Genomic DNA, 288358 nt, shown 5'->3' on the forward strand with positions numbered 1-288358 from the left:
TATCTCAGTGTAGTTTTGATTTGCATTTCCCTGATGCTGAGTGATGTTGAACATTTTTGCATGTATCTGTTGGCCATTCATATGTCTTCCTTTGAGAAATGCCTATTCAGCTCCTTTGCCCATTTTTTAATTAGGTTATTTGAATTCAGCAGTAAAGCCATCTGCTCCTGTGCTTTTCTTTGTTGGGAGACTGCTGATTACTACTTCAGTCCTGTTGCTTGTTATTGGTCTGTTCGGATTTTCCATTTCTCCTTGGTTCAGTCTTGGTAGTTTGTATGTGTCCAGAAATTTATCCATTTCCTCTAGGTTTTCAAATTTGTTGGCATATAGTTTTTGTAATAGTCTCTGATCTTTGTTATTTGGGTCTTCTCTTTCCTCTTTGTAGTTAGCCTAGGTAATGGTTTGTCTACTTTGTTTATCTTCTCAAAAAATCAACCTTTTGTTTTGTTGATATTTTATATCATTTTTTTTTTGTTTCTATTTAATTTAATTCTGCTCTGATCTTAATTGTTTCTTTCTGTCTCCTAATTTTGAGATTGGATTGTTGTTTTTCTAGTTCTTTGAGGTTATTTATTTGAAGTCTTTCTATTCCTTTGATGTAAGCATTTATTGCAATAAACTTCCCTGTTAGGACTGCTTTCACAGCATTCCACAAATGTTGGTATGACGTCTTTATTTTGATTAGTTTTGAGAAATTTTTTGATTTCCTGTTTAATTTCTTGGACCCATAGGTCATTCGGGAGCATGTTGTTTAGTTTCCATGTGTTTGTATATAGTTCCAAGAGTTTTGCTTGTTATTGATTTCTAGTTTTAATCTGTTGTGGTCTGAGAAGATACTTGAAATGATTTCAACTTTTAAAAATTTGTTGAGGCTTGATTTGTGACCTAACGTGATCTATCCTGGAGAATGCTCCATGTGCTGATGAGAAGAATGTATAATCTGTGGTTGTTGGATGAAATGTTCTGTAGATGTCTGCCAGGTCCAGCTGGTCTGCAGTGTGGTTTAAATCCTGTGTTTCTCTGTTGATTTGTTGCCTAGGTGATCTGTCCAACGCTGACAGAGGAGTGTTCAGGCCACTAACTATTATTATACTGGGGTCTGTCTCTTTCCTGTGATCTGTTAGTGTTTGCTTTATATGTCTGTGTGCTCTAAAGTTGAGTGCAGATGTATTTATGATTATTATGTCTTCTTCCTGCATAGATCACTTTATCATTGTATAGTGGTCTTCTTTGTCTTGATAAAACAAGATAAAACTATATGATAAAAACTATAAAAGTTTTTGGCTTAAAATCTATTTTATCCGATACAAAAATAGCTACTCCTGCTTATTTTTGATGTCCATTTGTGTGGTATATCTTATTCCATCCCTTCACTCTTAGTCTGTATGTGTCTTTACAGGTGAGGTGAGTCTCTTGTAGACAGCATGTAGTTGTGGCCAGCTTTTTAATCTAATCAGCCACTCTTTTTTGAGTGGGGAATTTAATCCATTTACATTTAGGGTTGTTATTGAAAGGTATTATCTTACTTCTGGCATTTTATCAATTTTCATTTGAATGTTTTAAATATCTTTTGTTTCTTTCTTCCCTTTTATTGTTTATCTTTGGTGTTTGTTGGTGTTTGGAGGTGGTGGTAAGATACAGTTTCTCTTTCTTGTTTTCATTTTTGTTCTGCTTGTGGGTTTTGTTCTTTCTTGTGTATTCATGGCAGTGATTATTAGTTTTTGGATTCCAGAGGCAGGACTCTCTTGAGGATTTCTTGTAGGGCTGGTCGTGTACTGGTGAACTCTTGCAGTTTTTGTTTGTCTGGGAAATACACTATTTCCCCTTCATTTCTGTAGGATAGGCCTTGCCAGGTATACTATTCTTGGATGAAGTTTTTTTCTTCTAATATTTTGAATATTTCATCCCATTCTCTTCTGGCCTGTAGAGTTTCTATTGAGAAGTCTGCTGTTAGTCTGATGAGGACTCCCTTGTAGGTGACTTGATTCTTTTCTCTTGCTGATTTTAGGATTCTGTCTTTGGCGTTGAGCTTTGCTGGTTTGACTATAATGTGCCGCAAGGAGGACCTTTTGGATTGAATCTGCTTCGGTTATCTTTGAGCCTCCTGAATCTGAGGGTCTGTGTCTCTCCCTATACCTGGGAAGCTTTCTGCTATTACTTCATTGGATATGTTCTCAAGGCCTTTTCCCTTCTTCTCCCCTTCAGGAATAGCATTATTCAGATAATTGTGTGCTTAAGGTTTTCTGCTATCTGTCTTAGATTTTCTTTATTTTTTAACATAATTTTTTTGTTTCCTAGTTTTTTTTTATCTGCCTGAATTATTTCAAAGAGACTGTCTTCAGGATCAGAAATTCTTTTTTCTGCTTGCTCTAGCCTGCTGCTTAAGCTCTCAGTTGTGTTTTTATTTTGTTGAATGACTCCTTCAGTTTCATGAGTTCTGCCACATTCTTTTTTAAAGTATTAATCTTTGTAAATTTCCTTGTTCATGTCTTAGATAATTTTGCTCAGTTCATTGTGTTATCTAACTGGATCTTGTTGTATCTCATTGTGTTTCCTTAAGATTTTTACTCAGAATTCCTTTTCAATTATTCAAGGGTTTCCTGCTCTCTGGGAGAATTCCTTTGATGAACTCATATTTTTTTTTTTTTCTTTTTGTATTTCTAGTATCTCTATGTTGATTCTGGTCATCTGGTAGAGCAGCTGCTTCTTCTGTTACTCTCCTTCCCTGGACTCTGCTGGTGACCCTCCTTGTGTCGTCAATGCAGTCTGGTGGTCAGCATTCCATCTGCACAGCAGCAATAGCTGCTGCAGCTGCTGCTTTGGTATCAGGCCACATCCTATGGATTGATCAAATTGAATTGTGTCTCCCAAAGTTCATATATTAGAAGCTTAATTCCCACTGTAACTATTGAGGGTGGGAAATCCTATTATGGTAATTGAAAGGTGGGGCCTTGAAGAGGTGATTAAATTGTAGGACCATGCCATAGTGAATAGATTAATAATGGTGGTCAGTGGCATGGTTCTGAGGGCTTTAAAAGGAGAGCACATGAGAGTTTCTCTCTCTGCTCTGCCATTTTCTGCCATGTGAGACCCCTGCATTGCTGTAAAGCCACTGCCATAGAAGACCCTCAGCAGGTGTGTTCCTTGGACTTTGGACTTCCCAACCTCCAAAACTGTAAGAATAAATTTTGTTTTCTTATAAATTTCTTAGGCTGCAGCGTTCACAGTGTGCAGTCACGGCATCTGCAGCAGCAGTGGGTCACCTAGCATTGGTGACAGCAGCATTGGCATCTGCAACTGCCTCCCTGGCATCTGCAGTTTCTTTGGCAGCAGCGGGGTTACCTCATGGGGGTGGCTGCAACTGCCTGCCTCTTGTCTGCAGTGTCCACAGCAGAAGCAGAATTACCTTGTGGGGGGCAGTAGCAGCACCAGTGGCTGTAATTGCCTCCTTTGCATCTGCCTGTGTATAGACTTTAACAATGGTCTATGGGGCTGGTATGTATTTTCTGGATGGTATATACTTTCAGATCTGGGATGTAAGTATAGAAATAGGTCAGTAGGCCATAAGTACTCTGTTTATTAAGAACACAAGGTATACCTGAATTCTAACTCCAGTTTCATTACTTACAGGCCACGTAGCCTGGGGGTAAGTTTCCTCTCCCCTCTCAATTCCACTTTCCTCATTGTAAGATTTCCTACTCATAGATTGAGAGAAATATTATATAATCCATGTCAAGGGCTTAGCACACTGCTAGGTATGGAGCAGTCCCTCAAAAATGTTAGCCAGAAGTATGAATGCAATCTTTCTGATACCAGCTAAGAAGTGAAATCCATCACTCTTATAAAAGGCAAGAAAAGATTAAAATGATCCTAGCATGCACTGTGTATAGCTTCTAGAGCCTACCAAAACATGTCTGCCTTTGTCTGTCGGGGATGCTATAACAAAATATCTTAGACTGATTGTATTACAGACAGCAGGCATTAATTGGTGACAGTTCTGGAGGAAAATCTTTGTTTGCTTTGGATTTTGCCAAACCTGTCTAAGATAAAAAGTCTGCATCAGTGAGGATAGGCTAGGTTCTGCTGCAGTAACAAACAACCTCATATCTCACCCATGCTGTGCACCCATCCAGATCTGCCCCACACAGCCCTCAGTCAGGAAGCCAGGCTGATGTGGTTCCATCTGGGACAGGAAAGACAGTGGAGCCAACTGGACAGCAGAACTTAAAAGCTTCTCCTGGAAGTGCAACCCGTTTCCTACAGTCTCAGTCACACGGTGAGGCCTAACGTTCAGTGGGTGCTCTGTGCTTAGAGGAAGAGATGTGGAAATACTGATGAACATGAATGCTCACCACATGATCACAGATAAAAATGCTGGTTACTAGGGCACATGAATTCCACTTTGCCATAACATGACTCTGGTGTTCTATAAATGCCTGTACTGCATGAGAGGTGATTCCCAGAAGAAAATTCAAAACTAGACTCATCATTTTATCGTCTAATTTAAAGTAATTTTTACAAATAGCTTTTTCTAGGAACCAGTGGTCAGATAAAGATGGATTTGGGACCTGTAGACTTGGAGCCTTAAGCAATACCCTTCTATAATGAAAACCTTAGTATAATTGCTCCTAATAGCAATTAAGTGTTTCATGCATAACTTTTGCTGCTGAGATGCTGATAAGAAACCTTTAAAAAAAGGACAAGAGATTTATAGAGACCATATTCCCATAAAAGCATCAGCAGGAACTTCCTTTCTTTTGGTGACAACTTTCATGCCAACAGATCTGTTATTAAATAAGACCCCATGCATTCTATGTTACGTTGGGGAATTGGTCTTTCTTAAGATCTTTGTTTGAATATAGCTTCGGTCCCTGGTATGCACATTTTCAAAGAGGTGGTGACTTTAGAAGCACTCAGCAGTAGCAGCAGATGTCTACAATGCTTTAGCATAAACTGGGTCCACTGTTTGGAATATGTGTTAGTTAATACAGAGGAACAGGCATAGGCAGAAATATGAGGGGGCTTTGGGTAATGGGAATGACAAAGGTAAGTTCTATCACGGCAGGTAAACTCCAGGGGTTAGGGAGAGGATTAGAAATATGCATATAAAACAACATGAAATATAAATAAATAGCAGATTTATAATACTCTTCAGGCTTATGGTAATGCATTCATCTGCATATGTTTATTTGTTTGAAAAAACAAGTAAATAACACTGGGACAAGACGTACCTGGCTTAGAGGGGGCTTGCTCATAGCCCTCTGGATGAAGCTACCATTTGTGCTTTTGCTGTGCTCTAGGTCTGTCTTGGGAACCTGGGGAAGTCCCAGTCGTTCCAGTGGGGCCCTTTATAAAAGTCTCAGTTTCAGGTCCTCTGGCTAAGACATCCTTTCAGTCACCTCGTGGAGTTTCTAAATATGCGCCCCTGCCTCCAACAGAGCTTGTTTCACGGTGAGAGAGCTGTGAGGGCCTCAGAGCCTCGGAAGTGCTCAGCGGGTCCCGGGTCCAGCTCTTGGTCTATGCTCCAGAGCCTTGCTGCCCACGGTGTGACTGGGCCAGCAGCACTGTTCTCATCCAGAGCTTGCTGGAAATGTAGACTCTCAGGCCCCACCCCAGGACTACTGTGTCAGAATCTGCATATTCAGGTGATTCATCTGCACATTAAAGCTTGAGAAGCACTAGCCTAGAGAACAGTTCAGCATTCCTTTCAGAATTACAAACAATGCTTTCTGGAATTCTCACTTAAAGATGGGCTGTACCTACTGACCTGCCCTCCTGTGAATGAGCTACCAGTTTCAGGCTGTCCCTGGCAGCCTCCTGACCAATGACTCTGCCCTTCCTGTGATTTTAATGATCTACTCTGGATGTATATTTCCTGGACTTGCAACTTTTATTGTTTTTTCTTGTGTTTCTGGCCCTGCACTTGATAGCCAGCCCTTCTGCTCTTCCCAGGACGACCTTGCTTACTCCCTTCAGGTGACCACAGGTCCCCTCCCAGATCGACCCAGCCTTGGCTCTGTTGAGTTGTCTTCACAGCCTGCCTGGTCAGGGCCCTTCTGGATTTCACCTAGACCACAGAATGAGGGAAATTGGAAACATTCTTAAAATGGAGGCTTACTGTGTGGAGGGGATGTTTGCATTTGTCACAGCCTCTAGAATTACACGGTGTTGAGTATTAAATACAGACTCAGACTTCCGCTTCCTCTTCCTATGTAGAAAGCCACAAGAGAGTATCACTCCCATCCTAACAACAAGAAAAGGCCAGGTAACCAACAAAATATACAGCCTTTCCTAGGTCTTTCAGAGAGCTGAGGGTGTGAGACAACTAGTTCAGCTGAATTCCAGAGAGAGGAAAGCCCCTGAAGAGAGGTAGTGTGCATGCACTACCTTAAATTTGGCAGAGCAAGGGAGAGTGAGGTGGCTGACATACAAGGGGTAAGAACAAAGCAGTTCAAGTTTTAAAGAACGCTTAAAGGCCAAATATGGGCTAGCACGTCAGTTCCGAATGGTGGGGGCCTTAGACACCAGGAAGTCACACTTGCTGGCCCTCTTTTCTACAGGCCTCCCCTGGTGGTCACAAGAGAGTTTGGGGGCAGGGCAGGAGCCTAGAGATTAGGACCACCCTCAGAGGCACAGTCTTGCAGGTGGTGTTCAGTGGCTTCTGGGACACAGACATAAATGTTACCCTTGCCCCATTATCCTTTTCTGCCAGTCAGCAAGTCTTAAGCTCTTGAGAGAAGGGAAATTAAACCCTCATCCCCAGGATAAATGCAAAGGCCCGTTGCAGTGGGAGGGACAGGAAACTTTCTCCCACCCAAGACCAACCACAAAGACAAGGCAGAGTTTGGCTTCGTGGGAGGGAGAGGCAGGACTGCTTATAAAACCTACCTCCAGGGCCCAGATTCATAGGGTTTGCCTAAGATTCAAGACAACAAAAAATGCCTATTTCCACCACCATGAACTTGACACTGGATAACACAACAAGAAACAGCAGTCATTGCTGGGGCAGAAGCAGAAGCAAGGAGAGAACCCTCTTCCTGGCACAGCACGTAGAAGTGGATGAAAGTGGAAGATGGAGTGGGAATGCTGAGAAAAACCTTCCCATACTGCAGCCCCACTGTAAGCTAATGTAGCCTATCACTAAAGGTTTTGAAGCCTATGGTGCATAAAATTAATGATAAAGACAACAACACCAACAACAAACACCCAAATCTAGCTCAACTCCTGACTAATTTACAGCCACCTTTGCCCCTGCATCACACATAAAACTATTTTTTTAAGGGCATAAAAAATATTTATTTCAGTCTCTGTTATCCTTTTACACATGATTTCCAGCAGTCAATCAAAAAGATAGCATCTAAGAAAAGCAAAACAAAACAAAAATAAACCAATTCATTGTCAACACATAAAGAAATCAACAGAACCAGACTTAGAGATGACCCAGAAGTTGGAACTCTAAAAGGAACTTTAAAAAAAACCATGACAAAGATTTTGAATGCTCTAAAGAAAAAGGTATATAACATGCATAAACATATGGAAATTTCAGCAGAGAGAAACTATAAAAAATGGAAATACTACAAAAAATGATATAAGATATAAAAATTCTTTTGGCAGGCTTATTAGTATACTAGGCTCAGCTGAAGAAAGACCAATGAGTTTGAAGACAGGTCAATAGAAACCATATAAAGTAAAACACAAAATAAAAGAGTGGGGAAAAAACCCCATATAACAAGGCATCCAAGAGCTATGGAACGATATCAAATGATCTAATATACATACAACTGGAGTCCCAGAATGAAAGAAAAGGAACAGAAGAAATAGTTAAAGAGATAATGGATGGGAATTTTTCAAATATAATGGAGCTCAACCTCAGATCCAAGAAGCTCAGAGAATCCCACGAGTATAAATACAAAAACAAAACAACAAAACACAACCAAAAATCTTTATACCACAACCCACTTAGACACATCATAATCAATCTGCTAAAAACCAAAGATAAGGAGAACGTGTCCAATGCATGGGTGGGGGGTGTTGTATACCCGAGAAGAAAGACAGTTATAGTAGATTTCTTGTCACATATGCAAGCTGGAAGACAATAGAGTCTTTAAAGTATTGAAAGAAAAAAAATTATTAATCCAGAGTTCTGTACCCAGTGAAAATATTTTTCTAAATTGGAGGGAAAAATAAAACTCTTAGAGCAAAAAAAAAAAAAAAAAACTGAAGTAACTTATTGCCAACAGACCTGTGCTGTGAGAAATGTTACAGGTAGTTCTTTAGGCTGTAGGAAAACTATACCAGATGGAAATTTAGATTTACACAAAGAAATGAAGAGCACCAGAAACAGTAAAAATAAAGTAGATATTAAAAATATCTTATGATTAATTATTTAAAAGATTGTGGACTAAATTAAAAATAGTAAATAAGATTTATAACACGTAGAAGTAAACTACATGAAAACAAGTGCACAAAGGATGAGAGTGAGGAGTTGGAAGTATAATGTTATAAATGCAAACTACTAAGGTATTGTAGTATTTTGAAATTTGCAATGTTTTTTAGGCTTAGAGTACTAATTTCAGATCAGTTGCTAGTATCAATGAACTATCAATGTTTGAAATATTGTCAAACATTAAATAGTATAAGTAGTTTGATGTGTAATCTGCAACTTAAATTTTTGAAAAGAAGACATTTAATTCAGTGGTTCCCAAATTTAGCTAACATCAGAATCACTTGGGGGAGTTTGTTGAAAAAATTTTTGAACTTTCTGGGCGCCATCCCTGAGAAATCTGATGCTGCAGGGCTCCTTTAGGTAACGCCTCCCTGTTTAAAAAGCAGCCTCCGTGGTCAACGGTTTTTGCCTCTCTAGGGAAGAAACTGACCTCAACTGTAATGACCTTCCTGGAGAATGATACAGAGGGGTGGAGATCCTAACACACGGTCCTCACACGGTCCTACACTAGCATGTGACAACCTCCCTCTAGAATAGGAGATACTAGTTTCCTTGGTTAATGGCTGAGCTGAGTCAGGGTAGGCCGAATCAAGCAGAAATAAATTGAGTTTTTAGCTGTGGAGAGACTGCAGCCTTGGCTGAAGCAAAGCATACCCCTTCCTGTTAATAATGAGGTGTTTATTGGGATGGTCAGCATGAAGAAACATGAATTTCTCGGAACACTGAATGTTCTTGATAAAATTAAGAGCCTTTCACTCCAGGAACTTGAAGACCATGAGACTGTGGGACACAGGTGGCAGATACACCAGCCTCTTGGTGTGGTCCTCTGTGTGGTTTTGGAGCCTCTTTGGTCACTGGAAGACCCTGCTGACCCCTTTACTTCAGACAGAAGCCATGGTCACAGTGTCTTTTGAGGGACGCAGGTGGGCTTTGAGCCATGAGTGTGTCACACCCCATGGCACCAGGGTTGAGTAGACAAAGTTGCCACATGCTCCTGAGTCTACAACACCCTCAGTCTGGAGGTGAGTATGGCAGCAGAAGAAGCCATCAGTGTCGGGACAAATCACCAAGGCTAGGCGTCAGCCAATAGGGTGGGCAATTCTAACATGAGGGGCTGTGGTCTGGTGGATCCCTTGGGGTGTGGTGCATGGGCAGTACTGCTCTGCCTAGAGGACAGAGTGGGCAGTGCCTTCCTCTGAGGACATCAAATGGAAGCAAGAATCAGGTTTGTCTCCTTCCCTCCATGGGACAGCAGACAAAGGATCTTCCTTCTTCCCCAACCAGAATAATAGAAACTCTGGTGTCTCCCGAGTTAGCCTTTCATTTCCTCTGGGTGGCAGGAAGAGGAGATGCCACCTTGCCTCTGTGGCTATCTTCTTTTTTCCTTCTTTTCTTATTCTTTCATTTTGGGCTTCCTGTATGTAAAGCCCTGATGGACACAGTGATTGTGTCTACAAACCTTACACCTGAAGGAGAAACTTCTCTGCCAACTCTCCATAGAGGTGGTTCCCAAGAGGCAATATCGGCCCCAAATTAGCAATCGTAGCGCGGAACTGTAGTTTCGTTGTTTAGTGGAAACTTTCAGTGATCTTCTGACGTTGGATCAGTATGAAGTCAGATCTCTGCCATGACTGTGTTAACATGACCTAAGCGTGGCCTATCTGCTTGTCCTCCTGCTAGCTCTCCAATTTTTAACATTTGCTGTGTGTCAAATGCATACCTTTGAGGTAGCTGTGTCCCCACAGATCACACATGAGGAAACTGAGGCTCAGAGACATGAAGTAATTTACACAAATCACCCAGTTAATAAGTAGTAAAGATTCAAATGCTGATAAAGTTCCAAAGTCTATGCTCTTAACCAGTAAGTTACCTTCCATTTCAGTAAAGAGCCTGTGTTTGTGTCTCTATCCAGATGACACCCCACCCCCACTATATTCTCACATCCTCTTGTGTCTCATTTTTTATATACTTCCACTTCTTAGGTTTGAGCCCTTTAAAAATATAACCAAGAGAGGGAATTTCAACTTTAAAAGAAATTCAGAAGGAATCTGAGTACAGTCCAGGATGGGCTTCTGTTCATTTCCCTGAAATGTATTTGGCCAGTGGCCAGAAGCATCCTTGTGCATTTTATCAAACTAAGCAGTTTTATTTGACAAGATGTTTATAATGTCTCTGTGGTCTCTGGCAGGGTGGCAAACATGTTTAGAGGGACCCAAAGTAAGGAGAAGTTGGAAAGGAAGTTGCCTGGCCACTGATGAAGCTTCACGTAAGTGTTCCGCATAAAAGCCATCTACTGTTTTTCTCTTTCAAGTTAAAACCTCTTCCCCTTTTTAGATGACAAATCACAAAATTGGTTTGCCCCAGATTGCTGCTACCTCACCCTATCTACACATCAAGTGAAGGTTGACACAAGATTGGGTCTACAGATTGCTGCAAAAATGAGCTAAGCTTTTTAAAAAGCCCACACTCGTTAATTACTAATGTCGATCACTACTTCACATATGCATTCACTTGACAAATATTTCTTGAACAGCTGCTGTGTGCTAGGCCTTGCTCCTGACAATGGGGAGACAGCAGGGAGCAGACAGTCCAAGCTTCTCCTCAGCTGGCTCTTGCATACTAGTGACAGCAAACAGACAAATGTGCAAGGCAGGGACAAGTGCCAGAGAGAAAAGCAAAGCAGGGTAGGAGCCAGGAATAGGGTCGGAGCCAGGGGAAGTGGGGGCCAACCATGTGGCTGTCTGGAGGAAGGTGTTCTTGGTAGAGAAGCAGCAAGGACCGAGGCCCTGAGTCAGGATGGGCTGAGCAAAGCCAAGGAGTAGTGTGATTGCCAGGGCTACTGGTGTAAACAATGGAGCGGGGAAGGAGACAGAGCCAAGGAGTGGGGAGAGGACGGGAGAGGCAGGTCCCATGCTTGCCCCTAAGCCACGTTGAGGATGCAGGGTTTCATTCAGGGCCTCTGGGAGCTCCTGGAGGATTTAGACTAGAATACATGAATTGACATGAGTTGGTGATATTAGATGTCTCACTTTTTCTGTCCAGTGCAGAATTGACTATGAGGGGAAAGTGTCGGGGCAGGGAGACCACGAGTCAGACGAAAGCAGTGGCCAGGTGGCTGGTAAGGAGCGGAGGGAGAGGCGACGGGACATGGGATGCAGGAAGTTTTCTAAATCCTGAAGGGAGAGCTGAGAGGATTTGCTCATGTGTCACATATGGAGAAAGGGAGGATTCAAGGATGACTTCAAGGTCTGTGGCCTGAGCAGCCAGGAGGAGCCGTCTTTTGCTGAGATAAACCTGATTGTAGAGGATCAGGTTTGGGGGAGGGAAATTGACTTTGGTGTCAGAAACACGAGGTTCTTCTGAATGCTCAGTGTGGGCGTACTGATGTCTGGAGTTCCAGAGAAGGATGTGGACTGTGGATACAATTTGGGGGTGTAGTAGGTTGGATAATGTGTCCCCCAAATTCACGTACACCTGGGACCTCAGAGTATGACCTTATTTGGAAGTAGAGTCTTTGCAGATGTAATTAGTTACGGGTCTCCAGTAAAATCATCTCAGATTCAGGTGGGTCTTATAAGAAGAAGAAAGGACACAAAGAGGTAGAGAGAAGGTGGTGTGAAGACAGAGGCAGGGACTGGGGTGATGTGTCCACAAGCCAAGGGGCACCAAGGATTGTGACGACTGCCAGCAGCAGCTGGAGGGAGGCGGGGAACGGTTTCTGCCTCAGAGGAACCAGCCCTGCCGGCACCCTGATTTCATGCTCTTGGCCTCCTGAACTGTGAGAAAATAGGTTTCTGTTGTTTTAAACCACCCTGTTTGTGGTGCTTTTTGAAGGAAACTAACACAAGGTCAGTCTACAGACGGTGTTTAAAACGCGGGTCTGGATGAAGCCACACAGGCCTGAGCCCAGGGACCCTGATGTTTAGGGGGAAGGTGAGGAAGGCTCGGAGAGGAGCTTGACAGCCTCTTTTCTGTCCTCATTCCAGCGAAATTTAAAACGGTAGCCAGTGAGGAACAGCAAGGAAGAAGTGGAGGCTGAGCTTGTGAGCTGCTTTGACCGACGTCCCCTCTGCAGCCTTCTCGGTGAGAGCTGTGCGACAGGCTGGCCGTCGCGGAATCCCACTGCAGCCAGCAGCAGTTATCTGCCCGATGACACCTGTGCTGGGTTGGGAGGGTGTCACATATTCTTTAATATCGACTTTAGGGAGATACAATTCATACACAATCAAATGCATCCTTTTTCAGAGTTATTTTAATGAGTTTTGACAAATTTATACCAGAGTAACCACAATCACAATCAAAACACAGACGATCCTACCACCCCCCAAAAGTTCCCTGTGTCCCTGTGTGCTTTCTGTCAGTCCCTGCCCTCCCTCCCTGCTGCAAGCAACTACTGATCTAGCTTCTGCCACTTACATTAGATGCCTCTCTGAAAATTTCATGTGCGTGGAAACCTACAGAATGCACTTCTCTTTTGCTTGGCCTGCTGTTTCCAGAGTCTTCTACATGCGCCCTGTGTCCAGTTGTGCACTGCAGCCAGCTTCTCCAGCTCTCTGAAATTCCCAGAGTATCACAGTTTCCATGAATTCCTCGGGGTGTCAGGGATATCTTGCGTTTGTCAGGAAACAGAAACAATTCAGTGCGATGTTCTCACTCTCTACACAAAAACCCAGTATCTGGTGGTTTCGAATTCTAATTCTGCTTCTGTTAATGATTTGCTTTGTAGTATCCTAGGTAAAGTCAAACTATCTCTGTCTTCGTAAAGGAAGACCTATCAGCTGCACGAGAACAGTGAGGGTACTAGGAATTGAGGGCACACCGTGCGTCCCCCAGGCTGCGGTGGGACAGCCACAGGGCCATTGAAGATGGCTCCCACCAACCCCCACCGTCTGTTTCACTTCCACTCTTTCCAGTCGGCTCATGTGATCAGAAATCATATAACCACTGTGTACTTTTCACCCTTTAGAGCAGTAAAATGGTTTACTAAACACCTAGCAACTCGGGGTCGATTCTAAGATAGGCTGTTATATCTGATCAGATATTTCACGTTCTGTGTCTGAGAAAATGAAGCGTGGTGTGACACATCCCCACAAACAAAACGACCACTGCTGTGAGACCAGCTGCTGGTGTGGGAGCTGGGAGGACGTCGCTCTGTACCGGCGAGCAGGAAGGATCCCTTTCCAGCGCCTGTGCCTGAGCATTCTTGGTTCCAGAACGCACCTGCGGCAGGTGGATTATTGGATAGTAATGATCTGTTCATTTGTTAGAAAGTTCTCCTTAGGACGAACTGGTATCTACTGCAACTTCCCTTCCTCTACTTTTGTGTCTAGCATAGTTCCTGGTAGATACCAAACCCTCAGAAAGTGTTAGGGGAACTGAGAACAAGCCTGTTTTCTTCCACATAATAGCTCTTCATAATTTGAAGAGAGCTTTCATGTTATCCCCTAATTTTCTCATCTGGGGACTAAACACACTCAGTTCCTATAATTCTTCATGGAGGGGCCTGGCCCACGTGTTTGGCCATTTGGGTTGCGTTCCTGACCGAAGCTCATATTGCTTCTCAGATGCGGTGCCCGGGCTGCTGTATGTGGGCCTCTGTGGGACATGGCTCCCACGTCCTGATCCCACCTGGGGTGGACCCACAACACGGTTGGGCCCAGTGATAGGCTCTGTCACCTTGCAGCCCTGTTGTTTGGGATGTGATTTCCCAGCTCTTCCCATCAGAGGGTGGAGTCGCCTTCCCTACCACACGGATCCGCCTTGGCCTGGGAATTGCTCTGGTGAGTGGAATGTGGCCAAAGTGATGGGGTGTTAGTTCAAAGTCTACCCAAGAGGGGTCTGTTGGAAATGGGCCTCCATCATGAGAGAAGGCTTGGGCTGGCCGCATGAGGATGTGTTGGCCCCGCTGAGGCCTTCCTAGCCCAGCCTGCACCAGCCACCCTGGAGGCTGAACAGCAGTGCGTAGGTGGGCCAGTCACCATGAGTCTACTGAGTCTGTCCCCATCAGCATAACTGCCTAGCTCACCTGTCCTCTCGTGGGTCATTGTTGCATGCCACTGAGGTTTTAGAGTTGTTTCTCGTGTGGTGCTATTCTGGCAATAGATAATTGACACCTCATACTACTAGCACTGCCTAAGATTGGATTATCTATTACAGTGGCTTATGTCAAACAGGTGACCAATCACCTGCATCTGATAAATTTTACATGTACCAATTTCTTGACATGCATTGCCCACTATGGTAGTCACCAGCCATGTGAGACTGTGGAGCACTTTAAATGTGATTAGTCTGGACTGAGATGTGCTATAAATGTAAAATACACTCCTGATTTTTAAGACAATACTGAAAAAAGGTAAAATATCTCATTGGTAATTTTTATATTGATTAGTGATGAAATTATTATATGTGGAGTATACATAAAGCAAATGTATTTCACAGGGCCTGGTTTTCCAAAGCCTTGCAGTTTCAGGTTTGGCCTAGCTTCTTAAAAGTACATATAAAATGTTGACCTTGCAAAAGACAGGAAATTTTCCCCAGGCTATAGTCTCTTTTGTAAGGTAAAGAATTGTAACACAGCAAGGTTATTGGTTCAAAGACAGACAGGTTACTGATTGATATGTAAAGATACTGGGAAATTGCGGTAAGAAGAGAGAATGTTTGCTAAGATCAAGCTTTTGTTAGTGGATCTACTTAACTTCTTGCAAATTGCATTATGGAATGTCACCTTGCTTGTTTTACTGAATATTACCAGCTTCTATTGTTAAACTTGTTCAACTATACTTAGCAAAAACCCCACCTATGTTCTCTTCCTGTAACTTCCATGTCTGGAGAATAAATGTGGGAAGAGAACCCCAATTCGTGGTTAATTTCCCAAATGGAAGGAATGCCTCTCTCTTGAGGGTTCTGGGAGATTAACCCCTTTCAGGACTTCTCACTGCTCAGAAGAGATGGGCTTTGAGTAATCTTTGGCAGCTCCTCACCCAGGGGAAAAAGGGGCACAAATCCGTGGGAGGCAAAGCAGCAATTATATGTTGGATATATTGAGTTAAAATTTAAATATTTGAAATTAATTTCCCCAGTCTCTTTGTACTTTTTAAAATTCAGCTATTTGAAAATTTAAAATGACATACGTGGCTCATGTTATATCTCTAGAGGACATCACCATTTTAGACAAGCCCTACAGTCCACATGTTTGTAGTTCTCTTATCCCTGATCTTATTGCTTTCAGCTTAGAGTTCCAACCATGTGAAATAACATGGAATTTTAAGCCTTATCTGGAGCATCAGTGTCCATCACAGGTCTCATAATCCAACAAGTGTGATGATCATCTTTCCCTTTTTCATCCAAGTCACGGATTTATAATAACTGCAGCCAGCGCAGGATCCATACCATCAGCCAGAGCGTTCCCTTCATCAATTTCTTTCACACTGACAAAACCACTTACCATTCCTGGTTGTACAAAGCAATTCAATCAGCAGATCTTCCACCTACTGAGTAGTGTTATTTGGCCCACACTTTACCATTTTATCTAGAGGTATTTAAAAAGAATCCTTGTTGAAGTGCTTTGCTCAAATCAAGATGTGTTTGTGGAAATCGAGAGCTGCAGTCGGCGAGGTGCCCCAATGCTCTTAGCACGTCAGCAACAGAAACGTGGTTGCCTCAGGATGACACACTCACAGTGTTCACCGAGCCTTTTCTAAATGCCCTCAAAATATTTAGCAGACAATATGAGCACGTTCTAGAATATTTCCAGGCATCGAGTCATGACTAGTTGCAGGCTTTCACGGCTTTCTTTCTGGACTCAGAGCTGTTGTCGTCCCAGCTCTGTTGGCACCTTCTCCAGCCCTGCTCGCGATTGGAGCAGATGCTCTGAATGTCACCTTCCTCACGGAGATGTCGCAGTCCAGGGAGTTCCATGCAGCCACTCCAAGGCCAGGACCAGATATAAAAAGTCACGGTGGTAGAAGCAAGCTCCTTTTCTCACTTAAAAAGTGGGAAGATTTCATTTTGCAAGTGTGATGTAGTTGACTCCTTCCCTCATCCTTTCTCTTTTACTTTTCTCATGTCTACTGTGCTCCTCACATATGACACATTCCTCACAGATGAAGGACATGTACACACTTCTCCTCCAGGCCTCGTTGGGGCCCAGACCTCCCTGGCTCGCCCCAGCGGGCCGCACGCATGCATGGGACTTCTGCGGGTGCCCGGGTGGCAGGAGCCGGAAGCCCTGCTCCGGTGGGTCTGGCTCCCTCTGCCCCAGGGCTGTGCTCGTGCAGTTCCCTCAAGCCTGGAACGTTCTCTCCCAACTCACCTGTGTGGCAAATTCCTGCTTGTCCTTAAGGCTCTGTGCCTAGACCTCAGCTGTCTTAGCTCAAGGGCTGGTGAGGCTTGGGTGAAAGGTGAAGGGCAAGGGTGTCTGGGGCGCGTGACTTTAAGGATGTGAAGTAAGCTTCGTAACCTGGAAGTGTGCATCATCCCCCAGGTATGAAAAAAATCCTGCTTTCAACAGCTTGAGTCAAACCCTTTATTTGTGTCTTCTCCAGGCAGGGACCTTGCCAGTCCATCCCCACACATCCCCAGACCTCCTGCAGCTGTCCGTCCTGTTCCTCTGCTGACACCACTCACGCCCCCACGAAGGCCCTAGTTCCTGCTTCCTGTCACCCTGTGTCCCAGCATCCCTAAGGACAAGTGTATGGTCACTGCTATGTCTCCTGTACACCTGTCTTCAGTGGGCCATCCAGAGCTCTGGCCACGTCATCGATTCTGTTTAACCCACAGCTACTTACACCCTGTGAACTCCCTTGTGTCTGGTTTAAGCTATTTCTGATCTTTCATACTTGTATCATGTAACACTGAGCTGCTCTTCACATGATAGAAAACCTAAAGTAATGGAGACTTAAGCTGGAATTTGGTTTTTCTCTCATATAAGGCACTGTTATTGTGCTGTCCGGGACTGGCAGGGCAGCTTTGCTCTGTGGGTCCTCACGTGGTCCAGTTCTTTTCTGCTCAGCCGTCCTCAGTCCTTAGGATGTGGCCCCCAACCCTATGGTCAAGAAAGCGGCATCACCGTCCCAGCCAGCGGGATGGACAGTCAAAGGGAGCCAAGAGCACCTAGCAGATGACTCTTGCACTGCCCTCAAACACACGTGCCACATGCCTCCAGCCAGAGCTTTGTCACACGGCCGGATGCAAGGGGGGCTTCTGTGAAGATGAGGTGTCATGCTTCTAGGTGCCCACGTGCCAGGCGAAAGTTGTGTGACTGTGACGAACCTTTACTAAAGTACTCTCGTGCTGTCTTCACACAGTCATGCCTTCAGAGGGCAAGGACCTCTCACAGGTTTCAACTCCCCCATGGGTCAAACATGGGGCTGAAGAAGAGACAGACACTGCAGAAATTTCGGTGGTCACGCCATCAGTTTTTGCTGGTTCAAATGCCATGCCCGGAATCAACCACTTGACTCCAGGTAAGCGGATACTCTTCATTCTTCCTGCAAAACATGCAATCTCAGCTGGTTCAAAATCAGAAAATGAACGTGTCCGTGGTTGGCGTCTTTTGACACTGCAGAAAGGAAAAACTGTTGTCCTCTTAAAGTTGCCCGACAAATGAGACAGACACAATTCAGACCCAGAAGAGCTGGAAGGGAGGGCTCAGTGTCTGCTCCCGTGAATAAGTGGAATGGAGGGGAGTCTGGGCTTGGGGAGGAGCGATGGGTGCTGCCATCGAAAGCTGGTGATAACCAGCATGCTCGCCCTTGTGTAGTTAACACCAGGACTCCCCAGGTGAGTGGAGAGACTTAGAGAGAAAAATAGAGTCGAAAGCATTTGTGAACAGGAAAACCAAGCTTTGCTTCCAGGCCACTTAGAGAAAGTATGTAACTTATGACTTTCACTGGTAACAACTAGAATAACTGGTCATGGATTAAAACAACTTTCATCACTTTTATATGTCCAAGGAATTGTCCCAGAAACCAAAGGTCATGGTCCAAGGAGACATTTTGATTCCAGTAAATAAATGCAGAATGGAAATCTGGACTTGGGAAAATCCTAATAAATAGGTTCAGATTTGAGCACAAAACAGACACTTGGTAAGCAGTGACCAAGTAAGAAAAAGAAAAATATTGGAGGAAAATTTTATTTATTTATAAGTTTCACTGGGTGGTTGAAGGTGCATGAGTTTACTATCATAGACACCTTTAAGCAACTGTTAATGTGTTGGTACATATCTGAAGAAAGTTGTGAAGCCTGGAAAGGAAGCTACGGCCAGAGCTGGCAGGTGACAAATCTCCACACTGTGTGCTTTGAAGGTGCTCCCTGGAGCTGTGCAGGGCACATCCTGTGCAATTGTGAATGGCAGCTCTGCTTAACAGCCACTAATGTCTAAATTAATGTCCAAGTGCCCAGGGGAGCGGTGGCTGTGCACACTTGATGCAGGGCATCAGAACCCAAGTGGACTGGGGAGGGTGTCTGTGTGTGTGTGGGTGGTGGGGGGATGTAGATGGCAATCCAGAGTGGGTGTCAGAGCCAAGGCAAGGTGCGAGGGCAGCAGTGCTGGGGAAGACTGGTCACACAGAGGGAGGAGAGCTGATAAACAGAAAAATACCCTGAAGATTAGTGGAAGCCACGTTTCTTATAGTCCAAGAAGGAAATTACAGGTATGGAAAGAGAGATGACTGCATAGCTGAGTTAGAATTGGAGATATTGGTGGGGAGTCACGGTGTCAGTTTATATCGGTCAGTGTAGACACAAGTGTAGATGTAGACACGTGTGTGTGTGCTAGTGTGCATGTGAACATGACCATGTCCCTAGGTTGCTCACAGAAGGAGACACCGCAGTACAATGAGCACGCTAGAGTCCAGGCATTGGTCTCTACATACCCTTCTCTGCAGTGAGGAACAAGGCTTGGAGAAATGGCAGATTCCAGGGCTGGGAAGTAAGGAAATGCCCAGGTGGTAAAGGGGAAAGCAAAAGGGCATGGCCAGCCTGAAGGGCTCCTGTTAGTCAAATCTGGAATGACTCTTACACCAAAATAAATAACAATATCAATAATCTGTAAGCCACTGAACAAAATAGGAATCCATGAGCCCACTTTGACATGAACAAAGAGGGTGCAGAGAAAGCTTTTGACAGGGGGACACCTGCCTCTTGATGAGGACACAGTGGCAGAGTGGACACTCACACCGGGTGCCTCCTGGACATCAGTAACCCAGGGAACAGCCAAGCATGCTGCCAGCGGTGGCAAAAGTCTGATGAGGATGGGGATATTTACAGTTTCAAAGTTTCCCTTCTTGAAATACTTCTTAATTATGAAGGAAAAAGAATGACTTTACAGTGGTGACACCTGGCACACACTGTCACCTTAATCACATGGTCACAATTAACACAACCTAAGGGACAAGCAGAAACCGTGCACCACTGGACAGGACCAATGAGAAAACCACAGCATCACTGCTGTGACGTTTCTGCCAGAAATGCATCTGGTCACAAGGAAAGGAAAGACACACCCAAACTGAGGAACAGCCTACACACTACAGTGTCAAAATGTTGAGGCTCTGGGACCAGTGGAAGACTGGGAAACTGCTGGATTTTTAAAGAGACTAAGAACTAAACACCACATGAAATTCCAGATGGGATGCTTTTGCTGTGAAGGTTTTACTGGGATGATTGGTGATGCTTGAATGGCCTGTGAGGAGTGGCTGGACGTGTCAGAGCTGCTGTGCAGGGCTCACCTCTTCCCACCTTAGCAAACCCACTCACCCTCGCACGTCGTCGAGGACTGATCGTGCTGTTGGCCACAAATAGTTTCTTTTATGTTGTCTGCCTTATTAGAGTCGTAAAACATGATGATAAAGAAAATAGAAAAAAAGTCAGTATAGAGAAATAGAAAAGTAGTTTGCCAGGCACTATTTTGCACAGAATAAGAAATGAGAGAAATATGTCCAGTGGCTGCACGGTGCGGCCAGCGGGCTCAGATTCTATCTTCATCCTCACTGTCCTTTTAGCGTTGGAAATTTGGGAACTATATCTACCTCATTTATTTTTACTTATCACCTTTTTATTTAATTTGGCCACATGTTGTTTTTGGAGCACTAACGTACAGAAACAGCCAAAATCACTAAAAAATTTGCTCTCAGTGGCTTGTATCTGTGTGCCCTAATGTGACAGATGTTTAGAAATTTGGTCCTGAGAAATAGGATTATGCCGGGAATGGTAACCACTATGCTCACCTTCCTCAGAACTTAACCAAGACTTCACATCGGCATCTTTTCTTGGGAGGCGTGGAAAAGGAGTAGATGAAAGATTGAGCTTTTTCATTCCAATCATTAAAACAAGGCAGGCAGGCAGGCAGGAAGGCCGCAAGAATAGGTTGAACTTTCCGCAGAGAACAAATCTATGGTTATTAGAGGTGGGAGTTGGGGAGGGAGGGACGGGTAGAGAGAGATGGGGTAAGAGGCACAGAGAACAATTATGATTTGCAATAATGAATATGCTAATAATATTGATTGGATCAACACATGTAGGCAGGTGATGGTAGTCAACCCTGTACCCCCAAAATATGTATAATCAACTATGCTTCAGTAAGAAAAAAAACCAACTTTCCTTTTGGTTCATAAGTATGATCCAAAGCATAATAATTGACGGCAGCAGGCAATATTTCTAAACAATTAGATCTTAATGTGTATCAAAGGCAGTAATGACCACAAGATTACAGGAGGTCCCGATTATCTCTATTTACACCACATCCTGAGTCCCATGCGTGTGGTAGCGCGGTCTCGTCTTCACAACTCCAATGTTATTAGTGATGGATGGTTCTTATCTGAAAACGATAAAGCCCACAGCATTGTTCTGTTTGGCTCTGGGAGGTAAAAACTGGACCCATTTTATCCCTCCAGAAAAAGTGACCTTGGTGATGGGCACTGGTTCCCTCAGTGGACGAGGAGGAGCCCTGTGTGCAGAGGCTGTTTTGTTCGCTCTGCCACGTCCCATCGGCACCCTTATCGCTGCGTGTCTCAACAAACCAAAGCAAAAGTTTTAACAGATAAATTGTGTGTGCGTGTACTGAAAAAAGTGTAGGTATTAAAACAATAAAAGCAAATGTTTTTCCCAGGATGAGAAAGTGTTTACAAATTTTGTACATACTCTCAGTTGGGGGTTTGCTAAAAGCAGCCTCTGGGTTTCAGTGTGAGCATTGTACCTGGTCAGAGGCCACCAGGATCCTGGACAGTGCTGGGGGGAGCAAGGAAAGGAGGGTGGCAGGTGGAGGGGCACTGTCTGGCAAGGTCCCCATGGGGGTCACTGGGCCAGATCCCCAGGGAACTCTGGCCAAGCTGAAGTTACCCCACCCCAGGGAGAAGGAGCAGGGCGTGCACCCACCAGTGCCTGCCAGACCCCGAGGGGCCACTGCTCCACGGGGCGCTGGTCCCTCAGCACTCCTGCCCGAAGCCTGCTGTGACAGCCCTGGAAGGCAGGCGACGCCTGAGGATGGAGGCTGGGAAGCCCCCGACACCTGCTAGAAAAGTCAGTCTCACTCACATGGAAACAGGAAAAGTGACGCGAAACACCTGGACGGAGGGTGTAATGATGCATCACACGCCGCATCATGTGTCCGTCACCTGGCCAAATGGCGGTCATTGGTGAGGAAAATGTGACTCTTAAGCTTCTAATGGCACGATTGTTGCTGCTGTCTTTCCGGCTGTGTGTGTTTTGGCTCTTATGAATGTTTTCTTCGACAAGGAACGTTCTCGGCAGTATGAAGACAAGCAGCCAACTTATGCTGACAGTGGGGCAGGGGCGGAAGGGGCCAGATGACCAGACCTGCCGAGTTCGCTGCTCTCTCGTCGCTCAGTGAGGGCCGTGGTGCCCGCCTCGAGGGCCACGTGCGGGGCGTGCATGGGACGTCTCCACCACGGACAGACCTCCACGGGAGGGCACGAGGGCTGCTCCCAGCAGGTGGCCCGCCACAGAGGCAGTGGCCACACAGGGAGGAAGCGCCGTCCCAGGAGGGTAACGCTTCTCCTGCAGGGACGGGGGAGTTGGGAGAGGAGGGTCTGCAGCAGTCTGTGCAGGTGCGGGGGACAGTACGGTGGCCTTGGGGAAGGGGACTGGGTCGTGCTATAGGTTTTTTTTTTTTTTTTTTTTTTGGTCTTAATAAGTTGCTGAAAGTACCTTTCCTCCTCCTCAGTCACTCAGGCCATCCCTGAAGGGAAGGACCGAGTGCCCCTCCTCCGTTTGCTAGACAGGGGCTGTGCCCACACAGGCAGGTCGCCTGCCTCGGCCGGGAAGTGCAGGGCGTCTCTGAGGGTCTGTGGTTGACAGGAGTTTCTGTTCCCCCGTCCTCTGCCAGCCCCTCGGGAGGTCAGGCTCCTTCACCTGCTGGAGAGCTGAACTTTCTCAGGCCCTGTGAGTCCTGCCTGCTAAGCGCCACGTCTGAGTGTTTGTGTCCCCCCAAATGTACATGTTGAAAACTAACCCCCAAGGTGACAATATCAGGAGGAGGAGCCTTGGCAGGTGATTAGGTCACGAGGTGGAGCCCCATGAGTGGGATTAGCCTTGATGAGAAGAGGCTCCAGAGAGCCAGCTCGTCCCTTCTACCATGGGAGGACACAGCGAGAAGGCGCCCTCCCTGGACACCGAATCCACCGGCGCCTTGATCTTGAACTTCTAGCCTCCCGAACTGTGAGGAGTAGATGTCTGTTGTTCACAAGCCACCAGTCTGAGATATTTTGTCGTAGCAGCCTGAACGGAATAAGACACGTGCGTTAGTTTCTTGGGGCTGCCATAACAGAGTCCCACGGACTGGGCAGCTTACACAACAGAACTCTGTCGTCTCCCTGCTCTGGAGGCCGGAGCTCTGAGGTCAAGGTGCCAGCAGGGTTGGTTCCTACCAAGGGCCACGAGGGAAGACTCTGTCCAGGCCTCTCTCCTTGGCTTGTAGAGGGTCATCTTGCCCTGTGTCTTTACATCGGCTTCCCTCTGTGCATGTGTCTGTGTCCAAAGTTTCTCTTTTGGATTGGCCCGTTAACTCGGTTAAAGTGCAGTGTTATAACACCAAGGTCAAGGGTTAGAGTGCAGTATTATGACATCAAGGATCCCTGTACCAGCCAGCCACCAAAAAACCCCACAAAGAAGTGGAGACAAATTTCCTCTTCTTACAAGGACACCAGTCATATTGGATTAGGGCCTGCACCAATGACCTCACCTTACCTTGATCATCTGCAAAGACCCTATTTGCAAATAAGTCACATTCAGAGGTACTGGGGGTTAGGATTTCAACATCTTTTGGGGGCACACAGTTAGGTCAGTTCAGCCTGTAATCTTCCATTCACCTTTTCCATCGTACATGGCAGCACCTCAAGGACTCCCCAGGCTTCTGCCCACATTGCTCTGGCTTCACTTTATGGAGAAGCCTAGTAGCCAACAGACGTGTGCTCCACGCGACCTGTTCACCATGGCCTGGGGGCCTCAACTTCGAGCTCAGAGAAGTCACCGCTGTTCCTAGGTAGAAGGGCTCTGCCTCGGCACTAAATTTCTGGAGACCCCAGACACTCAGGAGGGGACAGTAATTTTGAGGATGTTTTAGCAGATATAATCGCGTGAAGAATTACCCTCTTTTGGTTCTTGCAGCTGTTAGTTCTAGCTGTGGGAACTAATTTAGAGCATTTTATGCATGACTAGAGACTGTGTTGTAGCCTTTCTAGGTGCCGTGATGCAGAGAATCCTGTAATAAATGAGTCTTCGGTGGTTTATTCCAACAATTTTTAAGGCCAAATGCTTTGATTTGAAGAGTACGTGACAAGACTGCTGAATCTCACTCAGTGGCTTTGCTTCTTTCCTGATGAGCTGCATTTCTTGGGAACTACATTAAAATGAACATCATCCCAGTAAACCATTCAGGGACTCCAGGTGATATGAGCAGAGGCATGACAGGCAGAAAAAGCAAACCTGTGTCTATTCTAGTGAAGACCAAGCCCATCCCCTCCATGGTGGGAGAACCCCGTGTAGTTGGCCTGCTCCTCTGGGCCACTGTCTGTGTCACAGCGCCACACTGGGGGTGCAGTCCTGGCAGGTGGGGTAAAGCTGTCAGTCAGCCTTGGTGAGGGGAGGGCGTGTTGTCGGGCCCAGTCACAGCCTCGTCCTCTGCCTTGCATGACCCTGCATGTGGCTGGTGACAGCAGCTGAGCGGCACTGCTCAGAGCCTCTCCTGCAGTGGGTGCTCTCACGGGGCATTACATACACGGGTGTTAGTGTTTTTTGTGGTCTGGAGTTGTTGGGGAGGAGCAGTTTATCCATATACACCCTTCTCCAACCTCCCTGTCATGCGTTTTACCATCGTGTCCTTTCCTGTTCTGAGCATCTCTCTGGCTAAGCCAATGACCACTGAACAGGAATGAACTGAGACCCTGATCTGAGGCCATTTCCCCTTCCCTGGCAGGTCAACCATAGTATGTTCAGTCATTTCCCCCTGAGGTGATTTCTCTTCTCTATTTACCTTAGAATATCCTGGACTGGGCTAGGGCAGCCACCTCCAGCCCCTCCAGGACGGTACATCATGAACTTATGAGGCCAAGCGTTTTCGTCGTCCTCATCCGCTGGCTGCAGGGAGCCATGAAGCCGTGGGTTTGGGTTGAGATGGGGATAAACATGCTGGAAATGCAAGCAAAATGCGCGTGCAGCTCGCTGCTCTTTGAGGCCCATCCAGGCCTGAGTGCGCTGCTGTTATTTCATGACTACGTGGCCCTGGGTGTGCCCAACTTTAAGACTACATGTGGATCGGGTAATAGCATGATCAGCAGCTCAGACACATGGACATTTGGTCTTCGGTGGACAGACTGTCCATATGAACCAGAGCTTCACCCCAAGTCTAAGGACCTGCTCTACAATTCCCCCACTGGGCCCTTTGACAGGCTGCACACAGGACCCTGATCTATGAAGATGGTGTTCAAGGCACCTCTGGTCATCAGAGCCCTAGGGCAGAGTCACCCGCATCCAGCCTGAGCCATTCAGGAAGTCTCGTCCTGTTCTCAGGCCCACAGGAAGCTGGCATCTTTTCAGGTCATCCAGAAAGTGGTCTATGATAAGCTGAATATGCAGCTTCAAAATTCAAAGAAGGCTAGACAGAGTTCAGCCTTCTTGGTGGTGAGGAATTTCAGCTCCGGATGCCCAGATCCGTGGGACCATTTCCAAGAACACAGACCCTTCGGGTGTTGGATGATTTATCTCCTGCCCACGACCCACGTGTGTCTTTCCAAAGCAGCCCAACCTCCTGCTCCTTAAGTCTTCTCAGCAATGGAAACGTCAGTGTGGTGACCCGGTGTGCTGTCTCATCATGACTGTCTCATTTTAAATCCGTGGTGGCCCGCCTGGTCCCCTGGCAGTTCTGTAACTCCTTAGCCTGTCATTCTCCTCTCCCCAGATGCTGCCTCATTCCTTTTCCTCTCTCCCCAGATGCTGACACCTCCTTTCCATCTCCCCCACTGATGACCTGGTTCTCTGTTTCACTGAGGACACAGGAAGCATCAGACAGAGCCTCCGTGAGCAGCGCCCCCACGTCCACTCTCTGCTGGCCACGTGCCTGTGGGCTCCGCTTCCCCTGCCTCTGCAAGGACTGCCCTGCTCCTGACGCAGCAGCGCATCCCACAACGGTGGCCCCACCTGCCTCCCTGCTGTCCTCAGATGCAGAGCAAGCACCTCCCCCTCTCCTTCTTGCACAGTCAACGTTTTCTCTTTACTGGGTCATCCCCACCAACGTGCACGGGCTTCTTATCCCTCCTGTCTTAACCAAAATAGTTTTTTACTCCAGAATCATCTTCAGCTGGAGCCCTTTCTCTGTTTCATCCCATGCAGACTCCCTGCAGTAACTGTGGGTGTCCACTTCTCTCTTTTTTCCCTCTTCCTGTCAGGTTTTTTTTTTCCCTGTACAAGTCCACAAAAACTGTCAAGTGTGCAGTGATCTCCAAGTTGCTAAATCCAGTGGTCAATGTTTGTTTTGTGCTGCTCGCTTGGTTGGCAGCACCGACCTGGCGGATTCCTTTCTTGAAGCACCATCTCTTCTTGCCTGTCCACGTCCACCCTCTTGGTGGCCTCATCCATCTGTGAACTGGTAACTCCCAGATCCACATCTCCAGCCCAGCTCTGCTCCAAACTCCATGTTCAAATAAGCAACTTCATGCTGGACGTCTGCACTCAGATATTCTAACAGGTGTCTTTCATTCCTCCAGTGCTGGCTCACTTCCCCATGTCCTCCCACTGCTGATTCTGAGCTATTTCCTGCTGTACCCAACGAGATCTGTCCTTTCACTGCTCAGGTTGAGCCCTTGGGGTCATGCTTTGTGCCTCTCCTCTCTCAAACCCTATGTCCAGCATGTCAGTAAGTCCTGTTGACTTTACCCCCAAAGACCCCCCTCATATCTTACCTGGATGGTTCCTAATCCCACCTGGGTTTCCTTGAATCCACTTTCAACACTGCCACCAGAGGAATCCCCTTAAAACATAAGACAGATAATGTCTTCAGAACCTTGTGATGGCTTCCGTCTCCCCTGTAAGGAGAAGGTAAGGTCATCACGATGGACTACAAGGGCCCCTGACCTGTCCCCATCACCTCCTAACTCCCCCCCCCGTACCCTCCCAGGCTCCCTCCAGCCTCACTCACCTCCTCTCTTGGTCTCGAGCATGCCAGGCAGACACCTGTGGCGGGGACATTGTCCTTGCTGATCCTTCATCCTGAAATGCTCTTCCCCCAGGTAAACACATGGCTCACTCCCTCCCTCTCTCAGGCTCTTTTTAAATGTTGCATTTGCTCTGAAACCGTCCCTGTTCACCCTAATTAAAATTGCAGCTGACCCACAATCCCTATCCCTTCCCTGCTTGATTTTTCTCCATGGCACTGTCACCATCTGCCATACTGTATATCTTTATTTTGTTTACTGTCTGTCTCCCATGACTAGAATGTACATCCCACAAAGTCAAAGATTTTGTCTGTTTTATTCACTGCTGCATGTCTCATGCCTAACAGTGCCCAGCACAATGTAGGCAGTCAGGAAGTGTTTGCTGAAGGAACAGATGAGTTGTGGCATAAAGGAAAGGGGACTCAGAAGACCTAGGTCTTATTTTCTGACTCCACAAGTCCTGCTTTGTATACTCTTGGACAATGGACAAATTACTTAACGTGCTAGTTTCTTTCCATGTGTATTGTTGTTTTTTTTCTATTGGTGGCTGGCTGATATGGGGACACAAACCCATGACCTTGGTGTTATAAGGTGCTTTAATCAACTGAGCTAACCAGACAGCATCCTCTTTCTGTAAAAGGAAGGTAATACCCATTTTATCAAAATTGTTTGCAGGATGGAATGAAATGATAAACATGAAGAGTACTTTCTAAATTGTATTACACAAGCATTCAGTAACATTAACAGTACTACTTACAATCATATAGAAGAGAGAGAGTTAAACAAACCAGGGATGTATACTCTCACTTCTTGCCTGGCAGGAGTTGGAGTTTTTTTTATCAAGGACAAATTTAGGTTTCCCTCGGGCATTTGTAGCTAGATCTGGATGGAGAACATAACCCCGATTATCCCTCAAATTACAGGGTTATTCCCAAACTGGATGCTGATGGTTGGTCTGGGGATTAGGGACACTTAGCTTTCTGCTGTTGCTAAATAGGTCAAATTATGACCTAGTGGCCATATGCCGTAGAATGCGGTTAACAAAGCAGCATGAACATGTTGAGAGTGACATTTCCCTTATACTTGGGTAATGCCTCCTTTTGTAGCTGAGCAGAAACTTACAAGGGGTATTCATGAGATGGTGATTCTCTCTCTATTCACATATCTTTGTCCATAAAGCATAAGTCGTATGATGTTTTCAGGTTTTTTGTCCTTTAAAGAATAGAAATGTGGGCCATTGATTATTAAGCTCATTTTGTGGAACTTTTCAGAGAACTTTGTAATCATTCTCATTAATTTGTAATTTCCAAGAAGAATCAAGAAATATTCACAGACTAATAATTCTGAAACACAAAAAAATTTGCATCTAAAGTTGAAATGATCAAGTGACCTAGTTACATAGGCTCGCCTCCCTTCCTCCACCTCGTTACCTTTATATGCTCTGAAGTGAGCTGGAGGAATAAAACTTTTGTGGTGAGGCAGCTCCCCACAGCAGCCCGCATGTGGGCAGAGTGAGTGACGGCCCTGGGCAGCTGAGCGCGAGCAGGGGCGCCCGCGTGCAGGAGCCAGCGCAGCCCGGCGACGTGCCTCCTCGTCAGGAGGAAAAAGGCCAGCACGTGCTGCTGCTGAAGAGAAATCCAAAGATTTAAGAAATCGGAAGCCGAAGGGAAAAAATCCGTGGCTGCTGGTTTGTGGAACGCAAAGCTACTTCTTTATTGGTAAGTTTATTTATTTTTGTTAAATCTTGGAATTTAGAAAATATGGTGCAAGGATGCCTTAAAAAGTTCATGGAAAAATGGAATTAGAAGATAATACTAATCTTTCCATGAACTTTTTGAAGACCCTTTGTATTTTTATTGTTTTAATAACTGTTTCATGCTTTGAAGGTAGAAGAATATTACAATATATGCTATTCTGGAGACTTCATATGCATTATTTTGTGTAATTCTGACGACAGTCCTGGAGGACAAGAGTGACACTATTTCAGAGAGTTAGAGAGAGTCTCATGTGGCAGTGGAGAGGTCTGAGTACAGGTTTTTCTGATTCCAGAGTCTGTGCTCTTTCCCTCCACAAAGATATTAAATACGATCTTGAAGTCACTTATGAGCCACATATGTTAATATGGTGGCCAGCGCTGGTGAAAGAAACACAGGTATATTTGCAAAGAAGCTATTAAGCTACCTTTGCAGGAGCAATCACCTGTACTTCATTGTAAAGGAGAAAAGCGACCTCTGCGAACCCAGAATGAAGGCCAGGCTCCTTAGCTCATCTCCTGAGCTCACCCCAGGGGCTGTGCCAGAACTAGGGGTGCAGATGGATCTGATGTGGAGGAGGCTCAGAAGAGGAGCTGGCTGTGCAGGGGGACATGGGAGTGGACACAGTAGTGTAGGGAAGTGTCGCAGGTGAGGGGAGGACGAGGTCAGGAGGGAGGGAAAAGCCGCATGATGCTGCCAAACGGGGTGACTAAGTGCGAGGAAGAAAGAGGGGTCTGGAGCTGGCACCATGGGATGTGCAAATCCGTCTGGGACATGTGTCCCAGGCTATGTCCACGGCCTGGTTCAGGAGCAATCGTGGTGCTGCAATTCATCAGAAGTTATTGTGATAACATCATCTTCCAAGTGAAAGTGACAGAGGGTGGTAATCAGTTTCACTGTGCTGTGGGTTAATGTATTTATGTCATTTAAAAATGCTGCTATTCCAGTTACACAACAGGACCAGAGGCGTTCGCCTCAATCTTGCATTACGTCTCCTCTTTAAACATCTTAAATGTATCCAGACACCTCTTATCTATTAATACCAACCTCTAAGATGAACTGAGAAAGAGGAAATGGAGACAAAAAGACTGCAGCCGAAATAGATACCACAGAGCCCATACCCTGAACCCCATGTATTTTTCTCCCAGGGGAGACCCTCAGGTGCACATTCAGATGACCTGATTCTTATTTTAGGTGCAGTTCTCATAAGTGGGGCTGTTTGGTTCCCCAGCCCAGAGCTTATTAGAAGCCAAAAGTTAGAAGTGGGTACATCACCTACTGGAGTCAGACACACGGGAAGTGGCAGGGCATGGTAGACGAGGGGCTGCCAGAAAAAGTTGGGATGGAAAAACCCCAAAATACAGATATGACACCTCAGTGTACTTAACATGGGGCCATATAATGCAGAAGCAAATGGTCCTGAGTGTCTGAAGGACCTCAGCCTTGTTGCAGACGAGAAGGGCATGTGTCCGCAGCCCTGGTGTGAAAGGAGGTGAGGCCAGGCTGGATGGGGGATTTCACTAGAAGACAGCCTGGAACCTCACCATGCGTTCCAGCAAGATTCTCGCCTGTCCAGTCTCAGATGTCAAAGTGTTTGTAATGTTGAGAATGATCAACTTCAGCTGAAAGCTAATTTGGAATAGGTGTCCCCAAGCACAAAAGGTCAGTTAGACACTGCTGTGATGCTGCACCAAATACCTAAGTGCTTCACGCAGCGTGCAGAGGAGACACGCGGGCGCGGGCTTTACATCTAAAGAGGATTCTGCATCAGAGAGGACCGAACGTCTCTGCAAACAGTATATTCTTTTTTACTTTAAAAAATGTTTCTATCTTAGGGGTGGAGTGAGACGTGGGATATATGAAGAGAGGGGAACAGACAAGAAAGGAAGGGAGCGGGGCCGAGGAAGAGGAGGAAGGAGTGGGGGCTGCAGCGCAGGACGGGCAGAGGCTGGCGGGAGGGGTGGGTTCCGGGCCCCTGGGAGTACCTCACCGGAGCCCAGATTCAGGGGTCTCCCCCGCTGTGGGTGCGGGTGACAGAGAGCTGGCGTGGGTGGGGCCTTCCCAGGGGCTTCTGCGCTTTCCTCTGGCAGCCTCCTCCTGTGACGGGTTTGATGTCACAGGGGCTTCATCCGCCCCCACGCTCTCCCCTCCTCACTGTACTCAACCACCTGATGTTCTAGGGCCTCCTGGAGACCGAGCACTCAGCTGAGGCTTTCTAGATCCTTCCTGCCCATGTGTGGTCTACAGAGCAGGAGCAGAGGCACCTGAAAGGGCTGAGAATGGTGGGTCTCAGGCCCCCCGAGGCCCGCTCAGTCCAGAGGTGATGCATGAGCACAGCGCAGTGGAAATCCATCCTCCAGGTGTGGAAAACCTCAGTCTGGAGGGATCAGTGGGGGTCGAGGCAGGGGTGCTGCCATCGTGTTGTTCAACTTTTAAACCCTGGCACTGAGATGAGTAAAGACCCCTTTTCAAGGCCCCAAACCAAGTTAGCAGCCTCCTGCTGTGACTATGGTGAAACCAGCCTGTGGCTCTGTCACCAGTGTGATCACACGTCACCCCTTCTCATTTCTGTAGCAGCTTTATAAGTCAGAGTGGCTGTTCCCGTCGGCAGAGTGGAAACAAAGGCCCCGAATCTGGGTCACTGAGCAGGGCGGTGATGGCCCCAGGCCCTTTGCTCTACCGTCTTTCCGATTAGACACTGAGGCAGTGATGTCCTCACAGACTCAAGGCACGAGGCTGGACACATTCTATTTGTGGGTTTATCCAACATCAAAAGCACTTGACTGGAAATCCCCAACTTAAAGAGAATGTGTGGCTATCAGATTTCTTTCTGGTAGATAAACAGACATTTTAGGACAACTAAAAATCACTGTCTCATATATATAATTAAATGAATATGTAGTAAAATAATTCTTCTTTGGTCTTTTTGTCAGTTTGAGTCTTTTCAGATTCTGTGAAATAGGCTAAAATTATTTGCATATCTCATCCCACATGCACTGCTAGAGCAAGGGCTGGCAAGCGGGTGCTTTGACAGTCTCTCTCAGACTTTGGTTGGGGTCCTCGGCCTCTGGCAAGTCAGGGGGTGCGCTGACCGGCTTCCTGCGTCTTTGTGCTCGTGACCTGGCAGAGCAGGCGAGGAGGAGGCCGTGTCGTACTCCCCACACCCGTCTACTCTGGCAAAATCAATCACGCCCTTGTGGAACCATTGTGTGCTATTTTTATGTCCGTCTGACTAAAACCAAGTCCATGGCAAGTTGGTAGTGGCGCTCCTGAGAGCGATCTTGCCAATCGTGATCATCTCAGCAGGTCAGAATTCCGTGTGCTCCACTTTTCCTGTGTCTGAGCAGGGCCTCTGGTCTGACAATTTACTGTCTTTTTTGCCATTTCCTGCATCTGAGTTAAGGCAAAATAGTATGTTCACTGTTCTGGAAACTGACAAAAAAAAAATTGTGATTATGGGAGCACTCAGACAATGAAGGTTTCAGAAAACATCTAGAAGGTGTTATTTTTCCAGAAGTGAACATCGGTGATATTTGCAATAGTTGCTACAATTAGTTGTTTTGCTGTTCTTAGAAATTCTGTTTCATTATGCAACCAACTTATCTCATTATTAAACATATGAAAAGACAAAGACATAGAAACAAATGACATTTCTTGTATTTCTACCCCCCCCCCCCCCGAGCACCCACCACTACCATTTTAACATATTTCTTTCCAGGCTATATTCTGGCATAGTTTTGTCACAGTTTGTCACTTTTGTTTATAAATTTTGGTAAGAATAAGGCTGCGTCTAGCATGTTGTAGTCAGAGTTAGGAGTTTAAATTAGAGACTTTAAAGAAAATTGTTCAAAGGGGCTGCTATTGTCCTGCGACCAAAATTTTGAAAAGCTCCCTATCCTCCTCCTCCTCTGAAGATCCCCAGGCATTTATTATAAAGAGGGTGACTATTGGTGACAGGAATTCATCTTGACTGGAACGGTAGCTGGCACGAGGACGGGATGTGCTATGGAATCCCAGCTGGAGTGGGCGGGTGACGTTTTCTCCTCTCTTGAAAAGCTCCAGAGTCCAGCTGCCAAAATACACCAAGAAGAGACGATGCCAGGCCCTCTCTGGAGCCCTTCACAGATCCCCAAAGTCCCTTCCACAGTCCACCCTCTGGCTTCTCTCCTTCCACCTGAGCTCTGCGTGTTTCAGATCAGGGTCACCCTCCCGGCCTGGCCCGGCCGTCCCCTCCTTCACCATGGAGACTTCCCAGAGGCTGCTGCCCCCCAGCCCTCTGTCCCCAGTGGGGCCACCGCCCCGCCATGTCTGCTGGCCTGTCTTCCCACTGGTGTGACTGAGAAGAGAGCCCTTCTTTTCCCCTGCTGGCATCCTGCACATATTTAAGGCAGCCACCTTCCCCTGGGGTCCCTCCCTGCCCTGAGGCTTATTTCCATCCCCACAGCCCCTCTTCCTTCCTCTGTCATGGTTCTCCCCGTGGCCTCCCTGATCACAGAGGCACTGGCGTGCCCTGACCCCTGCAGAGCAGCAGGGCCACCGCTGCCACTCCCAGACGCCATTGCATCTGTCAGACCCAGAGCGACCCGCCTGCCCGGTGTACTCAGGACCTCCTGGTTTTACACTGAAGTCCTCACATTCTGGGAAGTACCCGGCAAACTGGGAGGGTGGCCCGCCTGGCCCTGGCAGCCTGACATGGGGGAGAGCAGGAGGATGACCCTGAGAGACATGCCCACGCCCGTCCTGCAGGTCGAGCAGTGACTGGGGCTGTCACCAGGGCACTCACTCCCTGTACTTCTGCCCGGACCTGGGGGCCGAGCACAAAAAGCCTTGTCAGCAACCAGAGCTCTGGGCACTTGAGCCAGGGGCTGAGCAGGGCTGCTGCTGCTCTCTCCACCCCAGTCTCTGCGTCTCCATGCGCCCATCTCTCTGTCTTCGTTCACCCATCTCCATCCACCACAGTCTCTGCATCTCTGTCCACCTGTAGCTGTGTCCCCGTGTCTCTGTCCACTCACCCTCTCTGTGTTTCCACACCCCTGTATCTGTGTCTCCATGTCTCCATTCATCATCTCCATGCCTCTGTCTGCCCGTCTCTGTGTCTGTCCACCCATCTCTGTGCCTCTGTCCAACACAGTCTCTGTGTCTCCGTCCTCCTGTCTCTGGGCCTCTGTCTGCCCATCTCTGTGTCTCTGTCCACCTGTCTCTGTGCCTCTGTCTGCCCATCTCTGTGTCTCTGTCCACCTGTCTCTGTGCCTCTGCCTGCCCGTCTCTGTGTCTCTGTGTCTCTGTCCAACACAGTCTCTGTGTCTCCATCCACCTGTCTCTGTGCCTCTGTCTGCCCGTCTCTGTGTCTCCGTCCTCCTGTCTCTGTGCCTCTGTCCAACACAATCTCTGTGTCTCCGTCCACCTCTCTGGGCCTCTGTCTGCCCATCTCTGTGTCTCCGTCCACCTGTCTCTGTGCCTCTGTCCAACACAATCTCTGTGTCTCTGTCCACCTGTCTCTGGGCCTCTGTCTGCCTGTCTCTGTGTCTCTGTCCTCCTGTCTCTGGGCTTCTGTCCAACACAGTCTCTGTGTCTCCGTCCTCCTGTCTCTGGGCCTCTGTCCAACACAGTCTCTGTGTCTCCGTCCTCCTGTCTCTGGGCCTCTGTCTGCCTGTCCCTGTGTCTCTGTCCTCCTGTCTCTAGGCCTCTGTCCGCCCGTCTCTGTGTCTCCGTCCTCCTGTCTCTGGGCCTCTGTCCGCCCGTCTCTGCGTCTCCGTGTGTCACAGCCACAGCTGAAGTCAGAAGCGGGTCAAAGGGGGATGGTGTCGGGGACGGTGAGAGGTGTCGCTTGCTGACCCCTTGGGTTAAAGAGGTAAAGTCTGACCCGCGCCTGCTGCCCCACCGCCAATTTCTCAGCATCTACAGCTGTGGTCTCTCTCTCCTCAGGATTCTCTCTCTTCTTAATCCCTGCAGTAAAGCTGTCATCGAATTCATACTGGAAGCTTATCCGCAAGAGCACTGTGAACACCGGCGATTAAACGCACGGTCAGTTTTCGGTCCTCAGACTCTGCTCCGCAGCTTCCCTCTAACACTTTTTCTTCCTTGCCTTTCCTGATAATACTGTATTGATTTTTGAGTGACCTGTCCTTCTGGCTACTTATATCTGTCTCTTTTTCTAACTTCAACTTGTCCTCCTGCTCTCTAAGCACAGGCGCCGGTCCCGGGGCTCTGCGGCCTCTCTGAGCTGTTACAGCCTCTCTGTCTGTGCGTACCTATCCCTGCATCTCTTGCTGCAGCCCCTCTTTAGGACTCCATGACAACAACAGCAGCAACAATAATAATAATTACAAAGCTGTTACTGTGCACCAGACACCATGCAAGGCTCTCACTTTATGTGTCTCTGATCTTCATATTAATTCTTTACAAATCTCTAGTCTTCATTTTATGCATAAGGAGACAGACACCCAGAGGTTAACTTGAAGAATGACCGATGTGTGGCTGACATGAGTCTAAAGTCATGTCAAGAATCTCCAGGACCTTCAGTGACACTGGACCTCCCTGTCCTCACGTTGCATGGACCTGAAATGAACTCAGTTCCATCCTCCTTAGACCAGTTTCTGTAACTTTTCTTCCATGTAGAAATAAGTGAGAAATTTAGAAATTGTTTCCAGGCCTGATTTCCCTATTTCTGTCCACATGGAAAACTTGATGTCATCCTGATTCCCCCTTCCTCTTTTTCCTTATGGATTTTTTCAAAATATCTCCCAAGGTTCACCTCCTGCTCACGCTCATCCCAGCAATGCGTGAACTTTGGGCTCAGAAGACATGGCTCTGAGCCTTGGCCCTTCAAGTGATTGAGTGCGTGAACCTGAGGAAGTTGCTTTATTTCTCAGAGTCTCAGTTTCTCATCTGCAAACTGGGGGTGGCTATGACAACACCAGCACCGTACTGCTCTGTCCCTGTGTTCTGTACACCTGCTCCCTGTGACTGCACGGCTCGCAAATGTACACGTCTTCACCTTGTCACCAAAGTCCCAGCTGTTCAGCTGCTCTTCTTGGCCCCCCCACTGCGGTCGATCAGCTAGTCCATTTTCCTACCGCACACCTGTGCTCAGGCTGCATGTCCCTGAAGTTCCTCCCTGCCTCTTCCTACCTGGCCAGATCCCAGTCCTCCTACCCAGGAAGTTCCAGCCCTTTCTCCTCCTCCGACATCGCAGAGCTCTTCCTGCTGTGACTCCTGACCCTCTCACATCGTTCTCGCAGGCTTGGCCACACCCAGCCTTGCTACACAGCCTGGGCAGGTATCCTCTGTACTGATGCCTTGACTTTCCTGCTGCACGAGTTCCTTAAAGGCAGGAAACAAATGGTGCACTTTTAAGCATCTCTGTACGCTGTGTGCTGTATGCAGCAATGATCTGAAAAATAACTTGTATCAGGCAAAGGAGGCTGGAGTTCTGTGTATTGAGGAGGATAATTTTCAAGCCAGATAGTTCAGGGTATAGAGTAGCAAAGAGTGTCAAAACTCCCCAGGCCCAAATCCATAGCATATGCAGTGAACGTGAAGGATATGCAACTCAAAACCTTCATAAATTCCAAAATTTGAGATGTCAGCACAGCTTGGAATTCCCCCATACAATGCATTTGTGTCTCTTCTGGGGACTTTGCTGACGTCATCTGTTGAGCAGCCTTTACTAATTTCTATATGAAGGAAAAGATATAGATCCAAACCACATGGCACAGATCCAGACCACAGCTAGGCTCAATATCCTATTTTTTAGTTTATGTAAGCCTGCTGCTGCCTGTCCGACAGCATGAGTATTTTAGATTTTGGATTTCTTACTGCCCCAATCCCGCCCAGTAGCACCTATTCTCACTATAGCCTTCTTCTTTTTTATTTTTTTTATTTATTTTTTTATTGTAACATAGTTGATTGCACATATCTGTGGGCTACAGAGTTGAATATCAATATGTGTGCAATATGTGATGCTCAAATCAGGATAATTAGTATATTTTATATTATAAAATATAATCATTTTTTGTGGCCCTTTACCAATTTCTCCTTTACCCCTTCCCACCTTCCCACCTCTGGCAACCTCAGTTCTGTTCTCTCATTTCGAAAGGTCAACGTATCATTGTGATATATCTTTGCACATATTTGTTTTTCAATGCTCGATATAATGTGCAAATCAAAAGGACCCCCTACATTATCTGTGTTATTGGATACAATATGCTATGTCTTTATCTTTTGAAATTAACTCACTACAGCTTTCTTGGGGAGGGTTACTTGTTATTAGCTTTTTTAGACAAAGAAAGTAGGCTTTTACTTTGATTTATTTTGTTTGATTTTTAATATATCTTCGATACTTCAGAAGAAGTTTTGAGTGTGTGAGAATGGGTAGAGAACTGTTCCAGTTATCTGTTGTTGCATAACAAAGCACCTCAGATCGTGGGGGCTAACACAGCCGACTAGTCTGCTCTCTCGCCGCTCTGGGGCTGACCGGGCTCTGCCACGTGGCTCCCAGCTGGGGTCCCACCCACAGCTGCAGTTGGTCATCCGAAGGTTCTGCCTGCTGGCTGGCTTCCTCCTGTGGCTGGCTGCTATCTGGGACCTCAGCCCAGGGGGGTCCACATGGCTTCTCCATGTGGCATGAGCTCCTCCACCCAATATGGAGGCTCTATCCATCCCTGCATCCCAAACAGCCCAGGGAGAAGCTGCAAAGTTTCTCACTACCCAGCCGCAGAAATAGCTGCTTATTACTTCTGCCATATTCTATTGGTCCAGCAAGTCACAAAGACCAGTTCAGACTCAAGAAGAGGGAAATTAGATTTTACCTATTAACATGCAGGGCAGCATGCCTGCTTTGGGAGAAAAGGAGTTGAAGGTGGCTGTCTCTGGAGGCTGTCACAAGCAGCACAAATCTTAAGACACAGATGCACCATGACCCACTAGGCTCACCTCCACAATTCTGGCACAGCAGCCACCTGAAACAGATTCAAGTGTTTTCCTCAAAAATATTGGAAATTACTGCATTGGGGACCTGTGAACTGGCCAGCAAATACTTGGGACAGGTCTTGTCAGGTCAGTGCAAGAAGGGTACATGGAACTGTTGAAGGGACGTCAGCTTTTTCAGCCACATACTCATCAGCAGGTATTGACCATCTGGGGGTCAGCTATCTTTGGAAATTATCCACAAAGTTGAGAACATATTCAGTCCTTTGTCTTAAATCCTTAAAGAAATACTCAATATCAACTATGGGGAAGTCAATTTGACAGAAAAAGCTATTTCTTTGCAGAAGTGCTGCTTGAAAATTTAAAATCTGTTTATTCATGCAACCAACACACATTTCCTGAGGATTTCCTTTTTCTTTTCAATCTTTCTTCCCTCTTAGGGGAACTTATTTGTGTTCTCTGCTGTGTCTGCGTGGCCAAAGACCTCCTGTTCATTTAGGCAGATAGTGTCCTTCAGCTGGAGGAGCTGCCTTTTCAGCCCGGGGTGAAGTCCAGCAGATGAAAATAAATGGTCACTGGTGACTTCTGGGCCATGTGAGACGTCCACAGTAATGTTACCAGCAGCCCAGGCAGATGGCTCCCCAGACACGCCCTCACACATTTTAAAGCAGGCCCTTACGACTATGATATTAATTCACCAAACTGCCCCGGCTATTGTTCTGAATAAACTTTTCATTTGTACTGTCAAATTTTCAGAGCAGAAGAGTGTTTACATAAAATGCAGAGCTGTATACTGTGTTTTCTGCTACTTACGTGCTGCATGATATCTATGCAAATGAGCAGTGTAATTTTAAATTTGGGGAAGAGTGAAATCTAAGAGGATCTTTAATATGGGGAATTTTCTAGAGACATAGAAACAAAATGGGTCTGAGCCGCCAACGGGTGATGTATCATTTGAGTTTTATTGAAATATGGAAGAAATGTTGGGGCAAAAAATACAAGGAGCACGGCCAAGGCCAGGGAGCCAGCGGAGCGTGCAGCTCAGCTGTGCACACTGAGGACGCAGCCTGGGCGGCAGCTGCTAGCAGGCAGGGTCCAAGTACGCTCTCTCTCTCTCTCCCTCTCTCTCTCTCTGCCCCTCTCTCTCCCTCTCTCTCCCCCACCTCTTTTGGCAGGTCATTTCCAGGGCTCATCTCTTCTCTTCATGGTAAACAAGCCCATCACAGGGGAATGTTAGCGGGAACAGAAGGTAGAAAAATTGCAACTAGAGAAGGCTCCATGCACATGTTCCCAAACTCTCTGGGAGGTCTCCTGGTGGGCAGCTCTTTTACCCACAGTGAGAAGGGAGGCGAGGAGCAGAAGGGGACAGAGAGGAGGGGTGGCAGGTTAGAAGGACAGAAGAGGCGCTCACCTCACTCTCCATCCAGTGGTCAGCAGGGTTTGGGGTCAGGACGAGCGAGAGAGTGACACGGAAGGGTTCCTCTCCAACAGAAGAGGGAAATCGTAAGCTCTGCTGAAGAAAAACTAAGTGGGACTTAGAAGGACTTTTACTCAAAGAATTACTGTAAGGGAAGGAAGGGACGATTGCAGTAGGCGGACCCTGTGGCCATCGGCCTATGAACATCTCAAAACCTAACACCGAAAGGCTTTTCTTCTCTAGGGTAACGGGGAGGCAAACAGACATGCAGAGTCTTTGGAAGGAAGCTGGACAAGCGTGGGAAATGACCCATGGCGTCTGCTGGACAAAGTTCCCGCTGGGACCAGCCAACCCCAGGAGAAGCTGACAAGGGGGCATGTTCCAGTTGTGTCAGTGCTCGAGTTTGGGGGCTTGTTGGGAGGAGACAGGCCTGAGCAAAGTGGGTCCAGCAAAGCATGGGTGGGCAGTGGCCACTGTGACCTGTGGCAGCTCTGCCGGCGGCAGGGACAGGGCACTGGGCAGGGGCATGAGGCAGGCCGGCTCGCTTTGTATTGAGCCGAGTCTCTTCTTTGTAAAACTTCCCATATTTCCTGAGATGTGGGTCACAGCAGCCCAGGTGTGAACGACTTTATAATTCTGGAATTATTTTTTCTCTATTTTTTTTTAACCACTTGCACTTAAAACTGAGTTCCGTGAGTCCTCATCGTCGCTTTCCTGGCTATGTCTAACGTCGGGGTAGTCATCAGAGCTGTCACCTACCATCTCAAATAGCTAATATGTGCTGAGAACCTACTCTCCTCCTGGCACTGTTCTACCTGCCTCACATAGGCTAGCCTCAGAGTTTCTCACAACACTCTGTGGCAAGCGCTGGCGTGGTCTTTGTGTCACAGAGGAAATGACTGTGGCATGCAGAGTCCCTAACCTGTCTGTGGCTGCACAGCTGTTGGGGTGGAGCCAGGACTGAATCTGGCACCAGAGCTCCAGAGCCCGCCCATGAACTTAAGGGGCCTTTTCCAAACACTGCCAAATCTTCCCATCAGCTTGGAAGGTGTCCTTGGAAGGTAATTATGTAAGGAAGCGTGAGAGACTGCGCACAGGCTCAGTGCCACATGTGACAGATTGAACACAGGCTCATCCCCACACACTGAAAACAACTCAAAGACACCCTTCTTCAGGGGAGCCCGTCCCTGCTTTCACACCCACTTCACCATTGGTTGAGTTTGGGTCCAACCAAGTCTTGTCATTATTTTATACCCTACAGGATGTACATGGTTAACCATCTGCATTGGGGTGAACAGGCGTGACTTTCTAATAGGAAGTGGTAATTCAGCATCTTGCTTTCGGCCAATTCAAGTATCTTACTGTCTTTTTCTTAATGACCATTAGAAATTGCATCTTGTTGACAGAATGATCATCACCTTGGCGATGTGGGGGCCTAGAGGACCGCTCCGGGGAGTGTGAGCGAACGATTCACGAGGGACCCCAGCATTTCCTGAGGTGAGCACGCCCAAGTCCCCTTCAGCTTTTCATTCAGAGGCTTCTGAACTTCTTTGATACCCTAGTCTGAGATAGGAATGTTAGACGTGGAACTGATTTTTACTGGTAAATATTCCAGAATGCAGGCATATTGCCTGCGTTTACGCTTAATAAAATATTCTTACTTTCCTAAATGCATTGCCCTTATGGTTTTAGTAAGAAGACTGTATTTTCAAGACGGCCACTTTCCCTCTAAGTGTACAGTAATGATTTTATTCTAATCGCCTAGCGCTAGAGCCCAGGTGATGGCTTGGGCACTTCTTTATGCAAGAAATATCTGCAGGGCACAACCTGGAGAGAAATGTGATTCTTCATTTCACCAACTACACAAAAGATTTTGAAAAATGAAAAAAAAAAAAAAAAACTAAAAAGTAAGCTAAGAAATGTTTTGGAGGCAGTGAGTGATTGACGCAATGTGAGATAGTGGATGGGAGTCTCGGGGAGCCTGCGATTGAGGGGAAGGAGCTTGGGAGGGGAGTTACTGAGGAGAAATTCATGAAACTCAGTATAATACAGGCAGAGTTCTGCTGATGGCTACAAATGCATGAGAAGTACAAAGTCAGTATCTTATAACCACAAAAGAATACATAATGACATTAAAAAGAGTCTGCTGGACATTACCTTCACAGTCCAAGTAGCAGCAGAAAGTAGATACTGGAGAGACCAGCACTGTAAAGAAAGAGGAAAGTGCAAGGCCTGAATTTAAGCTATTCTTAAAATGGTTAAAGATATAATTTCTGGAAAAAAAAAAAAAGAAAGAAAACATAAAATTAAGCTTCCAAAGAAGCAAAAGGAACCAAAAAACCAAACCAATAAACAAATCACTGGAAAAAACCTTCAGGCTTCCTTCTTAACCACCCTTATTCAAAAGCAGAAGAAAGCCAGCCAAGAGTTTCAGCTCCTCTGATGCTTATCTAAAGTATAAAAAGCAGTGTCCCTATGATTCAAATGAATTTAGAGAACACACATTTATTGAATACCACTGTAGTATGTGAAATTCTGATGTCAACACTAAGTTTTAAGATAAATATATTATTTAAGATCTAGTGGGAATTTTACAGCACTTCAGTAAGACCTGCTGGAGACAGAGTGAGTTAGAACAGTGAGTAACAGACATGAGTGGAAGCGTCGGCATGATGCACAGTCTTAGACGAGCTGCCGTCTCCCTTCTATACCATGGGTATGGTCTCAGTGAGGCTGAGAGCTGCAGATGCAAAGCAGTGATCCTAATGCCAGCATGAGACTAGAACTTAATTTACAGGATAAGTGCACACACACACACACATGCACATGCACATATGCAGCTATGCACACGTGCACATATGTGTGCATACATATACACCTATATACACATGTACACACACATGCACGCACACACATACATACACATCTACACACACGCACACTCATATGCTCACGTGCAATATACACACATGTGTGCACGAATATACACACACTCTTATTTAGTTCTTGCTGCTTGTCTTGCAGGGCCATCCCTATTTATGGAAGTAAGCATAAATTTAAAATTATCTGACTTAATTTAAACAAACTGTTAAACTAGTTATTAAATGTTTTTGAATGAAGATTATAACAGTCTTCCCGAATGATAATAGTTTGGTTACTAGTCTTGCGTGGAGTCTCCCCTTGGGCACGTGGGTGAGCACTTGAAGTTGGTCTGTTGCTCAGTCCCTCCAGCCTCTTTGTGACTTCCTCTCCTCTCCTGCAGTCCTGACCTGTTTGCTGCCCCCTTGTCTGCTACCACCTGCTCCTGGTCCCAACACAGAGCCAACCAGCAATTGGTCTCCTGAGAGTTTATCCTCCGTTAGCTGATACCAGCTATGGTGCTGAGGACTTAAGTTGTTACCCACTTGTCCCAGGATCATTTGCTTGTGGCTAGAATATTCCTGACGTCCTCAAAGTCCAAAGAAATGGTTTTCCCTGAAGAGGAGGCAGTGTGGGAGGCCTGTGGTGGAGATGCGTGTGGCTGCGCTGGGGGAGCCACCGGTGGGCATTTTAAAAATCCCGCACCGTGGCTGCCCCTCCCCCTTTCTCCTGGCTCCTGGGGCTGGTTCTGCTTTTTAGCAGAAACTATTAGTTGTTCTTTTTACTTTTGAATGAACTAATCAATTAGCTACTACTTTCTGAGATACTTTCTTTTGGGTATTGTACCTAATAAAAATGACACTAGAAAGCCACATTATTGTTATGAAAATTTAAGTTAACATTTTAAATACTATGTTTAAAATGTTACTCTAGAATCAAGTTTTTCTTAAGTAACACTTTCTTTTCATGTCTGGTAATAAAATCTTTGAAATGTTAAAATTGAAAGGTAGATGCTAAGTTATCACTTACCATGTGAAAGAGTTTAATCTTGGTGGGGTCTTAGCACTCCACATGTCACTGAAGAGGGTGGTATATTTATACGATTTCCAACCTTAAATGCAAAAGTTGATGAAGGCTTAGCTTATCATTATGTGCCTCTAAAACAGGAAGAAGAGCCATTCAAAGACATGTCTTTTAGTAAAAGCTGCTTCTAGGTCTGAAGTGTGTCCACAGTGAAGGAGAAGCAGCCGGGCCAGTGTGGGGCCTGCACTGTCTGTTTCATGCGGTTTCCCACTGACTGCACACACTGCAGGCTGGAGGCTGGTGTGGGGCTGGCAGGCCACCTGAAGGTCAATCATCTGTCTGCCGTGGTGACACCCTTCCCTCACTCGTTGGCTCAGCACTGGAGGGGACGCCTCTGAGAAGGCTCATAGGAGCCGCTCACACCTGTCAGTGGGTGAACGGATGAGTGAGCATGTCCCCTGTGAGCATTTTCCAAGTATTGTCCAAAGAACACTGACTCCAAACGTTCTGTGGGGGAGTAGCTTTGGGAAATAATGGGTTTTCCCCACAAGGCTCTGGAGAACCATTGACAAATAAGCTCTGATATAAATATCCAAGAGAAGCATGTCATTTGTAGCACTTCCCAGACTTAGGTAACCACAGAGCGATCCCCCCCCCACCCACTTCTTCCTACCCAGGGCACCTCTGGGAACTCACTTGTAGATGCGGGTCTGTTCTAACCATCTAGTCAGCTGATGACTGGAAGCAGCAGTCCAAACACAGAGGCATTAGGATAATACAGAGGTCGTCTTCACACGAAGGGTGTGCAGGGGCCAAGGGAAGACATCCCTTCAGCCCCCAAAGTTTCTCTGAAAAATCACCTGCTAAAACACAGGTCACTGTGGAGAAAAGGCACAATGAGTTTTATCACATCATAGTTTCACATGACCTGGGAGCCTTCAGAATGAAGACCCAAAGATATAGGGAAAACTGTCCATTTTGAGGCTTGGGTTCTATGAGGCAGGCACAGCCGTGCAGAAATGTGATGGGACAAGAAAGGCGTGATCTGATGTGCACAGACTGAGGGGGACCCAGCAGGGCTGTCTGCTCAGACTCTTCTGGCCTCTCTGTGCAGCATTCCTTCCTCCAGGGTGTGGGGCAGGACCCTTTCTGCAAGGGGGGTGTTACGACCTACAATCAGACAAGGTAGGTCAGAGAATGTCTTTACAGAGAGGCAGGGGGGAGATGAGAGCATATCTGTGACCCGCCTTGGGGAAGGGATTCTAGTTTCTATGGCTTGTCTCAGGGGAGAATGAGGCTGAGGGACGGGGGGAAGGAGCAGACCAGAGGAAATCTCTGATTTTGAGGCTGCTTCTGAGGCCTTCACTTTGGGTATTGCTTTCTGGGCCCCACTAGGTTGGGGATCTATATCTCTTACCTAACATCCACAGGATCTATATCTCTTACCTAACATCAGACTTCACTAATGATTCAAAAGACACAGGCAAACACTAGGCACAGAGATACATCCCTTTCTCGGAGGGGCCCCATACCTTCAGATGCAGCTTATTAAAATGCGTTTTGGTTGCCAATTAATATAAAGCATTGTGGACAGAGTATGTGAAAACATTGTTCTCCAGGTCTCCCCACTTCCTACCCCCTCATCACATAGGTGGGGGTGCCTGTGTGCCCACCTCGCATCCTCCCACGGGCCATGCACCAGTGAACCACAGAATCCATGTTAGAGACAAGGAGCTGTTTAGGCACTCGGGTATATTCTGCCTAAAAGCATGTTTTAGACAGAGAATCCTAGGTTTCTTTCCACCAGTAAATACTATTAGCATGTTTACAAGGAGGTCTGGGCTGGTCAACCATTCTTGGTGTCCTCAGCCCAGAAGGGGAGAATTGTAGCCTACTGTTAACCCTCTCCTTGCCAAAGAGCCCCATCTCCAGCAATTCTGATTCGGGAGCCCTGATCCACCTCATATCCACCTCATATTCAACAAGGATTCACCCCCCCATGCTGGGCAGAGAGCTAACCATGAGGTAGCCCACGCCACCATTGTTAAGCTGTTCAAATATTCCTCCTTGTGTTAGGCTGAATTCTGTTTATATAATCCCCACTCGTTGGGCATACTCTCACCCTTTGGGGGTTGGGGCTGAGCCTAGACTCTCTTCACCATAACAATCTTGCAGGTAGCGGATGACCTCGTTTCCACCTGAGCCTTCGTTTTTTCCAGGCTCCGTCTCTGGTGCTGCTTCTCATCATCACGGCCACTTTGCTTCACAGACTCCAGTGGTCATTTCTTCCATAACTCAACTCAAAATTACTATTAAATCTGAACAGCACAGAGTTGCTGGAACTATCACTAACCTCATTTGGAACCTTGTAGCTTTAATAACGTAGCCTAAAAGTAAACATAAATTAATTTCAACAGGCTACATTTACTGAGCACTGTGTGAGTTTCCTATTGCTGCCATAATAAGCTACCACAAATTAGCAGCTTAAACAACACAAATGTGTCATCTTACAGTTCTGTAGGTCAGGAGTCTGATGCAGGTCTCGCCAGCTAAAGATCAAGGTGTTAGCAGATTTGCATTCCTTTCTGGGGTTTCTAAAGGAGGATCCGTTTCCTTGCACAAGGCTTGTGGGCAGAACTCGGCTGTTTGTGGCTGTGGGACTGAGATTCCTATTTTCATGATGCTGTCGGCTGAGGGCCTCTTAGATTCTCGAGGCAACCCCTGCTGCTTGGCCTGTCGCACCCTCTTCTGTCTCCAACTCCAGCAACAACAGATTGAGTCCTTCTCATGCTTTGAACTTCTTCTGTCTCAAGTGGGAAAGATTCTCCACTTCTGAGGACACTTGTGGTGACATTGGGTCACCTGGATGAGCAGGATAATCTCACCATCTCAACATCCTTAGCTTAATGACATCTGCACAGTCCCCTTTGCCCTGTGAGGTGACATATTCACAGGCTCTGGCAATTAGGGCATGGGCATCTTTGGGGCCATGATTCTCCCAACTACAAGCACTGTCCCTATGCCAAGGGCATCCGTGTTGCGTATCTGTTATTAAGTCCGAAAGTCATAACTGATCAAGGCAGGCAAATAGCTAGATGAAACCAGAGTTAAATGGCTTTCTAGTTGGATGGATGATGGCCAGCACAGTACCAATTCACCAGTCTCTTAGTGAAACTTACTGTCAAATGAAACTCTTAAAATGTCTGCAACTGCTGGACTTCCATTTTGTACCTGTGCACTGTTTACATCCAAGTGCAGCATCATCTATTTTTCCTATTGAATTTTACCATATTAGATTTGACCCATTGTTTGATTCTGTCCAGGGTTTTCATACATTGATTGTCATCCAATATATTAATTATCGTTTTAGTCTTCTGGACATCTTCAGTCCTGATGAACTCTTTTTGGACCTATCATTGATAGAAACAAGGGCTGCTGAAGACTGAGATCATTGTGATGTCAGTAAGGGTGTTCCAGTGAAGTGGTACCATGTGGGCATCCTCCAAACAACTAGCAAATCATCTAACTGAACTTGCACCTAGAACATAGCTCCTCTTCTTGATTATTTACGAGTTTCAGATTTAATCATAGATTTGCCATGTGTACAGCACCTTCCTGATTGGCAGCCTAGTGACCATGGTAACCACGGCTTGGAGATGAGTCTGCCAAGACTGCTTGTCAGCAAGCCCGCTGACTCTGGAGGCCAGCACTTCCATCCCAGGCTGTCCGGTATTCGTTCCTAAGACACCCCAGCACCCTGCCTGGAATTGACACCAACCGTTCTGCCTCAGTTGGAAGCATTTGCCTTCTCTCTCTCTGCAAATGAGTTTTGAAATTTCTTATACCAGCTCTGTTCTCCCAGACTCCACAGGCACCATTCATTGGAATTGGGCAACCTGACTTCAACAATCTCTGAATATTTTTGAAATGATTGTTTAAAAGGTGTACAGAGAAGCAAGATAGGAGTTGAGAAATTCTAGTTTCTCTAAAATTTCTCTAGTTTTTAGAATGTGTAAGAAAAAAACCTTAGTCAATGAGACGTACCTTCGTGGTAAATGAGACACTCAGGGACATTTAGGTTACGAGGGTCTCATTTAGTGCAATACTATATTGTGCCCTACGTGATACCCTAGCAGCCTGGAAGGGGTAGGAAGTCCTGTGAGAGGCTGGCGTCCAGGCGGGTGGTGACAGTGAGCTACTGAGACAGCACCATCAACACTCTACTCAAGGCAGCCGCGTCCTGGAAAAGGAGGCTCTTAATTGCACAACCAAATTGAACACAACAATACTTCTAAAACATATCATCATATGATTCCTCCCTAGAGCCCCTGAGGCTCTTTCTCCAAAGGACAGTTTGGAACAGAGTGTTCTACAGAATTTCCTAAAACAGATTAGTTTTGAAGAAGTATTTCTATACCCATTTGTGTGAGAAACACTGACTTAGGACACATTTAAAATCCAAAGATAAACAAAATCACATTTTAAGAATCAGCTCAGTGAAATGTGTTGTACATGTGATTTCATGACATCCAAATAAGATCTGGCAAGAACGAAGGTGATGAAGGTCCAAGCAAGAAGCGAAGCGGGGGCTTCAGGACGGGACAGGTGGCTTTTCTGTTATTGATTTTTCGGTTCACCAAGAAATGGACAAAAGAGTTAACTCATTTCCCTACGTCTCTCATCTACGTGGTGGACAGCAGTGTATTTTGCTCTCAGTTTGCTAAAGAAGGTACAAAAATATCTGTTTTAAAACTTCTTAATGTCTTTGCCATTGAAATTTTCATAACAGAAAACACAGCTTGTTTCTCCAGGAAGCTGATAATTGCTGTTCAAGATTTGAGTAACGGAGCGAACTGTACAGGATTTTTTACATACTGTGGGGACACAGATCCCAATCTGTCACCACTGCAATTTCCTTAAAACAATTCACATGTTTCCTTGTGGTCAAAGCGGTGGTTTGGGCAGGTTGAATCATTTGCAGTCACTCTGAGTGACGGGCACACAAGTAAACTGACAGTAATCTTTTTATTGAGAACCCTGATTCTTAACCACAGTAGCATTAACCTCATCATTATCCAGAATTATGCTTTGTTTATATCCAACAGGTACATAACACTAAGATATGAAATTTACAAATTTTGGTTTATTGTGACTTATTCTGTTATTCGAATAGAAATAAAAGTAAATTAAAGGATAGTAAAATACTGTCTCATGAGTAGGACATACTTTAGGCCAAACTTACATCTCTGCTCAGAATTCCCTCCCAACGTGGCCAGAATCTCCAGTTCACTCCCAGCCACCTCTTCCTGCTGACCTGGATCCAGCACAAAGCTTTTCCTGACTGCGACCTGCCCTTCACCGAGACCTACTCACTGCTTTGAGTGCATATCACTATCACTGCTAGTGTTACACAGTTTTATAACTGCCTGTTTACCCACAGCTTCTTGAAGCGAGAGCTTACATTTGACTCATTTCTGTACCTCAGTGCCTATCCTTGGTAGACATTCTGTAAACAACTGTTGAACTGAATTAAATTTGAATTCAGAAAATATTATAGATCATAGTGCAGTTAAAAAATGCTTTCCTTACACGGGGTCCAGCTGGGCGCTGACCACACTAGGCATTGCCGGCCGTCCCGTCCTCATCAGTGCAACCTCCATGTGTTACGAACATCACTCTGTCCCATCCCACCCCACCCTCTGACTCCCCGGCATTGGTCTGAACTCTCAGCAAACACGCAGACCCCCTTCTGCTCTGTTCTCTGCAGGAGCCCCGCACCCTGCTTTCGTGCCCTCCCGTCCACCTGCACTCCCACTCCTTCCCACGGCCTGCATGTTTTCCATCCTGCAGGGCCATCTCAAATCCTACTTGCCCCATTTCAAGTTCTACTTGTGCCGTGAACTTTCTATAAGCCCTCAGCACTCAGTGGGGCTCCTTTCTAGCACCGATTGTCTGTACCAGCACATTTGCAAGGAAGGGTATGCAGTAATTTTAATTTTAGCTTTATCGAGGTATCATTTACATACAATAAGTGTCACCAACTTGAAGCATACAATTCAATAGGTTTTGACAAATGTCTGCACTCATAGGCCCCATCATAGTGTGGAACAGAGCATTTCTGTCCCCATAGAAAGGCCCCTGGTGTCCCCTTCCAGTCAATCATCCCCAACCCATGACAATCACTGATCTGATTTCTGCCACTATTGTTTTGCCTTTTCTAGAAATTTCATGAGTGGAATAATGCAGACATAATCTTTTGTGTCTGAATTTTTTACCTAGCAGAATGTCTTTGAGGCTCACTGGTGCTGGAGCACGTGTTGTCAATTTGCTGCTCTTTGTCATTGAGTGGTGCTCTATTATACAAATACACTGCAACTCACTTATCTGCTCACCAGCTGATGGGCGTTTGGGTTCTTTCCAGTTTGGGGCTGTTATGAATAAGCCTGCTGTGAACATTCAAGTATAAATGTTTTTATTTTTCTTGAGTGAAAACTCAGAGGCCAGTTGCTGGTCCATATGTCAAGCACATATTTAACACTACAAGAAACCACCGTGCTGTCTTCTGAGTGGCTGTACGATAGTGCGTCCCCCACCAAAGCCTGGGAGCGCCAGTTGCTCCAGTCTTCACCCACATTTCTTGTCTACCTTCCAAATTTTAGCCAGTCTAGTGGATGTGACATGGCACCTCACTGCAGTTTTAATTTGCATTTCCCTAATGATTAATGATGTTGAGCATATTTTTTGTGTGTGTATTTGTCATCCATGTATTTTCTTTGGTGAATTGTCTGTTCAATGTTTTTGCCTGTTTTTAGTGAGTTGTTGGTTTTTTGGACGTTGACTTGCAAAAATTATTTGTGTATTCTGGATAAAGCCTATTTTCAGATATAACTTTACAGATATTGTTTTCTCATTCAGTGGTTGTTTTTTTTTTTCATTTTCTTAAGTATCTTTCAAAGAAAAGTTTTTAATTCTAACCAAGTATATGCTTTTTGCAATTTAAATAAGAAATTTCTTTCATTCCCAATGTCACAAAGATTTTCTCCTGTTTTCTTCTAGATGTCTTATGTTTTAGCTCTCACACTTAGATCTGTAATCCATTTGAGTTAATTTTTGCATATGGTGTGAGGTCAGGAGTAAGGATCAAATTTTTGTACATGAATATCCAGTTGTTCTTTTATTTAAAAGACTGTTCTTTACCCCAAAGTTACTTTGGCACCTTAGTGAAAAATCAGTTGACCGTTTATATGTGGGTCTATTTCTGGACTCTATGCTCTGTTCCATTGATTCATGTATCTGTCCTTTCACCAGTAACACGTCATGATTATTGTAGCTTCATTGGAAGTCTTGAAATCAAGTAGTGTGAGTCCTCCAATTTTTCTCTCTTTTTCAAAATTGTTTTGCCTAGTCCAAGTCCCTTGAATTTGTATATAGATTTTAGAATCAGCTTGTCAGTTTCTACAAAAACTCTGCCATAATTTTAATTTAGATCATATTGTATCTGTAGATCAATTTGGGGAGAACTGACATCTTAATATTGAATCTTTTAATCCTGAACATGATGTATCTCTTCATTAATTTACGTCTTAATTTAGCTTCTCTCAACAATGTTTTGTAGATTTCAGCATATAAATCTTGTATAAATTTTGTTAGATGTATCCATAAAGTATTTCACTTCATGTTTTTGATGCTACGGTATATATGTATATATGTGTGTGTGCATATGTATAGTTTCAACCTTCAGATTTTGCTGCTAGGGTACAGAATTACAATTGGTTCAGGTATATGGACAGTGCTAACCCACTGTTAGTCCCAGTCATGGCCTTTCACGTCACATACTGTATAATTCATCTACAGAAGCTTTATTTGGGTCTTTTTACAGCTTTCCTTACTGTCTTCATTGTGCTCACCCTTTCCTCCACCTTTTTAGATATACGGAGTGTATTTACAGAAGCTGTTCAGACATCTTTCTCTGCTAATTCTACCATCCCTATCATTTTTTTGTTTCCTCATGTAGATGATAGGTCACGTTTTTTGTTTCTTTAAATGTTTGGAAATTTTTGTTTGGTTGCCTGGTACCATGAATTTTACTTTATTGAGGGCTGGGTTTTGTTGCATTTCTTTAAACAATTTTGGGCTTTGTTCTGGAATGTAGTCATATTCTTGGAATCAGATGAATCCTTTGAGACTTCCTTACAAGCTTTTGTTATGCCCAGAGCACGTCTAATGCAGGCTGTGGATTTTATTGGGGGGCAGTAGGGGGAGCAAATAAAGCAGGATGATAAGTGATGCCAAAAAAAAAAAAAAAGAAGAAAAGAAGAAGAGGGAGTCTGAGAACAGCAAAGAATTCTTCTTTCTTCCTGTCTGAGTTTGTTTCAAATGGTGGATTTCTAAGTCCCTTGTCAAAGGCTCCAGCTCCGCCCTGCACATCCTCCTGGGCCGTCTCCTGAGCCCAGCCCCTGCCTTGGCCCTGCTGATGCTGCAGCGTGTCCCGTGCTCTGTGAACGGTGCTTGGTAATGGATCCAGTTGATTTAGCTGGACGGGTCACAAGCTCATGGCTCTAGCTTCCTTCCCAGCCTGAGCAGTGCCGGTCACCGGTGGGAGGTTGCCCCTCTCTGTCATGCATTTGCTCATAGCTTACCGTTGTCCAGGGACACAAGTCAGGTTTCCTCAACTAAGCCTATGCTAATCATGCCAGCCTTACCCTTTCTTTCCTGCACTTGGATTTCTGACAATCGTGATGCACCTGTCCCAGCAGATTAGTGCTTGTGAACTGGAGTGTCCACTGGGAAGGTCTGTGGCTGTTAGACATATGCATACCTGCCTCCTGCCTTTCCAAGCAGGGAGTCTTATTCAGTATAGCTTGCAAATGGCCCTCACATTCAAACCTTAAGAAATTCTACCTGAGAGTCTCACATGCCCACATAGGTGAAAATCACTGAACTGTATTGTAAACTATTTGAAGTCCAGGACTATAAATTTTGCTCAGTAGAATTTTGTCAAATGTAATTAAATTTTGCATGAATATTTTTGTTCAGATCAAAACCTGCGGTTTTGCTGATATCAACATCTTTAAACTATAGATCAGGGACAGGAAAATTACAGACTTTGGCCAACCAAGTCTGGTCAGGCCGATTTATTTACATAATTGTCTATGGCTGCTTTCAAGCTACAAAGGCAGATTTATGTAGTTGTGACAGAGACCATATGGCCTGCAGAGAGTAAAACATCTACTATATGGCCCTTAACAGAAAGGCGTTACTGATGCCCGCTTTAGATGAATATATTTATATAAAATAGCCCGAGGTGTGCTTTGCGCTCATGTGGGATGCCATGCTACGGGTTCAGCTCTCCAGCTTTCCAGGAACCTGTGTCAACCGTCATGTATTTTGCTTCCTTTTCTCCTTAGACTCACTCCCACTCTCCTGTCATCTCTGCTGTGGAGCCAGAGGTGTTGAACCACCCATTTCTGTTTCTACACCAGGCCTGTGTTTTCTGCACAGATCAGATACCACGATGAGTGAGGTGAGAACCAATTTTATTTTCAGCAGAGACTGTAAGTTTGGTTAATTGTGGCTACTTGAATATCACACTACAGCTAACTTTATCTTCCTTTGTCTTCCAGGAACCAGTGAATTCTAGTGACATTTTCTATTCAAGTGGAGATTATTTTGGGTCAACTAGCACTTCGTTTTACTCCGATGGTGACACCGCACCATGCTCCTTGCAGGAGGTGAGGAGCTTCTCCAGGCTGTTTGTGCCGATTGCTTACTCCTTGATATGTGTCTTCGGCCTCCTGGGCAACAGTCTGGTGGTGATCACCTTTGCTTTCTATAAGAAAGCCAAGTCCATGACAGACATCTATCTCTTGAACATGGCCATTGCAGACATACTCTTTGTGCTCACTCTCCCATTCTGGGCAGTGAACCACGCCACCGGGGTGTGGATTTTCAGCAACGCCACGTGCAAGCTGATTAAAGGCATCTACGCTGTGAACTTCAACTGCGGGATGCTGCTCCTGAGCTGTATCAGCATGGACCGGTACATCGCCATCGTGCAGGCCACCAAGTCCTTCCGGCTGCGATCCAGAACACTGCCCCACAGTAAAACAATCTGTTTCGTTGTGTGGGTAGTGTCAATCATAATCTCCACCTCGACTTTGACCTTCAATCAGAAATACAAAATAGAGGAGACTGCTGTCTGTGAGCCCAAGTATGACATCGTCTCAGAGCCCATCAAGTGGAAGCTGCTGATGTTGGTGTTTGAGCTGCTCTTTGGTTTCTTTATCCCACTGGTGTTTATGATTTTTTGCTACATGTTCATTGTCAAAACCTTAGTGCAAGCTCAGAATTCTAAAAGACACAAAGCCATCCGTGTGATTATAGCGGTGGTTCTCGTTTTTTTGGCTTGTCAGATTCCTCATAACATGGTCCTTCTTGTGACCGCTGCCACCATGGGAAGTATAGACCGATCCTGCGACAGCATGAAGCTGATCAGCTACACCAGGAACATCACAGAGGTCCTGGCTTTTCTCCACTGCTGCCTCAACCCCGTGCTGTATGCATTCGTCGGTCAGAAGTTCAGAAGCTACTTTCTGAGGATCATGAAGGACCTGTGGTGTGTGAGGAGAAAGCACAAGTCCCAGGGCTTATCCTGCTCCAAGATGTACTCAGAAGCCTTCATTTCCAGGCAGACCAGTGAGACCGTGGATAATGACAACGCGTCATCCTTTACTATGTGACCTGCGGGTGTGAAGTCAGATACCCCTAAAGCACTCGCGAGACATGCTGATAGGTGTTAGGCAAAAAAACAAACAAAACAAAACAAAACAAAAAAAGTCTTTGGCCAGGTAGGCGTGGGAAATTAAACAAATGTAAGCAGGTGTCTTTCCTGCAGGGTCAGGAGCTCGCTGTTGCTCACAGCTGTATAAATCTCTGCTCGGGGGTGCTGGGGGACACTTCCCGCATGTACTTGACAAAGAAAGGTTTGTGGCTCTGGAGTACCTTACATAACTGGTGTTCCCAAAATGGATTTTGGGAAATGCCGAATTAAAGTGAATTGTTTACAAATGTAAAAATTTTCAGAAATATTCATGAAAGAGACCACAGTTTTTTTTCTGGTGATAGCACAAAATAATAACACATAGAAACCAAAACAGAAAAAACACAGACAAGCCTTCATGTAACTCCTTATAGGCAAACATTTTAACATTTTATCTATGGAAATGTTTACTGTTGATAATTCTAAGTAGCAAAATTGACTGGCCTGTGTTATATCTCATTTCCCTTTGACACACTTAACACACGTGAGACTGTGAGAGGTGGTAGGAAGACAAGCTTAGGGTACACGAGCTGGAAAGCTGTGTGGGAAGGTGGGAAAGTGGCTGAATATGCATTGGTGACAATTGTCACTATGGATAAGGCGGTTCAGGTTGCAACAGGCCACCAGGAAATTGTGTTTGCTTTTATTTCCTGAGAACCTGCTCTCTGTAATGAGGAACCCTCCTCAAGAGGCCGTAAGGCTGGGAGTTCAGTGGAGACAGGGTCTGCCATGATGCGGGGTCTGCCACGATGCGGGGTCTGCCATGATGCGGGGTCTGCCATGATGTGGGGTCTGCCATGATGTGGCTTGTAGCTGTGCTCCTGGTGCCTGGTGGTTTTCAGCACACAAAAGTGGTTTAATAGACATTTCTTGAATGAATCATAATGAAATTGGAGTTTACTGTGCAGTTGAAGATGTTAGATGTTTTTATTTTATTTTTTTAATAAATAGAATTCTTTTTTAAAAAAAGAAGAAGAAAACTATACTGAGACCATAAAGGAAGAACTTTTGTTCCGATTCCATCGCGTTGCTGAAGAACAGCGTGTGGCTGAGGACGCTGCTTATGACAAGCTTCAAATCAGCTGCTGTGCCGCTAGGGTGATCTGGCTTCTGATACTGATTTTAAAGTGGTGTCACCCAAAGTCGGGTTAGTTATGGAATCAGATTTTGACAATCTTCGACTTCCTAGAAATGTATAGAACTCAAGTTTTTAAAGGGCTACGTAAACGGAAGAACGTAAGTGGAAAAATATCAACTCAGATACAAACGTGTATTAAAAGAGTACTGACACGAATGGCAAAAATACTGACATGTTTAATCCTCACAAATGTATTTGACACTTTATATTATTCCCATAAGCTTTCATTACGTCTCTCTATAAAACGCAAAATGATGTCTTAAGATTCAAAGTCTGTATTTTAAAGTGTTTTTGTAGCTTTGCAAAATAAAACTGTGTTCTGCATGTGGAGTCGGAACTGTCTCCAGCTTTGAGGTTCAGACTGCGGAGCCACCCCCCAGAGAGCGGGGTACTTAGGGTGCTTCCTTACCTTCAACTCTTTTAGCGTTTGACCCCAGAAATCAAAGCCAAAGAGACGTTACTCAGATGCTTCTTTCAGTCCGATCAATGCGCTGATATGATCTATGGAGATAAGGCTTGTGTGGAAGCTGACACAGGCACATCTTGCTGACTTGGCACAGCTGGTAAATGGGCTGTTCTACGTCATTTACATTTTCAGATAAGTGAAGCTGACTTCTTAAAGTGATAACCCTTTAACCATTTCAGCTATAATGTATAAAAATGCTTCTAAAATATACTACGTACTTTACTTCTCCTTAAATATAGCATGTTAAATGGCATCATTTTTCTTGCTGTCTTGGGCACCAGAACAGGCAGGTACTGACAGGTGTTTGGTGCTGTGATGTGTTGACACCCTCAGGAGACACTGAGGTAGGTGGGGTTGTTTCCTCCTACACTAAACAGCTCTGGTTGTTCTCCCACAATCCCATGTCTTCTTTTCACTGATTTCCCCCCATCTTCTCTGCCGTCAGGCTCTGGCTGTCTCCTCCTGGACCTTACCTTTATCCACCTTTAGTCCCTCCTTGGCACTCATTGCAAACATTATTCTACTATGTCTGGTTGAGAAATCAGCTATTTGCAATAGTCAGAGTTGTGTAGTAGTAGGGTCAATGAGTTAGGACCTACCAGTATTTTATTAATAAAACAAATAATCATATACACATGCATGTATTTATTACATATGTGTAATGTACATGTGTGTGCATTTATATAGGAGGGTACTTCAAAAAGTTCATAGATTCATATTATCTTTGAATTCTTTTTTATACAAACTTGTTGAAGAACTCTCATTTAATCATCTCTGTTTGTGCTGGCCAGAAAACAATTTTTCTTGGTTCCCGTTACAAAGCAGTTAAGATGGTCTCAATCAATTATTTCTGGATAAGTGAGATTTTACTATATGTAAATCCTGGCAGAGGTAAAAATTTAGGCAGTTAAGTATTATCTTGAAAATTGCATACCTTGATAATAGGCACTTCAGTGTTGCCTTGTAAACTGCATACCAATTTGCTTTTGAGGACAGATAGACCAGTTTTTAAATGAGGCCAGAAAAAAAATTTTTTTGAAATCCTTTAAAGATTTCTGATAATGTGTGCAAATTACAGGCATTCTGGAGATATAGGTACAGAAAATCTGGCCTAAATAAACACAATATATGAGGGCACTTCAAAAAGCTCATGGAAAAATAGAATTAAAAGAATACAAATATTTCCATGAACTTCTCGAAGTACCCTGGTATATACTTATGGTGTGCTAGTGTATTAGTCTGCTAGGGCTGCCACAATAGAATACCACAGACTGAGCAGCTTAAACAACAGAAATTTATTCCTCCCAGTTCTGGAGGCTGGAAGTCCAAGATGAAGGTGTGGGCAGGGCTGGTTTCTCCTGAGGCCTCTATCCTTGGCTTACAAACAGCCACCTTCTTGCTGAGTCCTCAAAAGCCACTTCCTCTGAGAACACAAATTTCCTGGAAGGACACCAGTCAAATTGTATTAGGGCTCACCCTAAAGGCCACATGGACTTTGTCACCTCTTTAAAGAGCCTATCTCCAAATATATTCACTTTCTGAGGTACTGGGGGTTAGGACTTCAACATGAATTGTTTGCGGGGAGGGACAGACAGTTCAGCCCACATGACTAGTTTTCTAAGGTAGAGTATATTTCATATTAAAGTTAATTTCAAATACTTGACAATTCATTTCTACGTAGTTTCCTTCTTTCTAATACATTATGTTTCAAATATTCACTCCCATTTCAGGCTTTTCAAATGTATATCCCTACAGAAAGATGACACAGGGTGAGACCACACTGATCTATTTAGCCTGTGCAGTATCTGGGCTCCAATGCCCACCCACCGTGGGAAGCGCTCTCGGAGCAAGTCCTTAATGCCCTGGTTCTCGTGGTCAACTTCCTGTCTGTGATCCCCACCCCGAGCTGGGGGCTTCTCCTGCCTTCTCATCCCACCTCGTTCTTGCATCGCCTCCCCCTCCAGTTCTCCTGCAGTAGGAACTTCCCCAACCCTGGGCTGCTCCCATACTCAATGCAGACGTCCCTCTCTTCTCAGGGACCTCAGGATGGTGACCACAGCTGTGGCAGTTGAGATGGTGCCCGTGGAGGCTGGGACCCCTTGCCCACCCCTTCATATGAGCAGGGTTCTCATGGCTCACGAGTGCAGGGGGCCCCTGTTGTCTCATCCAGGTCCCGGAGCACCTTGCTTCCTCCTCAGGACAAGGTGAAGAACGTTGGTGTTTTACATTCACCACCAGACTGTTCGAATCATCACAGCCCCAGGAGGAGAGCGACTGATGCTTTCTACATCCTGCTGGTTGCTCTGTGGAGAATGTGACGTGCTCCCATCTTTGTGCTCAGGGATCTCACAAAACAAAGAGGCTGCAGGATGCAGATAAAGGCCAGCCTCACCTGGGCACGCTTGCAGAGGTAGAGTGATCTGCCGTGATTTAATTTCACATTTCATGATCTAGTATGTATGTCTGCAAACTGCTTTCTTGAATTGTGCTTGCTAATATAATAATTTTCCTGATGCTTTATTAGGTAAAGCCATATGTATTGGTCAGGGTTCTCCAGAGAGACAGAATCAATAGGATATGTTATAATTATATGAGAGGGATTTATTAGGGGAATGAGCTCATGTGGCTATGAAGAAAAGTCCCACGATCGGCCGTCTATAAACTGGATGCTGGTTGAGTGGCTCAGTCCAAGTCCTAAGGCCTCAGAACCAGGGAAGCTGATGGTGTCCTTGGTGTAAGTCCTGGAACCCAAAAGCTGAAGAGTCTCGAGCTTTGATGTCCACAGACAGGAGAGAAGAGTGTGTCCCAGCTCCAGGCGATCAAGAGAGGGAGCTTCACCTCTTTCCTCTGTCTTTTGTTCTCTCTAGACCCCCAGCAGGTTGGATGGTTCCCACCCACACTGAGGGTGGGTCTTTCCCACCCAGGCCACTCAGACTCTCATACTAATCCCTGCTGGAAACACCCTCATGGACACACCTGAAAAGACAGTTTTACCAGGCTTCTCAGCATTCCTTCATCTAACCAAGCTGACATCTAGAATTAACACCATATAAGAGCTAAAGGCAAGAATTGTATCTTTTCTATTCCTTGTTTATTTATTTTTCAAATTTGGAGTCCCTGCAGACGATGCAGTCTGTCCTCATGGTCCGAGGGGGCTGCTGTGGCTCCATCCATCCCGTTTCCATTCAACCAACAGAAAGCAGGAAAGGGGGAAGCAGGCTGCGTCTTCTGTTTAAGGGCACGACCTGAAAGTTGTAGCATCTCTTCTGCTCCGGCTCTATTGGCCTTAACTTAGTCATGTGGTTACAGTGAGGTGAGAGACTGTCTGGGACGTGTCCTCAGCTGGGGGCATGTGTCCACATACATGCAGTAATAACAGACACACAGAAATTCCATTTCTGTGTAAGGAGGGGAGAAGACACTGAGGAAACAACCTCCAGTGGGCGGAAGAACAGCTGTACCCCTCACTTCAGATGCAGGGCAAGGTTAAGCGTTTCAGAAGAGCGGGCACGAGAAGAGGCCACGGCTTCACCCTGGGCATCCAAAGACTCCAGAGGCCACTCAGGCAGAGGCATGGGTGACCATGCTGTGAGACTGGGGTCCCCAGGACGCTCCCCTGCAGGGCGCCCCAACGTGCTCCTGCAGCCATGGCCGCTCCTCCCCTAGTCCACTATCCGTGGCACCACGGTGTCCAGAACCAGCTGGCCTAAATGTCCAGAGCAGTACATTTAGAATTAGTGTTCACATTTTAATAAGAGGGCTTTGTTTTCTGCCTTATTTTGAAAGATGAATTGGTTTCTTGGATTTAATGTGACATTTGGGGGTCATACTTCTGAATCTAGACTGTAAAAAGATGAGTGAACGTGCCTTTTCATGCTAGGGGTGACAAATGCATGGACGAGCATCGTAAGGTGTTTCCAGAACTCCCAGCTTGGCGGGTTGTGGCGTGTGCACCCGGTGTCTGCTTACACAGGGCGCTGCTGCCCTCCCGTGGCAGGAGCCGCCTGCCCGGGGTCCCAGGACACACTGTCCCCTGTGCCTGCACAATTCTCCAGAATGTCAAAGGGCAAAGTGCATGTGTATGTCTTAGTGGGGAAATTTTAAAGTTTAGTTCAAACAACAAATTCATAAAATTAATAGAATCTTATACTATATTTTCTAAAAAAAGTTACAAAATCTTTAGAATAATTATCAATTTAAAAAGTCTGACTGCAGTCTTACTGCAGTTCATTTTTTCCTTATTGCCTTTAACATTCATATGATAGTAGATTGGCTCTTTAAATGTTTTTGTTTACTTTGAGACTGCCTATATTTTGGTTTTAAGGTACCATATTTGCTTATCTGTTCATTTGTTTTAGTCATAGCATGTGTATATGTGTGTATGAATACATACCTATGAGAGTAAATATATATATTTGCATATGATTTAGGAGTTTAGGAAGCTGGAAAAGTGAAGGTGCTTACATCACATTTCCTTACCAGTTTATCATAGTTTTAAAATTTTTAAATTAATTTCTGGTGAGTACAGAATACATATTTAAAAAAATCTTCTCTTTTAGGAAAAAGGGTAAGGAAATGTGATGTAAGCACCTTCACTTTTCCAGCTCTCTAAACGCTGGTGTGTCAGGATCCGCGTTTTCTATTCTCAGGACCGCAGGGCTCGCGGGGTGGGCGGGCCGGGCTTCGCTGAGCGTCTGCACTGCTCTGGCCCACGGATCTGCTCTGCAGACGCCTCTCCTTTCCGGAAAGCCTTCTCAGTGGAACTGTCTGTCACGAGTCATCTGCAGACCTGACGGTGGTGATATCCGCTCCCCATGGAGAGGCTCATCAGCTGTTTGGCCCTGGGCCGTCCCACCATCGCTGGATTGCAGGACCCCCTGCATGCCTAGGACCCCAGCATGTACGCCCGGAGTCGGGGCTATGCCCAGGGCTCCTGCCAGACTCGACACCGCGTGACCCCTGCTGTGCCCCCCCCACACACCCCCGCCGCCCCACGGCTCTGCCTCCCCCATTCCCGGACGGCTCCTCTTTCACGCTGGGGCACGGACCACGTGTGCTCATCCACAAAGTGTCACTTGGGGGCCATCCGTCAGTGGGGCCCTCGCCGGCCACTCTGCCCAAGTGGGTCTCTGACGATTGTCCTCTAACACCGCACCCTCTTCTTGGCCTCCCAGCAGCTCACATGTTTATCTGTCTGTCCACCCATTCTTTCTAGGTATTTCACCTTTTCGTCTGTGTCCCCACCTGGAAGTGAAGCATCGTCAGGGCAGGGCTGTGTCTGTCTCACCACCCGTGGCCAGTGCCCCCACGGGGTTACACACCCAACTGTATTTGTGCAGTTAGTGCAGGGACACAGAAGTGGGTGCTAACTCTGCCTCCAGTACCTTTTCTGTGAGCCGCCCTGGCTGCTTGGCCTGGGCTGTGCTTCTGACCCCCTTACACTTTGTCAACACCCACCTGTGGCAATTACAGAAAACTTCGTGCTCTTTTTGTCTGCGTGACGGCAGGCCCCTACTGTGTGAGTTCTTTGCTCAGGGACCATCTTTTTAACTCTGTATCCTCGTTCCCAGAAATGCTTATCTAGCTCATAATCCTCGCTTAGTTCTCGCCTCTCTCTGCGAACAGTCCCACCTAGAACACCTGCACCACGTTTGCCTTGGCGAGATGAGTCTCGGGCACAGGTGAACTGCTCCAAGGCATGCATCCTGAGATGAGTGGTGGAGTTCTGAAGCTATGGTTAATAATAAAAAACGGCATGTGGAAGTGAGATGAAGGGACATTGCTATCGTCTGCATCTGGTTTGAACGCAACATTTCTCAGAGAAGCAAACCCAGAACGCTCTTTGTAGGTGTCATGTAGATCCTGTCTTTTAAAGCACAGGTTTGGCTCCCTGCACCCTCAACTGGGGGTTTTCAGGTCCTGTCAATACTTTGCAAATGAAGAAGGGACACTGGGCCAGCCGCCTGCCAGGCCACTTCTGTACCTGAGGCTCCTCCAGGCTGTCTGCAAGGCAGCCTGGGCCACCAAGGCCAGTGCTGGAGGATCTCAGTGAAGGTGTCAGGCTGAGCAGAGAGCACCCCCACCCATGCTCCCTCAGCCCCTGGAAGCAGCTTCTCACCCGGAAGCTGCAGCTGCACCCGCCTGACTCCAGGTGCAGACCTGCGGAGAGAGGATGTGGCAGGTGCTGACTCCAGGTGCAGGCCCGTGGGGAGAGGATGTGGCAGGTGACTCCAGGAGCAGGCCTGCGGGGAGAGGATATGGCAGGTGCTGACTCCATGACGAGAGCGCACTGTGGCCACGTAATAAGTTCATTGTCGGTGGCCCCATGCCCAGGGCCCAGGTGCAGACATTTCTTCCTCTCAGTCCCTGGAGATATTAGGCATTTTCTAATTCTCAAAGAGTCATTTCTCTACTTTGCACCCAGTAGGATGGCTACTATAAAACAAATAAACCAGAAAATAATGAGTGTTGGCGAGAATGTGGAGAGATTGGAACTCGTGCCCTGCTGGTGGGATATAAAATGGTGTAGCCGCCGTGGAAGACAGCGGTTCCTCAGAGAATTACACACGGGACTCCCACACACCCAGCAATTTCACCCCTGGCTGCACCCCTAGAACTGAGAGCAGGGTCTCCAAGAGGTATTTATACAGCCGCATTCACAGCGGCACATTCACAGTGGCCGAAAGGTGGACATAACCCAAGTGTCCACTAATGAATGAATGGATAGGCGGAGTGTGCTGCACACATTCAATAAAACACTATTTAGCCTTAGAAAGGGAGGAAATCGTGTCACGTGCTGCAGCCCAGGTGAGGCTTGAGGATACTGTTCCAGGTGAAATAGTCCGGTCATGAAAGGACGAATACTCTAGCTCTTCCCTCACACGAAGCCCTCACAGTGGGTGGTGGCCGGCAGGGTCTGCGGGGAGGGGCGATTGGAGTTACGTTTCATGGGGACAGATTGCAGTTTTACCAGGTGGAAACAGTCCCGGAGATGGATGTTGGTGATGATTGTTCAACAGTGTGAATGCACTCAGTGTCACTGAATTGCACACTTAAAGAGGGTTGAAATGGTGAATTTCATGTTATGCATATTTTCCCACGCACATAAAAAAGAGGCATTTCAAAGACGACTATTGTTTGAGGACCCCACGACCACTCGGGAGTCCTAGAGCCTGTGAGAGCCATGCAAGCATCTCACAGCCCCCACCAAACCCGCAGGCAAGCACGAAGTCTGTTCAGTGTCCCCACATGTAAAAGCATCAGAAGTGTTGATTACTGGCAGAAATGATTATGAAAATATAGAAGAAAAGCTTTCCCAATAACAGCCTTATCCTATTTTCGCTTGCATTAGCATCTTCCTGGAAGATTCTTTCAGGTATAATTTTGTTTGCTTCTGGCTCCAGACTTTCCAAGTATATTTTTAAAATAGCAAGCCTTGAATAATTAATAAAGAGTATTTGTTAACTTTAAATCAGGTTAATTTGTTCACTAATTTATTATTTGGTCCCACACATTTATTAAGCACCTACTGTGTGCCAGGCTCAAGATGACTCAGCACAGTCCAAGCTTCAGGGGCTGACGGGGAGGGGAAGCAGTGGGGGCACACAGGAGGGGAGCATGGGGACAACGGGCAAGGTGGCCTGCGGGGCAGGGGATGGCGGTCAGCTGGGACGCTTCTCACAGAAGGAGGGCCTTCAACGATTCCCAAGGCACAGACTGGAACATTCCATGCAGGATCCCTGCGCCTGGAAGACTTGTGCATGGCTGAGGAGGAATCATCTGCTCGGGAGATTTTGGAAAGAAGAACAAGATTAACAGAATTTTAAAACAATGGTCGCGTTATCTCAATAAGGAAAGAAACTCATCACCCAAGTTAACCTCGGGGCTGGCCGGCTCCCTCTGTTGGTTAGAGTGCAACCTTACAGCGCCAAGGTCACAGGTCTGGATGCCTATACCGACCAGCCACCCCCCAAAATAAGTAAAGTCAAGTCTGGTCCCTTGGCGGTCCTTCCCAATGTCAGAATTCAGGCAGGGCTGCGATCTGTGAGGTGGCAGCAGGATGTGTGCTGGCTTTGTGACAGCAAGGAGCGAGTCACTGGACAGAAGCGAAAACATGCTGGGGTGGCAACACAGTCGTGGTCCTGAGGACACGCTCTCCTTTTGAGTCACTTCCTCAGAGGAGACCACTTGGAGAATAATAAGAGCTTGTCATCTTGTCATCCCTGTCTTTACAGGAGAAAGGCCGTCCGGGTGCCGCGCCACACGGGCTTCTTTGGCAGGACGGGGCTGGTCGCTGAGAAACGCCATCAGATGTGACCCGCAGCCTTCCAATGCACAAAACATGTCCTGCCTCACAGAGGTGAGAAACGACACAAGCCAGACAGAATCGTCATGAGGATGCCAGACAGAGAGATGATGACAAATCCAGACTGAACAGAACTTTCCAGCATCCTGTTCATTGAGCAGCCGTTGTGGTTTGCACTGAGCCAGGCTCTGTGTTCAGGACATGTGAGCAAAAACCGATGTCCCCACAGGGTCTGCGGTCTGCTTGGGAGAGTAAACAAAGACAACAGAATTAAGCAATCGTTGAAGAACAGCAAGTGAATATTTGCTGAGTGCTGACGACGGGCCAGGCTCTGTGCCCAATGCTTTATGTGCTACTCCATTTAATCCCCGTAGTGATACCACGAGGCAGGTTTTACTACCTCCATTTGCAGAGGAGGAAAGTTGAGATCAGTCAGGTGATTTGTCACCAGCCACAGACCAGGATGTTGCCCCCACAGCCCCTCCTTTAGCCACAAACCCAGCGGGTCTTAGCACTGGCTGCACGTGAATAGAATTAATGAGGGGACTTCACAGATACCTTTGTCCGGGTCCTTCCCCTGAGCCACTGAGTCAGCACACCCAGGGCTGGCTGGCGAGGCACTGGGTTTTCTAAAAGCTCCCAGGTCCCCTGAGCCTGCTGTGCTGCATTAGGCATTGGGAGGGCAGAGAGGGGGTCTCGGCAGCAACGCTGTGCTGAGACTTCCCCAAACCCTGCGGATTCTGCCAGGCTGGAATGTGAGTGGGGGAGGGGTAGGGAGTGCAACAGGCACAGCATTCCTGCGGTAAAGACACACACGCCAAGGCAAAAAGCCACCAAGGGCCTTGAGCTTGTGCACAGTGCTGGCCTGCAAATCCTTTCAGATGAGTGAGTCGCTGTGGGCTGGTCTTACCACACCCGAGGCCTACATGGCTATGCCACGTGTCAGGTGACCACGATGCTTCATGTGGTTTTCACCTGTACGAGACACGTGAGTCTAAATGCCCAATGGCAGGAAAATGATTAAGAGACATCTTCTGGAGGGACTATTGTGTAAACAAGTAATGAATGCTTATGGGGGATATATCATAATGTGGGAAATGCTTCTGTTAAACATTAGAATTTGCAAAGCAGCATTTGAAACTGTGCATGCATTAAGATCAGGGGAAGAAAACTGGAGCCATTTCAGTTGGAGGGGAAGAAAGCAGGCACAGCACAGAATCTGCTCACGTCGGAGAATCTTACTCAGACATTTCACAACTTCAGCTGGTCATGGTTTCCTCCTAAGCCCTTTGAAATCCCATTCACTTAAGAGAAAATAAAACCTGAGAAAATATTAAAGTACTGCTGATAGAATTCATGTTCCCCAGGAACTATCACCTGAACGATCTCACCTTTCCTCCTCTGCACAATGGTATCACTATGGGGATTAAGTGAAATAGCACATAAAGCGTTTGGCACAAGCTCGACCCATTGTAAGCGTTCAGCAAATACTAATTTGCTGTTCTTCAATGATCTCTTAATTCTATTTTCTTTGTTTATTCCCCCAATGTTCATTGTACTCCTTTTGTGAAGCAGATATTATCTATTTCCTTAGCAAAATAGGGGGAACATACTCCTAAATTTCAGATTTGGTTCTGATAAAAAATCTACCTGGCAGGCAAACAGCTCTGGAGGTGGGAGATGATTTTACCATTTTCCATCGCCTGATGTGATCAGTTTTGACCTCAGATGTGACAGAGAGCATGTGATATTGCTCAGGGAGAGAGTGGTGTCTGCACGTGGACAGTACAGGTGCAGCTGCAGGTAGGTTGACAGGTGTGGCTGCAGGTAGCCGACAGGCACAGCTACATGTCCCAGTGTAGTCACCGGGCAGACTCTGCCTCCTCTCAGCATTCTGGTGCTTCCTGTAAGGCCCTCACCTTACTTCTGGGTTTGAACCAACAATGACAGTAAGGAAAGTGACTGTCAAAATCCTTTGTCATCATCATGAGCAACAAGTTTGGGACATAATTTATGAGGAATGAGATGAGAAGGCATAGCATCCAGAGAAGAATGCCCTGCTCTCCCTCCCTGGGGGGATCTACAGAGCCCCTATGCCTGCCTTTCATGGGCAGGGGATCTGCTGATCCCCCATGCCCACCTCCCACAGGGGGGTCTGCTGAGCTCCCTGTGCCCACCTTCCACACGGGGGTCTGCTGAGACCCCTGTGCCCACCTTCCATGGGGAGGCCTGCTGAGCCCCCATGCCCACCTTCCACAGGGGGGTCTGCTGAGCCCCCATGCCCACCTTCCACAGGGGGGTCTGCTGAGCTCCCTGTGCCCACCTTCCACAGGGGGGTCTGCTGAGAACCCTGTGCCCACCTTCCACAGGGGGGTCTGCTGAGACCGCTGTGCCCACCTTCCACAGGGGGGTCTGCTGAGCTCCCTTTGCCCACCTTCCACGGGGGGGGATATGCTGAGCTTCAGCCTTGTGTATGTTCTCTTCTCTACATTTTTGCCACAGCATCAATATGAAAATTCTCATTTCAAATGCAATTTGATTTCCTACATGTGTATTCCTTCCAGGAGCGATAAAGTCCTGTGACCATTTTTTTTTCAAGGAGAGGAAGCAAAGTAAGTTTCCAAAGCATTAGACATTCAAAGTTAAAAAAAAAAAAAGGTTCTAAAGGCAATTTTGAGAAATTTAGTAATTAAGTGTTTCTTATAATGAACTAGAGAGCTAACTGCACTCTTTTACATAATGTATAATCTATAGAAATGAAGCAAAATTTTATAAAAGCAGAAATGTAATGTGCACAGAAAACAAAAATGACTTGTAGAGACCAGACAGTCAGAACAATACCAGCTTTCCGCCTCCTTCTGCTCCTTTCCTGACCCTCCAGATCACTCTGCTTCAGGTGTGGCTTTGCAGTCGCTGCTGGTGCTTTCGGTCTGGTGACTACCCTGCATCCCAGCTGTGTGTAGAGGAGGCTCTGGCTTGCTGGCTCTGCCACTGTGCACAGAGAAGTGGCAGAAGGCAAGCCTGGTCAACACACACAGGACACCTGCTGCCACAGCACTGCTGAAGTTTGTGTCCTGGTACTTGTCATGCATCTCAAGAGTACCTTTTCTTCTGGAATCCTAAAATTGTGGTAATTATTATTTAGATCCCAGCTAGTTCTTCTCAGAATGGGAGTTGGGGGAGTTTGCTGTGTCAGGAATAGGAGTCCTTGAGGTGGGAACACGGAGGCCCCGCTACCCTCCTCCTGCCTTGGAGGGCACTGAAGACCCTATGGTAGGAGTGTCTGAAGGCCGGGCTGGAGAAGCTGTGGACAGTGAGGTCAAGTGTGCTGTGCTGGTAGCTGAGGCTGTCCACAGCATTGGAGGTGGGCACCATGGTGCAGGACCGCACAGACCCTGTGCCCTCGGAAGACGGCCCTCGGGACCCCAGCCAGGTCACCGGGCAGAAAACACAGCACAAACAGCGCCTACACCGTGGTGACCAGCACCTGGGCCCGCTGAAGCTGGGGCTGTTTTCTGGGGTCTCATAGTCTTTCCTGGAGAGTCATGAGGGGGCTGGTTGCAGAACAGGATGAGGCCACAGAGGAGGACAAAGCAAATGAAGAACAGGACTCCTGTCAGACAGCACTGGGGTGAGCCCTCCCTGGTGCGAGTGCCCTGGCATTCGGTGATGTTTCTGGCAGCCTCGGAGATGAGTCAACTTTGGGAGTGAGGGGACCATCCGAAGCCAGACAAGGCTGAGACCCCCCAGGCTGCCCAAGCTGACCACACGTTGACCCTGAGCTGAGGGTGGACCACGCAGAAGTGACAATCGAAGGCCACCACGCCCAGGAAGGCCGTCCCCACCACGTGGCTAAGGCCAGCAGGAAGAGTGGGGCTCAGCAGGACGCGTGGCCCATGGCCCAGGTCCCGCGTGGCAGGCAGAGGCCACCAGGGGTGGTAGGCAGCCACGGCAGGAGGCCGGTCCCCAGCAAGCGGGGCAGGTGCAGGTGGCACAGCAAATGGATGTGCTATATATCACCAATTTTTAAACAATTGAGCTTAAAAAAATACAGCTAACATTCAAATGAATCAGAATTTTAGAATACACCAAAACTTTTCAGCTTGTTTTTAAAGAGAACATTTCACAGTTGTTTGATTATCCACAGAGATGAGGAATGAGCCTCTTCCGCTCCCGTTGTCCTTTCTCAAACACGAGCAAAGTGTCGCTGGGTGATGGGTGGTGCGTCTCCACCTCTCCCAGCCCCGCCTGGTGAGCTCCGGGCCGGTCCCCTGTCCCCACCAGTCCTCTTGCTCACCGCTCCTCCTGACACCGCCTCAGCCAGCCTCAACCCAGTATCACGGAACACAAAGGACATACAACCCTCTCCTCATTTTCCTAAACACAGCTTTTCATTCATGCCCCTTTAAATATTCTGACAGAATTATCTTGAATTTTCTCTATTGCAAATCCAATACATTCTCAATGCATAAAAAATGAAAAACAAAAAGCACAACAAAAAAAGGAAAAGAAAGGAGCTGGAACACCACCAACCAGAGCTAAACACATCATTTTAAAACACAAATGGTGTCACACCATAGCTATTGTTTGGTGGCTGGCGTTTGCACTTGGCAGTAAGGCCTGGCGCTCTCCCGCTCAGTGGACGTGGTTCTGCAGGAGGCGTGGTCCCCGCCCCGCCTCAGTCTCCCATCTCTGTACAGCACCGTCTGTCCTTCCTCCTGTCGCATCTTGGCTCTTTCCCCGATGTTCACGTGGGGGCCTGTATTAATCATGTGTACAGCTGTCAGAGCTGTTGGAAAGGGATTTGGTGGCCTGTAAATTCTCGTTTTTATGAGATCAGTCACAAAAATTTAATCGCACGTGGATTCGCCCTCTCCTCCCTCTGCAGGGAACGTTATGATCTGGTTTCTCAAACTGTCCTTATTCAGGGGATTCAAGGCACAGTTACTAGCGGTAATTTCACAGTGTTTTCTCAATGGTCATCAAAAGCACAAATGATCTTTCTAGTAAATCATAGAATCAGACCTTTTTAGAGCTAAATGAGGTCTCAGATACTAGCCCAGGTCTCTTATGCTACAAATGAAGAAACTGAGCCCCTAAAGAGTCACGGCTTTGGGTTTGACCAGGTTCCAGTGTGTTTTCCTCCCTGAGTCCTCCTGGAATTCTCAGCCCCAGCCAGTGCTGCTGATGGCGCGCTTCCTGCAATGTTTGGGGTCTGGGAACCTGCATGGCTCTGATTCTTTCCTCTCTCCCCTCGTACCTGGTCCAAGGTCCCCTGGGGGCAGATCCCCCACCCCCTGGCCATCTCTGCTTGTGCCTCCAGTGACCTGGCCTAGTTTCCCTTCCACTGTCCATCTTAAGCAGCTGGCTCTTGCTCTGTACCTACAGGACCTCTCTTGAAGCTCAGCTTTGGGCCCTCGGCTTTGGGTGTCAGCACCTCCTGCACTTGGGCATCTGGCGACGACACCGTGGAGCCAGTGTGCCTGACAGGAGACGCTCTGCCTCCTACCGACGTCTCCGCCTCCAGCTGCCGGGCTTCTCAGAAGACACAATTCCTCTTCCTAGCTGGCTGGGAACATGAGAAGCTCCGGGACTCAGTGCTCGCTCCTGTACCAGCGTCGCTTCTATGTCCACAGCCTGTGTTTTTGTCCTTTGTGGAGTTAGCTGTGATGGTGCTTCCTTCATGATTTCTGTCGCTTACCACTTAAAGTGCTGTTATTGGCTCCTAATCGGAATAACATGGGCATTTGTTAAAAATTCACATTCTTAGCCCAGAATGACTGAATTAGAATTTATGTAAGGCCTACAAATACACATTTAAGAAAAGTTTCTGCTGTAACAAATTACTACAGATTTAGTGGCTAGAAACAAAACACTTTTATTCTCTTATAGTTCTGTAGGTCACAAATGAGACATGAGTCTCAGGGGCTCATGCGAGATTCACCTGGAATCTAGGAGTCAGCAGGGCCCATTCGTTCTGCAGGCGCTAGGAAGAACCTGTTCGCGGCCTCTTCCAGCTTCTAGAGGCCTCCTGTGTTCCTTGGCTCACGCCCTCTTCCTCCGTTTGGGGCAGGACTGCAGGGTCTTCAGACCTCTCTCTGCTGAGCACTGACCGACCCTCACCCTGCTCCTGCCACTGCATCTCATCTCCGGCCTGACCCTCCTGCCCCCCTCATGTAAGGACCCCAGTGCCTACACCGAGTCCACTGGCATAGTCTAGGATAATCTCATCTCCAGAGCCTTGACTTAATCACATCTAAAGTCCCTTTTGTAAGATGACATATTGCTAGTACCAGGGATTAGGATGTGGACATTGTGGGGACCGTTCTTCTGTCTACTGCAGATTTTATGCACATGTGAACCAGTGGCTCAGACCTTCCTTCTGCAGGACTGGGTTCCTGAATGGCTGCTCACGGGGCTGGGCGTCTTCCTCTCCCGCTTCCAATTTATTTATAAGCCTCTGCTGGGATCACCTTCGCAGTCCACCAATTTCCTCACGGTAAAGTTAAAATAACTCCTGCTGTTTCTCATGTCAAGTCCGAGGTCGAGTATCTGAATTTCAAGGGGACCTCGTCTGAACCCACCCTATGCATTCGGTCTGTTTCCCTGCCTTCAGCAGCCCACCCCCTCTCCCGCCGGCCGGTCTTCACGCTGCTCCCCTCAGGCGGAGGACAGAGGGTCCCCTCCCGGCTTTGCCTGCCTGGTCCTCCTCTTGGAAATGTCCTTTCTCTTGCCCCAGTCCCACCGAAACCCACCTCAGTTTAAGGCCTAGACAAGTGCCTCCTCTGGCATGAAATGCTGTGGCCAGCACAGTGCTGTCTAGATGCTCACGTCCAAGTACAGTCTCCCCACAGCTGAGATGCTTCTCTCCCTGGCTGCTCCCTACGTTCTCAGAGGCCAGGACAGTGTCTTACACCTGTCCTCATTCCCTTGTAGTCACCTGCACAGTGCTGGGCTCTTGAGGGTGTTGGTTAGTTTGTTTTTAAGGAACTACAAAATAGTAAACAACAAAATGGAAACATTCTGCATTGTTTTCTCCTTCTCTGATCACTCAGAAGATCTGTGATTTTGTAGTATTTCAAGATCAGCACTATGAATATTAGTTTCCCTGGGTACTTCCTACCCAGAGGCATCAGACGCAGAGTTCTTCTGAAATTTAGCAAGTCATGACGCCTTCTCTTAAATAAGCTTTAACCAACATTTGTGCATGTCTTTGATGTTTTCCATCAAGGAAATAGACCAAGTTTGTAAGGCATGCAAGGGTTCCTACTAACCTTTATAGAAGGGTTCCCTGAGCTGCTTCCAGGTCAGCTTTAGCCCGCCCGTGATCACAAGCAGACCCAGGCAGCCACTGCAAATAAGCATAATGTCTAAGAAAAACAATATGTAAAATCTTGCTTGGCAAATGCAGCTCCACCCCTGGCCCCTGGTCCCTCCTCTGTCCTGGTGACGACTCTGTTCCTGTGCAGACATTTCTGCTCCAATGGGCCCTCTGACCCTATCACTGTCCTGATGGCTACGGACTTTGAGGAAACACACTCCTGGTGACTTTGCTCTTTTTCAGTCTTGAACAACTAAGTTGTTTATTAAAAGGCAGTGCTTTTCAAAAACAAACATATACAGGAAGAGGAAAATGTGTATCAGTAACTGTCTTAGTCCATTTCTGATGCTTATAACATAATACCTAAAACCAGTTATTTTATAAAGGAATAAAATTTATTCTTACAATTTTGGGGGCTGGGAAGTCCAAAGTCCAGGGAACACATCTGGTGAGGATCTTGTTCTTGCTAGTGACTCTCCACAGCAATGCAGAGTGTCATGTGCTAACCTGCTCACTCGCTCTCCTTTTAAAGCCATCAGAGTCATGCCCAGTACTCCATGAATGGATCAATCCACTCACCAGGGCACAGTCCTCACAATCTAATTGCCTCTCAAAGGCCCACCTTTTGAATACCATACTAGGATTCCCCACCCTCTTAACAATGTCACAGGGGGGGTTAAGTTTCCAATGCATGAAATTTTGGGAGATACATTTATCCCATAGCAGTAACTATGGTGTAGAAATGGTAGGAATCCACACAGAGATATGTCTACAAAAAGATTTAAAAGAGATGAAACTCCCAGTCTCAGTGTGGTACCATCTGCTTTCAGTGGTTCCTGCATCAATCTGGGCCTTCCGCACTCTATCAAGAAACGTTCCGTTTTTCTTAATTCAAGAACTTTCAGATTTTACAAACCTCCGGGTTCTCTCTCGGCTGCAGCCGTTTCAGCATTGATATTGGAAGTCAAGGGTTGATTTTATCCAGCTGATGGGCTTTTCGAGAAAAGAAATGTCTCATGACCCCAGGTCTATTTAGGTCTAAGTCGTCCTGCTCGCGTTTCTGTTTTCAGTCTCAGCTGGTCACGGCCTGCATCGTTTTCTCTCTAATCTAACTTGGATCCTACCACAAAAACAAGAGAACACGAGATAGAATAAATTATTCTGATGGCCAACAATCACTGGGTATTTTTCTCTGTTGAAAGAAAACAAAAGTACCACGAAAAGCATGACGTACTCCCAGTTCCTCTTCAGCACACACCGGTACCCGGTGGACCCCTCCGTGGCGCGGATCTGACGGTTGTTATCTGTGGCGTCACCATTTGCTTAAAGTGGCAATATCTTGCCCTATTTTCCACCGTGACAAAGTACTGTAAGGACAACATGTTTGAAGAGCGGGTCACTCATAATACTCAAGTTCAGCCCATAAAATCCAAAGAAATGTGGAGTTTTGAGTTATCAAAATGCACCGAATCAGTCTAAAGTCACCTGTCCAGACAACGGGAACGACTGCAAAGCTGGTAAAAATGTTTATCTTTTTGTTTTATCATCGTGTAATACGAGCTAGTGGTAATAATATAAGGAAATATTTTAAAATCAGATTCGGGTTATATCTTAGGGTTCATATTCTCTCTTATCTCCATAAATCACAGTTTTACCACAATCATTCTGTGGTAGCTTTAGGAACTCAAAACAGAGGCAAGGACCCACTGGAATCTACTATTCTCTGTGTCAACAGAGGTGTAAGAGTGGCCAGAAATTCAACGTAGGCCATGTCGTTCCTGGGCTGCCACACCCCACACAGTTAGCTTAGTGTCTGACATTTGTCATCCATTAGTGTACTCGAGTTAGATGGACTACAGTCCTGACGTTATTTCAGTAATTCCCAAATCACATTGCCTACTTGCAGTGATGACATTAGAAAGTTATCCCTTTTGTTAAGGTAGATACCACTTTTTTCGTACTCCTTTACGATGGAAATTTATTTATTTATTATTTTTAAGTGGAAATTTGAAAACATAAACTATTTTTAAAAATATTTCTGCTGCCACATTAAGCCACTGCCTCTGGAATTGGCTTCTGATTTCAAATGACGAGTAAAGGTGGGCCCTGTTTCCTTGACAGGATGTTCAAACTGAAACAGCCCCTGGAAGATCACCCCTGAAATGTAGCAAAGGCACCACAAAGCTGGACAGAAAACGGGGACTTCTTAGAGAGAGTGGAAGGGACCTCGTGGTGCAAATGTCCACGAGGGTCAGTCTAGACCCGCAGCCGGACCTGTGTTTGCTGCAGGACAAGGATCCAGGGGAAGGATTCAGTGGAGAAAGTGGCCTGGCCGGGCCTGGAGGAGCTGCGCCAGCAGAGGAGGTAGTGGGGGACCATGACGGAGCGCCCCTCCTGTCAGAGACCTCGCCCCACCAAGGAAGCTGCAGAGGCTCCAGGAGGAAAATACCTCCATTACCATGGGCCGATCTTAAAACTCCACCTGCCTTTTGCAACTTTTCTTTCTCACTGGTAAAAGCAATGTTTATAACACAGATGGAAAGAACTGCACATCACAAAGTGGTGTAGGAATATTAAATTATGTTTATTTGTGCTTGGCACTACTTGAGAGGCGTTTTCCACCGTATTCCTATTTTTGAAACTGATGATACATGCACATATGTGTATGTACGTGTAACTCATACACTCATGAAACTCTGCAAAACAGAATTTTGAATTTACAGCCTCCACCACTTCCCGGCCTGCAGGAGAGAGAATGTGGTGTCAAATTGGTTCTGCTCAGGAGCACCCGTCCCCCCGCTGAAGCCACCTGCGTGGCGGGCCCCCTCCCCGGCCAGCCCTGCCTCCCCTCTCCTCCAGAGCACAGCCCTGCCTCTGCCAGCTGGGCCCCCTTGTCCTTCTGTGTGCAGCGTGGTTCTCTGACAAGGCTCCTTCGAGAAAAAGACAAAGGGACTCATTTTAATCAAAGGGAGCTCTGAGTTGGGAAAGAGCCCACAGAGCACTTGAGCCCCAGGCGAGGCCGCATGTCGGACTCACCGCTGTAAAAACACCTGGGTCTGTCACAGAAACGTGAGAGCGTGCAGCAGGCCTCCTCCCGAGACCCACCTTGGAAGAGAAGGCGGTGTTTGGTCCTGACAGGTGTCATTTGCGGTCTGTGTCCAAGTGTTTACGCCTGTCCACAGCGACATAGTTCTAAGCCGGTGGTCCCAGCTCAGGGCCACCCTCCTCTGTGGTTTTTTGTATTTCTTCAAGAATGTGCACCAGGAGAGACGAGCTCTGACTAGCTGCTGCATGTTGAAACTTGATATGATGCACTTTGGTTTTGTCAGCCTAGAGGAGAGATTTTGCTGTCTGCAGTTCCCTACGTGGATGGATATCTCCCACCGATGACGAGCACACTGTAAGTATTTAATCATCACTTAAACTTCTAAACTCATCAGGCTGCGTGGGAAGCGTGTGTGCCTTTAAGACAGAGGGTCCGTTTAGAACCAGCCCACTGTTTTCTGGTTTCTGGAGATGGGGACATGGCCGAGTTGAAACAGGGTCCTGGCAGAAGTGACCACCATGGACTAGGTGAGGTGGAGCTGTCTGGTTGAGGGAAGGGGTCCCCTCTCCTGAGGGGTCTTACGCGTTTGGGGCCGAGGACACTGGGATGTTTTTCTAGAGACACGGGAAAGAAGTGGCTTCTGTGGGGCTGCAGGAACAGTCAGCTCAGCCACTTCTGGACGAAACTTGAGTGGGACCCGGGAGCAGGGGACAACCGAGTGATTCGGTTGTCAGCTGGCCTTTGCTGCTGCTGCCTTTGATTTCCTTTCATCAGGAAACAGGCCCTTTATCCAGTTTATGTTCCTGTCACTGTGGTTAAATTGTTCACTCTTGTTTTTATATAGTTTGAAGTTCATAAATACATACATTTCTGTTTATAAACAGGCACGTTTTGTTATGATTTGAGTTGTCTTTGTAAGTCAGGATCCCTGCTCCACCAGGTTCCCCAGTTCCCCAGGTTCCCCGAGCTCTGCCCGCTGAGCAGGTCACTGACGTCTGAGGAGTCAGGCTTTAGTCTCCTTTCGATAATGGCCAGGCCACCAGCTTCCCTAGAATAGAAGCGGAGGGGAAGGTGGGCTGAGGTGGGGCTTTCCGAGAGGACGCCTCACATTTCGGGGGCGCTTTGCGTTTTCTCTTTTGCTTTCTCATTGCTGTGAGCTTCCTGCAGCTGCTCAGAGGCTGCTCCTGTGAAAGGCGTTTTCCATGCTGTCCTCACTGTGGTGACCCCGGCGGGCCCAGACCTTCGTTCAGCACAGCCGAGGGGCTGTGCCAGTTCTCTTAGGGGGTGCCCGTTCAGCTCGTGCTGGTTAAAGGCCGAGAATTCCCTCACGTTCCCGTGGGGACCAGCCCGCTCCTGTCCGAGACGGCGTGATTAGGCATCAGACTGACCGTCTGTGAATCCAGTGTCCCCATCGCTGGTCGAGGGGAGGCCACGTGTGGGCTGCTCAGTCCCCTTCCATTCTGCAGTTTCCAGAGGCAGAGCCTCCCCTTCCTGTGGCCGGCCGCAGGCTGGCAGCGTGGGCACGGGAGGGAGAGGTGCTGTCCAGGCTCGCACTGAGCTGGGGGCCGGCAGCTGGCACTGAGGCGAGGGTGGGGGTGGCACCGACGGGTCCCCACGACCCTTTCTTTTCCTCCTTTATCAGAATGTTGACGGGTCACCTGGAGGCTGGGGAGGCGGCGGAGCCAAGCCACGCAGAGGGCCGGCGCCTGGGAGCTGGGGCCGACCCCGAGAAGACGGCCACCGCAGCCGGGGTCCCCAGGAAGGACGGCGGGGCCAGGGAGATGGTGGTGAGCTGGGCTCACGGGATTTCCCTTTGCTTGGGGCTTCCTGCGGGACCACCTCAGCGATGCTCGGACACTGGCGCCAGCGTTTGACCTCCTCTTCGGAGGAGCCTGGGTGCTTCCCGCTCTGCAGCCATCTCGGGCTGGATGAGAGGCAGGGTGGGGAGTTAAAGAAAACGTTACGATCTCAGCTCTTCTCCCCTAATCCAGGAGAAGGCGCAAGACTTGAAAAACTTCATTTAAAAAAAAAATTGGAAAGTTTATATGCCTAAATCCTCCCAACAGACTTCCTGATCTCCACCCGCTTCCTCACCTGATCTGTTGGACGGTTTTGTTTCCATGAAAGCCCCTGGGCCTCCCCCCGCCCATTGCCCCACCTGTCCCTGTGGCCAGGGTCACACGACATGGGACTGTCCCTTCTAGTGCCACCCCGTTTACTCTCAGAACAAGGCCAGAGACTCCACTGGATCACATGAAGGATTCCGTGGAGAAGCTCGTATGTCAAATGTAAAATGCAGTTTTAAAAGAGTTTTAAACAGTCGGTGATGAATCCACAGCAGTGCAGGGGAGGTTTGCTGTGTCTGCTGCGAACTGGAAGTGCAGAGGTGCCGGCCGCGACGCCGATCCTGACGGTATTTCCTGAGCATCTGGCCCTGCCCCTGGTGTGTTTCCTGCCCCATCAACTCTGAGCCTCACGATGAGCTAGGGAGGGCTACTGTGTTGCTCTGTTTTTGTGTTGCTAGAACAGCACACCCGAGACTGGGTAATTTGTAAAGAATAGAGGTTTATTTGGCTTATGATTCTGGGACAGCTGCATCTGGCGCAGGCCTCAGGCGTGGAAAGTGGCAGGCAGCGGTGGGTACAAGCAAGAACTCACTCAGCACCCCCACCCCTCAGGGAGATCATTAATCCATTCATGAGGGATCTGTCCCCATGACTCAAACAGCTTCCAGCACTGCCACATTGGGGATCAGACATCAATATGGGCTTAGGGAAGAAACATATCCAAACTATCAGCTATTAAGATCCCGTCTTTTCTAATAAAGAAGCAGGGTGCTTGCTGAGGCCACCACCCAGCACAGGGTGGATACAGCACAAAACCATGGCTTTTGACTCCTAAGCGCATGTGACAAGCTCCCACCCCAGCCAGGAGCTCAGGGTCTAGCAGCAGAGACAGATAAGCGGACAGAGTTGGCAGAAATGCCACAGGATCTCAGCCCGGCCCCAGGAGGGTGGGGTGGAGCTCTCTGTATGACCCCTGGTGGCCCTATTCAGTGAACACACAGAGGCTTGGGATGTTTGGGTGCTATTTCCAAGGACATATTCAGATAGGGATCATATTTGAGTGTCCTGGGAAAAGGAGGGACATGGAGAGGGGTTTTGTGGCCTCAGCAAGGAGGGACCCTAGCAGCCAGAGCTAGAGAGAGGTTCCCAGCGAATAGCCCTGACAGCCAAAGCTGTGAGGCATCTCTCTACCAAAGGGCCTGGGTACTGCGCACGAGGGGGCCCAGACCTGCTACCTGGTTCCCACCTGGCCAGCTGTGCCCTGTCCTTGAGGCCTTGCTTCCTGATGCACGTCCCACACCCTCTGTGACCACTGAGCCTGTGATTTCTCTAGGCTGGGCTCCCTTGTCTTTACCTGCTCTCTCGTCTTCTCCACCCCAACCCAGTTTCGGCCTCTGCCTGTTTTCCCAAGTTACCAAAACTAGGGCAATTCAAACCTGTGATGAATGTTCATTGAGTGCCTACTGTGTTCCTGGGATACATCAATGGACAGTGGGAAATCCCTGGTCCTTGGGACATTACATTGCAGCATTGAAGGAAGACAGAAAGAGTAAACATAATAAGCAAGTAGTTAATAGAAACATTAGAAGGTGATAAGTGCTTTAAAAAGAGGAGAGCTCTGGAGTTAACCTGTCTGTGTTCAAATTTCAGTCCCCACTGGTTAGCTCCATGGCCCTCCGTGGGTCACTGGCCTCCCAGGGCCTTAGTCTGTAACTTCCTGTGTGGAGAGTAAGACAGCACCTGCCTCCGGGGGGCGGTGCATGTTGTGGAGTCACACGCGATGCTCTTCGTAAAGCAGAAAGCCCGTGTTTGTCACATAGCAAATGCTAAGTAAACAGTGTTTTTGGTGGAAATGGTGATGTGGACGTTCTCATGAGTTGTCCTGCTATCCTTGTGTCTCACCTGTGTGACACTGGGATTCAACTTCAAGTGACCAAAGCCCTGCTTCCCCCAGTGTCACCAGCATGCTGGGCATAGGATTCACCAGGGCTTCTAGGATATCCCATGAGCTGGGCAATATGAGTTTCAGGCACCATGGCAGGTTTGGGCATTCTTTGGGCACTCTCTGTCCCCTCCTCGTCCTGTGTCTGCAGACTGCTCACCTCTGTTCCTCCTCTCAGAGCTCCCCTCTGCCCCGGCCTCCCCTGCCTTTACCTGAAACATCAAGATCACAGATTCCATGTGGGACATGTGATCAGGAATTTGATTGACAGAATCGCTCCAAGTTCCCTAATTCTTTACCAATCATGCCCCGTTGCCCTGAAGCCCTGCAGCATCAGTCTGCACAAATGTAGTATTATAGGATAATTTCTGAGGGAAAGGAAAGAATATTAACTTAACAAGTTAAAATGCAATTGCTTTTTCACTGTTTCTAGAATTAACTAAGAGAATAATATTATCACTTAATTTCTTAGATTTTGGTTAATTTGCAACCTGATGCTAGTTTCTTCTCAGAGATAGCCTCTATAAAAGGAAAATACTGTAAGGGGACAAAAATAATTCTTTAACCGTCACAGGTTCTTAGTTGGAACTGCCCCTGTAACAAAAGACAGATCGACAAGAGAAAAACACACAGAAGTTTAATAATGTGTGTATTTCATATATTTACATGGAAGATGCCCGGGAAATGAGTAGTTCTCAAAGAGGTGGCTCTGAGTTCCAGCTTCTACAGTGTCTTCCACAGAGAACAGTAAAGGGTTAGAGGAGGGACAGGACAAAGGAAAGGACTTTGAGTCCCTAGGGGCAGTGACATGTGGAAAGGAGAGCAGCTGGCAGAGAGAGGCTGGCTAGTGCAGCTTGCTCATGTAGGTTGCTCTGGGACTGTCCCCAGGCCCACGAGCATCCACAGTTGTCCTCAGTGGTTACCCTTTGTTCCCTCTGGCAGAGAGGGGCAGGGGGGTGTCTTTTGCCTTTGGGAATCTGTGTCCTGATTTTAGGCAGATGGGGGAGGCAGAGAGCTTCCTGCACCTGCTGCTTGTTTGCCTTCAGTCCAACAAGCCTTCATATTTGGGGGCACATTCTGGTCTCCTACAATACTTCTCATGAGTTCTAGAGGCTTTTAGCTTATTTTCTTTGTTCTGAGGTTCTCTGCTAAATTCTTTCTAATGCAGGCAGATTAATGTCTTCTTACCTAAAAACAGCTTTGATTCTTATATACAAAGAACATTTTGTGTCATGCCCAGCAGCTAATATTTTATGAATTTTGAAGTCTGTTGTGTATATTAACATGAAAAGCTGTGTGACGTTACAATCAGCATAATTTAACGAAGCACAAAAGTAACAACTAATGTTTACTGAGCATTTTCCAAGTGCCCTTCTCCTTACTGGATGCTGTGCGTTCAGCACCAGCTTTCATTCTCAGATTAGCAAATTGAGGGAAGAGAAATTGAGGCCAGAGAGGTTAGGTGACTTATCTGAAGTCACACAGCAAGGAAGTGGTGAGGCCAGGATTACAGGACTGGAGGCTAGGTCATTTCGAAATTCGTGGTCTTAACTCCATGCTATACTGCCCCCATGAGAATAAGGATAAGAAGAAGGAAAAAATAAGAATTTCAGCCTCTTTTTGTCACAGTAATATTTTAACAAAGAGTAATGATTCACCAACCATCTTTATCTTGTTACATTATGTGGAACAATTCACAATGGACACTACATAATAGAAATGGATAAAGCTGTTCTAGTCTTGATGTCAAAGGTGCTGACATTTTTGTCTAGAATATTCAGTATTCCATAAGAAAGGGCTCGGGTGTTTTGCAGGCAGGTGCACCAGCTGTGGAGTCTGAAAGGTCTTCTGGTGTTCTCTTCCCCACAACAGCGATTACAGCAGCAGATCAGCAGACTTCAAGAGGAGTTCAGGAGACACGAGTCTCGGTGGGCCGACGCTCACAGCAAACTCCAGAGCCAGATAGACATTTTGATGAAACAGAACCTGGAGCTCCGAGAAGAACTGAGGGCTTCCGAGCTGCAGCGGCTGGAGGCCAGAGAGAAATCTGCAGCCTTCCTTCCCGCGAGACGAGGAGCAGACACTCTGGTACCAGACTTCTCTGCCTTACTTAAAGTAGCGTCATTGTCAAGGTACATGATGTACCTCGGGGTGGTTGTGGTATCTCTACCCATCAGGTGGAGAGAGGGCTTGCTGTCTCCTAACCAACTCCACTTCCCATAAATAATGAATGAACACTGGGTAGGTGAGGCCTCTCCAGTGCAGCCCTCACAGAGGAGTGTGGTCCCCCCAGGCTGCCAAGTCGCACGTCTGGTCTTCTAAGACGTCTAGCAACGTCCGACAACAGCAGCAGTGCGAGCCCTTGCCGGGCTCCCACACGGACTAGGCACGGCGCCTTATGTTCTTACTCACAGCAACCCTAGAAACATCCTGTGACCAACGCCCTTATGGTCATGTGGCTTGGGTCTGAAGCCAGGCTGACTCCAAGACCAGCTCAGTGTCTCGATGCTGAGCTATTCATCCTCTAGGACTCAAATTAAGAATCAGTACTCTTATACCGAGGTGGTCGGTTCCTTTAAATACTGAGCGGCTTTTGGTAACATTTAGTCCAAGTCTAGATTGTTCGACCAAAAGAATGTGCCAAAGAGATTGTGAACTCGGCTGGTGTTTTTACTACTTTGTCTGTGCTCTATCTCCTGCATAGGGAGCTAAACAACTTGAATCATTAAAATGACCTGTACAGATCTCGACATATGAAACTGGGTAAACATCCCCCAATGTAAGTGAGGGTGTTTTCCGGTGGATTAAGAAAAGTGCTAACATTTCTTATCTGCACTTATTGTGTGAACTTCTAAATCTATAGTTCAAGGACTTAGGATGTTTCTGATATAGTGCAATCATTAAAGCACACCCACACACGTGCACATGCATGCGTACTTGTGCACGCGCACACACACACACACGGGCACACGCACACGGAGTAAATTCTGAATAGAACCTCTCAGGAGCCTGCTCTGTGGTCTGTTTTCGCTCCCAGCACTGCAAGAACAGTCTAGAGTTTCTCTACAAGAGTCAAGGAAAATCTCAGAAGCTCTCACCACACTTCAGGGTGCTTTGGGGGAGACTTGTTTCCATGGAGATGGCCTCCATTTCCCAGAAGGAAACTAGGGTTACCCTCTCGGACAAGCGAGGTGCCCAAAGCCTCTGCAGAAGAACAGAAGCCAGACGCAGCTGTTAATCTGTGAGGGGTGAAAGGGGGAAATGACCAGAATTGTCTACGTCCTGTCAGGAGAGCCCCGAAGAGACCCACAGGTTTTTTTTTTTTTTTTACATAGACTTTATGCCGCTTTCTAACAAATTGTATCTACCGCCCATTTGGGTCATTATATGTTGGGCCCAAGAGTCAATGAACTCTTACTCAAGCTTCCCACACCTTGCGGTTTCAATTTTTCTCCTATTTTGAGGTTATTGCTTGGTGACTTCCGAGTGTTTATTGATTCTGTGCACAGTGCTGTCATCACGGGGCTACTTACAAGAACAGCATCTGCCTCAAAAAGATACCCCCATTTAAAGAAAAAAGACAAGACATGTGAATTCCACACTTTAAGATACGTATAGGTGTATCTATCTACAAGTAGACACGATTTTAGGGACAGAGAATCTAAAGGGCTGACATGTGAGCGCACGCATGTAGTGCATGGCTGTGGGTCGGCCAGTCTGGACATGGTATGGAAGGTTTGCGTCAGCCCTGTCCCCTCCACATTCCCTCCTCCTCGGCAGCGTGAGTGATGAACCACTTAAAACACCTAAAACGCCTCATTCCACGTGAAGAATTGAGCTGTTTCCAGCAAGTCTGCTGGTAACAGGATAGACTGAGAATTCGCATTTCAAATCTTTGGCAAGTGCAGAGACAGCACTGGAAATAGTGTCGCGTTTTCTTCCTCCTTGAACACCTTCTCAGGTGAAGACGCGTAATCGAGGGAGCAAGTGTTGGGTATTGGTTACTCCGCTGTCTTTGGGATCCTGTGATCATTCTGAAAAGGGGGTGACCATAAGAAACACAAAGCAGACATTGGCCCGTGCTGGTCAGTGACGATCTGGTCCGTCACTATCAACATGTTGAGGGGAAAACCCAGCCCGAGTCCCCCCACCTTGCAACCTGTTTTTTCCCCCAGAACATCCCAATTATTGTTGAATGGATTAAAATTTGAATTTATCTTACAATTACTATACCTTTGAATATGGGAGAATTTCTCCTGAATTTTGTTTGTGATAAATTGCCTTTTAGGTATCAGTATCGGAATCTGCTTTTGGAAAAATTTCACCTCTGTCTGCTGATAAAGAAATAAAGCCAAAATATGTTGGCCGCAAGAGTCGTAGTGCTACTCTCCTGGGACAAGGATCACCATCTAAAAATTCTCCAAAGGTGACTAGTGATTATACTCTGTAAAGGGAAGCAGAGGTCCTGGGCCCAAATTTGAATATGCACCAGTTCCTCATCGCAAAATCTTCTCTCCTGGATGAGCGTGGTGCTGTTGGAGCCGTGCATTCTTCTAAGGAGATGCACGTCTGCATTTGCAAACATGCCCTCAGCAATCTTGTTGCAGAGCAGAGATTCCGAGTACTGCTGGCTGCTTTCCTCTGAGCACACACACAGCAGGAAGCTTCTGGCTGGGACTGGCCAGAGAGGACTGTCCCCTAGGCTTTAGTTCTGCTGATGCAGCCTGGGGTGGTACTCTAGGGGGCTCATGTGCCGTGCGCATTTGGCTCATGTGCCATACGTATATGGCCCGTGTGTCACACAGCTTGAAGTCCTTCTGTGCTTCCTATTTTGTTGCTGGTCTTGTGGCTGCTGCTTTTCAGTGTGGGGCTCCTCCGCTCAGTGGTTGTGCTGTTTGTTTGGAGGCTACAGTGCAGGACACTATTTCATCTCTATTGCATTTTTCCTGTTAAAATTGGCTCCTCTCCAGAATGTTCTGCCAGCCAGCACGTTTGTTAGCGTCCCAGCTTCATGTCATCCCCACACTTGGGAAGCAAATCTGTGTCCTCACCCAGCAGCTGATAATGGGGTTGACCTGGATTGAGAAGACCCCCCACATTCCTGAAGATATAATGCCCCACATTCTTTCCCAGTGTGATGGTTGAACAGAAAGTATCTCACCCCTTGAAGGAGTATCTGAAATCTCCTGATCCCAGCATTTACTGAAAGCAGGAAAAGGATCTTTCAGATCATTGGACTACAAAGTGTCTAAAGTCCTGGGATGAACTGCATGGATTTTTCAGCTTTCTTTGAGATGCAGTCTTCTCTTATGTTCCCACACTGCATAGAATCAACTGGATGTATGCAACAGAATTGCTTAATCAATCCATGCATGCGTGAATGAATCACTGAATGAGTGGTGTATCCACACCACAAAACCATCAATTTTTGAGTAGCACAAAGGGCAGAAAACAATTTCTATTATAAATTTTATAATTCCACTTTAATGTGGTGCCAAACCTTTTCTACCATGTCAATCACAGTGTTCCTGAGTTCCAGGAGAGCATGGGCTATACACTGGGAAATGGGATATAACAAGAGTAGATGCCCTTTTAATGCCCTTTTGTGGGCACAAAAATAGGGATATAACAGTTTAGATTCTGTGGCAGTTAACATGACATATTGAGTGATGTTTTTGAATGATATGATTGTTATTAATGCAAAAATACCCGCACATTTACTTTCAGCCAGTAAGTTTCAAGATAGAAAGAACTGACTCAGAGAAAACAATATCATGGGAAGACAGAGATGAAACGCCTTCCAGGGGACGTCGAGACCGTCGCACGGCGCCCTCCGGAAGAGCACACCCCTCGGAGGGACTGGTAGTGTAGAATCTACTCATCCTACTTTACACCAGCTGCATTTACAATTCAGATTTAGATAAAACTCCACTTAGGTCTAACAAGAGCGCTCAATTTGTTATTCAAAATAAACCTAGTAATTTATTTAAAATAATTATGTTTCTACAGATTAAAAATTGAATTTCTCCAGATATGTCATTAAGACTAGAAAGTAAACAGGACCGTGAAGAATCACGTGCTCTACCGCACTCTATGGCTGGCCCATTTCTGCACTTGTAATAAGATGCCTCACCTCACAGTGCCGAGCGCGGCCCTCGTGGCTGCGTCCTGGCATTTGGCTGGAACACGCCGAGAGCTGAAAACAGCTTTGCGCTCCCGCCCGCTGCCGACTGGCATGACTTGGTGGGTTTTTTGACTGTCATTGCACCCAGGTTATGCTCCAGCCTTCCCGAACTCTGCAAGAACCGAGCGGCAGACCATTCCCAGCATTGGCTCCTGATGTCGCCATGCTCCAGGAGGACAAGCCAGATGCCACTGAGAATGGTGAGCAGAGAACGGTGAGCAGGTCACCAGGACTCTCTGTCCTGTTTTGTGGCCTGTACTAAAACGTGGGCCTTCATCATATGTAAAGGAGTACAGAGTGCTTTACCAGGGCTGGTGCACATAGTTCATGGAGGGTCATGATTTGGGGCCAGTTTTGGTCTCATGCCCTTGTTGGGCCCTCTCTTGTGTCCTCAATACCCCCATCCCCACTGCCCAGGACACAGCCCAAGTGTGGTCCCCCAGGGTCCTCGCTAGCCTTTCCCCCGGCTCTGCCTGCCTGCCTGCCTGTGGCTTTACCTGTCCCCACGATGAGGCGTCCCCAGTGGAGCACCTACGTGGCTCCTGAGCTGTGGCTCTGGCAATCCGGCTGCGCAGGGCTTTCTGCCTCTGGGGTCACAGCAGGAGGACCAAGGGTGCCATGGGCAAGTCAAGAAAAAGTGCCCTTTGTCGAGTTGCTGTCAGAAAGTTACCTTAGCACCCTTCACCACCCCGCTGGCACCTGTGTTGTAAAGATGAGGTGTGGGTGAGGCCCTCGGGTGTGGCGCCTTTGTGCCGAGCACACCTGCTGAGCCCACCTGCCGAGTCCATGGCACTGCACGCTCAGCGGGCTGGGACCTGAGCCCTCTCCTGTCTACTGTCCAGGCCTCTTTGGGCCCTGCTCTGTCTGTCTGACTCTGGACCCCTCCTGCCTGCCCAAGCACCGCACTGTCCCCATCCTGAGTCTTCCTACCAGTGTCCCCACCTCTCCAGACTGCTCTGGCCTCTGCCAGGGTGATCGTCCTGAGTGCAAGGCGGGTCCTCCTGTGCCAGGGCTTCCAACTACCTGCCTGTGGCTCCTCAGAGTTGGGTTTGTGCTCCTCTGTGTGGCAGGAGGACTCTTCCCCATGTGGGCTGTACTTCCTGACCACCTTGCTCTCCTGCCATCCCCCTCACGCCCCCAAACAAGACCTCAGTTTACCCACTTGTGGCTTTGTGCTTTCTGCTACTTCCACGCAGAATGGCACTCCCCTCCCCTGTAGGCCTGTCATGCTCCCTTCTTATCTGGCTGGTAGTTGCTACTTTCCTGGTGAGGCTGCCCTGGCTGTCCCTGAAGCCTGTGGTGCTGGCTCACCAAGGCTCCCTGTCTCTCTTCACACGTCCAGTAGTCGATTGTCGCAGGGATCAGGAGTTTCTCTTGTCTGTCTCCATCCTGGACCAGAAGCAGCTTCAGGGCCGGGAGGACGCCTTCTCACCTGTCCCTGTCCTGACCAGCATAGTGCTCGGACGAGAGTGGTGGGCAACACATATGTGATGACTCATGTAACAATCCAGTAAATAGTCCGTGTTTCTTACGGGATCCAGTGTCACCAGCTGTCGAGTTGACCTGACCTGTGCCTAGTGATCTCATGAACAAAAGAGAACACACTCATGGTCAGCTTAAGTCAGACTTAGAAATCACCTTAGGAGAGTGGTATTTTCAAGATGTATGTGTGCTCTAATTTTAAGTTTAACTTCTTTGCTTTTTTTAGACACGTGCTCATCAGTCTCAAAGGATTGTGAAGACGGGTTTCTCACCCAGGTGCAGACCGACGAGCTCACCCGTTCTTCCCCAAGTGTTGCAGAGCCACAGGTAGGTGGCGTTGAGTTGCCTTGGTAGAGGCAGAGGCGGCCCACCCAGGCCAGGGAGGGCAGGCTTTGCTCTGGCCTGGGCGGCAACACTTGGAGGTGGAGGCAAGAGATCGCTGCACTCCGTCCCCCATCTTCTTGATGAGCAAGAAAACTAAGATGATTCCGAATGCCTCCTTACCTTCTGATGTAGTTCAGCCTTTCAAGAAAATAGAAACAGTATTTTCTTGTAGCTTTAAGTTGGCTGCATTTCACATACAGTCAAAACAAGTGGATATTTTCCATGAATTCAGAGTTCCCCAAATCAAAATTTTATTATATTATTTTTATTTATGATTCTCAATCGAAATTAGTGGGATCAAAGGCAAATATAGCAAGCATACTTCCCTAAGCTTCAGCTAGTGGTCCATTCACTTACTACATGCTCCGTTTAATCGGAAATGCCGACAATATGAAATAGTTTTCTCCACGGGAGGAAATTTGAGCTGTGAACTTACTATGATGTAAAAGTAGGCACCTGGTGAGAACTATCAGGTCACAGGCTCCACTGGGTTTCTGTTCTCCCTAGAAAAGCCCAGGTCTATTCCGCCCTTCCCGGCCTCATCGGTGAGGTGCTGAGCGGGGCTGTTTTTCTTGGGGTTGATTTTGTCTGGCCTCCAGCTAGTGGGTTCGCCTCAGAGCCTCCCAGGCTGAAGAGCCGCATTTCAGAAAGTGACACCCGAAGCCCTTGGTGGGCGGCTTCTCTCTCAGAATGGCATTTCCATCAGGGGGTGAAGGTGGTAGTTGTCACCGTGGCCATCCTGGCCGATCGACTGACAAGTTGGGGAACCACCACCTTCACAGGACACGAAGTGTGGTCCAGACCCTGGCACTGCCTGCCTGGGGCACGGCTATGCTCCCCGACAGGGACACAGACTGCAAAATGTGGGCAACACCTCTGTGACAGTGGCTACCCTCTGTCTGCAGACTCCTCCCAGAAAACCAGTATCTTGTGGAGAAATAGGACACCACGTGGACACTAAGATGAAAAAGGAAGAAATCCGAGAAAACCGACAGCCAGATGGCAAGAAGGTAGGTGCTGCAGGCGTGCCAGTGTCCCCAAGCGAAACTCCCGTGTGCTCTGTGCGCTGCACTGTCCCCACGGCCGCGGGGCTGACCCAGACCTTCTACTGAGCATCTCTGTGAGGAGGTCTCTAGCGTCACTGACTGCCAGTTCATTTCCACTAACTCAAGCAACACGCTTTTCAAGAGGAAAGCCTCCTACTCCCCCAGTACCTCTCTGCCCCCACATTTCAGCCCTCAAGGAGAGCTTCAGTTCCCGAAGGCTCCCTCCAAGGTGGTGGTGGTGGTGGTCCTTGACTCAGGAAGGGGTTGGAGCAGGCGCACGCCCAGCGCTGCAGCTGACCTCTCGAAAGCTCCGAGGAGACCCCGCTCCTGCCCGGGGCAGTGCCTGGCCAGCTCCTTATTCAACTCAACGGTTCATTCATCTCGAGCCTCTTTGTTGGCCTGGTGGAAGCCGGGTGTCTCCCTCGGTCTTGTTTGTTGAGTGGACTCTGGCCTTAGTGGAGGTGGATTTACACTCTTGTAAGCAGATAAAACATTTGAATAAACGAACTACGGGGAATGTCACTTGCAGTAACAGCTTGAATTCATTTCAATGTTTTCTTCTTTAGTGTGTATAGGTTTGTTAGGAGAAAAAAGAAACCCGTATAATTTAAATACTCTATCTTGCCATCTTAATAGGTGGGTGTGTGAGAAATAAGCGATCTTTCTTATTTGTAGAATAAGAGCATGGATGAATCAGTCACCCAATCTTAGCAAATCTCACAGGTGTGGATACAAGAAATAGGTTGCCCACTCTTTCCTGTTCCGGCACGATCCTGCCTTTCTCCCACAGTGACAGTCATCTACCGTCTGCCCGCAGACCAGCGGCTCCCCTGCCACAGTCCTGGTCCCCACGGCTTTACCTCTCGCCTCTCGTCCTGTGCCTCTCACGCGTGTCTGGCACTGGATATGCTGAAATTTTTTGCTTGTTTACTTTTATAACATGAACTCAAAAAATTATAATTGATCTTATAATTTTTTTGTGTAAAAATTTAAAAACTTACTTGCGCTTTTTCATTGCTGAGAGCTAATTGGTTCTTTAAACCCTATTGGAGTTTTTATTGATTGAACTGAACACAGCCTTACTTCATTTGCCTCGTTGGTTTGGGAGTCGGCAGAATGAGGAATCTTTGTTTAAACGTCAATCGGATAGGATGGCCGTCGTATGAGCCAGCAGGTGGCACGCACCACGGAGTGTTGTTTGACGCATTGCTGAAGACGTTTTCAGAAGCCAAGAACTAGCTTTCTTTCCCTGTATATTTTCTCAGTTGAATTGACTCCTACATTTCTGAGCTGTGGTTAAGAATAACAGTGTGATATAATTAACAAAAACACATTTTGCCATTTGGAATTTTCCTATGCCCGTATATTAACTCCCAAAATCTTGAGATTATTTCCTTCAGTTCTTTTTCCCTTTTGCTAATCTTTACATGAGTGATAGTCTCAAGTTCAAGACAAAGATATTCTTTTGTAAATTCCTAATCCAGCATTATTCATATAAAGTTATATAATGTTTGCTGATTGTTAATTGAAATTAATAAATCCTTGGGATGGGGTAGAGTAGGATGTGGATTAAAAGGATGGCATGGAAAGGAAGGAAAAATCTACAAAAGATAATTTTTACATAGTACCTACTACAACTTATATGGCCCGGCGTTCCAAATTCACCAAATCCGATGGCCAATGAATTATCTAGACTGATGGCAAATGCGTAACACGACCTCACGAAAACAGACATTCGAGGGACAAATCATAACATTTATTCATTATTCATAATCAAATTCAGGGAAAGGGATTTGGAACTATCAACCTACTGAATATTTTATTCACGGAAATATAACGGTTGGTGTTGACCATGCCATGCAGGCCATAGTCATATAACAATTTTCAGTGGAAGAAAAAATAATGAAACCACAATAATCATGCCTTAACTAAGCTGTCACCTCAGAACTTTTGTGTTTCCACGAAGGAGGAGCAGGAACTTAGCGACGGCTGTCAGATCATCGCCTTTCCCGACGGCACTGAGGAGACACGTGCTGATAAGAAGACGACCGTCATCAGGTTTTTTAATGGTGACGTGAAGAAGATCAAGCCAGATCAGAGAGTGGTGCGTACAATGAATGCGTTTGTCTTTTTCTTTTTTAATCAAAACCCACCTAATTATTAGGAAAGATTTTGCACTTCCACCCCTTTTTCCTCTGGTGTTCAAGGATGAGGGGAGGGGATTGGGCAGAATACAGGCTTTGGGATCAGAACAATTGCTTGTAAATCAGGCTGTTTTGCTTCCTTGGTGCTCTTGGCAGGTATATTAGTCTGTTTCTGCTGCTTATAACAAAATACCTGGAACTGGGTGATTTGTAAGAAAATTAAATTTATTGCTTACAGTTTCAGAGGCTGGGAAGTCCAAAGTCCAGGGTATACATGTGGTGAAGGCCTTGGTGGTGGCAACAGTGATGGTCGAGTATCACATTGTGAAGTGGTGGAGCAGAGAGACACTAACCTCTCATGTGCTCTCCTTTTAAAGCCCTCAGAACCACGCCCCTGACCACCATTATTAATTCATTCACCATGGCATGGCCCTACAACCCAATCACCTCTTCAAGGCCCCACCTTTATCAATTACTAATCATAGTAATAGGATTTCCCACCTTCCCAACAGTCACAGTAGGAATTAAATTTGCAATATATGAACGCTGGGGGACACAATTCAACCAATCCACAGCAGCAGGTGAAAGTCTTTGTCATCTGGAACCACAGATTTCCAGAGAGTAACCACCAGCACCCCTCCTGCTTGTGAATTCTCGCACTATCATCTAGTAATTGCTTTAAGCCTAAGTCTTTGTAAAATGTGAGTCATAATTAGGACCTAACTCAAAAGATGGTTATGAAGATTAAATGACATGAAACATTAAATAATTCCCCTATCACAGTACCCTCTAGAAATGCAACAGTAAACTGTAAATGTGCACTAATTATAGGATTAGCATTAATATTGCAACAAAGTCAGGCAGCATCAGGAACTAGTTAGTATCTAATACAAGCTAGAGATCAGTTTGACAGAGGTGGGTTTTACTTTTCTCTGGTCTAACAGCATTTCCACAGCCCGGTGGGCAGGTTGGCAGGGGTGCCAACGCCTTGCAGTTGTCCAGCTGGTGGAGCAGAAGGCATGGGTTTTGGAGCCACAGGGACTGAGCTGAGTCTGCACTGTCAGGCGAGCTGTACTAAACCCAGAAATCTCAGCTTCTGCATCTAAGAAATCAGGAAGTCCTTATTTTATGGCTCTGGTTTTCATCTGGGAACAATCCCCCTACCCTCACCTGGGGACATTTGCAATGTCTGGAGACATTTTCGGTTGTCACAACTGGGAGGTGCTACTGGCATCTGGCGGGTGAGGGCCAGGGATGCTGCTGAGTACCCTCAATGCATAGGAGGCCCCACCCAACAAAGAGTTATGCAGCCCAAACTGTCAATATTGCCGAGACTGGGAAAACCCGTGACGGGTTATCACAAGGACCACGTGCATGCCATGCATGTGCGGCTTGGTACACATTAAGTACTCAGCAACCGATAGCTGTTCAAACTACGGTTGTAATTGGTGAAAGTAGGAGCTGCATTCGAGGTGTGTGGGGAGGAAGACAGTGAGCGTGGTAGCTGGAGGCCCTCCTGGAGCTGGGGAGCCACACGTGTGCTTGTGACCCAGTGGGATGACCACATATCTGTGTTGTGTTAGGGGACTACATGTGGGAACAATTAGACTCCACAGAGTTTGGAAGTTTTATAGGCAAGATCTCCAGGGTGGCAATTATCCAGATAATCCAGGGTATAACTTGATTTTAACTTAAGAACACCTGGATACTTTACAAATAACCACTGTAAATAAGGCCTGGAAATAAGGACAGGGTTTGTAGGAGATTGAGAACAAATTTTTACCACCAAAACATTATCAAATTGTATTCTATATATTTTCTTCTTTAGGATGATCAACTTCATTGTTTTTAACCAAGCTTCAGGATACAAATTCAGAGGCCCTGGGAGCTCTGAAAGACTGCAGAGCTTGTCTCTGTGTTTTGTTCAGTTTTATTTGTTTTAGCGAGAAGGCATCTGCCTATCGCTCTGTCATTTCACCCTGGCTAAAGCCTTTTGGCCCTTTCTGAGGGGGATGTTAGCATCTGGAGTGTAGACTCGGCAGTAGTAGCACCACTGCAGGCTGTTCCCCTGGCCTGAGCTGACCCACATGTCCCCTTTTTTACAGGGAAGTGCAGACAAGGGGAGCCTGGACGCCACCTTTACATGGTAGACTGTTATGAGGTTGCAGCCCCATGGAGTCATATGAGATAGGGACCTCTTAGCCTACCTCAGCCCTTTAGACTCTGAACGCTGAGTGTTCCTCCCCTCGGGGTAATAATAGTAGTTTCTCAGCCAGGCTTGGGGGCTGTAGACACGCAGGGGATCGGTTAGGTGAGGATGAGGTGAGGGAGAGAGCAGGACCCTGGTGCAGGCTACGGAAGGACCTTCGCCCGTTTTGACCTTCTGCACGGTCAGAGCGAAGGTGTTGGAGGCAAGCATGTGGCCTCACCAGGGGGCCGAGGTGCCAGTGGTCCCCAGAGGGAAGACGCCCCTGATGAGTCGGGTGTGGTGAGCACTGTGGTGATGGAGAGGCGAGCAGTCCCTGCTGTCACGTGACCTGTGGACACACGGTCATGCCTGACGGACGCCTCCCGAGAGTGCAGCAGTGACAGCCCCGCGATCTGGGCACCACAGCTTTGTGGAAACACATTCTCGTGGCCTTTTTCCCTGATGGGCAGAGATATTGTGACCCTCATAGGTGACAACACGTGGTGACCAGCCATGCTGTCAAATAGAAGTCAAGTGAAATGTCTTCCTCCCGTGTTCTCACTTTGAAAACAAACATATACGTGCAATTGCCTTATGTTTCTGAATCCTTACCTTTTAAAAAATGTCCCCCTCCCTGCTTGATGGCTTTGGCGCACTCAGCCTCAGCACTAGGGAGCCTCTCCTGCCCTGGTGTGCCCTCCTCTCTCACCAGGGCTCCTACCCGCTTGGCCTTCTGCCACTTGGTTGGAACCCAGCAGGGGCCACAGCTGTTTGACCGTTCAAGAGGCACAGCCCTGGGCGGTAGATGAGCAGTCAGGTTCACGGTGGCGGGCGCCTGGCTCGTGCTCCCCGTGCCCGGGCCTGGATCTGCAGTGGCCCACGGGGCTGCGGGGGTCAGAGCCCATCCAGGGAATGGACTGAGAGCTACGCCACAGTCCAGCCATCTCCCTGACTAACGAAGAACCCTGTATCTGTGGCTTTGCTGACGAGCCCCTCTGCCCAAGCCCCACCGCTGTGTCGCCCATGACTGAGGTCGGGCCTCCCCCAGCTACCGGGTGGCGCTCTCACCCACCTGCAGCAATCACTGAACGAGGCTAAGTCCAGGTGCAAAAGGACAACACCAGCTGCCTCCCGACACGGGTGTTTCTGGTGTCCACAGGTTTATTACTCTGCGACGGCTCAGACAACACACACGACCTATCCCAGTGGTTTGGTGGTCGTGCAGTTTCCCAACAAGCAGACAGGTGAGTGGTGACGCTGCAGGCCTGCGTGGCCCGTGCCGTCCGCGTGTCTGTGCTGGGGAGGGTGGGTGGAAATGCGAGGCTAGCACGCGTTGGAGCCTTTTGGGCAAGATCTCTGTGACGGCAATTGTCCAGATAACTCAGGGCTTCATGAAAAGCAATGTGCAGGTGGTATTCCTAATGTCCTCATTGTCCCCAGAGTGGTCACCTGTCTGTGTGAAACAAGAGCAGACCCGTCTTCCTGCGTAGCCACCCTCTTTGTTAAAACTAACAAGGTCCTAATCCTGGACCAAGCTTCATAGTTTTCCAAAGGACTGAGGTCAGATCTGCAGTGGGGAAGTCACCTCCTGGTTTTGGGGCCACATGTGCCCCAGTGGAGCCACGCTGAGGAGGGCCTGTGAGCGGTCGGCAATTTTCCACACTGACCTCTGCCAGACCTGGCCACCAGCAAACCTCCAGGCCTTGGACTATGCCGATGCAGCTGCGACGGAAGCAGAATTCACGTCAGAACATCAGCCCTGCACACACATTCCCTGAGAGACAGCCCCTGGCGCTTCCTGACCACGAAAGCCACACCACTCGGTTCCTGCTGCTGGCCTTGTCAGTTCAGGCTCTGCATCCGCACTTCATTCTCCAGTCCCCAGGGTCCTGACGTAGCCACGGGGTGGGCAGTACCCCCAAAAGGTTCTCAGAGCACTTGCAGACAACAGCAGCAAAAACAGATGTGTTCTCTGGCCCAACAATTAGGTTCAGAAAATGCTGGGATAATTGAAGCTATATTGTTTTCCTTTCTGCAGTTCTTTGGGTCCTTAATGCTCTGCTGTGTGTTAGGACTTCTTAGAAAGGGGTGGGAAGACAGAGCTCGTTGTTTCATGGAGGGACGTGATGACAGAGTGCTTTTCTTCGTGGACTACACGTTAATATGCTCCTTAGTTTAGCACACGTCTTGGGAAAATATATAGGGGCTCCATAATTAGGAGGCTTTGTTGTTGATTTTTAACTTGGGTCTTTCAAAATCCAGCAGAGGGGTTACTTTGACGTCAGCTGAATCTATGCTATATGATATGACTATATTCTTTGTGAAAAACATTCTGGTCCTCTGGATTTTGTATATGTGTGTAGTTTCCTACCTGATTTCTAGCAACGGGCGTGGCTAAATCTGGCTTCTTTGCACGGGAAAAGTGCAATTTCCTGCTTTGGGGTCAATCTGAAAATAAGACCTTTTACCGGGCCGATCCGTGGATGTGTGACACTTCCTATGTAATGTCCTCGAACATCCCGGGCCCCTGCAAATAGATTTGAAATTGCCTTCAGAGCCACCGAGTCATAAGGAAGGGTGTAGCGGTGACGTGCCCTCAGTGGTAGCAGCACTGGGGGATGGTTTTTGGGAACAGCCTCAAAGTGACTGTGTACAGGGACCAGGCTCCTTGTTTAATACACAAGTGATGATTCACTTGTTTAATTTAAAAAGGCTCATTGCTTTCTTTCGTGTCTTTAAACCACGAGAGTACTTTGTATGCGTCAGGTGCTTCGTGGCTCTGTTGTTGTTTACAATCTGCTAGAAGTGGGTTAGTATCTTCCTCAGTTTTTCAAAACAAAGCGGCTGAAATGAAAGTGACACTTACCTATACTGCGATGGAAGTCACCTCTGCGAGTTTGTGATACACAACATCAAAACGGTTCTCATTATTAAGCAGTCTGGTTAAACAAATAGCATGCAAGTGCATCTACGTCCATTTCCTGTTCTAATTTTCTCACAATTAGGCGATTGCTCTTTTTCTTTCCAGGAAATGTGATAGTCCACCCAGAACGTGTGTGGCAGCTGCAGGTTGGTGTTGCGTAGGAATATCACACGGGGCCATCAAACTTGACATCTCAAAGGGATTAAGATGTAGGGTCACAACGCAACAAGGTGCTGTGGAAAATGATCAAATATTATGTTGTGATTGGTGTGATACTGGAAATGAACCTTAATGTGATCTTTTCCTCTTGTTTTAATTTTGTCGATTTAATTTTTCGTATCGTAATAAGTGAGTACATAGCATTCTGAAAACGTGGTCTATGTGATTAGTCTTTCTTTTTTTACTGAAACATAATCGATTGTACGTATCTGTGGGGTACAGTATTGAATCTCAGTACCTGTGAGCAACACGTGATAATTAGTACATTCAACATTACACGATGTCATCATGTTCTGTGGCCCTTTGCCACCAAATTCGCACTAACCCTCTTCCCCCTCTCCCTTTCCCACCTCTGGTGGCCTCGGTTCTGTTCTCTCCTTTTCTAAGTTCAGAGAATTGTTGTGATTGTTCTTTCTTTCTTTCATTCATTTATTTTTTTACAATCCCATTTACTAGTGAGGACGTGGTATTTCTCTTTCTCTGCCTGGCTTATTTCACTTAACATAATTTTTTCTAAGTTCATCCATGTTGTTGCAAATGGCAGAATTTCATTCTTTTTTTATGGCACAGTAATATTACATGGGGTATATATACCACATTTTACTTACATTTCGTTCTTCTAAATGTCCTGGTTCTGTGCGTGCTTGAGAGGAACGTGGGCTGATCACCACGCGCTGCATTCTGCCGTTACCCACCAGATCGGACTCTCTGTGTTGTTCGATTTCTTTACTTTTTGTTTGCTTTGAATTTTAAAAAATTTTTTCTATTTATTTAAATACAATTTCAAACTTACAGAAAGGTTGCCAGAAAGTACAGAGAACTGCTGTCTGCTCTTTATCCAGGTTCACCCGCTTTCAGCCTTTCCCGTGTTTGTTTATCCTTCGCTCTCTATACATAGACGTGCAAGTGCATGTACAGTATCTGCATTTTCTGATCCCCGTGACAGTAGGCTGCCTGTACCAATGCCCTCTTAATCCTCGGTCCTTTGGAGCCCCACTCCAGCCTGAGCTCATCTTAGCTACATCTGCAACGTCTACATCTGTAAGGTCATGTCCTGAGGTACCCGGGGTTAGGATTTCCACATATGAATTTGGGTGCATCTCATAAGATGTGCCTAGGATTTCTCCTTTATTTATTCTGCTTAAAATATGCTGCACTTCTTAGATCTGTGAATTCATTTTTCCCCCAACCAATTGGGAAACAGCCATTATCTTTGATAATCTTGCCATTTCCCTGCATCCTATATTTTCTGCTCCCGGCCATCTGATCAGATGTCTTTGTATGTCTCTTTCTCTCTCTCCCTGAACGTTCTTGCTGCAGAAGCCACAGCTCCTGCCTGCCCCGTCCTCCCACCCCGCCCCTGCCTCTCCAGCTCAATGCTCACCTCTGTTTTCCTTTTTGTTTACTTAGAGAGGGGGTCCCTGGATCTTTTTCCTGTTTGCCTTGAACCATTTTCCTGTGTGCATCATATCTGAGGTCTAATTGTTAGAGTCAGAAAGTCCCTTAAAGCCTGTAGCTAGTGAGAATTATATCACCAATAATATTAACAGTGATAGCTATGAGTTATATGGTGCCCACTATGTGCCAGGTGTTATTCTAAGTGCTTTATGTATACACATTCCATCTTCAGAGAATCCAGTGAAATAGGTCGTAGCATCGCCCTTGTCTTAGAGACGAGGAAACTGAAGCACAGAGGGGTTCAGGGGCGGTCCAAGGTCAGACAGCTGGTAGCCCCGACAGCCTGGCTCCAGAGCCTGAGATGTCTATGCCTTGAACTTTTGTCACAAGTAGGGTTACCAGATATATCAAATAAAGATTCATGATTCTTATTTAATTTTGAATATCAGATAAATAGCAAATACTTTTTTTGGTATATGTATGTTTCATCTAATATTTGAGACATATTTATGTTAATTTTTCCTCACGTATCTAAAATTCAAATTTAATTGAGCATTTTGTATTATATCTGGCAAGCCTAGTTATGAATTCACATGATAAGGAAATACTCTCTTTCTACAAATCTTATTAATATTTTGTAGGTCATTTAGATATAGATTCTAAATAGACTCAATTTTAAAAAAATGTATTCTACAGAAAAATTCCACCCTGATGGCTCCAAAGAAATCGTGTTTCCAGATGGAACCGTGAAGCGTCTGCAGGGGGGACGTGAGGAGACCTTATTTCCCGATGGGACGACTGTGAGAGTGAACAGGTCAGTGCTCTGCCCAACGGCGCCAATCTGAAGCATCCCCAATTTTTGGTTGTATTCAATAATTTCTCTAGATTAACTTAGATTTTTGCCAAAGTTTAAGTATTTGTATAACTATAATAGTAGAAAACGATGTCGTTATGACCCTAGAAGTTTTGTCTTATGACCTCGATTTGAACTTCTTCCTGGTGAATGTGGCTTTAAACGCTGACTCTCAGGGACCTACCTGGCTGACCCTGGTCACGCCTGGCTTGCAGCCATACGCGTAACTCCAGTCTTCAGCCATGGCTGCCTTGGGCCGTGCTGTCTGGAGGCCCAAGCCTGCTGTGGAACTCACGCCAATGAACATTCAAAGCACACTGAGAAGGTGCTCGTCAGATTTCCCGTTTCAGTGCTAGTGTGTGCAGAGAGGAGATACGACGAGATCATGCCTGCCATCCCGCTGCCCGCGCGAGAGTTTGGGGGTAGCTTTAGACCTTCCCTTGCCTGCACCCTAACACCCCAGCAACTCCTGCTGTCCTCGTCAGTTTTCCTCCAGCAGACAAAGCATCCCGTGTCACCTCGGGGGTCATGTTTCTTGAGTGATTGCGCACTGTGCTCATGTCCCTCCCTCCGTCAATCTGCCATCTCCTCTCACCTCCAAGATCATGCTGTCAGCACAGGTCTCAGACGCCTGTGGACAGGCCCAGCCACCCTTCCGGCCTGTGTCCCGCACTCTCCCTCCCATCTTTTCTCAGCCACGTGAGCTTCCGTCCATGCCCCGAACCCATGGTGTGCCTCTCCCGCCCTCGCCTGTGTACGTTCTGCGTCTTCACCTACCGAGCTCTGGGACGAGGGGTCCAGACCTGGGTGTGGGTCTCTCAACCCCTCCTGCCTCCACACGGGCAGCGTGGGCCAGCGTGGGCCACCGTGCAGCATCTTACAGGCGTGTTTCTCCTCCACCAGGAATGGTGACAAAACCATCCTGCTCAGCAATGGGCAGAAGGAAATCCACACGGCCCAGTTCAAGAGGAGGGAGCACCCGGATGGCACCGTCAAGACCGTGTACTGCAGTGGCTGTCAGGAAATCAAGGACGCCTCTGGGCGGGTGCGGATCAGAGACGGGATGGGAAATGTCATCCTGGACAGGAAGTAGGTCAGCCCTCAAAACGCAACATTACCTGTAAAATTCCAATCACGTTTTTTGCTAAAATAGAGACAAAAACTGGTTATTTATTAGCTGGCCAAAATGATCTTGGAGAGCCACCGAGACTTTAGGACAACCCGAGTCATCCAGAAATTGTAAAGGCAAAGACATTCTATTCCCTGTTTAGGAAAAGTGGCTGGAACAGCACTGGTCAGAGGAGGTGAGGCTCACAAAGGAATGACATCCGGTGGCCCCAGCAAGGCTGCGTCCTCTTTGCTTGTCCCAGGACGGAGCGGGTCTCAGGGGAAGTTAACAAACACGTAGTGCCTCCTACTCTGCATGGCACAGAGGTGTGGGCACGGGTCGTCCCTCCAGAATGACACAGGCTCAGCCTGACCCATTCCTCTCGGTCCCCTGTACTTGCTGGGACACATGTGGAGATGACTCTCATGACTCAGGGTTAGAAGGAGGTAGTTACTGTGGCCCGACACTGCTCAGCCAGTAAGTCACCCCTGAAACTCTTGACTTGTTCATCCCAGTGTGAAAACAATGACCAGATACTTACTCTTGTGCTGTTTTGCAGGCCGCCTAGAAAACACAAAAGCAAATTGGCATCTAACTAATTTTTATACTAAAATGTAGAATCCCCATAACATAGAAAGGAAATAAGTTCTTGAAAATCTTATCATAAGATGCATATTTATTTAGATTTTTAAAATTTATACTCATGTCTTTATGTGGAGATGAAATGCCATACTTTAATACCAGTGACTATATTACTCCTAGAACATATTGTGTGCACATTATTGCAGCCCTCGATATTTTAGTGATGCTATTTAAAGTAACTCAAGAAAAACGTGCTGTCTTGGCTTTGAAGGAAAAAAAAGAAAAAGAATTCTCCTGCAGTTACCCTGGAGTGCAAACTCCATGCAGATGGCACAAAGTTTAAAACGTGCCAAGTTGCACTGGCGAAAAGTCAAGCTCCCCCGCCCCACACCCACCTCCTTCCCCGTTCTCTGGAGCCCCCTTCCAGAAACATTCCCAGCAAGTACCAGCAAATTCTTACACACTTTGCGGGAGAGAAATTCTCACACAGTTGTGGGCTTCCTCGACCCGTCGTTTTGCTCCTGGCCTTTTCCCTAACAATTTATTTTGGAGGATGTCTTAAATCACGACAAGCCGCCTCCTTCTTTCTGGAGGAACCAACATTTCTTTACTTGGTCCCCTTCTGAGGACGGTGAGGTTCCTTGCAAGCCTCTGTTCTTACCCCAGTGCTAGGGCCTCCACTCCGGCCCTTCCCATCCATGGGACCCCCTGGGTGCCAAAGCTTTGGGCCTCAGTTTCCCCACCTGTGCTCCTGGCTCTGGGCTCCTGCTTGCTTGCCGACAGTGTCCCTAGGGCCAGCCCCAGCAGCGGGAACAAGTGGAGCCCCATCCTGCTGTGGGGGCTCAGCCGTCCTACTGGCCCCGTTCCCTCTGAGCGGCCCCCCACAGCCCCCTCAAGTCTGGGCTCTAAAGAATGTTATAGGGGAAATGAAAACTTGTAGCTTACGAGGACAGAGACCTGGCAGCCACCACCTGCCCCAAGTGACGGGGCGAACGTCCCCAGCATGTGGTGCGCATGTCACGTACAATGTGCGAGGAGAAGGATGTCTCGCCTCTTGAGTGTTCTTTCCAGACCCCATAACCCCAGTCTAACCAGGACAGAAACATCACGGAGACCACACTGAGGGGCGCTCTACACAGTACCCGGCCCAGACGCCTCAGAACCGTCAGGGTCTTGAAAAACCGTTACGGACAAGAGGAGACTAAAAAAAACACGACAACACGGATGGGACCCTGAAAAGAAAGAGGACATTCATGGGAAAACTGTGGAAACCCAAGTAAAGCCCAACATTTCGTTAATCGTCGAGTGCCGAGGCGGGTTGGTGTGGCGGCTGTACCAGGGCAAGGTCTTAACAACAGGGGACCGGGTGCAGGAGGTGAGAAATCCTATGTTGCAGCAGAGCAACTTCTCACATTTTACTGCAAATCTCCAACTTTTCCAAAATAAAAAAGTTTGTTTTTAAAAAGCTCTCGTGGAGGTCTTTAAAGTGTTATCTTTTTAAAAATGCATTTAACAAACATGCACATAGCACTTAACCTGTTCAAAGCACTGCGCTAAGTGCAGCCCCAACATTACTGCTCCCTCTGGTGCTATCACACCTAGTACCTGTGCAGGTGTAGGGCTCCGGCGGGACCTTCTCAGCCACCACTCACTGTGCTACCTCTCGGCTCGTGTCTGCCACCTCTGTTCTATACCGTGTCACCCGAGGCTGGCCTCAGCCCCGTCCTTGATTGCCAAAAAAACCAAACAACTCCCCAAAGCAAACACAAAGCCGTTCTCTAGAGACATTGGTGGGTATGGCAGCCTTCACCAAAAGATTGGAGGAGTGGAGTGTTTTAACATCACAGAACCCAGTCCTGAGGTGAGTGTCGGACGTCTCTGGCCTTTCAGAAGTAGTGCCTGAGTCACCTCCACCAGGAGGGGTGCCTGGCCCCAGCCCCTCTCCCCACCCTCCTTCCCACCCCAGTTCCTGGGTACAGCTCTTGCCAAGGTTGGCTCTTCTCTCGTTTACTACCTTCTACCCTGTCCATGCCATGGGGGAGAAGTTTTTTGCAACTGGCTCTTTTTCACAATGGAAACATAGACGTGACCTGAGACTGGAGTCCCTCAAGCAGCAAAGTTCAAACGGAACAGCCCTGGCACACACGAGAGGCCCAGGATCAGCCATGGATTGGTGACTGCAGGCAGGATTTCAGAGCTGGGGGCAAAGAGGGACCCTGGAGATGCTCAGGTTCTCTGTGCTTTGCAGCTGAAGCCAAGGCCCCAGGGGGAGCACTAGTCATGGCAGGGCTGTCTCTGCCATGGAGCCGTGGAGGGGAGGTGTGGAGGGCATGTGGGTGGCCTGCCGCTGCTCAGGAGTCACACAGGATTAAATAAGGGTGAACCCCATCAGCCCTGCCCCCTAGGCCTGGCCTGGGCTTGGAGGCGTGGAGAGGTGGGCACCAAGGTGGCGCAGACCTGCCCCACCTGCCTCTGCGGAGTCAGCTCCAGCTCCGGGCCCTGGGCAGGGGTCGCTCCATCCTGTGACTGTGGAGAGTGAAGGGGTCTCCTGCCTGAAGATGCCTGGAATTCCCATCACACACATGTGCACACATGTGCGCGCGCGCGCGCGCACACACACACACACACACACACACACACACACACACACACGGTGGAGCCACCGTCACATGGTCAGGCTGGATGAGGAGAAAGGAGCGTGTTCCTCCAGCCCAAAGCTCAGCTGAACGGGGCCCTGAGAGGGGGACGAGGTGGCTCTGCCCTGCATGGATCCCCACCCACCCCTCCAGGGCCAATGTGTCCATCACCAGATTAACCCGCCCTGGTAAACATGCCCCGGGTTGCCAACGGGAGAGAACAATTCAGCCCCCACCCCCCACCACGAACTGGGCTAATTCACAGAAGAGAGAGGTGCGGGTTGCAAGAGGGGCTGGGTGGTCTCAAGGGCAAGGGGTACACCCAGGGAAGGCCCTTCCTCATTTTGTCTGGAGGCAACAGTGGTCTGGTCTCTCTCAGCCAGGCTGAGACCCCCCCAGCATAGTCCAGGTTCAGGGATAAGGTCCCTCTGCAGAGCGGGGTGGACCCCACCCCTGAGGCTCACCCGGGCCGCAGGAGTCCCTGGGACCTAATAAGACACACAAATCAGCAGGCAGCCTGCAGGCCCTGGGCCTGCAAGAACAGGGAAAACTGAGCCTGCCCTTGGCGATCCCGCTGCCCCCGGCGATCCCGCTGCCCCCGAGCCTGGCCTGGCACCTGGGTGTGCCCGCAGCCCCAACATCGAGAGAATGAGCCTGCCATGGGGAACGGCGGGCACGTGGCCCAGCTGTCAGGGGAGCCCAGCCCAGGCACCCGGCACCCCACAGACTCCTTCCCGCCCTGGCTCTGACCAGCCCTGCACTTCTGTCTGGTCAGGAAGACCAGGCAGGCCTGCGTGCATGAACCAGAACAGCAGGAGGCCACCAGGAAGAGAGAAAACCTGGAAACCTGCTTGAGGAAGGTGGCGGTGTCCCCAACTCTGATCTCATGGGGGGATCTAGAGGGAAATGGTCCCTTTTATCACTCTCCCAGGAGGGAACCTGCCCCAGACCTTCCCACCTTCCCACCACCAGCACCCCCCAGCCTTCCATGTCTCAGGAGAAAGCAGCAGGCTAGCGACCCAGGCTCCTTGACTAGCAGCAGCCTGTGACTTCATCATGGGCGGTCAGCCTCACTGTTCCCATCTGCTAAATGGGAATTTTTCTCACTCTCCTCCTGAGCAGATGGCTCCTTAAGTACCTGGCCACAGAAGAGCGAGCTCTGGACCCATTTCATGATGGGCAGTGATGCCTTGAGACCCACTGTGTGGGCTCCCACAGCCTCATGATAAGAAACTCGGTCACTGCTCTCAAGGAGCACCTGAGAGTAATAAGACCCAAGTCAGGGATTTGGAACCCAAAGGAGAGTGTCCAAGCAGTTCCAGGCAAGGCCGCCTTCTTCCCCACACAAGCGCCATGCACGTGTTCAGTAGAGGCGAGACAGTCAGAGGCCTGCCTGGGAGCGTTGGAGGGCACGGTGTGGACTGAGCTCCCTGGCCTGTCTGGAGCTGGCACCTGAGCACTGAGAGACAGTGTCCATGAGGAGGGACAAGGGGATGGGAGAAGGGGACAGCTCTGGCCTGGCTGGCCTGAGCCTGTCTGGCTCTGGAGTCTTCCCAGCAGGCCTGGAGGCTCTTGTCTCTCTTCCACGGTAGGTACGACCAGAGCCACAAACAAAAACCATATATTCACTTTCAGTGTTTATTTTAATGAAATAAATTGACTCAAATAAAAATACACAAATGTGGGAGTGAAAAAAACATAAATGTAGATTCTGAAGAAACTACAAAAATAAGGATAATTATTAAAATAGACATTTCATAAATAAGTTTGCTACTTAATGAAAAAGAAAAATTTCTGGCCAAGTATAAGTGATAAAACATTGCTAATGGCCCCCCACCGGCCTGGCCTGCCACTAAGGAGCCCCCCCGAATGGCCTGTCCTAGGGCTTCCTTGGCATGCTGGGTGCTAAGGGACCCCTGGCCTGTCCTGGCCTACCTCTAAGAGACCCCCTGGCCTGGCCTGGCCTGGACTGCCCTGCCACTAAGGGCCTCCCTCAAATGGCTTGCCCCAGGGCCCCTTTGGCCTGTCCTCCCACTAAGAGTGCCCCTGGCCTTTCCTGGTCTACGACTATGGGCTGTCCTGGCCAGATCTGCTGCTAAGGACCCCACTGCCACTAAGGACAGGCCTGTCCAGGCTTACACAAGAGACCCACTGGCCTGGCCTGGCCTGCCTCAGGGCCCCTGTTTTACTCCATTTTGTGTTGCTATAACAGAATACTTGCAACTGGGTAATTTATAAAGAGAAATGAAATTTATTGCTTATAGTTTCTGAGGCTAGGAAGTACAAAGTCCATCTGGTGGTGGCAACAGTGACCCAGGGGTCTCACATTGCAAGATGCTGGAAGCAGAGAAAGCAGAGAAAGACAGACTCCCATGTGCTCTTCTTTTAAAGCCCTCAGAACCATACACTTGACCACCATTTTTAATCAATACAATTGGGCATGGTCTGCCCCTGGCCCCCCAAAACTCATGTCCTTTTCACAAGCAAATGCAGTCATTTCATCCCCACAGTCTTAACTTGTTTCAACTCAAGAGTCCAAAGTTCAAAGGCCCATCTGTGAAATCAATACAATTTATCTATTTCCAAGATACAATGGTGGGACAAACATAGGGTACATAGTCCCATTCCAAAAGGGACACATAGGCCAAAAGAAAGGGGTATTGGGTTCTGAGCAAGTCCAAAACCCAGCAGGGCAGGCATTTAATCTCAAAGATGGTGAATCATGGACCTTGAGTCCATGTTCCATGTCCTCTGCATGCCGGTGTGGGGGTGGGTTCCTAAGTCCTCGGGCAGCTCTGCTCCTATAGCTTTCCTGGTTGGAGGCCACACTTCAGCAATCCCAGGCTGTCACTCCACTCTAGCTCCACAGGTCTGGGGTCTCCATGGCAGTCCTGCTCTCATGGCCCCACTGGACCTGGTGCTGATGGAGTTTCTCTGCTGCAACTCCGACCCCACGTTTCCACTTGGCATTGATCTAGCAAAGGCTGTCTGCAGTGACTCTGTCCCAGTGACAGATCTCTCCCTGGGCCCCCACACTTTTCCATACATCCTTTGAAATCTGGGTGGAGGCTCCCAGGCCTTCTGAGCTCAGGCATTCTGTGAGCCTGAAGACCTAACACCACGTGAACCTCACCAAGGCTTCTGGCTTGTATTTTCCAAAGCTGTGGGTCCAGCCACACCTGGAGCCAGTTTAGCCAAGGCCGGAGCAGCCAAAGCAGCTGGGGTGCTGGTGCTAGAAGCAGTTGTCCAGGGTGACCCTGAGCAGTGAGCCCATGGAGGGCCCCTCAAGCCAGTTCCCCAAGACCATTTTGTCTCCCTAGATCTTTGGGCCTGAAATGGAAGAGGTGGCCCCAGAGCCTTCCGCAATGCCTTCAGGGCCTTTTCCTCTTCTCTTCATAATCCCATTCTTTTGTGTTAATCTTCTTAGTACCACTGAATTTTCTTTCTGAAAATGCTCCCCTCTCCTCTACCACATGGCCAGGCTGCAAATTTTCCAAATCTTTACACTCTGCTTCCCTTTTAAGTTCTGCCTTTATGTCACTCCTTTGTTGCCATAACTCAGAGCAGGCTCTTACAAGAAGCCATGCAGCTCCCTTATGCTTTGCTGCTTAGAAATGTCTTCCACCAAATACTCTGGTTCACAGCTCTTAAGTTCCAACTTTGACACGGTCCCAGGGCACGGACACAATGCCGCCAAGTTCTTTGCCAGTTCACAGCAAGGGTGATCTTTGCCCCAGTTTCCAATAAACTCCTTATTTCTATCAGAGACCTCCTTTGAATGGTCTTTACAGTCCGTATTTCCATAAGCATTCTGCTCACCACCATTTAAACAGTCTCTAAGACATCCCAAACTTTCCCTCCTATTTTTGTCTTCTTCTGAGTCCTCCAACTCCTCCAGACTCTGAATACCCAGTTCCGAAGCCATTTCCACATTTTCAAATTTCTGTTACAAGGAATAGCCCATTCCTGGAACCAATTTTCTGTGGCTATAGCAGAATACTTGGCACTAAGGGCCTCCCTGGCCTGGGCTGGCACTAAGAGGCCCAGTGGCCTCATTTGTCCCTAGGGTCCCCTGCCCTGTACTGCCTCTAGGGACCTTATAGGGTAGGCTGGTCTGCCATTACGGCACCCCTGGCCAGGCAGGGCTACCCCAAGTACCCCCTAACCTGGCATGGCCTGCTCCTAGGGAAGCCCTGGCCCTGCCTGACGTGCCCAAAGAGCTTCCCTAGCCTGGCCTGGGCTGTCACTAGGACACTGCTGGCCTGGCCCAGCCTGGTTCAGAGCCAAGGACCCCCTGACCTCTCCTGGGCTATCCCAAGGGAACTGCTGGCCTGTCCTGGCCTGGCACTTTGGACCACTTCTGTCTTGGCCTGCTCTGCCACTAAGGGCACCCATGGTCTGGCCTGACGCTAGGGCTCCTGTGCCCTCTCCTGCCACTAAAGGCTGACCTGGCCCCTAGGCTGCCAAAGGCCTCCTACTGCTATGGGCAGGCCTGGCCTGGCCTGCCCAAGGAACCCACTGGTTGTTCTGCCATATGGCCACCCTTTACTAGTCTGCCTCTAGCAGACCACAGCCATAAGGGAACCCCTGACACTAAGTGCACCCATGCCACTAAGTGTCCCACTTGACTGGCCTGTCCCTGGGCCACCTTGGCCTGTCTTGGTGCTAAGAGTCCCTTGGCTTGCCTCTAAGAGATCACCCGGCATGGCATGCCCTGCCACTAAGGGTCCTCTTTGAATGGCCTGGCCCATGGCCCCCTTGGCCTGGTTACTGCTATGGCACCCCTGGCCTCGCCTGCCTGTGTGCAAGAGACCCCCTGGACTGGCATGGCCTGAACTGGGGGTCTCTTACAGGCAGGCCATTTCAGACCAGGACAGACCTGAGGTAGGCCCAACCAGTGGGTCTCTTCTCTACACCTGGTCAGGTTCACCCATAGTGGCAGTGAGGCCCTTAGCAGGCCTGGACAGGGACCGTTAGTGGCAGGCCAGGAAAGTTCAGGGGCACCGTTAGTGGCAGGACAGGCCAAGTGAGGCCAGGGTGTCTCTTAGAGGCAGGCCAGGCTGGGGGTGCCCTAGGGGGGTCTTTCTTTCTTTCCTGGGGGCCCAAAGGGAGGTCAGGCCAGGGCCTGGTGCCTGTTAGTGGCAGGACAGGCCAGGAAGGACATAGGTAGGATAGAAGAAGGAAACATGACAGAAAGGAAAGAGAGAGAGAGAGAGAGAGAGAGAGAGAGAGAGAGAGAGAGAGAAACAGACCCCAAAGAAAGAAAGAAGGAAGTAAGGAAAGAAGGAAAGTAGTAATGAAGGAAAGAAACAAAGAAAGAGCCCCCAAAGAGAAACATAAAGAAGGAAGGACGCAGGAAGGAAAGAAAGAAAAGACAGAAAGGAAGGAAGGAAGAAAAGAGTCCCCCTAGTCTCCCCTGGCCTGGACTGACCTGCCTCTAAGTAGCCCCCTGTTCTGGCCTGGCCTAGCCTGGCCTTCCAGTAAGGGCTCTCCTGGCCTGCTGTCCCCTAGGGCTCCCAAGAGAGAAAGAGAAAGAGAGGGAGAGAGAGAGAGAGAGAAAGAGAGAGAGAGAGAGAGAGAGAATGAGAGAAAGAAAGGAGAAAGAAAGAGATAGGAAAGAAAGAAAAAAAGAAAGAAAAAGAAAGAAAAGAAAAGAAAGGAAGGAAGAGAAAGAAAGGAAGGAAGCAAAGAAAGAAAGAAAGAAAGAAAGAAAGAAAGAAAGAAAGAAAGAAAGAAAGAAAGAAAGAAAGAAAGAAAGAGCCCCCAAATAAATAAAGAAGGAAAGAAGGAAGGAAACAGGGGAGGGGACGGGAGGGGTAAGGGAAGATTAAGGGAAGGTTACAGAAGGTTAAGGAAAGTTAAGGGAAGGTTAGTGAAGGTTAGTGAAGGTTAGGGAAGGTTAAGGGAAGGTTAGCAAAGGTTAGTGAAGGTTAGGGAAGGTTAAGGGAAGGTTAGCAAAGGTTAGCAAAGGTTAGGGAAGGTTAGGGAAGGTTAAGGGAAGGTTAGCAAAGGTTAGTGAAGGTTAGTGATGGTTAGTGAAGGTTAGGGAAGGTTAGTGAAGTGAGGAGGGAGGGAGGAAGGAAGAAAAAGAAAGAAAGAGCCCCCTAGGGCCCCCTTGGCCTGGCCTGGTCTTCCTCTAAGAGAGCCCCTGGCCTCACCTGTCCTGCCACTAAGGGCACCTCTGGCGTTTCCTGGCCTGCCACTAAGGGCTTCCCTGGCCAGGCCTTTTGATGGCCCCATTGCCACTAAGGGTGGGCCTAGCCAGGCCTGCCCCGGAGACCCACTGCCTCAGAGCCACCCTGGCCTGGCCTGACCTATCCTTAGGATCCTGCAGGCCTGACCTAGCCTGGCACTATGGGCCTGTCTGGCCCAGCCTGGCCCAGAGCCAGGGACCACCCTGGCCTGTCCTCGGTTGTCTCTAGGACACTTCTGGCCTGTCCTGGCCTAGCACTATAAGCCACCTCTGTCTCAGCCTGGTGCTACGGGCACCCCTGCCAGGCCTTGCCTTCCACTAAGTGCTCCCATGGCCTGGCCTGACCCTATGGCCCCTGTGCCCTTGCCTGCCACTAAAGGGGCTGCCCTGGCTCCTAGGCTGCCAAGGGCTTCCTACTGCTATGGGCAGGACTGGCCTGGCCTGCCCAAGGAACCCACTGGTTGTTCTGCCATATGGCCACCCTTTACTAGTCTGCCCCTAGCAGACCACAGCCATAAGGGAACCCCTGCCAGTAAGTGCCCCACTTGACTGGCCTGTCCCTGGGCCACCTTCGCCTGTCTTGGTGCTAAGAGCCCCTCGGCTTACCTCTAAGAGATCACCTGGCATGGCTTGCCCTGCCACTAAGGGCAACCCTGCCACTAAGTACCCCACTTGACTGGCATGTCCCTGGGCCACCTTGGCCTGTCTTGGTGCTAAGAGCTCCCCAGCTTGCCTCTAAGAGATCACCTGGCATGGCTTGCCCTGCAAATAAGGGCCCTCTTTGAATGGCCTGGCCGACAGCCCCCTTGGCCTGCTTACTGCTAGGGCCCCCCTGGACTCTCCTGCCTGTGTGTAAGAGACCCCCAGGACTGGCATGGCCTGACCTGGGGGTCTCTTACAGGCAGGCCAGGTCAGGCCAGGACAGACCTGAGGCAGGCCCAACCAGTGGGTCTCTTCTCTACACCTGGTCAGGTTCACCCATAGTGGCAGTGAGGCCCTTAGCAGGCCTGGACAGGGACCGTTAGTGGCAGGCCAGGAAAGTCCAGGGGCACCGTTAGTGGCAGGACAGGCCAAGTGAGGCCAGGGTGTCTCTTAGAGGCAGGCCAGGCTGAGGGTTCCCTGGGTGGGGGGTCTTTCTTTCTTTCCTGGGGGCCCAAAGGGAGGTCAGGCCAGGGCCTGGTGCCTGTTAGTGGCAGGACAGGCCAGGAGGGATATAGGTGGGCTAGAGGAAAGAAGGAAACATAGAAAGAAAGGAGAGAGTGGGCTAGAGGAAAGAAGGAAACATAGAAAGAAAGGAGAGAGAGAGAGAGAGAGAGAAACAGACCCCAAAGAAAGAAAGAAGGAAGGAAAGAAAGACCCTCCAAAGAAAAAAATAAAGAAGGAAGGACGCAAGGAAGGAAAGAAAGAAAAGGCAGAAAGGAAGGAAGGAAGAAAAGAGCCCCCTAGTCCCCCCTGACCTGGACTGACCTGGCCTTCCAGTAAGGGCTCTCCTGGCGTGCTGTCCCCTAGGGCTCCAAAGAAAGAAAAAGAAAGAAAGAGAGAAATAGAGAGAGGGAAAGAGAGAGAGAGAAAAGAAAGAAAGAAAAAGGAAAGAAAGAAAGAAAAGAAAGAGAAAGGAAAGAGAAAGAAAGAAAGAAAGGAAAGAGAAAGAAAAGAAAGAAAAAGAAAAGAAAGAGAAAGGAAAGAAAGAAAGAAAAGAAAGAGAAAGGAAAGAGAAAGAAAAGAAAGAAAGAAAAGAGAAAGAAAAGAAAGAGAAAGAAAGGAAGGAAGAAAGAAAGAAAAGGAAAGAAGGAAGGAAGAAAGCAAAGAAAGAAAGGAAGGAAGGAAGGAAGGAAACGGGGGAGGGAAAGGGAGGGGTAAGAGAAGATTAAGGGAAGGTTAAGCGAAGGTTAGGGAATATTAGGGAAAGTTCAAGGAAGGTTAGAGAAGGTTAAGGGAAGGTTAGTGAAGGTTAGGGAAGGTTAAGGGAAGGTTAAGGGAAGGTTAAGGGAAGGTTAAGGGAGGGTTAAGGGAAGGTTACAGAAGGTTAAGGAAAGTTAAGGGAAGGTTAAGGGAAGGTTAAGGGAAGGTTAAGGGAGGGTTAAGGGAAGGTTACAGAAGGTTAAGGAAAGTTAAGGGAAGGTTAGCAAAGGTTAGTGAAGGTTAGGGAAGGTTAAGGGAAGGTTAGCAAAGGTTAGTGAAGGTTAGGGAAGGTTAGTGAAGTGAGGAGGGAGGGAGGAAGGAAGAAAAAGAAAGAAAGAGCCCCCTAGGGCCCCCTTGGCCTGGCCTGGTCTTCCTCTAAGAGAGCCCCTGGCCTCACCTGTCCTGCCATTAAGGGCACCTCTGGCGTTTCCTGGCCTGCCACTAAGGGCTTCCCTGGCCAGGCCTTTTGATGGCCCCATTGCCACTAAGGGTGGGCCTAGCCAGGCCTGCCCCGGAGACCCACTGCCTCAGAGCCACCCTGGCCTGGCCTGACCTATCCTTAGGATCCTGCAGGCCTGGCCTAGCCTGGCCCAGAGCCAGGGACCACCCTGGCCTGTCCTCGGTTGTCTCTAGGACACTTCTGGCCTGTCCTGGCCTAGCACTATAAGCCACCTCTGTCTCAGCCTGGTGCTACGGGCACCCCTGCCAGGCCTTGCCTTCCACTAAGTGCTCCCATGGCCTGGAATGACCTTAGGGTCCCTGTGCCCTCACCTGCCACTAAGGGCCACCCTGGCTCCTAGGCTGCCAAGGACCTCCTACAGCTATTGGCCAGCCTGGCCTGTCCTGTTCAAGGAACTCTGTGGTTGTTCTGCCATACGGCCCCCCATTACTAGTCTGCCCCTAGCAGACCACAGCCATAAGGGCCACCCTGCCACTAAGTGCCCCACTTGACTGGCCTGTCCCTGGGCCACCTTCGCCTGTCTTGGTGCTAAGAGCCCCCCTAGGATTTCCCCTAGGATTCTGTAGGCTTGACCTGGCCTGGCACTATGGGCCTTTCTGGCCCAGCCTGGCCCAGAGCTAAGGACGTGGGCTGTCTCCAGGGCCCTTGTTGCCTGTCCTGGCCTGGTACTATGGGCCATATGGGCGCCCCTGCCTGGGCTTGCCTTCCACTAAGTGCTCCCATGGCCTGGCCTGACTCTAGGGCCCCTGTGCTGTCCCCTGCCACTGAGGGCTGCCCTGGTCAAGCATGCTGCCAAGGGATTCCTACCACGGAGGGCCGGCCTGGCCTTTCCTGCCCAAGGAACCCACTGGCCTGGACTGCCACATGGCCCCCCTAGTGGACCACTGCCATAAGGGTCACCCTGCCACAAAGGACAGCCCTACATGCCCTAAGTGCTCCCTTGAGTGGTCTGTCCAGGGACCACTTGGCCTGTCTTCATGCTAAGGGTCTCCCTGGCCTGCCCGGGCTCTAAGACTCCCCTGGCCTTTCCTGGCCTTGGCAGGCCTGCCCTAAGTGCTTCCTTGGCCTTCCCTGGCAATAAAGGCCCCCTTCCCAGGCCTGACCCTAGGGTCCCCTGGCAATAAAGGCCCCCTTCCCAGGCCTGACGCTAGGGTCCCCTGGCCTGGCCTGCCCAAGGGACCAATTGCACTGGGCTTCCCCTACAGGCCCCTGAGACTTGACTACTGGTAAGGGCACCCTGCTGCTTTTCTCTCTCTCTTTTTTTTTTTTTGTTCATTTTTCTTTGCTTTTTCTTGTCTTTTTTTTTTTTTTTTTGGTTTCTCTTTTATGGTATTTTTTCTTTTTTCCTTGTTTGCTTTTCTCTGTTTTTTTTTTTTTTTTTTCTATTTTTCTTCTTTCTTGTATTTTTTTTTTTCTGAGTTTTTTTTGTTGTTAATTTGTTTTTTGTATTTTTCTGTTTTCTCCCTTTTTTGGCACTCTTTTTTTGGTTTTCTTCTTTTTGTTGGGGTTTTGTTTTGTGGGGGTTTCTTTTGAGGCTTTTGGGGGGGGTTCATGTTTTCATGAGGGTATATTTTTTCTTCTGGGAGGGCTTTTGTTTTTTTCATGGGTGGTTTTCTTCTTTCTGCTGGAGTTTTTTGTTTGTTTTTTAAATTTTGTTCTAAAAAGATGGCCTGTAAGGGGATCGTCACCCTTGACTTGGTGTTGTCAGCACCACGCTCTCCAAGTGAGCCACGGGTGGAACTGGAGTTTTCTTTTTGGTAGGCTTTTGTTCTGTGTGGGTTCTTTTTTTATTTCCCTGCTTCTTCTTCTTTTATGGGGATTTTCTTCTGTTTGTTGGGGTTTGCTTATTTGGGGGATTCTTCTTCCTTCTCTTGCATTCTTTTTTGGGGTCATCTTCCTTTGGGGGATTTCTGCTTCATGCTGTGTTCTCTTCTCTTTGTTGAGGTTTTCCTGTTTGGGGTGTTTTCTTCTTGTTATGGGTGTTTTCTACTTCTTTGGGGTGTTTTCTTTATTTTTGAGGTGTTTTCTTCTTCTTTTGGGTGATTTCCTCTTTGGGGTGTTTTCCTATTTGGTGTGTTTTCTTCTGCTTGGAGTTTTCTTCTTTTGGGGGTTGTTTTCTCCTTGTTCTGGGTGTTTTCTTCCTATGTTGGGTATTTTCTTCATTTATGGTTATTTTGTTCTTCTTTTGGGTGTTTTCTCCTTCATCTTGGTGTTTTCTTCTTCTTCTTTTTAGTTTCTTATCTTTTTTGTTTGTTTGTTTGTTTGTTTTCTGATTTTCGTTTTTTCTTTTCTGGCCCAGCTTCTCTGCCAGCTCCATCTTCTCATGCTGGCCCAACTGCAGCACTGGGGACCTCCACGTTCTAATCGGTCTGGATGGAGAGAAGCAATCGGTGGCCCCCTGATGCCGCTGGAGACCCACGGCACAGGGAAAGGGGCACAGGGCACTGGCTCACAGGTGCCTTCCCAGGTACCATTTCCTGTGAGGTCTCCAGCACCCAGTTCACCAGTGGGGAAACAAAGGCACAGGGGGTGACTGTGGAGGGCAGGCCGGCAGGGTGGGTGGCATACCAGCCTGATGAAGCCAGTCTACAGCTCAGCCAGCTGCTCCTGGAGCTCACGGGCCTGGGACAGCACGAGCTGGTGGTGCCATGGTGGCACTGCGTGCCCTCCAGCAACTGCCTGTGCTGCTTGTCTCAGAGCCCAGCAGCAGCTCCAGCTCCAGCAGCCGCTCCTCCTGCTCACGGTCCAGGTGTCTCAGACCCTCGTTGTCCTTTACCTGAGCTTGGAGCTGACCTGCCAGGCTCTCCAGATGCTTCTGTAGCTGCTCAGCCTCCATCTGCAGCCCCCGTTCTTCCTCGATGGGCCCTGCTGGATGCTCTGGGCTTGGAGGCTCAGCTAAGAAAGGAAACAGATGAGGGATTCTGGCCTCTGGAGCTGCACAAAACCCTCTTCTTGCCCCACAGCTACTAATTCAGCCTAGACCAGACCATGGCTTCTTGTCTAATCATTCCTCATGCCCCGATGATGGTCCGTCATTCAAACCACTTTCAAACAGAGTTCTTCACATTCCTATGCTCAAGACAACTGTGGGGGGCTGACAGTGGGCACCCCACCCCTCTTTGCAGATGGGGACACTGAGGCTCAGGTGAGCAGACTTGCCGTCTGCTGGTGAACACCTCTTTCTCTCCCCCCACCTGCTCCCAGGACACACAGTCCCAGCTTACCTGTCCACCTGCTTACATCGGCCTAACAGGTCTCTGGCTCCTGGGCTTGACTCAGGCCGTGCTCCTCCCTTGAAGCGTGCACCTGCCCAGAGCATAGGGGGTGAGCCATGGAGGGAGCGGCTGTAGAACGGACAGGCTGTCACCTTCCTCTACCCCACCCCCATAAAACCAAACCCTGTGCTGTAGCCGCTCACTTGTTGTGGCAGGAGCTTGGATGTCTCAAGCTTCTTCATCTGGAGCTGCAAGGCCACCTTCTCCATCACAAGGACCTGAAGCTTCCTCTTCAGTTGGGGCTGGTGACACTTGTGGTCCTCATTGCTGTTCCTGTGGCCAGAGGTGGAGGAGAATGGAAAGAACGAGGAATAGAAAAGACCACTTTGGTGATCAATGCACTGAGTTTGTCACATAAGGAGAGGACCATGGCATGGGATGGGAGCCTGACGAACCAAGAGTCATAAGTGCCAGTCCAGAGAGTGGACATGAATTGCCTGAGGCCACACATGAGTCACTGACACAGCTGGGGCCAGAGCTTGGCTCTGCACGTGTCCAAACCTGTGCGTCCCCCTTATCATGCTCACCTGTACCCTCCCACCTCCTATCACATCGACTGCGCTGAGACCCCCGGACCTGCCATCCACAGTCCCCCTCCTACTTCTTGTCCTCCAAGTGCAGGTGGAGAGCATCTCGCTCTTTCTTCAGGTCACGGTAGGACTGCAAATGCAGAAAGGCGAAGTCAGGATTCGGCAGGGAGAAGACGTAGTTGGGGGCACACGAACACGGGCACCTACAGCAACCATCCCGCAGTGACATTTCCTCCCCTGAATCACACATGACATCTTTTTCAAGCATTTCCAAGCCCATGTTCTCAGGTGCTTTTACTAAGAACTCAGTAAGGGTGGAAGAGGCAGGGAGAGAGATCTGATTTACAGCTGGCTGACAGAGGCCCAGGGATATCGGGTCAGGTTGTCATTGTTATGACTGTCATCACGATCATTTGACTCTGTACTGAGTGCGTCACCAGGCACCATGCTAACAATGCATTGAATCCTCACAACCACCATAGGAGGCAGTTACTATTACTGTCTCCATTTTGTAAATGAAATAAAGTATTAGAGGTTGACTGCTAACATCACTTACAGCTGGGATGTGAACATCCGGGTCTATCTAACTCTCTAAGGCCATTTTTCCCCCGTGGGTGGAGGTGCAAGCGTGAGGGCAGGTGGCTGGACTCACCCTCTCCGCCTCCTTCTGTTGTGCAGGGACAGTGGTCAGACTCCACTGCAGCTCTTTTATCTGCACTCAAGTGAGCACAGGCAGCTCGCCAGATGTTCACACTCCCCTGGAATGACAGAGGTCAGGATGGAGCCGAAAGGACTCCCCAAGGCCTGCCAAGGCACCGGGTTGAGGGAGGAAGGGTGCCCAGATCCACACCTGCTTTCTGCCAGACCCCATGGTGAGTGTCAGCCAGGGCTCTCTCTAACTGTGCCTTTTCGGACATTCAGACATCAGTGGTCTGAATCTGAGCCTTTGGGAGAAAAGGCAAATGGGTGCTGAGAGAGGGAAAGGAAGGCTCTCCAGGGGACCTGAGGGATGCCATACAGTCCACTCACCTGCAGTTGTTCCTGCAGGGAGTTCACCTGCTGACACCTGCTCTCCTGCAGTAGGAAGAGGAAAGAAATATCTCTTACCAGGGAGGCAGAGATGCAGCAGTAAGGGACAGGACCCCAGAATGCCAATGATGGCCCAGGACAGGCCCACCAGTGAGACCAGATTCTCAGGGACCTTGTGGGGCTGAGGGTGGGGTGCAGGGGTTGAGTCTTATCCAAGTTGGGAGTGGGCAAGACAAGCCTGCAGCTCCCCATCTGAGTCTTTCCCCAAACCCATCAGACAAGGAATGAGCGAACAAAGAAATTATGTTCCTCTTTCCTGTTGGTCCAGAGTTTCCTAGTGCTGTTTTTTCTGTGTGGAGAATCACAGGAAAGTGACTGAGGTTATCCCCTCAGCTCCATTCCCCAGACCAGAGTTTGGGCAGGGGACAGGAATGGATTTTCAAGGAGAAGCTCTCACACCCTATGGGGACACAAATTGACAAACTCTCCTTGAACTCCCAAGGAAAGAGAATTTGGATTTTTGTTGGTTTTCACTCATAGCTACAGAGCTGAACATCTGAATCTGGATTCTCTTTAAAGGACAGCCACAGAAACTTCTAGAAATGGAGGCTGAGAAAGGAAAGACTACCCTTCTCCCAGCTTGTGATTCAGAAGGGTGCATGTATTCACCACAAACCACACACTATGGGACTGGAACTGTTCTTAATAGCAGGGATCCAGGTATGAAAAGGACAGGTAAGATCCCTGTCTCCCTGATGTTTCAAGTGTGCCTAGAAATCTTTCATTCTTAGAGCTGAAAGGGGCCTTTGACACCCTCTAGTTCTATCTCAGGACATTCAAGCCCTGGCAGGAGAGGTGGTTTGTACAAAACCAAAGACAAAGCGAAGCAGGAACTAAGTCAGGGTAGGAACACAGGACTTCTGACAACAGTCAGCCTAGTGTTTCCAGCAAAGGGACAGCCCAGGGCACATGTGGTGAGGAGTCAAGCAGGGGTGTCTGGAAAAGAGAGAGTGGGCAGACAGGGCAGCAACAGAAAGAGCCATGCCGCATGGTCTGGGGTCCCTCCCGCTGAGAACTAGGTCCCCCAGCATCCCATTCTCCCTTGGCACAGGAACCCCCAGCCCCTTTTCTTCAGATCCCCAAGTGGAAATTGCAGCTCAGGATTGGCAGTGTGGAAGCAGGGGAGCCCACCGGACTCTTACCAATTCCTGGATCATGCTCCTTCAACGTTTGTTTCTACGTAGCTGGAGCACTGGGCTGCTGCTAGATCTAGGCATCTGCCCTGAGGCACGTGCAGAGAGGAGGAGGTGGAGGAGGTCTGCGGGGAGAGGTAGAGACAGCAACCATTAGGCCTGGGGGTGGGGGCTGTCTCAGCTGGCAGAGGGTCACCCAGCTCCCGCAATGGGAGGTGGTCAAGAGGCTGGCCCGCAGGGCACTTACCTCCAGCTCCTTCATGTAAACTGATGTCACAAAGGCCTCCCCACTGATGTCACAAAGGCCTCCCCACTGATGTCACAAAGGCTTCCCCACTGATGTCACAAAGGCTTTCCCACTGGTGTCGCAAAGGCTTCCCCACTGGTGTATGATGTGGGCTAGAAGAGATGACAGTGCACATGGAGACGCTCTGTCCCTCTCAATGGCTGAGCCCTTTGCTGTCCTTTCTTCCCCATCAGCTGGCAAAAGTCTCTTTCCTGCCTGACCTGGACCGGGCCCTCCTCCTGCAGCCCCTTTGTGCCCACTTTTCAAGGTCTCTCTCCCCCATTGTCCCTCCCCTCCTGAACAGCTCTTATCCTGTACTTTTCTTTTCTTTTCTTTTTTTTTTTTTGGTAGTGGCTGGAACAGGGATTGAGCCCTGGATCTTGGTGTTGTCAACATCATCCTCTGCTTCCTGCAGCTGGATCCAATGACAGCCAAGCTCATGGTCTGTGATTGTGGGTACAGCTTCAAGGGAGAAGACTCAGAGTCCTAAATCATATCCCTAGCAGAGGGAGCTGCAGGATTCAAACCCAGACCTAACCAGTCCCTGACACTTCTTCCGTGATCATTACCATTGCCCCCTACTGCCTCTTGAGCCCCCTGTTTCCAAGAGCCTGACCAGCCGAGACTCACCTCCTTAGGCAAATGGCGACTCCCAGAAGTGGCTGAATCAGGGCTACTGCCAGTTGTCATTTTGTTCCTTGCTCTGCAGGACCACCAGGACTGTTTCTCCATTGGTGACCTCTTAACTGTGAAAGGAAGAAGCAGTGATATTCAGGAGACCAATAAGCCCCTCTACCTCCATCCTACTTTACACTTTTTTCCAAAATATTCTTCCTTATACCATCTGATTTAAGGCCACCAGCAACCTTACAAGGTGTTGTAATGATCACTAAATGGCTGAAGGAACGGACTGATAACATGACTAAAAAAAGGCAATAATGGAATTTAACTTCGCTCTTCTGGGGCTTTGTCATGAATCAGCAGCTGCCAGGTGGCAAAATACAAATCAGACCTCGGGGTCCTCTCTTACAGAGCTGTGAGAAGTGCACACTAGTGCTTCATAAATGTTTACGTCAATGTATCCTAGTGGCAGAAGTCACGAGGGCACACCCCTAGGGATCTGGGGACCTAACAGAAAGAGGACAGCCCAAGCATCATTTCAGAGAAGTCTGTTACGATCTTACAAATCTAGATGAACGTCACACTTGAGTTCATTAATAGAGTTTTCCTCTCTCAAAAGAATCGAGCAAATCTCATTCTTTAGAAAGATGCCCCCTGTGAGTCCTGTGGCACCGCAGATTGAGATGATCTGGGCAAGATTCAAGCTGTGAAGTTCAGTTGCCCAGGATTTGTCCCACAGAAGATAAGCACATCTTCCTTCAGAGGGCCCTGACTGACAGGCGCTCTGGTCCCAGAATCCTAGGGAATTCTAACGTGAGATACAGACTCAGAAATAAGATCTAAAGTGTCTCTAGAGGGTAGAAACCTGGGAGAAAACCAAACCAAACCCATTCTCCCGACTGTCACCCAGAGATATTGTCAACATTTCAAGCCCACTGGTGATATGTAGGCTTTTCAGGTAGTAAATGTCTAAGTAAAGGGAGTGAGGGAGACAGAAACCTCTCGGTCCTGGTTCCCCTAGTCCTGAGTGCCCTTCCAAATGGAAATTTGTGCCACGACCAGAGAGGCTGGAATGACGGTGAAAACACTTAGGGGACTGGGCCATCAGGTCAAAGGCTGGGCTCCAGGCAGTAATGACAGGGGACAGCTGGCGAGGGCAGGGGCTGGGATGGCTGATGGCGCAGGGATGGCTGAGAAGACTTTGGTGAGGGGAATCAATAGGCTCAGAGGGACAAGCCCCATGTGCCTCAGAAGTGACACCGAGTCCTGCCCCTGACCCACCATCACAGGGGCCTCGGGCTGGGTCCGGGGCCTGTGACCCAACATGCTATACCTTATTCTTGGCCACAGCCAATTTCCTCTGTCAGGTTTCCTCCGACATCTCGAGGTGGGGAAAAGGTAAGGGAGGCCGCGTTACCACCATCCAGGCACTGGGGACTCGCTTCCTTCAGGTGACAGCGCAGATGTGCAACTGAGCCAGAGCTGGTGGGAGCGGGCGGTGCCAGACAACACTGCAGTAGGTGTGTCCTCAATGCTTACAGCTCATTGGTGAATGAGAAAGATGAAACAAATGGGGGCATGCCCAGGACACAGGGAAGGATGGAGTCACAATGACAGCTGCGGGTCACTGGTCCCACCCACCCCAGGGAGAGACCCCCCCTTGGGGAAATGGGCGGGGCTCTCGCTTGGTGTCCATGCAGCTCCTGTGCGACCCTTCATGGCAGTTGTCAAAGAATTCAAGGCAACTGGCAGAGCAGAGAGGCCACTGTCCAGCCCCAGTTCTGGCCCCTCCTGTGCCAGTTCGACCCCTGACCCGGGGCGTAGAACCCCAGGACTCAGGAGGTGGGCGAGGAATGGACAGCAGGGGAGAGTTTGTCACTTCACAGTCCCTTTCCAGACTCCTCACAGCTCTGCCCCAGACTTTCTTATCCCAGAAACCACCTCCAAAGACCCCCATCCAGTCCTCCAGGTGCTTCTCCACTCGCTGCCTTCCCCGAGGGTCCCTACACTGATCCCGGGAGCGTAGCTGCCCCCTCCCAGCTGGGTCTCATCCAGGTCACTCGTGCTTGCCAGCTGCTCCTCCTCTCACACCCTGCAGCACCCCCTTCCTCCCAGCACGGGCTCTGGGTCCCATCAGCCTTTCCCCTTGGGTGCCTCAAGACCAAACTGGGGGGGCTAAAACTGTAAAACTCTCAGAAGAACCCATAAGTGTAAATCTTCATGATCTCAGATTAGGCGATGGTTTTCTAGGCGTGACATCAAAAGCACAAGCGATGAAAGAAAAAATGGATAAACGGAACATCGTCAAAGTTAAAAACTTTTGTGGTTCAACGAATGCCACAGAGAAAGTGAAAAGAAACATGAAAGAAAGAAAGAAAGTGAAAAGAAAACCACAGAATTGGAGAAAAATTTTACAAATCTTATATCTTATCAGTTTTTTTTTTAAAGACTACCGGGGTGGGGATCTTAACCCTTGACTTGTGTCGTCAGCACCACGCTCTCCCAGTGAGCTAACCGGCCATCCCCATTTGGGATCCGAACCTGTGGCCTTGGTGTTATCAGCACTGCACTCTCCCGAGTGAGCCACGGGCTGGCCCAATCTGATATCTTAGAAGGAGCTTGTATCCAGAATATATAAAAATGATTAGAACTTGATAATAAAAAGATAAGTATCCCATTTTTTTAAATTGGCAAAAAATCTGAATACATAGTTTTCTAAAGAAAATATACAAATGACCAATAAGCACATAAAAAGATGTTTGACATCAGTAGACATCAGAGAAACGCAAATCAAATCCACAATGAGATATCACTTCACACCCACTACCACGGCTATAGACACAAAGATGCATAAAACAGTGTTGTAAGGATATGGAGACATTAAAACCCTCACACATGGCTGGGAAAACTGTACAGTGGTGCAGCCACTTTGGAAACGGCCTGAAAGTTCCTCAAATGATTCAGTGTAGAGTCACCATATGATCCAGCAATTCCACTTCTAGGTATATGGCAGGAGAAAGAAAACTATGTATCCACACAAAACCTTGAATATAAATCTTCATAACAGCATTATTCACAACAGTCCAAAGGTGGAACTAGCCAAGTGTCCACGAACTGATGAGTGAATAAACAAAATGTGGGACATCCATGTAAATAAACATTATTCAGTCATAAAAAGCATTGGGGTGCTGACACATGCTACAACTTCACATGAACCTTGAAAACATTATGCTCAGTGAAAGAGGCCAGTCACAAAGGACCTCATAATGTATGATCCCCTTTTTATTAAATGTCCAAAATGAGGAGATTTGTAGGAAACTAAAGCATATTAATGGTTGCCTAGGGTTGGCGGGGATGGAATAATTGGGGATGATGGCCAAGGGATTTAGTTTTGGAGTAATGAAAGTGTTGTACAATTGCTGTGATGATTGCAAGACTCTGAGTGCACTAAAATCCATCGAATCACACACTTTAAATGGGTGAGTTGTGTGGCATGGACATTATATCTCAATAGAAGATGTTCAAAAACAAATGTGGGGCTGGCCCGTGGCTCACTTGGAGAGTGTGGTGCTGATGACACCAAGGCCACGAGTTTGGATCCCGTATAGAGCTGGCCCGTGGCTCACATGGAGAGCGTGGTGCTGATGACACCAGGTCAAGGGTTAAGATCCCCTCACCGGTCATCTTTTATAACAAAAACAAACGCAAGAACAACACATGTGCCTTCAGCTTCTCATCAGGATATAGATGTTGCAACAGCCCAACGCCCAGCACATGACCAGGAAAAAGCCAGATAAAGCATAAAAGTCCTATTTTGGAGGCATAACGGTGCTGTGGACATGACAATTAGATGACCTTGAATGTCACAGCCAGTCGTGTCCCCACGTGGCCGCCCGTCCCAGGTCGCCAACCCCTGCGTCCGCCAGATTCAAACCAAGACGGAGAGTCGAATTCTGGCGCCGAGCCCTGCGATTGGGCAGGAGGCGCGGCAGCAGCCAATGGGAAGGCGCGGAGGGCGGGGCGAGGGCGGGGCGAGGGTGGGCCGGGCCCCGCAGCAGACGGACAACCGAGCAGAGAGACAGACAGACAGACAGGGCGGGCACGCCGCTCACCGCCCGTCGACGGAAGGTGAGTGCGGCCGCTGCCCGAGCCCCCAGCCCCGCCTGCACCCTGGGGACGGGCCTCGTGTCTCCCTCCGGGCTCCCCCGTTTACCGAAGCCGCAGCTGCGTCCTCAGAACGTTCCCTCTGGTTTTGTTCACGCTGCTGCAGGGGATGGACCCAGCTTGTCAGAGAAAGCCCCTCCTCCTGGTGTCCGTGTTCCTTGTCATTTGTGTCCCTCTTCAGCAGCACTGGAAGGTGCAGCTCTGCAGGTCCCACGATGGGGCACACTCCGGGGTACGCTCCGGGCCCCTGCAAAGCGGGCCTATCTGTCGCTGTGGCAGGAACGAGCTGTCTCTGACCTCCGATGAGGTGACCTGGGGCTTGGGCAGGACTCAGTTGTGGCGTGAGGGGATGACGGGGCACACAGCCCCACTGCCGTGGGCACTGACCCTGTGGTTTCCATTGGAGGTGTGTCTGTGACCAGCAGAGATCCCTTGCCCTGGGGATCCAGTGGATCGTAGTTAGGACACCAGGTAGAGCGGAGCACGAGGAAGTCATGCACAGTCGTGCGGTGTGTTCACTGCACAAGGGCCCCGGCAGGGGTCTACTCAGGGCACCAGTGCGCATCTCCACAGGAGGCTATGCCCACCCGGGGACAGCACCATTCCCTAACTGTGCCCTAGAGGGACCCACCGTCATTTACGTGCCCAGAGAGTTGTTCCACAGAAGAACACGGGCTGTGGGTCCCATCAGACCAGACGCTTTCCCCTCAGATGCCTCTCCAGGACTGAACCAGGATTCAGCTGAAGCTGCCCGGGGCTTTCTGACCCCCTGTGAGGAAGTTGGTGCCCCCAGCCCTCTCCTGTGGAAGTCACTGCTGTCCCCAGCCCTTTTCTCCATCCCAACAGCAGCCGACACCCCACCCCAGCCCTCTTCAGGGGCTTGTCCCAGCAGAACGACTCTGCCGAGAACCTGCAGGTCATTTCTCAGTCCCTCCCTCCCTTTCCTCCTGCCCTACAATCTTCGCAGAAGAAGTGGCGTCCTGGCTTGTCCCAGGTCACCTCCTCCGCCTCCTGCTGCTCCTTATGTAAATGTGGGTGTTTCTGGCAGGTTCTACTCTTCTCTCTCCACTGTTCTCTTTCTATACACCCCACAAAGGTCTCACACCCGTCGTAATACCAAGGTCAAGGGTTCGGTTCCGAGTACCAACCACCAGCCGAAAAAAAAGGAAGGATCGAGCATGGGTCAGCCTCTGTGCCCACTGGAGGGTGGCCAGGGTACCCCAGCTGGGGCCTGGTTATCCCCAGGGCTTGGTAAGACACTCGGGGCTGTTCAAAACCCCACACACATCCCTTCCTCCCTCCTTCCTCCTTGTCCTTTGAATGCTATCTTCTCCTTCTTCCCACCCCAGGGCCTTTGCACATGCAGTACTCTGTGCCCAGATCATCTTTGGTGCTGGGGTTCACACCACAGTGCTTCTGCTCCCAGAATGTGTGAACTTAGGCAAGTTGCTTAACCTCTCTGTGCCTCTGTTTCTGCATCTGACAGATGGGGTGCGGCCACCCTCGAGGACTCCCCAGAGGATGGGAGTGACAGGGCATTGCCTGGGTCACCGTCCTGGCCACAGGCTGCTGTGGGTACAGACAGTGGAGCCCACGGTCCTCCTGCCAGGCCAGGCTGTCCCTGCCCCCCTGCATCGTCACCTTGCAGGGGCCTTGGTTGTTGGAGTCGGCAGCCAGACAGACCATGTGGGGGGTAATGCTGCCATGCCAGAAATGACTGTTGTTGCACATCCTGGCATCCAGCATGCAGACGTCCAACTCCCGCAGGGCCTGGGCCAGCTGCCTGCCCTGGTGGGTCAACCCGCAGCCGCCACACGGCACTGGGCTCCTGCTGCCACGGCCTGGCGCCTTCTGGGCAGGGCCAGGGCTGGATGGTCCTGCTGGGCTTCACCCTCCTGTCCAGCTGCAGGGGACAGACAGGAGGGGGCAGGTGAGTGAGGGATGACTGGGGGAGGAGCAAGCTCTCAATTCCCCTCCCCTGTCCCCCCAGCACCTTAAGCAGCGCAAAGTCATTCTCCAGGTCCGGGGCGGCGTGTAGTCAGGGTCGGGGACGGCCCTCCTGATGCGGAAGGTGAGGCGAGGGTCGTGGAGGTGGTGCAGCCCCAGCACTAGCCTCAGCAGTTCTGTCCTGTGAGTAGTGGGAATCAGGGTGTGGACGGCCGGCCTTGCCTGGGCGACCCCTGCTGCATGCAGCCCCGGCCCCCTGTGCATCACTCACAGCAGGACCGAAGACTGGAGGCCCCCCACCCCAGCCCACGCACACAGGCAGGGCCCCTCGCCAGGCCTTTCCTTATGTCTTCTCAAGCCGCACCCTCCAGGAAGCCTTCCCTACTCCGATTCCCACCTGGCCCTGGCCCCAGGGCAGGACCTGTGTGTCCAAAAATGCCAGCCTTCCCCCTGGGGCTTCTGGAAAACCACCTCCAGGATCTCCCCTGATGGGGGGCTTCAGCCTCAACCACATTGATTGCTTCAGAGGTTGGCATTTCAGATGAATGCTGAGCCAAGGTGAGGTCGTTTGTCAGATATAAGTGGCCAAACAAACTCACTGTTGGAGAGCTGCTTTGGGTTTAGCTGAAAAAATGAACTTGCTTGTTGCTTTGATTATTTTGGATCCGCTTACACTAAGAATTGTCATTAAAGCAAACAGAAAAAAAGCACTGCTCTACCGAATCAACAACTTCTAATTTGTTGTGGGATCAGGGGAAGAAACAAACATGCTTCTTTGTCAGTGAGTCACGGCTGAGCATCGATGGCCCACCTGACTGGCAGTTTCCATCAGGTGTCACCTGCAGCAGCCTCCCAAACAGTGACGTGGGTGAACCTGCCATCAAAACAGCCCTGGCAGGATATACATTCTGGTGTATGGGAAGTCAGAACAGGCTTATTAAAATAATATTTCCCACTGCTTTCCAAATAGCCAGAACTGACCCTTTGTTTTCAACACTCCCTAAAGGTTTCTCACTGGAGGTACACTCTGGTCGTACGTATGAGATTGATTTAGGGATTGGTGCATAGCCACATATTTGCAAGTGGTGCGTCACACCTCTCAGCAATGTGAGAGGTGGCAGAAAGCATGTCGTGGGACAGCAGCAGCGGCAGCAGTGTGCTCAGGGCAAGGCCATGGGCTGCAGCAGCCCCAGCATTGAGGGGAGGGGCTGTACAAGGAGTAGAGACCCCCAGAGGGCCCCGTGCCGGCCCACAGTCTCTGCCAACGTGGAAGAGCCCCTGGGCCGCCATCTGTGTCGTCTTCCCCCAGTGCCTGCCACTCAGCCCCACGCATCACCCGGGGTGCTGTGGGGACAGAGGAGGGGTCTGTGGCAGACTGGCAGCCTCCATCTTCACAGGGCGCTGCTCCTGGAAGCCCACTTGGCCAAGCTCCTGCCTCTCCCGCGCTGTCCCTCCATAGCCCCACATTTTCCAAAGGAACACAGGTCCCCTCAGAGCATGGCCACCCCTGCCCCACCTGCCCGTCCACCTCTGCTCTCGTCCCTCCCCCAGCCCACACCACGCACAGAGCCCTCCCTCGGGACCAGCCCCTCTGCATTCAAGTCACCTCTTTTGTCCCTCGGAGGCCAGCATGGCCAGTGCTTCCCTGGAAAGCTCCACGGCCCACCCACCCTTCTCTGGGGGTGGGTTCTTCCCGTGCTGTTTCCTCTGATTCTTCCCATGCTGTTTCCCAGCGACCTGGTCACTGTCCATCCCCCAGGGGCCCAGAGCACATTGAGGGGGAGCCCGGCCTTCCTAACCTTTGACCCCAACCACTCGAATAGTACCTGATAGGTTCTGGGACACAGAGAGGGTCATCACCAACTCTAATTATTGTTGGTTCTTTAAAGTCAGAGGAGCTTTCAGCATGAAGGGCTGCACACAAAAATGAGTACTTTGTTCAGTGCTCAATTTACTGAACTCACCTTTGAAACTACCTTTTCTTGAGCATTTAAAGATTGGTTCTAATTACATCAAATTTCCTTAAAGAGTTAAAAATGCATTTCTAGGATTAGCTGATTCTTTTGAACAAACACTTGTCCAGGCTCTGGTCTTACAAATCTGTCTCCCTTGACTAGTATTCTGTAACCTGTTGTCCTGCCATTGTGAAATATCAGCAGAGCTGATAACGTTGCTAAGAGCAGGGGCATTCTCCATGAACCCTGTAGTACGACTAGTGGGTCCCCTAGAAGTCTCCTGCAGCAGAGGCAGGACCAGGCCTGCAGGCCAGCTCTCTGGCCATCGGGGGACCACTGATGCTGATTATTTTTTTGGCTTGTGGCTCAGTGCTCACTCTTTCCTGGTCTACTGGGCTTTCTCATGGTTCCCTGGGTTTCTTACCTGCTTCTACAGGTAGACTCAAGTTTATATCCATACTTTATAAACCAGCACCTTATCAATGGAAAGAATAAAACCATATTCCCTACTTATTATAAGGAACAAAATTAAATGTGTCTGATTATATTCTTTTGTATTATAACTGTCTTCGTATATTTTGACTTTATTCCTTTGAATATCATTTTTAATTCATAGATCAAGTTCCTACGGTTGAGCACATTTTATTGTTTATTTTTCACAGTGAGTTGATCCTCAGATTGTTAGAACTTATCCATCCCCTGGCACTGGCTTTTCTGTCCTTTCACCACATCCCTTGACATTATTTGTGGAACTGTCCTTGCCTTCTGGAAACAAATAGCATCTGGAGACTAAATTAGTTTTCTGTGGCTGCCGTAACAAATTACCACACACTAGGTCACTTAAAGCAGTGGAAGTTTATTCTCTCGTTCTGTGGGGGCTGGAAGTCCAACGTGAGATGTCGGCAGGGCTGAGCTCTCTCCGAGGCTTGAATGGCGGGTCCCCACCACCCCCCACCTGCAGTGGCTTCTCTCCAGTTCCGGCCTCCGTCTTCACAGGGCCACCTTCCCTCTGTGTCCCTGTGTCCACATTTTCTTCTTCTTATCAAGACACCAGCCATTGGATTGAGGGCCCACCACAATCCAGTATGACCTCTTCTTAAATCAATGACTCTGCAAAGACCCTATGTCCAGTAAAGTCAACTTTGCAAGTTCTGGATGGACATGAGTTTGAAGAAATGCTGTTCACCCCAGGACAGAGACCCATCCTGGTTTTTCCTGCGTGAGGAGGTGGCATAGGCTGCTCTCCAGGACTCCTGGTTCCCTTCGGGGAGAAGGGTTCCAAAGACAAACGGTGGCCAGCGGAGGCCAGCTGAGAGTGGTGTGGTCCAGCCCGCATCGCCGCTTCTCACCAGGGGTGTGGATTTGTGCCGACGTTTCCACATACAGCCCACGTGTCGCTCTTCCCCACCTGCACAGCTGCTTTACCCACAGGCATGCCTCCTGCCGTGATAGCTGCTAGTAGTGGAAACCCCAGGATTTCTGCAGCCTGAGACTTCTCTCCAGCAGACCTGTCACCTGGCAGCTGCATGGATTGTCATCTCAGACTCAATCACCATCTCCCAAGTGTGCGGTACGGGTGGCAAAGCACCTTGTGCCCACCCAAAGCAAAAACATGGAAAATTTGAGAGAGGCCCACAGTTACTGCTCTCCTACCCTATGTGACTGACACTATTTTTGTTATATTAAGCATTATTAGTCAACGTTTTGTTGATGTTTTTGTTATTCAGGAATTCATTACTTGAACTTGTTTCCTACTGTTGCAGTAACAAATGACCACAAACTTAGAGGCTTTGAGTAACACGAGTCTATTACCTTCTGGTTGTGGAAGTCAGAGATGTACCCTGAGCTGGTGGGGCTGCCTTCCTGCAGGGGCCCAGGGGAGAAGCCTCTTCCTTTCTTTTTCCAGCTTCTATAGGCGCCCACATTCCTCAGCCTCATGCTTCGTCTGCAAAGCAGCAGCGCAGACCTTCACCTCTCTCTGCCCTCTGCCCTCTCACCTCGTCCTCTGAGACTCTCTTGTCCCTTCTTTTTCTGATAAGGACCCTGTGATTATATTGAGTCCACTTGGATTATCCAGAGTAGTCTCTCCCTTTCCAGATCCTTACTCATATCTGCAGGGTCCCTTCTGCCAAGTGAGGTGACATATTCACAGGTTCTGGGGTTAAGACTTAGATGTCTTTGAGGAGGGCATTTTTCTGCCTGCTACGATTCTCATTATGAATGGATGTAATCCAGCAATGTTCTCTCCATGTGGAAAGCATACCAAGCCCCCATAGTTTAAATTCCTGCACAAGTTTCTGATAAAGCGTGGTGAGTATATGAGAATGTATCTCTTTTTCTAAACAGGCCCCTAGCCCTGTCCTTGGTGCTGCTGCTGTGCCTGTATGAATTTCACTGGCCATCCATCTGGGCCCTATCCCCCACCCCTCCTGGAGTCTCTTCCCCTCCCCCACTGCCTGCTCCTCCTCTGCCCATAGTCAAGGTCACATTCCCTTGCAGAGTCAAGGCAACCCGTAGGAGGATTATGGGTGGAAAGGCCACGTTAAGTTGCAATATCAGATGGGAAATGACAGGGAAGAATTTAGCTCAAACCAGGCTTGTGGAAGTGGTGGTGTAGCAAGAGCATGAAGCTTTCTTCAAATCAAATACTAGGTGTGAAATTCCAACTCTGCCACCAACTGTGACCTTGGGCAAGTAACTTATCCTGTCTTCAATCCCAGGCTCCTCATCTCTAAAGGAGAGATGCTGGCCTCAGGTATTTTTGTCAGGAAATAATTATTCTGTTGGCAGAAGGTAAGTGTAGGTCTTACTTTTTAAAAGTTAGTTTCAGCTTTAAGCTTTTCTAAACAGTGTGTGTATTTTGTAAAGATTTTCATAGAAATTGGTGTAGGCTACTGAAAATATTTCTACCACCAAATTGAAAATTCTGAATATTTCACAGTGTAATTTGCAATTATACCTAAGGCAGTGTAGCAGGCATGATACACTCTGAAAATGGCTGATCTGAGAACCGGTTGTACGATCCATGTTATTTATCACTATACGTTTTAGTTTCTAGTGCTAAGTGCCTGCCCAATAGATCCAAAAAGTAAGTGATTTTTAAAATCACAGCATGTGGGAAAAAGGTTGGAGAAACCCTACAGTAGGACCTGCTCTTACGTTCTCTTCTAAACGTGTTGTCTTGTCTGCTCACTTCTAATTCATCATGCGGTCTCCCGACCCGAACTTTAATGTCACGTAACGTCACCGGATCTCATCACATTTTCCCTCATGTCCTCTTTTCTCCATTCCCATAATTTTCAGCAACTTCTATTTCCCTTAATAGCATATCTCCTTTTTATGCAGGTAGAGGCTTGAAACTTTACCTTTAGTGAAGTGAGCCAGATGTCAGTGTACGTAGGACTTGATTTAGAGACAGACACCGTTTTTCTTTGTTTTTCTTCCGTCTTCATAAGGACATTTCCATGCAATTGGCTAAACTATTATAATTCTGAAATTTTTAACCTTTCAAAATGTACAGAAAAGTAGGATTCTGGCAAATATAATATTTTTTAAATCATTAGGGTTAAGGTTAGGTTTCTGCAAAAGTGCAAGATAATTTGTTACAACCTAGAAGAACTTTCCAAAACCTAGGAGAGCAGTTTAAGTTTTTTGTTGGAGCAAAAATTTTCCTAAACATCCCCGGCCAATGGCTTGTTGCTTAACTGTGAGTTTAACCAGTCACTGAGGACTCTTAAAACGGGTGACCAAGATTAATTACTTATTTATCTAGAAAGTACCTTTCAGTTTCGCTGACCCCCTTCCAGAGGTGGGTTTAAGGTAAAAAAAATCTGGAACAGGATGAACAGAAGTTGAAAACAACTACAGTTTACAGGACGTGGTTGGGCAGGGGCAGGTCACCACTCTGAGAGGAGGGTGGGGCATTCTGCCACTGGCACAGGCACCGCCGACAGCCACCCACAATGCCACAGAAGCAAAGAGCCCGGGTGCGGACCCTTGCAAGGTCACGTCCTCTGCCATCTCAAACCCCTCGGAGAGAAGAGCCCTGCTCAGAGGAGGAGCTGCTTCTGAAGCATCTAGGACAGTGCCCGGCTTTAGTAAGAATGCAAGAAGTTAAGTGCTGAGTGAGTGAGTGCCTTCGTTTTCTATTGACAGAGAGGTTGGAAATGGGGGGACAGCGGGGTTGCAACTTAAGCAACTTGCTCAGAGACACAGAATTAAGCTCAGGCAACCGAGCAGAAGTGTGCAACAAGTAGAGAAAAACTGGCCTGGGGATTTGGAGGCATGGTTCTGGTTTTGACTCTGCTGTTTTGAGCAAGACGTTTGCTTCGTCTCCGGCCCTGTTTCCTTTTTATAAATGAGGAATCCAGAACAGAGAAACTCTGTGTGGTCCTCATTCCAGAATGAGGGATGACTCGTGGGTGACGCGTTGCTCCGGCCTGCATGGGTGTCCTCTGTCTTACTTAGGAAACCCTTTCAAGTACTATAAACCGCATGTAGTAAAAAGCCTCTGTCATCCAAGACTCAGATGTTATTCATCTTATAGATTATTTTTAGAACATCTTTATTTAAAATGTGATATTCAGAAGAAAATAATGAAATAGGTTGGAGACTGTGTTATTTAATATATTTTCTCTATCCACAATAGCAATGAGCTTTACTCTTTATTCTTTTAAATTTCTCCATGAAATAATCGTCTCTCTCTCCTCCTGTTTCCTTTGCACCCCCTGTGCTCCGCTCGACAGCATCGGCATTGCCTGGGACTTGCTAGAAATGCAGGTTATCAGGCTCCAGCCTGGACCTGCTCAGTCAGTAACTCCGGGGTGCGGGCCCAGCGAGCTGTGTGCTCTGAACCTGCTGCAGTCTGAGAAGCGTGGTCACAGGTGGCACAGCACTCGCACAGGCACGAGCACACGAACGACGGAGCTCCACGATGGGGCTCTCACGCTCTCCCTTCCAGGGTCCCTTGTCCTCGGTGCCTGTACCTGAAGGGAAGATCATGTGTTGGGTCTGTTTTCAGATGCCCGATTATGAGGTTAACGGAAGGTGGAGAAAATGAAGACGTGGGAAACCAGGCTTTAGGCTGAGGTTCCTTCTATTAAAAAAAGATGGCTCTTTATCAAGAACAGCGTTGTCCATTAAACAAGCTACAGGAATGCCCGCTCTGAAGGTGGGCGTGAGAGAGCGGGATGTGAAGTGGGCTGCACACCTGGGCGCCGCCTTCAGCGGGGTCTGTCCCCGCGCCCCTCCGCTCCGGCTGGCTTTCCCGTCTGACCGCACCGTGCGCTCGGGGGGATTCACTGCCTCCTGCTCCTCTCCCTGTAGCTGGGTTCCCTGCTCTGTGACAAAGGCTCTCTCCTTGGCCAAACGTTCAACAGGCTCCTCTGAGCCTGCTTCTCCTCTAGGCCTCGTCCTTGGGCCTGCTTGGTCCAGCTGTAGCAAGAGCCCTGCTAAGTCGGTTGAGAGAGATTCCCTCACCCTCAGTGTCTGATCCCTTGGCCTGCCTTCAGCAAGAATTCTATGCAGTCAGTTTAGCAAGAACCTCCTCCCCTTGATGGCTGCTCTGAGGACCCCTGCACCCACAGACCCCACATTCTGTCCCCTCGCCTATGAGCCCTAGCAGCCTTTGCTATGTTCAGAGTTGAGCCCATCTCTGCCATGTTCCTATTGCAAGAGTCCTGCTTAGTTTTCCTTGCTGCTGTGACAAGTGTTAACTTTTCCTCAACACAAGCAACCCAGGCATCTCCTCACTGGCCCCACAGAACTGCTGAGATGCCCTTGGCACAGCACCCATCGGTCCACCTAAATCGTGGCTCACCCTGAATCTGGGCTTTGCTGTGAAACGTGGCCCGTCGCACCCCTGCCCTGAAAGGATCTCCATCCACCGGCTGGACTCCTGGACTCTTGCCCCAAACTCCGCTTTCCATATCTGTTCAGTTTATTTATAGCATTCCTCTTCATTTTGAAATGACTCTTACTCTTCAACCATAGACAAAATTATCACTTCTTTAAACAAAAAGCCATATTTTAATAACTTTTTTTTTTACCAAAAACACATTTTACTTTCTTGATACACTCTGTATACAGAATTTTTTTATAGCTGGTTGTTTTAGTTACATAAATTAACTACAGGTTTAACTTTGAGTAATTCTAATTTTTAGTGAAGCAAATAATTTTAAACTGTTTTATATCATTACTTGTTGATGTAAACCATCTTGTAATCTCTAGAAAGATGTTTCTCAAAAAAATTGTTATTAACACATCTAAATATAGTTAGCTTTTTTATATCACATAAACAAGATACAAAGAATATAAACTTAACATTGTGTTTAATAATTAATGTTTAACTTACTTGGAAGTGACTTACACATTTTATCATTATCTATTACTTAATTTAACATAATGTGACTTTGAGATTTTAAACCACTTAAAAGATTTTTGACGCTCTGATAAGTTCTTGCATAAACATTTATCCTAGTCAGTTTCCTAATTTATTCATTTTAAACAGGAATATTTGAACTGCCTTTATGGAACACAAAGCTAGCCACTTCAGTTACTTGTCACCTTTTCAAAGTGACTTGGTCTGTTGTAGTAAAAACGCCCCCCCCCTTTGGTTGCTCAGCACAGTTTATCTTTTAAAAGACCAGGCTTGACTCGCCAGCGGCTGCAGCCGTCACCGCGGGGCCCAGCGGCCGCACTCTTCTCCTGTGGGAAAGTTTCGGAGAGCCCACCGGCCAGACCAGCAGGGTCACGAGTGTGGGCAGTTGCCCGATTAATTTGAGGTCTTTTAACCAGAGTTGTCACCGACAGGCCAAGCTCAGCTGCCCTCTTGCCTTAAACAAATGACCCGAAAGTTCAAAAGTTGATGCAAGGATTGGAAGGTTTATTCAGATTACCGGTACTCAACTAAATGTCTGACCAAACAAACAAAGAGAAAAGAGGAGCAGCGGGGTCCAGTTTATCCTAGTCCCAATCGGTGGGGCCAACCTATTCCATTAACAGTCATTGATAAAAGCAGCGCTCCCCACTGTTTCCAGCATAAAGTATGGACTAGATTTAAATCAGGAATACAAAGCATAGCCACGAGCCCTCCAGGGTGCACCTATACAGACATGGGTACAATCCAACCAAACAGAAGGGGGCTCAGAAAATCAGAGAAAGGTAAAGAGAATAAAGCTTTGCCCTGTCAGAAGTTAGGCTGGGGACTCCAGGAAGATCTACCGGCAGCAGAGACAGGGGAGCAAAACAGTCCCAGTGGCCACTTGCCTCTTGCAAGAGTCTTTTCTGGTGTCCAAAGCTTTCGAATTTTTGCCAGTGATTAAATTAGGCTCTCAGATTCCAAAGTCATAGAAATAAACAATGTACCCAAATAGTAAAGCAAACAAGGCTTTATTAAAAGAGGAGATAGACTTATGCATAAGGCGGGTAGCAAGAAAAACGCCAGCCCCCCGAGGGGAGCTGTTCAGGGTCTTTTATAGAGAAAGGAGTTAAAGGGTACAGGCCAGCGTCACTGGAGCTGGTCCGTTCTGTTCTCCCCGGTTGCGTCATGGGTACATGCTCAGTAGGTCCAAAATGGCAGTGGTGTTCATCACTGTCACCCCAGGAGGGTCACTGTAGCAGTCACCTTCATGTTTTGTGAACAGGTGGGAATTCCTAAAGGGGTCTTAAGGTTAATCTGTAACTTTTACAATTACAGTAAACAAGCCTTGGGGAGGGGTTTTGCAACTCAGTAAATACCTGTTTCCTCTTATCTCAGTCTATTTTGTCAGGGCAGCCTACGGGGTAATCATTTGCCCTGAGGGGTCTCTTGACTGAGGAGTGGAAAAGTAACGAAGTGTCCTCTGCAGGGAAAATGGAGTCAGTTTGGTTCACAGGCCCAGCCTTACTCTCTTTCAGAGTGACTAGATCATCATCAAGTCCATGAAAGTGGAGTTTAAAGAGGGTCATTTTAGGGGTTGGCCTTTAGCTCAGTTGGCTAGAGCACGGTGGTATCACACCAAGGTCAAGGGTTAGGATCTCCCCACCCGCCAGCCACCAAAAAAAAAAAAAAAAAAACCACAAAAGAGTGTCATTTTAGGGGTTGGCCTTTAGCTCAGTTGGCTAGAGCACAGTGGTATCACACCAAGGTCAAGGGTTAGGATCTCCCCACCCGCCAGCCACCAAAAAAAAAAAAAAAAAACCACAAAAGAGTGTCATTTTAGGGGTTGGCCTTTAGCTCAGTTGGCTAGAGCACAGTGGTATCACACCAAGGTCAAGGGTTAGGATCTCCCCACCCGCCAGCCACCAAAAAAATAACCAAAAACACAAAAGAGTGTCATTTTGGCAACTTATGAGGCTTTCATATGTTATACCAGAATATTGTTTAAACTTTGTTTGTTTGTTTTTCAAAAAACAAAATCACATCAACCAGCCTCCTCTTAACCAAGGCCTTTGAGATTCTGGACGTACGTACGTTTCCCATGTTTCACCCTTGGCCGTCCTGGGTCCTAGTTAGTACCCATGCGGCTTCCAGGGCGGCTGTGAGCGGCAGGACCCGTCCACGTCCTGGATGTGTGTATCTAGGCAGAGCTCAGGACAGCAGCAAGGGCAGCAGCAAGGGCAGCAAAGAACGTCCGGAGGTCCAGCCTCTGCCCGCACCGCCTCGCAGCTGCCTTCACAGCTCTGGCTCATGAATAAAATCAAGTGAGTATAAAAAATATAATAGCAGCAACAGTGTTGTGATCTTAAGACGTCTAGCCGAGACAGCATAAGTTTGACCAATAAACCTAGGCAAAAAATGTCTAAATTAAATTTGAACATATCTTTTTGTTTCACCAAAAGTTTAAAAACTAGCTTTATTTACCAAAAAATTATTAAAGTCATGTGGACTTGAAAAGCATTTAGGCTTAATTATTTAATTTAAAAGTACATGTCATTTATAAGCCAATTTGGTACCATGGTAGACAACATATAAACACAAATATAGACATACACATAGACACAACATAACCCCATACATATGTATGCGTGTACACGTGTACACGTGAAAACACAGAAACAAAGATCCTATAGCTCTTACTAAGATTTTTCATTTGTTAGGTCTTAAAGAGTTTCTCTCTGTCTCTTGGACTATCAGTCTTTAATTTCCTGCTTCGTAGCCCCTGGCAATTCTTAACTAGGCAGCCCTAAAATTGTACCTTTGGAGGGAAGACTCCTGGTGGATCGAGGCACAGAGAAGAAATGTAAGTCCTTCCAAGAAAGAACTCAAGGCGCCATGCCCTCAGGTATGAATGCTTCCAAAGCTCATCTGCATGGACAGAATATCCATTTCTTTTAAAGCTGGATTTGCTGCATTCTTTTCTCATTTGATCTTGAAGATTCTCTCTGGAAAGTGGCTGTAAACTAGTTCTGGCCTGACAGGTTTATCAGCCATTCTCTAGGAGTGCCCTGGTGCGGGCAGAATTAGGGTTGGGTATGTCATTTAGATAAGACACAGAGGAGGATTTTAAAACAGATGTCCAGACAACATAAAATCATAGGAATGCACTACAGAATTTTCAAGGAAATACACAGAAAATTTGGAAGCCTGTTCAGAATAACCTTCGAATGCCAGAAAGTCCTATTTTTGGAGACCAATCTAGCTAAATAGGAAAAACAACTTAGTTTCTGCTTTTCAACTGCGTTACTGAGATGAGAGTAAAGCCCATTAACAATCAGGGCTGAAGGGAAAGAAAAGAAAAGAAGTTTAGTCAGTTGGTAAGTTCCCCCAGAGGAAGCAAAAATCCAGTGGAGAGAAAGAGAGGTTTCCAAAAATAAACACAGCTAGAATTATCAGCTTTCAGGTAAGCCAAATTTGACCTTAGAGCTCTAATTTTTTTTTCAAATGTACTATTATCAGATTTTAGCTGGAACAAATAGCAAGTATTTTTGGGCTTTGAATGATTCAAACAAAACCAAAGAGGTAAAAAAAAAAAAGCTCTCTCAGGATCCAGTGTCACCGCAAAGACCATGCCTTGTGAGCTGGGAACAGTCAACATGCCACCCACAAATGTACCTATTCATTCAGCTCAGGAGAGAAATTAAACAACAGAAGTTTCTAACATATCATAACTGAAAATTTTAAACTAGTGATATCTCTGTAAAAACCCAAAACAAATAAGAATTTTTGTATCCTTCCACAATCCTGACTTTTTTCAATGACAGCTTAAAGAGGAAAACTTATGTTTCATTGGCTGAAAATGGATGTAACCCACATTTTTTTTCAGCCACATTTTCTAGGGTCTCAGCTTCTTAGCTGATAGTCTGTACTCAAAGTTCCCGTGTGCCCCTATAGACAGAAAATCAAAAGCATCAGTAAGATAAGCAGGAAATCAAAAGCTGTTGGCGAGGGGTGGGGGTGGTAGAAGGACCACAAATGTATACGACAATAGGTTAAGAGCCATAATTTTAAACAGTAAATTAAATTAATTTTCATGAATATTTCTTTCCTGAGTTAAAAAAAAAAAAAATTGTTGTGTTGGGTCTAAAGAACTTTGACTCTTTTAAATCTGACCTCTGTTTAAAAGGCTGTTTTGTTTTCCAAACGGTTTCACTTGTATATCTCTAAGGGACTGATTCCTTGATTGGTAATCCATCCTGGGCCGTCTGGGTGGAAATATGGAATCTTCACATCAGTTCAAAGGCTGAAGCACCAGTTTTGCAAGTCTTGCAGGAGATCTAAAGCAGGCAGTTTGAACATACGAAGGATTCTAACTTTGTTTTAAATATAGTTTAAAAAATCTTTTCAAGGGACTTTTTATTTTTAGGCTAGTTATTATATATTTTTTTCCCCATAGGTACCTATAAGACAGCTGTTTAAGCCAAGCATTCTCTAGAAAGCTTTCTTTTAACATAACCAATTTATTTTAAAGGATTTATGTTTGGCCATTATGATTTTAAGATCACCTCAAGTTATATGGGCCTATTTTCCAAGGTACATTCAAGATAAAATCCTGTAGATGTCATAGATAAATGCAGCTGGTGAAAAGGGTGCTGTCCCCCAAGCAAAGGCTCAGTTTTTTGATGAGCTGTTTCCCATAATTTAAAACCTCTTTCAGATATGACCAAGTCGGGACAGTGTATGGGGAGCTAGCATTGAGTCGATCACAAATAAAGACGCAGATCCAATTGCAATGTGTAGGAAGCGGCTGTTACGTTAAAGCCTGCGACACAATCTTCCCTCTGCCCAGACACAAAGCTGAACTGCACGGCGGCCACACCTGTCTAGAGCCCTGCCCGATATTTCCACCTAGCGGCAGCGATTGGAATGACAGGATTCCCCATTTCTCGACCTCCTATCCAAAAATGTAGGGGGGCTGCCACACCGTAACCTAGATCTTCCAGCATGCGAGACGAGCAGAAATGAGCGGTACCTTTACCTGAAACTCCCGTGGATAGAGACAGAAGCCCCCATTCTCAAAGGGAAAAGAGAGGCTTAGGAAAAAAAGTCCCATTCGGACCTCACCCAAAACGAATATTTGCCAAATGCTGTGAAGGAGGCACTTAATGGACATCTAAGATCAGAACCTTCAGGTGCTTATGTTCTTACTTGACTCCTTCAAACCTTTCCTGGAACAAGGTGAGAACAAATAAATGTATAAATGCATGAAAACAGGCAGTAAGCAAAATAAGCACCACAGCCTCACGTCTAAACCTCTGGGTACTTTTTTCCTCGCTTGGCTTTTTTTCTGAACTCCATCCAGGTCGAGTAACAGAATTTTGTCAGCTGCTCCAGAATCCCCCCATGTGCACCCCAATTACAATAAGTACTTACTATCTTGATATTGATAGTAATCACTACCTTGAGTTTTGCTTTTTATAGTTGTATCACCACCCATATTTATCCCTACTCACAGTAGTTTAGTCTTGCCTAGGTATTTTAAAGTTTTCAATTGACAAATAATAATTGTATATATTGATGGGGTATAATATGATGTTTTGATATATGCTTACATTGTGGAATGATTAAATCAAGCTAATTCACATATCCATCACCTCACATACTTACTTTTCTTCTGTGGTGAGAACATTTAAAATCTATTCTTTCAGCAATTATGAAATATATGATACATTATTATTAGCTATAGTCCCCACGCCCAGACCAATGTTGTGTTGCTTTTTCCCTGTGTTTTCTTCTAGTAGTTTTATACTTTCAGGCCTTATGTTTAAGTCTTAATCCATTTTGGGTTGATTTCTGTATATGGGGTATGAGATAATTTCTTCTGCATGTGGATATTAAGTTGTCCCAACAACATTTATTGAAGAGACTGTCCTTTCCCCACTTTGTGCTCTTGTCACTGTTGTTGAAGATCAATTGATTGTAAATGCTTGAGTTTATTTCTGGGCTTTCTATCCTGTTCCATTGGTTGATGTGTATGTTTTTATGCCCATACCATGCTGTTGTCATTGTAGTCACGCATCACTTAATGACGGAGGGTACATTCTGAGAAATGCACCATTAGGCAACTTTGTGGTTGTGCAAACATTGTAGAGCATATTTACACAAACCTAGATGGTGAGGACTACTACACACCTAGGCTATAAGGTATAGCTAATGGCTCCTAGGCTACAAACTTCTACAGTATGTTACTGTACTGAATCCTGTAGGCAATTGTAACACAATAAGTATTTGTGTATCTAAACACAGAAAAGTTAGAGTGAAAATGCAGAACTTTCATCCTACGAGGCTACTATCATACATGTGGTTGGTTATTGACTACAATAACCAACATTATCATTATGCAACAATTGACCGTACTATAGTTTTTTAATGTATTTTGAAATCGGGTGTTGCAATGCCTACAGCTTTGTTCTTTTTACTCAAGATTGCTGTGGCTATTCATATTTGTGGTTTAATACAAATCTTAGGATTGTTTTTTCTATTTCCATGAAAAATGACATTGGAATTTTGCTATAAATTGCATTGAATCTATACATTGCTTCATGTAGTGTGGACATTTTGACAATATTAATTTTTCCAGTACATGGATATGGGATATCTTTTCATTTATTTGTATCATCTTGAATTTTTTTAATCAATGTCTTATAGTTTTCAAGGTTTTTATTGTGTACAAATCTTTCATCTCCTTGGCTAAATTTGCTCGTAAGTATTTTTTTTAATGCTATTATGAATGGGGTTGTTTTCTTAATCTCTTTTTCAGATAGTTAATTGTGACCGTACAGAAATATGACTAATTTTTGTATGTTGATTTTGTATTCTGTAACTTTACTAAATTAATTTATCATTTCTAACAGTTTTGGGGGAGAGTCTTTAGTGTTTTCTATAAGATCATATCATCAACAGAGATGGTTTTATTTCTTACTTTCATATTTGGATGCCTTTTTTTTTCTTTTTCTTGTCTAATTGCTTTGGTTGGCACTTCCAGTACTATGTTGAATAGAAGTGGTGAGAGTGAGCATCTTTGTTTTGTTCTTGATCTTAGAGAGAAAGCTTTCAAGTTTTCACTGAATATGATGTTAGCTATGGGCTTGTCATATATGGCCTTTATAGTTTTGAGGTACATTCCTTCTATGCCAAATTTTTTGGGAATTTTCAATCATAAAAAGTTGTTGAATTTTATTAATACTTTTTCTGCATCAGTTGAGATGATTACATGTTTTCTGCTTTTCATTCTGTTAATGTGGTGCATCACATTTCTTGAATTGTATATGTTGAATCATCTTTGCATCCCAGGGGAAAATTCCACTTGATCCTGATGATTTTTATGTGTTGTTAAATTAGGTTTGCTAGTATTTTGTTGAGAAATTTTGCATGTCTTTTCTTCAGGGATATTGGCCTGTAATTTTCTTTTCTTGTAGCATTCTTGTCTGGCTTTGTATCAGGGTAATACTGGCCACCTAAAATGAGTTTGGAAGTATTCCCTCTTCAATTTTTTCAGAATAGTTTGAAGATGATTGATATTGGTTCTTCTTTAAATGTTTGGTAGGATTCACCAGTGAAGCCATCAGGTCCTGGGTATTTCTTTGATGACAGACTTTTTATTACTGACTCGATCTCTTTACTAAGTATTGTTCGGTTCAGATTTTCTATTTCTTAATGATTCAGCCTTTTTAAGTTTTTAGGAATTCATCTATTTCTTCTAGATTATCCAACTCATTGGCATATAATTGTACAGAGTAGTGTCTTCTGATCCTTTGTATTTCTGTGGTATCAGTTGAACATATACGTTTTAATTCTGATTTTATTTATTTGAGTCTTTTCTCTTTTTTTCTCATTAATCTAGCTAAAGGTTTGTTGATTTTATCTTTTTAAAAAATTAACTCTTAGTTTTGTTGATCTGCTTTATTGTTTTTCTAATCTCTATTTCATTTATTTCTGGTCTGATCTTTATTAATTTCTTCCTCTACTGACTTTGGGCATACTTTGCTCTTTTTTCTAATTTCTTAAGGTGTAACATTAAGTTGTTTATTTGAGATATTTCTCTCTCTCTCTCGATGTAGACATTTATTGCTATAAACTTCTTTCAGAACTGCTTTTACTACATCCCATAAGTTTTGATATGTCATGTTTCCATTTTCATTTGTCTGAAGATATTTTTTAATTTCCCTTTTAATTTTATTTTGGCCCATTGGTTGTTCAGGAGCATTTTGTTTGATTTCAACGTATTTGTACTTTTTTCAAAATTCCTTTTGTTATTTCATTTTAATCCATTATGGTCAGCAACAAACTTTATACAATTATGTGGAAGATTCATAAAGCAAATGTACTTCACAGGGCCAGGTATTCCAAAGCCTTGTAGTTTCAAATATTGACCTTGCAAAGGACAGGAAATTTTCCCCAGGCTATTGAGTCTCTGTTGCGAAATAAGAATTGTAACATGGCAAGGTTGCTGACTCAAAGACAGACAAGTTACTAATTGGTATGTAAAGTTACTAAAAACCTGCTGGAGGGAAAAGGAATGTTTGCTAAATCAAGTCTTTGTTAGTGGATCACTTAATTGCCTAACAGAATGTCATCTGACTTGTTTTTACTGAATGTTACCAGCTTCTATTGTTAAAACTCGTAAAACTGTACTTAGCAAAACACCACCTATGTCTCTTCCTGTAACTTCTTGGTCTGGAGAATAAATGCAGGAAGAGATTCCCAATTCGTGGTTAATTTTCCAAATGGAAGAAATGTCTCATGCTTAAGGAAGTTCTGGGATATTAACCCCTTTCTGTGGCTTCTCACTGCTCAAAAGAGATGGACTTTGAGTACTCTTTGGTAGCTCTGTCACCCAGGGGAAAAGGGATTACAAATCCATGGGAGGCAAAGCAACACAATTGTAATCTTTAAATTAAAGATTTGTCTTGTAGCCTAATGTAGATCTATCCTGGAAAATGTTCTGGTGTGCTCAAGATGAATGTTGAATAGAATGTTCTTTATATATCTGTTAGGTCCAGTTGATGCAAAGTGTAATTCAAGTCCAAAGATCCCTTAGTGATTTTTCTGTCTGTATGATTTGATGTTGAAAGTGCAGTATTGAAGTCCCCTATTATTATTGCATTGTGTTCTATCTCTCCCTTCAGCTCTATTAATAATTTATATATTTAGGTGCTCTGGTGTCAGGTGCATATTTGCTTTAAATAGTTATATCCTGTTAATGAATTGACCACTCATTACATAATGACCTTGTCTCTTTTTACAGTTTTTGACTTAATATTTTATCTGATAAAAGTATATACAACTCTGCTCTCTTTTGGTTACCATTAGCCTGCAATATCTTTTTCCATCCCTTCCCTTTCAGTCTATATGTGTCTGTGAGGCTAAATTGAGGCTATTGTATGCAGCATATTGTTAGATCTTGTTGTTTTTTAAAAATATTTTTACCTACTCTACATCTTATTATTGGATAATTTAATCCATTTACATTTAAAGTAATCATTGATAGGTAAAGAGTTACTATTGCTATTTTGTTAATTGTTTACTTACAGTTTTGTAGTTCCTGTGCTCCTTTCTCCAAATCTTGTTGCCTTCCTTTGTGATTTGTGGTATTTTTATAGTTGTATGCTTTGATTTCTTTCTCTTTCTCATTTGTGTATCTACTAGAGGTTTTTACTTTTTGGTTACCATGAACATCTTATGGTTACATAGAACATCTTATAATTATAACATTCTAATTTCAGCTGATGACAAGTTAACTTCAATCACATACAAAGACTCTAAACATTTACTTCTTTTCACTTTCACCTTTTGTACTGAGGATGTCACACTTTACATCTATTTGTATGTGTATCTATTAACATATTCTTAGTTTTTAATACATTTGGCTTTTAACTTTTATGTAAGAGTTAAAAGTTATTTACACACCACATTTGCAGTATTAGAGTATTCTAAATTTGACTATATATTTACCTTTACCAGTGAATTTTATACTTTCATATGTTTTTATGTTGTTACTTAGCATCCTCTCATTTCAACTTGACTAAGTTCCGTTAGAATTTCTTATAAGACATGTCTAGTTGTGATGAGCTCTCTCAGCTTTTTTCTTGGAATGTCTTCTTTTCTCCTTCATTTCTGAAGGACAGATTTGCTGAGTGTAGTACTCTTGGTTGGCATCTTTTTTTCTTTTATCACATTGAATATGTCATCTACTACTCCCTCCTGATTTGCAAAGTTTCTTTTGAGAAGTCTGCAGACAGCCTCATGGAGGTTCCCTTATATGTGATGAGTTTCTTCTGTCTTGCTGCTTTCAAATTTTTCTCTGTCTTTGACTTTTGTCAGTTTGATTATAACGTGTCTCAAAGTATTCTTTTTTGAACTGATCTTGGAGTCCTTTGAGCTTCCTAAATCTGGGTGTCCATATCCCTCCCAAGATTTGGGAAATTTTCAGACAGTATTTTTTTTAAATAAGTTTTCTGTTCTTTCTCTCTCTCTTTTTCTTCTGGTACTTCCATAATTTATACATTTGTTTTAAATGCATAAACATTTAAAACATGTTTGATGTTGTCCCATAGGTCTCTTATGCTTTCTTCACTTTCTTTCAATCTTTTTTTTTAGTTATTCTAATTGGATAATGTCAAATGACCTGTTATTGAGTTTGCTTTCTTCTGCATCATTGAGTCTGCTTTTGAAGCTCTTTGTTTTTTCAGTTGTCATTGTATTCTTCAGCTCCAGGATTTCAGTTTGGTTCTTTTTAATAGTTTCTATTTTTTTAATTAAACTTTTATTTTTGTTTATGTATTGTGTTCCTAAGTTTATTTAGTTGTCTATATTTTCTTGCATCACATTGAGCTCCAAGATTATTATTTTGAATTCTTTTTCAGGCAATTTGTATATATCCATTTCTTTAGGGTTGGTTATTGGAGCTTTATTAGTTTCCTCTGGTGGTGTCATGTTTGCCTGAACCTTTAGTACTTATGTAGCTTTGCATGTGTCTGTGCATCTGAAAAAGTAAACCCCTCTGTCAGTCTTTACATACTGGTTTTGGCAAGTTAAAGTCTTCAGTCTCTGCACTGAAGGAATAGTCTCTGTGATTGTGGTTGTGTGGGTTTGGATCTGGATCATGCAGCTGATGCTGGCCCATCAACTGGTGGGCCTGTTACCAAAGACTCTAGTAGGTATGGGTTCTATCTGGTCTCTGGGTAAACTGGACTGTCTCCAGGACTTTGGTCCATGGGGCTAGCACTGGGAAGAGGGTTTGCTTCAGGAATCACAAACAACTGTACCAGCAGGTTCTTGTGTGGCAGACCTGCTGTCAGACCACATTGAGAAGGGCTAATTTATAGGGATGTTTCAACAGGACCAATATCCAGGGCCATTTGAGGATCCACAGGTAGACAGAGGTTAGCAAGCCTGCCCTGGGTACTCAGATAAGTGTGTCTCTTGGCAGGAACTTGTCTGGCTGGAACTGCTCCCAGGTCATAGCCAGAAGAGACTGTAACTGAGCTTCAGGGCTATTTTGGGATCTGCTTTGGAATTAAGTTTGGCAAGCCTGACTTGGTGGCACTGATGGGTAAGACTTTCAGCTGTTTTCCATGTGGGCAGGATTACTCCTGGGACACAGCAGAGAGGGCTGGAGCTGAGCTTCAGGGCCCATTCAGGATCTGCTGTGGGACTGAGGTCAGCAAGCTTGTCCTGGTACACACACAGGCATGTGCATGGCAGTTTTCTGCAATGTCAGGATTGCTCCCGGACTGCAGCCATGAGTGGCCAGAACAGGACAGGGCTCCTTCAACATCTGCTGTGGATGGAGGCAGTGGCACAGATGGGCAAGTCTCCTTCTGCATCTGTGTGCGAGCAGGATTAATTTGAGGTCACCACTGAGGAGGGCTGGAACCAAGTTACAGAGTAATTTAAGGTGCAGTGCTGGGACCTATGTTGGCGGGCCAGCCTGTGAGGCACAGGGATGGGTCACTCCTCCTGGACCCCTTGGCAATGAGTTTGGTAGCAAGATCAAGACCAAATAAGGCTGCCGCCAAGCCCTTAGGGGAATGGTGCCACTTCTGGATCTGGAACTGGGACCAGGACTGGCGGGTCTGACACCAGGTGCTGGCCTGCCCTCTCAGAACAACGCTGCTTGGTCATAGGCTCCATCGGGGTTTCACAGACTCTCTCCTGAATCCCAAGCCTTCCACACTGGCACTTTTATCCACAAATGGCTGCAAAATTATGGTTGCTGTTGGGGTGACTTCACCATTTTGCTGACTTTTTTGCTTTAACTTTTCTATTGTGGTAAAATACACATAATGTAAAATTTACCATTAGTGACACTTAGTTGTTTCACAGTGTTGTTCAGCCATCACCACTGTCTAGTTCCAGAGCACTTTTGTCACCCTAAGAGCAAATCCCCTACCCTTTAGCAGTCACTCCCCGTCCCCCCTCCCCTCAGCACCTGGAAACCACCAATCTGCTGTCTGTGGATTTGCCAACTCCAGACATTTCATATAAATGCAATCATATGCTATGTGACCGTTTTTGTCCAGCTATTTACACTTAGCATAATGTTTTCAAGTAAACCTACTGAAACTTTCATGTCTTAGGACTCTTCAGATGCTTTTTTATCTGGCAAGAATGAGAACACTGAGGTCTGGGTGGCCCTGACACTGCAGGCTGGGACCGTCACCAGCAGGGAGCAGCCGGCTAAGAAGGCACTTTTAAATACAGCTGGCGGATGCCCCCCGTGGGGAGCTGTTTGGTGCAAGGTCTGATGTAGGGGCCAGAGTCTAGTAACAACACGGTTGTCTGGGCTTTCAGAAATTCATCTCACTCTGAATGACTGATCATTAAGTCAACCAAATAATTTTGACAAGACGTTTGATGAAAAAACAAAAAGTTAATTCCTGGCCTTTTTTGGACTTTTTCACGTAAGAATCCTTTAAAAAAACATAACAATAATCTTTTTCTCATGTTCAACTAAATGCATAGCATAATAATAATAAAGCATATTCAGGTACAGGGGAGGGGCTAAGTGGTATTCTTCTAAGAGATCTGAGGAAATAAACATGCGATGTAATGGAATTTAATCACCACTTGTACATGGCATGCTCTGTCACAGTTGTTTTCTTTACACACACAGCCACGTCTTTAGTCCCAGTGACGTGGCTCATGTGCTGAAGGTACGCACTAGGGACTTGAGCTATTGCCTTCTCCAGGATCAGAATCCTTGGCTTTCAGAAATCCATGTCACCTTCTTTTAGTTTTATTTCCCTCCACTTGAGAATGTTGCTTATTCATTAGTTTCTGGAGCTCTTGGATTATTCTTTTGACATTTAATCCATTTCTGGAAGCTCCCAAAGTGGCCTCATTGAAAGGAAAAATGAGAACAAAGTTGCCAGCTTGGGGACCTGGCTGCTCACTGCTGTCTGACAGGATGTGGGGGGTGCTGTCACTCTCGTGGGCACGCAAGTGCAGGAGGGACACGCAGGGAATGAGGGCCTTTCGAGGTGTGCACCTGCTCCTTGACTTCAGCTTGGTTTTGGGCGGCTGTCTTGTGGACACCAGTAGATCCTTCTGCCTGCTCATCACCTCTCTCAGCTCGGAGGTACATGCGTGCTCAGGACACTTTCTCAGCTCTCTCCACGGTACAGTCCTTGTGTGCTCTACCTGTGAGTTGTAGGACAGACTCGTAAGGAAGAGAGCCATGGGTGGGACTGAGTCTACCTCTACCACCCTTAGCAAAGGAGACACTGGGATTTCCTTCTGCAGCTTTACCACATTCTTTTCCCTCGGTTCTTAGGCTGTTTAAGTAAACCAGTTCAGTAAGATTGTGGATGAGTTTTCTCTTCACCAATACATCCGTTGAGCAGTCTAAGGACAAGGCCAGGCTGTAGGTGACTTCTAAAAGCCATGGCTTCAAGTTCTCATCAATCAAAATATCAAACCCAAAGAGCTCAAAGCAATTGGTGGCAAAGGGGACCGACGGAGCCATGGCCAGAACCGTGAGAATAACCATGCAGTTGATTTTCTGCCACAAAAGCATGTCGTCCACATTCTGACTATGAAGGTAGGAAAAAAACCTGCTGAGGATCCACTTACAACCATGGCTGATCACTTCTTTGATCTTCTCATAGGAGGCCCCAGGTTTATTGATGCTGCTGTGGGTCAAAGGTGCATGATCATTATGCAAATTACTGAGGTCAAACTTTTCGTGGCAAACCTTCCTGATTCATGTAAATGGTCAAAGGCTTGAAGCTTGTGACACAAACATAGATGTGGAGGTCACATTTGTACCTGCCAACAAGCAAAGGGTTGCAGATATATTTCTGTACTATATGCATATCCCCAAAGAGCAAGTCCTTAATGTCACTGAAAATTACTATCCGCCTCCCAGGAGATGATTCTGCCGGCTTGCAAATCCAATAGCGAGGCTTGGTGCCCGGCATCTGCTTGTCCTTAAAGTATTCTGCTAGGAACTTGGTGTAGTCGTTGGGCATGACGAACGTCAGAGGCCTGAATTCGTAGAGGGGGGTGCCGTACATTCCTGCTCATGTGCTTGAGGCATTTGGCCAGACAGTCCTTCCTGGTGAGCTTGGTGGTTCCCGGGTGGTGGTTTAGTCACTGCCATGGCTTGACGTTGATATGGTCAGTCATCGGAAACGCGGACGCCTTCCAGTAGATTCCAGTCTTCCACGTGTCGCTGGCGCTCATCAAACCTGTCCCAGCCCCGCTCCAGCAGGACGCTCCGCATGACTTCTGGGGTGGTCTCATCAACACCGAACACCGGTGGCTTCAGGACGGCCCCCGAAGGCTCATCTTCTGCCATCAGATGAGGTTTTCTTTTCTAAAAGTTAATCATCAGAAATTGGTTAGAGGAGTGGGCCAAGACGTCCTAATCTAGCAGTGCTTTCAGGTAAGAGGTGGCACTTCACGCGCCATCAGTTTGTCCCAGCATTCTTCTGTCACACTCGTCCCACGGGACACCCCCTCCCCCGGCGTGCCCACCCTGCTACCTGCAGACACCTCCCTCTCTTCCTGCCCGCTTCCTTTCTCTGTTCTTCAGAGTTGACCGCATATTACAAAACAAGCCGTAGTTCATGAGAAAGGCAGTTGAGAAAAAAAAGAAAAAAGGATGTTTAAAAACCCATTTTGCAAAAACGATGTGCAGAGTGTGCCTCACATTTTGAAAGATAAACATAAAATGCAGATTTGAAACATTTTTCTGAACTTCCAGGAAGCAAAACAGGATAGTTTTGAGGAGATTATAAGCAATGATGACGTATGTCTGCCTGCCACCTAGAGAAGGGAAGAAAGTCGAAGCTTCCCGGGAGGACGTGGACGTCCCACAGTCTGAAGACAACGTGCTTGCCAACAGGCCCAAGCGGAGGCAGTTTTGATTTGTTTGGCAATGGTGGTACCGTCCATGCATAAACCATCACATAACCACATCGATAACTTACGCCGTGGTGGAAATTCTGCAGTGTTCGAGGGGTTCGGATCGGTGCAAAGGGAATAAATCTTGGCAGAAGCTGCGCTTTCAGTGAAGTTTTTACAAGGAAGGAAGGAGGAGGGGTTCTGTGGCTCACCCTCTACCTTCTTCTCCAGCTTCAGGACTGGGAGGGGCTGTGAGGCCGTCAGGCAGGTATGGCGACAGCTCGCCCCACACAACTTTGTCTGCAAGGCTGAAGCCAGCTGGTGAGCATGGTCAGCCGCTGGCATGGTGCCGAGGGGACAGGCTACAGCGGTGGGAAAAGATCAGCAAACAGAGCAGAATCAGCAAAATGAGCGCGCACCTTCCCAGTGCTGGTATTGCTTTGACAAGGGGTGCGCTGAACACATCGGGCGTGGTTCTTAAAAATTCCAGTCTTCCCAGTTTACAGAGGCGCTTTCAGATGTGTTCAATGGTATTGACAAGTATTTCAAGAAAAGCGTGTGCATGTGTGTTGTGTGTGGGTGTACACTGTGTGTGCTGCGTGTGTTGTATGTGATGTTTGTGTGTGGTGTGTGTTGTATGTGAGTATGTAGGGGGAGGTCCAGAGTCAAGGAATTATAAATGTTGAATTAAATAAACAAGTTAAAAATGCTTCTTCTCTTTCTATCTCCAAGAAATATGCCATGTTTCCAAACTTATTTGATCATAGCACCCCATTAAAATTGTGGTCACCATTTCACAAAAAGAAGAGCATGCACCCGCGTGAACCCTGGCCACCAGGCTGCTGTGCAGGTATCAGGTGCGGGCAGCAGGTGACAGAGGGGATGGGCCATGGGACGCTGCTCCCCAGGCAGGTCTGTGAGCCCCGGGGCCCTCTTGCCAGCTGTCCCCTCGAGAGGGAAGTGTGCAGTTTCGGGAGACTGTGACTGTATACAAGGGCCGCTTGTGCAACACACCTCTCTTCCATTAACATGTCATCTAGAGACCAAATATGTAATTAATAACTTTTTCTTCTTGGTAAAAGTTCATCCAGAGCTGCCTCGAATTTCTTTTATCCTGCCTCTTCCAGCCTTGGAGGTGCTGGTGACAATGAAGAGTTCGATTAAGAAAAGTACTTGGGTTAGAGCACAGCCTTACAAGCCCAAGGTCGCGGGTTGGGACCAAAAGAGAAAAGTCCATGGCGGGGGCAGCACACGTGGGGATTAAAAGCAGTAAAAGCAGGCTGGGGACAAATTCTTCCCCGGTCTGAGCCTAGTGGGGAAGGAGTCCCTGTGAGGGAGGCAGTGAGAAGCCATTGTCTCTCAGGGCCCACGGCAGGGATGTAATTACACACTTAGAGACTTAATTTATGCCTTAAATATATTTGAAATGATATATTAATTGATGCTTAAAAATTAACACACAATAATGACATCTTCAGTACTATACTACCTAATAAATATAGAAAATAATGACGATAATCTATAATGATGTGATGTATTAATATTATATAGTGATAATATAAATGTTCTTTCTTCAGAAGTTACAGGACTTGCAAAAGAAGTCCTCATCTTTCTGTCTCAGTGAAGTGATGCACATCTAGAAAGATCACCTTTAGAATCAGCGGTGTGTGCGGGCCTGCTCAGTCTCTGCAGCCAGGCTGCACTTTGTGAAATCTGTATCTCTTAACCATCACATTAAATGTGTTCTCACTTTAAATAATTAAATAAGTCAAGTCAGCCGTGTCAATGACACATGGTGATCGGCAGCAAGCAGGCTGCCTGCTGCTGCTCCCTGAGCAGAGGTGAAGTCCCCTGTCCTGGTTTGGGGTGGGGCACCCTGGCTGCGTGGCGGGAGCTCTGGACCCTGCTCTGGGGCTGCAGCGGGGTCATAATCGGGAGGGCCAAGGCTGAGAAAGGAGCCAGGTGGCTTCAGAGAGGGTAGGGGCTTCTGCCCGGGCTGGCTGGCTCTTCTCTGTGACATGTCTTCTGTATATCTGCCTTTCCTGTATTTTTAAATCAGTTTTACTTCCTAAAAAAAAGTTAGGTTTATATTTACAGTGCCATACGATGTATCCTGGACTTTGCTCTCTGATTTAAGGGCATAAGTTTTTATAAAAAATATCTACTACCTTTCTGTGTGTTTCTCTCTTACCCTCTCACCCCCATACCTGCAATTTTACTAAATCTTAATGATTATAGAATCACATGCAAAGGCAGGTGGAAGGCCGGGCAGTAGATCTGAAACGCTGCTGGGCTCAGCTGCTTACCTGGAACCAGCGCTGTGGCTGGGCAGGTGGCGTGTGGCCAGGGAGGCCCGGCCCAGAGGGACCAGGGATTCCAAGGGGGCACTGGGGGCTTCGGGCAGAGCCTACAAGGGGCAGAAGCTGGCACACCCTCCCCAAACCCTCTTTGGCATACTGGGACTTCAGCTCCTCTAGAGGGCTCAGAAGAAATTCTAGAAGAAACTATTTCTCAGAAGAAATTGCGAGGCCCTGATAAAAGCCATCCTCGCAGAGTTGTATTCTTCCACAGCTGTTAGATGTCGTCTCTTTCCTTACCTTGATTACAATGGTTTGCCCTTAGCATGTTCTTAGTCGCAGATTGATCAGTATAGCTTTATGGGAAGCTATTGAAGATGGGGTTTGTACTTTTTGGATAACTGTAGCTGTTTACAAAGTGCCAACCACTGTTCCTCCACGCAGAAACCCGAGCCTGGCAGCTGAGTCAGTCCGTCTTTGCTGGGTGTGGTACCCTGAGTGGGCAGGGAATCAGCATTGTATGCCTTTTATGACTATGAAGAAAGTACTGCCTTGTATGTAATTACATTACCTGTCTGACAGTGTCTAGTGCAGCCAGCTCTGCACATGAAGATGATGCTTGTGTGTGTGGAACAGCTCTTGCAAAGTGGCTCATGTGGGGGAAGCTGGAGCACACGGTGCACAGCGACCCCACGCCTGGGACCCCCCCACAGCCCAGGCAACCCAGCGGGGCCGGGTGGGAGGCCCCGTGGCACTGGGGCTGCAGGGCGTCCTGTCAGTGGAGTGGCCAGTGCAGGCCTGATTGCAGAAGAGACCAGGTGATGTCGCCGGAGCCCCTCCAGGATGTCTGGGGAGTCTCTGCCTCAGACGTTTCCCTCTCTGCCCTTTCCAGGTCCTGTGACCAATGTTGGTGTGGGATATGGCCATTTGGTCACCCTGTCCACTGAAATGTGAGGTCAGGCTGCCTTTTTAATCCCTGTTCCTGGATTAGGTGCCCCATGTGTCTGTGGAATAAATGAAGGAAGCAACAAACCAAAGCACAGGGAGGGAGGGGCACAGGGTCTGCCCGTTCCCTGTAAATCACTGGAATAAGACATTTGGTACATTTTTTCCCATTTTGACCACTGATAAATGATACTGAGTACAAATACTGTGTGTAAAATTCCCATTTCATCACTCATTTCTGCCGAAAACTTCCCCTCCCTTTTATAACGTCCCACTTACCTAGACCAGAAGCTGGGAGACGCGGCCCGCGGTCCTCAGCCCTGAGCCCCAAATTCAGTGCAAATTCTATTCCCAGTGAAAACAGACATCACAAAACCTGACATTTTACCAAATATAGTAAGTCCTAAACTTTTACCCCAAGTGCTTAAATTAGTTATGGTGTCTATATATGATATTGTATATGTAATATTTGGATATTTGGACTTCATTCCTATAACACATGAGATGTACTGGTAGGAAATTGGTGAGATGATGCCAGAAGCAGGGAAAGATGAGTGCTAATATAATGAAATGAATGAAAGCTACAAATAACTTACAAAACCACAGCAGTCTGGGGCACTTTCTTACAGAGACTGAGTTCTGGTTAGGCCCTGAAGGTATCAATTTATATTAATCGATCTTATAATAAATAATTATCCATAGAATATTAAATTGGACTCATAGCACTCAGATTAAAAACACAAAGGATGTATGATATGACACAAATGTAATACACAAATATAACAAAAACATAATATGAAATTGTTAATTACTTAAGAGCATTTGCTACTTATCCAGGGCAGAAGCTGAGAAACCTGTCAACTTAACCATGTCAGTCTTAACTCTGAGCTTAGATGGAACAGCCCAGATAATAAGGCTGTCAGGACCCACAAACTTTATAGTGAAAATGAATCATTAAACATTCTCTGGAAATTGAGAAAAACCTTATTTAGAACTGCAGTCCTCAGCCTCGCAGGAAGTCACACTGAAGTCATAATGGGCTCTGAAGTGAGTCCGAGTGTAATTTTACTAGTAATATGTAAACTACCAAAGTGTGATGCACAAAAATTACAGATATACAGTCATATTAATAACATCATGGTCTTTAAATTGCATTTCAAATGCTTCCTTGTGTGGGAGCCTGAGTTTTTCAGGTGTGGCCACGGGAGGGGCTCTGTGAGCAGGCCTGTAACAGGTGTGGGGCCAAGCAGAAGGCGGGTCCCTTTGACTTGCAGACACCGAAGATAGCTTGTGTGTCAGTGTGGCTGATGGAGTCCCTGTCTGGCATTCCAAGGGACTGAGGTCCGAACTCCACATAAAAATTGCCAGAAGGAAACTAGAGCACATCTGAGCCATTCCTTGACACCCAGGAAGGCAGATGGGCGTGCACCTCCCAGAGCATAGAGGCCACCACGCTCTGTCTCCACGAGGAGGGAAAGCCGTGTCAGGAAGCCTCTTCGAAACTGGTAGAAGACACAGCTCCCAGCTCAGATGAAGTAAACTCCAAGATCCCGGGGGCTAAACAGTAATTGACACGTTACTGCCTGCAAGATCAGCCAGTGAAGGTGAAGGTCCTGTTTATGTATGTCAGATGCAGTGACATGAAATGTCATGCACTGGAAATTCCGAAGGTCAGAGTCCTCATCTGAAAGGAAAAAAACAACCACCATTTAAATACTGAACCACCGTTTGACTGTACGGCGCATAGCACTCAAACAAGTAAGACAGAGAATCTTCCAACTTGCTGCTAACGTGCGTTCAGAAACATGTAGAGGTCTCCTGTCTTTCACTGGCTTTCACACAAGCGGACTTAATCAGAGCATAGAGAGCATCTACTAAGCAGTGGACACCTGGTTCTTTGGAAGTCACAGTCACGTATATTATTAGTCATGATTATAATGATGGGGTTTCATGAACTCTGGGTCTGGTTTAGCCCTGGCTACAAACTCTCCCGGCTTAGGAAGGAGGAAGGCCCCTCTTTCCCATACCTTGATGCCATTCCTGGGCATATGGGGTCCCATGGGAAGAAAGTCTGCCCAAACCCACAGATTCCATCACTGCAGGGAATCCCAGTGCTGAGACTGTGTCTGCGGGCCCACTGGTATCCCAGAAGGCTGACCTCTGAACAAGGTCCAACGGGAGGGCCCAGCTCCCACGATGGCAGCTGCCCAGGCAGCAGCTCCTACTTCCCACACTTCTTCCTCTGAAGGAAGAGCTGGGAGTCCACTCTCTTGGTGTACATTTTATCTTTTTAGCACTTTCACTGCTTGAAGGACAGAGAACCCCAGACAATTTTCCCTGTGAACTGGGATCAAGCCAAAGTGTTAGACCATGTGATTTAACGTCATGGATTTCAGTCATCCTTGAACGGACAGAGGAAATATTTTGGGATCAGGGAGAGGGGCTCTCTCAGGTGACCCTGATACCAGATGCGAATAAAGCAGAGTTTCCACCAATGCAGAGAACCGATCTCTCTAGAAAAACATCCACAGTTGACACAAGCTATGCTGCTGTTTGCATCACATGTGCAAAGACGGAAGAAGCACAACTGTGCGTTGTTACACAGAAGCACCTCCATGTCGAGGGTCTCAAAAATCTGCTCCCAAAGTGTCCCCTGCCTTCATTCAGAATCACTGGGGATTTACTTTATGTAGCCTGTTTTTTCTCATCTATTGTAAAAATGTGATTTCATTTATTTTTTCTCTATTCATAGCCGCTGCTTCAGTCATGCTGAAAATATGTAAAAACCCCACTTGCATCTTGTTGTGAGTGTAAAATTCATACGCACAGTTATTTCACGCTGCTTAGCATAGCAATTCTCAAATTTAGAAGTTAGTTGTTTAGATGTACAGTCCATCTTTATTGAATAGCAGCACATAGTAGCTGTAGGATTTGAACTTAGTTTTTCTGGGTTGGTGAAGCCAATTTTTGACACCAGTCACTCTCATGCACTGGGCTTAGAAATGGTCATGGTCTTACTGGCCTGCTGTCCTGATGCATAGCTCATAGCTGTAGTTTATAGTTTACATGGAACACTGAATGCTTCTCATGCTAAATACATATGACATAATTTGTCCCATTTTTTAAGTTGGCCAACTTAAAAGAGTTCCTCTACACAAATGTCTATTTGAATAAAAGTTTACATTGCTTTAAACCCAGAATAATTATTTTACATTCTAAATCAGAAACCATGCACAAGTTTTTGTGTTACTTATCAGGATAATTCTATCTCCTCAGTAAAGCTTTCGAGTTCCCGCAGGCACAGACCACCTCCAATGTACGCCTCGGAAAGACCCCCTGACATTGTGCTCATGCTTGGTAAACACCGGCTGCACTGAACTGACTTGAAGCTCAGAAACGCTGTCAAAAGTCCCAGGAGTCACAGAGCTGACTTGGCCCGCTGACAAACAGAGACAGGAAGGAGCGGTCCTTGCCTTCAGTGTGACCCTTTTGCCCACGGTGAGAGGTCCACACGTCTGGCGTGGCATCCAAGGCCTCCCGCTGCCAGTCCTCAGCCCCGCCGTTAGCCTGATCACTGTCACAGCCGCAGCTCCCCGCCCCATCTGAGATGTCCTGAGCCCAGGGCTGTGGGCTCGAATGCACTGGCTGCGGCCCAGGCTCAGTGCTTTGGCCCGTCCTTCTCCCTGTCAAAGGCCGTCTCGAAGCCCTTGGTCTGTGCCTATGGAAGCCCACCTCTCTCTAACGCCAGCTTGAGTGCCCACTCCTCCTCAGAGCCCCTCAACCCTCCCCATGAGGGGGGCTCTCCTGTCCCTCCCCTGGGGCCCAGACCGCTTCACACTTTCCTTATGACCTGCCCCACATTGCAGCAGCCGTTGTGTCCCGGCAGACCGCCTTGTGTGGTCTTCTGACCCTCGTGTCTGTCACAGTTCCCGGAGACACTGGCTGCTCACGTGTTCTGGCTGAACTCAGCTGAATTTCCTCCACCCACCCTGAGGGGCGCTTACGCTAAGCTCTCCTCTTCAGTGACTTTGTCACAGAAATCACGTCTCTCGTTTACTCTAACATAACTACCCCCTAGCTCAGGGGAGGTGCGTGGCACTCAGTAGGCATTTGGGGGATGGAAAAGTGTATTGAAGGTTACTCCACCACCACCAGATGGGCGGATGGCTTTTCCTTCCGAGCCCGGGCTAAGCAGAGACTGCGTCGTGCAGCTGGCACTTGAGCACATACTCACGGTTCCTGGTGGCCCTGGCCCTGTGCTCTCAGGAGGGCCGGTCCTGGGGTGGCGGCCTGTGCAGGGCCACGTTCCAGGGCTGGTGGCAAGTCTTGGACTCATCCTGCCTGGGGACGGACCGCGGGTGCAGCCTCTGCACTGAGCCCGGGTAGATCGGAGGGGCTGCTCAGTGGCTGCACAGTGGAGGAGCCGGCAGGGAAGGCTGAGTGCTGTTGCTTAGTGATGCTCACCGCCGTCCTCACCGAGAGGGGCCACGGGCTCACAGCGGGCTGAGAGCTCGGGACCCCTCCAGGTCTGGCCCCGGTCTCACTTGCAGCCTCCTCCATCTGGGCTACAGGGCCCCACACAGCCACGTGTCCCCAGGCATGTGAGGACTCCAGGAGCTGGTGTGTGGATGAGGACAGGCCTGGTGGCTGCTCTGGAGGACGGGGGCCTGTTCTTCCTGGCCTCTCCTTGGCTTTCCCCAGTAGAATCTCAAAATGTTTTATTTCTACCCCAAAATGAATGCTTATTCTTTTGTTTAAGCACAGTTCACTCCGGACATCCCAGTTGGACCCATCCTTCCAGCCAAGGCTGCCAGCGGCCATGCCCTGCCCGGTGCTGCAAAGCCTTGCAGGTGCGACAGTGCAGCACGTCTTGGTTCATCAGGGCTCCAGCCTGTCGTTACCTCTGTTAATGCTTAATGCTTATTGCCACCTGTTTGATCACAGGCATTGTTATAACCTTCTAGCAACAAGGAATCGCTTGGAGTAGCTGTATAACACCTTCACAGCAAACAACCAGGGGTGTCAGCCAAGTCATGTCAGGCAAAAGAGAAACATTGCGCATTTTCTAATTAGCAAACCAAGAACAAAAGCGATTCACGACATGTGACCTAGAGGCACTTTCCCTTTTCAGTGTGACATATTCACTTGTTAATTATTTATTGTTGTCCTCCAGCCATTGTGCTGGTACATTCTGTAAAACTGAAGTGTAATTAAGTCCTTACACTCTGTCTTCATGAGCGTAAAGTGAAACGATGGTTAGGCAATTATTTTATTTGAGCAATGGACACAGCCAGGGAAGGTAATCCAGTTACAAGTAAGAAATCTGGGCCAGGATTATCCAGTTCAGTGACTTATAAATCCTGAAGTTACTCAACAATTTTTAATTTTTCTGATCAATTTGAGAGGTTCACATGAGCCTGCAGGACTTCCTGCCGACCCTCTGCCTACGTGAGAAAGGGCGGCGGGCTGTCAGGATGGGAGGACTTTGCCGAGGGCACCGAGACAGCAAGAAGTCGGCTACTGGACGCAAAGAATGACTCCGTATTGTAGAGACTAATACGCTAATTATCCCAATATGATCATCACCTATTGTACACAAGTACTGATAGTCAACTCTCTACCCCACAAATATGTATTATCAATCATAATATTTTAAAAAGGTGCCATGTGCAGCTATCTAATGAAAACACAGTTTTGTCCAAAGTGAGCAGCAGGAGCAAACGTTTCCCCAAACTGTCCTGCCGTGTTCCTCTCCTCCCGACTGTTGCCCTGCATGTCTCACGGGGCGCGGTGCTCGCCCTGGCCTGAGTTCTCCCCGCGACTCCAGGTTCTCAGAGGTGGAAAGGCCCAGGGGGGCTGAGGGCCTCCTGCTAACTGACCAGGTAGATTTGGGTCTCTGTGGCCTGAGAACCGGCCCGAGGCGCACTGGCTCACCCGGCAGCGGCGTCCAGCACGGCCTCCCACCCGCTTCATGCTGAATAAACACACCAGGAAGGGCAGGTGTAGACCTGACTGAACGGATGAATAGTTAGCTTTTGAATTCCTAGGCAGAAGCCTCTACCTTCCAAAGCAGTCCGGTGGGAAAGCCTGCGTTGTTTTCTCTCTTGTCTTATTTTTGCAAACAGAATGACTAAGGAGAGGGGAGAGAATCGAGGTAAAGGAGCATCCTGTTGCCTTCCCTGAAGAGATGCCAGGCAAGGCACAGAGCCGGGGACATGAGGACTGGAGACACTTACAAACACGGGCAGGAGCGGTGCTTTAAAACACCCGGTGAAACCAAACCCGTGTTCTGTGTTCCCCAGTAGGAGACTGGTCTGTGCCCACCAGGGGACACCCCATGACCCGACATTGCTCCTGTCTGAAGCCGCATGGCAGGGGCGCACCGGCCCCAGGGCAGGTGGCCTCGCGGCAAAGCTTTCTCACGCTCACTGCCCCACTGCAGGTGGCTTCCTCCTGGGTGTCCTGCGCCTGCCCAGGGCCACCCCAGCGGGAGGAAAGACAAAGAGGGAGGAAAGTGCGCAGTTCCCACCCCAGGCTCAGAGGTTCTCTCAGCTCGTGTGATCTGCCCCTGGGCCCTGGGAGAAGGTGAGACAGGGATCTTCTGAGAACATTCTGGATGGAGCTGGGGTGGGGCTAGTGGATTTAGAGAGCAGTTCTGACTCAGGCCTGGAAACAGACCTGGGAGGGAAAACAATGTTCGTTATTGATTCAGACATGAAGCTGGACACCTGCCTCACTGTGGATAAACAGTAAACAAGTGCAGGTTGGAGCAGCAGCCGCCAGGCCCTCAGGCACAGGCTCTGGAGTAGGAGGTTCTAGTGTCAGGGAGGATGCAGCAAAAGTGACCCAAAGAAACTCACTGGCAGCTGCACTCTGGGCCTTGGCTATGCTTTCGCAGGATCACGTTCCAGTGGGAGGCCCCTGATTTAATCAAGGATTGCAATGATCAAACTGCCATGACAATGGAAACATCTGTGAGGGACAATCCCCACTGTACTTGCTCCGTGCTCTTTGGTCAGGGGCCCATGCCTGTGAAATCCCTTTACATTTTAGTACCTCAAAATGAATCTCTTTTAAAACGCTCGCATACCTCTTTTTATCAAATAATGATCATCGCATGATCCACGTTTCTCTTCTTGCTTTGGCTGCCAGTAAGCTCAGGACTAATCTTAGCACCTCACAGTAACTACAGACTAGTCATAAGCCCGGGTTATCCACGCATTCACTTTCTCTTCTTTATATATTCTTAACTTTATCATTTCTGTACTTAACAGTTTTCTTTTAGATACATCTTTAATTTTTAGAAAATTTTATATAATACCTTGTGGCATACATTATTAGTCTTTATTGCTCTTTTTTAGTTGCTCTGAGCAAGCCACAAACCTGTGTTTGTTGTTAAGCACTGGGCAGTGGGCTGTGGGGATTTAAGACTGACACATCAAATCCAAAGCTCCAGTGCAGTTTAAGGGATTCCAGAAAAGTATTGTATGTTAACCTTGGTCTAGGGGATGGTTATTCTTTTTTCTGTCTTTTAAAAATTTTGTTATGCAAATATCTCCCATTCCCACACATGAAAGAAAAGATGTCCTTGCCCTTTCTAAAACCAACAGTGGAGAACTTTCGGAAAACAAAACAGAGCCCGAGGGCGTACTTATTCTTATGGTTCCTTCAGGTAGCTCTTTTACCATGTTTTACAATAACACATGGCTTTAGTTATTCTTTACGAAGTTGGAATATTCCCATTTTACACATGGAATACTAAAAAAGAGCAAGATTAAATGACTTACTTTGAAGGTGTGTTATAATTCAACATTCCCGTCTAAGCACATGCTAGGACATCAACCCCACTATGACCAAGAGGACCTGGTTATTCATCCTTCACCCACAGCCAGGCAGCGCTAGGAAGTGGTCAGCTGTCTTTCTCTAAGGCTTTCATCAGGGTTCTTCACATCCACAAATGTTTCTTATCAAAAAGTCCAAAGAGGGCCGGCCCGTGGCTGACTCGGGAGAGTGCGGTGCTGATGACACCAAGGCCACAGGTTTGGATCCCATACAGGGATGGCTGGTTAGCTCACTTGGGAGAGCGTGGTGCTGACAACACCAAGTCAAGGGTTAGGATCCCCTTACCGGTCATCTCTAAAAAAAAAAAAAAAGTCCAAAGAATGAAGAAAACAGAAAAGTCCACATTGCAAGAGGCAGTCTTGCAGAGAGACATGAGAATGAGGGAAGACCGCGGTGGTGACAAACACAGGCATGATTGCAGATGGCACGCAACATGGAGCACTTGTCCTGTGACCACCTCCACTGTGTGAATGGTGAGGTATCCTGTTTGAAATTATTCCTGAAGACTTCCAGTGGTCTATAGCAGGCTAAATCACTTATTTGATGGTGTGTGTGCGGGGATCCATGTGAGTATTTAGAATAAAGGTTTTTAGACAGGAAGTGAATTCATGAAATACTTGCATTTATTTAGAAACTCATACTCTGTAAGTTTCCAGAACATAAACTCTAGTCTGGTTTTGTCACTTACTGACTCTGGGAGGCAAAGTCAGTGACTCATCTAGAACCATTTATAAAGTTTATGGTGCTAGAAGTTTAAAAGTTTGTACTCGTCTGCAAAATTATGGGGTTAGACTACATTATTTTAAGCAGTCTCCCAATTCTTAAAAACAACAGAAACATGGGGATGTCTGTGATTAGGCACGTTCTAGTTGGCTGGTTGTCCTCAGAGCCGTTTTCTTTTGCATCTGAAATTAAATTTACTGATACCTTCATGTGTACTCTTGATCTCTGTCAATAAGAGGGTGGACTGAAAATTTGTTAGAATAGAAAAACATTACACAAAAGTGAAATGATATAATCTTCAGAATGGCTGAATGTTGCTGAAATAGTTGTGAAGAATCAACTGTCCACCCCGAGGAATCTTCAAATAAAGCTCTTCTGCTGAAGCCTTCCAGGTTGGTCTGGCTCGACTGTGACCGTCACATTTCTGTGTGTATTTCCTCTTCCTCTACTTGGCTTGTCTGTGCCAGAGACAGAGGCTTGATCGAGCTCTTGGACTCCACATACTCAACAGCTCCGTAAGCCACCATGGTCACACTCAGGACTCCCACCAGGATGTAGAGTTTGACACTGACACATAAAAATGTGCTGTACCCAAAGGCAATGACGAATCCCAGGGCTTCCCAGAGGCGGTAATTGGCAAAGGCAGCTTCCTTGTTCTTGTCAAACAGAACACCATAGAGAGCTGCAGAGGAGAGACCAGAATTAAAACATCACAACAAACCTTGAACGTGACCTTTTTTCATTACTGCTGAAAAGAATGTAGCTTTCCAACTGCCCAATTTTTCCAACAAAATCAGGCCCCTTTTCTTTAAAAAAACAAAAACGGAATCATTTCACTATGTGAATTATAGCAGGTCAGGTGACATCCCCTAGCAGCAAAGAATCACTGTATGTATTAGAAACAGAATTTGTGAAAAGTTAGCACTAGGAGTCTCACTAGAGCCCACCCCTCACTTTGTGGATAAGAAAAACAAAACTTGGGATGCAACTGGCTTAAGATGAGGCAAGAGTGGAGAAAAAATTACTCTTACTCAGCAGCAATCAACTCAGGAGACAGACTTCTGTGACCAAATGTGTGGGGATTTCTCCCCAACAGCAAGTGTGTAGCAGTTCTGCAGGGGACACTGCTGGGTGCGCTCCATTCAATCCCGACACTATCTGCCTGGAGACAGCGTCAGATCCCACAGGCCACGGGCTCAGCCCCCACTTCTGGTGCCAGCTGTAAGCTACAGGTTGTCATACCTGTTCCTCCGACTGTCTGGCTACAAACTGGGGTTCACACAACACCCTTCTTAATTTGCTGAGCGGCCCACAAAAATCAGGGAAACACTTATGCTGACCCATTTATTATAACGATGCATGGGGCGAGGTATGGGGGAAGGGCCACAGTGCTTCCATGCCCTCCCGGCACCACCCTCCAGGAACCTCCACGAGTTTAGCTTCTGGAAGCTCTCCGAACCCTGTTCCTCTAGGTTTTTATGGAGGCTTCATTACATCGGCATGATTGATTAAATCATTGGCCACTGGCAATCAACTAAACCTTCAGTCCCCTCCTGCCACCCCATCCTGAGGTTGGGTGTGGCTGAAAGTCCTGCCTTGGTCTTTCCAGTGACCAGGTGATCAGCCCCTATCTGGAGCTACCTGGGGCCTGCCAGCCATCAGTCAATCATTAGCACATAAAACAACCCACTCTGGAGACTGTAAGAATGTTAGGAGTTGTACACCAGGAGACAGGGAAGAAGACCAAATGTGTATCTCATAATGTCGCACACAACCACTCACTGACATCCAACAGCAAAGACAAACAGAAGTAGCAACCACATCTGGGAGAGACCTTTATCCTTCACTCAGGGAGTGCTGTCAGAACTCGCACCTGAGCTTAGCAGGTAAGTGAGCTCAACCTCAGAATTTTCAGATGACCATGGCAGTCAACACGATTACTGTTGTACATGACTTTAATTCCTATCTGGAGACTCTCAGAGCAAAAGAGGTCACTAAGTGAGGCTCCATCAAAGGACTCCCACCTATGCCTTGACAAAAGGACCAGAATCAATTAAAGTAGCCTTCAAGGACTAGTATTAACACCTGGGGGGAGAAATGACCTAAGTCTGTCTTATGAGCTGGATTGTGTCTCCCAAATTGAAGTCCTAACCCCCAGGAACTCAGAATGTGACCCTATTTGGAGACAGGGCCTTCACAGAGGTAAAGTGAAACGAGGCCCTTAGGATGGGCCCTAGTCAGATCTTCACAGGAACAGAGGATCAAGACACAGACACACACAGAGGGATGACCACACGAGGACAGCGTGGAGGTGCCCTCTGTAAGCCCAGGAGAGAGGTCTCATGAGAACCCAGCCCTGCCACACCTCATCCTGGACTTCTGCCCCAGGACTGCGGGAACTGTCTGCAGTTTAAGTGTGTGGCCTTTGTTACCACGGCCTGATCTGGTGCACGCAGCCTGGCAAATGCCTCTAGATGAAGGCAACCAGCTTTCCATTCCTGATCCCCGCGTGGAGCCCCCGTCTCCGTGACAGGACCAGGCAGCAGGTGTGTCTGCATGGTGGCAGTTAGGAAGATGGACGCACTGACTCCTGAGGACCTTCCTGAGCCCCCGTGTCCTGATGCCAGCCCCATCCTGCTGCCTGTCCCCAAGCCACCAGCCCTGCTCCCGGCAGCCCCGGCACCTGCCAACCCCTGGCAGGCTCCCCCCTCCAGCAGTGTGAAGGGCGCGAGGCCGGGGCTGGCCCAGGAGCGGTGCTCCAGCCCATCTGCCCTGGGTGACCGTGGTACGGTCCCAGCCCACCGTCCAGCTCCCTCGTTCTCCAGAAACAGGAGACTGGCACTGGGGAGAGTCCCCCACCCACAGGAACAGGAAGGCTTGGGTGCCCATGTTGCTGGGGCATGCCAGGCGGCCCCGGTGCCACTCTGGGGAAGCACCTTGTGCGAAGGGGACATAATGCCTTGGGGAAGGTCAGAGGGGCCTCCCGTGGGATGCTGGCAGGGGCAGGGCCAGGCCGAGGGTGACAGGCCACCCCAGACCCCAGACACTCTGCACCGCAGGAGACCTTAGGCAGCACATAGGGCTTTAACTTCGTTTTGAAGAACGCAGCTTCCCAGAGGAGTCTCAGACTGTGAGCTCCGTAAGTTCCCCAGGACAGGGACTACTTCTAAGAGTGTGAGGCACGCACGGAGACACGTCTTTCTGTCTTTCTGAAGCACACGGACAGCTCACCTTGGCGAGGAACGGGAGGGTCGGGATGAGGCCTGGGCTGCCCTGCCGCGTGCCACCCTGCCATGTGCCAACCTGCCATGTGCCAACCTGCCATGTGCCACCCTGTCACATGCCCCCCCTTCCATGCACCTGCAGGGTGTCGCGAGGGACAATGGCCCAGGCCTGAATGAGATCGACCTCCAGGAGGGGCTTCCTGGCATCTGTTCCCCCGTGGCCCGTCCACCATGGGGATCTCGGGAGGATGAGGCCACCGCCGCCTCGGGAAACAGATGATGTCACTGAGAGAGGAATTCAGTCCAAGAAGGAAACCCCCCAGATACCGAAGGCCCTGCACTCGCGGGTGAGCTTTCTTGGCAGCGGGAGCTCGTTTGGCAACACCGAGTGTGGATGTGCCGTGGACAAGGCCCACGAAGGACATCCCACTAAAACCTATCTCTGGATTTAAAGAGTGGGGGAGAGCAGACAATCTCAGTGTTTACTGATTGGTTTTTGCACAAAATAACTCATATCACAAATTTTCCACTACTGCTGAGGACTAACAAATACAGTCTGCCCCAGGAGTGTTCTCCACGTAGAGCCACAGTATTTACATTGTAGGCAGCATGTGCATGTTTGGAAAATCAAGAAGCTCTTGGGACACTCAGAAGAAGCTGCCCTTCATGCCTGAGAGTCTGCAAAGATCCCACCTTAATAAAAGCAGTGATCCAAAGAGAATCAAATAAAAAAATTGAGACTATTCTAGAGATCTCTTGTCTTTCTCTTGAGAGTGACTCTTAAAAGTGAGTCCAAAGAAGGAAATCCAAGCTGAGATGCTGCAGTTTCAAGTGGTGGAGTACTTCATGTTCTGCGGCTAAAAGGGCCCCAGCGCACCCTCAGCAGGTTGTAGAACTAGAACAAAGACATCCCCATTTCATGAATCCTCCAACAATTTCAAGCTAACTTTTTCAGTCTATAGGTCGGATTTCAAGGGTTTCAAGATAAAATTTAGATCGGGTGGAGCTAATTAGAAATCACTGTGCTCTACGATAAGGGACTCACTGTCCCGTCTCTCTTGATGAGGCTCTGGTTGGTTTAAGTCCAGTTCAGCTTCTTCAGTAGCCACGTGCCCCTAAACTTTCTGAGATTTTTCATAAACTTAAACTTTCTGGGCCTCCACGGCGTCATATGCCAAATGAAGAACCTGACATTCTCTAAGTCTGGTTCCAAAATTGGTGCCCTAGTGAGGAGATCCACAAAGGCGAGAAAGGTCTAGAATGTCTGCTAGCTCACATCCTTGTGCTCAAATAGCTTGGATGTGTTTGGGAGGCGGGAGGAGTCCCCCAGGGCAGGGGACTGGGAACCCAGAAGGTGGCCAGAAAGCAGACTCTGCCTTTGGCTGCATGACAGAACTGAGAAGGCCTGAGATGTGCCTGGGCACGGGATGGGGGGAGGGACCCTCTCTCGACCTTCTGTCCCGAGCACGGCTCTGCCCAAAGTAAGCTGCACCCAAATCAGCAGAAGAAGCCAAAGGCCCAGGCAATGCAGCCAGAAAATGCAGAGAGGGGCTCTGGGGGGATACCATTTGCCCCACTCGGGAATACATGAGTGATGCCAAGCCAGCCCGAGGAGGAGATGTCAACGCCAGTAATAATTAAACAATGGCTGGCTTTTCAGGGAATTACTTAAGATATGGTTCCTATTTTAATCCAAACATAAAGCAACAAATCTATCATGTCAGATTGCACTAATATATTAGCAGTCAATGACATGGTGGGGAAGGACGTAGAAAAGGAAAGGAGACTGAAAGCAGGATTTCACCACGTCTGAAATTACTGTGCGTGTGTACTAGGACCGAACAAGAGCGTAAGTGGGTTTTATATAGTCGGAACCAGGGTTCTGACCGTCAGAAAAGGAGGTGACATCCGCAAGGGGAGGTTTGGCATGGCCCTGCAGAGCTGCACAGGATGGGGCAGCAGTGGACCTCGTGTCTCGCGCTGTAAGCACAGACAGAGGCAGAAGTAAATACAGATGTGTGTGTGCACACGGGTGGACACATGCACATGTCTCTGCATGGCACCTGCTGAGGGCCCAGAAACAACGCCATCTCGGCAGTGACAAGCACAGCCGCACTCAGCCCTGGTTTCTAAGATCATCTGCAACAAACAATGCGGGCTCCTTGCAGAAATGCAGATTCCAGGGCCAGAGCAGGGAAAACACAAGAGTGCCTGGGACATATCATAATGCCAGAAAGTAAGTACTAAAACAATACATATATGTGTGGCATGTTGAAAGGACACAGGAGCCAATGTGCAAGATCTCATGATGGCCGATACCGGAGCCACTCAGCCGCAGGACAAGCAATGCAGCATTGCACTGTAGCCCGGGGATAAAATAAGGATGCGGGCCCACGCCAGTGTAGACAAATGTGAATAAAGAGGTAAAGCAGGGAGAAGGGGCAGCCGTTCCCAACAGAAGAACCATGAGGAACATAGGCAGACATTCCTCTCTTGGAGGTGGAGATTAAGCCCCTCCATGGTTGGCTAGACTTGGTGACTCGCTCCCACGGAGTTGACTGTACTGGGGAAACTGAGCAGACACCACGGGGACCCTGTCCATGACCAAGGTTAACGTCATCCGTGGGAATCCATGTTGCCCCCACGTATCCTGCTATAATGGGATGAGAAAGGTGCTTTGCTCTGGGGTCTTCCTCCCCAAAGCCACAGCCCAACCGAGCCACGAGAAAACGTCGGTCATCCCAAATTAAGGGACTGTCTAAAAAATGCAATGCTCTTCAAAAGTACTAAAGTCATGAAAAACAAGGAAAAATGAGAAACTGTCACAGACTAAGGAGACGTGACAACTAAGCACAATGTGGTGTTCCGGATGGGGTCCTGGAGCAGAAAAAAGAGCATGTGTGGGAAAACCCAAAGAAAGCCTGAACTTTCACTAACTGTGATATACCAATGCTAAATTCTTGGTTTTGGTGAACATTCCACGACTGTGGAAGACATTTAGCATTACGGAGACTGGGCAGAGGGTCTGTGGGACTCTTTGTACTATCTTTGCAACTTTTTTTAAAATAGAAAGTTTATTTAAGAAGAAAAAGGCATCGCTATCAGGCTGACCTATCTGCCTCGTCTTCTAAGGTAGCGCAGGTCGAAGTGACCGAGATGCTGGCCTGTCCTCGGATGCCAGGATGTGGCTGAGAAGTCAGCCTGTCTTGCTTGGTTGAAGTCAGATCAAATGAACAGGGCATGTATTAGTCCGTTTCTGTTGCTTATAAGGAAATACATGGAACTGGGTATTTTATAAAGAAAACGAAATTTAGTGCTTACAGTTTCCGAGACTGGGAAGTCCAAAGCCCAGGGAACGTAGCTGGTGAAGGTCTTGGTGGTGGTGACAGAAGTGCCAGGGTATCACATTGTGAAAACGGCCGAGCAGAGAGGGCGAGAGGCCAACTTCCTCATCCTCTCTTATTGTAAAACCCTCCGAACCGCGCCCCTGACCACCATTTTTAATCCACTCACTACAGCATGACCCTGCAATCTAATCACCTCCTCGAGGCTCCACCTTTCCATTACCGTAGTAAGATTTCCCACCCTCAAAAGTTACAGTGGGGGATGAAGCTTCTAATACATAAAACTTGGGGGACACAATTCAAGCTTCAGTGAGTTTTGGGGGACATAATTCAATCCACTGCAGTGCATTTAAGAGAAGTCATATTTTTTGAAATCATTAACCTGAAAACAGCCCCTTTGGCAGCCAATAGGGCAAGAGAGTATTTTTCGCCTTGACATTCTGTATCTTCAAGGCAGCGCATTGGCGCGTGAGGGTTGCCATGGCAACTGTGCCCTTCTTCATTAACTGTCAGAGTGAATAAGCAACCAGGAGTCTGGGCACCGACCTACTGCTGCAAAGACTGGAGGAGCTCCTGGAGCCCAGTGGGGACCATCGAGCAGTGGGTCTCACAGTCCTGCCCAGGAAGGAGGGCTCGAATGGTCAAGTCACCCGACTGAAGTGACGACTAAAAGGGACAGTCAGAGTGCGCTGAATTTTACTCAGTTCTATTAATTAGGAAAGTATGTGGCCCACATATTTTCTGAAAAGAAAGATGCACATTCAGGGATAATAGGATTCAAAATCTAACTTCCTATTTAAAAAAAACAAAAATGAGAGAAAGCTGTTCTTGAGATGTGGCCAAAGCTACAAAGAATTTCCTGTTTTTTTAAAACAATAGAAGGTGCATGGAGCAGGAGCCTGCAGAAGCCGCAGCTGTGCTCTTCAGGTGAAGTTGCTTGGAGGCAGCAGGGGAGACGAGGGCCTTGGTGGCCCCCAGGCCAGCAAGACCACTAATAGGGTTCCCGTGGACCCACATAGGACCAAGGAGCCACAACAACTGAAAAAAAGGATCCCCTCAGAGGCCGGTGAGTCATCACAAGGGACCAGTGCACGGCCCATCCCTTGGTAAGTGTTTGTAGCATGGGTGGTGCCACTGGGGGAACACTGGGCACAGCAAGGACAGCCGACCTGCCCCCCAATCAGCGCAGGACCACTCAGAGGAGACTGGTCAGGAATATAGAATTTCTTGGGGTGCAGTTTGATGAAAAGACTCAGACCCAGATCAGAGATTCTACAGAACCCAGATCCACCAGGTCTCTGGAGAGCCAGAAATACCTACAAGGTCAACCATTAAAACCTGAGCTGCACAAAAAGTCTTCCCTAGGGAAAGAGCAACAAAGCAGCAATTTAGCTCAACCACACAGCTCAAGTACTGGTGCCCACAGGAAGTTCCCCTGTTTTAGAAGTAAGCAAAGGACAAAAAATTAGTTCTGGCCCAGGCACACCACTGGCACCTCAGGGCCCACCAGGGACATGAGGCATGGAGCCAGGGACCAGACAACCCCGTCACAACCAGGCACACCACCAATGCCAAGGAGCCTGCCAAAAACATCACCTCCATGTGGGTGACCCACCACAGTCACTACAATAACTGTGGCTGGCTGCTGCAAAAGCGGCTAGATGTCACAACTGCCATGCAGATGGTCCACCAGCCTCCAGAGTGCATTGACACAAGGAAAGTCACCAGCAGAGAGGATGTCTCTCTCCACGAAGCTCATTCCAGAGTGACAGAAGAAGCATCTGCTCTACGGTAATACTGGGGGACCTGAACACACCTCTCAGCATTGGACAGATCATCTAGGCAAGAAATCAATGGAGTAACCATTGCTCTTTCAGAAAGAGAGAAAAATTCTAGGGTAAGTAGAGGGGGGAGGGGAGAGATTGGACAAGGGGCATAAAGAGCAAGTACAATTTGTGACAGTATATTTGCTAGTAATATTGATATGATCAACATATGTCAACATTGAACCCCAAAAGTATGTATAATCAATTATGATTCAATAAAAGTAAAAACAAAAACAAAAACAAAAACAAACCAACAGAGAATGGAGGTCTTAGGGATGTGCCATACTGCCTGGTGCCCGTTGGAAAGCTGGGGAGCCAGCCTGCGCGGATGGCAGCGTTAAAACGTCACTCCTCGCTGAGACGACCAAAAGTGTAGGCTCCAAAAGAAATTCTCAAAAACATAACTATTTTCCCCAACAACTGTTTTAACTTTGGAAAAAAATACTTTTACCAGTACAAAAAGATAGAATTATTGTATGGAATATTGTGGGGCTATTTACCCCAGTCCCTTACTTTACTTTTAACGTGTAAATACTTTGTAAAATTCAGATGAGTTCAGAGAGCCACTTTGCATGTTGAGATGGCACTTGCTTTTGGAGGCTTCAGTAAGATACTGGATGTCTTTCACACCTCCATGGGGATGTGGAAATAAATTCTCTCTGAAGCTGATTGGGTAAGCACCTAGGATTCCTTCAGCGATGTGACATGCCACTAGAGTACAGTTCCGGGCTGCCAAGAAAAGCTCTGGTACGTTTCTGTTCATTTCCCTCCCACTGAATCAGTGTCTGCTCTGTTCAGTGGTACCGCAGCCAGGCCTGCAAGTAGCTCTGGTCTAGTCCCTCTGGGCTAGTGACCTCAATCCAGACAAATCAGATTAGGGCACTGTGCCAAGTACACCTTCATCATTTGGCGCAGAACTTCAGTAAAGCCACCTGCATGACAGAGGCAGCAGAAAAGATTGTGAAACACAAACCCCTTAAATCCAACATTTGTGCAGGTATGTTCAAAGACACATTCTGCAGCTGGGCGGTCTGTAAGTAGGCAGCACATTCAGATAACAAGAAAGAAGCCACCCTGGGGTTTTTAGTCCATGATCTTTGAGGTAATTTGTCCTTTTTTACGCTCAGGTGTAGGGGAGCGACCAGGCCTCCCATCCCTGGAGCATCGGTCTTATTTGTGGATTTGCTTTATCCGATTTCTAGTCCCGAGTGCTCCCTGGATAGAGACAGAACGATGACGTCTCTCTCAAAGGGAGGAGGGTCTCCTCTGAGCCCTGCCCACCTCCGAGGGGACCCTCAATCTCATGTTATTAGCATCCGCTTGACACCCAGGCGCCCTACGTGGGTTTCGTGGCAAACTCAGGGCTGAGGGTCCCACCTTCATGCTGACACCTGTCATTTCCATCCACCTCTCAAAATGCATCCCTCCAGCCACGGTCCTCCCACTGATGCCACCACATGTCTCCCAGCCTCCCACTCTGCCCCTAGTGACCTCCTTCCAAAACCCTTTCTGCTCGGAAAACATAACCAAACCCAGTGAGGAACACCCCGACATTTCCATCCTTCACGAATGCCACTGGCTTCCATGTCGGCCTCTCCAGGACAAGCCATCTGAGCCCGCTGCTCCCCGCTCTGGTGCCTGCTGGAGACGGCGCATGCTGTGGCCGCCCCGGCCCTCGTGAAGGAACCTCTGCTCCCCCCTCCTTCGGCAGGGGCTCCGGCTTCTCCCTTCCCCCCCCAACCCCGCCGGTCATGACACTTCATTCAGTGAGGACTGTGGTATTTGGCTCCTGCTGTCATCCTGGGACTTTTGGCTCCACCCAACAACAGTTCTCCAGGTGCAGTCCAAGGGGCCATGGTCCCCACCAGCAGCTGCAGGCAAGAGCCATGCCCTGGAGCTTGTCACCTCTGCTTTGGATTCCAATTGTCCTGCCACCAGCTGGACTCCATTCCCCCAACCCACCAGGCCCCACTCCTGGGGCCAGGAGTCTGACCTCTGCGATGTCACCAGCACCTTCTCCCCTCTGTGTCCTCTCACCACCCTCCTGGGTGGCTTCCCATCCTACAGGACATTGGTCACCCTCATTCTGCCCCCCTGTTGCCTTTACCTCACCCCACTGTAGAACACTTTCCTGCCCCCTCCTCCCTTGGTGAGGCTGCGGAGCATGCCAGGGGACAGTGCTGTGCTGTATGTGCCCAACCTCTGATCTCAACTGTCCCTCCACCATCACCAGTTGGGACCCCGATGCCCACAGCAGCGGCCCGAGTCTCCTCTTCTCCCACATCAGTGTCAGTCTCGAGGGACTGCAGGACATGTGGCCAAGGCTGTGGTCAGCTGTGCCCAGACCTCGGCGCAGCCTCATTCTGCTCCTTCCCCTCCTCTGTGCAGTGTGGACGGCAGCAGAGCCTCCCTCACGGGGGTGACACAGCAGATGCATTCATCTGAAGGGCTCACACGACACCTGCCACGCAGTGAACGCCCAGGAGGTGCTGTCTGTCATAATCGTCAAGTTTACCAGGCGTGGACGTTCCCACTTCCTTCCCGTGCAGACGACGCTCCCCCCATGTCCTTCCTTCCCCCAGTCCCCAAAGAAAGGGCAGCCCTCCTCCTGCTCGGGAAGCCCCTTCGTCCTCTGGCCCACCCGCCCCCTGTGTCCTCATTAGCACCCCCATATCTTCAACCTTCCTTTTCCGCTCTCTCCTCCCCTCTCGTCCCAACACTTAACTCTGCATCTAAAAACAGTAATGCAAATGATAAACGTTAAAAACAACCACCTCTCAGCCTGTGTCCCCAGCCAGAGCCCTCTCTGTCCTATTCAAAGCTGTGATCCTCGGCAGACCCATGTCCCTGCTGTCCCACCTGCTTGTCCTCCACGTGCTCCTCTTCCTGGGACCAAGATGCTCAGCCCCGGGTGCACGGCTGTCCTACTCCTGGGTCCTGTGGGCCCGTCCCCTCCTCTTTGACCGGAGCCCCTCCTTCCTCCCTCTCTCATTCCCTCTTCTCACCCTTGCAGCTGCCCCTCCCGTCGGTCCTGATGTGTTTGCCTGAGTAGTGGCAGTAACCGGTGGCAGTGTCCTCCACAACCCCATGCGGCTGCCCCCGCCCCCGGTGTCAATGCTTCTGCAGCTTCTTCTGACCCCGAATGAGCCCGACTCCTTCCCAGGCATGTCGGTCCTGCGTGGCTGAGCCCAGCCTCCTCTCTGCCGCAGCCCCTCAGCACCCTGCCTGGTACTCCCAGAAGACTCACAACTGTCCCTGCAGCCCCGAGCACCCATAGGAGCTGACCGCAGTGACCCGCACGCTCACTCCTCCAGTTGACGCTCCTACCTCCCCATCCCAACCGAGAGCCGCTCGACGTGCCGTTGACCCCTTGTCCCCCTGCACCCGGTGCCTGGGAACACATTGCTCTGCTCAGAAATGCTTTCACACGCAGCCAGGACTAAGGAGGAGTCTTCATCACGAGGGGAAAGTCGCGCCCAGGGCTGAGCCGCATCTTTGCCTGAGCTGGACGATGCCCACCCCAGGGAGGAGGGTGCCTCTTTCGTGCGTGGGTGGCAGTGAGGGCTCCGAGCAGGACGCCCGTCTCTGGGCCCCGCACTAGCGGGCTGCGGCCGCTGGGCCCTCCGCACAGGGAGGCCGGGGAGGACCTGGGTCTGCACGGGCACTCACCGTTGTTCTGCGTCTGCCAGACGGCGTCGGCCATGCCCCAGAGACTGGAAAACACGAAGAACACGGCCAGCTGGCCCGGGTGAGGTCTCCACAGCAGCAGCGCGATGAGGCAGGACAGCTGGGTGGCGGCACCTGGGTGCAGAGGAAGCGCGGAGAGGGTGAGTGGTCGGTCACTCGCCCGAGGGGGCCGGCGGTCTAGGACAGGCTAATGCCAGAGGAGCTGTCTTCTCCAACACCTGCTTTATGCGTAGGCACTGCTTCCTTAAATGCTCCAGAAGTGTTTGTTCAGGTGCATCTTTGACCTTTAATTTGTAAGTAGACAGGTGTGCACGTTGCCAACTCTAAATGGACACTGTGCCCCACACCTACTGGGCGTGACCTGCAGCTCACGCTGGTCTCCAGCTGCCTTGGCCAGGCAGGGCCTGGGCGTGACCTGCCTCCGAGTCTGAAAGGAAGGGCATCTGTCTGGGCCTGAGGCAGCCCCTAGCTATGAGGGTTCAGACACGGTGAGAAAGAAGCTTTTTCACTAGGGTGACCTACAGAGTGGCAGGAGGAGGGTATCCCCATGGTTTGAGCTGGGCCTTCCAAATGGGGTGGGGGTCATGGGGGAGCAGCCACAGAACCACCTGGACAGGTGATAGAGAACAGAAAGAGCAGGGTCTGCAGGGTCAGAAAGACAGGCTTGCCCAGCACTCCCCACCGCTGTGATCTCGGGCAGCCACTTCATGCCCCCGTTCCTCAGTTTCCTTGTCTATAAAGTGGGCACTGTCTACTTCACAGGGAGATTGTCAAGACAAGACAGGGACCATGTGCACAGCCCTTGGCCCTCAGCAGGCACTGAAAAATGTAGATCATTTTCCCTGTGTCCTGCTAGATCCCCTGAGACCCTTTAGGCCTTGACTGGGGAACTAGGAAACTATTTTTGTTAATGACTTTAAAAAAAAAAAAAAAAGATGACCGGTAAGGGGATCTTAACCCTTGACTTGGTGTTGTCAGCACCACGCTCTCCCAAGTCAGCAAACCGGCCATCCCTATATAGGGATCCGAACCCCTGGTCTTGGTGTTATCAGCACCGCACTCTCCTGAGTGAACCACGGGCCATCCGCTACCTTATTTCTCACTATTCACATTTGCTATGACTCTTCTCTTCCCTTCCCAATTAAAAATAGAAGGTAATATGAGCTTAGAGTGGAGTCCATCAGCTTGAAAATGCTTGTCTTGGTCCATTGCATTAACAGACAGTCATGTACGAGGCCGCTGTGAGCAGCAGCTCTCCCCTCAGCCACCCTCCTGACCCTGCAGCCCCCGGGGCAGGCTTAGGTGTCCCCATGTGGACGTGCCTCCACAGAACCGTCCGCTGACCCCTGCCCTCACCCCATCAGCACTCCGGGCAGGCAGGAACCACAGGTCATTCACTGTGCTCATGGCACCGAGGGCCACGCCTGCCCGGGCCCAGCGTGGAAGAGGACCCCGAGCCTGCGTGTGCAGCGAAGGAGGGAGGAAAGAAGGGGCGCGTTCCCACAGGGCTTCCCCGACATCAACGAGTTTCACGGGCACCGTGTCAGCCCTCACGCGTGAGCTCCCCCGACTCTTCATGTGCCAAATAATGACGATTGCTGGAGCCTTGCAAACCCGCTACCTACCTAGCGTGTAGAGCGCGATCCTGCCCGTGTACTGGGAGATCTTTCCGTACAGCGCGGAGCACAGCGAGTTGGTGGCTGAGAAGCAGATCATCACGTAGCCCACAAACTGGATGCCCAGGGCGCAGGTGGTGTAGGACTGGAGGGGACAAGCAGAGCCACGTCACGCCACCCGCAACCCTCTGCGGCTCACGTCTCAAACTGCAATTCGGTGCTCAGAGTTTGACCCTGTGACAGCTGACACGCTAATTTGGCCCAAAACTTTTGTCCAGACCCTGTAGCTCCCAGTGCAAGAAAACAATGCTGACGTTTGTAAGAAAGCCCTTTTTGGGATAAAAAGTAAAAAGATAGAGTTTGGACAGATGTGTGGACAAATTTCTTTCCCTGTGTAACACTCCTTGCCATTTGTGTGGTGGACGCACCGTGTTATTCAGAGGCTAGTGTGGGGTCGATTGTTTCCTATTAGGTGTGAAGACAGATAAAGGAAGACAGAAAGGAAATGAAGGGAACCTGGAACAGAGACTAGAAGGAGGCCAGGTGCCCCGCGACGGTCACAGCGACTCTCTGCGCTGCCCACCACGTCCTGTCCCTGGGGCAGGATGGAAGCTGAGGCTGAAGCCACCCGAGGCGCTGCCAGTGACCCGCCTGATGGGACGAGGGGGAGGGGCCATGTCCACAGCACCAAGTGAACTCTTTCATCACCTCGTCTTTATCGTTTTAAACCCGTAAGACTCTCCATCCAGACAGGAGGTCCTACAAGTTGTGCTGCCAGATAAAATCTAGGATACCCAGAAACTGCCCAGGAGCTACTCGCACTGAAGGATACTTGTGGTTTGTCTGGAATTAAATGTGACCGGGCATACTGCCTGTTTGTCTTGCTAATTTGGCAGCCCTGTCTGGGAGCGAGTTGTCAGAGGACAGAGTGGGAAAGGTTCCTCAATAAGGGAGGTGTGAGGCTCAGAGGGCAGGGCTGTCAGGACACGGGGATGGTCCAGGCCGGGCCAGGCTCTTGACAGCCCCCACAGGCTCCGTTCCTCCCCAGCATGTGCCTGGAGAGGGGACCGGCTCTCAGGGGAGGCAGCTGCAGGACAAGCAGGTCCCCGCATGGCAGCCGAGCAGGTGCTGCAGGACGGGCAGCCGCCCTGGCAGGTGAGCTAGAGAGTGAGGCTTAGCGAGTGGTCTCTGTGGGAGGTGGCCATGGTGTTCTGATAGTCCCGTTCAAGAACAGCGTCACTCTGTGTCCAGCATTCCCTTGCTGCTCTGGTTAGCCCCTAAAAGAGGCTTCTCCTTTGTGCATAACAAGGTCAGCAGCACAGGGTCCAGGCGGGGATCTGAGTGCACGGGGAGACCTGCCTGCAGACACGTAGATGTCAGGTGGTAACACTGCATACATTTGAAAACTAGAGTGATAAGGAATTTCAGTGTTGTTATGAATTTCACGTTTTTCCCCATTTTTAACTCTAAAGTAAGAATATAGGGTGAGATGCGGGCAGGTGTAACACAGACGAGCATCACACGTGGTGAGTCAGTAACAGCTGCCCACTCGATAGTTTCGGACCTTTCCCCACGAAGACCCTAAGCAAGCAAGACGTTCTCCCTTGAGATAAGAACTGGGAGCTCATGTGAGTTGGGAGTGTCTTGAAAGCTGACATCTTCAGTCAGAAACTCAGCTATCGTGGAGCTGGGAACACCTCGAGCTCCATTCCCACCAGCCTGGGCTCTGGCCAGGTGGCCAGAGACCCCCTTGTTATCCCTCAGGTGCAGACACAGGCAGGTGTACTATTAGCACCACGCATCACATTAGCCCCTGGCTTTGTGTTGTCTCCTACCCGTGTGTATTCACCAGAGAGGAATCCTTGCTGTAGTCCACTATACAGCGGCAGCAGAGTGAGGAGACATAGACGTTTATCTCTAAAGAGCTTGAAAGTTGACAGTAAGGTGGACCAAAAAGGTGGTGATTTCTTCTCTCCTTGACTTTTCTGTTGAACATCTTGTATGGGTTCGAGAAATATGGCTATCAGCAGGATTGCCAGGATCCCACTCCCTGGAAGGAAAACACAGGGCAGAGGCTGCAGTATTTACAGGACACAGGAGGTCCCGATGCCTTGCACAGATTTATTTCAGCCACTTCGTCCATCTTTCAGGACAGAGAGTTAATTCAAATCCAAATTTATGGTATTAGACATGCCGAACCTCATAAAAGCCTGTGATTTCAAACGTCCAGTCGTACCTGATCATGCACATGCTGGTTGACTTCCAGGCTTGCCCATGACACCTGCCACAATGGGTCAGTGATGTCTTGACCCACATAAAACACAAGAAATTAGGGAGAGATCCCAGGTTCTCTTAGCATCCTTAACTATTGACTCTGCTCCTCATCCTAATCCGCCAAGCAATTTCTACTAACAGCCAGCTTTTATTTTATTTTATTTTTGTCTTTTTCGTGACCAGTACTCAACCAGTGAGGGCACCGGTCATTCCTACGTAGGATCCGAACTCGGTGCGCCACGGACTCGGCCCTTTATTTTATTTTTTTTGTTTTAGGATAATGAGTCTCATAAGGGTACCATTTGCTACACTTTTTGTTTACTCCAAACTTATTTGTCTAAAAGTCCTACAGCAGGGGGGACACCATGATGAAAGAAAGAAAAAACTGCTCTGAGCATTTCAGCCACAGCCACTTTAAGGCCGGAGCTGATGAGCGTATGGAGCAGGAGCCAGCAGGAGCCACAGCTGTGCCCTTCGGATGGAGTTGCTTGGAGGCTGCAGGGGAGAAGATGGCTGTGATGGCCCCCAGGACAGCAAGACCATAAATAGGGTTCCCATGGACCCACGCAGGAGTGAGGATCCAGAACAACTGAAAAAAAAGAGCCATTCAGAGGCCAGTGAGTCATCGCAAGGGACCAGTGCAGGGCCCATCCCATGGGAAGTGTTTGGAGCACAGGTGGTGGAGGAGACGGGCCCACCAGGAGAACACTGGGACACAGCAAGGACAGCCGATTCACCCCCCAATCAGCACAGGACCACTCAGAGGAGACTAGTTGGGAATGCAGAACTGCATGGGGTGCAGTTTGATGAAAAAACTCAGGCCCAGATCAGAGATTCTACACAACCCAGGTGCACCGGGTCTCTGGAGAGCTGGAAGTACCTATAAAGTCAACCATTAGGGCCGAGCCCATGGCGCACTTGGTAGAGTGCGGCGCTGGGAGCGCGGCGACGCTCCCGCCGCGGGTTCGGATCCTATATAGGACTGACCGGTGCACTCACTGGCTGAGTGCCGGTCACGAAAAAACGACAAAAAAAAAAAAAAAAGTCAACCATTAAACCCTGAGCTGCACAAAAAGTCTTCCCTAGGGAAACAGCAGCAAAGAAGTAATTTAGCTCAACTATAGGGCTCAAGTACTGGTTCCCACAGGAGGTTCACTCATTTCAGAAGTAAGCAAAGGACAAGAAATTAATTCCAGCCCAAGCACACCATGAATTTTTTGGAGCCTGCCTGGGAACTGGAGGTTGGAGCCAGGGACCGGACCCCACTTCCACATCCAGACAAACTGCACTAGAACCTCAGGGCCTGCCTGGGGACCTGAGACATGGAGAAGGGGACCAAACCTCTCTCTCCCACAACAGGCACACTGAACCAGTGCCTTGGGACCCATCTAGGGTCCTGGGGCATGGAGGTGGGGACCAGACCCTCCTCCCACAACCAGGCACACCACGCCAGTGCCTCGGGGCCTGCCTGGGACCTGGGGCATGGAGAAGGGTATCGGACCCCCCTCCCACAACCAGGCACACCGTGCCAGTGCCTCAGGGACCAGACTGCCCTCCCACAACTAGTCACACTGCGCCAGTGCCTCAGGGCCCACCTGGGGACTTGGGCCATGGAGAAGGGGACAAGACCACTCTTCCACAACCAGGCACACCACACCAGCACCTTGTGGCCTACCTAGGGGCCCAAGGCATGGAGAAGGGGACCAGACACACCCCCACCACCAGGCACACTGCCAGCACCAAGGAGCATGACAAAAACATCACATCCATGTGGGTGGCCCACCACAGCCACCACAATAACCAAGACTGCCACCAAAGTGGCTAGAAGCCACAACCACCATGCAGATGGTCTGCCAACCACTGGAGTGCATTGACACAAAGAGTCACCGGCAGAGATAAAGAAAAGAAGAGGATCTCTCTCTCCACAAAACCCATTTCAGAGTGACAGAAGAAGCATCTGCTCTATGATAATATTGGGGGAGCTGATCACATCTCTCAGCATTGGACAGATCATCTAGGTAACAAGTTAACAGAGTAACCATTATTCTTTCAGAAGGAGAGAAGAAATCTAGGGCAATTAGAGGGGGGAGAGGGAGGGAATGGGGAAGGGGAGAGATTAGACAAGGGCATAAAGAATAATTACGATTTGTAACAATGTATATGCTAGTAATACCGATTTAATCAACACATCTCAATGTTCAACCCCCAAAATATGTATAATCGATTTTGATTCAATAAATAAATTAAAAAATTTTAAAAATTAAAACATAAAAGAAAAATAAAAGTCCTTCAACAGGAACTAGTTAAATACATTAAGGCATATCCCAACTGTGATGGAGTATTATGCATTTGAAGAAAATAAAACAGATATCTCCTTATATGCTAAGATGGAAAAATCCCCCAAGAAAAATGGTAAAAAGAGAGAAAACACTGGGCGCGTCCCTCCGTGTCTGCTGTGCCGCCACTGCTCTTGATGAGGAGGGACATGCGGATTTACTTGTCTGTGCGTGCACTAAACATGTCCAACAAGTAACGCAGGCGTGGCTCTCCACGGCCGGGGCCTCTCATCGCTCACCCTTTTACAGCGTCGGCATTGAGCTCTGTGCATGGGTTGTCTGTGCCGAAGAATTCAACTATTCATTTCACCTTGGAGGGAGTATCCTGTACTTTCCTAATTCCAACATGAGCAACTAAATCTCCGTCTTCATCGTCCGCCCACTTCAGCCTTTGACCCGTCTTCATTTCTCTACCTGCAGCACCAGGGTTTATCTAGCTTTCTCTTTACGTAGAAACCCTTTCAGCCCCTCAATGATTTAAGTGCCTTTTGTGATATCTTTATATCTCGACTGTTTTTCTCCTGCCTGCCAGTGACACTTCCACGGTGTCTGGCGCATCACACGTGAATTCAGGAATAGAGTCTGTTTTCTCCTGACGCTGGTCAGGATCCTCCAGAGCAGTTTTCTATGACTGACTCCTAGATTAAGTAGCTTAGACCTGTCACTCCTTAGAGATGGTGGGAATTATTTCATCTCTTTACCCTGTCTTGCTAACATCATCCAATACTTTTTCCATCTCTTGTAGCCAACAGGTTCCTCTGTGTAAGGTTCAGGGCCTCACCACGGCAGCACAGCTGAGCATTTCTAAAATTGTGAGGTCCTACAAAGCCGACTCCCTTCCACATTGTTTGCAGAAACAGTTAAGCCTGTCCTAGCACCCACCTCAGAAAATCCCATTGTTAATGCATTTCCACCCAGAAAAGTATTGATTTACTTCTGAGCTATATTTCCTGCAATTCAGCTACTTTCCCTCTTAGCTAAAAATACCTCTCCCCATTTCACAATAATTCAACATTTTAACACAGTTTACGAAGTGCTGTGTGCTTCACAGTTGACCTTTGCCTCCTATAGATTTGCAAACTGTCTAGCGGGTCATCAGGCCCAGGCGTGGGAGGTGCTCAGCGCTCCCAATCACCAGTGCCCCTTCCACGCCGGCCACTAGCTGGCTGCACAAGGCACGTACCCGGCCAGCTTGTCCCCACTGACCCTTCTCCAAGGCCTCACTTTACGGGCAGAGACTGAGTTTCAAGCAGCCCAATAGGACACTAACCCCCTGGGGCAGGAAGCCATGTGGGAGCCTGTGGTCATGGATGTAGAAGCCACGCCTCTTTATCTGAATATATGTGTGTGTCCAGGTGTCCTGTCACCCAGAACCTTCTGAGGAGGTGGGAATTGGGCCGTGCTGGACAGCTAATATACCGTGTTCTAAAGAGAATGACCGCGGGAAACTGCATCAAGAGAACAGTGCTCAGACATCCCTGAAAAGCTCTCCAGGGAGACGGAGTTCCTGTTCCTTTAGTCCGTCTTTTCCCTCCCCATTTGTTTTTTTTTTTTTCTTTACGGTACCATGGCCTTGCTTTTAAAAAAGGAGACATATAAGATCCTGCAAAAAAGCCGTGATCAGAATAAGAAGGCAGCTTCTCCACATCACCATGCGTCATTTCTGCTCTACAGAAGCTCCTGGACTTGTGCTGCTGAGGCTACGGGTCCTCCAGGAACCAGGAACTACCTGTGATGTGTAAACAGGGACACAGCGGAGGGGAGTGCAAGGCGAGCCTTCGCTGGAGAAGGCACAGCAAACGGCCACACGTGCGGGATGCGCGGATGGGCAGTCAAGGGCCTAGAAGCCACGACGCTGCAGGAACGCACGTTTCTGGGGCCTGTGCTGCTCCTCTGGGGCAGGGATCAACAAACCTGCCTGTGCCCGCTTCTGTAGACAGTTTTATAGAACCATCGCCACGCGCATTCATTCACGTGTCGTCTGTGGCTTTCCCCCGCAGTGGACAACAGAGGCCATTTGAGCGTCAAAAAGTTCTTTATATACTAAAATATTTACTCTCTGGCCCTTTACAGAAAAGGTTTACCAACCTCTGCTCTGGAAGGAGCACTGTCATTTTACAGACGAGAGAATTCTTTGGGGCTGAGTGACTAGAAACGGCAGAGCTGGGTCAGTCCCCGAGCGTCCTGACCCGGTCCTGGAGTTTCTGGAGGCCCCTGGTCTCCCACTGTGAGGGGAGCCACTGAGGGGCGATGTGAAAGAGCACAGGCCTGGCTCTGTGGATGGAAACCCTGGGACCCGCTGGGGACACCCGCACACAATTTCAAGTCAGCAGAAAATTTGGAGCCAGGAGAGCAGCCCACAGCCCGCTTCTCACCAACCCGTCCCCACTGTCCCCTCGCTTTGCACACCCGGCAGTCCAGGCCGCACGTGCCAGTTCTCCCAGAACTGCAACCCAGCTCCTCCCTGAGCCTCTGGGGGCCTTTGTCACTCTCCACTCTCTCCAATGCCCTCCCAGCTGCTTCTGCAGCCTTGGGTTTCCCCCAAGACTCCCAGCTTTGTTTTCCATCTCCTTTAAGGCTCCTGGCCTCACTGCCCTTCAGTGTTGGTGCCCCCGGGGGTCCGGGCTGTACCCACGTCCCCTTACCACTCCTTTCTGCTTTGTCTCCAGAGGAATCTTGCCCACTCCGGTGATTTTAACCATCACCTCCAGAGATGCCTCCCACTTTCACTTCTGCATCAGCCTCTGGCCTGAGCCCTGCAGCAGACCCTGCCGAGGTCCCATCTGCCCATAGGGTGCCCCACGACAGTCCTGCAGTCCATCAGGCCAGGCGCCTCCCAGACTGCACCAATCCTCCATAAACTCAGGGTTGTCTTTGCCCCTTCCCCACTCCCACATCCATGTCCACTGCATCGAAGAGTCCCACTGGTCCTACTCTAAACTCTCCTAAGTGCCCCTTCTCCTCTGCAGCTGTCTTGGTCTCCTCACCACTTCCTGGACAGCTGCACTCGACCCATACCCAGCTTCTCTGCTCAGTTTCCCATACCCCCAAATTACGCCAACCCAAGAATCTGTTTAGGATACAAATCGGTGCTTGTTCAGACCCTTTGGCTCAACATGAAGGCCTTTCAAGATAGGCCACAACCAGCCATGTGACCCCCACCTCTGGTGCCTCTGCCTCTCCCCGCCACCAGACCCCCACCACGCCAGCTCCTCATACCCATCGGGCTTCTCTGCACCTTTGCTCTTTCATGTCCTCAGCCTGTGGCACCCTCTTGTCTCCGCTTCTCAGCTGGTAAAATCCCGCCTGTCGTTCAAGACCCCACCGGGGACCACCTCCTCTGACAGCTTTCCTGGAACCAATTTCTCCAGGAAGATGTAACCACACGTCACCTGGGAACTTCACTCAAAACACCTGTCGCATCAGACTTGGGTTGCTGAATGCACATCTGCCTCCTTCACGAGACTCTACGCTCACTGAAGGTGACGGTCCTGTCTTGGCTCCTGGACCACAGTAGGCCTGGCGTATTGCTCCCCCTAAAGGGGCTGTTCTACACGTGCACTCTCAATGCCTCTGGTTTGGAAGTGACTCTGGCGGCAGCTTGCTGGGAAGACAAAGCACTGGAGCATGTCCTGACTTTCTAACCTTTGATGCCCAGGAGTGCTGGACTCGGTTCCACCAAATCAGAAATGTATCCAACCTTTGGTCTTTGAGAAGGACACATCCAAGGCCTTTATGAATTCCAAAATTCAAGAATGACAAAGAATGTAGCAGGGTACAAAATCAACACACAAAAATCAGAAGCATTTCTATTCTCCAATAGTGAACATGCAGAAAGAGAAATCAAGAAAGCCTGCCCATTTACAATAGCCACCCAAAAAATAAAATACTTAGGAATTGAGTTAACCAAGGATGTGAAAAATCTCTGTAATGAGAACTACAAACCACTGCTGAGAGAAATTAGAGAGGATACAAGAAGATGGAAAGATATCCCATGCTCTTGGATTGGAAGAATCAACATAGTGAAAATGTCCATACTACCCAAAGTGATATACAAATTTAATGCAATCCCCATCAAAATTCCAATGACATTTTTCTCACAAATGGAAAGAACTATCCAGACATTTATATGGAATAACAAAAGACCATGCATAGCCAAAGCAACACTGAGCAAAAAAAATAAAGCTGGAGGCATAACACTACCTGACTTTAGACTATACTACAAAGCTATAATAACCAAAACAGTATGGTACTGGCATAAAAACAGACACACTGATCAATGGAATAGAATAGAGAATCCAGAAATCAACCCACACACCTACAGCCATCTGATCTTTGACAAAGGCACCAAGCCTATACACTGGGGAAGAAACTGCCTCTTTAGCAAATGGTGCTGGGAGAACTGCATATCAATATGCAGGAGAATCAAAGTAGAACCATACCTTTCACCATACACTAAAGTCAACTCAAAATGGATTAAAGAATTAAATATACACCCTGAAACAATAAAACTTCTTAAAGAAAACATAGGAGAAACACTTCAGGAAGTAGGACTGGATACAGACTTCATGAATATGACCCCAAAAGCATGGGCAACCAAAGGAAAAATAAACAAATGGGATTATATCAAACTAAACAGCTTCTTCACAGCAAAAGAAACAATTAGCAGAGTTAAAAGACAACCAACAGAGTGGGAGAAAATATTTGCAAAATATACATCTGACAAAGGATTAAATCCAGAATATACAAGGAACTCAAACAACTTTACAAGAAAAAAACAAGCAACCCAATTAAAAAATGGGCAAAAGAGCTAAGTAGGCATTTCTCTAAGGAAGATATACAAATGGCCAACAGACATATGAAAAAATGCTCAACATCACTCAGCATCCGGGAAATGCAAATCAAAACTACACTGAGATACCATCTAACCCCAGTTAGGATGGCTAAAATCCAAAAGACTCTGAACGATAAATGCTGGCGAGGTTGCAGAGAAAAAGGAACTCTCATACATTGTTGGTGGGACTGCAAAATGGTGCAGCCTCTATGGAAAATGGTATGGAGGTTCCTCAAACAATTGCAGATAGACCTACCATACGACCCAGCTATCCCACTGCTGGGAATATACCCAGAGGAATGGAAATCATCAAGTCAAAGGTATACCTGTTCCCCAATGTTCATCGCAGCACTCTTTACAGTAGCCAAGAGTTGGAACCAGCCCAAATGTCCATCATCGAATGAGTGGATACGGAAAATGTGGTACATCTACACAATGGAATACTACTCAGCTATAAAAACGAATGAAATACTGCCATTTGCAACAACATGGATGGACCTTGAGAGAATTATATTAAGTGAAACAAGTCAGGCACAGAAAGAGAAATACCACATGTTCTCACTTATTGGTGGGAGATAAAAATAAATAAATAAATTCACACACACACACACACCCCCAAAAAAATGGGGGGGCGGGGAAGAAGACATAGCAACTACAATTCCTTTAAGTTGATACAACAAGCAAACAGAAAGGACATTGTTGGGTGGGAGCGGGGAGAGGGAGGCGGGAGGGAGGTTTCGGTGATGGGCCACAGTAATCAACCACATTGTATAAACGACAAAATAAAATTTAAAAAAAAAATTTAAAAATATATAAATAAATTCCCTTCAAAATGGTTAAAAAAACCCTAAAACTCTAAATGTATCCAGAGTAGTAGTAAATCTATGAATATAAGAGTAAAGTCATCCACAAAACTATTGTAGTGGATTGAACTATGCGCCACCAAACTCACTGTTGCTTGAATTGTATCCCCCACATTTTATGTGTTAGAAACTTGGCCCCCACTGTGACTGTCAAGGTGGGAAATCCTATTATAATAATTGAAAGGTGGGGCCTTGAAGAGGTGATTGGACTGTAGGACCATGCAGTAGTGAATGGATTAAAAATGGTGGTCAGGGGCGTGGTTCTGAGGGCTTTAAAAGAGGAGAGTCTGTCTGTCTGTCTTTCTCTCCCTCTCTCTGCTTCCACCACCTTGCAGTGTGAGACCCCTGGGTCACTGTCACCACCAGGTGGACTTTGGACTTCCCCGCCTCAGAAACTGTAAACAATAAATTTGTCTTCTTTGTAAATCACCCAGCGTCAGGTATTTTTTTCTATGCAACAGAATTGGACTAATGCAACTATTTACAAATTTTTCCATTAACCCCATAATGAGAAGAGTCATCATGATGGGTAACTTCCTTTGGGTGACCGTATTCTCACAAACCTTCAGTGTTTGTAGCTTTTGGCCACGTGTGACCAGTAACTGCGAATCATAGGCCTCCAGCCTTTCAGCAGGAGTCATTCAAACACAGTCCTCAGAAAAATACAAGGATGTACAGAGAATGGGGATTTTCAGGGCCAGGGATTTTCTGGACATAGAGGACACAGCAGCAGTCAGCCCCCGGGCCTTGGTCTGTCATGGGGCTGGACATCACCTCTGGCGCCGTTAGCCCTGTGTGGCCTCTGAGCACTTGGAGCATGGCTGGTGGGAATTAGGAGCACAATTTTTCATTTAATTGGTTAAAACGTAAATAATCACAGGTGGCTAACGGCTGCCGTATTGGACTCTGCTGAGGTAAATGATTCCGTCACCCCCAGACACCGTTCGACGGCACTGATCTCCCGTATTTGGTTTCATAAGGAAGGTGACTTGTGCACTGGGGATGTGGTCTCTTTCCCAGGAGGGACGGCTGGTGACGCCGTGCCCAGGACCCCGCCCTGGAGTGGAGGAGCACCTACCAGTGTAGATACCAAGCAGGGTGTAGACCAGCCCCTGCGAGGGGCGCTGGGTGCTATTGGTGGGTGCGGTGGCCACCAGGCAGTCGCTGGCCCCGCAGGACGTGAGCCGCTCCTCTGGGATGGCCTCTGTGGAGGCGGAAGCAACACAGGTAATTAGATGGGACACGGGCACCGGAGGAACAGAAGTGACAGGGACACTCTGAGAGAAGACCCCACATCAGTCCGTGTGGAAGGACCCGGTGCTTGAGCCAGGGCCGTGGAGTGCGTTCACCCTGGCCACGTCCCCAGGCTTTGGCTGGAGGTAGAGTCATGTTAGTGTTCTGCAAAGATTTAGAGAAGAATAAACGTGGGGCAAACGCTGGCTACTTGTTCTAATACTTTGCTGATGTGACTAAAATTTTTCAACTTTTCAAAATTAGTCAAAAAGAAAGAACACATTCAGTCAGGTGTCAGGAACACTTTCAGGTTCACCCATGGCCAGTTCCACGACCTCAGCAGGTGATTTCAGAACTTTTCTTTTTAAAAAAACTAAATTTGACTTCCCGATCTGTTAAAAGAAAGAAATCTGAACTGCCAGCGACTCTTGGCCAGAACTCACATCAGAGTCTCCAGAGAGAGCGGGGACGTCCGGTGGGAGGAAGAACATTCGGCGTCGTGCTGTTTCGCAGCACAAATTCCATCGCGTGGAACCCACACACCCTCCAGGCCAGCGGGCGGTGCGGTGACTAGGACGGGAGGCCACACGACGCCCCCAGCGCCCTCAGGATGCCCCGGCCCTGTACCCACCAGGGGCTCTGAGCCCATGCATCTTGGGGACAGAGACAGAGCTGTCACTTGCTTTCTGCTGCACTGTCACAGACAGCGACAGCAATAGGGACAGTGGCAGCAATCACGAGTGAAGATCAATGCGTAGTAACCCTCCAGTTCCCTTCTCCAGACGCCCGTAACAAGTGATGTCATCGCGCCAGAAGAGGGGAGGAAGGATTGTGGCTAGAGTTTCCCAAAGGTGGGGTTTTATATGGGATGGCGAGATGGAGGACCGGGGCGAGAGAGATCACCCTGGCGCTGGTCAGGAGGGGTGGTGCTCTTTACCCCCCTGGGACAGGCGTCCTGTGAGAATGACAGAGATCGATCGCCCTGCCCATGGTTTAAATCCTCACGAGGGGCATCGGAGGGCCAGGCATGAAGCAGGCTCAGGCGTTAGTCCATGTCTGGGCAGGGCCAGGTCAAGACAGATGAGTCACAGAATCAGCCCATCGAATGCATGTGTCAGTGCAGGGACAAGGGGTCTAACCTGTAACACTTAAAAAACTGGTGAGGGGATCAATCCAGCAGGAAAATAAATCAGGCAAACCCATTCTTAGAGAGTCTAGAAAGCACAGTTATGACTCCATGAACACTAATTCCGTCAGCAGTGAGCCTCAGTTTCCCCACGGCACCCCTTCCCGAGGCTTCTCCTGCCCCTATGGGGCACCTGCAGAAGAGGCAGATCTTCACACCCACCCCACTGTCCAGGGCAGAGCAGGGCCCAGACGACTCTGAGCACAGGCAGGTTGAGGACCACGTCGGGGGGCCTCACTCGCCAGCCCAAGTGTGAACTGGATCCGTGACCCCTCCACGGCCACCAGGGAAACCCGCGCCCACTTCGAAACCATTGCTCGGCCTTTCCCCTTTACCTTGAGTAGGAGTCTGGCCAAACACCAGAGATGACATCAAGTTGCCCCACACGCCGGACGACTGGAATATGAGAAAGAAGATGCCGAAGTACTGGCTCACCACGTCTCTGCCCAGCTTCCCGGCCTTCTCCGCGTGCGTGTTCCCCATGGTCGTGAGGTACGTGCACTGAGCCGCCCACAGCGGGGCCGCCCCGAGCCCCAGCAGCACGGAGGTGGGGATCAGGGTGTACCTGCGAGAGGACACAGTCAGACGTGCCCGCGGCAGACGGAAGCCCACGCCCGCCCGCCGCAAGCATCACGGTTGTCGATGGGCAGGACTGATGGAGTCACCGTTAGACTCAGATAACTGAGCAAATCGGTGCCTGCTCTGGTTCAGGTTCACTTGAGAAAGTGAAATTCGAGGCCAGTGAAGTTTCCTTGTATTTGGACGTGACCATGAACAGTGAGCTAAGGAGGACAGAGCAGGCTGGGGGTTCTGGTATTTCCGACAGCTTCACCTTAGAAAATGATGGGTTGACGGACCTTGCCCTCCTCAGCAAGGACCCGGCGTGCACACTGCATAGTGGCAGCAAGAAAAATGTGAAGCTGTCGTCCTCAGTATGCCCCGGACTGCAGGAAAGTGTCTCTCAGACACAGACATGTTCCTGGGGCTGGACGCGTGACCCAGAGCCGCTGGAGCTTGGCCTCTGAGGACACATTTTCCCCAGGAGCAGGCCACCCTCAGGCAGGGTCTGTGCACTCCAGCCCTGGGGCTGCACTCTGTCATGATGGGTCCACTGGTTACCTTCCAGTCAAGTCCCCCGAGACTCACCCTCCACATCTAAATTAAGATTCTCCTTGTCTTTACTGGGGCCATAAAAGTACGCTGGTGTGGACAGGGAAGCCAAGGGCTGAGGCCAGATCCCAGGAAAAGACTGCGGGGTACACATGGGAAGAAATCACCATGTTGCCCTGTCCCAGACACCAAGAGAGGACTCGGGGAGCAGCACTGTGTGGCAGAAGCGGTGGACAACGCTCAGGGTGCCCGTGCCATTGGGAGGACGGTGGGCCTGGGAGCAGGGGCCGTACCAGCTGGCGTAGAAGTTGCCCAGGGAGAAGGCCACATAGCCGCACATGGAGGCAGCAATGGTCCACTTGCAGCCGCATCTCTGGATGAGCACGGCCGGGAGGAGCATGGAGGACAGGAGCACCGTGCCGTAGAGCGTGCCGAGCGCCACCACGCCCAGACCCTCCTCGCTGTGCAGGCTGCTCTGTGGAGACAAACCAGCCCTGGTCAGGGGAGGACATGGGTGCAGGCTTGGCCAGGTGTCTGAGGCCACCTTAGGTCGCAGAAGCCACCAGCAGGCCCTCCTGCACTCAGCCTCTTTGCAGCCAGGAGGAAACCAAGGCCAGTTCCATAGAACCTGTCAACTGCGGCCCAATATCAGGGGAGGGGAAGCCCGGCTCTTGCCTGGGCTCTGTTGGGGCTGGGGGAACACCGGGAGGGGATGGGCTGAGCAGAAGAGTGGGGTCCCTGTGCCTGCAGGAGGCACAGCTGCTGCGAGTCAGCCAGGGCAGTTCTCCTGCCAGCACCAGGCCAGGGGACGCACGGTTTCCTCCCACACACAGCTGGCAACTGGGCGAGCAGGACCCAGCCCAAGTCTCACGATTCCAAAGCCACTTAGTCCAGTGCCCGGTGGGTGGGTCTGCAAGGGCTGCCCAGATGAAGTGCCACAGAAGGGTCTCCTAACTACACTCACTTTCTCACAGCCTGGAGCCTGGACGACCAAGAGGTCGAACAGGCAACCCGAGCCAGACTGGCAAGAGCAACCCCAGGGGTGACGTTTGGCTTTTCCAGTGAAAGAAACCCCAGCAAGATTGATTCCTCCTCTTACTTCACTTGCAACAGGAGAGAACAGGGGGGCAGGGGAGGGGTCCCCCCAGCCCGTGGTCCTTCGCAGCAGGGCTCCTGCCTGCCCCTCCCATCTGTGTCCTCTGCCTTCCACATCCAGCCTGGCACAACTCCACAGACGTGATGGGGGCTTGGTGTGCTCCAGACAACTGGCCAGACACAAGAGGAGGAAACATGGCTCCACAGGGTCCCTTCCCCTGCAGAAGCCAGAGCCCACGTCTCAGACAACCACCATTAGCAAGTGTCTGCAAAGTGCCAGGCCTGGCATTCGTTACCTTTCATGGCTGAGAGATGGTACCTTTTCATGGAAAAGATGGAGAAGGGGACATTCGGTAACTCAGACACAGTCACACATGCAGCCGGTCAGGGGAGAGCAGGACCCAACCCAAGACTCACGATCCAAAAACTAGTTATTCTGATGCCTGGTGGATGAGACTGGGAGGCCTGTCCTCACAAAATACCACAGACCATGTTGCTTAGACAGCAGAAATTTGTTTCCTCGCAGTCCTGGAGGCTGGAATTCCAAGATCAAGTCATAGGAAGGGTGGTTTCTCCTGAGGCCCCCTCCTTGGCTTGTAGACAGCCATTGTCTCCCTGTGTCCTCTGTGCATCTGTGTCCAAATCTCCTCTTCTTATAAGGACACCAGTCATATTGGATCAGGGCCCACCCATGACCTCATTTTACCTTAACCACCTTTTTAAAGGTGGCATCTCCAAATACAATCACATTCTGAGGTCACTGGGGGTTAGGGCTCCAACATTCGAATTTGAGGGGATGCAACCCAGCCCGTACACTACTAAAATTGCTTCTTACCTGGTCTCCCCCTCATGGGGAGACCCTGCACGGTGCAACCCACGCTAACCTCCGGAAACATACCTTCGCCCATCCCCTCGTCCCAGACTCCTCGGACCCCTTCCTCAGCAGGCACCAGAGTCTCGGACTCTCCTCCCCTCGTCTCCTCTGGGAAGTCACCCCCTCAGCATGCTCGGAGCGCCCTCATCGGCTCTTTCCAAGCTGTGTCCATTCTCCAGCTCCACATCAGGGGTCTCTAAGCCCCTCCCTGATACTCGTCCATGGAGAGCTCCTCTTTGACCCCGTTTTGGAATTTCTCTCTCAACCAGTCACCTGACCGCTCCACTCTGGTTACCCTGGACATCACCCCAACTGGATTACAACCCCTTTGAAGGCAGGAGAAACGTTCTGCCTCTTGAAAATCCCCTCTGCCCTGCCCAAAGCAGGTACTTAATGATAGTCGTTGGTTAATTAAAACTGAAAGCAGGAATGGCCAGTCCCACAAGAACTCTGAAATCTGGTTGGAGGATGGAAATTGAACATCACCCTCTGAAGTGGGGTCATCTGGAAATTTCTGGTATAACTAGAGTTGCCGGGGGTATGGAGTGAGATAACTGCTTCAGCCTGAGCTGAATTAAATGCCCGTGCATTAATGAGCTGGCTGCCTCTGCCTATGCTAACGAAAAGCTTGCCGCCTTTCTCTGCACTGGGATTTCTTGACCACCCCCTGTGCTGCTGCTGCAAATTCGCAAGGTGTGTTTGTCATTTATGATGGAGTTTGACTGCAGACCACTGAAAAGGAAGACAGACTTCAATACCCAATGTAGGAACCACATTTGAAAGCACATGTCTTTTCTTTGTGAGTGACCAGGTTCAGACACCTGTACTTGCAGGTGTTAGGAGAGCCGACATGCAAAGCACATGTGTGATAATAAGCACTTGCATCTGTTGAGCGTGTAAGGCCTACTCGCATAAACAATTATGACATCCTTTTAGCCATTCAACAAAAAGGCCACTGGGCACTGACTACTGGAGGCCTAGTGGCACAAGAAGAAGTGAAAACAGCTACTGTCCTCGCGGAGCTGCTGGACATCGAGGAGCTTCCAGCGTGTCAGCAAGACCCACCAGCGGGCCATGCAGTCAGGCTGGGAGGCCCAAGGGAGTGGAGACAGGTCCCGTGAGTTTCCAGGAGGGGCACAAGGGCCACCCCGGAGTCAGAAGACATCAGAGGAGTGGAAGCCACTGTGAGCTGAGGATGACAGCCTGACAAAGAAAGGGTGAGCATGCGGGCGGGGGCAGAGGGGTGCTGTGGGGACATGTGTGCCTGGACCCCATGCTGGGACAGGAGACGGCACAGGATACGTGGGTGCTTCTGCACAGCTGTCAAGACCACTGCAAGATGAGGCTGGAAAGCTCGCCAGGGCTAGACCAGGAGGAGCCCACGTGCATCTGAGGACCTGGGTGGAGTCTTTCAGTGCAAGGTGAGCCCCCAAAGGGTTGTGGGCAGATGCACATTCACCTGTATGCACGGAGCACCGTCTGTGTGGGATGCTGTCCAAGGCACAGTGATGTGGTGACATGTTAGTGGACATGGTCCTGCACGCTGGACCCCGCAGACTGATGGAACAGTGGACAGGCACATGTGCTGACGTGGGCTGCGTGAACACCCGAGTGCACACAGTGCCTAATGAGGGGTGGAGTGACCTCTACATTGAGATCTGAATGATAAATAGGAAAACAGTGGCCAAAAAGGTTGAGAGGACAGTGGGAAGCACCACGCATGAGTGTCCTTGGGTCCTGGGGCAGGTGCACGTTCTAATCCAGACCAGGGCAGGGACTCGTGGGCCTGTCTTCCTGGTGGGGCTACTGAGCTCAGGAGAGAAAGCAGGGTGTGTGTGTGGCTTCCTTAGGGCCTGAGAATGAAGCCAACCAATGAAAGCAGTCGGAGGACAGGCAGAGGTGGGTTGCTCCACCGTGGCTCTGAAGCCCCTCCCATCCGTGCGTCTTTCTCCTTTAAGCCAGTCCTAATAGAGACAGCTATCCCAGTTCAAACATTCTTATGCTCCAGGTCAGTGGACAAGACGATGTGGCCGGGTCAGGGCTGGGACCCAGGGTGGAGCAGGTGGATGGGTGGAATTGATCCACACCTCTCGATCCTGCCAGAGTTGGAGGTCTGGCTCTTACATTTCCAGTCTTTTGAGGAAGGCAGGACGACACCAGCAACGGCGGCTCCCTCCCCGAGGAGCCCACAAGGAAGGGGGAAGCCTCGAAGGGGTGTGTGGTGCGTCTCCTCCTGGCATAGCTGCCCAGGGCCGTGGAGCATGTTCCAGATGCCTCTGATTCCTGGACGGAGGCTCCCCACAGCTGGGAGCCACAGAGGCGAAGGGCTGTCACCCACATTTGTCTGCAGCCTGGCATCCTGCATCACAGCCTGAGGGGGACCTCGGCAGTTCTCCCTGCTCCCTCCTCCGCTTCCAAGTCCAGAGGCCAATCTGCAGTCAGTCGGCCGAGCAGCTGCCAGCTCCACGGTGACTGCTTCCTAAGAATTCTGACCCCTTCTTCACCAGGCCACAAGCCCAGGGGAGCCGCTGCCTGCCGCTGACAGTGGAACGTCCCTCTGCAGGCACGCTCCCCAAAGGGAAAGTGTCACAAGTGTCCACACCCTCACTGTGTTCTCCCACCAGAAGGCACACAGTTCAACATGAGCTCAATTCATACACACTAACATTTTGGGATAACATCACAAAGCTCTGGGGGAGGCACAGACCCCAAGAATCATGAGCCATCACAGCAGGAAAGGAGTCTGTGCCAATTCCAGCCTGACTTTGACAGTCAGCACTGGCTGTCATTTCGTTCTCTGTGAGCCTCGTCAGAAACAGGACTCAGGAGGAGCTCACTGAAGACAACATGTGCTTGAGAATTCAAGGCTGAATTTGAGCTTCTTGGACAACCTACAAGTCCAAAGTGTTTGTGTAGTAACAGTGAGGACAGAAACCTCTGATTCTGAGCCCCAGGCTGTCCTTTGCTGGCTCAATACTATGCACACAGCAGGTGCTTGATTCTTGCTCCTGACTGACAAACCATACAAGACTAATGTCTTCAGATGCTATTAAAAGGTTTCATATGTGACAGTCCCAGGCCACAGGGTGCAGCACTGAGTGAAGGCAGGTCACTCAGCTTCCTGTCCACCCCTGGAATCCCCTGGAGGTTTTATCCTAGTTAAAGACCAGACTTGAAATGCAACTACCTCAGGAAAATTTGTCAAATCTACCTCTAGGAAGACATGACCAATGCCACAGCCTTTTAGAGAATGTTGTTAGGTTTCTATATGGGCTCACAGACCCAAAGAGGGGAACATGCCATCAGGAGTTCAAAATACACTGGGACTATCTTATCAAAGTTCACAGCTTTGCTTAAAGCAGGCTTAGAACCTGTAAGGTCTGGTGAAATTTGACAAATTCACATTACTGCCCCTGACCACAAGCCAAGGGCACAGAACCATAAAATTCACAGTGATTTTTCTCGTGTCTCCTTTTAAGCACCCAAGGGCAAAGGAAGTCTTCAAACCACTGTCTCCAGACGCTCGCACTCCCTGTCCAGACAGCACCTGACACTGTTGCACAGCCCTGCAGGAACTGAGTGGAAACCGCACACTGAGGACTGCATATAAAAACCACCGTCAGTTGAGGAGGATTTGGGGGGGCCGAGGGAGAAACACTAGGGTGAACTGGAGAGAAGGAAATCCCACTTCATTACCATTAGTAACTATGGGGACTCTCGGAGGCCAGGAGAAGTTCAGAAGGCGAGGTGACATGACCACTGTGCACACTCACCTGCAGGTTCTGCAGGCCTCCATAGGCAGTGAAGAGAAGGAGAAATCCGAAGGACACCACGAGGACGTTCTTCAGGCTCTTCTCCATTGTGCCGATTCAAAGTGACAACCACCAGTGGACACGTAAATTTGTAGCTCCCTAAAAGAAACCAGCTGGGGCACAGGAAAAGCAGTTTGTACCAAGAAGTCCCATTTTCTCTCTGGCCTGAGTTAGAAGTGTGTTAGTCATCAGGGCTAGTTAACTAGCTGCTAGTTAATGGGCACAGTTACCCTGACCCCATGAGGTACAAGGAAGCGCTGTTACTCATTTGCCTTCTCTGCAATCCACAGTAACCCCTTTCTATGGGGCAAAAGATCATGGCTCTTATCAGCTAGTTTGTGATTGCACATGTTTCCTATTAATTTCTAACAGATATGGTTCTTACGGTAAAGTGGTACATTTCATATTTTATATGTATGTATAGTGGTACCTTCCACATTAAGAGAAATTGTCAATGGTGCAGAACATGGAATGCACTCCAGTCTTAAAGAACAAATGATAAATGTCAATTTCAAGATACATAATTCAACTTCTGAAAAAGAGCTAACATGACTATAAGACTGCAGGGCCAAAGTCTCAGTATTGCAAAGACCATATGATTTTACCATACTGCAATAATTTAAAGAATACAACTTACTTGAGTACAGTACTATACAATCTACAACCCACGACAGTACTGTGATAACTATTACAAATCTTAGACCCATCCCAAAACAGAGCTGAGCTTCAGAAAAGTTAAGAGATTTAGTGTTCTAGGTCTAGAGCAGTGTTGTCTGATGCAGTAGCCACATGTGGCTATTGACTACTTGAAATGTGGCTCATGCAAGTGAGGAACTGAATTCGTGGTTGCATTTGATTTTAGTTGATTGAAATTAAAATTTAAATAGCCATTTGTGGCCAGTGGCTACTGTATTTGACAGGGCAGGTTTATAACTTTAAACAACTTACCCCAAGCCCCATAGCTAATAAGCAATAAAAATCATTTTTTTATCCAATTGCTAGTAAAACTTGATGTTTGTAGATTGTTTCCAAAGTTCTGTGAAGTCAGTCATTTGGATCAAGTTTGGACCTTTACGACGAATCTTACGGCACTGGTAACTCTAACCACTGTTTAAGGAAGCCTCTCATGCCATTGGAATAGCATGACCAGTAAGAAATGGGGTGAAGTTCTCATAGCTCAACTTACTCCTATGAAAGGAAAAGTTTTATGAAAATAATAGCTGATTTTCTTCCTTTTTTTTTTTTTTTTTGGCAGCTGGCCAGTGTAGGGATTGGACCGTGGACCTTGGTGTTATCGGCACTACACTCTGACAAACTGAGCCAGCCGGCCAGCGCATGGTTTGATATATTAATTAAACATGGATTGTCATGCTGATAGACATGACAGCAACACCATCTAGCAAAAGGGATGCTAGCCATGGAGACAGGCCGATGAGCTCTGTCGGTTCACGTCCTAATCCTGTCACTTCTCAGCTGGGTCGTATCAGGTGGGCGATGTTACTCCCTGAACCTCAGGTTCCTCTTGAAAAGGGAGGGTTGCAAAAGCTCAAGCAGCTAAGAATTTTGCAGCCCTGGAGCAGCTCCTGACATGGAGCAATCACCAATAAATGTTAACTAACTAAGATGATAGTTTGACTTTCAGTGAAAATGCAAGTTGGAGCAATATTTAAAGAAATTTAATATTTTGCATAATATGGACTTTTCCACACTAACCTTATTATCAATTAATTAACTTTGACTTCTCTTTTGTTTTCTGGCAACACTTTACTTCAATTCTGGCCTGTTTATAATTACCCACAAACGACCCGTATTTTGATATTAGACGACCTTCCTGAAGTTTTCATCTGCTACCTGCTGTTCTTTCTTCCTTGGTTGCTGAAACTTACTGGAACCATTTTCTAGGATTTGCTAACAGGCTCAGGGAGCAATTTCCAGCAGCTCCTACTCCAGCTCTTCCCATAGTCGACCTGTATCTCCTGAGAAACTTCATGGTTGTGCGAAAAGGAAAACAGCTCATGGTTCTGTTTCCATCTCCCTCTGTCCCAGCCGATCTCGTCAGGAACCGATTTCTGAAATCACTGCTTTGATCACGCCTGCTTCCTACACTTTTCCTCCCAGTCCTTCCTCTTTATCTGTATTAAGAGGAATTTTAAAAAATGGACAGTGTATTTTGCAGCCTGCCCTGGCTCTCTGCAGGAGAAACTGTTTCATAAAAGAGATGTCTACCAGCAGCAGCCCCAAATTGTTCACGTGATGAGGACAGTTTTTAGACATAGTCACCCAGTGGTTTCCCCATCACCAAAGGGATGCTATTGTCTTACCCAGGCTAAAGTCTGTCCTCACCTAACACACACAATCCTGCAGATGTATGGTTGGGTGAAGGAAGAAACCCCCAAAACCCTGGAGCTGGCTCAGCTCTGAGCTGGTCTCTGTGATGTGAGCAGCATGTCCTGGAGACGAGGACCTGGAAGTGACTCAAAGGTATCTGTGATCATTTCACTCCTTAAAATTAACATGTTGACCCGCTGAATTGAATGATCACTTATTGGGCAATGAAATGAAAGATGTGGTGCCTGGTAAGCAGCGGGAAGAGTGTTGTAGGGAACCCAAGACACTGCACAACAGGCGTGACTCCACCAACCACTAGATGTCACTGTTTGCCACTGCTTGGTTGACCAGATGCTCCGTGGGGTTTGAGTGCTGTAGAGTCATGTTTTGTCAGTAAATTTCTTGCTAAGAAGCTAAAAATTGCTCTTAATTTAAAGGAAGTCTAATCAACAGTTTGCTCTTTTAAAGGAAGTACTCAAGTAAGCAAATTAATATCAATTTTCTTGACATTTAAACCTGAAATCTTTGTTAATGAAAGCAGCGCCAAATAAATTCAGATGTGTCCTATTCATTAGAGATAAAAAATGTATACGTAGGGGATGGAACAAATTAATGTCTACTTTAGGAATTCTTACACTTGGGAAATAAATGTACTCAATGCTTTGTGTTTTTTGTTTTAAAAGGAAGAGCAATTTGTATTAGCCCAGCTACGGCTTGAGAAAGTGTTTTCTCCTAGCAAACAAAAGCATTCTAAAATCTTGGAACAGGCTGACAGCCCTTCTGGAACCCCAGTGAGACGAGTAGCTGTGATGATGTTCCCTGGCCAGAGACCCCCTCCTGAGTTGAGCAGGGAATTGACCCGGAATCAGTCTTCTTCCTCAGCTGAGGCGAAGCCAGAGAGACAGTCAGAGGAAAAGCTTTAGGATAAGTCGGCCGTGTTAGGTCCCCAGTCAAGACCCATCAGCTAGTCTCTATTACTTATCAGACAGTGTAGACACCCGCCTTATGGCAAACTCAGCTGAAAATGCTTCCACCCTCATGATTATTATGAATCACATCAGCCCTCCAAGTTGCTGTGGACAGTGCTTTTAATGTCCTGGGGTTCTAGGCCTTCCTTTGTCTCTGGTTCCTTAGCACCCATTTTCCTCTGGGACACTTGAGTGGCCTGACCATCCAGCCGAAATCGTCCCAGGGAGTCTGCAGAGCCCTTGTCCAGTGGCACTGCACACACACACCCCTCTTGTTTTCTAAAAGCTTAGTCCTTTCCCCTTTCCAGTGAGCCTTCTGCTGCCTTAGATGTAGAATCCACGCCCACAGTCATCCCATAGCTACATCCTGGGTGCCTGCCCTATGCCAGATGTTATTCTAGGTGCTGGGGCTAACACTGATAGGATGGCCAGGGGCCCTCTTCTCATAGGGCTTCATTCTAGTGGAGGTAACACAATAAACTAAGCAAATACGAGTAGAGAAACCAAACAAATCCAGATGGCGAGTGCTATACCAGAAACAAAGCAGTAACTGATGGAAAGGTGGGGCCAGGGACACCACTCCCCTGCCCCCATCTCCACGAGGTGGGCAGAACAACACCCAGTCACTGACAGGGCAGCTCTGCTGCCCACACGCCCAGCTGAGCAGACGTCTCAGCTTAAGCTAACGGTCCAGGACTGCAGCTCACCGGCCACCTCCTGGGCTCAGCAAGTGGAGCCAGTTGCCCTTTCGCTTGGAGGGGGTCAGCTGAGTGCTGTGAGCAGCAAAGGAAGCTGGAGATATGGGCAGCTGAAGGCCAGGCCCACGCTTGTCTACAGTGCCCAGATAAGGAGCAAAAAGTGCTGACCGTGCTGGAATTTTGTAGGTACTGTTTGCAATCGGTTATTTTGTCCACAGAGGCAAAGCCACAGTGAAGTTAAACCGTATTGGTAAACCCTCAAAGACTATAGTGTGCCTTTACTCCCACAACACTCAAACGTCCACAAAATGTGAACTTCGTCCCCAAAGTAGATAATGCCAATTATGTCTACTTTACCTAGTTTCGTGGCCTCCTTAGTTGTCACCATCGAAGCACACAGCTTCTTGAATCTTGGACAGGGTCAGAACACCTAGATGCCTTCCTGGTTTGCTGTGAGTTGCACAGTGGAAATGACTGCCTCTTGTCAACAGTACATCAGGAAATCATTGGGCAACTCTTACTTTTGCTTCAGCAAGTGGCAAGACCTGTTTGAAAAGTGTAGGTCTCTCAGCACCTGCCTGTACTGGAAACTACTCGACTGTCTCTGAGAAAGACTTGCTGGCAAGCTGTAGAAAGGTAAACTGAAAAAGGAATTGAGAACATTTATAAAGACTTTTAAAAATTATTGCTTAGCTTTGGAATAAAAATAATATGGGCTTGTTTTCATGAAAAATATATGTGTGTATAGATGTAAGAATATAAATAGATAAATATAATATATAATGTATATGTATGAGTATTAATATGTATTATATATAATTATATGTAGCATATATGACATTATAGACTCATATCAAACTCTTCTGTGGGCAAGAGAACTTTCAAGAGGAGGGCTGGCTTGTTAGCTCAGTTGGTTAGAGCCCCATGTCTTAGCACCAAGGTCAAGGGTTCGGATTCCCTTACTGGCCAGCCGGGGGGGGGGGGGGGGGGGGGAAGGAAGAACTTGTGGGAGGAACAGAGCATGTATGTATACTTTTTATTTGACATACCTACCCAACATTTCAATTCTTTTTAGAAAGAGCATCTAATTTTAAAAAGAATTTAGAAGTTTAAAGGAAAGCATACATTTATAAAGAAATCTTGAAAAGAACTTTAAAAATTAAGCTAAACACCAAGTTATTTCTGGGTCGCCTATTTCAAGGTTAACCTGTCCCCTTCAGGCTTCCCAAGCCCCACACCACAGTGGTTCACAAAGCACAGGCTGCCTCCAGAAGCACCGTGACTGCAGGGGAGCCCTGCTGGGGCATCCCGGACTCCTCTCCTGCCCGCCCGCCTCTTTAGGCCACCCTCAGTGCCCGTAGCACGGCAATTGTGAGTCCGGCACCACACTTGCTCAGGCCCGAGGTTGCTTCCCCCCAGTGGGCAACTCCCTCTGGCCTGGGCTGTTTATGCTGGGCTGGAAGGAAGCAAGAAGTGTGGCTGGGACCCTGCACGAGCCCCAGCAGTAAGCTGTGCAGAGGGGGTCACACATTCAGCAAACATTTTCTGAATTCTGTGCACTAAAGGCAGGGTGACAAAAACGAGCCAGGACCCATCCCGAGCCTGGATGCAGCTCTATCCCAGTGATCAGCTGCCCTCTTTGGGGCGGTTAGCCATGTACCTGCTCATCTACTCAACCCTGCCCCACTACTATGGCACCACCCAGTGGGGCCCGTACCAGGATGGCAGGAGAGATCTGGGAGGTCCAGGCTTGCTCAGCTGGGGAGATGGAGCTGATGATGTGTTTTGAGAACTGGGAAGGATTATGACTCACAAGGTGAGCAAAGGTTCTGTGCTTACAGCTGGCACCTGCGGGAGGAGCTTGCCTCTGTGGGTCTGGGGGCAGCCAGCTGTGGGCTGTGTCTGCAGAGATCTCCAGTGACATCTCCCCCAAATGTTCTCAAACAGCTGAGACTTGGCATCGCCTCCAGCTGCGTCCACTGGCCTTCCACGCCCTGAACACGGGGCCAGCCCTTCTTGGACACAGGGGATGTATACAGATGCTACAGGCAAAACTGTGTTTTCCCAAAGGAGCCTAATTCCCCATGTTTTCCCTACCCAGTGCACTCAATTAATGACATGGTATTGAATTGTGCTATTTCCAGTGGCCCCAAAAGCAGTCATAGCTGGACAATGTGAGCTATATTTTGTAAAATATGAGAACAGGGACTTGGAAGAGGATGGACGTTTCCAGCCTTCACTCACCGGCTCCCTCTGTCATCCGTCCTCTGCCTTGCCCTGGCCAGGTGCTTTCCAGTTGCTTCCACACCACCTTTCCCTTCACACCACAGCCCTTATTGTCCAGGACTGAAGCTCTTGACTCGTTTACCCCAGCTGTTTACTGAGCACCCGCTACGAGTCCTTCACAGGGCTGGACAGTCTCCAAGAGCTCACAGGACTTTAATCCTCATGGTCTAATGGAGAAAATGTTCCGTACAATTAAAAATAAACACACGAAAGCATGTTTCCTGAGCAGCAGAAAGAGGTCTCTAAGTGGTCAGAAAATGCCTGTGCACTTCTCCTGAAGGCCCGCTCCATCCCTAGGGTTTTGAAGAGCCTGCGGTCTGTTCCACAGGACAGCCCCAGGCTTACAAGAGGTAAGGGGCCACCAACAAAGTGCAACAAGGTGACCTTGGATCTGACCTGAGTTTTGCCCCGTTTTGCCCTCAGTCTGCATTCAGCAAGTGTTTGTTGGATTGAGTAGAACATACAGACTACCAGAGAAAGCCTGGCTCTGCGAGCACTAAACTTCCAGAAGGAATTTAACGTTCTTTGAGATTCTGGCTCTATCAAATCATTTCCTGAAATGCAGCCATGCCTGAAAGAGTCGATCAGTCTTTGAAAAGTTTTCAAATTGCTCTCTTTTTGGCATCTTAAGTTACTACTGATACTGCCCTTTGGAAGTTCTTTCTTGTGAACACCACCTTCCAACAACTGCCTAGCTGTGGTTTCTGCTTGGACACCGTGGGGGTCTCCGCTACCCAGTTTCGCTTAATCATCAGACCCACAACTAGATCATAAAAATGGAGGGCGTGTGGGTGTATCTCGACTTTGGCACATTCTGTGGGCCTTTCTAGCCAGTAGACACTGTGGGAAGGAGGAAGGTGGGCACATTTCAAGGCTAGGTCCATCACCCAAGTAATTTCCAGAGATCCCTCCAGCCCAGCTCTTTCCCCAACCCCCTCTCTTCTACCTGACATTTGGGAAGCAAGAAAATCTACAGGCAACCTCACTGTCCTTGAATTTTTATTATAAAATACATTTTTTTCACTGACAACGTTGGACTTCACCTGAGCCCTGTGTTCTGGGAAAACAGTGATGGTCATGAAACCCTTTCAACCTCGTCTTCCAAATTCTCCCCTCCCCCTTTTGTATTCCAGGAAAGGACTCCCCACCGAGAGCCACCCTCCCCACATGACACAGATGAGAGTCCCTGTCCTCACTCCATGACCCCATCAGACCCACGGATACCCCTCGTTGACTTGCGACAAGGCCAGACCCAAACCTGCCAGGTCCCCGTCCTTTGTCTTGTGGTTGACTTGCTGAGGTTAGAACTGTTTGACCCCCTGACACTAACAAGACACAGAAAAACATTTCCTGATTGCTGACACCTTCCTTGAACTGTCAAATAACCCCCTGCTCTAAATTCCCATCTGAAACTTGTCCACCTGTCCCTAAAAGGCTGAGGGCAAACCACTCTGTGGACATGCTGATCCTTGCATCTGGGGGTCACCCTGCTGCAATGGCCTGAGTAAAATATCTCCTGACCTGTGTGGTGTTCTTCTTTGACATCACACACACATTTACGTATTTACGTGTGAATCGTAAGGAAAGACTGGGAAGTCTCCACATGCTCTTCCTCAGGAAGTAAGAAGAGCACAGTCATCTGCATGTCAGTGTGGGAAAGCAGGATATTTCGGCCCCAAACACACTTCTTTGACATATTCCAAGACAGCTAACTCAGGGAGACTGGAAACACGAGATAGGCTAGAGGCTGCTTTGCATGGATAGAAACTCACATCTGTTTGTGGAGCAGCCTGGCTTCCCCTGAGGCCTTCGGCTATGAACTATTCTTACTATTCTTTCCGAGGGCAGCTGCTGGATTACCTGCGATATTTCCACGTGCGTAGCAAGACAGTCTCTGCGAACTCTCACCTCTGCTTGCCTTCTCTCACTGTGAGGCCACCGCCCCGGAGCTGGAGAAACCTGATCTCAGGCGCTTGTAGCTCCCACCTCCTCTCTTTTCTGACCCTGGTGTACAAGTTCTGCACACCACTGGATCATGGGAAATTAGGACATCCATCTCTTGTGATGCTGCGTGCATTGCCCCTCCCAGCAAAAGCATTTGTTTTGCCTTTTCTTCATACTGATCTGAACTTGATGGTGATTTTCAGTGAAGCTTCAGGGGTGAAGGAGGTTTTTTGCCCCTACATCAACATGACTTGGAGGTGTTTCTTCCCACAAGGATTTTTGAAGCCCTTTCTCTAACTGAGAAACAAAATCCTTGCCTCCTCTGAAAGGAATGTCAAGGGTGAGTGTGGGGTTGCAGGGCCGTCTGCTCTGAGGCCATAGTTCAGGCCCTGCCTGCTGGTGTGGCGCCCTGGGGGGGTACAGCTGGCAGCTCCTGGACGGCCTGCTGATCCAGCATGGCATGCTGAATGTTGCTGGGCAGACACAAAGGCCTTGTCTGCAGTCCGCAGGGCCGGGACGCGACCTCCCCCCCTGCACCTTTGGCAGCCTGCAATCTACTCGGGTCTGAATCTCCCCCACCACAAACAGACCAGGTTGTGGAGAGACACACATATTACGGCACGTTGCATGGGGTTGCTGGCCCCTCCAAACACACCTTCCTCCCCATGTCGTCTGAAACTCACCTTTATGAAGGTCTGTTTGGGCCAGGAGTGAGGCTGGACCCTGGTTCTGGTGCTGGCTCTCCTGCTGCCTTGTAGCCACGGTGAACCGGTGAACCCTGCTCACTGCATCTGGCCTCCACTCTCACCCACTCTGGCCCCGGGTCAGGGAGGAGTCTGCGATCCTCCCATCTAGGCACACAGAGGCAGCCCTGGTGGGGTGGGCAGAATCACCGAAGATGCCCCCTGGGCTTGCTCTCAGAAAGAGCTCCTCTGGGCGGTTTGACCCCCTCAGGCTCCTCTGGCTGGAACACCCTTCTGGGCCATTCTGGTGACTTCACTTTTAGTAGGAACCTCTTGAGAGCAGGTTGGTTTGCTAATTTGTTTCTGCTTGTGTGTACTGTTGAGAAAGATTCTACTTATTAATTTTTGGAGCTGGCCGGTACAGGGATCTGAACCCTTGACTTTGGTGTTATCATGAAGGACATTCTAAATGCTAGTGACAGAGACAGGTTTGTGCTGCCTTTCTTTACTAACAGTAAGTTCAAGTTTACATCCTGCTGATCGGTGTTACCAGATCAACCTTGATTCAGCTGTGGCTGCATTTCCTTCACAATAGAGCACCCATTTTTCCTCAGTTCTAGCCATAAGCAAAAAGTGCCTTAACTCCGACAGTCCCAAAGCAAAATTCATAGGAAAGAAAGCAGGTTAGGGTCAGTCTGAATCCTGTCATCGCCGAGCCCTAGTCCAGTTCACCAGAGGTGGGGGGAGTTCAAAGTGCACACCCAGGCCATGGGCACATCCCTGTGCACGAGGAGGAGCGATGACCCACAAGAGGAGGACGCCCCAGTCCTGGTCCCCGAAGCCCCTGTTCTCCTTTCTGTGCAAGGCCAGCAAGGATCGTCTTCCCTTTCTGTTTGGATCTGCAGGGGCCAAGGGAGAACTTCCTCTTCACCCGTGAAAGTTCATTAATAAAAACCACTGACAGATTCAGATCGATATGAAGAAAGGCATAACACATCTTATCATTTTAACGTGCAGGGGGCAATTTCCAGCGGGGCACGGAGCCTATGTGCCAGTGCTCACGACAGAGCCCAGAGCAAGCGCCTGAGACCAGTTTTCTCCAGCTCTGGGGAAGGTGGCCTCGCGGGTGCGAGAAGGAAGGCAGGAGGTGAGCAGAGACTGTCACCCCGTCCGCCGTCCCTCACCACAGCTGCAGCGCTTTGTCCTTCCAGTCCCTTCTCCAGCGCTGGCCAGAGCCACCATTCTAGAACAGAAATTCAACCATGTTTCTTAAAAGCTTGAATGATTCCTTTCATTTTTTTTAATTGAGAAAACATTCAAACTCCTAGACAGGCAGAGTCTTCAGAGTCTCTCTTCTCCCTGCCGAGTGCTCTAGTCCGGGACGGTCCGACTGCAGGCGCCTTGGCACCTTTGCCCGTGATGGTCCCTCTGCTGGACTTGCTACTGCTTTGTCTGGCCAACCTCCTCTCTTTCTGAAAGATTCCACAAAGGTGTCACTTCCTTCAGAAATCTTCCCTTGAAACCTCTCTGTCTTGGGGAATCCCTCCCCCCTACGAGAGCACTTCAAAAAGTCCATGGAAACATCCACATTATCTTTTAATTCTATTTTCCCATCAACTTTCTGGAGTCCGCTGGTATCTCCACACACTGCCTGCACGTGTGCCCGCACGTCTGTGCCCAGCACCGTTGTCACCAACTCTGCGTCTGTCTGCTCCACTGAGCCCCTCGCCAGGGCCTTCACCTCTCCACCTCCACGTGCTTGCACAGCGCCTTCAAACAGCAGCCCTTGATGGCTGTTGAAGGAATAAACGGACGGGCAGTTCAGAAGTCTTCGGTGAATTCATCCATTAGTGACAGGAAGTTTGCCTGAACTGCCCGCATGGCCTGGTTCCGAGCTTGCCACAATATTCTGACTTTTATACCTGTAAGGTATTTGCAGATATTTCGGAAGCAAACCAAACCAGACCAGACTGTGGCTTGGAGAAGGGGAAGGCCGCTGAGCGGCGGGTACATGGACGCACACGCGTGTACGTGTTTCCTTCTGAAAGTCGCCTCTCTGCTCCCCACTCTCCTCTGCATGGTGCTTTGTATTTTGCCAAACTTGTTCTATATTTTGTAAGAAGGACCTTGTGAAGCATGCAGGTAGCACTCAGCCCTTGCTATTTAAGGCAGAGGGGACGCTTCACCACCATACCACGTCGTCTGCATGGGCTTTTCTGTTGGCCTTTAGACAGCCTGAGCAGCTAAACTCTTGTCATGTGCAGACCCTTATTGGTAGGCAAGGACCAACTCAAGACAAAACTATTGATGCTCGAATCGCATGGTTTATTGATCACACAATAACATACTTTCACTTTTAATTACTCTATGTCCTAGCCTACCTCTAACTTAAACTGAATGATCTCTTAAGGTCACACTGCACACAGCTCCTATCCTATATCCTGTTAGAAACAGGTAGGGATCTTATGTCTCCAGCATGAGGTCCTTTCCTGACTCACATCCACCAGGATCTGGATACATTTGATAGGGTGTAATCGATGATCTTTGGGAACGTGACTTGAGAGAGGCGTACAGCTGGGTCCCTTCTCAGTGCAGGAGAGGCAGTGCTCAAAGGACCTGACCCTCACAGGTAAAGGGTCTTGTGGGTTTCAACCAGACTGGCTTCTGCCTCTGTGTGAGAGTAGCCCACACCAAGAAGTGTCAATTCCGATCTGTTTCCGTCCACTGGATGCAGCAACTTGGTGCTTTTGCCTGTTTCTTTATACTTTGTTTGAGGTCTGGCCTGGGCTGATTATCTCCTTGTTGTGGTCTCACAGATGTTCCTTCCAGGACCAGATAGTGATATCTCAAAAAGGCATAACAGGTTAAGACCCATCATGTTATTAGGCCTCATGGCCAGCTTGAGGCAATTGGGCTGGGCTGGAGGGAATTCTTTGTACTGAGATAGTGGCTAACCAAGAGCCTATGCCCTGACCTACTGATGCTATGGGACGACAAGGGCTGTGCCAACTTGCATACCACTGATTCTGAAATTGCCCATTACTCTGTCAGAACCCGCAAAGTCTTATAAACTTCCTGCTTTCCTTGGTTTATTCCACTTTAGTGGAATGAAGCTTTTGGCTGAAATGGCACCTGGCTCGGGTCTCTCTCTCTCTTCTCTTCTCTATCTTGCCAAACCTAACACATGTGAGTGGGCTTTCTCACTTAGGCTGTCAGGTTTGTGATGTTAAGTCCCTTGACCAAAGTTCCTCCATGTTCTCTAACTAACAATCTATTTCTGCTATAAAACAAACACAAACTAGTAAAAATATCACACAGTTTGTACTCCCAGCAACTCTCAAACATGCAGTGGCTTCTTCTAGATGTGTTCATGCCCGAGAGGACTGAGGGCCTTGCTATCACAGACGACATTCTACGTGTGCCAGCGCATGTGACCTTTTCTCAGAACAGACCAAATAATTAACTTCCAGTCTCTTCCTTATATGGATCCTTGTCCACCCCCAATGGAACCACCATAACTAAATAAAATTGCTTTGGGCACATGCTATTATATCCATATATCTAAATAGCCACTGCTCTGACAGTCCACGGTTTCCATAAGTGCCGGCCCTTGTTCAGAACTCGTTTAAATCTACAAAATAAAATTCACCATTTTAACTGCTGCCAACCACGTGGTCATTAATAAGTATACTTACCTGTTGAATAAAAATTATCGGAGACCATTGTTTTGGACTAAGTTCCTGTACTAGGTCCCAACAGACCAGCCTAAAGGTCAAAATCGAGTCACCCCTGCTAATTTCCATGTCTCTTAGGTTGTGGTCTGACCTTCTGAGAATCAGGAGAAAGAGATAACAGCCTATTTCCCAACCGCCCAGTGTAAACCTTCAATAGCTATGATAATGAAGTTCCCTGGACTTTCACCCTCATGCAAAGGAGATAGCCTGCAGGAACCTGATCCGTGGTTTTCTTCCTGTTTAGTCTCCCTGTCCCCACCTTACAGGGAAAGTATCTTTGAATTTTGTTCTTTGTTTCTGCTTTCTGCAGCCTTTTCTACCTGTAAAGCTGCTGTTATCTGTAATGAACTTTGGAGCACGTCTCTGGTCAGATGGTGTTTCCCGGGTTGATCATCACATTTGGTTCCCAATAAACTCTAAAGAATTACACAGTTATTTCTGCCCCAACAGCCATAATTTTGGTTGACATACCTAAGCAGAGAGACATTCTTGAGAGGTAATGGATGGGTGGGGGAAGGGCTCAGATGTGAGATCAACCCTCGCAAGAAGAGGAATGGTCATTTATCACTGAAACCCACGGGATAATTCAGAGGGTGCTTGTATCACATCCCAGTTCAATTTAATATGTCATTCAGTATTTCATGGTGTCCAGTTTCTTAACTAACTAGGGTGTATCAAAGACAAAACCAGATCAGGAGATCAGGTCATTGCAACAGCAAGAGCCCTGGACGAGAGGATCAGCGTCTCTGCAGGGTGGTTCCCTTGGCCTTCCAGGGACTGGTGGACAAGGTTCAGATGGGAATTTAGAGCTGGGGTCGTTTTACAGTAGGAGGAAGGTGTCAGCAATCAGGAAATGTTTTTCTGTGCCTCGCCAGGTCAGGGGCTCAAACAGTTCTAACCTCAGTGAGTCAACCACAAGGCAAAGAACGGGGACCTGGGCCTGTCCTTGTCTCAGGTAAGCGGGGTTATCTGCAGGTCTGATGAGGTCCTGAAGTGTGGACAGGGACTCTCGTCTGTGTCACGTGAGGAGGGTGGTTCTTGGTGGGGAGTCCTTTCCCTCCTAACTGTGGCTGTTTTCCGGGAGCCCAGGGCTCAGGTACGGCTGCGCCTCATCAGGTGGGAGTTCCTGGAGAATTGGGATCAGATGGGCCTCACATCAGCCATCAGGGCCTCCACATCTAACACAAGCTGGGTGAGTTGGGAAGGAGGTAATGAATATGTATGAATTCTGTGCATTTCCCCAGTTTCATCATGCATATAATCTGAAGTTCTGCTGAGCTAACTGTGGTTGTTTATTCGATCACTCAGAGGGGAAAGGGCAGAAGGCAGAGCTTCCTGACACATGGCTGAGACACTAGGACTTGGTGGGCATGCTCCTGGTGCACCCACGTCCCCTGCGGGCCCCAGATGCTGGCTCTTGGGCACCGACTCACCCTAGGGACAGGCCCTTTTTCTTCCTCCTGGAGAGCAGGAGCAGCTCTGGTCCAGGACGCCAGGTCTGGGACGCCAGGTCTGGGACGCCAGCTCTCGGACTTTAGACGACGCTGCCCCTGGGTGCCTGGTTGGAGACCCGCTGCGTACTCAACTTGGGTAGTGGTAGGGAGGCCTTCTAGGCTGGGCCTGCCCCAGGGCCTTCTGTCTACATTTCTTAAAGACTGAGATGCCAATAATTCTTTTTAAATTGTCACTGAAGGGCCAGCCCGTGGCTCACTCGGGAGAGTGCGGTGCTAATAACACCAAGGCCCCGGGTTCGGATCCCATATACGGATGGCCGGTTCGCTCACTGGGTGAGTGTGGTGCTGACCACACCAAGTCAAGGGTTAAGATCCCCTTACTGGTCATCTTTTAAAAATAAATAAATAAATAAATAAATAAATTGTCACTGAAAAGAGCAGGACCCCAAATGCAGAGGACTCCCTACCCGCCTGGTTGAGTTGTTAGTCCTTCTTTGAAGAGAAACCTGAAGGACCACAAAGTGAAAGCTTTAAATGGCACAGTTTTATCTAGATGTAAGGTGCCACTTCCAAACAGAAAACAGGGTGCTGTTGGAATGAATTCTGCATCTTCCCTGTAAAGCACGCCGAGTTTTTCCCTCAGGAGCAAACACGCTGCTCTCTCTACCCCCTCACCAGCCTCCACAAAGGGCAGAGGAGGGGCCCCCCTGAGTGTAGCACAGAGGCTGCCCTCTGAGCCCGGGAGACCTGGCACCTGGCTCTGTGCTTCTGATTTCTCACATGCAGTCGAACCTGTATCTTCAAATATGAGGCTGGGTTTTGAAATCTCCCACAAATACATATCAGCTAAAGGGCAGTGGCAGGAGCTGAGGACAGCCCAGGAGACCGGGATTCACAGAGGAAATGGGTTTTGAGCTCGTGCATTTCTTAGCATCGTTTATCACACTGTCACAGTGAGTAGTGGAGGGCCTGGCGTTGTCTTTCAGGTACTTCATGGTGAAAGGACGAGTCGACACCAGTTGACGATCCACCGGAGAGAGCTCGTTTATTAGGCGGCACACACACATATATATAGGGCTTTTAGGGAAGGCTGATTGGCTTAAAATACAATCCCTACTTAGCATACCGCATGGGGTTTGTGGGGGAGCTGATTGGTGTGCGATTCGCGCCGGCAGGAAGGAGAGTACGGAAGAGAAGGGCAACCAGCGCCATGATGGGGTGTGGCCGAGAAGGACTTATGTGATCAGGGTGTGATCCCTTGGGGCATTTCGGTTCTTACACATGGAGTCTTATTTTTCCAGCTGGACTCCACTAAAATTCATCTTCAAATTCAGCAAAGCTGTTCTGGGCTCTCACACACTGTGACTTTTTAATGTCTGAGGATAAAGGCTCCGGCTTCCTTGCTCTCCTGCACCACGCCGGGCACGCTATCGGGGCCCACTAAGTGCCTTGACCCTGATTTTTCTGTCATACTGCCCTGCTTGAGGCAAAATACATACTTTTTATGGACATACCTCAGTATTGCAAACTTCATTATGGTCATACTTAGAACTGAATCAAGGAAAAATATCTGTTTCCTGATTCCTGGAAGCCCATATAACAGAATATTAGCAACGGATTGTGTATCTAAACAGTACAGCATGTTCTGTACATTATCTAAAAGATAATTTTTAGAAAAAGTAAAATCATAACTCACCTCCGGATATAAAAATGAATACGTGTTAAAGATTCTATTTCACACGTATGCTAGAAGGGAAACAGGCATATGTTAGAACTAGTTCAAAGAAAAAATAGCACAAATCCAGGAATTTTGAAATGAATTGCAGATGGGGATAAAAGAGTTTTCCACAGAGGGCAGAAGCCAGTTAAAATCACTACTGGACAGGGCAGAATCCACACATCCACCAGCCTCCTGCAGCTTACAAAGAATCACAAAACAGTTCAAAGACAATGAACAGCCCGGACGTACACGGTCCAGTTTTCCATTAAAACACATCTTCTTCTACATGTCTAACAATTGTCTTAAGCTAATCCACATCACTCTCTAGTAAGGAGATTATTTTTAACTTCCTTTAATTGATCATCTATCTGTGCAGCACAGGGTGTTGTCTACATATTCAAAATTCAGAGTAAAGGTTTTCATTAAGAGATTTTCCTTAGCATTAATTAAAAATCAAAAACCAAAACCCAAACCAAACAGACACGTTTTGCTAGTCACACAGACGACAACTTTCCCTGGAGTTGGCACTTCTCAGAGTACTATTTGTGTCATTCATTCTGTACTTCTATTAAAGAAAAAAAAAGGAATTGTCACCTGGACAGAGCCAGGTCGGTCCTTGCATCAGCCCAGTGTCTGCTCTGAGAAACAAGGTCTCCACAGCATCTCTCTGCTATGTGAGTAAATGTCACATCAGGTGGCAGATGGCTTTGCTTAGAGACTGTCAATCTAAAGACTCTTTCAGCCCCTGGATTCAAGAAATTTGCCAAAGTAGGACCTTCTTACTGGAAAGCACCTAGTGAACTTGTCTTATTTATTGGTTTCTTGGTTGTCACTTTGCACTGGGAAGCTGTATGGATTCTGTAATCATTTCCTTGAAATTGACACGGTCTAAGATCTTTCTAATCATTGAGAAGCCTAAATGCTAAAGAATGCTACTTGTGGAATTATTTGCTTAAATTTGGAAAGGGATGAGAAATAGCAGCCATGGAATCCCATGCAAATTTTCCACACAGGTAGGAGGACTGGAATAAACTATGCCTTGGAGCCTACTCACAGAGAGGAGCCCAGCCCAGCCAAGAACGTGATGACTTTGAAATCTCCTGGACGTGACGTCAGATGTGGGCTCAGGCACTCTGCAAACTATACATCTATCAGTAAATCGTCCGTCTCAATTCCCTTGCCTGGAAAACGGGAAGAATAATACTATTTGAGCAAAGTTGTAGAAACTGTAGATAAAGTGCCTCACGCACAAGTCGGCCTTAACGCATGAGAGCAACTGCCCTTCTTAGATCTAAGGTTCCCAACCTGATGTTGCCCTGAGTGGTGGGGCCGGACGGCATAAGTATCTCAGGAACTCTGCCACTGTGAAACATCAGGGTCGCCAGTTGCATCGGGGAAGCTTGGGCCCCTGGAAGGGGCTGGTACTTGGGAAGCCCTCTCTGGTCATTGTGCTGTGAGATTCACATTTTTTTGCAAGTGCCAGGAACAGACGCTGCTGGCTGACTGTTCAATACCCACTGTCCTTCGTCCCATGCTCACAGATCCTCAGCACTGAGGCAGCAACGTGTCCAGATGAAATAGCCACCTTCTCAGCTGTCTTGCAGCCACCGGTGGTTCTCGCCAATTGGGTCCAGAAAACCATGTAAAAGGCGGCATGTTGGACGGCCTGCTCCTTTGGCCCAGCTCTCCTGTCCTTCTCCTCTCTCTGGGGATCCTGGACTGTAGCTGCACAGGATCTGGGGCAGAAAGGAGGAGCCCACGTCCCCTCCGTGACATGCAGGAGCCCCTGCGCCAGCCCAGGGCCGCCCACCTCTCAACTTCTTGTTACATGAGAAAAAGAAGACCCTGTCGTGTGAGGCCACTGCTACGTGGGTTTTTGCTACTTGAGCCAGAACACATTCCCATCTGACAGACTCTTGCTCCTGAAGGTGCTCAGAATATACCCCCAAAATATGCTCCTCTGGTGTGAGGATTATTTTGAACTGAAGGCAATTGAGACAAACCAGTCATAGGAGCTCCCTGCCTCGCCCCACCTGCCTGAACCCAGAATGTAAATTCCCCTTGCGCAGGTGTCACCCCGCCCCCCGACTTCCTGTACCTGGAAGGGGAAAACAGCAACTTTGCCAAACAACCTTACTAACTAGCCTTTATTTTCCACTAGTTTCCCCTTTCCCCATATATGTACCTTCCCACAATCTACCACCCCTAGAAACTCAAAGTCCTGGAGCTTGTCGGTCCATTCAGTTGGCTAGAGCGCAGCCAAATAACCCCAAGTTCATGAGTTCAGATCCCTGGACCAGCCTGCTGCCCACAACAGCAACAACAAAAGACAATAAAGTCTGTTGTTCTTTGTTAAGATGCTGTATAAGCCCAAGTTCTAACGACCCCTTTGAGCCATGGTCTCTGGGTGCTCTCCTGGTGTGCGGGACGCACCTATTAATAAACTTCTGCCACTCTAATTTGCAGGGCCCCAGGCAGGGAACCTGGGAGGATAGAAGAGGAAGGAGTATTTCCTCCCCACACTCCCACGAGTTGGGAGCAAGGACTCCTTTGGGGCCCGAGATGAGGGACATGAGGTTGGACAAGCAGAGAAGAGTGATCCTGGGAGGAACATGTCTGGTCCGCCTGCTGAGGATGGGATCTCAGTCACTATGAGGCATCTTAACATCCCAGGGGGCCCCAGAACTGTGAGGCCCTCAGGGTGTACCCGCAGGACTAGAAGTCATCTGTCCCTTTGCAACGGGAAATGCTAAACGGTCATAAACCACAGCCGAGTTTTAAAACTCCAAACAAACAAGAATATACAAAGGAAACACTGTTGTTTCCCAACATTTGCTGTATTACTAAGTCCAACTTATTTTCAGAGTATTTTATCCCAGGAAAGGATAAAGGATAGTTCACAAAACCTGTAGCATTTTGCTTCAAGAGTAATTTCTAGAAAGTGACTGGTCCGTGAATTTTTTCTTTCTTCTGAAAAGGGGCTCGGTGGGCTCGGCTCTCTTCCCTGAGGGCTGTGAGTCCCGGGAGCCCACCTCCCGGTTTGCTGCCACGCAGCTGCGGCTCCTGTTCTCTGTGCTGGCTTCTGGCCCGCTGGGGGCCCTGGCGGCCTCACCTCCATGGTCACCAGCATCTCCCTGCCCTGTGTGGGGCGTCTGCTGTCCTGCTGAGCTGGGGAAGGTCTCTGCCAGCAGCAGCAGCGCTCTCGCGTGAAGCTCCCCGCATGAAAACCTCGATGCACAAATTTAAAAAAAATATAATGCTCTCCATATTAAAACATTCTCATTTTCCTGATTCTCTTTAATCCATTTTCACCCTCTTCCACAATTAGCACACATTCCCTTGGATATAAAGTTAATGGTGAATACAAGAACACTCCACATTATCCCAGTCCATTTGCCACTGGTGTCCTTAGATGTTGGCTGTCGGGGTCGGTGCCCGGGGTCACGGGAGGCTCTTCAGGAGGCTTCCTCAGCCACTCCCAGCAGCTCGGCACCTGTAGGTCTGCTTTTGAGAGTTTGCATTTTAGTAAATCCCAGGTGATTTTGGAGCGCAGGTCCTGGATCACAAGGTGGGAAACCACCTTAGTTCTGTGTGTCTGGCCTTTCCTCTGTCTGCCCGGAGGGAACTTTGCCTCCATCCGCAACCTCTCCAGGAGGTTAAGGAGTGGCCCTCAGTCTCTGCACCTTAGGTAGGAGCTTCAGCCTGGACAGTAGAACTTCCATCTGGGGGTTTGCTATGGTCTGAATGTCTGTGTCCCCCACATTCATATGCTGAAATCCTAATCCTCAAGGTAATGGTGTGAGGAGGCGGGGCCTTTGGGAGGTGATGAGGTCATGAGGGTGGGGCCCCCATGAGTGGGATTAGTGCCCTTATAGAAGAGGCCCCAGAGAGCTCCCTCGTCCCTTCTGCCACATGAGGATCCAAGGAGAAGTCAGCCTTCTGAAGTGTGGAAGAGGGCCCTCTCCAGCACCCGACCATGCTGGCACCCTAATCTTGGCTTACAGCCTCCAGGACTGTGAGAAACAGGTTTCTGCTGCTTATCAGCCACCCAGTCCATGGTGATTTGTTATAGCAGTCGAACTGATGCAGAGTTTCTTAAACAAACCTCCAAGTTCCCCTTGATATTCCTGCACAGGTTCTTAAAGATTTTTTTCTCGGGCCGGCCCGTGGCTCACTCGGGAGAGTGTGGTGCTGATAACACCAAGGCCACGGGTTCGGATCCTACATAGGGATGGCCGGTTAGCTCACTGGGTGAGCGTGGTGCTGACAACACCAAGTCAAGGGTTAAGATCCCCTTACCGGTCATCTTTAAAAAAAAAAAAAGATTTTTTTCTCTATAGCATAAAGAAAAGGCCTCTTTTCTGAGAGTCTCACAAAAGCTTTTGTCTCTCCCATTTGGAGGTGCTTCCAGTCCATACCTGATGTTCTTCTACCTAATCACAGAGAAATGAGCTCAGGTCTGGATCAAAAGACTCGTTTCCTGGATCCTCCAGAGCATCTGACCCAGGAGGAACATAATGCAGGCATCAGACTGGACATGAGTGTAAATGGAACAACCCTTTACGAGGACGGGGCGTCCTGTTCGTTCTGGGCAGGAGCACTCCCGAGCTCTGGAGCGGTGCCTAGTTGGGTGGAAACCAGCTGGTCTGACAAGCTCACACTCACGTGTACCTTCAATAGAGCCCAGTCTTTTGACTCTGACCATCTGGGTGTGACCACGCTGGCACAGACACACCACTGAGTCACGTCTCCAGTTGCAAAGAATGGCTGGAAAAGCCGAGTCCCACGGCTCCTTGAGCACCCTGGGGAAGGTGAGCCGGCCATCAAATGCCAACAAAGCCCAGGTTCAGGGGGGCTAGTTCTTGGAAACAGGTTTGTATCCTCAGGGCAACCTTAAGAAGCATTTAGACAACGGGAGGATGGGAGAGACCCAACTTCATTCAAACACGCATGCACACACACATGCACACATGCACACACACACACACACACACATGCACACGCAGCAGCTGCCCTCTGTGGCTGCTTGTGACCACCCACCCTGGGCCAATGCCTGTCACAAAGGGTGCTGGAGGGGTGGAGGGTCAGCAGGCAGAACGGGTTCAACAGGAATCCCAAAGCCTGTGCGGTCCAGACGCCTCCACAGAGTTCTGACAGGGCAGCCAGGCAACCGGCATGAATCAAAGTGAGAAGAGAGGGTTCCCAATCACGTCTCCCACCTGCAGCAGCCCAAACACCTGAGCACGCGCACAGGTGACGCTGTCGGCCTGCACGGGGGGAGGAGGCCCACTGCCACTTCCTCGTGCGGCCGCTGTCACTGGAAACACGGGCGTGGGTGTGGGACCTGCTTCCTCTCCCTGCCTGAGAGATGCTTGTCTCTGAGGAGCTACAGGAGAGATCCTGATCAAGGTGGCTTTGTGAGAGCAATTTCTACTGGTAACACGTCACAGATAATGACGTGGACATTTTGTCACACCTTTATTGTGCAAGACGTAGCAGCCCTGTGTTGTTGTGTTGTTGGCTTTAAGGACAAAGAAACAAAGCTCAGGCAGGTTAAAGAGGTGTCCACAGTCACATCTGGGCTGGGGATGGAGCCTGGAGCTGAACCTTCTCTAGATAGTGTGGGTCAGCCAAGAGTGTCACTGAGGGAGATGTCGACTATCCCCCAACCCCAGCAACTTAGCAAGAGTGGCAGGAGTCAGCTTCTCCCACCCAGACCCTTAGCTGCTGTGTGGATGGGAGGAAAGAGCCCTGCAGTGGCAAGTAAGACCGTGGGCAGCAGAAGAAAGCAGTGAGAAGGAGGGGACAGGATGTGCCCCCGAGGAGTTAACCGTCCTGTGACCAGGGTGGGCCTCACCACCGCACACGAGGGGGACCCGTCAGCCGGAAGGATGGGGGTGGTTGGTGCACTAGCTATGGTCTTTCTGTCTGAGTCTATCACCAGATGGAGGGAGGGTTGCAGAGCATGAGTCTGCGTCCTTTAAAATGTCTGGTCAGCAAAGGAGCTTTATCATGCCCTGAACTCAAAGGGTTTTCAGTTGTGGAAACCTGGTGCCAGGATCAGAGCCAGCTCGCCCCTGCGAGCCTGGTGAGGAAGCTCCTGCAGGTGTGGGTTACTGTTTTTACACACCTGGATGGAAGGAGGACCCCCGTGGAGCTCAGCACAGGCTGCACCTGCAGTGGGCATTCAGGGTCCTCCATGCCCAGCAGGGGACAGAGGCCGCAGTTGATGGCACTCCCCACTGTGCACAGGCCATGGGAAGGACAGGAGAGGACCCATGTCTCCTCGTCAGCTGTCCAAGGCCACCTCCCTGGGCAGCCCATCTCTGTGGGGCGCCCCAGGCTGTGTGGTCTTCCTCCGCCTCCCTGCCTTTTCTGTGCCCTCAGCCTGGCCAGCCGCCCTTGAAATCCTGCGCCCTTCCAGTTTCCACTGTTCTGACTAGTGTGTCCCTGTCACTTGCAGCTCCAACCCGTGAGACCTTTCTTTCTCATCCTAGAAAGCATCCAATCCCTCCATGATGTGCTCTCAGCCTAACCTCTCTACTGAATTCTGCCTCTGCTCAGTTTCACAGACGCCGGGCAGACAGTCCTCTCCTTACAGGGGTTCCCGAACTCTAGCCTACGCGGGAATCACCTGGAGGGCTTGTGCCAGCCCCACCCAGAGCTTCCATGGGCTCCCAGGTGTGGTCATGGGAACACGCTCTGAGAATCCGTGCCTTACTCAGTTCTTACTGTTCACGCCTCTGCCCAGGTGGCAGCCCACCCTGGGAACATCTGTGTCTACCTTGGAGGCTGAGTTCAAACACCCTTTTGTGTCACTTTCCTAGGGCTGCCGTAACAAAGTGCAACAAACTTGGTGGCTTGAAACAGCAGAGACTTATTGCCTCACGGTTCTGGAGGCCAGAAGTGTGAGATCGTGCGTCGGCAGGGCCACGCCCCTCTGAAGGCTCCGGAGGGAGCAGCCACTCCAGGCCTTTCCTTAGGTCTGGCGTTTGGGGGTGGTCCTTGGTGATCCTCAGTTTGCAGACGCATCCCTCCAATCTCTGCCTTCGTGGTCATGTGTGTCACTGAAGGCTCACCCTTCTCCAGCATGACCTCATCTTAACTTGGTCACTGAAGGCTCACCCTTCTCCAGCATGACCTCATCTTAACTTGGTCACAACTACAAACGAGGTCACATATACAGGCTCCAGGGTTAGGACTTCAACACATGAGTAATTCTTGGATCCCCCCAAACTGTATGACTCCCTTCCCCTTTTGAGCTCCCTCCTTATCCAAGCCCCTCCCTGGCTGGATGGTAAATCCCTCGAGGACAGGATTGCATCTTGTTGGCCTGAGTGTCCGCATGGTGCCCTCTGCACAAGGCCAGTGCACGTTTGTTAAATGATCGTATCAACCATGATGACGCCCGACATTTATTGAGAGGACTGACTTGTGACAAACTCCGTTTTAAGAACTTGACACAAAGCTTCACAACAGCCACTTAGGAGGTATGTACCATTATTATCCACCTTCTAAAGATAAAGAAAATGAAGGTGCAAAATCACTGAGTGGCCAGTCAGAGATCCCACGGCAGGTGGCAGCCACGGCCAGAACCCAGCGCGGGCAGACTGGCTTCCAGGACCGTGACAGCCAGCACGCCATGCAGCCTCTTGGGCAGGTGTCCTCCGTTCTCACCGCTCACAGCCCTCTTCCAGGGTCTGCTCCAGAGCTGAGGACCCCAGTGAAAAATGAAAACGTGGGCCCTTCTACAAAAAGCAGGAAAAAAGTGCCATGAGGTATTAAAATATAGAGCTTTTTCCTTCCTCCTACAGTTGACTTGTCACAGTTTTCCTTTATTTGCTACTTAAAGTCATTCTAAGAGGGAAAATTAAAAATTAGTCAACTTATTTTATGCAAGGCCAATTTTAAATGCAAAGATAAGAGCCTTTGTCTCATTAGCAAAGTCACTAAAATCACTCAATTGGTGTTTTGTAGCTTATAGCACATATATATTTTCTTATCAGAATAGTGGGGCTGGCTGGTTAGCTCAGTTGGTTACAGTGCAGCGTTATAACACCAAGGTCAAGGGTTTGGAGCCCTACACTGGCCAGCCACCAAAACTACAAGAGGGAAAAAAAATGTCATAGATTCAGATCCTCAGACTGGCCAGCTTCCAAAATAAATAAGTAAAATAAACATTTTATTTAGAATGTTTAAATAAAACATTTAAAGTTTGTTTACTCTGTCTCAGCACGAGTTGTTTTGAAATTCACATTGATAAAACTATGATATGGATTCAAGCAGGCTACCTAAAACTGAATTGCCTTGGGGAACATTCTTATGATCCGATGCAGACATCCAGACATCCGCCCATAAGTAAATAATTTTTGTTTAAATAAGGTAAATAAGGTAAACAAAAATTATTTACTTAACACCAAGGTTACGGGTCCCTCCCAGGCAGGCCAGCCACCAAAACAAAAAGAGAATTTGCGTAAGTTCTTCAATTTTTTTCTTTTTTGGGGTGGCTGGTTGGTACAGGGATTGAACCCTGGACTTGGTCCACAAAACTTTATAAAATTATTTTTGCCTCTACAGCGTTGATTTCAGTCCAACAATGACTCGAGAGAAGAGGTGGACTTTGTCCCTCTGGATGGGAGCTGCAAAACAGCGCTGCATGTTGGCACAGGCTAGGTAGTTCCAGGCCACAGTAAACCAGGGCGAGGGCAGGGACTGTTGCTGAACTGTCTGGGTGTGCTGTGTCCCATCATGAAACCTGAACTCACTAGAGAATTTCATGCAGAGCTGGACGCACTCCTCTGGGGTCCATGGGGCCTGGTGGTTACCTTTGGCCTTGTAGTTGGACCCAGATTCAGTCTGCGGCTCCACCCATTACCAGCTGCATGACCTTGGACCAGAGGCAGAGGTTTTTAGGGTTTGCACCTGCAAACGGATTTATGGTGTGTGTACCAATGACGTGATGTAAACTAAAAAGTTCATGGATAAATAGAACTGAAAGATAATAGAAATCTTCCATGAACTTTCTGAAGGACCCTGGTGTACAGCAATTGCCTGGTATGTAGCAAGTGATCAGTGAAGGGGGTGTGTGTGGTGTGTATTTGCACACACGGGCAGCTTTCTAGTCATTGGTTGTGAAGTCTGGACCTTTGGTATGTTGTTGGGCCTGGTGTTCCCTCTGGAAGGAACTTCCTTAACAGGCTCCTGATGTGAAACCCTCGGTTTCTGCTTTGAAAGGTAAGCGCTTGGCTTCTGGGTGGCTCTAATCCCTGAAACAGCCCTTCGTGTTTCCCCAGCTCAGTATTGCCTTGCTCAGGAGGACCGTGCTCTGAGGGCTGCCTGAGGGATCGGGGCCTGGGAGATGCCTGTGCCCAGCATTCCCAGGAAACAAAGGCTGCCCACGGCCACCCGCGGGATGCAGGGCCATCTCGCCCCCGTAGGAGACCTTCCTTCCTCCAGGAGCTGGTGCCCCAGCACATGTCTGACCGAATGTGCACTGTGCAGAGACGTGTAATTACAGCTGGTAGAGTCTGGTTCCAACCGGGCAGAGACTTCATCTGCCCCCTAATGGTGGGACTGAAGATCTACTATCAGCTTTGACAGACGGATCCACTCGTGGGCCTTCTGACCCAGGTCCACACACCACTCCAAGAGGAATTGGAGGAGCAATGCTACGAAAGAACTAAAACGGCAGAAGGCAGGGTGCGACCCACGCTGTCATGCGCTCCCACAACTTTTATGGACAGGTGTCACTATCTTTACCTGAAATGGCAAAGTTAAGGAGGAGGTTCACAGAAAGGCAGCTGGGATGACCAAACAGACGAAGGGCTGCTTTGAAAGCAGAGAAATAAGTATTTATCACACTCCCCCGAGGGCAGACATTGTCACGAGCACCAAGAATTTCATGTCATCTAATCTCGGCTCGAGCACAGCGGTGCAGGTGTCACTATTCCTCCCGTGTTTGCTGGCGTAACACCAGCTGCCACAGCGACACCCCCAGTTCTCCGTGGCTTCATCCAGGAGAAGTTAACTTTTGCTCAGGAAACGCTCAGAGCCTGTGTTCCTGGTGGTAGGCGACCTTCCACAAGGCCATCGTGGCCCTCCTTTGTCTCTGCCCTGCCTCCTCCTCGCAGGACCCCTGGAGCTGCCACGCAGGGCACAGGGCGCCGCTCACTCCGGCCCTGCAGACAGCGGCAGAGGCCGCGTGCCCGCCTCACACCCATGCCGGGAGGGACGTGGGCTTGGTGAGCTGTCCCGCCCCCGCCACATGCCCGAAGCCCACAGTCCAGCGCAGGCTGGGTGGCCTGAGTCCACACCCAGCATCTTCTCCGACGTGAGTTTTCTGAATCCCAGGTCCCCTGCTACAGAAGGAGAAAATGCCTCCCTCGCAGGACGGAGGATGGAAGGAGGGAACGCCCGTGCAGCAGGTTTGTGAATGATCAATTTGTGGGCAGGGCACCTGGTGGCTTAGATCTCTCCATAGTTCCCAGTGAGGGTCTGGAAGGGTCAGCAAGGTGCCACCTGCAGCATCCTGGCACAGTGCAACAGTGGCAAAGTGACCTGAGAACATGCCCCTGCCTCTGGCCACGCCCGGGCCTGCACGTCTGATCTCACGCTAATCCGAAGCAATTTAGTGAAGCACCATCTGAAAACCACGGGCAGAGCAGGGGGCGGGGGTAAATTAAACTACAGTTGCACTGACTCAGCCGAGGAACTGAGCTAGAGAAGAGTACAGACTGCTTGCCTTAAAGCCAACAGTAATGAATGTCTTCAAAGCAGCCTTCAAAGATAAAGCCCTGTGGCATCCGGAGCGCCTTTCTTTGATCTTGGATTTGCAGGAAGTGGCCTGGACTCGCCTTTGGACCACATCTAGAATTGCCCAGAAGCTTTTAGCTCTCCAGAAGGAGACTGAAGAGCAGCCAGTTGCATATTTGACAATCTCAGTGTGTATTCCTCCCCTCAGCATACCGAAAAGAAAAGGAAGGAATGTAAGCAATTGCTTGACTAAGGCAAAAAAAAGTCTCAGCTGTATGTTATTACCCTGGCTAATCTGAACAGAAACAGAGTTTTTGCCCAAATCCCCCAGTAATTGTCCTTGTTTCCCATTTTCACTTGCTAATGGGGAATGGGGCCCAAGGTTCTCTCTGCTCCTTGTGACTGCAGGAGGGGGTGAGGGCCACTGAGCATCTCACAGACCTGCCAGGTAAACTTCGATGTCTACGAGGCACCAGGCTTCTCAGAGTCGCGTCGAGTTGCAAAGATTTCCAGAGACAGAGTTGAGGTTGCCAGTGGTGGGAAGCAAATGAAAAATCCCACAGGCCCCGAGGCCGTGCTCTGCTTTTGGACCGTGCTCATCTCGGCAATGTGGCCTGGAGGAGACAGACGCTATGCCCGCGGTCCACGGGACAGCCGGGGAGCTCCCGCCACCCTGGCCCGGTGTTAGGGATGAATAACTCACTCCTGTCTCAAGAACCTCAGATGGAGAAATTACTACCATGGCCTCATAATCACCGATTTAATTCCATGCTTGACTCAAAAATAATCATAGTTCAGACATAATAAGTCTGGACCTGGCTTATTAATACAGCATTTTCCAGAAGCCAACTGAGAGCTAGGATCTGAGGGGCACCGGAAAATTTCCAACTCATCCTGAATCTTTCTCTGTCATACTTTCCAACCCCCTCCACCCCATTAGAAATAGGTTCTTTTAAGACCTTTAAGCATTTCAGCCCTTAAGAGAGCCTGGTAAAAGTGCCCACACCCCTGAGAACAGTAATACCCTGGTAAGCCTGGCTTTAACATTTTTCAGACCCAACCCTGCTGTAATGAATATTTTCCGATGCTTCTTTACTGTCTTCAAATGGGGTTCATAGATAACATAACCTTTTAAAAAAAGCAATATAATACCCTCATTTTTAATGACGGAGAAGTAAAAGGAAAGCAAGTTAATAAAATGATGTGTCTTTTGATATGTGACTGCTTGGGCACCATAGCCTAGAATACGTAATGGCACAGTCTGACGCTGGCTGACCACTCATTAAATGTATGGTCACCATGGTTTCAGCAGTTACACGTGCAGACTGACATCAAGGCATGTACACAAGTTGAATAATGCAAATTAGTGAACGTTTCAAACAAAGCCAAGTGCAAGTGTTTTTCAACTCACCTGATGTGCATTCCGGGTAAGGTCAGCGCATGTTAAAGTGCATGAAGACTGGTGTTAGTAAGTGAAACAGGTTTATGCTCTGTGCTCACAGAATTGGAAATAGGTTTTTCACCTGCAGGCATGTTTAGTAGGAATGTCCCATCTATTTCAAGATGTTTAGCATCCTGGTTCCCAAGCTCATTCTGACAACTTAGAAGCCAAAAACATGTTGAAAATGTCCCCTAGGGGGCGATGTCACACCTGCTGAGAAATCTACAATTAACGCCTTAGGGTGACAAGAATGAAGAGGAAAAAATGAGAGGCATTGACGCTAGAGAGGGGGGAATAACACTGCGAGGGGAGGTGGGCAGACACCTGAGGAGGGTGTCGGGTTGAGGGCTCGAGTACAGCACGTCATGGAAGTTATGCCGTATTTCAGCTCATTAGCATCAAGGAAAGTCATTACCCAGATATGCTCCAGTTCACATGTGTGCCCATGACCAAGCACAGATCTGCAGGATCTCTCCTCCCACCAGCAGCCCACACTACGGACACCCAAACTGTGCCAAGCAGTCACCCGGAAAATGCTTGATGAGAATATGAAGACCCACACTTCCATGTTCAAATAGCAGGTCATTGTAAGGGTTAGGGAGGAAATGGCAGGAAAAGGCCTGTCCACTCCCTCCCGGGAGGAGAGATGGGACATTGCTGGGTGTGGAATGACGTCCAGGCCAGTCTTGCTTCTGGATCCTGGGGGAGCCCAATCCGTTCCTCTTGCCCTGTAGGCTTTCAGGCTGAGGTTGGTTCTAAAACATCTGTAAGAAGACCCACAGTATTCACTGCCTTCATCCCTTCCAGTAGCCTACACAGGGTTTGACCGCAGGAAAGGGCTTTCAGTGTTATCTACTTCCAAATTCTTATGGAGAAAGACGGAAGCTGAGGCCATAGAAAATGAAGGCAGGGAGCTAGCAGTTGTAATAAAAACCTGCTACGTATCAGGCACTTTTTAGATCCTGTCTCATTGAATCATCAAAACTTCCCTTCTTGAAAGAAGGTATGAGGACCAGGAAGGCAAGCGACTTTTCCTGGGGCGCACGGCCAGGGACTGCTGCATTCATGGTGATGCCCCTGGTGGCAGAGCAGGCGTGAGAGCCCAGGACTTCTCCCCAGAGCTTTTTAAAAGAGGCACTTCATAGAAAATGAGAATTTATTTTCAGGCAAAGAATCTCATCACTTACCTATTGCCCTTTTGCAGCAGAGGGCAGTGAAGGTTGCTCTCCACTGGTCACCTTGAAACAAGTAAAATGTCTGGACCATCTTCATTTAGTTATGTAACTAGGGTAGAGTGAACTTGTTAAAAGTAAGTTCTCACTAAGGACTCCTGCTTTCCCCAGCCAGCGTGGCCAGTGCCGAGCAGCAGTCACAGTCCCTGCGGTACTTCTCCCACCCAGTGTCGACAGGCAGAGGGCAGGTCCCCCAGGTGCCAACTTCCTGTGCAGACCCCCTGGTATCTCTACCAAAGACAGCAAGTGCTATTTTTCAAGTGAAGTGTCCAGCTGTGTTCCAGAAGGCCACATTAGACCTGAAAGGAGGCTAATTCAGGAGCAAATTCTGATCCCTGAGCTAGGAGTCTACAGGGTCACTGCTAAGAGAACAAACATAAAAGTATTTTATGTGATAAATGTTGTTTTAAATTTAACAGCATCAAAAGAAGTAACTTTGAATTCTTAAAATATTTTCTCATAAAAAAGCAGAGTTGGGTAGAAAAGCAACTAGTCCTCTCTGCTGTAATGAGGCCTGTGGGAAAGAGCTTCCTGGACTACATCGCCCCCTGGTGAGAACACATCTTAATTGCAGGCAAAGTGCCTGGGTGATCAACAGTCCCTTGAGGGACAAACTTACAAGCTTCTTGCTACAATAGAGAAAAATGACTGCTGTAGTCTGAGTGCTGTGTCCTCACAAATCCATATATTAAAAACTAAACTGCAGTGTGATGGTGTTGAGAGGTGGGGCCTTTGGGAGGTAATAGGTCATGAGGGTAGAGCCCTTATTATGGGGTTAGTGCCCTTTTAAGAGACTCCAGAGAGCTCCCCCACTGCTTCCCCCTGTGAGGACACAGAAAGAAGGAACCATCTATGAATCAAGAAAGGAGCTCTTACCAGGCACTTCAGTGTCTGCAGATCAGGAATTTGGTCCTGATGATGTTTCAGCCAAGTCATGGCTGGGGCTGCAACATCTGAAGACTTGACAGGGCTGCAGTTTCCACTGCCAAGTGGGTGACCCACATGGCTCATGGCAGGAGGCCTCAGTTCTTCCCTGGCTGACGGCAGGAGGGCCCCATTCCTCCCCACAGGGGCTCCTCCACAGGGCTGCTTAAGCATCTTCGTGACGTAGCTGGCTTACTCCAGTGTAAGCACTCCCAAAAAGAGAGCACAGAGGGAGCTTAGGCGTCTCTTGTTGAAGTGAGCTGAACTGAAGCCAGGTAGGGATCTAAAACCACACGAACCACAGGCAAATTTTAAAAGGACAGAGTGTTGTCCTCAGTATGCGTTTCTCTGAGTTCCCTCTTTTGCCATGGTTATGATATTCTGAGCCTTGGTTGTGTGGCAAGATGACATTGTTTACATAAATGTAAAGTTGTTTTCCAGCCAGTCTGAAGCTGCAGACTTACATGTGCTATCCAGACCCTGAGAAACCAAAGAAGACATTGGCAAAGCTGTGCTGATACCGCTCCTCCAGCAGGACCCTGAGATAACAGTAAGGACAGGAACAGAAACCAGAAGGAGCCTTGGCGAGACCTCACAGCTGGCTCCTTGCATGGAGACCCCATGGCTCACGTCTCCTTCCCTCCTGCTTTTCATTTCCCCCAGTTCATTCCCTAAACCCCTCTTTAAAAACCCTGCAGTAAATCTGAGTCTTTGACATGGTTTCTGTCTGGCCATCTCCTTCAGGTTTACCAGAGAGATGGGTTAGCCCAACATCTCTCCCCAGGTCGCCGGTGTTCCTGAACAAAAGCTGACTTTCTACTCCACCAACATTTGACTTATGAGTGGTTTGCTTTTGAATGGGGGCGGACAGCCTGACTTAGGCCTGGTAACATTGTGGCTAGATATGAAACTGAGTAAGGTTAGGCCTGTGAACCAAATTGACTCCACTTTCCCTGCAGAGGACACTTTGTCACTTTTCCACTCTTCAGTCATAAGACCCCCAGGGCAAATGATTATCCCGAGGACAGCCCTGATAAAATAGACCAAGATAAGAGAGGAAACAGATATTTACTGAGTTGCAAAACCTCTCCCCAAGGCTTGTTTACTGTAACTGTAAAAGTTACAGATTAACCTTAAGACCCCTTTAGGAATTCCCACCTGTGCACAAAGCTTCAAGGTGACTGCTACAGTGACCCTTCTGAGCCTCTTGGACCTACTGAGCATGCAACCATGACGCAACCAGGGAGAGCAGCACGGACCAGCTCCAGTGACTCCGGCCTGCACCCCTTAACTCCTTTCACTGTAAAAGACCCTGAACAGCTCACCTCAGGGGGCTGGATTTACTGTCACCACCCCCTTATGCATAAGTCTATCTCCTCTCAATAAAGCATGGCTTGCTTTACTGCTGGGTACGTTGTTCATTTCTATGACTTTGGAATCCACGAGCCTAATTTAGTCACTGGTGAAAACTGGAAAGCTTTGGGCACCAGAGAAGGCTCCAGCTGCAAGAGGCAAGTGGCCACTGGGACTATTTTGCTCCCATGTATCTGCTGCTGGTGAGACTCTCCTGGAGCCTCCAGCCTAAATTCTGACAAGGCAGTGCTTTATTCTCTTTTACTCTCCTTTCTTCCACTTTTCTTCCTCTAAAAGTGACTGCTGGACAACTGCAGCTTGACCTCCTCTCAGCCTGTGAGAAGCTGCTCCCTCTGGCCAGCAGCGGCTTGCCCTGACGGGTAAGTAGCAGAGGTGGGAGGCCCGTCCTGCACCGTGAAGATCTCGCTCGAGCAGGTTCCCCCTGGTGGGGATGCATGAGAGTGGTGGGATTCATTCCCACGCCGCGCAGTGACTGGAACTCCAGAAGCCACTAAAATTCTCTTTGCATTTCTCTGGTTTTCTGAGCCCTCTTCTGCTGTTTGGTTGGACTGTATCTGCTACTATGTAGGTGCACCCCGGAGAGCTCCTGGCTGTGCTTTGTTTCTCTGATTTAAATCTAAGCGGTACTTTTCTTTGTGCCAACAACCGTGTGAAGAACTGCTTGTATCAATTACTGTGGCAGTGGAATACGTTGGCCCCGCCGATAGGGACTAGGATAAACCAGACCCCGCTGCTCCTCCTTTCTCTTTGTTTGCTTGGTCAGACATTTAGTTGAGTACCAGTAATCTGAATAAACCTTCCAATCCTTGCACCAACTTTAGGACTTTCAAGTCATTTGTTTAACGTGAGAGGGCAGCCGAGCCTGGTCTGTCAGTGACAGATGCGCTGGCGATGGACCGTCACTTGTGCAGTGTTCTACTTGTTAAAAGCAAGTCACTAAGTCTAGTTCTCATTAGCAGGAGTTATCAAAAAAGTTAGTGAACATGCTTTAAAACCAGTACAGCCTCCCTGAAAACTCTGCTATAGAATTTCTGGTTTTGTTCATTCTTACTGTAACTGCTGCCTGAAAAAATGATCAGGAACTGGCTGTCACATGAATTCATACATTTGGCTCCTCTCAGCGTTATGCATAAACCTGATTAGAGGATTAGGAACTAAAATTTGAGACAAAAGGGCTTGGATTAAACTGTAAAATAAGATTCCCCACCTTGTAAATGTTAGTATTGTGTTCAGGAAATGAATATTCCTATGGTCCTTATTGATTTATCTTGGGTATTTTTGCATCTTTGTTTCATAGCGTTACTGAAATCCCAAAGGTTCGTTTGCTCACTGCTCAATAACTGAGGGACAAGTGTTGGTGTAAGGAAAGGTGGCCTTTAATCAGGAAGCCAGCAGCCTGGGGAAATGGTGGACTTATGTCTCAAAGACCATCTCTGCTTTTCCTAGACTTGCCAAAGGTTTTATAGGGACAGGTGGTAGGGGGCTGATTCATGGTGACCTAAGCAGGGACTGTAGGAAATTGTAGGGGAATTGTAGAAAATTATAACTTTAATGTACGCAGTTTTGTAACAAATGCCTAAGTAAAGCAGCTTCTAAGGGGCCATACAAACGTCAGGCCCGAGCACACTAAACATTCCAAGGAAGGGACTGTCCCCACCCAGTTCCAGGAACTGACTAGTTCCTTATTTAAAGGCCACCTGGCCAGACCCCGGGGAAGATAAATGACTGAGAAATGCGCTGTTCCTTCTCGAGGTACCAGCCTGCTAAAGCCCACCTGTAAATCTAAAGGTGCCACAAATCTATCAGGGTACCAGCCTGCTAAAGTCTACCCATAAATCTAAAGGCGCCACAGATAACCAGCAACTCATCCTGTCACAAAGATCTGTTCAGAAAAACTGTACAAAAGGTGCTTAAATTGTAAGCTGGGGGTCGCTTCTGTCCAGGAGACAAAGTGACCCCAGCATGCTGGAATAAAGTCCCTCTTGCTTAATTGCATCGGTCTCAGTCTCATGGTCTTTGTGAAGTGAGCCGTCCCAGTCTGTGGGATTTGTGCGTGGTGCACGGATCTTACAGGACGTGCAGGCATAATCATAAAATTGCAGATAAACATCAAAGAACTTCTCCAGTGGGAGCTGTTTCATGGTGACCGTCCTCCATGAAGTCGAGCCATGGACTCGGTTCCTGTTAACCTCAAAAAGATCTAGTTAGTAAGCTAGCAAGGAATGGACATCTGGGTTAATAATCTCTTCTATAATTATTCTGTGTACGGTGTGAGCAAAAGGCATTATGTTCTAGCATCACGTGAACAAGAATCATTGTATTCTTTTTTAAATTTACTATTATTATTTTTTATTTTTAAAAGATGACCGGTAAGGTGATCTTAACCCTTGACTTGGTGTTGTCAGCACCACGCTCTCCCCAGTGAACCACGGGCTGGCCCTAAAATCATTGCATTCTAATGTCCAGCTGCAAGCTATGTGGTTCAGGTTATAAGAGTAAGAAAAAAAAATAACTTTTTAATTTGGGAGTTTAGCAAAATAGAGTCACTTCATTAGGCTGTCACAATAGCATTCTCAATCCTAAAGGAAGGGCTCATTTGGTTACTTTGGAATGGAGGGCAATTCACTCTCTAAATGTTCACACTTCCTAATTGTACCAGAATATCAAAGCCTATGCGGTCCCTACCTATAAGCTGTAGTTTACTAAAGAGAACCGCATTTGAAAACTCTGAGTGATAGTCAACTGAGTTGAAATTTGAATAATTAAAGCTTTCTGTATTTTCATTGAACGACATAAAGATATGCTAATTCTTTCAAGTAATTAATGTGTCCCGGGGAAATCAAACTTGAGTGCAGTTTGCCTAGAGACCACAGAAACTCTACTGCACTAGAGGGAGGCACTGAGGCAACGTCCTGCTCCACGTGGGGGACGCTAGTGAGCTTTGCGGCAGCGGCGTCTCGGGTACCCTGCCTGTGTGGTATGTGTGCCTGGGGCTCACTGCTTCCAAAGTGACCTGGTCCCGACACCCTGCTGGATCTTGCTTCAATTTTTAAAGCAGTGTTTTTGGCTTCCTTTCTGAGGTTGAAAACCTGCCTGGAGAAAGCACGGGTCAGATCTTCCTCATCAGCCAGAACAGATTTACATGAAAAGGCATTTTCAAAGTCGCTTATCGTTAGCATACAACAGAAAATATCCTTGACAAGTGTGCAGAATTCAGCCTGCGAGGCATGTTAGAGAAAGTCAGGATGAAGGGCAGTCGTGGGGCAGGAGGAAGGGAGCTTTGAAGTAGCTCTAAACGTAATCACTTGTGCAAAGGCTTGGTGGCCCTGTCGGCGCTGGCGATGTTCGCATAATCAGAGACCACGTTTCTGTCTCTCAATCAGAATCAAGCAGAAGGCAGGCAAAGGGGCATTTCAGACGCAGAGCAGGAAGACCGGCCTGCAGAAACACCTTCCTCCTGGTCTGGATACCCAATGTCGTTGGGAGATGGATGCTGTAATGGAAATAATGAGGCAGACATGACTTCCTCAAGACTGCATGTTTGAAAATTAATGTCTCTTGACAGATGCCCCGGGTCCGTTCCTAAAGGATCTCAGCCTGCAGAAAGAAATCTGAGGAGCAAGGCTTCACCCTAGCAACACAAGCACCTCGTACGGGCCTCCAGTTTGTGCTGTCAAAAGACGAAATTATAGTGTTTAGTTTAAAGGTCGCGATTGGTTTTATTTATTCTAGAATTGCGCAGCTCTTCACTCCATAAAACAGAATGAGTGTTCCAATGAGCAGAGACGAAGAAGCTGGCATTATAGACAGAAAAAGGGCTGAAGAAAGCAGAAACAGAATAAAAAGGGGAATGCTCATTTCAAAGTCACTTTTCTCATAAGAAAAACTTTCCTTGACAAGGAGTCAGAGCAAGGGAAAGTAACTGGTTAATATTTTTTATTTAACAGTATCTTTTCTTTTTTTCTTTATTTTCTTTATTTTTTTGGTGACTGGCAGGTACAGAGGTCCGAACCCTGACCTTGGTGTTAGCAGCACCACGCTCTGACTGACTTCACAGTGTCTTTTAATGAAAAAACATGGTGAAATGTTTGGGTCTCTGGTTTTTGCTCCCCTGTCTACCACACCGTCCTGGGGAGGAGGCGGAACTGTGGAATATCACAAACCCCTATGTTACCTCCACCTAGAAATATAGCAGTTAAGTGATTCACGAAGATACAAGATACAGCGAGGCAAGAGCTCCAAGTGACCACAGATTGAAACAAATAAGTACATCGATTGGCATGAGCTTTATCAGCTCAAAGCCAGCCTTCCAGAACCCACAACACTGGGACACACTCCCTAGAAGGTGGAATGGGCTAGCCTATTTGGTATGAATGTAAGACACCCAGCTGGCACCCTCCACCTCTCCTAGGCAGTTACACGGCCGAAAGAGTGCAATAACCAAAGAGCTTTGAAGAGCTGGCACCCTAAGGATTTGGGTTAGATGAACTCTAAATTCTCTGAAATCTTACTATTTTCTGGAGCTCATAAAGAAAAAGAAGTGTTTTTACCAGAATCATTAGAATTGCCCCAATTCAGTGCAGGACTGGCTCACACCAATGTAATGCTCCACAATTCCTTGAGTCCTCTGGGGTATTTTAGATTTCCCAACCTGCGCGATGGTGATGGTTGTGTCTAGCATGGCTCTCCACTCCCCCATGTCTGGGACAGGTGTTGAGTGGTTTGTTTAGGCACATTTGCTATGGATCCTGTGGTTCTCAGAGGAAGGACCGGGTGCGGTGTGTTGTCTGCCTGGTGAAGAGAGACGTGCCTCGGGCAGTGACTTTCACATTGAGAGTGCCTCGAGCTCTGAGCGATGCTGGAGACACTCTCCCGCAGGCCTGTGTTCTGGGCACAGGCTGGAACCCATTTCTCTGCCTGGACACTACCTCGAGATGCTGAATTCCTTAGGACGTCAGACTTCTAGAGCTCCTGCTCTCAGAACCTGAGCGAGCCCTGTGCAGACCCGTGATGGTTAAAGTTTTTCTAAATTCAAATGCTCGTCAGGGCCCATTTACCTTCCCCCTGAGCCAAACGGCATCTGAACTGACAGTGTCTGTGCTTGGAAGGCAGGCAGATGGTGGCCCAGATCCGTGTCGGCTGTTTCAGATCCAGGGGCCATTTGTCCATTTGTTAGGGGCAATAAGGCTGTCTGGAAACCTCCTGGAGGTGCCAGCATTCACGCCATGCCTCTGTCCCACCCCACCCGTGCAAACTTCTGTATATTTACATTGCCAGTGTGGAGAATTAGGCTGTGTCATCTGCGCTGGCCGATCTTCCCTGGGCTGCTGCTGTGGACAGTGACTAGGGGTGGTGCCTGCAGCTCTGCCCCGGGTGCAGGGCAAGTGCAGCTCTGGGGCACAGCTGTCCTTGCTGTCTCTCACACTTGCCATGGGAGCCACACTCTTGCCTGCTTTCCCGCCTACCAAGTGGATGACATGCTGTCACCTTCACAGCCGGAACCCAGCTGTGCCCACTGGGGCTGCTGAATCCCCCACCCTTCCCTTTCTGATTCTGAGAGCCATGGTTGTCCATGTCCCTGGTCAGGGATTCGGTTCCAGACCTGGACGCTGAGATTTCAGGGCTTGGGAGCATGCGTCCTCATGCCAGTGATGCTCAGTGAGGATGCAGCTGCGCTCCCCGCAGCAAAGGCCACTGGGATGCAGGCCCAGGGTCATCCAAGCCTATCCAGACCACAGCAAGACATGCTGTGTTCTGGGGGATGGGAGCATCGTGAGGCACCTTTCTCCTGCGCAGGGCAGGTGTGTGGCTTGGAGCTTGGAGAGACGGAGTCACACGAGAGCCCACAGGCTTTGCCTTTGAGCTCCGAATCGAGGAAGGCAGTTTGGCTGGGACAGCTGCTGGAGGGTCGGAACCTCCACCCTGCCTTGCTCCAGCTGGGCTGCGCCTGGATTCCTGCGGCCTCCACTTAGCAGGGGGCGGGGCAGGGAGCTCCGAGAAAAGGACAGATGGCAGCACGCTTTGCAGGAATGAGATGTTCTAGGGAGGGTGAACAGGCCCAAGCTCCTGGGGCAGGGGCTGAGCCTGCTGTCGGCCACCCCCTCCCTCACAGTGCAGCACTGGGAGCCCTTCTCACTGTGCTTTTCTGTTTAAAATGTCAGGCTAGTCATTATCAAGCTGGGTTCCCTTCCTGGCTGCTCACTGCAAGAGCTAAGTTATTTGTGACTTGTGCCCATGTTACAATTAGAAAGAACAAGCTGTTTTCATTGCCTCATGGGGACCTTAGTGGCGGGGAATGGCCCCACACAGGGCTTTGCACCTACTTAGTCTGTGATGAATGTCCACCGAATCTAATTGCCTCTGCCTGAGCCAGCCCTTTCCTGGTCTAGCTTTGTTGGCATTTGCTGTGGCAAATGTGGAGGTGAGTCACCCTCTGCCCTCCCAGGGGCCCAGCCAATGTGCATCCCAGAGAGGGAATGAGGCCCGAGCTCAGCAGGACAAAGAGCAGCCCCTTGGAGAGCAGCGGAATCTGTGGAAAGTAAAATCTGAGTAGGTCTCGGAAGCAAACCCTCTGTCCTGAGGCCTGGCCAGCTCCCTGACTGGCACTGATGTGTCCCAGCACGCCTGGGTGGGGCCAGTTTCATGTGGCCATCACCTGGTATCTGCCCCATAACTTGTTCAAATAAAGGCTTTATTTGGAGCAGTTTTAGATTTCAGAAAAGTCGTGAAAGTAGCACAGAGTTTCTGCACACCCACACCCAGCTTCTCTGTTGTCAACATCTCACATTTGTATGAAATTAGTGACCATCAATGAACCAATATTTACATACCGCCATTGACTGAAGTCCACACTCAATTAGGATTCCCTTACTTTTCACCCAGGGCCCTTTCTTCTTTCGAGGCCCCCTCCCAGACCCCATGTGACATTTAGTTGTCATGTCTCCTTGGGCTCTTCTTGGTTGTGACAGTTCTCTGACTTGCCTGATTTTTTATGGCCTTGAAAGTTTTGAGGAGCACTGGTCAGGTATTTCATAAAATGTCCCTCAGCTGGAATTTGCCTGATGCTTTCTTCAAGATTGGACTTGGCTGTGGGTTTTGGGAAAGAAGACCAGATAAATTTCCATTCCCTTCACATCCTCTCCAGGGCATATGCACTCAGTGTGACTTATCACTGCTGATGCTGACTGTATTAGTCCATTGCTTCTGTTACTTATAACAGAACACCCGAAACTGAGTAATTTATAAAGAAACAGAATGTATTTCTTACAGTTTGGATGCTGGGAAGTTCCAGGACCAGGGAATGCACCTGCCGAGGGCCTTCTCCTACAGCAACACTGTTATGGCCAATGTCCGACAGGTAAAAGAAATTTGCCCACGAGAACCGGGTGATAGGAAAAGGAAAAGAGTTTATTTCTGGCAGCCAGGGCTACGCAGGCCAATTGAAGTGCGCAGCCCCGAGCTGAAACCTCTCGCAGCTTTTATTTTCAGCTAGGCGGGAATTTTTTGCGCCTCACACAATCTAGCCAATGCAAGCAAGCCAGCCGTACATAAGCTAATTTTGTGGTTTGCCCCTCCCCAACCTAGATTACCCATGGGGACTTTCCAGGCTAAAATGGCAGAGCCGCTTAAAATGGCGTTGGCCATGCTACTCTGTCTATTCCCCCATTTATTTTAGCAAGCAATTTGTACAGAAGCAGAATGCATATGTTAAGGTCAGTAGGGGTTGGGGTTTCCCTTAACAACACAGGGTGTCACACGGTGAGAGGAGATGACAAGAGCAGGAGAGCTAATCTCCTCACTCACTCTCCTGCTAAAGCCATCACAGCCACACCCATGGGCACCCGTTGAACCATCAGCCTGTTTATCCATGAGTAGATCAATCCATTCACAAGGGCAAGGCCCTTGCAATCCAATCACCTCTTAAAGGCCCAATCATGGCTCAGAAACTCTGATCCCAGGCAAAGCTTCCTCAATTGACATGGGCCAGATCCCATAACGCATCCCAAATCGCACTCTTCCTAAGCCCTCGTTCGAAGTGTGGCTGTGAGCCTGTGGCTCACTGGCTCTGAGAACCGTGTTCTCGGGCGAGCTGGTTAATCCGCGAGCCTGTCTCCTCATTTGTACAATAGTGAGCACCAAACGGTCCACTCAGCAGGCTGGGGTCCTGCACACTGTGCACCTCCCAGAGGAAGGCCTGGCCCTCGACTGGCTCCTGGGAGAGAAGCTTCAGGCTCTTGAGATATCCTTCCTGATAAGAGTCTTTGCTTACCTGGGGCCTGAGGCCACGGCTGTGCTACCAGTGACCTGGGGGGTTTCGGCCACAGGGTATCAGCTTGACTTCTGGGTGGCTTCTCTGGTCAGTGATACCATGTGTGTGTTGTCACAATCACTGCCAGGAGCATTAAGTGCACCGTGCAGCTCCACAGGGAGGGGGCCGCTGGCAGCTCACAGCTGGTACCTGGACTTGGCCCCATGCCTTCTCCTCTGCTGATTTTAATCTTTGTCCTTTTGCTATAATACACTATAACTGTGAGAATGACAGCTCCTCTGAGTTCTGAGTCCTTCTAGCAAATCATGGAGTCCAAGGGTGGTCAGGGGACGTCAGACACACGGGGAATGACAGCACCGTCCCTGACAACCTCTCAGGGGAGGGCAGGTGAGGTGGGACGCAGCCCCCACGGTGTGACTTTGCAAGTCTGGGGATTCTTACCATGTCTGGAATTCTAGCTCAGACAAGCCATCATTTCAGACTAAATAAAGCAGAGGTGCTCTTCAACGTCAGTGTCCTGTAGTCTGCCCTACCCATGAAATGAGAGCTATGCACTCTCTCCCGGGGATGCACATACTTGCATGTATTCTCTCGCATTGCAGCAGCATGCACTTGCGTGCCCAAAGACCCCTGCATGTGAGCCCTGCTCTGGGCACCAGTTTTCCCAGCTCTATCAAGCCCTAACCCTGTGGCAGGAGTCGCTTGGGCTGGCAGTCATGTTTGGAGCCTGTTACAAACATACATTCCTCTGTTCCATGCCAGGGACTCTCATACCATCTGTGTGGCCTGGAGCTCAGAAACCTGTCCTGGAACCAGAGCCTCCAGGTGATGTGCCACAGGCAGCTGTCTCCAGACCTTGAGCGGCGTGCTCCGGTCCAGACTGGCCTGGGCTCTCCACGGAGTGTGGTCCCCCAAGCAGCAGCACCTGTAGAATTGTTAGAGATGCGGAGTCCCAGCCTCAGGGGAGGGCGTGAACTTTGAGAAGCACTGGGCTGGAGGCTGTTTCTTAGGTAATTTCCTGCTTAGTGTGACCTGGGAGGTCAGGGGAGAGGATAAGATCTGTCTACTTCACGATTTCTTTCCACAGCATGCAAAAATGTGATCGAGAAAGGAGGATTTTATGCCCTCAGTGCACAGAAAGTCATAGGATTTAAGTCTATAAAATCAGGCTTGGATTTCAGTAAAATCATGGACAAAATAAACTTAAATTTTAAAGAGAATAACCCAAAACAAAACCAGCCCTTGCGACCTTCTCTAAATTGTCACTATAAAGGCAGGTAATGAGCTTCTCTTCCCCACCCTTTGCTGATTAAATTTGTCTGGAGAGGCTTTTAGCAGGAACTGGCAGGAATCCGTGTTCGACCCCTGCTACCAGGCGGTTTCTGTCTCCTCCCACTCCCGCTGTCAGTCTGTGCTTGTGTCGGAGCGTGGGACACACAGCAAAGGCCTTCGAAACCCGGGTGCCATCAGCTCCTCACCACGGCTTATCTACTTTCCTTTCAAACACGACAATGGACACGATCCACTTGGAGGCCACCTCTGGTCTGAGAAGTCTGGGTTCTGTCCCGTCCCTTGGACACATTCGGGGACTACAGAGAGTCCCTTCTGCCCCTAAGGATGCCCCTGCTGTCAGGACGTGCCACCACCTGCCTCGCTGTGTGATTCTTCTCACCTGAGATATTCTCATGGAAACCTCCCCATCTCTTCAGTGACGGATGTCGTCTCCTGGGGGGCTGAGAGAGACATCTGGAGGGACAGTGAAGGACTTAGACAAGGGAGAGCCTCCGTCTCCAGGAGGAGTGAGGTGCTGAGCCATTCTGGGTCACTGAGATTCTGGCGTCCACTGGGCCGGCCAGAAGAATGCCGGGAGGAGGGTGAAGGGGACAGCCACCTGGGGTCCCCAAGAAACTCTTGACTGACTGCGGGGGACACATTTAGCCCAAATGTACCCCACAGGAGCGTTTTCTGCACCAGCTGCTGCTGCACGGGGCATGGCCCAGCAAAGTCACGTCCCATCCACGCATGGGCTTCTTCGCCTGTAAAACAGCATGCACAGGATGCATGCATATCTTCTTAGGTCACAGAAATACATTGTTGGTCACCTACACCAGGGATGTCAGTGGGGAAGTTCATGAGTCATTTCCACTTGTGTCCTGGCTGCAAGTCTTAAATCAGTGTGTTAGGTCATTGCACCACAAGAGTAAGGGGCTAAAATGCTGAGACTACAATGTTAATGCATTTTTTCTTATATCTATTTGTAAACTACTAATACCATAGTTGTACCTCAAATTCCATTAAATATACAGCTTCACAGATTCTAAACTACTGCAGAAAATCACTCGGGCCGCTGCTTGGGGGTCAAAGTTCTTATCAATGAGGTGGTTATAAATAAGGTCACGAACGCTCCTAAAATGTTTAGTTTCTGTTATTTATTATTGACATTGAATCTGATTCACTCCTAACTTTAAACTTTTTATTGATTTTTCTGCCCTTTATTTCCAGCACATGTGGTAGGACAGCTCGTCCATTCCTGTCTCTGCCTGTCCCCTCTGCTCAGTGACCTGTGATCACCAGCGTGGGGGGCGCACTGCAGGCTGGGCTTATCCTGGCTACTTGCTGAGGCCAGCAGCATGTAAGGGCACAGAAAGGATGGCCTTAAGTGTCCTGACACTGTCTGGTTTGGCTCCAGAAAGCTACTGTCTCTTCAGCCTGGGATCCAGATGTGGAGAGGCCCGAGCCCAGCCTGGGGTCTGGACTGCTGACATGCAGCCCAAGGCAGAGATGTGCAGCCAACCCACTGACTTGCTAAGAACGATAAGGCATGACTGTCATAAGCCACTGTGATTTCGAGGCTATTTGTCACACAGAAAAAATCTGACTAACATGTGGTGATGCACTGACTTCATTCAAAATTCAAAAGGTGCAGAATCGTTTATGGTGACAAATTTCGTCCAACCCTGTCCTTCAGCCTCCCAGTTTCACTTTCCCAATATTATTAAAATATTTGGAAACTACAATAACAATTCTTAATTTTTCTTGATGCATATAGTTAAAAGGGAAAGGTATTAATAAAGAGACTAGTGCTAGCCCTGCACACTGTTGCAACACGGTACGGTAAGAGACCGCAGAGGATCAAACTTCGATATGTAGCTACCTGAAGATCCCCCCGCCCTGTACCTGGCCAGTCTTTCTATTTCCAGGAAGAAAAAGGAAGGAAGAGGGAAGGTGGAGGGAAGGGAAGGTGAGGCAGGTGTGGAATGACGGGGCACTTGCTCGGAGCCTGTGGGGAACGTGTGGCATTGCCACTCCAGCTGGGGGCCAGGAGCTTCTCCATGGATTGAGCACAGCCTCTGTCTGGCTAAATGTTTGGCAGCTCATCTCTGCGCATGCTGGAATCACTCAGTGCAGGCGTCCCCCTTTCTCCTGTGGGTGACACGGGAGCTGCAGGGAGGCACGGGGGAGGAGGTTCCTGGGGTCTGCGGCCGATGTGTGGCTCCCAGTGGTTTCCAATCTCCTCTGTGTAGTTGCTGCTTCCACCTGCCCCTCCTCTCCCCTCCCCGAGCTGCACATTCATCTCTCTCTTTGTGTCTTGCCTTTTCTTACAGATCTACTAATCATTTATGAAATTGTAGTCTGGAGGGTTTGCCCCTAATCGTCACCCTCCCCCACCAGCCCACAAAAAGACCCTAGAAGGACTAAAACAAAACCCCTAGGGGAGGAGGGAAAGGGACAAACAAGGACTGGGCTTACGTCAGTTCCACCTTCTGTCCCCGTGGCACACTGGGTCCCCACACTCAGGGCAAGTGTCGGCAGACTCTGCGCATCCTTGCTCTGCTCCCCAGAGCCCCAGGGCTTCTACCCCTGCTCTTGCTCTGTTCAACTCCCTGTGGTTGTGGCACCTGCCACTGGGGACCCGAGCTTCTCATGGCTCAGATGTGCCACATGTGCAGTCTGGCTCTGCTGTTCCCAGCAGGACCAGGAGTCTCATGCCGGTCCTCTCTGGAGTTATCTTTCTACCTTTTGGGGAAGGTGGGAGTGGTGTACACATCTAGGTATGTGTAACTCTGAAGTCAACGACTGCTGTCATGGACTGCGTGTCCCTCATCCCCCCAACTGCCTCCCCCACCACAACAAATTCATATGTTGGAGCTCTAACCCCAGGTACCTTGGCATGTGACGGTATGTACTGGGAGACAGGGACTTAAAGAGGTGATTAAGTTAAAGGAGGTCATTAGGGTGGGTCCTAGTCCAATGTGACTGGTCCTTATAGAAGAAGAAATCTGGACACACAGAGAGAAGACCATGTGAGGGTGACCAGGAGAGGGCAGCCATGGACAAAGCCTCAGCAGAAGCCAGCCCTACGACACCTCGACCTCAGGCGTCCAGCCTCCAGGACGGTGAGTCTGTGGTACCCTGTTATGGCAGCTCTAGGACTAACATGACCACATTCAGCCTCGACCCAGAGTTACCGTGCATGCGGGATGTGGAAGCATCGTGCTGGTGACTTTTGTTTCTTCACTTGCTAAACCAAAGGGTCCCTGAGGATAACTTGGCAACGGTGGGAAGGACAAGCTCCTGCCCACTTTCCAGGTCCTTGGGCTGCTTTAAGTCCTATGGGAAAGGACCCAGATGTTCACGTCCAAGCAGCTCCGTCTTGAAACGCCAAAAGCAAGCTTCCTGTCCTGGGTGGATGGTGGGGGGAGGAGGAAACCATGAACTTGACTGGGGAAAGTAGAATCGTGCAAGGCTTCAGGAAGCCGTGAGCCCAGCCAGGGAATGTCACCATCTGAAACCGAAATGCAAAAAATTGAAATCCGTGCAACACTGGGTTTCTGAGACAAACCATACTCAGGAGGGGCCTGTCCAAGCCATTATATGTCAATGTGGGTGGGGCTAATTGGCTCCAAGTGCTTCCAGAATTTAATGGAGAAACCAGTGTATCTTTGCTCCTCTATGACAACTTAAGTTAGGAAAACTAGGACCCAAACTGTTATTACCCAGTTATCCGAGGGAATGTTGTGTTAACAGAGCCATGGGGGGTGCCTGTGTCTGAAAAAAGTGAGCGTAAAAGCCAGAGGCAACTGGTGTTTACTGAGCACTGACCCAGAAAGGCGGCCCGAGGGGGCGTGGAGGGGTGTTCTGTCCAAGGGCAGCGAGAACCATCAGGCTCACCACAGCCTGGATGCAAGAGTCTCAGAAAACTCTGGGCGCTTTCCTGCTGTCCTGTCCTTCCAACCAACCTTGTGTCTAGGACTTGATTTCCCAAGAGTCCTGATTCTGGGAACAAAGTTCCCTTGTTGAGGGACACACACACTGTAGTCATAGCAGGTTGTTTGCCACTCTGTAAACTAAACATCGTCATTCCAGTTTATGTTTATTTATTATAAATTTCTCCAGAGCCTGACCACCTGTAGGTAAAATGCCCGTCACTACACTGATAAAGTAAGGACTTCACTCCAGTGCCCATGTGGCTGTAGCCTGCTTGCCTGTGCTGTCCAGAAACTCCCACAGCGGCAGGACCTCCAAGTCCAAGGCTGCACACCAGTGGCTTGTGACTAGCAGCAGGAACCACAGCAGTCACACTGGGCCTGGTTGTCTTTGCAGAGCAGGTCCGTGAGTGATAGAGGACTTTTTTGTTTTAATCTTCCTTCTTGGCCTAGTTTAAAAAACCCAAGAAGGTAAGGTACAGGCTCTGGGGAAAGAGTGAGAACAGGCGGGAGTGTGCGCAGAGGTGCCCGGGGCACCCAGGGAGGTGGGCGCTGGGGACAGCCGGCTGTGCGCACGCCCTATGGGCAGGGCGGGAGCATCTGAGCAGGCAGTGAGAGCCGGGCGAGGACCCTCCCATGTCAGGGGCTGTGTGAGGGGCCGCAGGCTCCCCCCATTGGAGCACACAGCCTGGGGCTGGAGGAACAGAATCAGCTGTTCCATCAGCAGCTGGTGCTGCTGAGCACCAGCACTCAGCTCCGTCCCAGCCCTGGTGACAGCTCTCTGACACGCAACTGAAAACGACCCGAATAGGAAGCGAGAACCTGTTTTCTGAAATGTCTGGCATTTGGGTTTTCTGTCTGCAAAGCTGACTGTTCATGGACCTAAATAGTGTCTGGTCCAGGTCCCGACAGCCTTAAAACAGGGGAGACTGACAGTGGCCCAGGCAGTGGCCTTCGTCTGCAGGTCACAGCCCAGAAGCCGGCAGGGCTAAGAGCACCGTGGCTCTCTTCTCAGCAAAGACAACCCACTTATTACAGAAAAGAAGTCACTCAAAACCATTCCCTCTTCTGACATTGATGGTACCTTTTATCTCAAAACTGTTGTAAGGCACCCTCTACAGCATTTCACATTTCCCGTGTATCTCCATGTGCTCCAGTCCTCTCTGTACTCATCACATTTTATCTTTTTTTTTTTTTTTTTTTATAGCAGCAAGAGCCATTGGTTAAAGTTTTAGGATTTTGCCAAGCCTATTGTTTAACATAGCCTTTACTGAAAATTAAGTTTATGGATCATGTTAAAACAAAGGTAATAAATACTCAAACTCATAACTTCCCAGCAGTTTTACGACAGGTGACACTCCCCCTTGCTCTTGAGGTCACTCCTGCTGTTGTCCCCATGTGGTGGGGAAGCTGAGGCCTGCTGTGCTTCTCAGCCCAATCCACGTTCAGGCACGTGATGTCAGTAGTTTGAAACCATCCATGGGGAGAGGAATTGGCCAACACTGCATGTTAGGGCTCCATGTGTTATTCTGCTGATTGTCTAGACTTAAGAAAGTCATGGAGAAAAAGTTAATATGCAGATTAACATGTGTGTTGGGTCTGGTGCTGAAAGTGAGGGAGGTTTCAGTTTAACGTACATCAGATATAAAAGAGTGAAAAATAGTCTGGGTACATCGCAAATGGGATTAGTGAATTTATAGGAAGAAAAGGAGACTGGGACGCAGCTCGACTTGTCAAGTCATAGTTCAAAGAAGACAAATGAGACCCTTCGTGAGAGCGGCCATCTCTGGAACTCATGACAAAGGGCACTGCATATTTAATTGTTTGTAAACTGTGCGCTACACATCCTTGATATCAGTAAAATTAAAAACAAGCTTACATATGTGTTTACATGCACACACTTTAGGAGAGCTGTTGTTCAATATTTACATACATAAATACACCATTGCGTACATGAACACATACACCACTGATAATGAATGGAGACACCATTGCATATCTGAATACATACACCATTGCATACATGAACACATACACCACTGATAATGAATGGAGACACCACTGCATATCTAAATACATACACCATTGCATACATGAACACATACACCATTGCATACATGAACACATACACCATTGCATACATGAATACATACACCATTGCATACATTAATACACACACCATTGCATACATGAACACATACACCATTGCCTACGTGAATACATACACCATTGCATACATGAATACACACACCATTGCATACATGAACACATACACCATTGCATACATAAATGCACATACTGAAAAAACATCTGTAACTCAACCTCCCCTGATCCGAATCACTGATATACACGAAAATGCACAACAAAAGAGAGAGGGAGAGTGGGAGCTAAATAACTGCACTTGACCTTGGGCCCATGTCCTCAGATCTTTCAGACCTGTGTCTTGGCTGCACCCTGGGACCCTGATTCAGCAGGTGAGGACTGAGGCCTTAGAGTTCTATAGTTTAGAGGCTCCCAGGGGATTTCGATGCATATGAAGTTTGGGGAACACTGGTCTCACTAGATATATTACAAAATGCTTTCCAATTGTGAAATGTGATGATTCCATAGGAAGGAAATTTGAGGATGCTTCACGTACACAAAGATTGTCCCAGGTCAAAATGTGATTAACCAGCAATTGCAGGACTAGATATACATTCAGATGCCACCGAAGTCCCAACCCCTTTCCTCAGGAACCAGCCAATTCCCATGGGATGTAACTACTCCTGCATCTCATGGATGGGAGTACACAGCCTCGGGTACGCTGTTCAACTTTCCTGAGTTTCTGTTCCATTATTCTAAAAATTATCTTTAAAACAACTCCCACCTTAAATGGTGGCTGTGCCTCTGCTGTGGATTGATTGAATTGTGTCCCCAATATTGGAAGTTCTGGAAGCTTAATTCCCACTGTCACTGTTGAGGGTGGGAAATCCTATTACAGTAATTGAAAGGTGGAGCCTTGAAGAGGTGATTGGATTATGGGACCATGCCATAGTGAGTGGATTAATAATGGTGGTCATGAGCATGGTTCTGAGGGCTTTAAAAAGAGAGCGCATGAGGAGCTATCTCTCTCTCTGTTCTGCCATTTTCTGCCACATGAGACCCCTGGGTCACTGTCACCACCACCATGACCCTCATCAGATGTGTTCCTTGGACGTTGGACTTCACAGCCTCTGAAACTGTGAGCAATAAATTTCATTTTCTTTGTAAATCACCCAGTTCCAGGTATTTTGTTATAAGCAACAGAAACAGACTAGTGCAGCCTCCCTAGCACAGTGTATGGCATGTAGGAGCTAGTTACTTGTTTACTTCTCTCATTCTCTTGGGGTCTGGCTCTCACCTGGGTAGGGACATTCCTTCATCCATCCGTCCTTCCACCCACCAGATGTTTCCTGTGGGCCTGCTGTGCTGCAGGTCCTCTGCTCGGGATCCACACAGGGTAAAGACAGAAAATAGGGAGTGAGCAGAACACGAGGGGGGCGGGTGGGGTGGGGACAGGAGGAGAGGCCGTCCCAGGGGAAACGTGTCCACGCACAAATGCAAGGATGCAGAGGGACTGTGGTGCCAATGAGCAGCTGCACGTGATGCAGTCTTGCTGCAGGAAGCAAAGGAGGATGATGACAGGAGGTGGGTGGCAAGGAGAATTCGGGAAGCCCTGGTCAGCCCCGTCACAGAATGTGGCCTTGGTCTGCAGGGACAGCAAGGGGGAGAGCGTGGTTGCATCAGGGCTCAGGGCTGGTCCCCAGGGGCCGTGTCTCAGGGAGCACAGGTCTGCAGGCAACTCCAGCTCAGACATGTGCTCCAGTCCCACTCCTGGGAGCCACGACTTCTGCACCCGTCTGTTTCAATTACTTTGAGTCACCTCATCCCCAGAGGGTTCGTCACTCTCCAGGACAGGCATTTCCATAGGACAACACCACAGTTAATGCGATTAGAGAGTGTTTTCATGGAGGTGTCCATGCACGTGTCCCCTCATTCTTTGGAAAGAAGCTGAAAAGAGGGAAGAGGTGCTATGTATGTCATGGGACATCTTCAGAACAGAAGCAAAATGCTGAGCCCAGTGTAGGGAGAGCAGCCAGGCCATCACCGAGAGCAGGCACTGGGTCCCCAGGGCAGCCTCGCCCTTGCGTTGCACAGCATAGGACAGTGGTTCCTGAGTATGGGCTGGGCTGCCGCTCTCCATCCTCACAGGAGAGGCCCCAATGCACCCTCAGGGTGTCCAAGGAGAACCAGGTGCCCGCACACAGGAGGGTCAGATTGGGCCATTTGCGTACTCCAAAGGGAAAGCGAAATTTAGGACATGTAGGTACTCAGGCTTTGCCCACAGTCAAGTTTCCATGCAACCCACAAGGAGGAACGACTGGACGCAGGTGGGAACCTCTCCTTCCCAGGAGTGGGGGGGTCTTTTTTTCCCTGGCACTTGTCTGCTTCCCACACCCACTTGACACCCGCACGCGATCCCGCAGCCAGTTCCAAAAAGGAGCCACGTCTCCAGACATCGGGTTTCCCAAGCCAAAAGCATTTTCGTAGAATCATACTTTGATATTCATTTTGTATTTAAAGAATGCCAAACTAAAAATCAAAAATAAATGAAAATATTTTTAAAAGTAGTGACATAAGAGAGAAGTAGTGTCTTTTCGAATAAAACTTAAATGCAATGAAAAATGAAGCAGGCATCTGGGCTCCCTCCTCCAGCGCTCCAAGTGCCCATTGTCCTCAGGGGCTCAGGTGAGGGCCACAGCAGGGGAACAGCTCCTGAGGCAGGTGTGAGGACCGAGTGCCCTGGGGTCTGCAGGATGCCCTGTGCAGAAGGCAGACAGGGGCGTACGGAGACCAAGCTGGAGGCCATCTGGGGTGGTTTATTCCAGTTCCAACCCCCTCTTTTCTTCTTCCTGAGACCCCTGACAGGTGTGCCCAGGCTGTGGGGAGGGGCAGGCATGGTGGCCGTCCCACTCAGGAGAAGCATCTGGTTCTTTTTGTAGCACAGGTCAGCACCCCCCAGGCTGAAGGGCATCCAGGATGGTCCCAACACAGCAGGTAGCTGCCCTGACAGAGACGTGGCCTTGCCGCCCTCCCTGGGCTTGGTGGCTGGTGCCCACGGGCACCTGGCTACCACTGTGGGGCAAGTGGTGCTGGAGTGGAAGAAGGAAGGGCATCAGGGAGCCGCAGAAGCCCCAGTGGCTTGTGCTTTGTCCTTCCTTAGGCAACTGCTGCTCAGAAACCATCTCAGGACATGCCCCAATGTCATGCTCTGCTGGATCTGTGATCAGCAATGACCAAGAAGCAGTTTCATGCCTGGAATCCTGTAAATCTGGTATTCTACAAAATTCCAGGAGCCAAGAGATTTTAAACTGAAAGCGCTTGACTTAGGAAGATGTTTCCGTGGGCAATGAAGGTTGGGGACTGTGGCGGAAACTCCAGCACCAGCCGGCAGTGAGGGAACTTGGACAGGGACAAGCTGAGGCCACTCAGTGGAGGACCCGGGTGGAAGCTGCCCTAAGTCCTCACCACAGTGCAGGGGGATTTCCACAAAGTCTCAACTCACCTGTAACCTCTCAGACTAGGAAAAGCACCATAACGGAACAGGTGCATAGACTGGCATGGGGAGCCGGGTGGGAAGCCGCTGCTGTCCTGATAAGCCCTCAGCTCCTTGGGAAGGGTGGACGACTTCTGTCTGGGCTCAGAAGGATGCCTGGGAACACAGGCCACCTCGTGGCAAGCCAACTCTACTGAGGAGGCGCAGGCAAGGTGCTGCGGGGTGAGCACGCAGCTCTCTGGGGAGGGATGGTCTGTTTGTTCACATTGCGGCTTCCACAAGTCCCCACCTGGGGACGAACAGCCACTGGTATCTGTAGAGCTGCCCCTGCAGGAAAGCACTTGCGTGCATCCCCAAGCATGTGCGCCTCATTCCCCAAGCCAGGCTCCTCTGCTGGGCAGCTGGTGTGCAGTAGTCAGCCCTCAGCCCGTGCAGTGAGGCAGGTGCCGGTATCACACCCATTTCATCAGTAAGAAAACAGAGGCCACACAGGTTCAGCATCTTGCCCACCATCGCTGCTAATGGGGGAGGCAGGATCTGGTTTTGAATCCACGTCTGTCTGCATGCAGAGCCTGTAGTCTTGGTCACCCTCCTTGAAGACTGCCCGGAATTCTCACCAGGTTAGCACAGGGCAGGTCAGAAACAGCATGGTGCCCACAGTTGCTGACAGCGGCTGTCCCAGGACCCCAGATACCTCTCCCTGGACTCTGCATGTGCCACACCTGGACTCAGGTTCACATGACTGTGCAGATGCTGTTGGATTTTGCTGCCTAAACTTCACTTTGAATGGGTTTAAAAAGCATATTCTTTTGATACGGTCTATCCTAGACTCTAGGATGTGGAATGCCAATAAAGATTTTATTTCATTCTCTGCGGCCTGAATTGTTAATGATTCTGCTGCATGTGTTTCCCATGCTCGGCTGACCCCAGCTTTGCTTATCCGCTGTCAGCAGCCATATCCCCTGTTCCCGAGGCTTACCGCCAGGCGTCCATCCAGGGTCTTATCCAGAACCTTAATCGTTCTCAAATTTGCCTCAGCAAAGCCCCTACCACAGGATGATTTCAGAGTGAATTCACAGGCAAAGCATCTCACATGTTAGGAAAGATGTCCCCCAAGTGGCAGGAGGGGACGGAGGGCCAGAGCACTGCAGCATGGGGGGGGGGGCACGTCTGCTCCAGGTTGTGGACAGATGCTGTCATGGGATTTCATCCTTTATGGGAGTTTTATTATTCTTCCTGGGCCACCTTAACCTCCTCTCTCAACCAACTCCAATTTGTCCTGTCTACACTGGTGAAAATAATTGCCCATGCCAAATGCTCCCACAGAGGAGTCCTAAGAATCCCTGGAGTTTTGTGGCTCCCCTTCTGATAGAGTTTGGATGCGTTGTTCCTCCAAAACCCTTATGGAAGGGCCAAGCCCGTGGCACACTTGGTAGAGTGCTGCGCTGGAAGCGCAGCGACGCTCCCGCCGCGGGTTCGGATCCTATATAGGACTGACCAGTGCACTCACTGGCTGAGTGCCGGTCACGAAAAAACGACAAAAAAACCCTTATGGAAATCTGATCCCCAGTGTGGCAGTGCTGGGAGCTGTTTGAATCATGGGGGCTGATCCCTCATGAATGGATTAATGCTCTCCTTGCAGGGTGGGGGTAGGGAGTGAGCTCTTGCTCTATTAGTTCCTGTGAGAGCTGGTTGTTTAAAAGACCCTGGCACCTCCCCCCACCTTTCTCTCTCTCTTGCTTCCTCTCACCATGTAATCTGTTGTACCTGCCAGATGCCTGCCACTTTCCACCATGAGTAGAAGCAGCCTGAGGCCCACACCAGATGCAGCTGTCCCAGAATCGTGAGCCAAATAAACCTCTGTTCTTTATAAATTATCCAGTCTCAGGTATTCTGTTAGAGCAACACAAAATGGACTAATACACCTTCCCACACTCCAAACTCATGAGGATCAGCTTTCTCCTGCCTGGTCCCCAGGATGCTTGTGGGTCCAGCCACAGCCCTGCTGTTCCTCAGGAATCCCTGTGGCCTCCTTTCCATGGTGTCTGGGTGTGTAACAGGCGGGAGCAGAGGCTTCGGCAGCACCAGGCCTGGTCCCAGACCCCTCCAGCCGGGCATCCTTGGGAACTTCACTCCACCCCCGAGGCTTTGTTCTCCCCTCACGGTGGTGGTTGTGAGGATTAGATGAAGGCAGATGTGGGCTGCTGTGATCAGGCCCTCAGAGGGAGGCACTGTAAGGGGTGACCAGACAGCACTAAGGCTGTGGGACCACGGTCTCCCGCCAGCCCATCCCACCACAGCCCTTCCCCACTCTACACGGCAGCTTAAGAGCCAACATCCATAGAAATATTCCCCTACGTTTGCAGTTGGTTTTGACTTCATCAACCCAAAGCTCTACTCTGAGCATCTTGAAATGAACCAAGGGTGAATGTAGAGGCACACTTACAAATTATTTTATTATTTAAACTAAACTTAAAATAATCAGCCAAATCATTACATTTAATTCAGTCTCACCTAATTCTTTAATTTTTGTTTTATCTTCGTAGAGAATAAACAAGTTACATGTGGTGGGTTTTAACATATCCAGAATGTTATTATTTTCCACCAGTTTTATTTCCAGACATTAATATCCTAAAACAGGAAATTTTTCTTGGTGATGGTTGAGTTCATGTGGTATATATAACTTGGTTTTGGCTCTGATTTTTTATCAACTTTGAGCATTAAAATAACTCATTTGCAATGAGTAAGGATGGTTCCTGCCGGATAGAGCATTTATTGTGTAAGATTTAACTATCTGAACGCCAGCAGCGCTCTCAAATCAACAGATAAAGTATGTACATGACATGTACAAAGCCTGTTGCAACAACGCCCAGCTGCGACATGTTTGTTTCCAGCCACTTGTGTGTTGCTTTTCCTGGTTGTCCCTAGATGGCCCTCAGGGCCTGGGCTGTGTGCTGTGGTCCTCAGTCTTCACCCATTTGCCCCATGTGACTTGGCTCTGCTGTGACAGAGGTGGACTGCTGCACCGCTGCAGCCTGGCTCTCCCGCTGTCCCTGCTCCTCGCCCGCGTCCTGCAGAAGCCGGGCTGGCCACCAGCTGTCCCTCCTCTCAAGCTCTTTTTCTTGGAGTTACCTGCTTTAATTTTAAACAACAACATGTTCTTCCTCTTTTAAAACACCCCACAGCTTCCTCCCCAATGCACTGTGCGGTAAAGTGCACCCCGGAGCTGGGACTGAGGGCACTTTGGGGTGGCGGGGCTGTTTTGGGGCCTCAGGGGCCGCAGTGGGTGGCAGGTCACTCTGGGGAGGTCACTCCGGGCAGGTCCTCCAGGCAGGTGGGCCGGGCAGGCGCTCTAGGCAGGGCAGCCAGGCCCAGGGCTCGTGTGACCTGGGGAGGCTGAGAGGGCGCGTCAGCTCAGCAGAAAGGGTTCCACAGCCTGGCGACTGGCGTGGGAGGCCCAGGGGTGGTGGCAGCCACAGCTGGTGAGATGCCAGCAGCAAGGGGAAGGCCACGGGGTGGCTGCAAGCCCGGCTCATCCCTCTGCCCCACGCCGGCTCCAGGGCTGCAGGCGGATGGGCCCCGGCCGAGGGCCTGTGTGCCTGGGTGCCTCCTGCCTCTGCGTCACGCTCGTCCCCTGTGCAGGTGTCTGGTGTCCTCTCCTACCTGCATCTTCCCAGACAAGAGTGTTGTTGCCACCAGTAATGCTGGGGCAGGGCCGCATCCCCAGCACACGGGCTTTAGAAGCTGTCCCCAGGCCCCCGCCAGGAAGGTTCAGGCGCCCACCCAGGGCCCCCCCAGCAGCTCAGCCTCCTTCCTCCTGGCGGTCTACAGACCAGGTTCTGCCACCACAGGGCCAGTGCAGCACAGGCAGCAAGGGGACAGGATGACTGGGCCAACAAATGTGGCAGTTCAGGCTTCAGGCCAGGGCCCAGGAGGACCTGGGGCAAGACACCAGTCCCTCCCTGGCTTTCTGTCTGTGCCCTGGCCTTGACTCACAGTTGCCTTGGGAAGCGGGCACCTCCCTGGGTGTCAGTGTGGAGTCGTCTAACCTTCTCTACTGACAGTCCCTTCCCCCGGGACTCCAGCCTGTGTCCTTGTCCAGCCCCATGATGAGCTGAGGGGCTGCGCTGAGCTACAGAGGGTCCCTCTGTCACAAGGCCTCTGGCTCCGCAACTCTGTCCCCTCAAAGTGCTTTCTTCCCAGGGGGCTCTGCCGTCCCTCCAGACAGCCCGATGGGCTGAATCCCGGCAAGGAATTTGGGTTCAAGTGGAGACTATGATTCCCCTCTCCAATACTTATGGAAGTTTTCTCAAAGAGAAAACATTAGAAGGTGAACAGTGCTTGTATAACTGCTTGTGTGAGAAGGAAGTCATTCATTTCTTTATTTTTCCAATTTTCCTTTTACTGTTGTGTTAACTTTATAATTAAAAAATAAATCAGGTAAAGGGAGGCTTTTCTTGTGCTAACTAATGTGTCCACGTTATCCCACTCTTGGGGCCTGTATTAGTCTTTTTCTGTTGTTTATGACAGAATACATGGAACTGGGCAAGTGACAAAGAAATAGAATTTACTTCTTACAGTTTCTGAGGCTGGGAAGCCCCAAATCCAGGGAACACATCTGGTGAGGGCCTTTTCTTGGTGGTGGTTCTACAGGGGTGCAGGGTGTCACATGGTGAATGAGCAAGAGAGCAAACCTGCTCACTTAAAAGCTGTCATAGCCACTCCCATGACCCCCCATTAAACCATCAATGGATCAATCCATTCACAAGGGTACAGTCCTCACAATCTAATCACCTCTTCAAGGCCCCACCTTTCAGCAACCATAATAGGATTTCCCAGCACCTCTTAGCACTGTCACAGTAGAGATGGAGTCTCCAACTCGTGAACTTTTGGGGGACGTATTCAACCCACAGCAGAGCCTTTCCAGCTCCCTGCTCCCTGTAGGGCGCATGATGTGGCAGAAAAAGCAGAGCAGGTGTTTCCTGCACACCTGACTGCTGTCCAGGTGAGGACGCTCAGTGAGCAGAATCCAGTGGGGAGGACCGTGGGCCACCCGAGCCCCGTAAGGGAAACACAGTAGCTGGGGAAAGACTGGCCTGGGCGGCTGCATCCCAGTCGCATTTTTTTGTTGTTGTTTTTGGTGGCTGGCTGGTACAGGGATTTCACCCTTGACCTCAGTGTTAGCACCATACTCTGCAAGTGAACTAACCGGTCAGCACCCCCGCCCCCTCCCCCCATTGGATTTTTTCATTCAAATTAGGATGTCAGAAAATGTCTTCAAACCAGGCTTGACCTACATTTTAATTAAACTTATCAACGATGAGTAGAATTTTTTTTTAATGAGAAAAAGAAAGGTTTGAAATTTCCTCCTCTGAGACCTTAAGATTTTTATTCAAATCGTTCCTCAAACAATTCCTTGCAGGAAAATTCATTTTTTCAATAACCCCATGTCTGTGCCCAGAATAATTTCTACCAAGTAAGACAGTTGTCAGAATTAAATGTCAATACCCGCGGAACACTTAGAGTAATGCCTGACACCGATGCCGTAGATATTTCTGTATTCATTACTTTTTTCTTCACACACCGCACCCGTTCTCATTTGCTCCCCTGTCGTAGGCTCCCACTATGCTGTTTTATATCCTTAGATATGTGTGGGTTCTCGAAAGTATATTACACTGTACCTTGCGTGCATGTTTTTAATTTACATAAATTAAATGTGTACCTTAAGCATGGGTCAGTCTCTCGCTTTCTCCCGCTCACACTAGGTTTTAAGATCGCTCAGCGGTGCTGTCGGTAGATTGACTTTACTCCTTGCTCCTCTGTAAAGTGCTCCCCCACTTGCAGACACATATCCCCCCACATCCTGCCACTGGTGGACGCCCGGCTGCCTGGGGCTCCTGCTCCCCCAAACAGGCAGCCCGGAGCCTCCTCAGAGAGGGCCCTGCACAGGTAGAAGAGGCTTCCTCTGGGGAAGACACCAGGAGAGGGGCAGGGGGCACGGGTCAAGCACATTAACGTCACAACACTTTTGTGAATTTGCCTCCTAATCACAATGCGTCGGGCGCCTCCTCGCCAGCCGTTGGCTGCTGGCACTTCCTGTTCTGTGAAACAATCATTTCCCACAATTTGCCTGTTTTTCTATTGAACTGTCTCCTGTTATTTTTGATTAGCGAGTGCTCCTCATACATTAAAAACGTTAATTCCTTGTTGTTTTAGGTATTGCAAAGCGTCTACCACCCCTCCGTGAACAAAGCCCATCATGACCTTTGTGATTATGTCATTTGGTCATTGGTCTGGCAAGGATGGTTTGTAACGTGGGTGTCTTATTTAGAATGTCTTCTCCACCCCAATGTCACAGTCACACTTGCCTGTAGTTTCTTCCGTTAGACGCGGAGCATTATGGTCACACTGACGTTCATAGGCCATCAGTGGAGGAAGTGACCTAACATATTTTCTCTACACAGGGGCCTCTTTTCCCAGCACCATCCACTAAGTTATGGCTCTTTTCCCACTGATCTGTGCTGATGCCATGTCGACGCTGCAGGAGTACCCGTGTGCAGCAGGCTTCTGGGCATTTTGTTATCTCTGGAATATAATTTGTTCTTGGCCATCAGCACACTTTCTAATTGCTACAGCTCAGTTGTAGGTCATGGTCTCAGAGGGTGAATGCCGCTCTGTCTCGCTCTCTTAATTGCCATAACCCTTCATGGAAATTTTTTTTAGTATTAGTGTTAACGTACATTAAATATATACGGCTTTTTACGTGCCAATCGTATCTCAATGTAATGTCTTCTTAAGAAAGTAACGTGTGCTTTTTACCAAGGACCCGCCGACACAGGCTATGTTCACACTAAAACCATGAAGAAGGCAGCCTGGGTCACCATGGAGGAGCACTGTCACTTCTTGCTGTGTGACGGAGATGCAAAGATTACTTAGAGCCCAAATATGAAGAGCAATGAGAAGTCCGAAGGGACTGCACCGAGAAGAACTCCCTCAAGAAGGGAGAAGCAAGGCACAGCCCCCAGTCGGTATTTGCTCCAGCTTTTATTATAAAGACAAGGAAATACAAGAGAAAAAACAGCTTAATCAATCATTTATCAAAGGAATGGAAAGACATTGGCTATGGGGCAATCTCTGGAAAACATCGTAAGAAATAAAGGAAAGGAAGTGAAGCTGGATAAGAGATGACCTTAATGTCCTTATCTAATCTAGAAGAACATCCTTGAAGATCTTTGCTGTGCTGAGGGCTTTTGCCCTTCAAACAATCCCTGTTCTGCCTCAGATCTCTTACCTGCACTAAGGGCTTTTGCCCTTTGCAAGTTCCCTGGTCTTTCTCGATCTTAACACTCCTACACTCCTCCACAGAGCGCTACACACTCCGGGCAACGGCTTGCACATGAACAGGTGCGTGTGCAAGGAGATCGCTGCAGAAGGCTCCGCAGCGAGATCACAGGCCACGTCACACACCCAATGGAGCAGACCCAGAGGACCCGGTGTGAGGTGCCTCCATCAGCTGCAGGAGGAGAGAGACAGGGGAGAAAGTTATGGTCCTGAGGTCTCAGCCCTAGGCCAGGAGATCAGGGCAGCAGGTGCCAACGCCATGGCAATGCTGAAGCCCTGGACGCTGGCTGTCTTTCCAGCTGCAGGTCACTTGGCCTACCATGAGGGTGACTTTCAAAACACCACGTGGAGCTGTTTGAACCTTCCTGCTGTGCTGTCATATTTGCAATGGACCTGGGACAAAAAAAGAGTAACATGATCTTTGAAAAACAAAAAGAATAAAATCTAAAGTCTTCCCTATGTGTCTGTACCCCACAGAGAGCTCACTGCCCGGCATGGACCGCCACTGACAGACACATGCTCTGTCTCCACCCTACCCCACGGTTCATCCATTCAGTGCTGAAAACACACCCCAAACACTATTTTCTATGTACTGTTCTATGGCTCGCTTTTGCTTTGTCAGTTTTAACTTTGCGGTCTGTCACGGACATCCAGACCCTACGGGTCTGCTTCTCTGAGTTTAGAAGTCCCATACCACTCCACCCTGTGGAAAAACAACAGTTGACTCAGCCCTGTCCTCTCACGTGCCTGGATGGCTTCCAGTGTCTCGTTATTGCAGCTAATGTCCGTGGCCGCTTGTGAGAGAACATCTCAGGTTCCAGCAGCATTAGTGACATGTGGCAGCACTCGGTGAGATAGGGTAGGTGGGCCTCACTGACAAGGCCCTCACATTGCCGATGCCAGGGACCCTGACACACGCCCATGTTACGTAAGTAACAAGTGGCCTGAACTGAAGGCTGAATCCATCCTGAAGCCCCTCACAGGCTCTCTTCTGGCCATCGCGAATGCCAGCATTCTTATGGTGACATTGCAACAGGCCACAGGTTTCTCTTCCTGGAAAAATGTGCTCCTCTTTTCCACCTAGTGATTATTGACCTCAACACTACCTGCCTCAAGGGACAAAAACAGCTTATCAAAAAGAGCAAATATAGACTTCCAATGAGACGTGTTAAAGCTAGAAATACATTACTTAAAATAACTTCTTTTTTGTTGTTGAAACATATTTATCTATACACACACAATGCACATATATACATGCATTTCATGTTATAAATGAGAAAATTCCTTTATAAATTTGGAATGTGAAAGGATTTCTAAATTATTTCTCAAAATTTAAAAGTCATAAGAGATACGATTTATATAGTTTGACCACACAGAAAAAATATTCATGACAAAAATGGCACATATTAAAATCAAGGGACAAAATAATGACTAGGAAAAGATATCAGTGATTTGCATCCCAAAGGACTGATCTTCCTAATATATAAGACCAAAGTTGATGAAAAAGAAAAAACTCAGAAATTCAATAGAAAATTGGTCATGAGTATGAACAGAAATTTTTCAGAAAAGGGGATACGAATGGCTCTTGAATATACGAAGAGAGGCTCAACCTTAACCGTAGTAACCACAATGCAGATTAAACATATTTAACTTACCAGACACACTGTTGGGGAAGCTTCCAGATGGGCGCGCTCTCACACTGCTGGGTGTGTGTGTAAATGCTACAAACCCACAGAGAGTGCTCTGCAACAGCTCTCAGATTCACAAGTGCATACCCCTCTGACCTAGGAATTTCCCTTTAGGTATTTTTTTCTTGAGATAACACTTGCTCACATGCAAAATGACGTCTGCAAGGGTACTTCAGAAAGTTCATGGAAAGGCTCGCATTATCTTTTAATCCTATTTTTGAAGTACCCTTGTATATAATAATTTTTCTTTGCAGCAGAATTTATAATAGCTAAAGATTGGGAACAGTCTACAAGTCCATCAATTGAGAACCAGTTAGTAAAGTGTCTTTCATTCTTGTAACTATTTTGTCTGGTGTTTTCCCCCCATATTTCTAAATAGCAAGCCTTGTCATGTTTCTAATCCGTCTCAATTAGTGTGTTTACATTAGGTGTTTGGCAAACAGCTTTTTTAAAGAGAGTTTTAATTATTAACTGCTACACAATTTTATCAAATGCTTTCTGTACTTCTTGAGATAATCACATGGTTTTTCTTCTTTGGTTCATTAAAGTGATATATTACATTGTTAAATTTTCTGATGTAGAATCATCTTGCCACTTCTCTGATACACCCCACTTAATCATGATGTATTTTTAATTAACTTTAGTTTGAAAATTCATAGATTTATTCACTAATTGATGTTTGTTCATTATTTAAATTGTTTTATACATTTTTTCCTATTATTCTGCATGCATCCAGTTAGAATCAAGGTTATGTTAGCCTTATAAAAGAGATGGTCAGCTTGCTTCTTTTCTCCTTTTCTGGAATATACTGTATAAAATAAGGAATTATCTGTTCCTTAGAAGTTAAGGAATCAGAAAAAAAGATCTCCAAGAAATACATTTTAAACAAAAATTAACGAGGTGTAGAAGAGTGTAATATTCTACTCCTCTTTTTTATTGTGGTAAAATACACATAACAGAATTTACCATCTTAGCCATTCTTAAGTGTCCAGTTCAGTGGTTTTAAATACATTCACCTCACTGTGCAGCCATCACCACTGTCCATCTCTGGAGCTTTTCCATCATCCTGAGCTGAAATTCTGTCCCATGAAACACTGACCCCAGTGTCTTCCCCCTCTGGCCCCTGGTGCCACCATCCTACAAGTTCTGGTATTGGTGAATTTGACTACTCTAGCTACCGCGCGTGACTGGAATCATACAGGATTTGTCCTTTTGGGGCTGTGTTATTTCACTCAGCGTAACGTCCTCAAGGTCCATCCGTGTTGTAGCACGTGTCCATGCTTCATTCCTTTTCTCGACTGAACGATTTTCCAGTGCATGGACAGACCACATTCTCTTTGCCCATTTATCCCTTGGTGGAGACATTCGGCTGCAGTGAACACAGGTATACAAACGTCTGTGAGTTTCTGCTTTCAATTCTTTAGGTTTCTACAATAGGCTGCCTTTTCTGTTCGGTTTTTAAAATATACTGTTGTCACCCCAAGATATGCCACGTTGGCATGGGATTATTCTGAGTTGAAGGAAGTTGGGAAACAGCAGAGGCAGGAAGGGTGCCCTGGTGCCCCCTTTCCTTCCTAAAGGCAGGAAGTGACCCTCCCTGTGGAAGGCGCCCTTGCTGTACCAGGAGGGAAAGAGCATTCTTGTGTCCAGAGACAGGAAGTCGAGGCTGAGAGACACGTGCCCTGTTGGGAAAACGGAGCAATTTGGTCAGGCTCGCCTCGCCTCGGAGCGGGTCCAGGGTGGTTCGGTAAACATTGTGTGCGTGGAGTGAGTGCGTCTGCCTCGGGCACCCACCCTGCGTGGCCGTGTTTTTTCCAGACCTGCAGCTTCCAAGGACCTTTTGGCCGGTTACCTAGCTTATAGACCTGCGTGGAGGGGTCTGGTGACCCAGCCTGGCGTGTGTGGGGTCTGGTGACCCAGCCTGGCGTGTGAAGGGTTTGTGACCCAGTCTGTGAATGGGCTTGAGGGGTCTGGGAGCTCCAGACCCAGCCCTAGCTCAACCATCGGCCCAGTCAGTGCAGGATTACTGGCAGGTAAAAGCCACAACTAGCATGGTCGCCTAGCTTTGCAATTGGCATCACAAACAGGATTAAGAGCTAGACAACTGGTGCTGTGTGAGGATTCGCAACATTAGCCTTGCAGTAGCCTTTGTCCTAGCCAGACATGCCCTAACAAACCTCGCAAATGCCCCTTCTCTTCCTGTCACTTCTCCACGACCAATTGCCTTCACCCAAGCCCCTTTGCCCTGTCACCTTTTCACAATGTGCTTCTCGTTGTACAACCTGGTCCATAAGCGTCAGCTCCAACCACTTCTCTGAGGCTTCATTGTGCCACGTGTGCTCTGAGGTGCATATAAAATCCGCTTGCTTTTCTCCGGTCCCTTTGTCTTGGGTCAGTTCAATTCTCAGGCCCTGTCCAGACCCCGAGAGGGTTGAGGTGCGGTTCTGCCCCCCTGCATGGTACACACTTCGCAGTCTCTCTTCACGCTTTCTTTTGAGTACCTGTGCCATGGAGCTACCAGTGACGTTGTCTGCCATTGGGTGTGGTGTGCCTGGTGGGCTGCAGGCAACATGCAGGGACAGTCTTTCACCTGCGGTGTGTTCCCCTCCCCCGTCTCAGGCACAGCAAGCAGCAGAGGGTCTGGAGACAGAAGTGCCATGGGAAGAACCTCTCCTGACATGCCAGCCCTGGAGACAGACCTTCACCTCCTCTAGGCCGCCTTTTCCCTCCACTGGATCCGTGGCCAGGTTCTCCTTTGGTTTTTCACCTTTAAATGCATCTATTAGGTTCTGGGATCCACCAGTTTGCTTCTTGCTTCCACGGCATTTCCAGATCTGGGCTGAGGCAGGGAACAGCCAGAGCTCATGTGCCATCGTGTCCCCATAGGTTATTTCATGTAACCCTGAAAGCAACGCTGTAAGATAAATAGTGTTAATCTCATTTTACGGATAAGAAAATTAAGATTCAGAATCACTTTGTCCAAGGTCTCCTATCCTGTTATGTGAGGAGGTTGTAACATAATCCATGCTCACACATTTGTCTTTGAAAGAATGCGTGAAAATAGATAATACTCATGACCTCGCCACATCAGAAGGTCAAAATTATTTAAAAGTAACTACCACTTTGTGAAAAGCAACTAAGGCTAAAAAAGGAAAATGATAAATCTCTAGCGAAATTACGAATTAGTGGAAATTACAAATTATCCTGAATAACCTTTGATGGCTGGAAGAGATGAACGTTTCTGTTTAAAATTTGTTTCTGTTCGTTTGGTGTCGTGTGTTGACAGCATCAATGATGAGTCAAGAGGGGAGGGGTACAAAGCCACGCTGTCCACCCTGCGAGAGTCACTGTGCAGCGGGTGCGCGTATTGACACAGCACACTGTCCCCCACAAATATGCACAAGTATGTGTTAAGATATCTTGAATAATAATAAAAAAAGATTAGAAAGAAAAACTAAAAACATGGGGGCGAGACTCCATCAAGCGGCGCCAGAGCTGGGAGGGCTGCGGCCAGTGACTGCAGCGGCGGCAGCTTCGGCCTGGCTGACTCTGCAGGGCCTTCGCTTAGGAGGGGACGGAGTGGACGCCGTGTTGGGATGGTTTCCTTTTTTTCTCAGCCACTGGCTTCCCTTGTAGAGAGCTGGACACACTCGCGACAAGGTCAAAGATGTGCGTCAGGCGCTCGAGGCATCGTGATTCGGAGGCTCCTTTGGTGTCCTAGATGCCACCCCTCCGCCCACCCTGTGTATTTGTGTCCCCACCACCCAACTAAGTCACATGGAGGGAATGCCAGATGAGCCCGAATGTCTTACGTACGTTACTCTCAGGGCCCTGAGTGAACCCTTTTTTGTTGGTGTTGACCACACTGTGGTTTTGTGTTTTCAGGGGTAGTGGCGAATGCTTCAACATTTTTTCTTTCTGAAAACCGGAGAGTTTTGCGTGAGCAGAAAGCAAAGATGGAAGCGGAGGAGGAAGGTGGGGTCAAGCCCAGAACGGGGCTGAGTCAACGGCGGGAACAACGCGCTCTGCTCGGCGCCCTTGGCTGACCTCACCCAGCCGTGTGACTAGTCTATACCGGCCTCTTCCAAAGTCACTTGTAAGGAGAAATGAGGGGTCCTATCTGAAGTGTTGGGGGACCTCAGCCCTTAACGGCGAAGAGTTTTTAAAAGCCAATAGAGGTTGCTAAAGCCGAGAGCAATGCCAGAGGGGACATCAGGGTTGCCTCCTTCCCGGTCACACTCCAGGCGGGACTTGGGGCATGAAGAACATGCTCCGTGGTATCTTCAGGGTCAGAGCATGTGACTGTTTGCCTTTGCAAGCTGACATCATGTCATTCCTGGTGACAGGTCCCGCCTGCAGCACAGGGACGGGCGGGACACGGTGTCTCCGGTGCTCCTGCACCAGCCTGGAGCCACATCCACTGGCCACCAGCCACTAACCATCAGGTGGCAGCAGCCAGAGGCCACACTGGAATTACTGCCCAATCGGTGCTGCAACATGTGTTTTGGGTGTTTCACAAGTGGACACGTGTTTCAGTGAGAACTGCGGAGAGGGCAGGCCAGCTGGGCGGGTGCAGGGATGTGCTTTAACCTGCGGCCATCTCAGCCTGGCCCCTCGTCCCTCCACGTGACTTTGGACTCTCCCCCTCTGGAGGCTGAGTGTGTTTCCTCCTCCCACCTGTGTTGACTTTGGCCACGTGACGTGCTTCAGCTGATGGAACGCGGGTGGAGGGGAGCGTTCCCAGGCCTTGGAAGACGTCCCGCACAGCGGCTGCTCACAGAAGAAGGGGAGACATGTGAGCAGCGTCTCCCCCACCTGCGGCCTGAGGCCCTGTGTTCTGAGGCTGTGTGGCCACTCACGCCTCTGTCAATGCCACTGAGTTTGGGAGGCTTGTCGCAAAACACGACCGTGGCAACAGTCCACTGACACGAGAGGCATCACCAAACACACAACACAGGCGCAGTTCCCCAGGATGGGCAGAGATCTGAGTCTTCACATCCAAGAGTGCGGCAGAATATTGGGGAAAGACGCGTATAAACGCAAACTGGTACATTCTCTTTACTCCATATTAAAGAAAAGACTGCCATCCTCTGATGGGGAAGGCAACGCACAGAGGGAAGAGAAGCACGTGGAAGTCCTACTGCAACACGAAATTTAGAGAGCGGAGATGCTAGAGATTTTGAAGGAAAGAATAGACACGTTAGAAGTTCCGCCCAGCCAAACTATTGTTCAATTTTGAGAGCAAAAGTAAGATATTTACCACCCAGGCACTTTTCCTGGAAGCAAAAAATTACTCAGTGAAATGTGCCACCCACACCAAGAATTAACACTCCCCAACGATGTGGAGTCCAACTCCAAAATCCGTTCTTTTTCCACTTTTTCAGAAATATGTTCTGAGTAGCACCAGTCTCACAAGATATTCATAAAAGTAGGACGTATGAGTCCGGTAAGTTCGGGAAGCACGTGTGCTTTATCAGCAGGGATGGTTAACACGGAGCCACGCCCATCTCTGGGTGTTTTCCGTTCTCTCTACTCCAGCTCGCAGGGGCTGTTGCTGCTGCCACGTGGCAGGTGAGGAAAGAGAGTCCTGAAGGTGCCGCACAACTCGCCCTGGGCACAGCTGGCCAGCAACAGGGCTGGGTCATGGTGCTCTGCTGCTCCACTGCATCCTGCACAGGTTTCTGAGGGCACGTGTGAGGTCCTCCAGGAGTTCACACTCACTGTAGTATCGTCTGTGCGAGAAAGAAACACACACAGCCGCTGACCAAGACAAAGCAGCCACCAGTGGTCTGCATGCCCAACACGTCCCTTCAGTCCTGGTGTCTGCCTCTTTGGGTTGCCAGACTCAGTCTCTGCTTTGTGGGTCCCGGGCATGAGTATGTGACACTGCACTGCCCCTCATCTGCCTATTTCTCCCTGCCATGGTGATGGGCCCTGGGGTAGGCTTGGGACCCAAGCTAAGATGAGAGACTTTTCCTGAATGCTATTTTAAAAAAAAGAAGGCTTTGCTTTACAGGTTGCATAACTTGATGCTTGCAAATTTGTCGGGTCCGCCACCGGCCGACCCGAACAGCCCTAGCCTCATTGCTTTTGGTGGGCAAGTGAATGGCCCGGGATTCCTCTTTCCCTCCTGTCTGCTTTGGAAGCAGATGGGGAAGAGAGCCGAGAAGAGAGGTGAGCACACCCGCCGGCCCCCCAAAAACAGCCCGGTCAAAGGACACTCAGATGCGGAGGGGGTTCTGTCGAGCAGTTCCGTTTATTATCACACAAGCACTTGCTTTTAAAGGCAAATGGGGAAGGGAGGTTTTTTACATAATCTTATCAGCTTAAAGGTCAAGAGAGCACGCATCCTGTCTCAATGCCTAGCTAGTGCAACCACGAGCGCAGAAGCACGTATTTGGTCAATAAGGGCTAAGGCAAGGTTCCCGCAGACACCCCCACCCTACTTCCTCCCGGCACTGTCTTAGGCTGCCACATTAATACGCCCTTGTGGGCCCATAATAGCGCCGCTTGTAATGTCACTTAAGGTGGCGTTAGTTTTTAAGGCCCTACACAAATTGTGAATGCTGAAAGGCTAGCAATCCCCTTTCATGACACATGGATAAATCCTGTCTGTCTGCTGTAGGTTTACAGAAAGGGAAAAGAGGAGAGGAGGGGCAGAGGAAGGAGAAGCAAGTGTATCAGTCAGCTCCAGCTGCTGTAACAAAATACCATAGACTGGGCAGCTTAAACAGAAATCTGTTTTCTTACAGTTCTGGAGGCTGTAAGCCTAAGGTCAAGGTGCTGGCCAATTTGGCTCCTGGTTCTCTTGTTGGCTTGTAGGTGGCTTTTTTCACAATGTGCTGAGTTGGGTTCAGGGAGAGCTATCTTGGTGTCCCTTCTTATAAATCCCATCATGCAGACCCCACCCTCATGACCTCATCTAAACCTAATTACCTCTGAAATGCCCCATCTCCAAATGCCATGGTACTGGGGTTAGGGCTTCAACAAACAAGGGGGGAGGGTACAAACATTGGGTGCATAATAGGGAAGGATGAAGAAAAGGTATCCAACAACCTCATCTGAGTCCCTGGAACCGTTAGACCTGAAGAAAAGGTCTGTCTTTGTCATTTCCGGGTACAAGGATTAATAGATCCTGTTTTGACATTAAGCTACATTGAGTGGGATTTCTGATATTTGCAGAGTTTGGGCTAATTCATAAAATACATCCAGAAGGTGGAAAACCACACAATCATTAAGAGTTATGAGAAGAATCTACGTAAACTGTCAGAGAAAGATGTCCAAAATACGTTCTTTATAGGAAAAAAGATGTTGCTGAACAGTGGTTATAGTATGATGCTATTTATGATTAAGTATAACATACATAAATATTTGTATGCATACAACATGTCTCGAAAGAAAGTGCCAGCAGTATCTTCAGGACGCAGCGTGAGCGAGGTTGTAATGCTCAAGAGGCAAATGCTGAAAAAACTTGTTTAACCTGGAAAGTTTTCTTCTATTTATTTATTGATGCTTCTTTTTCCTCCTCTCTTGTCTTCTCTTAGAATTAATATTTTACAGATTTGTGACTTCTGGGTCTATCGTTTATATAATTTTTATCTTTGTATCCTTTCCTTTTGAAATCTCAAAGACTTTCTCGATCTTTTCTTATAATTAGTCAAATTCATTTTTGCAGTACCAAATGTGATTCCATTGTTTATTTAACTTTAAATAGAAGCATCATATACACCAGAACGCCCACGTGTCATAATATACATCTGGCTAATTTTCACAAAGTGAGTTCAGCCGTGGAACCAGCACCTGGATCAGAACCAACATCGCCAACATACCGGACACTCTCATGGCCTTCCAGTCACTAACCCCCGGAGCCCCTGACTCCTAGAAGCAGAGAGCAGCTTAGCCTGTATCTGCACTGTTATCTCAGTGGACCCCTGCGGCGTACGTGGCGTTTGTGCCTGGCTTCTTTTGCATCTCAGCGTCTGTGAAATTCATTCATACTGTGTGCGTGGTCACAGATCTTCCATCCTCATTTCTGTGTAGTGTTACACTGTGTGAGACCACAACTTATTTACCCAAGAGACTGCTGATGCGCATTTGGATAACTTCCAGTGCCACAAACCTGCAGCTTCTATTTTGTGATGACCGATTTTCATGTGCAGGGCTCCTCCCTGATCTCAGGCCATTCTCTTCTTGGGTTAACTGCTCTGACTTCATTGATAGAATATCCCTCATAACACTGAAAACCTGAAAAATCTCCCTCCTCTTTATTTGGTTATAATTTTGATTCCTCAAGTTGATCTTTTTCTTTTAAGTGACAAAAACTTCTCAGCGGTTGGGCGGGATTTCTGGGTTGCTTGTGGTTGCAGAAAGAAGCATCTCTGCCGTGTGTGTGGTGGGAGGTGGGGGGATTAATCAGAGTGGGAAACTGCTGTAGCAAATGACACTGGAGCCTGTCAAATCTATCTGCTTAACCGCACTGTATCTCAGCAGAAGCTGAGACAGCAGGACCTCAGTTCCACCCACGAGGAACTGACTTCTGCCAGCAGTGGGTGGGCTTGGAAGAGGACCCCAACCCAGAGAGGAACACAGCCCCACCGACACCTTGAGTGCAGCCTCCTGAGACCCTGACACGGACACTGTGAGATGATAAACTGGTGCTGACTGAAGCCACTAAGTCTGTGATGACTAGTTACACAGCATTAGAAACCAACACACCCTGGAAGAGAGAGATTCTCAGGGGCCAGCAGGTGAAATGAAGGCTACGGCTGACCCTGAGGTGGGATGTGGCTATTCACTCATCAAACTTAATACCAACGACATCGGAGTCCCTTCTACAGGTTTGGCAGAAGTCACACGCGTGAGTCCCTGCAGGGCCACAAGGCGGTTCACGTGTAGCTGTGAGTGGTGGATGAGCTCGCCCAGCTGGTGATGATAGCACCATCTCAAGGTCAGCACGAACAACTCCCGCCAGCCGCTGCCAAGTGCGTCTGAGGGTCCCCTGAGGCTATAAGGATCCATTTAAAAAGAGAATCCAGGGCCAGCTCGTGGCTCACTTGGGAGAGTGCGGTGCTGATGACACCAAGGCCACAGGTTCAGATCCCTATATAGGGACGGCCGGTTCGCTCACTGGATGAGTGTGGTGCTGACAACACCAAGTCAAGAGTTAATATCCCCTTACTAGTCATCTTTTTAAAAAAAAGAAAAAAAGAGAGAGAGAATCCAGAAGCCCAAATTTCTGTCTGAAATCTCTCTATACTTAAACATTTGACAATTGTTAAATTATTTCTTTTTTTGTGATTGATTTTTAAAACTCTCTTCAGGCATACAACATGCATTTGCAAGCAGCTGTTTTACAATTTTGTTTTAATCTCACAAAAGCCCTTGTCATGTTTTACATGAGAGCCGGGAGCATTCTGCCTCTTTCAAGTATTAAAGTGGTTTAGTGACTATGCAGAACATTCCAAATACACTTTTAAAAAAGAAAACCATGAAGGCATATTTCAAAGAAGAAGCTGACTCATGCAAAATAACTTCTATTAAATGTCGTATGGTTTTCCTTAAACGAGGCCACTCTACAGCTTGAGCATAGTCTTTTCTCGAGTTTATTATCAGAAATTGCAGTGAGCGTGTACACACTGAGTCTCTGTGTTGATGGCCCCCGGCAGTTCCAAGAATAACTCCCGGAAAGAAGAGCTACTCCAGCCACATCTTCCACCGTAAGAAGAGAAGTAAATGCACGTAAGAGAACCAGGTAAGCCAGAGTTTCCCAAAATATGTTCTGTACGGCGTGGGTCCCACAAAGCTCTTTTAAAAAAATGACTCTGTAGTGGCTCAGTTGGGAGAGTGCGGAGCTGATAACACCAAGGCCATGGGTTCGGATCCTATATAGGGATGGCCGGTTGCTCACGGGCTGAGAATGATGCTGAAAACACCAAGTCAAGGGTTAAGATCCCCTTACCGGTCATATTTAAAAAAAAAAAAAAGACTCTGTAAAATTGGAAAATTTTCTTCAAGATCACAATATACATAGCATGTTAAAACAAACATAAACAAAAACTAAAGTTTCTTTTTCAATTATCTTTAACTAGCTGCTGCATCCCCCAAATTACTTGACAGGCAACCTTTTTCTTATAAACCCTGTTACCATCCCAAGTAGTAACAGGATATTGAGAAACGAGGCCCAGGACCCTGCAACGAGATTCCCACACGCCCAGTCCAGTGGGAAGCAATCTGTGTCCTGCTAAGGCCCGAGGTTCAGGGAAGCTGAAGAAAATCCAAACATTGCTACTGTAAAAAATCCCGAAAAATGGTACAAATAGAAACACATGGCATGATAGACTTGAATCTACTATATTGATGTATTTATATGATTATACCTACTGTATTATATAATTATATATAATAGATATAATTTACTACATTGCTAATTACATTAAATTTAATGGTGTAAATACTCCCATCAGAAGACAGAAATTGACAGAATGTGAAGAAGTAAGATCCAACTATATGTTGTGTACAAGAAATGCAGTTTAAGTATAAAGGCACAAAGAGGGTAGCAGAAAAGAGATGGGACGAGATTTGCCACACAAACAGTAATCATGAGAAAGCTGGAGCGGCTACTTCGTATCCTAAAAGCAGATGTGCCTAATAACAGAGCTATGAAATATCAAAAAAAGCTGACAACTGAAAGAGGAAATAAATCCACAAGCATAGCTGTCTACTTCAACATTCCCTTCTCAGTAACTGCTGAGCCAAAAATCAGCAAGGCTACGGAAGGCTTGAGAAGCACTGTGAACCAACTTACCCTAGTTGACATTTACAGAACATTACATTCAACAAGTGCAGAGCAAAATTATTTTCAGATGGAACACTGATCAAAACAGACCACATTCTGGGCCATAAAAAAAGTTCAATAAATTTAAAAGGATTAAAGTCATATAGAATGTGTTTTCTGAATGCAACAGAATTAAATTAGAAATTATTAATAAAAAGATAGCAGGAAAATCTCCAAATATTTGGAAACTACTAAGTGACATACTTCTAAATAACCTATGAATCAAAGAAAAAAAAAATCACAAAATGTGTTAGTTTCCTAGGGCTGCCATAACAAAGTACCACGACCTGGGTGCCTTAACAATAGAACTTTATCTCTCACAGTTCTGGAGACTAGAAGTACAATATGAGCTTTTCTGGACCAAAATCAGGATGCTGGCAGGGCTGCACTCCCCTGGAGACTCTAGAGAATCCATCCCCTGCCTCCTCCAGCCTCTGGTGGCTCCAGGTGTCCCTTCTGTGTGGCTACATTGTCACAGTCTCTGTTTCTGTCTCCACACAACTTTCTCTGATGTGTGTCTGTGTTAAAACACCCTCTGCTCCCCTCTTATAATGGTGCCTATGATTGCATTTAGGTCCCACCAGGAATATCCGGGGTTAACTCCTCCTCACAAGATCTCTAACCTAACCACATCTTTTACCATCCAAGGTAATAGTCACAGGTTACAGGAATTAGGATGTGGAAAAAGTGTTAGAGCCAAAATTCAGCTCACTGCACAAAGGAAATTAGAAAATATTTTGAGTTAAATAATAATGAAAATACAAAACATCAAAACCTGTGGCATGCAGCTAAAGCAGTAAGCAGAGGTAAACTTATAGTCACACATGCTTGTGTCATAAAGAAGAAAGGACTGAAGTCAATGGCTCAGCTCCCACATGCAGAAGATAGAAAAAGAAAAACAGAGGAAACCTAAAGCAAGTAGAAAGGAAAATAATAAAATTCAGGAACAATCTAGGGACATAGAAAATGGGAAAATAACAGAGAAAGTTAATAAAATCTAGAGCTGTTTCTTTGAAGAAAATCAATAAAATCGATAAACTGATGAAGAAAAAAGAGAGAAAACACAAATTAACAATATCAGTAAGAGAGTGGGCATCACCACGATGTTGCAGACATGAAAACAACAAGAAATACTATGAATGGTTTTGGCCAATATTTCTGGCAATTTTGACGAAGTAGACAAGTTTCCTGAAAGACACAAGTTACCGCAGCTGACGTAATAAAGAATAGTAATAGAACCCATAACCTTACATATTCCAGAGTTTGAAATTGAATAAGCAGAGAGAACTCCATCCAGATGGTTTCACTGGCAAATTCTATTAGACATTTAAGGAAGAAAGATACTAATCTCACACAGACTTTATCAGAAAGGAAAAGAGGAGGGGTGCCTCCCAACTCGTCTGACGGTGCTGGCAGGACTTTCCTACTAAATCCAGACAATGCATTACAAGAAAACAAAATTAAAAGCTAATGTCACTCATGAACATAAACGCAAAAATCTTCACCAAGATATTACCAAATTGAGTCTAGAAATATATTAAAAAGGAAGTATACCATGGCAGTTGTGAGTTGAATTATGTCCTCCGAAAAGATACGTTGCTATTGTAACCCCCGACACCGGTGGGAGATGACCATATTTGGGAAGAGGGTCTTTGCAGGTACAACTAGGTAAGTTAGGACAAGGGCATGTTGGGATAGAGCAGGCCCTGAGTCCATATGTCCGGTGTCCTTAGAAGAACAGGAGAGAGATCCAGAGAAGACTGAGACCACGACAGAGCACCATGTGACGACAGAGGTCAGGATTGGAGCCATCCGTCTACAAAGGTAATGCCGAGGATTGCCACAGCCACCCGGAGCTGGAAGAGACGGGAAAGGATCCTCTCCTTGAGCCTTTGGAGGGAGCAAGGCCCTGCCGCACCTCGGTCTTGGAATCCCGGCCTCCAGAACCGTGAGAGAACACACTTCTGTTGTTTCAGTCTCTGATGCTTTGTTACGACAGCCCAGGGAAACTCGTATAATGGTCAGTGGGGTTTATCCCAAGACTGAAAATTGGGTTTAATATGCAAAGTGAATAATGTAATTCACCATATTAACAGAAAAAAGAAAAAACACGATAGTCTTAAAGGACCTAGAAAAATACATTTAACATGCATGACTAAATAAATAAACAAATAAAACATCTTAGCCAACTTCTTTAATCTGACAAAAAACCCTACAGCTAATATAATTAATACCAAAAGACTCAACACTTTTTCCCTGAGACAGAACAAGACAAGGATGGTTTTCTGCTACTGCTTCTATTCCATGTTGTATCAGCCAGTAAAATATCTCAAGAAAAAAAATAAAAGGTATACATATGGGTAAGGCAGAAAAAAATCTGTCTGTATTTGCAAATGATGTGACAAAGTATGTAGAAAATTCTAAGGAATTGCCAAAAAAGCTGCTAGAGCTATCAAGTAATTCAGCGAAGTCACAAAATATAAGGTCAATGTAACAAAAATCCATCATATTTCCATGTATTAGCAGTGCAAAAATTGGAAATAAAATTTTTAAGAAATCTTTTACAGTAGTACAAAAAAACAAGCATAAAGAGAAATTCAACAAAGTAAGTTTGTAAGCCCTGAAAGATACACCGCAAATACAATACATTTCTGCAAGAACTTACAGGAGACCTAAATAATCGAAAAGTAGACCAAGTTCATAAACTGGATTGGTCAATATTAAGATGTTAATTCTTCTCAAATTGATGTATAGACTCAGTGCAGTCTCCACCACAAGCCCCCTACACACGCACATGTGAGCGCTCGCGATGCCCTCTGCGCGGGCATCTGGGGATTTTCATGCTCCAGGTCTCCAGGTAAGCAGGCACCTAGAAACCTTTTCATTGCTTCACAGGTGATCCTGATGGGCAGCAGTGTTAAGAATGACTGGTCTAGAGAAGTGACACACCCAGTCAGAAAGCCGGATGTCCTGTTGGAAAGAGCAAGCTTGCCTTCTACCGAATACTTCAAATTAAAAACAAAACAGCCCTGCCTTTCCCTGACGTTGTAATTAGTGTAGAATTTCCAAAAAGAGATTTTTTTCTTCCTGTCCTTTCTCCTCCTTGCCTCCATGCCCGGGATGCCCAGCCCTCTAATTGCCCAGGTGGGAGGGAGACGGTGAACAGAGAAGCCAGCCTGCAGCAAGCGCGCCCGGACAGAGCTCTGCCTTCCTCCACTGGACGTCTGCAGTGACACGTGGCTCAGCCCTGCGCGGGGGCTGCAGACAAGCCACGGCTTCCATTCGAGATCCAGGAAACAGGACAGAACCACCTGAGGGTCCAGTGAGATAACAGGACGTAAGTAGCACTTCGTAAGAAAAGAACAGTTCTGGGGACATGTAAGGCAGTGCTGTCACACATGGCGTAAGCACTTCCTTGGCTGCTTTCTGATCTGTACATACTAAGAACTATTTCAAGAAGGTGACTTTCCTTCAGTTAAAAATGCCCCACCTCTATTTATGTTGCTGTTCTGAGAGATTAAATTCTTCCTTTCTCTCCTTCTTGATAATCTGAGAAAATTTCAGCTCGTCATCATGTAAATACTAAGATAACTGAGCATTTCTCATTAAACCAGCCTTGTGTCTCTCTTGGCCCCTCTCCTCCCAGGGCCACCCTTTTCTTTAAACAAAAGCACAATAAATCAGCTTCTCCAAATGGTGCATGCATCAGCCCCGGAGATTCAGCAGGGCTTGGGTTCTCCGGGACAAAGGAACCCAGCCGGCTCCCGCAGGCCAGCTTTGTCTTGGCCAGCCATCTTTTATGCTGTGGCTTGGGAAAAGTCTTAATGAGCCTGCGGCTGCTGCAGAAATTCTTGTCAGATAAAGAGGCAGCCCCTCCTTCCACCTGGCGAGGGCTTGCAGAGAAAACAGCCCACATGGACTCGCATTCCTAAAACAATGCCCTATTTAACTTCCTAGGCAACAGCAAATCTGAAGAAAACAAGACACCACAAGAGATGAATCTGATGGGAGAAAAAAGATATTTAAAAAGTGTACAGAGGCTATTCTGCAAAGTTTAAGGGCTGACCATTGTAAACAGATGGAGAAGAGGGAATCCGTCTTATAAAGCTCAGGAAGGAGGGGGTCCTGCAGCCAAGGTCAGGCGTTCAAGGACGGGGTTCTGTCTTCTTCTTTTTTCTAAACGCTTGTTAAATGATGGACTGAATGTGAAAGCCTGAGTCATTGTGGTTCGCTGGCCGTGGATGTGCAGCAGTAAAACCACTGAAACAGACAGGGAGGCAGACTGCTCAGAACCGCGAAAGCTGCTCATGAAAGATGCAGGGGAAGATGTTGTACACAGCCATGTGGCCACACTGCTAGATAATAGCGTGCAACTGTATAGACAAAAATTGGAAGTAGGTTTTAAACGAGGTGCCAAGTTCAGTACTCCCTGGGTTACTTCTGGAGGTTGTTAAATTGCTGAAATTCAGATAAAAGTGATGGAGCCATTGTGTCCGTCAGCTGCGCCTCCAGCTCACGCGGGTGTGTGTGTGTACGTGTGTGTGTGTGTGTGTGTGTGTCCAGCTCACGCCGGTGTGTGTGTGTGTGTGTGAAATTCAGATAAAAGTGATGGAGCCATTGTGTCCGTCAGCTGCGCCTCCAGCTCACACGGGTGTGTGTGTGTGTGTGTGTGTGTGTGTGTGTGTGTGTGTGTGTGTGTGTGTGTGAAGGTCTCCCCTGCTTTATTTTTTGGATCGTCTCTTCTCATTCAGACTCAGGATTCTGCCCCGAATGTCTGCGTTCCCTCCTGACACTGTCCCTGGTTCAGAATGCACAGCTATTCTCACAGGCGAGAAACAGATATTGAAAAACAAGTCATGCTTTGGATTAGTGCGGCTTTGAGGTACAAGACGAGTGAATTATCTCCTGCCCGGACGGGAAGGCTTTGCTCTGGCTGTGGGGGGTCGTGTGAAGGCGCAGGGTGGGGGGACTGTGCGTTTTTCAGGGCAAGGGAAGCAACAGCAGGAAAATCGGCAGGAAAATCCCTCCCGCGCTCACACGTGGGGCCTCTAACTGGGGAAGAAGACGGGGGAGAGCAGGAGCGGCCCAGTTGTGCATATACGCCAGTCACGAAATATATATACGTATTATGCATTTTAAGGCACAAGTAGGTAACTGTTATAACCTGAAAAATAGCCTTCCATTAGAAGAAATGGGATTGAAGTTCTTTCAGCAACCTCTGCATGTCATGTCGGTAGAATGAATGAGGAAAGGCCCCCCGCATAGACACCTCATCCTTCCTGAAGGTCTTCATGCCCCGTTTGCAATTACTAAACCATGAGCCCTGCGTGGGCCCGGGCTGTGTCTGCTTTGCTTGCTGTTGGACAGCCAGCCTCACGTATAGTAAACGCTCCATGAACAGTGGCCACACAAAAGGACACTGTGATGATGGTGTGCATTTATCTTCTAGACCTTACCATCTTTCCAGCCCCGCTCCCACCTCCAGCTAACTCCAGGCATGCAGAAGAAATCAGATTCTGAAATGGGCTGTACATTCTTAACAGCCGCAGCAGTGTGTGTTAAATGAGCAAACATTCCAGGCCAGTTAAATAACCAGAACCAGGCTGTCACCTGAGTCCCAAGAGCAGGGAGGGGAGAAGATGTCTGTCCATGGTTGATGGGGACTCATGTGAGACCAGCGTCCAGAGGACAAATTGTTCCTTTAAACCTAGTATTCCACTCTCAAAGTCACAGCAAGAAATGACAAGTCTGTGTCCCATGACATTAATTGAAGGAGCTGGCATCCACCAGACTATTCCCAGCTATCATTAATAGCTCATTATAAGTTTATTGCTAATGAGTTTATTTTAATCGTTGCTGAGTCAGTTTAAGGATCCAGCTCTTCAATTTCATGGGGTATTTGTTGAGACCAAAAGATGCTCTGAGAGGCTTTGCAGGCTCTACTTGTAGAAATATCTTATCTTTTGAAAACAGGGGGCATGGTTCGCCCTGTCTATTCCGGTCCTGTCTGCATAGTGCCCACCTCCCTTGGCAAATATATTTGCTTTTATTCTATCCGCACATGGAAAATAATTTTCTCTTTAATTTTTCTGGTTGTTTTGCTTAGATATTCTTACTGCAGAATTCAGGAAGGCCACTCTTTATGGATGGACACCCCATGTCCCTCTCTCTGGGGATCCCCTGCTCTCCTCCTAGATCCCAGCTGAATGCCACCCCCTCTGGGAGGTCCCTGCTGCAGCCCACATGGTGCGGGTCACTTCCCACGTGCGTTATTTGGTGACTGTCTGTCTCCTCCCTGTGCCCTGAGGTTCACGTGGGCAGAAACCACAGCTGGCTTTGACGACGTGTTTACTGCCAGCAGCACCTAGCACAGAGCCTGAATCAGGAGAAGTCCAGCAATACTCGCTCAGCAAAGGAAGAAGTGCAGTGAATTCCACTTCCGTGCAACTGAGGGGTCGATTTTTGTTTGGTTTTCTTTATTTGTGGCTCATATCTATGAAAAATTAGCTGGACCTCTGCTTGCTTTTTGATGTTTGGTGTTTCTTCCACTGTCTTTTAATAAAATGTGTTAGATTGTCGCCAGACTCCCCGAGGACTTCTAGTTTTAAATATTTCACCACAATTACCCCAACTTAATGGCCACAATGTGTTGCCCTCATGTACGATCCTGCAAGTTTTCCTCCTGTGTCTGTTCAGGCTTTTTGAAGAAGACAGCTCAGAGAGCCTTAATTATTGATGATTTTCCTTCTCCTCATGCAATTTTCATCAATTTGCATAGATACCAGTTGTATCCCACGTGCAACGTCTCAGCAGCACAGGAGAGCAAGACGGCTCTCCTGCGGTTGGTGACCGGGCAGCAGGGGCATTGTGTGGAGATGGCAAAGCTGGCTTTGGGAGAAAGATCCACACCCACCTGCATTTGCAGGTGCCCACAGAGGGGCAGGCCAAGGTGCTCCCATGGCCCCAGCACACCCGGAAGCCCAGAAGGGGGTGAGTGGGCAGCGGGGCTCTCGGCACCGTCTGCAGTACGCCATGGTCTGTGCTGTAGGAGACTTGACCTCAGGACTGTGCCCAGCAGGAGGTGGGTGGTGGGATAAGTAGAGAGGTGAAGGTGCCACACGGTGACAGCAGAGGTGTACACCTGTGCCAGCTTCTCACTCTGAGCAGGTGTGAAGCCCAGCTATGCTCACACCTAGCGAAGCATCCTGCTTTGAAAAGTGGGACATGCAGAACTGAAGCTTCCACTGTGGGGAAAGGACAAAGAAACCACCTGGCTAGTTCTTCAGTTGCCAGATTTTTATCCTTGTTTGGAAACATTAGGATGTTTTGGGGTGATCTGCACCCCTGACATTTTATAAACTGAACCACACCCAAAAGATATAATGGTTCTAACCATGTACATATTCAGGCAAAGGGCATTGAAAATGGATTATGTAATGAAAATACTCTTTATTAATAAGAAGTGACGTAAAATTTTTATAAGAGAAAAGTAGAAGATCGTTAAGTAAAGCAAATATACACGCGTCTGTGTGTACACGCACACACACATATGCGTGTAAGTATATATACGTACAAACATATTTGCGTAAGTATATATATGCATGCACATATGTACGCACACACACATCTTATGTTAATACATAGTCACAGAAGAAAAGAGCATTAACATAGCATAAGGGCCCCAAGAGCTGCTGACTTTGCAGCACAGATGGTGTGTGCAAACTCGCGTGCTCTCACTTTGTTCTACCAGAGACACGACCACAGCTCTGTGACAGGTAACACTGTGCATCCTGCTCAGCTCCACAGCCGACGTTTCTATGGACCTGCCAGGAAAATACCCTTCCACACACCGTCTGTGGGCAGTGCGGGCCCCTCTGCCCTGGTGTCGGGGTTACCTGGCAGGCTTGCTGCGACTGGAGCCGTCGATCTTCAGGTGGACAGTAAGGAAATTAACCTGCGAAGATCTTGTGGGCATCCAGGAATTCACGGGCTCTTCAGAAATAACCACACCCAGCCTCTGGCCCCAACACCATTATTTTTGTGGAAACTTAAGCAAGACTTTAATGTCTGTTTACTAACGCCTAAAGTAAGGGATACTTCCAGCTCTACCTAACTCCTCCAATTATTGAGAATTATTTAGGATGCTGAATAATTTGGGAAAGTGCCTTATCACAGTACAAGTGCATCGCCCAAATCTGCCCTGCAAGGATGGTGGCGGGAGGCAGAGGCAGAGAGTGCTGGCATCCTGCAAGAACAGGAAGCCCAGTCTGCAGAGCCCTGAAGCACAGAGAGATCCAGGTGGGACCACACGGGCCCCCGTGAATTGAACGTGCTGGTCTGTAAAGAACAGCGTCCCATCATCTGAAAGGGAAAAGTGGGGAGTCTAAGCAGATGTCCTCCCGAGCCCAGAGCTGTGCCCAGTGCCAGTCCAGCACTGTGGGTACCTATGCTGCTGGCCTGAATTCCTGCACTAACGATGTGGTTCCTGCACTCAGCGCTTGGAACACGACATGCTCAGCATGGTTGAGTTGAAGTGCACCCTCAACTGCCAGCTAGTTGTGAGGGGCGAGTCGTCACCAGGGAGAAGTGGATGGACGGAGGCCAAGACCATGCTGGACCCTCAGGAAGAGCCCTGCAGACCCCATGTGGCGGTAGAAGCTGTGACATGGCTCACCAGCAAGATGACTGTGGACATCTCTGGGGCGTTTATTCGTGTTTCTCTTCACAATCTTGCAATACATCTTGAAGTATTCCGCACAGCACAGGTGGTCTTCAGGTTATGTTCCAGTTGTAATTTTTTTGGAACATAAGATACATTTTCCTATGAAAACCAGAGTTAGTTTCCCAGGCAGGAACCCCCTCATTCTCTCCTTGCCTCCAGTACAGATATCCCCCCCATCACCACACACACGCAGACACACAGAACCAGTAATTCCACAATGTAGCCAAGACAGAGTTCTTCCAGGACCGCAGGACACGGCCACCTAAACACCCGCCGGGCTGTGCACGGAGACCAGTGAATGGCTCTGTTCACTGGTGATGGGTTCCATGGTCCAGCACAGATTCCTAGAGAAGCAGGACCTGAGGACAGTGAGGGAGAGTGATTAGAGGCTAAAAGGTAGGGTCAGAGCCTCTGGGAGAAGGCCTGGCTGCGGGATGTTGAAGAGAATGGACCCCAGGAGAGCATCTTACTCCCAAGACAGCCTTGAACTCTCTGCTTTGTTTCTCCAGACTGGGTCCCGGGGACCAGCCGGCCTGAGTCTTTCTCCATCTGGCAAACCATAGGAATGCCTCCTTGACTCATTGCAAAAAAGACTCCATCTCCCAACTTCCTCTACCCTTCTGAAAGCCAAAATAGAACGCATGGGGCTTTTATTACTTATCAGTGAGAAGTGGTCTCTTTTTTTTTTTTGCATGTAGATTCTGTGCCTGTAGATCCTCTGAGAAGCAGCCACAGAGACAGAACTGGAAACACAGACATATATGGAGAGAAATGCCTGTGACAGATGGAGAGGAGAGGGGCAGGAGAAGGTGAGAGTGCCTCAGCCTGTGGTGCAGGTCTGGCACCTGCCATGGGAGGTGGAGAAGGCAGCGGACCAGGGAGGAGCCTCTGTGAGATCCTCCATTAAGGACTCCCGCAGGGCACCAGTACCTCTGCCACGCACAGCCCTTGTCTGGGAGCAGCCCAGAGTGGTGGGGGCATTACCTCTAAGGTGTGATGGTGGTGACAGAGCTGGAGATGTGGTCACCGGAGGCTGTCAACCACACCCGGCCCTCCTGGCATCCCTCTTTAGAAGGGACAGCTGAGCTGCCACTTCCAGAGCTTCCTGGGGAGAACAACGGCCACCTCAGTGTGACAACTTGTACACATGAAGCCAAAGGACAGCCCCAGCCATCTGCCCTCTGGGGGCACGTACAGCTCAGCAGTGTCCTCAGTGGTTCGCGCCTACAGGATCTGAGTCACTCGGGGTTGAGTTAAATCCACGTGATGTGCTACAAGTTCCCTGACCTCATGGCCTCTGCTTCCTCCAGTGGGCTGAGAGGGGACAGGGAAGCCCTGGTGATCTACCCAGGGCCTGGGCAGCAAGGGGGGAAGGGGCTGGGGTCAGCACCCCACAGGGAAGGGCGGTGCCTCCACTCCCACCCAAAACAGTTGCGTCTAAAGAGATCCTCCACTGGAGATCTGTCCCAAGGGAGGCAGGAGGCAGGTACTGAAAGACAGCAGGCTGGAGAAGAGAGGGCCACCGAGAGGAGGAAGAAGAGGAGAGTATCCAGATGTAAGACACCCTTGAGTTGGCATTTGTGAGCCAGGGGTCCTGGGACACAGCCTGTGCCACCGGGACCATGGGGCGGTTCCTCCCCCACTTGCCACAGAGAGTGTCCCCAATTCAGAGTTGCACTTGGATTTTCCTGGGAGTCCTGGGGGCTCCTCTGAACTCATCAGTAGTCCTCTCTTGTTGTCTGAAGCTTCCAAAGCCAGCAGGTGTGGCACCTGCCCATTTTGCTACCAGAGCCCTCTGTGCTGAAGCCCTAGCCAAGCTCTGTCTCCAGATGTTGGCCACACCGCCCAGCATCAGGGGCACCATGTGCAGGACCTGGGGCCTGGGAGAGCAGCTCGTGTTAGAAGCTGAAGTTGGGGAAATGCCCATCCCTCTGGGCTGCACTTTGCTGGTATCCCAGGGACTCAGAGTCCCTCATGGAACCTGCTTCCTCCTGCAGCCCCTTCCCATGGGCTCAGACATGAACTCCTGAGGTCAAGCCAGGATGCCAGTCTCTGTGGCAGCCCCAAGCTATGCCTGTCACTGCAACATCTCCCACACACCGCACATCCAGGCCAGCATTCTCCCCAAACTCCACCCAAGTGCTGCCACACTCAGCTTCTGGCTCCTGGATAACACACTACCTAAGAGGCATCCTTGCTGCTATGAAGACTAGAACAAAGGATTGCAGGAGAATTAGTATACCGTTAAATCGGGGGGATGGATGGTTAGGCACAGTGTGTAAAATGCAGATACGATGGACTGCATCTGCAGAATGACGTACAGTTTATGAGTTTATGAAGCACCACCATGTGTCGATCTGTTTGACAAGTATTTACGTTGCACGAGTCTCCAACTGCCTGTAAGGCGAGCCTGACTGCCTGTGGCACACAAATGGGAGATGGAGGGGCCAGGTGTCTGCTTAACTGAGTTGTCTCCCAGTGCAGCTGGCAGCGGTGGTGCTGGGAGCCAGTTAGGGTGCTTGGATTGCAAGTGACACAAACAGTCTCCGGCTGACCCAAGCAGGAAAGGCATTTGCTGGCACGACCCCACAGCATTGAAGGAAGGTAAACAGCCAGGTTAGGAAGGATAGGATCCGGCCCGTCCAGCATCGGGGTGTCAGTCACTGTCCATACTAAAGGACGCTGTCATTCACATACATAAACTCCAGCCATCTTCTTCAGTCTTTGGGTCAAATTCCAGGAAAGCACGTTAAGGTCCCAGGGAGGGCTGGTGTTCTTGACTGACAACCCCACCCAAATACATCTTTAACTGTTATGGGCAAAACCAAACTTTTCTGGTCTCCCGCTTTCCCTTAAAATTGTCTCTGTGGTGCTATTTTCCTGTCCACCTGTATGAAAGTGGACAAAGCTGAGATTTTTCTGGTCATGCTCAGACTGCAAAGGTGGCCTCAGCTATTCATGTGCACAGCCCAGCTTGACTGCCAGACTTCCACCCACGATTTAAAGTGGGGCTACAGGCCCCCAGCTCAGGCCTGATGCTCATGGGGTGGGGGGGCCCCGCCAGTGTCCCTCTTGTCTCAACTAATCATCCTCTCTCCCCACCGTGCACATCGTGGCCCTGGTGCCTCTGGAGTGGTGCTGCACGGGGCAAGGGTGGTGAGGAAACCAGAGTCCCCACTTGATGGCTCTGTTGTTGGGACCCAGTGTTGACGTGGCTGTGGGTCAGGCGTGCCCCCAAAATCACGTATGGGAAACTTGACCCACACTGTAACAGTGTCAGGAGGGTGGAAAGTCCAATTATGATATTGAAAGGTGTGCCTTTGAGAGGCGATTGGCTTGTGAGGACTGTGCCCTCATGAGTGGATTGGTCCATTCATGCAGGAATGGGTGTGGGTCTGGTGGCTTCATGAGGAGGTGAGTGGGCAGGTTAGCTCTCACTCAGCCTGTTCTCACTATGTGACACCCTGTGTCACTGTGGAGAGTCACCACAGAAGAAGGCCCTCACCAGATGCACCCCTGGACCGTGGACTTCCCAACCCCCAAAACTGTAAGAAAAAAATTTTGTTTCTCTATAAATCACCCAGTTTTGAGCATTCTGTTATAGCAACAGAAAGGGACTAACGCAGACATTCTCTGGACATGGCTCCCTTCCTCTGATAGGAGTTCTGGAGTCCTTCCCTGCCCCCACCACTGGAAATCTCTCATCTGCTCATCTCTTTCTCAGCCTCAGACATCTGTAGTGGGTTAATTGTGTCCCCCCAAATATATGTCCAAGTCCCAACCCCTAGTACCTGTGAATGTGACCTTTTTGGACATAGGGTCTTCACAGATATAATTGCATCAAAGGCCTAAAGATGAGGTCTTGCAGGATTAGGGTGGGCCCTCAATCCAGTAACTGGTGTCCTTCCAAGAGATGGAGGAAGGAGATTTGGGACACAGAGACTGGTGAAGAGAGCCATGGGAAAACAGAGGCACACATTGGAGTGATGCTGCCGCAAGCCAAGGAGAACCAAGGATGGATCCTCCTCCAGATGCCGGACGAGGCAGGGACAGATTCTCCCATAGTCAGGAGGAAAGTCCCGTTCCTGATTCCTGGAGGTCACCTCTTCTGAAAATCCTTCACTATGGTCTCTCATCTCACTTTGGAATGTGGCATCTATTGAATCGTGGTGACAATCAAAATTCCTATTTTAACTTCTTATTGCTTATTAAACAGCAACAAGGTTGGTCCCTCACAGCAAAATGGATGCTGGACAAAGTGAGAGAGAAAGGACACTGAGCAGATGAAACCAAAAGGTGGGCTCACCAGCAGCGAGGACGCTGCGTCCCACCACGCTGCTGCTTGCCACTCGTCACTGGAGTTGCCAACAGACGTCCTCAAAGTTCTAGCGCTCGATTTCTCCTGCCTGGCAATGCCAGGCTCGTCACCAGGCCAAAGCCCGCGGACGAAGTGTCAAGTTCAAAGGAAGGGGCGGAAGAGGGAGGGGGCGGCTAACTAGGCATGAAGCAATGAAGGGAGCTGGGGTGTCCTTGTCACACACACACCCTGCTCACGTGTGAAACAGTCCAGAGTCGGACGGCCACATTAAACCTTTTTCCCTGTTGTGAGAATAATTGCTCTTCAAGGTGCCAGGGAATTTCCAGTGGAAAGTTATGATCCATGTTTAAAGCCCCAAAGAAGGGGGCATACGGCCCTGGGAGGAGGGCAGGAGTTTGGCCGGTGACAGTGTAGGAAGAGTTCCTTGAACAGAAACGGCTGAGCTACTCAAGTCCCTAAGAAGACAGCTGGAGCCGGTACAGCCGTGTTTCAAAACAAAGGACCTGCCAGCCACTGAGAGACGACACTCACTTAGGTCTACATTTTCATTTAGAATCTGAGCTGTAATACATGGAGCTAGAATTAAATGAAAACCTTTCAACAAACACTTTCAACACAGTTGTGGAAGACATTGGATGAATTGCCGTCAGCGACACAGGTGTCGTGGTGACAAGTGCGTGTTAGCGTGACAATTCTCAGGGAGGCTGTGAGGCTGCTGGTTAATCTCCCAGCGTTTGTAGCCGAGACCTGCCCAGTGACCTTTGATAAGCAGCTTCATTGAAAAAGAAGGTGAAGCATAGAAGAGGCCTGGAGCAGGTGTCAGGCCCCGTTAACCCGCCCTGAGGGGACGGGAATTAGGGTCGAGGAGGTCTAGATTTCTGCTCTAAAAAAGGAGGTATTTCCCAGCATGGAATGCAGGCAGCTCGTTGGCACAGGCTGTGCTCCCCCAATGGCACCCCTCAGCATCAGGCCGTTTGAAGTTGCCCTGGAAGTTTGGGTCAGTCTGTGATGGGGCTGCCAGGATGTGCTGTTGGAAGGATAAAGGAGGCCACCAGCAGCTGGTGGCCTTGAAAGGCCTCTGGTCTGGAGCACGACCCCAGCAGTGGCAGGAGCCTGCAGGTGCTGTCGGGGTCCAGAGCAGAACCGCCAGGTGGTGACGCTCGTGCACAGAAGCTCAGCCTTGCTCTTCTCCCTTCCCCTTCCTGTTTCCCTCCACGTCTCCGGCACCAGCACCGTCCTCAGGTCTCAAGAAATCACCCGAGATCAAAGGAGTGAAAAGAGCTGGGACTTGGAGCAGGGAGACCTGGGCTCAGATCCCACACCTGACACTGACTACCCGAGTGACCTTGGGCAGGGCCTCTCTGAACACCCCACCTCTCTGAACACTCCACAGGGGGCAGGCCGGGAATTCATGCAATGAACTAAACCTGCGCGTATTCTAATCACAGTGATTCACTGCGGTACAAGTGTGTGCAAGTCAGCTAGAGCTGCTGTAACAAAACACTACAGATGGGGTTAAACAGCCCAACTTTATTTCTTGCAGCTCTGGAGGCTGGAAGCCCAAGATCTAGGCATCAGCAGGGCTGGTTTCTCCTGAGGTCTCTCTTTGGTGTGTAGGTGGCCGTCTTGTCCTTGTGTCTCAATGTTGTTCTCCCTCTGAAGCTGTTTGTGTCCAGATTTCCCTGTTTATAAGAACATCCATCATATTAGATTCAGGTTCACCCTAATGGCCTCATTGTAACTTGGTTACCTCTGTAAAGACCCTACCTCCAAATAAGGTCGCATTCTGAGGTACTGAGGGTTAGGGCTTCGGTACATGAATTTGGGGACACAATTCAACCTGTCACAACATGAACTTGCCATGCTGTTTTTTCTCCCAGCAATTTTTCACATCACCCTGTTTTCTTACTGTAGAACTAGAAGTCATTTTTGCTCTACAGCAGTAGGTCTTAGTCTTGGAGGCTGTTAGAACCATTCAGGGAGGTTTTAAAAAGATATTGATGCCTAGACCACACCCAGAACAATTAAATCAGAGCCCTTATGGGTTGGGTCGAGGTGTGTGTGTGTGTGTGTGTGTGTGTGTGTGTGTGTGTGTGTGTGTGTGTGTATAAGCCCAAACAATATATCATTTAGATTTGGTGGCTTTCGTACTTTATTTCTAAAAGATATTCATTAAGCCAGGGGTTATTAAAGTTTAGTTTCATACAGCAGCATCAGGGAATGTGAAACTTGTAAGAAATGCACATTCTTGATACCTGCCCCAGACCTACTGATGCAGAAACTCCGACCTGCATTTCTCTGAGTACTAATGAGCTAACAACCTCTCAACTGCCTTGTTGGATGTTTGTTCTTCCTTTTCTCTGAAATGCCTGACAGATTTTTGCCCAGATTTTTTACTGGGCTGTTCGTAATTTTCTTACTGATTTTAGGTCTTTATATGTCTTTGACATGACTTCTTTCTGGTTAAATACATTGAGAATATTTTCTCCCAGTTTATACTTTGTGTTTTCACTCTCTTTATGCTGCCTTACAATGAACAGAATTCCTAGTTTTGGTATAATCAAATGTCCTACTCTTTTTTGCAGATAAAACTTTTCGAGTCTTATTTAAGAATTCTTTTCTTACCCCAAGTACAGAAATCAATGCACCTATATTTTCTACTAAAAGTTTTAAAAAAGTTTTGACACATAAGTCCCAAGACCTTATGGAGCTGCTTTCTATGTACTGTAAAGTTGGGATCCGTGATCACTGTTTTTCCAGATGAATCATCATTTTTTCTGGCTCCATCTGCTGAGTAGTTCTTCCTTCTGATGCACCCTGCCTCCTCTGTTGTCAGTCTGAGCCCCACATGTGTGGGTTTGTCCCTGGGCCATCTACTCTATGACACTGGTCAAATTGTACATTCTTCTGTCATCAGTAACTACCTTCACTACAAGAGCTTCATGGTGAGTGTTGATGCCTGGCAGGCACGTCCCCTCCCCGCGTGCACTGACTATTCCTGCCGGGATTTTGACTGGGCTCCTGTTGAATTGGTAGGTGAGCGTGGGCAGAAACACCATGCACAGCCTTTTACCCCAAGACTTCCTGCACAAACCCGATAGTTCTGTTCAGTCCAGGAGCTCACGGTCTCTTCAGGAAGCCCAAGAGGCCCCCATGGGGAACAGCGCTCTCCTCTCCATATCACACTTCACAGTCCCACTCTGCCTCCTTCCTGAAGGTCTCTCTAAGAACTCAAACCCTTGGGACTCCTCTGTTCTGAGAAGTAACCCCACTTGGTAAATGGAAGTGCTAAGGGTTAGCTGTTATAATTATTACGTAAACAGTTTCACGGTTAACTTTGAGTTTTTTGTTTGTAAAAGGCAATTTAGTTCTTTTTACTTTAAACATTTCCTAAAAATTGCTGTAATTCTTCCAATTATCTCTAGCAAAGAGGAGGAACAGGGCGACTTCTGAGAGGAACTCCCCACAGCGCTCCCTCCCCTTCCCTGAGGTCCTCCTGGGTTCCAGGTGGCGAGGTCACCACTGGCTGATATTTTATGCCAGCTCTAGTAGATGGCATTTCTCCAGACGACCACCTTCATGGACTTGGAATGTTTTCAAGGTAAGAATCTGGTCCATAAATAAATAGACCTTTTTTATTAAATTTTCTCTCCATGTGATGTATAAAATGCCAGGTTAGAAACCGTGGAGCAAACAGTTTCATGGGTCAGTTTAGTTGCATTGCTTTAGAGATGACTCTTTAAAAAATGTGCTGATTTTGGTTGCAGTGATTTTTGTTTCTGTTTTAATCAAAATTAGTAAATTGGCTGTTCTGAGTTACTGGTTTTGTTTTCAAAACAAACACACCTCTCTTGAGATCGTCATGCAAATGATCTCTCCAGGATCATCTCACATTATCTCAAGTTACAAATGTTAAAACAAATAGCCCAATTTTAATGCATCTAAAAAGTGTATGAAAGCGAACGCTGCAGCAGTCTGTGCACCTGAGATGCATGGCTCGCTGGTGGATGTTCATGGTAATTCATGTAATAAATGGGAAAAAAATCTCAGATTTGAATCTTCAGTAAATTTCACTTTAACCAGAATTATCATTAATAAAAAGTCAGACTGTCTGCTATGCAGATCGCTAATTGTCAAGCAGCAAAAAGTCATTAAATACTCTGGGTCAAACACTAAACTAAAAGTAATTCAACCTCATAGAACCTGGTGGTTTGGAAGCAACATCATACTCTTAGAAATGCAATTCCATGCAATAAGTCTCCACCAAGGACGCGTGTCAGGCCAGCACTGGTCTCTGAAGATACACACATGCTCACGACACGGGCCTGCCCTGCAGCGGCCCAGTGCACTGACCCAGGCACTGTTATTGCCCACTGCCACTGTTCAATAGTTTAAAGAGTGTTTCCGTCCTTTCTTTCTGATGGTTTGCCTCAGCTGGACTATTGATTAGAAATGACTCTTGATTCACAGAGCATATTGCTTATCTCTGCCGTGCCCCCATTATGTATGTGAAAGAAGAGGATAACTGTCTGACCTTGGAGAGCTGACACCAGGCGACTGCAGGACACTTTGCAAACATCTTAGAAACCATGCGGGCCCCGTGCTCCTGTTGGGATGGACTATCAGTCCTTCACTAGCTGCAGCCTAATGAGTCAGTCAGCAGATGCATACCCGCTTCCTCACAGGTGATGGGTAGGCAGGACCAAGGAAGTCAAGATGAAATTCACGGAGGTAAGGCAGGAAAGACGTGGCTGAGCAAGGGAAGAGGAAACATGGACCAGAGAAATGTCTCTGTCAAAACACGGTGTTTGCCTCCTATTAAGTAATGGGAGCTGTATATTCTGTTCCAGAAACCACGGAATATGAGCATGCATTCAGGGGGACGGTGGCTCCCCCAGTCTCAGCTGAGAAATTCTCGTTGCACGGAAACAGCACTTACTCGGGCATGTGTGGGGTCGCTCATCCCAGCTCTTCTGGATTTCAGGTGTTCTGTTTTCAGACTGTCTTAGTCCATTTTCTGTTGCTGTAACTGCATATCACAGACCTGGTAACTTATAAGAATAAATGTTTGTTTAGCTCACGGTTCTGAACGCTGGGGAGTCCGAGGTAGAGGGGTGAGAGCAACACACGGCACAAGGGCAAGCACGTGCATGTTGGCTCAGGTCACACGTTCCTTAAAAAATTTATATGGGGGCGATGAGTCCGCTTACATTCATCCTGTAAAAGAAAGACTAATAATCAACTTTTTAAAAAGTGTCTGAGGAATAGTGATTATTATTTTAGGGTTGACTTATTCCATGTAAATCCCAGCAGAAACTGTTTGAATTATGCAGCCACCGTTACTGATGGTCTCGAAGGCTTTTACTACTTTGCAACTCAGAGTTTGCATATGATCTGATCTCCAGTTTAGAGACAACCAGGTCAAAGTTTCATCACATATTTCATAACAGTCCTCAAATAACTCATCAGTGAAATGGTGATTAACTATTGTATTAGACAACAGACCATAGATGTCCCAGTTTTTTTTTTTTTTTTTTTAAAAACCCCAGCCACCGTTCTCTCTTTAGAAATTAGGCTTCGAGAGCCATAATGCACTGGATTGTTAGTTGTTTAGGATCCACTGCTGAGTCTGGCTAGAGATCCCGAAGACACAACCTCGGGAGACGCTCTTGTTTTGATGAGACAAACCCACCTCCGAAGGAAACAAGTGCGTTTCCTGAGCTTTGACAAGCAGACGCGCCTCTGACGCCACCTTTGATTCGATCAAGGCACTGAGAATGGAAGAAAGGGGGAGGCTGAAATAATAACTTCAGGTGCTCAAACAGTACAATCCCTCTTTCTTGAGCGCATCCGTCATCACAAGGAACCTGAATGCCCGTCATCACGACACGCACTTTGACCCAATTCTCAGTGTGTGTGCAAACTTAAACACACTAGAGCAGACCTTTGGCGACAGTGGCCACAGACAGGCAAGTCACGCTTCTGAATGTACAGACGGGCAACGTGAGAGTGACGTTGAATACATGTTCAGAGTGTCTCTCCCGAACTGTTGAAGAATGTCCTGCACCAACGGTGTCATGGAGGGGCGAGCTGGCACTCGGGACAGTTCTGGCCGCAGAAGGGAGCAGGACTGCCCTCTCTGCGGAGGCTCTGAAGCACGGTGCCAGGGACAGGGCTCCTGGTGCCACGACACGCGGCTGCTGCCACCTCCCACAGCTGCGGGACGTGGGCCCCGAGGGCCTCCTGGGACGTGTGCCCGGGGTGTGGAAGCCGTTTCCCCAGAGCCCAGAGAAAGCCACGCAGTTTGTTTCTGTTCATGCTCACGGTGGGTCTGGGAGTTAGTGAGAGGCAGGCGTTCGCGCCTCCATTTGTTCTTTATTGACAAATCAGGGCTCACGGAAGTGAAATGAAACCCTAACCGTACAGTGAGTCGTCTCAAGTAAAATCCCACCCGTTCCCATCTTCCTTTCTAGAGCTCTGCCTGAATTTTTCACTCATCAAATAAGAGGAAGAGTTGTCAGACTCAGCAAATAGAAAATATAGGATGCTCAGTTAAATTTGAAATTTTATTATTTTTTTAAAGATGACCAGTAAGGGGATCTTAACCCTTGACTTGGCGTTGTCAGCACCACGATCCCCCAAGTGAGCCACGGCCGGCCCTAAATTTGAAATTTTTGGTATAAATATGTCCTTTGCCATATTTGGTACGTGCTTATATTGAAACAATTACTCACGGGTCTGAAACTCATGTTTGACTGGGTGTCTGGTGCTTTATCTGGCAATCCTATGGGAGGAAGAAAGTCACCCTCTCTGTGTCCAGGAGAGGAGGACATTCTCTTGTCCTTATCACCAAGAACTTTCTCTTCCCCCTTGTCATTAAACTCCTCAACCCAGTCTCTGCTCCCACACTTCTAGTGTTTCCTCTCGAATTCCAGATCTTCTCCCTGAAGTCGCGTGCTCCTCTGTGTCCCCCCGCTTCTCCTGGGTGCCATGGGGGTGTCCGTGTGGCACAATGTGGCTGCTGTTGTGCCACCCCCAGAAGGAATGTTCTTTTCTGCCAGGCTGCCCGACCCCCCGCCGGCCCCCGCCCTCGTCCACAGAGGATCGATGAAGCTGGATTAACCGCACCTAAGCCAGCCCGCCAAAGCCCTTCCGCCAAGTGTTCTGAACTTGTCGGCACAGAGAGCTTCTCTCTTCCAGTCAGAGAGCTGTTATTAGTTATTTTTAAAACTTTTATCAAAAATGTTGTTTATTAATTTTAGCATTTCCAGCCAAAAAAGACAAATAGAGTATTTGGCTTTTTAGTGTATCATAAACATTTGTGGAATGAATGAATGAAGGACTGAATGAAGAGTTCAAAGTAATAGAAAGCACAGTTACCACTGGACCATCAAGTGCCACTTCCACAATTAAAAAACACTAGCCACCCGCTGGGTGTTCACACGGAGCTCCAGGAAGGTGCAGCCGGGGCCGCCCTTTCCTTTTCACCCGACCACAGGTGCTCTCTGCTTGCTCCTGGGCTGCTGGGAGGGCCGTGAGCCACTGCACTAGGTTAGATTCAGGTTTGAGTAAATGGAGCCAAGAGTGGCAAGTCAGAATGAAGGGACCTGGCACGTCCTTTCTGCTGGGTGTTTGATAGACGTTTACGGAATGAATGCACACACGAGAAGGAGATGTGGACATCACGCTCCCCCGAGTAAGCTCAGCTCACGTGGTCCAGCTCCACCCACCACCGGAGAATCCCCAGTGTCATAGGAAAAGCCAGGTGTGTCATAGTTATCTTATTAAGATGGGTTTTATCTTGTCACCTGGCTCTAGTTCTAAAACTGAGTGGATTCACTTCTCAGGGCTGCGGTAACAAAGGGCAGCCTGGGTGGCTTTAAACTACAGGGATGTGCTATCTCACAGTTCTGGAGGCCAGAGTCTGAAGTCAAGGTGTCGGCCGGGCCACACTCTCTCTGAGACTCTGCAGGCATCCTCCTGGCCTCTTCCAGCTTCTGCTGGTGGCCGTCACTCCTTGGCACTCCGAGTCTGCGGCTGCGTCACTCCACTCTCACCTCTGTGTCACATGGCATTCTCCCTGTGGGTCTGTCTTCTTCATAGGAGGACAACAGTCATATCAGATTAGGGCTCACCCTAATGACCTCTTCTGAATTTAATTATCCACAAAGGCCTTATTTCCAGTAAAATCACATTTACGGGTACCAGGGGTTAGGACTTCAGCATATCTTTTGAGCAGGAACAATTTAACCCAGAATATTAAGTATCACGATAATATGTCGTATACACTAGTCATTTTACAAAGCCAAAAGACTGACAGTTAAATACCATTATCTAAGTTGGTTGCACGTAGATTACAAGAGGCCAGCAGCTACTTTCTCATTAGTGGATGCTGAGCCATGGCACGGTTGGCTCCCTGAGTGATTCTGTCCAGTTGGCGGCCGCAGTGCAAAAGCAGGTGCTCACCGAATGTTTACGGAATGAAGTGTGTGGAGACGCAAGCACCGAGCTGGCAAGGGAGTCACAAGCGAATATGGAACGCCTGCTAGAAAACATGGGCCCACACACGGTGGACTGCACTTGGGTGGATCTAAGACTCCACCAGTCACGAAACTCACCACGATTTGTGTGTCACAGGAAAGGAAAGGAAAGCTGCCAAGTCATTACACAATAAGTTCTTATCACTTAGAATCGTATGTGCATGAGGGTACTTCAAAAAGTTCGCGGAAAGATCCCTGTTCTCTTTCAATTCTGTTTTCCACAAACTTCTTGAAGTACCGTTGTATTAAAAGAATTCATTTATTTGGTCATAGGTTCTTATTATGTATCACTTGTGCATAAAAAATGAAAAGGAAATATAAGCGGCACGAAGGGTTAAGTTGTCTTCAAAACTTCTCCAGTTTGTGCCTGTTACTCACACAGCATCGGCCTCCGGGCCGGGAGGTGGGAAGGCATCTCTTAGACGTGGGCTCCATCCACTGTTGTCCCTGCAGTTTTTGCAAGCTGCAGACACCGTTCTGTTGATTTTGATGCTGGTCCTTTCTAATCTTAACAGACAGTGTGATGGAGTTTGGATGTGTTGTCCCCTCCAAAACTCATGTGGAAATTTGATCCCCAATGTGGCAGTGCTGGAAACTGATTGAGTCATGGGGGCAGATCCCTCATGAATGGATTAGTGCTCTCCCTGGGGGAAGGGGGATTAATGAGTGAGCTCTCGCTGGATTAGGTCCCGTGAGAGCTGGTTGTTGAATAGATCCTGGCACCTTCTGTCTCTCTCTCTTGCTTCCTGTCACCATGTGATCTGCTTGTACCCACCAGCTGCCTACCACTTTCCGCCATGAGTAGAAGCAGCCTGAGGCCCGTGCCAGATGCAGCTGTCCCAGAATCGTAAGCCAAATAAACCTCTTTTCCTTGTAAATTACCCAGTCTCAGGTATTTCTGTTATAGCAACACAAAATGGACTAAAACGCGGTGTAAGAAAGGGTTCCAAAAAACAGCGAAACTCATCTCAGCCCTCAAATGGTCCAAGTTATTGGGTGGTTGGAAGCCAGGGGCTGTGGGTGTCTAGCCTCGGCAATAGATAACAAGCCCAGATAACAGGTGACTTTGCTGATAGTTGTTCTTATTCTTAAGGTCACTATTACACCTGTTCTCACACATGCAGACAAAACTATACCCCACTTTCTAGTCAACCACAATTGTAAACAATTATAAGATACATTCTTATTCTAGAGATGTTAAAATGTGAAGAAGAAAAAACATACCACCCATGGTGACGAATAACCTAGAGTGACTGATGGTGACCACGTGTCTGCTCTTTGCTAGCTGTTGCCTTCTGTGACAATATCCACAAAGGCAATGTCCTGTTAGGAAAGGTAGGTGCCATCCAGTCCTCTTGAAAAGTCAACTGTTGTTTTCAACAAGAGGCAGTAGTGCCTACGGCAATGTGGGAGTGAAACTAGCAGTGACAGGAACAATTTAAGTGACAGAAGCATAAATGAGTCATGCCACAAGAATGTTTAATGGTGTTTTTAAAGCCACTAATCAGCGTTTTTTAGGCATGGATTGATAAAAAGACGTAGATCAAAACTTTGGTCCTGGTCTTACGTCTGTGTGGACTTGGGCAAGTTCCTTGATCTTTCTGGGTCCACTTTTCCCATCTGTAAAGTAAGACCCTCAGTTTGCTCCAGATTCAACATTCTACTTTTGTTTTTCTGAGAAAATTTGGCATCTTGCTCAACAGGTCACTTGATAGTCATTGCTTAAGAGTATGCACCAAGCACTTTCTTCACAGGGGGATTGTCTACAAACCAATAGTGGCGTCTCAAGCTCGCTTCTGTGCAGGCGGCTTTGAGATTTGGGAGTGTACTTTGAGGTATTATTATGGTATTTCAAAGAAACTTAGAGTTCTTTTAGTTCAACCTCCTTTACAAAACTAGAACTTTTTCTTCAATACCCAAGTCGTTGTTAAATACTCCATTAAAAACATGTCTTAGCAAGGTAGCTAGTTCAATCAATAACTCAACAGCTAGGACACTCTTCCTTGCACAGTTGTTGAGAACAACTGGAAGAGAATAGAAAGTCCAGAAACAGACTCAGTAAGACAGCAAAGTGCAGGTACATACAGACAACAGGCTAACACATAAAGAACGCCTAAAAATCATCAACACAATAAATAATCTAGTGGGAAAATGGGCCAAGAATGCGAACAGATAGTTTACTAAACAGAAAATGTTGTTGGTTCTCAACTATATAAAGATACTCTCAAGCTGGTGCAAAGTAAGAGAAATGCATAATTGAGCTATGATGAAACAGTATTTTTAACTATCAGATAAGCAAAAATCTGAAGGCTGGATGACAGCTGCTGGTCAGGCTGAGAGGAAAGGGTCACCCCTGCTGGTGAGAATGTACTTGATACAACACACAGAAAGGGAAATTTGACAAAAGAGAAAATACCTACCAAGATATAAAAGCACAGATTTTTTACCTACCAATTTGGCTTCCAGAAATACAAATTACAGCAGAAATTCTCAAGCTTTTGGGTTTTAGGACCACCTCACAGTCCCAAACTTACCAAGGATGCTATGGAGTTTTTATTTACTTGGGTTATATCTACTGATGTTTACAGTATGAGAAATTAAAACTGAAAAATTTTTAAAAGATATTTACTATATTATAAAATAATAATTCTGTTGCTTGATCATGTAAAAAGCACATTTTTATTAAAAAATAATTATATTTTCAAGGAAAATTAGTGAAAAGATTTCCACAAGGCTCTTTAATGTCTGGCCTGAGAGAAGACAGCTGGAGTCTCAGATCTGCTTGTGCTCTCAGCCTGTGCAACGTGTTGTTTTGATTGACGTCTGTGGAGAAAACCTGGCCTCTCTCAGGAAAGAAGCTGGGAAAGGAAGCTCCTGACAGGAGAGTCTCGGACAGGCGGGGACCGTTTTGAGAAGCTGAGGCTCAAAGACTGTCACAGGTGTGTGAAGTCATGGTATTATTCACTCAGTTGTTGATTGTAAAAGCAGAGGACTGTGACAATCCACGTGTCCCTCAAAAGTGGGCCGATTAAATAAGCTATGGCTCATGTATATAATGAAATTCTATACAACCATTAAAATGCACAACGTAGCTCCATATGTACTGATAGGACCAATCCCCAAAGCATCATGTGCCATTGTGCGGAAATGAAAGATGTATCATTAAGTACAAAATACGAAGCAAGCTGCAGAGTCTGTTGTCACCTGCACACATATATGTCTAATACACCTGAAACAAAATGCAGCAGAGCGCTGCCGATGGCTGCTGTCCCAGAGGGGACTGGGGGCTGACACATGAGGATATCGGCAGGCTTGCTTTTCATCTTGTACCCTTTGCACCTTTTAAATTTTGTATCAGGTGCATGCATTATCCAGTCAAAAATTAATTAAGTAATTAGTCATCGTAAGCACAAACTATTAACCTGTTTTCTAAGGTTATTCTGATGACAGAATGGATTAATGCATGGAAACACGCCTGGCCCATTGTAAATATTCAGTAATTGATGCCCGTTATAATAGTAATTGCCATTATTATTATTAAATAATAGACTGACTTTAGTGTTTGCTGTGTTTAGTTTCCAGATCTTCCACTGCTTGGGCCACCTGTATGGGTACGGTAGCTCCAGGTCCGGTCTAAATAGCACAATATGATAAAATGACCTCAAAAACCTGTTAGGCTTTTATTTTCAAGTGTTAAATATTTCATGTAAAGATTTTTTACTAATTGAATCATTCTTGAAGCAGTACGTTTTCTTTTCCCTATGGTTTTGATTAATCCCCTTTATAGAAAACCTTCCTGAACCCTGGGGTCTTTCTCCCTGGGGCACGCTCGGGCCGGCACAGCACAGTGCCTCGTTTTCAGGGCGTCCGTCTTCCTCTCAGGATTTATTTCCATCCTGGGCTTTTTAATATCTTCTACTCATACTCTCTGGATTTGCACTAACAGGCTGTTCCATTGATAAATATTATTTGTTTGATGCACCGCAATTCATGATTCTGTTTCACTTGGTCTTAGAAGATTTTAGGCAATACCAATATTTCCTTTTCCATGTTATTCAATAATTACAATATAAATTTAAGATTCAATCTATTTAGGAAAAATGTCATACCTGCAAAAAATTCAAAATTACTTTCTTCCACATTTTCAACAGCTAAAGTAAAAATGAGCATTTGACAGCTGCTACCACTGATCATGGACTACGGTCACCTGAAATCATGTCACTCCTGCACCGAGCTGCCAGACACTGTTTTATACATTTTCTCAGTCTTTGCCAAGTTGGTGTGGTCATCACCACATCTCCCTCCCCTCACAATTTTGAAATGGGGCAACTATATAAGGTCTTGGAATGTAAAGCCCATCTGCCATTGACTTGTTAGCATGACTTACTGGCTTGTGCCTTGGCTCTGTACGATGTTTGCTGAGACTTCTGGCCTGTTCCCCCGGGTACGTCTGTTCATTCATTCACTCCTGCTCTGCTGAGGGTCCACTGCACGTGTACTGCAGTACAACAGTGATGAGTAAGACGTGACCCAAACGCAAAT

General features: G+C 48.2%; 4 protein-coding genes and 1 pseudogene across 5 annotated transcripts; 2 read left to right on the top strand and 3 right to left on the bottom strand.

Moving 5' to 3' along the window:
• Window positions 1-43823: 43823 nt before the first annotated feature.
• CCR6 (C-C motif chemokine receptor 6) lies at window positions 43824-53828 on the top strand. The gene is made up of 2 exons (XM_063098460.1): window positions 43824-43839; window positions 52720-53828. The coding sequence occupies exons 1-2, from the start codon at window positions 43824-43826 to the stop codon at window positions 53826-53828; spliced, it is 1125 nt and encodes a 374-aa protein (XP_062954530.1).
• Window positions 53829-75827: 21999 nt separating this feature from the next.
• On the top strand, window positions 75828-98106 carry LOC134379191 (uncharacterized). Its single transcript, XM_063098383.1, has 10 exons — window positions 75828-75971; window positions 80065-80280; window positions 84465-84576; window positions 85629-85831; window positions 86135-86185; window positions 87148-87252; window positions 89255-89392; window positions 92780-92864; window positions 96857-96974; window positions 97917-98106. The coding sequence occupies exons 1-10, from the start codon at window positions 75828-75830 to the stop codon at window positions 98104-98106; spliced, it is 1362 nt and encodes a 453-aa protein (XP_062954453.1).
• A 23216-nt stretch (window positions 98107-121322) lies between these two features.
• LOC134379192 (granzyme M-like) lies at window positions 121323-124229 on the bottom strand (annotated as a pseudogene).
• A 20307-nt stretch (window positions 124230-144536) lies between these two features.
• On the bottom strand, window positions 144537-146127 carry TTLL2 (tubulin tyrosine ligase like 2). The gene is given in 5 exon segments (XM_063098384.1): window positions 144537-144912; window positions 144914-145504; window positions 145506-145831; window positions 145833-145968; window positions 145970-146127. Coding segments are annotated over 5 exon segments (1575 nt in total). The 5' UTR covers window positions 146116-146127.
• A 12759-nt stretch (window positions 146128-158886) lies between these two features.
• Window positions 158887-191832, bottom strand: UNC93A (unc-93 homolog A). Of its 2 annotated transcripts, XM_063098428.1 has the most exons (8): window positions 191746-191832; window positions 186297-186478; window positions 185229-185458; window positions 183553-183678; window positions 174003-174217; window positions 172177-172312; window positions 170534-170665; window positions 158887-159152 (listed from the first exon to the last, which is right to left on the bottom strand). In XM_063098428.1, exons 1-8 carry the CDS (start codon window positions 191830-191832, stop codon window positions 158887-158889), a joined length of 1374 nt encoding a protein of 457 aa, XP_062954498.1. The 2 variants fall into 2 exon arrangements, with proteins under 2 accessions (XP_062954498.1, XP_062954499.1); XM_063098429.1 differs by lacking the exon at window positions 183553-183678.
• Between the last annotated feature and the right edge of the window lie 96526 nt (window positions 191833-288358).

The sequence above is a fragment of the Cynocephalus volans genome, chromosome 5 (assembly GCF_027409185.1).
Source record: "Cynocephalus volans isolate mCynVol1 chromosome 5, mCynVol1.pri, whole genome shotgun sequence".
Classification (NCBI taxonomy): domain Eukaryota; kingdom Metazoa; phylum Chordata; class Mammalia; order Dermoptera; family Cynocephalidae; genus Cynocephalus; species Cynocephalus volans.

Coding starts and splice junctions, on each gene's coding strand:
- LOC134379191 (XM_063098383.1), top strand. CDS start 75,828: ATGTTGACGGGTCACCTGGAGGCTGGGGAGGCGGCGGAGCCAAGCCAC. Junction 75,972..80,064: donor GCGGGGCCAGGGAGATGGTG/GTGAGCTGGGCT, acceptor TCCCCACAACAG/CGATTACAGCAGCAGATCAG. Junction 92,865..96,856: donor GTTTCCCAACAAGCAGACAG/GTGAGTGGTGAC, acceptor TGTATTCTACAG/AAAAATTCCACCCTGATGGC.
- UNC93A (XM_063098428.1), bottom strand. CDS start 191,832: ATGGAGAAGAGCCTGAAGAACGTCCTCGTGGTGTCCTTCGGATTTCTC. Junction 185,459..186,296: donor GGCAACTTCTACGCCAGCTG/GTACGGCCCCTG, acceptor GTCCTCTCGCAG/GTACACCCTGATCCCCACCT. Junction 159,153..170,533: donor CTGGCAGACGCAGAACAACG/GTGAGTGCCCGT, acceptor TCTCCTCTGCAG/CTCTCTATGGTGTTCTGTTT.